General features: G+C 43.4%; 2 protein-coding genes, 1 long non-coding RNA gene and 1 pseudogene across 3 annotated transcripts; 2 read left to right on the top strand and 2 right to left on the bottom strand.

The window, feature by feature from the left end:
• Positions 1–74,710: 74,710 nt before the first annotated feature.
• HSPB8 (heat shock protein family B (small) member 8) lies at positions 74,711–88,946 on the bottom strand. Its single transcript, XM_063085837.1, has 3 exons — positions 88,179–88,946; positions 82,119–82,182; positions 74,711–75,738 (listed from the first exon to the last, which is right to left on the bottom strand). The coding sequence occupies exons 1-3, from the start codon at positions 88,543–88,545 to the stop codon at positions 75,579–75,581; spliced, it is 591 nt and encodes a 196-aa protein (XP_062941907.1). The 5' UTR covers positions 88,546–88,946; the 3' UTR covers positions 74,711–75,578.
• Positions 88,947–108,845: 19,899 nt separating this feature from the next.
• SRRM4 (serine/arginine repetitive matrix 4) lies at positions 108,846–258,772 on the bottom strand. The gene is made up of 13 exons (XM_063087387.1): positions 258,642–258,772; positions 151,185–151,331; positions 145,113–145,199; positions 142,893–142,964; positions 140,094–140,120; positions 138,227–138,277; positions 134,903–135,001; positions 131,612–131,768; positions 118,730–119,034; positions 114,273–114,476; positions 111,798–111,908; positions 111,041–111,181; positions 108,846–109,113 (listed from the first exon to the last, which is right to left on the bottom strand). The coding sequence occupies exons 1-13, from the start codon at positions 258,770–258,772 to the stop codon at positions 108,846–108,848; spliced, it is 1,800 nt and encodes a 599-aa protein (XP_062943457.1).
• LOC134370291 (uncharacterized) lies at positions 110,812–114,237 on the top strand. Its single transcript, XR_010022660.1, has 3 exons — positions 110,812–111,011; positions 112,998–113,044; positions 113,652–114,237. It is a non-coding gene; the product is annotated as an uncharacterized LOC134370291 (long non-coding RNA).
• Positions 146,482–147,445, top strand: LOC134370294 (heterogeneous nuclear ribonucleoprotein A1-like 3; annotated as a pseudogene).
• Positions 258,773–288,358: the final 29,586 nt, after the last annotated feature.

The raw sequence follows: 288,358 nt of genomic DNA, 5'->3' as shown, positions 1-288,358 counted from the left end.
TGCCATGATGAAATAAGAACAGAAATTGAGCGTAAGCATTTAGAAACTTCTGGAGAAGTATAACATTTGTACAACATCCATGTGTGTGATGAATGGACTCAGGTTGTTGAACCTGGTATAGACAAGCATTGGCTTATGAAGGATTGGGAGAAAGAATTAGTCTCTCATGACAGATAATTTGAGAAGCACAGGTTTAGAAGCTGTGCCTGGAAGGTTGTCCACTGTTGGCAGGTTGGTTTCCATATTCAGCTGTTTAAAGATAAGCTATATCTGGTTAAAAGGAGTGCAGTAACACTAGCTGCAGTAGTTTACAAATTGAAATTATCATAACCTATCCATCCAGACTCTCTGTTCAGTGTAGTGATTAAAAGCGAAGGCTTTGGAATAAAATAGACTCAGGTTAAAATTTTACTTCCAACGTTTTCTAGCTGTGACATCTTGGGTAAAGCACCAGAAATATTTGAAAAATGGACTCATAAGTGGGAGATAAAGAAGAAAGGAAAGAAAGACCCCAGTGGTGCGTTGGACTTGCAGAGGGAGACAGCATACCTAGGGATACAAAGTGGAGTGGGGGAATGGGGGATGGGGAGGGAGGTTGGGGATAATTGGGTGGGGGACACAGGGTATAATCACAATTTGTGGTAATGGGCATGCTGCCAGTATGGATCTGGCCATCACATCTTGGGCATGAGTGGTGACAATCACCTCTGTACCCCATGAATATTTACAACCAATAAAAAATAAATAAATAAATAAATTTTAAAAAATGGATTCAAAATATGAGTGAAAGGAGTTTTTTCTAGAAAGAAAAAACAGAAAAAAAAGTGGGGTGAATGAGATAATCAAATAAAAAGTACAAGCAAATGTCCAAGAACTACAGATAAGAGATTCTAGATTAGAAGAGTTTATTGAGTGATCTGCATCATGAAGGGGAAATGTATGCAGGCTAATGCAAACTAATATCACTAATGTGATATTTTAAAACAGAAGCAGTAAAAGGAATATCATAAAAGCATTCAGAAAAAAAGAAATTTTTCAAAAGCATAAGTCACATATCAAGGAACAGAATCTGACTGGCATTATTCAGCTAACAGTAATATTGGAAGATTGAAGTAAATGCATCAATGTGTTCAAAATTCATAGTAAACATTATTTTTGATCTTAAATTATGTACCTAGGAAAACTATCAATCAAGTACAAGATGGAAGAAAGACATTTTCCGATCTGGAAAGTATCCAACATTTCCTAAGTACCTTTCTCAAAATGTTACTAGTGGAAGTGTTTTGGAAAAACAAGTGAGTAATTCAAAAAAGTGACAGGGGATCCAGGAGAGAAGTGAAAGCCCTAGGATAATTACAAAGAAAAATTCCAAGTCAACAGTCATGCATCAGGCTGAAATCAGTTAATTTTGAAGCAGCAGAATGGAGAGTTCAGGAAAAGAGAAAGAAGAGGAGGAGGAAGGGAGGGGGTAAGGAGGAGAAAAAGAGGAAGGGAGAAAAGGAAGAGAGGAAAGAAGAAAAAGGGAGAAGAGAGAAAGTAGGAAAGGGTAAGGGCAGGCAGGAAGGAGCTGGTAGACTACATTATGAACACAGAAAAATGGTATTGGGATTTTTGTATTGTAGATTTTAGGAGAAACAAATGACAGATACATAGTAAATAAAAACAAGAGGCAATTATTATTTCCAGGAAAAACAAAAGGTTAGATAAGAAAAGACATGTAATCATGGTACAATATTTAGCTAAAAACATTGTTTACATGGTTTTAATAATGTTAATACTAAATACAGGTTTAAACAAAATTTGAGATATTATATGGAAGAAATGGGGGTGTGTGTGAGAGAGAGAGAGAGTGTGTTTATGTGGCTGGGGGCTCATGACATAAGAGAATTAAATTCTTATTTTCCATAATAGAAATATAATAGATAGTGCTTATAATCAATTACTCAATAAATAGTGTTATTAGTATGTTACTTAAATTATGAAAGCGAAGGGCCGAGCCCGTGGCGCACTTGGTAGAGTGCTGCGCTGGGAGCGTGGCGACCCTCCCGCTGCGGGTTCGATCCTATATAGGACTGACCGGTGTACTCACTGGCTGAGTGCCGGTCACGAAAAAACGACAAAAAAAAAAAAAAAAAAAAAAAAAATTATGAAAGCGAATACCAGAAAAGACAGCCTAAAGTACTGAATGCAGTTGTCTCTGGGAAGCAAGACTGGGGAATGATGTATGTGGAAGGACAAGGGACTACTAAAGTTTTGTTATAAATTATAAATTTTATAACAAAATTTGGCTTTTAACTATGTTCTTGTATTACTTTTGTTAAAATAAAAATTAATTTAGTTTTTAAATATCCCGGACCTCAGACCATAGGGAGAAAATGGAAGCCGGGAGACCAATACCATTCTCTTGAGTTTTTCATTTTGCCGATAAAAACATATACTCTCTTAGTGTTAGCATTTTTTCTATACTTTGTAGCTTTGTTACTCCATCAGGAGATGGAAATTACAGAACTTATTAATCTGCTTTATTAACAGGCTTGGTATTTTGCCACCTTGGCCAAATCTGGGAACCGGCCATCACTGAGTTCTCTTTCACTGATGTGTATCTTTTCCATTCAGCAAAGATACTTGCAATGTGAAAGGGAGGAATTGAAATTCCAGTCACGTCTCTCCTTAGTTCGGTCTGATTTTCAGAAATTGCAGTAAATCAGTGGCACTGAAAATTGGCCTATTTTTTTTTTTTCTGGAGGTGTTGGTTTGGCTTGATGAGAAAGCAAAAACAAATGGAGTTTATAAATGTAACTAATCAGGAAGTTAAAGAGAGGTTAAACCTAATGGATTAATCAAGTTCCTCTAGGAAGTGGGAAGAAAAGGTGGGAGGGAGGAAAGAAAGGAGTAATGGGGCAGGCTTTTGTCCAGAATGATTTAATAGGCCCTTCACTGGAGTCAGCTCTGAGTGTCTGGAGCTTTTTCCCTCTCTCTCCCTGTCTATTCTTTCTTCTAAGGACACGAAGAGCCACCCAAAAGCAGCAGCCTGGTGTGCTGTGTGGAGAGAAGTTGCCAGCTGCTGGAAGACTTGGCTCTGATTTCTGATTCTGCTCTGACTAGCTGTGTGACCTTACAGATGTTCCTTTACTCTTTGAGCTAATGTCTTACTCATCTGTAAAACTGGGGTGAGTATTCCAATTTTCTAACATTCGGAGCCATGTAAAGGCCAACAGAGGTTATACTGCAGAATGCAGAGCTGGAGCTGGAGATAGAGAAGGGAGGTTGGCCAGCACCTGCTGAGGCCTTGAGGTGAGAGGGGCAATGCGAGAGGGATTTCAGATGAAGCTGGTGGTTGAGGGCTAGAATATGAAAGTTGGTATAGTTCACAGTAAAGATTTTCATCTTCTTCTTGAAAACTGAGAGAAGATTTTGAAATATTCCAAGGATGGCAAGGAGGTTTGAGATCATCAGGTTTGTGTTTTGAGATCATTTACATGAGAGAAATTTCCAGGGTTCCATAGGTCCTTTATATCTGGATTGCTCTCAAATCTTTAGCTCTAGCCCAAGCCTATTTCCTGAGTTTCGTACATGTATGTTCAACTGTCCATCAAACAACTCTCAAGGTTGCTCATCGGGCATGTACCAAACTGAACTCTTTATTTCCTCCCCAACCCTGACTTTCCTCCACCAGTCCCCAACCCCACATTTCTTTGTAAATGGGATCTATGGCAAAAACTGTTAGTTGCCTCCCAGTACCAATTCTCCCTCCCTTAGTAATAGAATCTCAGGCAATATGCCTACCAAACCACTGCATGACTGCATTTCCCAGCTAGGTGTGATTGAGTTTTAACAGATAAGATATAAATGAAAGCTTTTCTTCCAGGAAAGCTCTTCAGGGGGGCCCTATTTGCACTTCTACTTGTTCTCCTTCTTATACCCTGAAACACAGGTGTGATGGCTGGAACTCCTGCAGCCACCTTGAACCCTGAGGATAGAACTAATGTGGCAGACTTGCGGAACAGAGAGAAAGAACCAAGTTCTCTAAATATTGAAGAGCTGCCAAACAGTCTTGGTCCGTCAACCTTCAGATGTTACCCACCTAAGAGAAAAAGAATCTTCTCACTGTTTAAGTCATTGTAATTGAGTTTCCTGTTCCTCATAGCTAAACTTAATTTTAAGTGGTAGCCAGAATCCTGGGAATTCCTCCCTATATCTAATCTTACACCAGGTGCTGCATTCTGGTTATCTTTCCAATCCTCCCCTTCTCTTATCCCTGTCTGTACCACATCATTGCTCACTAGGATGACTGTAACAACCTCCTCACTAGCACCCTGATTCAGCCTCTCCCCATGGATACCCATACTTCCAAAATTTCCATCTTTTAGTTAAGTAAAAATTCAAATATGACTGGGTTACTTCTGGGGAATCATGGAATTATGAGCACTAAAAAAATAGAGCTTAAAATGCCTTTAGAGGTCGTTTAATTCTGGATTTCTTACTTGTTGGTTTGGCTTGATGAAAAAGCAAAAGCAAATGGTGTTTTCCATGGGCTCCTGCAATCATATATAAATGATCCCATGTATGAAATGCAGAGGTGCCCTTCTCTGGAGAACATCCAGAGTTTTCAGCAAGTTTTCATAGGCATTCCCCCCAAGTTAAGAGTCTCTGGTACATCTAAACTTCTTCATTTTATAGTTGGGGAAACTGGGGCCCATGGAGGTTAGGTGACCTGTCTAAGGTCACACAGAGATTGGTGACACAGCTGGAACACAGATTAATGTTCACTGCTCCAAACAAATGCTGCCAACTTGCAGTCAGCACAGATGCTGAGGCCTCGCATTTCTTGCCTTGAGGATTGGGGGTCTGATTTCACTCAGACTACTCAGACTGAACTCACACTGATGAGGGCTGGAGTGTAATTAGTACTAGCAAATACAAGGAGCCTTAACAGAGTTATTAATTACATACATTTCTGTTTACAGGAGAATAATACTGTTAGCCCCATTAAGCACCGTTATCAATGCATGATCTAATAATTTTAACATAATGAAACTAATGCATTTCAGAGGAATGGAAGGAAATATTCTACATCTGCTGCAAATTGGATTTTTCTGAGCTAGGAAGTCCTTGAGGCAGCAATAATAATTGTTCTGATAATCATCACATCTAATTGGTATAGTACTTTACAGTTTACATATTATTTTCACATACCTTATATCTTGTTGTTTTTCTTTTTATATATACAGAAGTTTGGAGAGAGAATATGGCAGAAAAAAACAGAGGGTACTAGTTAGGAATATTTTGGTTGCAAGCAACATAAAATCTGACCTAAACTAGTTTAAGGAAAAAAAATGGGGAGGGAGGAATGGGAAGATTGTTGGCTTACATAACTGAATTGCCCTGGAATATTCTGATTCAGGAATAGTTTGATGCAGGGATTCATGTTCTGGCTCTGGCTTTGTTTCTGGGTGCTTTTTTCAGCTGCCTTGTTGGCTTTTTCTTCAGGTAGACTCTTCCATAGTGCTATATTTCTAACCTCCTGTTCTCATATGCTCACATCACACTGCCCAAAAAGGAGACAGATGCATTCTTCTGGCAGGTCTTATGGAAGGCAAAGCACTTGGCTGTCCCGGAAACCTCAGAAAACCTCTTCTCATGTCACATTGGTTTGAACTAATCAGTTAGGTGCCCATCCATCAAACAAATCACAGTGGACAAGAGATATTATGCCCTCACTGGTTTAAACCAATCAGGGCCCACCCAGAGCTGAGCGTGGAATCAATCCCACTGAAAATAACAGAGCAGAAGATGGGGAGGGTGGAGTTACCCATGGGAACATGTGAGTGCCTGATAGGAAGGGGGGAAATAATCTGGAGGAACAACCCAAAGTGTGCAACACATGGTAGTTCAGAGAGCTTAAGAAGCACATCCAAAGTCAAACAGACTGTGACTGGTGGGACCAAGATATAAATGCAGGGTTTTTGTCTCAAATCTTGTGCCATAAGCACTAAACTTCTTTAGAAACTTGAGGAATTTTCCCCCTACCCTTCATCCTTATCTACCAATTCTGTTCTTAGAGAAACACCGGAAAATTCCTGAGATCATTGTGAGCCAGGAACTTCCTGTACATACCCATTGAAAGCATAGAGCCCAAACTCCAGATAATAAAGGAAGCGAGACTACTTGGCATTGTCCTCAGTGCATAAGAATCCCCTCCAGTGTTGTCACAGGAAGTAGCTGAATGGAAGCAAGTTTCAGTTATTTTTTTCACAGCTCCACACCCTGCTAAGTCAAGTTGAGGTTTAAGGTAGGCAAGTCAGTTTCACACATCACAAATCAAATCACCATGACTATCACTTTCCAGAGCATACTGCTTTTCCTAGGATTCCAATTCATTCTAATAATAGCCTACTGCTACGATGCCTGGACCTGACTAACAGTACATCTAATTACTACTGCTATGGGCCAAGTATTTAAATCCTTCCAATACCAATGTAAGGAAGGGATGGCCATCACTCTCTCCAAGGTGAGGAACGTGAGGCTCTGAGAGGTAAGTTAACACATCCAAGGTTGCACAGCTGGGTAGAGACACAGCCAGGATAGCGTCTCTGTGCTGAGTTGTATCTCCTAACTAGAGTGAAGCTTCATGAGGACTCTATTCAATTCAAGTCTGGGTTTTCTGGAGCAGCCAGGTTGTGCCCTTGATGCAAGATTGTCATCAAAACAAGAGCAATCATACTGGGTGCTAAGCCCTGTGTTAAAAGGCTTTTCTGTACTTTGAGTGATGTTTTTATGCCTCCCAACCACCCTATGAGGTAGGTAATATTACTGTCTCTGTTTTATAGATGAGGACACTGACTCAGGAAGCTATTGTAGCTCCTCCAAAAGTCACACCACTAGTAAATGTTGAAGGTGGGATTTGAGTCCATGCCTGTGACTCTCACATCCATGCTCTTAACCAGGTGCCCAACACAAGAAGAACATGTCTGGGTCTTGTTTGGAAGCACGTGGAAGACAGTAGATGGCACAATTCTCTCTTTTTTGGATTTGACATTGGAACTTCTTTCCCTGTCACCCATCATTCACAACTGGGAATAAAAGCCTTGATTGCAAGGCTTGTCCAACAATATAGCCTTAACAGGGCCACCTGCTCAGGACACAGTATGTACCAACAGGAAACATCTGCCTTGGATACAATGGTGCTTCTGTTGCTTCAAATGTACAAACGGAAAAACTGTCCTCAAGTCCAGGGAAATTCTGAGCTGAAGAGACTGTGGTATTATCAGCCACACTCTGCAGAGCTGGAAATGAGAGAACTCCTAGATAATGAGAAGCGGATCCCAGACTAACTGGGATCCTCTTGGTAATAATCAGAATCAATTGCTGATAAATATTGTTCTGTGAAGAAGCTTAGAGGAACCCCTGGGGTGTTTTGTCAAATGGGTAATTGAATTCCCGCTGGGAGGGAGCAGGGATGGCTTGGTTCACCCAAAGTGGGGGATAATCTCTATGTAAATTAAAAAAATTTCAATTGACACATTGTAATTATGCATACTTGTGGGGTACAATCTGATGTTTTGATGCTTATATATGTTATATAATAATCATTAACGTTTCAATTATCTCATGCATTTATAATTTCTTTGTGGCAAAAACATTCAAGAGCTTGGGCTCTAGCTGTTGTGTGATATACAAAACTTAACTGTTAACTGTAGTCACCCTACTGTGCAATGGAACATCAGAACTTATTCCTCTTATCTAATTGTAATTTTGTACCATCTCTGGTAACCACTTATGTAAATTTAACATAGAAAAGCCAAGCCCACAAGACATTTTCGTCTGTGTATGTGTGCAGACATGTAAATGTGTTTGTGGTTGCATGTGTATACTGAATCATATCACAGAAAGACTGCTCATTTAATATAAGAACTTATCTCAAGATTTCCTGAAACCTGACTTTCCCCCAGGGTACTTCAAATTGAATTTGGGTTACAAAATCATTTTGGGTTGATTTATCCACAGACTTTCAGTAATACACATACTGGGTGAATGTGGGCTTTCTTTCCCCCTTCTCTCCTTCCTTTTCTTCCTCTTTTCTGCTGTCCTTCCCTTCCTTCCCTCTTTTCTTCAATGCTGTCATTTAGCAAACTTTAGTTGAACACCTGTTATGGACACCATGCTGGGTGCTAGGCAGACAGAGATTAATAAGATACAGTCTGGGGGTGGGTAGGCATCTATAGCAGTGGTTTTCAGACAGGGATGATTTTCCTCTTCCCCTAAGGGGACACTGGGAAATGTCTGGAGACATTTTTGGTTGTCGCAACTGGGAAGAGGTGCTGCTGGTATCTAGTGGATGGAAATAAGGGATGCTGTTCAACGTCTACAATGCAGAGGATGCTCCCACACCCCACCACCACCCACAGAGTTATCTGGCTTAAAATGTCAGTAGTGCTGAGGCTGAGAAATCTGATCTCTTATATGGTAGAAAGAATTGGGCTTAACGACGTTTAGTCCTGTCTCTGCCTGCACTGGCAGAAGACCTTGAGCAAATCCCTTCATATGTTTGAGTCTCAGTTTTTCATCTGTCAGAGGGGACAAAAAAATAGTTCCCCTTTTGTAATGACTGAAAGAAGTTTGGGCATAAATCATACCCTTTAGTACCTGGTACATAGTGGCTACCCAAGAAACAATAGCTAGTTGGTTTCTCTAAGCCCAGTCTTCTTCTATGGTCTAAAAGCTACAAGTAGATCCTCATAAGGGTGAATTCCAAAGATATTTATTCTAAGGGTAAGCCCAAAGGGAATCTCATAGTCTTTTCCTTTCCTGGCATTAACACAACCTGTAGCTATACATTTATTTGTTCATCTAATGAATGCCTCCCCCACCCGCCATCTACAGTAGACCATAAACTTCTTGAGGGCAGGGACCGTGTCTTCCATTGTTCCTTCCTGTGTTCCCAGCACCAGCACAGTGTCTGGCTAGACGATATTTCTTCAATAATTGGAGCCAGACTGCCTGAGTTGAAATCCTGGCTTCTCTAGCTGTGTGACCTTGGACATGTTGTTTGAACTTTCTGTGCTGCATATTCCTCCTCTATAAAGAGAGGAATACTATCTACCACAAGGGGTTGTGGTGGGAGTTAAATAAGCTACTGTATGTCTAGAGCCTGGCACCCGGTATATGCTTATATGGGTTAGCTATTATTATTGCCATTATGATTTTATTATTTGTAATCTAATTAATGAATGCTGCTCTGTTAAAAGATGTGAACACACAGGGATGGTCATGCCTCTCCCTTTAGGGAGCATTTGTTTTTGTGAATTATTTGGAGAAAGATCCGAGTTTGCAGAGAAGCTAGCAACTCATCTAAGCAGAAAAGTAGAAGCCAAAGTGATTTCTTGCAGGAAATTCACGGGGGCCTCCTGGGTCACCAAACAGCCTTTCTCTCTCACCTGGAAGAAATAAGAATTGATTTGAAGCTCATCCTGTCTGAAAAGGTCTGTCAGTAGCCAAAACTAGTACATGTTGTCAAGGATGCTTTCGGTCTTTGGTCCAGAGAGGAAGAGATTCACGTTGATTTGCTTTTCCAGGGGGCAATGGAGACCCAGTGGGGACATAGGCTGGGATCCCAGAAACTGCTGGACTAGACTGTTTCCCTGAGTGTCAGGAAGGGAGGAAAATCAAGGAGCTGATAGAAACTAATGGATGAGAAGAGGAGATCCAGTGAGAGCCAAAGCAGAGATTGGGAATAAGGTACAAGGGATGAGAGATGATCAGAGAGGGACTGAGAGAGGCTTAGACCCAAGAAAACTGACAGCAATAGCAAGGGCAATAGCAATAGTAGCTATCACTAACTGAGTGCTGCTGTAGACTGAATATTTGTGTCCCCATGAAATTCACATGTTGAAATCCTACTGCCAAGGTGATGGTATTAGGAGGTGGAACTGTTGGGAGGGGATGAGGTCATGAGGCCAGAATCTTCATAAAAGATGGGCACCCTCATAAAAGAGGCCTAAGAGAGCTCCGTTGCCCCCTTTTGCCATGTGAGGGTACAGCGAGAAGACAGCTGTCTGTATATGAACCAGGAAGTGAGCCCTTGCCTGACACTGAATCTGCTGGTGCCTTGACCTTGGACTTCCCAGCCTCCAGAGCTGTAGGAAATAAATTTCTGTTGTTTATAAGCCATCCAGTCTATGGTTATTTGTTATAAGAGCCCAGACAGGCTAAGACAAGTGCCTACTATGTGCGAGGCACTTTGTACACCTTAGCTTATCATGACCTTATGAGGCAGCATAACCCATGTGTGTCAGGCCTAATTAACCTGTAGATGATAAAAAAAGGTCACATTTTCTATAATCATTCATTCATTCACTCATTCAACAAATATTTATTGAGCACCTAGCATGTGGCAGGCACTGTTCTAGGCATTAGTGATATAGCAGGAAAGCAGACAGACCCTAAGACCATACCCCTCATCTTTATGGAGTTGACATTCTAGTGGGATGGAGGTAGAACAACTATAACCAATAAATAAGTATGTCTGGTATGTCAGATGGTGAGAAGTGCTTTGAGAAAATGCATGGAAAGGGGATAGCAAGTGTGGAGGTAGAGTGAGGTTGCAATGATGAGGAGTATGGTCAGGAAAAGCTTCCCTGAAATGGTGACTTTCAGCAAAGACCTGAAAGAAGTGAAAAGTGAGCCATCTGCATATTTTGGAGAAAAGCTTTTTTTTTTTTTTTTTTTTTTTTTTTGTCGTTTTTTTGTGACCAGCACTCAGCCAGTGAGTGCACCGGTCAGTCCTATATAGGATCCGAACCCGCAGCGGGAGTGTGGCCGCGCTGCCAGCGCAGCACTCTACCAAGTGCCCCACGGGCTCTGCCCTGGAGAAAAGCTTAACAGGAAGAGAGAACAGCAAGTGCAAAGGCCCTGAGGCAAGAGTATGTCTGGTGTGTTTCAGGAACAGCAAGGAGGCCAGTGTCAAGGAGCAGAGTGAGTAAGGAAGGAGAGCCGTTGGAGGTGGGGGAAGAGGTCTGGGGTGTTGGATTGTGTAAGCCTAATGGTCATCATAAGGAGTCTGGTTTTTATTCTGAATGAAATGGGGATCCATTGCAGACTCTTGAGCAGGGAAATGATGTGATCCTGCTTACGCTTTAACAGTCCCTCTGGCTGCTGTGTTGAGACCTGTCAGTGGGGGGCAAGGGAGGAAGCAAGGAGACCAGTTAGGAGGCTCCTGCAAGGCTCTAGGAGAAAGATGACGGCAGCTGAAACGAGGTGGTAATGGTGGAACTTGCGAGAAGTGATGGGATTCTATGTCCAACTTTGGTTGGCATGAGTCCCAACCTTCTGCAGGATAGAAAGCTCACATCCCACCTCACCTGCATGTCCTCCAGCTCTCATCTGTGCTCAGAAGACTGAAAGGCAGATACACCCACCACACACCAACAGGCTGTTCTACTCTCTTGTTCTTGCTCCATGTGTACTCAACCACTGAAGCCACTTGGAGAGGTGACACTGTCACTGCTGTTCTCATTATGAGAACATCAATGTCCATGCCAGGGAGCAGGGAGTCCCCTCCTGGTGCTCTTGAAGCTTCTGGTCTTGGGATGGAAGGATGGCACCATGCCCATGTGGTGCTGAGAAGAAAGGCTACTCCCTATTCTGGGCCCCACAGTTGTTCTGCTTGTGCCCCATGTAGCACAAGGACTTTCATGAACTTTTCCATCAGCTTCTGGTCCTCCCTCGCTCTCGACATAGGAGCTCACTCCAACCTCAGGTTCAGTGGGGGACCAGACCCCTTGCCATCTTTTCTCCTCAGTAAACCTCATCCCGCTTCTCTGGCTTTAAAGCTAAACAGATTCCAAAGGACAGCCCTGAGTGTGTCAGGAGAGGAAGGAAGCAGATGTGAAGGAAGCCAGCTTAGCATTGAAGTTTTCCCAGTTTTCCAAGTGAATCAATGGAAGCTCAGAAAGGGTAAGTGATTTGCCCAAGGCTACCTATTTGCATTTAAATCCCCTCCTATTTCCATTGCCTCTGCAACATGAAGACCCCAGGACAAAAATGCCTTTTATTTTTATTTTTTTAATCCAAAATAATTTTATAATGGAACAGAAATTTCAAAACTGTAATATTTGTGTTTAAAATTCTGGACTTACTGTGGCTGTATGTATAGTAGTCCTTCATTCAGTCATTCAAAAAACATTTGTTGAGTGCTTAATAGATATCAGGCTGAGAAGCTCAACAGCTATTGTGGGAAACAGACAAGTAAAGAAATCAGTTCTTATTTCACTTTGGGTACTTGGAGAGAATTTTGAGCCACTCTTCATGAGGAAGGGAGGGACATAGCCAGAAATGGGACTTAATCCTCACCTCATAGGTGTCAGTGGTGGAAACAACAGCAGGAAGGCACCGTTGCAATATCAGGAAACCAGGATTCAAATCCTACGTTTGTTAAGGGACGTCCCAACCCCTACTGACCTTAACATATGCATTCTGCTTCTGTACAAATCGCTTGCTAAAATAAATGGGGGAATAAACAGAGTAGCATGGCCAACGCCATTTTAGGCGGCTCTGCCATTTTAGCCTGGAAAGTCCCTATGGGGAATCCAGGGTGGGGAGGGGCTACAGGGCTAACCACAAAATTAGCTTATGTACCGCTGGCTTGCTTGCATTGGCTAGATTGTGTCAGGCACGAAAACTTCCCGCCTACCTAAAAATAAAAGCTGCGAGAGGTTTCAACTCGGGGCTGCGCTTCTCGGTTGGCCTGCATAGCCCTGGCTGCCAGAAATAAACTCTTTTCCTTTTCCTATCACCCAGTTCTCGTGGGCAAATTTCTTTTACCCGTCGGACATTGGCCATAACATGTTCACCAGTGGCCAGCTGGAAGACTTATAGCACCTCAGGTTCTCTTTAACACTGGGTAGATGGAGCTAGCTTTTGATACAGGGTAACCACTTTATAAATGATTGCTACTATTGCTGTGTGGGCAATGGGGCTCGAGTACAGAAACAAACTGGAAAATTGTGCCCTAAGCCCTCTTTGCCTGCAGTATCAGTTTTGAGGGCAGCGGGGCAACTTCTAAATATCTGAGTATGGAATGGTCCTCGGTCTCCAAAGAGTTAACAGAGCTCTGAAAGCTACCTGCTCCCTTGAACCTTGTGAGAGAAAGTTTCTCCCGCTGAAAGGAACTTAAAACCTTTCATGTTTGCCAAACGCTTGCAATTTCACTTTTCCAGGGCTTCAAACAAAGGCAAAACCTGTTCTTCAACTGTGATGCGTACCAGATGATGAAGTCTAATACTGCAGATGCTTTTCTAGGTGATTAAAGGGATCATGTTTTCTAAAACAAAGAATCAGTTCCACAGTGGGGGTTGGGGGGTATGTTTGATGAAAGGATGGAAAAATATTTGAAATTCTGGAAAATTTGGTCATCAGCCTTCTGTTCACTCACCAGACTGGAGCTACCTGGAAAATTGGAGATCTTGATCCATCACCTCAACAGACTGTAAACTCCCCAATGGCAAGGACCATGCCTTGGAAAACTTCTTTTCCCCACAGCATCCTGAAAATTGTAAGAAGCTTTATATGGAGGGCAGCTTCCTGTTAATAATAATGTTGATCGAGTGTTCACTCTATTTCAGGAACCATGCTAAGTATTTGGTGATTATTATCTCAGCGAATCCTCAACAACAACAACGAAACACCTAGATGGTAGTGCTATTATAATTTTTATTATTTATTTATTTATTACTACTATTACCATTTTACAGAAATAAAATTGAGGTTCAAAGGGATTGAATAATAAGCCCAAAGTCCCAGAGCTCTTAAATTATAACAGGGGATTCGAACCTAGGTATGTATGACTCCATTCTACTATGCTGACCTTGGAGTCATTTAGGTTTGGGTTAGAGCTCCAGCCTTGTCATATCAGCTGTGTGACCTTGGGCAAGTTACTTAATCTTTCTGAGCTTTAGTCCCCTCATCTGTGAAATAGTAATAATAAAACTTCTCATAGAATTGTTGTGAGATTGAAGAAGAAATATGGAAAGTGCCTGACTTTTGTGTTAGCCAATAGTGCCTACTCTGAAATACTAGATCTCTCCTAACTCATAGTAAAGACTTACTGAGAGAACGAAAATTTCCCCTCCCTCTCAGCCTGCAGAGGGTTAACTCAGAACCCTAGGCTGTCAACATTTCTCTGATCTTGGGACTAATTATGTACAGAAATCATTTTGCCTCTGTCACGTATAATGAAAATGATTGTACAGAAATGAAATTTATCATGCTATGTGCTATGAAAGGCTTTTTTTAGAAAAAAAGGACTACCTCAATTTCCCCCATTTTTCTTTATTTCCTCCCTCTCCTTGCCAGATAATCAAATACAAAAGTTATATTAACCTCCCAACCACTTCAATTAAAATGCGCATCCAAAATTTGAAAACAATTAAAAAACCCATTATCTCAGATTTAACGTTCTCTGATTCTGTGTCTATTTTCTGCCACAGCATAAATGGCAGGTAACATTATCACAGTAGGTTCCTTCTAGAAAGCAATGTCTCATTCTCTGCCAGTTGGTCCCGTGGCTGCTCTCTCGGCACAAGTCTTATTAAAAACCCACACACCCTGGTGTACTTTTGTCATGTCCAAATGCATCGAAATAATTGATTGTTTTAATGAGCTCTCCATCTGTCTCATTTTCTTCTGTGTTTCTCTACTTAGTACTCAGTTTCAGGGAGAGGAAAGGGCAGACTCTATTCTTTGGAGATCGCAGACTCAGAGATGGGAGGGTCTCTGGCTTGAGTCTGCTGTCTGGGGATTCTGCATTCCTTGATGAAATCAGAAATGGTTTTCCCAAGGAAGAGCATGCAGGGAGGTGTGTTAGGTGCTGAGGTGGCTGCAAGGGACACAGACCCCTCGACTTTGCTTAAGAGAAAGAGGAGTATTCAGTCACCCCTTGAGATCAAGGGAGGACACTTAGCCACTTCAGTTTAGATCAACAAACATGTATTGAGGGCCTACTGTATACCAGGCGCAATGCCCAGAAAGCAGAGATATGGTCAGCAAGGTCTGGAAGAATCAATCAAAAAACTGCTTGGATCAGATGCCTTAATACACTACTGGTGGGAATATAAATGTTTGTAGCCTTCCTAGAGCATAATTTAACAATATGTATCAAAAGATTTAAGAGATGTGCATGCTCATTGACCCACTAATTGTCCTTCTAATAATTTATTATAAGGGGATAATCACTTATGCATGAAAAGATTTAGCTACAGCTGCATTCAATGCAACATTATTTATAAAAGCAAAGGAAAAAAATCCTCGAAAAACCTAGTTGTCCAATGGCAAGGAATTACTTAAATTCATGATGGTGTATTCTTAGGATGGAATACTATGAAATCATTTAAAAGCATATTAGGAAAGAGTATTTACTGAGATGGGGAAAAGTTGATGATACATTGTTAAGTGACAGAAAAAATAGTATGATCTCAGTTTTCTGGAAAATAAGAAAAATTATGTGTATGACTGCAGGGAAAAAAGGCGGGAAGGAAATGTTCTTTTCTGGGAAGATGAGAATCTGGGTTATTTATTTATTTTTCTCTGGGGTTTTCTGTTCCAATTTTTTTGCTAGTGATAATGCATTATTTCAAAAAGAGATACCTGTGTATGGTAGCCAGAAATGGAATGGAAACTTCTGGGAATAGAAACAGGTTTTTTGTTTGTTTGGTTGGGTTTTTTTCAGCAGCTGGACAGTATGGAGGCAGGTTTAGGGACTAGCTGGGCTCTCTCTTCTGGCATAGCTTCCTTTCTCTGTGGGTCCACTCTGTTTTCTTTACTCATGGTGCCTTCTGCTTATCCATGGTTCCACTTCTTCCAAGCTTCTGATTACTCCTGGTCTATCAGAGCCTCCATGGCTAGAATTCAGCCTCATGACCTTGCTACTTCAATGCCAATGTCTGACTCTCACAATCTTGGGGTATCTTAGTTCTCTGGATATACCTTAGTCTACATTTCCAGGAGAGACTGTAAATGGTCCAGCTCAACTTTTTTTCACCAGGCCAAGGCCTATGTCACCAGCTGGATCAGATCTAATCAGGTGGATCGTATCTAATCAGGTGTGGTCCAATCAACAGTGTGCCAGGATCAAGGTTGCCTAGGCCCACCTCTTAACCAGAGAATGGGGGTGTGGCATTTTGTTTATGAAGCTCTGTGGCTGGGCAAACCCAATGATGAACACCCACAGCACAATACTCTAATCAAATAATTTGAATAATACAGGGCCCAAATATCCACATGGAAACCAGATCCTAAGTCTTTGTTCTCTGCTTTTATCAAATAATTTAGGCCACTGTTGATTCTTATTGATCTTCGGGCTGACATCACAGCTCACACAATTTGGGGGGGGGCAAGGTGTTGGGCCTATGTAGTGCAAATATCTAGCTAATTTAGGCTTTATTCAAACTATGGATGTAGACAATACAAAATCTTGATTAGATCCTTATCAGAAGAGTTCGATCAATACAGTATATAATGTTAATAATAACAGCATCATTTTTCATTCAATGGCATATAATTTACTACGTGCCAGGCACTGAGCTTTACAGGTATCATCTGTAAAAGTTGTTGTCAAACAACCTTATTGTGAGCTAGGTATTGCTATTATTTCCATCTCATAGATGAGGAAACTGAGGATCAGGGAGTTTAAGTAACTTTTCCCAAGTTCACACATGACTAGAAGGTAGCTGAGTTAGAATTTAAACCTAAGCCTTTTGTCATTCCGAGTACTGTGGGCTTCACCACCTCTCAATACCACCCAAACAGTTTCTGTCCAAATCTCTTATTTTGGAATAATTAGCAAGAATTACAACCGGCTCTCATATGAAAAAATGCTCAACATCACTAATCAGGGAAATGTAAATCAAAACCACAATGAGACACCACCTCACTCTAGTCGGAATGGCTGTTATCAAAAAGATAAAAGAAGACAAGTGTTAGCAAGGATGTGGAGAACAGGTAATACTTGTACACTGCTGGTGGGATTGTAAACTAGTACAGCCATTATGGAAAACAGTATAGAGGTTCCTTAAAAAATTAAAAATAGAATTACTGTTTGATCCAGCAATTCCACTACTGGGCATATACCCAAAAGAAATGAAGTCAGTATGTTGAAGAGATATCTGCACTCCCATGTTTATTGCAGCACGATTTGCAATAGCCAAGATATGGAATCAACCCAAGTGTTCAACAACAGATGAATGGATTTTTAAAAAATGTGGCATATATACACAATGCAATACTATTCAACCATAAAAAAGAATGAAATCCTGTCATTTGTAGCAACATGGATGGACTTGGAGGACATTGTGTTAAGTGAAGTAAGCCAGGCACAGAAAGACAAATACCACATGACCTCACTCATGTATGGAATCTAAAAAAAAAGGTTGATATTATAGAGACAAGAGTAGAATAGTGGTTACCAGCTACTGGGGAGTACGTGGGGAGAGAAAACGGGAAGGCTGGCCAATGGGTACAAAATTACAATTATATAGGAGAAATAAGTGCTGAGGAATAAGTGTTCTATTGCACAGTAAAATGACTATGGTTAACAGTTAAATTTTGCTTATTACATAATAACTAGAGAAGAGGCCTTGGAATGTTTTCACCTCAAAGAAATGATAAATGCATGAAGTGACTGATACATTAACTACACTGACCCGATTATTATACGACCTGCATAAATATAAACACATCCAGATTGTACCCTACAAGTGTATGAAATTACAGTGTGTAAGTTAAAACAGTAATAAAAAGTATACAACCACCTCTTACCATTCCCTGGCATTCTATCCAGAGCAAGATAAGTATCTCTGGCACAATCTGTTCAAGGTCAGACAAGCCATGTAACTATAATAATTAGAATGATTTTGCTAGCAAATGACAGGAATCCAACATAAACTGGGAATTTATTAGTTCAATAATTGAGCAGACTTCTGCTTCTAGTGAGGATAAAGTAATTTATTCTGCTTGAAACAACCAAAAAAAAAAATGATGTGGTATACGATACAATGGTTTTCAAGCTACTGGACCTCAGGAAACAGAGGACAGTGATCCTTAAAAGACAGGAAACAAGTGAAGTGAGTCCTGGGCTTGCCCCAGAGTACTGCCTGGAGAGAGTTCCCAAGCTGTGGCCTAGTGAGGGGGATCCCAGGGGACCCTGTGAATTGAGGAGACAAAGTTGAGAGTCTGGAGAAGCTAAAGTGTCTGGAGGACCCATGTCAGAGTAGTGGAGAGGAGAGATGCATAGAAAGAGAACTCTAGAGATCAGCAGAGGAGCATCCTTGGGTTTTCAGGAGAGGACTGATCAGCCCATGCATGAGAGGAATTGACCCAAGTTTGGGGAAAGAATCATCCAAAAGGGTTAGGGATAAAAGTGCTGGGTATTCACATAGGACTGAGAACAGTGTCTACTCCCCTAGACAGACTGGAAAACCACATAAATGTCAGGGCATTGGATAAAGTACAGAAGGGTCTTGCTCATCAGTGGGGAATAATTAGCCCTTGATTGAACACTGCTGTCTTAAAAGCAGGACCTCCACTGCTAACATCATTAATGGTAAAAGACTAGATGCTTGCCCCCTAGGATCAGAAATAAGACAAGGATGTACCTCTTCTATTTAACAATATCCTGGAGGTCCTAGCCAGTGGTGTTAAGACAAATAAAAGGCATCCAGACTGGAAAGGAAGAAGTAAAACTGTTTTTGCAGACAATGTGATCATCTATATAGAAATCCTATGGAATTTACATAAAAGCTACTATATCTAATAAATGATTCAGCACAGTTGCATGACACAAGATCAATATACAAAAATCAATTATATTTCTATGTACTAGCAACAAACAATTGGAAATTGATATTAAAAATATCCTCTAGAACAATATCAATACTTAGAGATAAATCTGACCAAAAAAGGTGAAAAAACTGTACATTGAAAATTATAAAACATTCAAGAGAGAAATTAAACAAGATAAACAAATGGACAGATATACCATGTTCAAAAGTGAGAAGCCTCCATACTGGAAAAATGTCAGTTTTCCCCAAATGGATCTATAGATTCAACACAATCCCAAACAAAATCCCAGCAGGCTTATTTTTAATAGAAATTATCAAACTGATCCTAAAGTTCATATGGAAATGCAAAGGATCTAGAACAGCAAAAACAATTTTGATAAAGAAGAATCACTCTCAAGACTTATTGTAAAGTTATAATAACCAAGACAGTGTGGCACTGGCAAAAAGATAGACCAACATATTCATGGGACAGAATACCAAATCCAGAAATACATGAACACGTATATGGACAATTGAATTTTGACAAAAGTGTAGAGATATTTCTGTAGAGAGAAGAAGTCTTTTCAACAAATGGCGCTGGAAGAATTGGATATCCTTATGTAGGGAAAAAAAAGGAATCTCAATCCATACTTGCATTAAATACTACAAAAATGAACTCAACATGAGTCATAAACTTTAAAGCAAAATTTACAATGATGACATTTCTAGAATAGTGATTTTATATGGGGTCAGTTTTGCCCCCCAGGATAATTTGGCAATGTCTGGAGACATTTTTGGTTGTTTCAACTTGAGGGGAGGGGAGTGCTACAGACGTCTAGTGGGTGGAGGCCAGAGATACTGCTGAACATTCTGCAATGCACACAACAGTTACAACAACAAAGAGTCATCTGGCCCAACATGTCAATAGTACTAAGGTCGGGAAACTCTGTTTCAGAAGGAAACTTTTGTGATCTTAACTTAGGCAAAAATTTTTTAGATCTGACAACCTATACAATCTATAAAAAAACAAGTTGACCAATTGGACTTCATTAAAATTAAAAAGTTTTGCTCTTCAAAGGCACTGTTAAGAGAATGATGACATTCTGAAAGGCAATATTTGCAAATCATATATCTGAAAAGGATTTGTATCTAGAATATATAAACAACTCTCAAAACTCATTGGGGAAGAGACTGCCTCTTCAGAAAATGGTGCTGGGAAAACTGGATATTCATATGTAGGAGAATAAAACTAGACTTGTACCTCTCACCATATACCAAAATCAACTAAAAATGGATTAAAGAATTAAATATACATCCTGAAACAATAAAACTCCTTAAAGAAAACATAGGAGAAACACTCCAGGAAGTAGGAGTGCGTACAGAGTTTGTGAATATAACCCCAAAACCACAGGCAGCGAAAGGAAAAATAAACAAATGGATTATATCAAACTAAAAAGCTTCTGCACAGCAAAAGAAACAATCAAGAGAATGAAAAAACAACCAATAAAGTGGGAGGAAATATTTGCAAAATATACATCTGACAAAGGACTAATATCCTGAATATATAAGGAACTTGAATAACTTTACAGCAAAAACCCCCAAATAACCCAATTAAAAAATGGGCAAAGGGGTTGAATAGGCATTTCTCAAAGGAAGATATACAAATGGCCATCAGGCACATGAAAAAATGCTCAACATCACTCAGCATTCAGGAAATGCAAATCAAAACCACTTTGAGATACCATCTCACTCCAGTTAGGATGGCTAATATCCAAAAGAGAGAATAAGTGCTGGAGAGGTTGTGGAGAAAAAGGAACTCTCATCCACTGTTGGTGGGACTGCAAAATGGTACAGTCTCTATGGAAAATGGTATGGAGGTTCCTCAAACAATTGCAGATAGATTCACAGCTATTCCACTCCTGAGTATATACCCAGAGGAATGGAAATCATCATATCAAAGGGATACCTGTACTCCCATGTTTATTACAGCATTATTTACAATAGCCAAGAGTTGGAACTAGCCCAAATGTCCATCATCAGATGAATGGATAAGGAAACTGTGGCATATCTACACAATGGAATTCTACTATGCTATAAAAAAGAATAAAATACTACCATTCACAACAACATGGACGGACTTAGAGAAAATTATATTAAGCGAAAGAAGTCAGGCACAAAAAGAAATACCACATGCTCTCACTTATTTGTGGGAGCTAAAAATAAAATAAATAAATATACAAACAAATAAAGGGGGAGGGAAGAAGATACAACTATCACAACAATTCCTTGAACTTTTTAAAACAAGTGTAGTGGGGGGGAGGGGGAAGAGGAACGGGTAAAGGGACATGAAAATCAACTACGATGTATATTGAGAAGTTAAAATTAAAAAAAAAACTGGGCAAAACTTTTAAAAAAATTTAAAAATTTTTATTTATGAACTGTTTCAAACATACAGAAAATAACAGACATTTTTGTACTCAACACAAAGATTTGATAAACAACCATTTTCTTTAGATCTATGGATCTGAAGTATGGCCCATGGCCCAACAATATTACCATCACCTGGAGAAGCTTATTAGAAATACAGAATCTCAGCACCACCCCCCACCTCACCCCCAATTTTATTGAGTCGGAATCTACATTTTAACAAAATCAAAAAATGGGCAAAACTTGAATAGACAGTTCATCAAAGAAGTTAGGGATAACAAAAAAAGCATATTAAAATGTACTCAGCATCTTTGGTCATTAGGAAAATGCAAGCTAAAACAACAGTGAGATACCTCTACACACCTATTAAAATTAGGTGTGTAGGCTAAAATTAAAAAGACCGATTATACCAAGTGTTGACAAGTATGTGGAGGAAATGCAGCTCTCACATGCTGCTAGTGGGAATGTAATATTATACAACTATTTTGGAAACTAGTTTAGCATTTCTTAGAAAAAGTAAACCATACCTGTAATATGATTCAGCTCTTCCATTCCTAGGTACTTATCTAAGAGAAATGCAAGTATGTGTCCCTGTATAGACTTGCACACAGTGCTCACAGCAGCCTTATTTATAATAGCCCTAAACTGGAAACAACCCAAATGTCCATCAACAGGTGAATGGATAAACAAACTGATATATCCATATAGTGAAATACTACTTAATAATAGAAAGGCATGAACTGTTGATATACACAACATGGTAAATTTCAAAATAATTATGCTGAATGACAGAAGTCAGACAAAAAAGGTATATACTGTATGATTCCATTTATATAAAATTCTAGAAAAAGAAAAATACTGGTAGTGGCAGAGAGCAGATCAACGACTGCCCAAGGCATGGGTTGAGAGGGAAGAGTTGAAAGAGGCAGAGAGAAACTTGGGGAGTGATAGACAAGCTCTTCATCTTGATTGTACTGGTTTTACTGGTATCTACGTGTGTGAAAATATCAATGCACACTTTAAATCTGTGCTGTTTATTACATATTATACCTCAATAAAGCTGTAAAATAAATTAAAAAGTTTGAATACACAGATTTTAAAAATGGAACAGTCATGGGAATAATTCTGGCTCCAAGCATGCCTGAGAAAAATAGAGCTTAAATGACAACTTTGTCATACAACTTTTCTTTCTCTGGTTGTGTGGCTCTCTCATAAGGACCCTCCTCATATGGTCAGTGAGGTTGCCATGACTCCTGAACTCATCCTCCCAGATTCAAATCCAGAGTATAGAACAGAGCATCCTTTTCCTAATGTTCTTTGTAAAACTCTGAATTCTCTCTGATTGGACCCGGTTAGGTCACATGTCTGTGAAGGCACCAATTGCTGCAGCCAGGGCATTGTGATGCCCTGATTGGCTCAGGCCTGGATATGAGGAAGCAGAGCAAAAAAGAAGCAGCTTCCTAGACAAATATCAGAGCCGTAATCACAAGAAGGGTGATGGATGCTGTGCTGGCCGTGAGAATGCACCTCTCACATCTCCAGCTTCAGGGAGCATGATGAACGGAAGGCCTCAGCTGCTGTGCCCTGAAATCTATCACTGTGTTTGTATGGAGGCCACACTTCCCTCAGGCTGCTTCCAGCCAGCCTCTGAGTGCAGCAGGAATGCTAAGGCAGTCCCGTTCCTGAGAACACAGGATTGCCCTGACAGAGACTTTGGCTCAGGACTTCCTAGTGGCTTTGCTGAATGGCTTTACATTGAAGTCTAAGATGCTTTTATGCATTCTTCCTTCTTTCCCTCTCTCTGGCCCTCACTAGGGATTGGACCTGCATCAAGGCAATGGCTCTCCCAGCCTCCCCTGGTTCCTTCCCCATTTTCTCTCACAGGCATTTCCCCATAATGTATTTCTTGCATGTTTAATTCCATTTTGGCAACTGTTTCTCAAAGACCAAAATTAACACAGGTGCTGGGGAGGCAGCTAACAAACCTCTACCTTTAATCAGAAGTTCTAGGGTTTGTCATATAATCTTGCACCATATTTTAGAGAAAGTGCTAGGGACACAAAAAGGCTTGAAGTTGATATAATAATATTGACTTATTGGTTGATAACCATGCTTTCTATTTGCCAAGTACTCAGTGATTTACAAAGCACTTTAAGGTGTCTAACTTCATCTGATCTTCACAAAAACTTTGAAGTAGGGAGAGCTATTTGATGTTAATCATAAGGGGACTGAGATTCAGAGAGGGTAAAATGAATTCTTCAAAATCCCACAGATTTATGTTATTGCTGTGCCTAAAATTTTTTCAGTGGTTTCCTGTGACTTTAAGATAAAGACCAAACTACTAACGTAATGCGAAAGGGTTCTGATTGTCCCATACTGAGCTATGTTCAATGTTCATATACATATATTATATATACATATATATGAATATATAATATACATATATTCAAGGCTTTTTGTGTCCCTAGCAGTTTCTCTAACCAAAGCAATACATCAAATAAGATATGGGGCAAAAACTTATTTGGCAAACCCTAGAATTTCTGATTAAAGGTAGAGATTTGTTAGCTGCCTCCCCAGCATCTGTGTTAATTTTGGTCTTTGAGAAACAGATGCCAAAATGGAGTTAAACATGCAAGAACTGTATTAAGGGGGAAATGCCTGTATACACAATGACTATGGAGGCTGAGAAGTCCCAACATCTGCCACTAGTAAGCTGGAGACCCAGGAGAGCCAGAGCATGGTTCAAGTCTGAGTCCCAAGGCCCACAAACCAGGAGGTCTGATAGGGTAAGTTCCAGTCTGTAAGCCAGCTAGCTTGAGACTCAAGAAGAACTGATATGTCAGTGCAAATATAAAGCCAGTCAGGGAGAAGTTCCCTTTTACTCAGCCTTTTTGTTCTATTCAGCTCTTTAAGTTGATTGGATGAGATGCACCCACATTAGAGAGGGTACCATTTCAAATGGTATTCTTATCCAGAAATACCCTCACAGACACACCCAGAATAATGTTTGGCCAAATGTCTGGGAACACTGTGGCCCAGTGAAGTTCAAACAGAAAATTAACCATCACATGGACTAACTGCCCAAGGTTGCATGACAGTGTATGTGACAGGGCTGGAATATAAAACCTGTCTCTGAGGCTTTTATTACATAACCATGTTACTGTCCCTATGGACAAGACAGCCACAGGGTGGTGACACCTGCATGATCCATCTGGAGTTTCTGCACTTCTTGATGACCTTCTATGTGCCAGGCTCTGTGCTTGGCATTTTACTTACATCCCCATGACCTTGTACTGGCATTGTCTCAGATACATGAATATTTGTTGAGTGGATAAATCCCCATTTGCCAGAGAGGATAACTCACTTATGCACTCAAACCCAGGGCTATCTTACTCCACAGCCAGTACTCCTTACATTGTATCACCCGTTTTGAAAAAGCTTGATTTTGAAATCCCAACCTCGTCCTCACCCTCCAGAAACGTGCCCTCCTAGAGCATGACTTTGGCCCTCCTGTGGGCTTTAGGCAGGGCAGGGCCTGTGAACAGCTCCCTCAGGAACATGCCTGGAAAGGAGGCAATATCCTCTTGCCAGAGCAGACTTGTATAGCCTGGCCAGCTCTCCTTGGTGCTGCTAAGCAGGCAGGTGAGCAGACCCTGGGTGCAGGGGCTCTGCCAGGCACCTTGAAGGTTGGCTGGCAGCATCTGATCTAGCCTTTCTCCAGATGCACAGGGGTTTTCTGGGTCTGCAATACCAAGTGGTAACTTTGTTGAGGGGATTTGTGTTTTTCCTTTTCTTTTCTCTCTTTAATCTCAGCAGCAGCTGCTCCTCCATCCGTGGCAGGTTCCAAGTGTGTCAGACTGGCATCAATATTGACAGAAGAGGCCCCGTGGCCTGACAGGGAATGCCATTTCAGAAGAGGAGCTGAGCAAGCTCATTAGGATGGCTTCTTGGCACATGTGGCAGCCCCAATTACTTGGCTCTGAGCAACATGAATATGGATCAGTGGGAAGAGGGGGCTCATCTGGATTAGGTTTTCTTAACACAGAGGCAATGTAGAGTAGGATTTTAAGGTCACAAATTCTGGAGTCAAAAGGACCGGTCCTTTTCTACCCACGTGACCTTGGGAAGGGACACTTACTCACTACTCTGAACCTCAGTTTCCTTATCTGTAAAATGGGCATCAAAGCCTTGCTGTTAGGACCATATGACAAACATTTAGTACAAGCCTGGGCATACAGTAAGTGCTCAATATATGCAGCTGTTCCTCATGGTTCTTTGGTCAGTATTGGGTCATATGCTCACTCCTAAACCAGTGAATGGCCAGGGGAATAAAACTGCGATGATTGGTCTAGACCAGTACTTCATCAGCCAGAGTGAGGTCATGGGATGACTCCTGATTGACATCCAAGCAAAGATTACCAAGCATGCCAAGAAGGAGGAAAATACAACCAATAAAGAGAAAAATAAATAGACTGAAACCAGCCTAGATAGAAACCTATGTTGGAATTAGTTGACAAAGACATTAAAGCAGTTATTTTAACCATATTTCATAAGTTAAAAAAAATCTTAAGTAGAGATATGGAAGACATAAAAAAAAAAAAAGACCCAAATTGAAACGTCTAGAGATGAAAACTACAATGTGTGAGATGAAAAATACACTAAATGGGATTAGTAACAGACTAAATATTGCAGAAGAAAAGATTAGTGAACTTTAAGACTTTGCAATAGAAACTATCCAAAGTGTAACATAGAAGAAAAGTAAACTTAAAACAATGGAACAGAGCATCAGTGAGCTGTGGGACAACTTCGAGATGCCTAATATATGCAGAATTGGAGTCTCTAAGAGAGAGGAGAGGGGCAATTGAAAAAAATATTTGAAGAAAGAATGGCTGAAAATTGTTCATATTGGAAGAAAAGCTTTGGCATCAGGTGGAGCCTGGTTTGAGCCCTGCCTTTGACATTTACCATCTGTGTGAACCTGGGCACATTATTCACCTGCTCTGAGATTTATTGGTGAATCATGAAAAATAATACCTACCTCATAGGGTTACTATAAGGAGACGCTGTCTATAAAGCACTTAGCACAGTGCCTGGTGCATGGTGAGCTCCTGATCCAGGACTATTATTTTTTATTAAGGTCTTTTCCAACTTTGGCCTTCTGTGGTTTGCAGAGATTCTATTATTTAGCCATTGGTTCATTTAATAACAATTAATCTTTTGTGGTTCCTTATGGCGTCCCAGGTTCTGTGCTAATTCCCTTATTCATATTGATTTATTAAGTTCTTAAACCAACTCTCTGAGGAATGTATATCTTTTACACCACTTCCCATTTCATAGATGAGAAAACTAAGGAACATAGGGTTTAGTAGCTTACCCAAGGCCACAGCTCATGATGGCACTACTGGGATTTGAACTACTGAGCTCTGCTGGTTCCTGTGAAGACTTGATCATATCTAGTTCAGCCTCCTTGTTTTATAGTTTTTTATAAAACTGAGGCCCAGAGAGGCTAAGGGTCTTGCCCTAGGTTGCACAGCAAGCCAGTAGCAGAGCCAGGGCTAGAACTTAGAGCCCTTTTCATTCCCCATACAGCCTCTCTAACAGTTCTTAGATTTCTAAGTCTTTTTAGTCAATCTATTTGTCAATATTTGCAACCAATTTTCTGACCTCAGACAAGCCGGAGCCCTGAGCAAAACTTCCTTTCTTGTCTCCTCTTTTTATCTCCCACTGCAGGTGAGCAACTCACTTCAGTCCTGTCCTTTCCAGCCAACACCTAAAAACTCCGATGAAATGATTCATGCAAACATCTTACTCCCAGGGCCATTTATATTCAAAAGAGCTTCTGGGAGTGGACAATGCTTAACACAAAGGAGTGAATTTCTGATGGCAGGACTTGAGACATCTATACTGCAAATGTTTCATCATATGGGTGGAATCTCACCGACAACCCTAAAACACACTAATCATTTATTCCCTCTTGATTTATTCATTCAGTTATTTGGTCAACTTGCTGGGCACTTCCAAAGACCTGGGACTTTGCTTAGTGATAGCAATACAAAAGCAAAAAATGGGTAGGACATTGTCCCTGACCGTAGAGAAGGGAGAGAAGTGAACAGATGATTACAATTGCTGTGATAAGTGTACAGCACAGGCATGAAATAGCATGCATAGCTTGCTACCTGGGCCCATCAGGGCAGGGTTCCTGGAGGAAGAGACATGAGCTGAGTTTTGAAGAACTGGATACTATGTCAGCTCCTCCCACTAGAAGGTGAGCTCCGTGAGAGTAGAGACTTTGAGTGTTTATTCACTGGTGCATCTCTAGTAGTCAGAGCAATGCCAAACATCATAGGTGCTCAAAAAATATTCGTTGAATGAATGTATAGAAAAAAAAATAGAGAAAATAGAGATTCAGGAAGAGATTTCAGGCAGAAGGGACAGCATGTGCAAAGTCGTGGAGGTACAAAAGAGCATGGCACATTTGGGAATGGTGGAAAGCTCACTGTGGCTTTAGCATGGGGTAAATGGGCGTGATAAATGGGGTCAAGTCTGAGGATCAGAACATGAAAGCCCTTTGTTGAACCATAAGTTTAGTTTGGACTTGGGCCCGATGGCAACGGGGAGTTACAGACAAATTTTTGGCAGGGCCGTGGCATGAACAGCTTTGTGCTTTAAAAAGATCATCCTGTCTGTTGTCTGGAGAAAAAAATGGGGAGGAGGGAGGGACAGTGAGGGACTGGAAGCCCAGAACAGCATCTGTTCAACTAGTCTGCACAAGGACCCTTGGCAAGAAAACCAGACTTGACTGAGGGCGCGCAGGGTGGGGTGGTTCTCGAGGCTTGAGGGAGACCTGGTTCCTGATTCACCTTCCCTGGCCCCCTGCTGAAAGGCATGTGGCCATGTGGAAAGCCCATTACCATCCCACTAGGAGAAGCTTCCCCTTGTTAAAATTCTGGGCCATGGTGTCTTGTATTAAAGCTGATATTAAGCCATAAAATGTAATATGTTATGACACCATAAAATGCAATGTAATTGCTATAAAACCGTAAAATGTAATGTAACGGGCTCAATGTCCATTATGCTGCTTCACAGTCTAAAACAGTTAGCTTCCACTCTGCTTTTAGACAAACAAACAATTCCTATTCATTGCTACCTCTGGAGAAAGGTATAGGAAAATCATCCCAGATGAGCATGAATTGTAACACAAACACCAAGGGAGGATACAGCGCGGCACGGAGAAAAATCCCCAGGCTTTTAGTTAGATAGAGCCTATGTTGCAATTCTGATTCAATAATGTCTAGATTGGGACCCTAAAGAGCAGAGCCAAACACAGAGATTTAAACTAGATTTCTCCTATAATCACATTGGTCCTGAATCTCACCTGGGAAGAGATGTAGCCTTTCAGGCAACTTTGAGCAGGTTGTGTAGGTGTGATTAGTTAGCAGCCAACATTGGCAATGGGTGGGTGACCGTGCACTGACAAAGAGGATATGGGCGGAAAGAGGGTGGCACCAAGAGCATCGGCAACAAATAACTTATATATATATATATATGCGCATACATATTATTATTACTTTAGCTGCTGGCTGGTATGGGGATCCAAACCCTTGACCTTGGTGTTGTAACACCATGCTCTAACCAACTGAGCTAACCGGCCAACCCCTAAAAACTTGTAATTTGTAGCTGTGTCACTTTGCCCAAAGAATTTTCCCCTCTAAGCCTGAATTTTCTCATTATAAAATGCAGATAATGCTGCCTATGTTATAAGGTGTTTGTTTAAATTAAACGAGATCATAAGGAGTCTTGAGTAGTTCCAGGTCTATAGAAAACACTTTATTATACAGATATTCCCTCATAAATATATTCACATACCTATAGTGTCACGCACACGTACTCAATGTATTTTAAAATGACATCATACATGCACTATGGGAAAAACCAACCTATATGTATAAAGAATTAAGTATGCATGTAGAAATGGATATGCATTAAATATGCATATAGAAATAATATCAGGTACATACTAAAGTTGTGTTAACCGAGGGGGTGTCTTCATAATGTAACTCAAGGCAGAGAAAGAGATGGGGCTTCTCTGGATGATTATAATAACAGGGATTCGGTGTGGCTGCCTGATAGGCTCGATTGTCTTGTATTTGCTCCATCCAGAAGCCAAGCTACAGCAGAGGCTTCACGTGTGAGTCACAGGTGCTTGTGATAGATGGCAGAGGCATGTGCTGGTATGTGATGAGGGGACTGACAGGGTACCAATATCGTCTGCTTCGGGGAGAAGAAAGAGAAAGCTCCAAGGGGGTGATGGAGAGTTCCATGCATCTAGAATGATGACCTCATGTCCTTTAGAGGTCTGGGGAATAAGCTAAACAGAGGAGAGTAGCTGCTCCCATCTCCCCACCCTTGGGGGACCCTGTGCAGGTGGAAATGCTTGACTTAAACATAAAGAAAAGGAACATTGTGTGAGTTCATTTGGATTCAGGGTTTGTGGTTGACGAACTAATGAAAAGGCATTTTGGTCAAGTACTGTATATCCATCCCCTTCCCCTCTTAATAGTGTAATATGGTGGTGCCTGCTGTATCATTTAAGATTCGATTCGATTGCAAGTAACAGATACAAAAATGTTGGCTAGCACAAGACAGAAGTTTATTCTCTTTCATGATAAAGAAGCCCAGAGGTAAAATAGTCCAAACTCAGAGTTCTACAGGGTCCAGAAAGTAATGAGAGGAGCAGACAGGTGGGTGTCATGGGTCAGTGAAGGGCACAGGCCCCCTCTAAAGGGGGCAGTCATTATTCAGCTTTGCCTAATTGTTGCCATGGGGAATGTGGTCTCCATGTTGCCTGATCTTTTGATTTTTTTTTTTTCCCTGACTGGTAAGGGGATCGCAACCCTTGGCACGGTGTGGTCTGCACCACGCTCAGCCAGTGAGCGCACCGGCCATCCCTATATAGGATCCGAACCCGCGGCCTCGGCGCTACCAGCGCTGCACCCTCCCAAGTGAGCCATGGGGCTGGCCCTTGATTTTTTTTAAAAAAGCTTAAAACCTAGATTTTTGTGTGTGAAATATGACTTCTAAATGTTGACAACTAATCAAAATTTTGAAAACATTGCAGACCAAGGAAAACCCGTAAGGAAGACATATTTAATCCAGGACTGGCAGTTTGTGACCACTAATGTAATAAAAACTATAGAAGTTTTTGTGCGTACACATGCACATGCATATATCACTATGTGAGTACATCAATATCGTGGTTGATTGTGGAACATTCCTATTGAGCTATTTCCAGACGATGGGTATATTCTAAACCCTGGGAATTCAGCAGTGGACAATCAGTTCAACCTGAGTGTAGAGTCGAAGTCTTGTCCTCAGGGAAGTTTTAGGCTGTTTATGAGGTTAGAGAAACAGAGTCATTATGAGTTATATAAGGGGTTAGACCTTGTATACCGATGTCATTTGGCAGAGCTGCTTATTAAGTCTGTTGCCCCTGCATGGAATGCTGAGCCTGAAGTCAGCAGGGCTGTCACTTGGTAGGTGATTATGGTCATGAAACGGGATAGAGCAAGAACAACGTGGAACCCATGCGGATGAGCTGGAACACACTAGGACAAACGAACCCGTGTCTGTATCTCTGTGGGACCCATGTCAGTCTCTCATCACTTCCAGACTTCTAAGTTCAGTGATGCTGTGATCTTCAGAAGGGCCACGGAGCTGCACTCAAATCTGGCCTGGAATTTGGAGAAGGTAAAAGAGGAAATATAGTAGGAGTTGGAGGAGCCCTGGGCCTTCCTGCTCCCCATAAACCCCCAAGAAGGTGTGTGAGATGTGACAGAGCCTGAACTTACAGTGACTCCCCCCTCCCCCAGCCCTCAGCGTAAACACAGCTGCTGCTTCACGTCCACCTTCCAAAGCTCACCCAAATTTCTCTTGTGGCCAACTCTAATGCAGAGTCCTGCAGAGAAGGTAATTTTGGGGAATGGTTTCAATATAAGTAAGATGATACAATGCAAAGCCACAGTAGGCAGGGGAGACAGAGCGAATTAGGAAGTGGCAATCACCTGCATATGCTCACCCAACAGGAGCTAACACTGTCTGGGAGCTCAGGCTAAAAGAAGTGACAGCCACGCTGAGAAGTGAAGGGGAGGTAGGAGTTAGCCTGGCAAGGTTGGGAGAAAAGAAAATAGCGTGTGGAGGCAAGAGAGAAATAGAGAGAGGAGGAGGAGGTGGGGGAGAAGGGAGAGAGAAGCAGGAAAGAGAAAGGGACAGAGTAACAGAGGCAAAGAATGATGACAAGGCAATGTCAGAAGGAGGGACAGAGAAAGCAGAGAGAATTAAGGAATTTAGGGAATTTAAGAAGAGTATATGTTTAGAACATCGAATAGAAGGAGGTGTGAGATGGGCTGGAAAAATAAATAAAATGCATATAAACACGTGCACACACACAGAGCTACACACTGACATTAACATATATATACTCATACAATCCATGCTTGTATGCACAAAGCAGCTCACACAGTCAACACACAATATGCATACATGTCTATCCACACAGACACATGCAGAAACACATATGTGAGGTCTTCAGAAAGTTCACAGAAGGATTTGCGTTGTTTTAATTCCATTTCCCCACTAACTTTTTGAAGTCCCTTGTATATTTCACCACTAATTTCCCTCTGCTCCCTCACACCTCAGGAGGCAGTACAAGGGGTTAATTCTGATCAGATCCTGAGCAGGGCCTTGGAGAACATTCTACAAGCTCCCATGAGACATTTTCCCCATTTGCTTCTCTGGGAATGTGAACAGTCAGCAGACTACAGCCATCCCACAGGTAGGTAGTCGTATTAGACATTTTGTCTTCTTCTGGAGAAAAACATGATCCTTTCTGACATGACAGCAATGCCTGACTGTGTCATGCTTGGGCTTAGCTTCCGGGGGCCTCAAGATGAGGCCTTGTTTCTGATACATTTTACAACCTGCTTCAGAATGTTCTGAATGAATGTAACAGACCATAAAAGCAGGGAGAAAATGAGGCAGCATAATGTCTCCCTGTGAATTTTGGTAAGAAACCCAAAGAATCAGTAAATGGAAAGGACACAGAGTTGGAGACCAGGGAGGTCGTGTTGGAGGCTGGGGTTTGAAAGCAGCAAAGAACAGAATTGACAACCCAGGATCTTCCAGCATGACTCAGCTGTCTGCATATCTGTGTGTGCCTTGAGTGCATGTGCATGAGAAAGAACCATATGGATGAACATATGGGGGTGCCCACCTTATAAATATAAATATTTGGTGTGAGTAAATGGGGGAAGGAATCTAAAACCCCAAGAGCAAACTCTAAGGTTTGCTCAAGCTAGAGAAAAATATATTTTCTCCTGCACCAGTACCCCCCCACAACTCCACTTCTGCTTATTGAGAATATTTTTAGGGAAGGGAGAAAAATTTACCATGAGGCAAATAAGAGGAAGACAGTGATTTCAAAGTTTCTGCTAATTCTTTGTGTTAAGATAGTAACCTGGGGTTTATGCATCTTTCTTTTCTGAGGATTCACCACCAAGCCTTTTGACAATGCAAAGGAAGTTTCTGGAACTTACCTGCAATGGAGACTGGAAAAATATTCATTTGATTAATACAATAAAATAAAATATTGCAGCTATCCCTAGGCACACTGGGAAGTTGGTGAAGTATGGACATCAGGGGAGAGAGAATGCATAAACAGAAAAGATGTCAGGCAAGGATCTAAGGGGAAAGATTGTATGAAAAGTTCCCTGCAGGGTTTGGTTAAGGAGCTTTAGGATAGAGATGGTGAATATTACATTTTAGGTTGTTTCTTATTCCACATTGTGCTGTAATTCACTTCTGATATTGCTAAACCTTCTATAAAAGACTGTGTATTAGTTGAGGTAAAGGTTAAGCTGCTGTAACAAAGAACCCTAAAATACAGTGGATTAAAGAAGACAGAAGTTTATTTCTCATTCATGAAACTGTCCTGAGACATGTAGTCCAGGAATCCATTAGGCTTCACTCCACATCCTCACGCAGGGACTCAGCTTCCTTCTACAGCATTGTCCTCAACTGCATAGTTCAGGTTCATCCAGACATATCCCCGTGCCTTTGTATAAAAGGGGAAGGGAGAAAAAGAGCATAGCACACAATTTTCTTTTAAGCAAGTGAGACAACGTTGAACACATCACTTTTGCTCACATCTTATTGGTTAGAATTAGTCACATGATTCCACCTCACCCCAAGGAAAGCTGGGAAATGTAGTTCCCAGCAGAATGGCTGTGTAGTCACCTATCACTATGGAAGAAAGGGAAAATGGAATTTGTTAGAAAACTGGCAGTATCTATTGCAGTCTTGAATCTGGCCTGAGGCACTGAAGTTTCTTACCTGGATTATTATAATAGTCTCCAACTCTGCCCTTGCTCCAATCAGTCTGTTCTGAAAACAGAAACATGTTATTCTCTGCTTAAAACTCTCCAGTGGCCTCCAGTGTGCTCTCTGAGTAAAAGCCAAAGACCTTGAAATGGCTTACCAAGCCCTACACGATTCCCAGCCCTCACCCAGTTCCAACTTTATCTCCCACCTTTCTCCTCCTGCTCATTCCTTCCAGGCACACCAGCATCTCTGCCTTCTTCAAAAATGGCAGGTATGCTGCTACCTGAGGACGTTTGCACTGCTGAACACTCTGCCTGAGACTCTTTCCCCAGATATCCATTATCCTTCACTTCCTTCAAGCCTTTATTCAAATGTCACTTCTCAGCCAGGCCTTCCCTGACCCCACCCCTTTTAAAATGGCAGTTTTACCCACTGACACTCCCTAACTCCTTTCCTCTGATTTTTCTCCATAGTACTTGTTACCAAGATATATATTATTATATATAAATCTATATGTTTTATTATATAAAATTTATATATAATTTATAATTTATTTATATTTGTATTTATTTTATTGTCCTTCTCCCTCAGTAAAATATAAGCCCCATAAGGACAGCGATTTCTGTTGGATCCAAGTGTGTGTGTGTGTGTGGGGGGGGGGGGGGGGTGATACATATGCCTATCTACAAAAGCTGTTAACCTCCTACTAATGACAGACTCTATCCTGGGCCCAGAAAGGGATGCAACAATGAATGAAACAGTCCCAAATCTCTGGTCTCCTGGAGCTTACTTTTTGGTAGAGAAAGACAGATAATAAAATGCATGAACAAATATTAAATATGATAATTTCAGAAGGTGATAAATGCTATGTGGAAAATATCCTGGGATGAGCCGTAGATAAATGATAGTGGGGGAGGGGGACTTCTTTAGATAAAGTCATCAGGAATGGCCTTTCTGAGGAGGTGACGTTGGAGTTGAGACCAGAGTGACAAGGAGCTGGCTGTGTAAAGTGCTGAGAACATACTATGTCAGGCAGAGGAAACAGCAGGTGCAGAGTCCCTGCTGGGACTGGGGTATTCAAGGAATGCAAAGAAAAGCAGGGAAGGTAGAACACAGGGAGCAGCAGGGACCATAGTAGAGATGGGGGTGGGAGGGAGGCAGGGACCCGATCATTCAGAGCTTCACTGACCCCTTCAGTAGCCAATAACCATGTTTGGCTATCAAGTCCAAATTGAGATGTGCTATAATTGCAAAATACACTCCAGATTGCATAGACCTAGTATGAAAAAAGAATGTAAAATATTCATATTCTATATTGATTACATGTTGAAAAGGTAATGTTTTTTTATATTAGGTTAAATAAAATCTATTATTGAAGTTAATTTCATCTAAATTTTTTTTTTTTTTTTACTGTTTTAAATGTGCTACATAACTATGTACACTTTGGTTTGTTAGAGTATGGTGTTGATAACTATGCATATATGTACTGTACAGTGCTGATCTGGAGCTGTACTAGCCTTGTGAAAAGTTTGAATTTTATTCTAAGTGCAGTGGGAAGCCATCAGAGGATTTGAAAAGGAGAGATAAGACAACTGGATCTATGTTTAAAAGGATCACCCTCATGTTGGATTCCTGAGACACAGACTCTGAGATATGGATCATTGTGCAGGAGATTTATCAGGAGGTGCCCTTGGAATCCGCATTTGTGGAAGGGAAGGTAAGGGAAGGAAGCAGGATTAGGCAGAGGGCGAAGTTGGGCTGTGATGCATTGCAAAGGCTCAGCTGATGCCATGAGGAGCTCTGAATGAGGGATAGGTACCATAGTTTGAATTGTGTCCTCCAAAGCCCATGTACCGATGCTCAATTCCCATTGTAATTGTTGAGGGTAGAAAATCTTATTATGGTAATTGAAAGGTGGGGCCTTGAAGAGGTGATCAGATTGTAAGAACCATGCCCTAGTAAATGGATTAATAATGGTGGTCATGGGCATGGTCCTGAAGGCTTTAAAAGGAGGGGTGAGGAGTTAGCTCTCTCACACGCCTGCCTTTCTCACACTGATAACCTGCATCACTGAAGTCACCACCAAAGAAGGCACTCAGCAGATGTGTTCCCTGGACTTTGGACTTTCCAGCCTCTGAAACTATTTACAAATTTCCCAGTTTCACATATTTCTGTTATTAACAACAGAAATGGATTAACAAAATAGGTCTTCAGAGTTATCTCTTATCGGGGAGAGGAGGCTGAGCCTTTATGACTAGTCACCCCTACAATGACCAGTCTTTATACAAGCTGTCTTGGAAGGAGAACATGACCTTGGAAAAGGCAGCTCCCCTCAGTGCCTGGGAAATAAGCTGCTCACACTTGAAGGGGGATCTGGTCAATGCATCCAGTGTCCACTACTAGTGTCAATCCACAGATTAGGGGAGGAGAGAGTCAGAGTAGAAGCAGAGAGATAAGTTAGAAAGACCTGATAAGGGATGACTCTCCAGGTGGTGGCATCTTAATGGGCAAAAGTGCAGAGGTGGGACTACACTGGAGGTCATCAGAGAATACAAAGAGCTAGATTTCATTTTAGGGAGATGAGTGCAAATGAAGATTTGGGGTTTTTGCTGTTAGTTGGAGACCAGATGCCCCACCGAGGGAGTGGAAACCTCTCTGGTTCCCACAGTTCAGGACTGGCTCTTTAAGAGCCAAAGGAGAAACCAAGCAAACAAAAACATTCTTGGCAACCAGGTGCCTCCTGGCCAGTCCCCAACTTTCTGACAAGCTGTGTCACAATATTGATCGAGTGATTAAATTTCATGCTGAACTAACTCAGGTCCTAAATAATGTTCCTGTTAGATAGCTACTGTCTGAGATGCTGACTGCACATGCCCAGTATTTCATTAGGGCCCCCAGAGGCAGAAGAAAGCCAAGGAAGTGGAAAGAGGTCATGGTCTGAGCATCTTGCATCATGAAAGAGGGGCCCTTGGATTTCAACAAATAGGGCCTTGGATTGAGGCCTCAACACCTGAACTTCCAGACATGATCAGCAGTGCACTGTGCAACTTTGAGCAAGGCATTTTCTTTTGTGGGCCTTAGTCACCCCAAATGCAAGCCAGCTGGCACAGGCAGGGGTGGACTCAGTGGTTCCTTATGACCCTTAAATGTTCATAACAGCTTCTCTTTATGCAGGGCTTATGATGTGCTAAGAACATTATGTTCATTATCTCATTTGATCCCCACAAGAATCCTATAAGGGGAACATTATGATGCCCATTTTACACATGAGGAAACTGAGGCTCAGAGAAGTTAACTTGTTCCAGTGATATAACTACTAAGTGCTGGGTGCATTTGAAAGCCAGCAATGAAACCTAGTCTCAATCACTCTGTTTTAGGTTTCTTACATTGTTAACCTTACAGCTTGGGGGAAGATTATTTATCCAGGGTCATATACAGTTAGGTCTGCAACCCCAAAATGTCAGTCTGATGCCCAGCTTGCTCTCCTAATCTCTGGCTGTCTTGATCTTGGGCTGAAATCAAGTGTGGGGCTCTGTAGAATTGACTTTGGTATTATCCCAAGAGGGCCAGCGTTGGAAGCAGCCATGGAGGGAGAGGACCTGACAAGACTGCAACAGCTTTATTGACAAATCTCATTCTGGCAAGAAGTCAGATCTCCTCCCGCTTCAAGGTCTTCTTGGCTTTCACTCCTTAGATTTTCTGGAGCTGAAGTCTGCAGAGACAGTCAGGCGAGGGGCTCAGGTGCTGCAGCCCAGGCCAGCTCCATCTCCTGCTCCCTCCCTGCACCTCTAGGTACAGTGGGTAGGTGGAGGGACAGCCCTGAGCATCTTCTCAGTTACTGCAGGAAATACAACAATCATAAGAGGCTGTGTGACTACCTGTGAACCTGGTCAGGATGCAGGGAAAAGGGCACTCGTGCTCTCTGTGGGTGGTGAAAATCTATACTTTCTAAATGAAAATTTAGCCATTTTTATTAAAACCCTTAAAAATGTGCACGCCCTTGTTGAGGATGCTCTCATTAAATTAAATATAAACTTATTTACATGAAAACAAGACTAGAAGTTTAATCACTGAACAATGGTTATTTCTGTATGGTGGGTTTTTAAGATATATATGTTTAATTAATACAGATGCTATGCACATATTTATATTTAATTAACAGACAATTTTTTGAGCAGTTTTAGGTTTACAAAAAAACTGGGCAGAAAGTACAGAGTTCTGACATTCTGACACCCCCACCACACACACAGTTTTCCCTTGCATTAATGGGATGCATTTGCTGCAATTAATGAATAAATATTGGTACATTATTATTAATTAAAGTTCATAGCTTGCATTTGGGACCACTCTCTGTGTTACACATTCTATGGGTTTGACAAATGTAATGACCATTACAGTATCATACGGAGTAGTTTCCCTTCCCTAAAACTCCTCTGTGCTCTGCCTATTCATACATCCCTCCCCTCTAACCCCTGGCAACCACTGACCCTTTTACTGTCTCTACAGTTTGGTGTTTTCCAGAATGTCATATAGTTGGAATCACACAGTATGTAGCCTTTTCAGATTGGCCTCTTTCACTTAGCAATATGCATTTAAGGTTTCTTCATGTCTTTTCATGGCTTAATATCTCATTTCTTATTAGCACTGAGTAATATTTCATTGTGTGGATGTACCACAGCTTATTTGTCCATTCACCTATTAAAAGGACATCTTGATTGCTTCCAAGTTTTGGCAATTATGAATACAGCTGTCATGAATATTCATGTGTAGATTTGTTTTCACAGATGTGAGTTTTCAACTCATCTGGGTAAATACCAAGGGGCACAATTGCTGGATCCTATGGTAAGAGTTTATTTAGTTTTATAAGAAACTGCCAAACTGTCTTCCAAAGTGTCTGTACCATTTTGCATTCCCACCAGCAATGACTGAGAGTTTCTGTTGCTCTACATCCTTGCCAGCATTTGGAGTTGTCAGTGTTTTGGGTTTTAGTTATTCTCGAAAATGTGTAGTGGTATCTCATTGTTTTAATTTGCAATTCTCTAATAACATATGATGCCGAGTATCTCTTTGTATGTTTGTTATCTGTATATCTTCTTTGGTGAGGTGTCTGTTCAGATCTTTAACTCGTTTTAAAATTTGGGCTGTTTTCTTATTTTTGAGTTTTAAAAGTTTTTTGTATATTTTGGATACCAGTCCTTTATCAGATATGTACCTTGCAAAGATTTTCTTCCATCAATGGCTTGTCTTTTCATTCTCTTGACAGTGACTTGCACAGAGCAGAAGTTTTTAATTGTAAGGAAGTCCAACTTGCCAATTTGTTTCTTTCTTGGATCACACTTTTGGTGTTGAATCTAAAAAGTCATCGTCAAACCCAAGGTCACTTAGATTTTTTTCCTTCTGTTATCTTCTAGGATTATTGTAGTTCTGCATTTTACATTTAGGTCTATAATCCATTTTGCATTAATTTTTGTAAAAGGTATATGATCCCGAGCTTGATAGAATTTTTGTATGTGGATTTCCAGTTGTCCCAGCACCATTTGTTGTTGAAAAGCAAACCTTTTCTGCATTGAATTGCCTTGCTTTTTTGGTCAAAGATCAGTTGATTATATTTTGTCAGTCAATTTCTGGTCTCTTTCTTCTGTTCCATTGATCTATCTGTCTATTATTTTGCCAATAGCATATTTTCTTGGTCACTGCAGCTTTATAGTTAAGTCTTAAAGTCAGGACAGATCAGTCCTCCAACTTTGTTCTTCTCCTTCAATATTTTATTGGCTGTTCTGGATCTTTTGCCTATCCATATAAATTTTAGAATCATGTTCTCAAAATCCACAAAGTAACTTGTTGAATTTTGAATGGGTTGTTGGGATTTTAATTGGGAATAATTTTTTTCTTTTGCTTATCTATATTTCCTAATATTTTTTCAAAAGCATGATGATCCTGAATACAGCATTAGAGCCAGACAGATCTGGGTTCGAATTCTAATTCTGCTGTTTATTAATTTAACAGACATCGTTTGTGATGTTTACTATATGCTAGGCATTGTTCTAAACACATTACAAATGTTAACACATCTAATCCTCATAACAACTTTAATATTGTCTTTAGAAGTAGGATCTCTACATTACAAATGAGGAAACTGAGGCACAGATAGGTTTAGTTACCAGGGAGTGGTATCGTTATAAGTGTGGTAGACAGACTTTTTAATGGCCTCCCTTTGATCAATGATTCCTCCTCCTGGAGTCCCCTCCCCTTGAGTGTGGGAAAGACCTGTGACTTACTTCTAACCAATAGAATATGGCAAAGGTGATTATATTACATAATATTGTTACTTCCATCTTGCTAGCATACTTTCTCCCTCAGTGGTTTTGAAGAAGCAAGGTGCCATGTTGGAGAGGCTCACATGACAAAGAACTGAGAGCTGGCCAACAGCCAGCCAGGAGCTGAGGCTGTCTGTCCAACAAGCCTTGGGGAGTTGAATATTGCCGGCAATCATATAGGCTTGACAGTAGATCCTTCCCCAGTTGAACTTTCAGATGACACCCCAGCCCAGGCCAGCATCTTCTTGGCAGGTTTGTGAGAGATCCTGAAGCAGAGGCTCTAGTTAAGACATGCCCAGACTCCTGACCCACTGTATATGATACATGTGTGCTGTTTTATGCCTTGAGTTTGTGGTGATTTGTTATGCAGCAGATTTGTTAGCAGTTTGTGGTGATTAGTTATCAGGAGATAACTAATACAGTATATAAATCAGGCTTGCTGGCTCTAGACCTAATCAATTTATCTCCTCACTTTGCTGCCTCTATTTCCCAGCTGTGTGGCCTTGGGCAAGTTACTCAATCTCCCCAAATCTGTTTCTTCATCTATAAAATGGAAATTACAATAATTCCTAAGTCAAAAAGTTGCTACGGGGAATTAATAAGAAAAATCAGAGGAAGCTCTTAGCATAATGTCTGATCTTGGTCAGGTGTGGTGATCATTCAATAAAAGTTATCCTGCTGTTGAACCTCACAGCATCTAGTAGAGGGTGCATAGGTGTCAAAAGAAAGCGATTATACTAGTGGCTGGTCTTAAACAAATGGGGGGTCTGGGGATTGAAATAAAAACATGACAGTTCCCATTGAATCCCTTTCAGTCCATCTAGAATCCTACTCAGATGAGGTCCCATGGGGTGTGGTCTTTTCTTCTTGGGTTTTTTTGTTTGTTTGTTTTGTTTTAAAGATGACTGGTAAGCGAATCTTAACCCTTGACTTGGTGATTTCAGCACCACGCTCTCCCAAGTGAGACACGGGCCGGCCCTCTCCTTGGGTTTTCTCCATATTCTCTCCTTTGCCCACATTCCTTTCCCTGTTTTCCATTTCTCCCCCATCCCTTTCATTCCAGCTCCATCCTGGATCATCACATAAGGTGACAATCTCAAAATTCACAATTGTCCTTGGAAATCCCTTAGGAGGCATTATGTTGGAGAACTACACACTGTCTTCCGCTAAGTCTTTTTCCAAAATTGTAATAGATGGCTGTTCCTTGGGTGTGTATTTAGAGATCATGTTGAGCTGTATTTATATCTATTTCTATCTATCTATCAATCATCTATCTAAATAAGCATATTATATGTATCTCTGTGTATTTTTAAACTCTAGAACCACCCCCAGTGTGGCAAAGATGTCTCTCTGAGAGGCAGGTGGAAAATGACACCATCTGAGAGCTGGACAGACCCATTTCTCCTGTCTTATGCTTATTCTGGGGCACATACTTACTGACTCAAATGAGGGAGCATAATTACCATTATACTTGTATTGATAATTCTCTTTTTGTCTTACTTTTTTGAGGCTCCCACTAATCATATTTCATTGATTTTAAGATGCACATTTTTTTATAATTTTAATCTCCCTGAAATTGAGATGTATAGTGTGGTGTAGTTCCCTCCCTGTGCCTAAGCAAACTTGGTCACAACTGCTCACATGGTCATCACTTCAACTGAGTTATGCACATTGCTGGTACTTCACATGTTGATTTTAATTGCCACTTAAAATGTCTTCAAAAAGATTACACTATGGTATGATTTGGCATTGAAATGGAAAGGCCCCCAAACAGAACAGTAGTGTGGAAATTTAGTATTAGTGAAGCAAATTTTTGTCTGTGGGGAATGACTCCAGTTTCATATTTTCTTGCAAAGCAACAATCAAAACTTTGCAGAACTTCTAAAAAAGAAGAAACCACAAGTAGATAAATCTGTGTTACATTTTTTCAAATGTGCAAAGGGATTTCTTGTTACACATTGATCCAGGCAATGAGAGCCTAGAGAACTTGCTAAATCCCTTGGAATAGATGAAAGAAATTTCAAACGAGGAATGGTATGATTAGGCAAGGTGTTGCACAGGATTGTTAAGGCATTGGATTGTAGCTTAATTGAAAGAGCTTGTATTTTTTTCTTTCTTAATTTTACATAAAATAAGTGTATCTTAAAGTCGATGATGTTTTACATTTAATAAAAGACGGTTGAATTCAAGTTAGTTAAATATATGTGGTGCAATTCCAATTTAATGATCATTCACTCTCTTAGTATAATGTTGATGTGTGTACGTCTATTAGTTCAGAAATACTACTTCTAGGAATTTATCATAAGAAAGCATGAATGAGTGCAAATATTTAGCTACCAGAATGTTCATCTCAGCTTCATTTATAAGAATGAAAAATTAGAAACAATCTAAATGTGCATCAATAAGAGCGTGCTTAAATAAATTATAAGACATTCATATAACAGAATAGTGTATAGGCAGACATTAAAAATGAGCTCAATCTATATTTATTGGCATGGAAGGATACTCGTAATATATAACAATAAAGAGGAGGATTCAAGTCAAGGTTGGTATGAGTTTTTAAAATAATAATAATGATGTTAATAATAACAAAAATAATGTTTATACGTCCGTGCATATGAATGTTGATGGGAAAGAAACAAACAAAAATGTAATAGTAGTTATCTTCATCTCTGAATGGGAGGAATATGGGTCACTTTTATTTTCTTCTCAGTGTTCTTATTTTCCTGCAATAAAAATAATAAGCTAAAAAATAATAAGATTGGGGGTGGGGAGAAAGGAATTGATGTAGATCCTGTCAGAGAAATGAGGAAAAGCTGCCAGCCTAGGCTTCCTCTGTGGTATTTCTTTAGATGTCCACAGGCTCCGACTCCAGTAATGACTTTGTGTTCTGAAAAAGAAAATCCCAATTGTACTACTAATAAAAGCATTTCAGTGGCAAATATTTTGAGGTCAATCAACCGAGATGGCAGCAGTGGAAGACTCTGGTGTCTGTTTGCCTGTGGGTGGGAAGTCAGGGAGGGCTTTGCAAACTCGTAAATATTTGCTGCTTGGGTGAATATATTTTTCTTTTGCCTTTACTCTCCCCTTTAGGAGTGAGGAAGCTTTTGTTTTCAACACCAGCAGTTTCTTTCTCAGTGGGGTGTGTGGATAGTAGAATTCAGAACAGGGTGGTGAGAATAACTGGAAGAGACCTTGTTGCAGACTGAATGTTTGTGTCCCTCTCCCTCTCAAATTCCTACGTTGAAGCCTTTAGTGTGGCTGTATTTGGAAACGGGTCCTCTAAGAAAGTACAGTAATTACGGTTAAGTGAGGTCATAAGGGCAGGGTCCTGATCTGATAGAATTAGTGTTCTTATAAGAAGAGACCCCAGAGAGTGATCTCTCTCTCTCTCTCTGTCTCTCTCTCTGGTCACAACAAAAAGGCAGCTGTCAGTAAGACAGGAAGAGAGCCCTTCCAGTTCCAGAACTGTGAAAAATAAATTTCTGTTGCTTAAGCCACACTGTTTGTAGTATTTTGGTATGGCAGCCCAAGCTGACTGATACAAACTCCCTCCATGCTGAGGGGCTCCAAGTTTTCCACCTGCTACACAACAACAAGAAGCCTGCCTTATGCATTGTCCGACATGAAGAAGGGAATAGGATGGACCTGGGTTCAACTCCTACTTCTGCCACTGCCTGATGTGTGGCCTTGGGCAGCGCCTTCACGTCTCTGAGCCTCATTTTCTCATCTGTCCAATAGTGGTAATAGCTGCCTATTTGTCTCCTTGGGATATAGTGAGAATTAAATGAGGTAATGTGTCTGCACTCAATCTGACCACATCATTCTCCTGCTTAAAAATCTCCTTGGGTCAGGCCACTTTACATAGATGAAACAATGCCTGCAAAGTGCCCAGTACACAGCAGGGGCTCAACACAGATCATTTCCCTCATTTCTAAGGATTCATTCATTTATATATTACTCAACAAATAATTGCCTTTCAATGCCTCACTTTTCTCATCTGTCAAAGGGGGATACTAAAAGTAGATATTTGATTGAACTATATGAAATTGCTAGTATTTGACTGTTTTGACCCATACAAAAATACAAGTTTACTAATACATAAACTTGTATTAGTCTATTTTCTGTCACTTATAATACCTGAAACTGTGTAATTTATAAAGAAAAAAATTATTTCTGGCAGTTTTGGAGGCTAGGAAGTCCAAGGTTGAAGGCCATCTTCTTGGTGGGGACTCTGCAGAGTCCCAAGTTGGCATAGGGCACCATATAACAAGTGAGAAGAGTGTGTCTATGTGCTCTCTTCCTCTCCTTATAAAGCCCCCAGTCTACTCTTATGATAATCCATTAACCTATTAACCCATCAACCCATGAATGGATAACAATTCATTCATGAGGGCATATCCCTCATGATCCAATCACCTTTCAAGTATTATAGTTGGATTTCTCAACCATTGTAATACTGATACAACAGGAATTAAGTTTCAACATGAGATTTGGAGGGGACATTCAAACTATAGCATACCTCCTGGGACTGTGGTAAGTATCAAAAGAGTTAGGGCTTATAAAATGTTTAGCATGGGGTGACAGTGCAAAAAAAATATGTGCCCAAATGGTGGCAATGATTGTGATGATGATAACAATGGTGATGATGATGATGATGATGATGCTCTTTGTATACAAGGTTCTGAGCTGTGCCCTGGAGGTGAATGAGGGACAAAACACCATTCCATTCCTTTAAAAGCTTACAATCTAGTAGGGGAGGAAAGTAGGTGTGGACAACCCAGTGACAGGTGCTTTGATGTCTATTAAGTCTGCCTTGGGAGCCCTGGGCATGAAAGGAGATTGCCAGAAGGCAGCAGAATGCTGAAGTGGGAAGAGAGGCAGCACATGAAGAAAACTGAGGGTGGGCCATGGTGCTGCAGGCAGAAGGAAGAGCACGTACGGAGAGCTGGAAGAGAGAGCCTCATGTTCTCCCAGGCAACCCACATCTGTTCTGGCTATCTGTCTCTGAAGCTCTGGTCTCACCTGGCCCAAAGGCAGAGGCCATCATTCCTGAATCACTGTCCGAGATGGCTTGAACCATTAACCACTATGTGGCCCTAATAGCCCCACCTTGATTTTTTGCCTGAGTCTCCCTCTATGGCCAAGAGTGCTCAGCAAAACAAATTGAACATTCTTGCTTATTTTGACAGGTGTGTTGGTCTATTCCTTGTGTCTTGTTCTTCATTACATCTCCAGTCCCTTGCAAAGTACCTGGCACAAAGTACCAGCCAGGTACTTTGTGAGGGGCTGGAGATACAATGTCTGTTGTAGTGAATGAATGAATGAAGATGAATGAACAACATACATGGAGTGTCTGGCACATAACAACCCCAGACTCTTGAGCCTTTTGAAATAATCTAATCCAGCAGTTTCCATTTATTTGCCTCTGGACCTCTTTACACTTTTAAAAATTATTTAGGACCCTGAAGAGTGAGTTTGTATAGTAATAGCTATAACAGCTTAGTAATTAGAAATTAAAACTGACAAATTTAAAAATATTTGTTTACAAATCTATTTAAGAACAATAGGGGCCTATGAAATGTTAACAAAAATAACATATTTTTTTATGAAAAATAACTATATTTTCCAAAACGAAAAAGAATAAGTGAAAAGAGAAGTATTGGTTTATATTTTTGAAAAGCTCTGTAATATTCAACAATTGAAGATGGCTGGATTCTTATGGTTGATTTTGCTTTCATTCTGTTGTGATATCACAGGTCATGTAGATTCCAGAAAATTTCTCTGTATACTCATGAAAGCATGAGAGTGAAAAAGGCAAATAACACCTTAGCAGTGTTACAAAAGATAGTTTTGATCTTGTGGACCCCTTGAAAATATGGTGGGGCCCTCTGGGAATCCCTGAACCTCTCTTTGAGAATAGTGGATCTAGTCTGCCTCTACCGTTTTATATTTTGCAGCTGAGGAAACTAAGGGTTAGAGACATAAAGAGTCTTGCCCAAAACTAGAAGCAAATTTCTCAGATAACAATAATAATAATAATAATAAAGTCTGTATGCACCGAGCTCTTACTATGCGCCAGGCATTGAGCTCATCGCTTTATGTGGTTATCTCATGGAATCTTTGATGCAATTCTCTAGAGTTGGAAGTAATGAATTTGTGTACAAAAGAAGAAACTAAAGCTCAGAGAGGTTATGCCAGTTTCCCAAGATCATACAGCTGGTCTGTGGCAGAAATGGGATTCACACCTGGAATTATGTGTATGAATTTTGGCTCTTAGTCCATTATTCACATTCATGGAGCATAAATACATGCTTGTCTGCTTGAAAGAATGGAGAGAACAGGCTCCTCTTAAAATATGGGTGAGGATGGGGGTGCTCCAGAGGGTTGGGGGCAAAGCTGGTGGGTCAGGTCTCCAGACAAAGTTGGAGGTGAGAGAAGTTGGATGCAAATCTTGGTGAACTTCCTCCTAGGCCTCACAGGGGGCGCTCTGGATGTTTTCAACATAGGTCTTTCAGTAAATTTGGCCAATCCACCAAAAATCAATTCCATGATGGGCAGTTCCCTAAAAAATCATGGTGCTGATGATCAATTGATCAAATTAGTCAAATTTTCCAAAACCTTATTTTAAGAAAAATTCTTATTGAATATAGTTAAGGAATATGAATATACTCCTCTTAAAGATAGTCAATGATTACATTCTTAAAATACACTATTTTAATATGTTCATTGGTAATACTCAATAAATGTAAACTTCTTGAATACTCTTACTCAAAAACTTGTTCAAGATATTTTAATTATATTCAAGACTCTGTTTAAGATATTCAAGAATATATTCTTCATTACAAGATAGTCATAAGAAAGCTAAACAGCTCCCATGACATTTAGCTTTAGACAAACTGAGCTTAAAATGTTGCTGAGAAGAGTATATTCACTGAATATGTTCAAGACTAATTTATTAAGACGATGACCATATTCATACTCATTGAATATATTCAAGAAGGCTAGTCTTCAAGGATACTTTTGACAAATTCAGCAAATTGGTGTATTGGTGGTCTGGCTTTCAGCCGGGTAACAGTCTGAGGCTTCTTGTGCCAGTCTTGGGCCAGGCATCCCACAATTACTGTGGATTGACAAGTCCTACTAAAAGGCTATGAGTTGCATGTGGACCCTCAGAGGATAAGAAAACATTATTGTGTCCCCAAACACCACTTTGACATTTTGGTTACCTTCATGAGAGGAAAAAAGCAGAAGAGAAAAGGGAAGGGTGTTCAGACTGCCTGTGGCACACTGTGAAGGACATTGTGAGCATTGTTTCCCTTAATCAACCTGAGTAGGTTATGAAAATTATCTCTTTAATCATGAGGATGCAGAGGCTCAGATGGGCGAAGTGATTTGCCCGAGATCATCTAGTTAGTCAGGGGCAGAGTGGGGATTTGTTTGTTTGTTTGTTTGTTTGTTTGGCAGCTGGCCATATGGGGATCTAAGCCCTTAACCTGGGCGTTACAAGGCCGCGCTCTAACCAACTAAACTAACTGGCCAGCCGCAGGATGGGGATTTGAACTCAGGCAGCCAGAGCCCACTGTCTTGGCTGTCGGATTATACTTTCTCCCACAAAGATGGCCTTCTATGAACTTCACTGAATCAATGAAAAAATAAATGATGACATGGGACCCTGCTAGTGGGGACTGAATGGATGGGGACTAAGAAGATATGAGGGGATTTGATGGGATGGCCATTTGGATATTAGAAGAATCAGGCAAAGAGGCAGAAGGCAGTTGTGAGTGAAAAGGACAGTCTCCGTTTCCTTTCTCTGTGCTATACAGAAACAAAAATAATGGAAATTCTGATGATCTACCTGCCTATTTATTTGTTTCATAGTCACATGATTGCTTAGAGCTCAGATCAGTTGTCTGTTAAAGAACAATGCTGGCTACCAATATTGAGGCTGGCACTGTTTTCCAGCAGCACCTTTAGAGAAGTGTTCCAAAGTATTCACCTCACTCTTTCTTTTGAGGAAAAAAAACTTTTTGTTTTGTTTTTGATACCCAGTTAAGACATACACCTCATGTATGTTGCTGATAAATTAGAAAATGCATATAAGCTAAAATATTAAAAGTAAAAATCATCAATAAATCTGCCCTTCTCTACTCTGAAAAATCATTGTTAATATTGGGTGTATTTCTTTCTGGCAATTTGTTTTTACGCTATTTTTAAATGGGATCATATTGCGTATGTTATTACATAACCTTATTCTTTTGATTTATTGGGATCATATTAATAAAGGCAATTTCACAACATGAATTTTACAACTGCAGATTTCTGATTGTTATTTATCTCCTATCCCCAAAGAGGTGAGAGATGGAGAAATGCTTTGTGGCTAACTGGGACATTGCCTATAGGGCCCCAGGGGACTTGGAATAACTTGGAAGCTTCTGATGGAAAACATTTTGGGAGAACTTACAATAATATTCTTCCAGTGGTGTCAGGCTACGGCCAAGTGCCCTCACCTTCTTAAACTCCTCCGTCAAATGGGGTTGTTTTGAAAAATGAATGAGATAAGCATGCTAAATGCTGTATAGCACCTCCTCTTTCTCCTCCTCTACTCCATTTATCTAAAACAGACATCTCCATAGACACCAGGAAGGTTCTGCACACCTCTCCCAAGATGACGATTTGAGTAGCTTTGGTTCCGCCATGACAATCACGTTTTGGCAGGTCACAGTAGAACTTGTCCGAACAGTGTGACCAGGCTCTTCTGAATGGTGAGAACTTGGTTCTGAGGTCTCAGTACCCTGGGCTTCAACATTCCTTACCTCTTCAAGGGCTGGGCTTTCCCAGTTCCTTCTTTTCTGCCTCCCACTTGGTCTCCTTTTACTATCCTCTGTTATCTCTTTTTTGGAGTCCGGCGATGGAGACAGGAGGCTTGGAGTGGTGATAAATGCTCCAGGTGATGGTGGGAAGTTGGGGAAGTCTTCGGGGATGGGGCTGAACCACCTCTCTTAGACAGTATTTCTTTTTGGTTCTGGATGGCTGGCCAGAGTGGGGATCCAAACCCTTGACTTTGGTGTTATAACACCGTGCTCTAACCAACTGAGCTAACCGGCCAGCCCATCTCAGACATTATTTCCTTTGAGAAATCATTGTAAAGAATAGACAACCTCAAAAGAGTCATTTTTCTATGCCACAGAGACTCTTCAACAATAATTTATTTTTGTCAGTTAGTGAGATAACGTATATTTTTAAAACTCACCACAATGCCTGGCACATAGTAAGCTTTCAATATGTCCTACCTTTTATTATGATTATGATTATTTAAAAAGGCATAGAAAGCATCAGGACCCTGCATCAGGGCAACTGCAGGAAGTCTAAGACAAACACAGTCCCTGCAATGGGACCCTCTCCCTGCTCCTGCTACCACCCCCTCCGGAATCAGCCCCAGGTAGAGTGGAAGCTGGGAAATATTTTCATACCCCCTCACAGCCTGAAGACCTCCAGTGCATTGCCAGGCAGATAAATGCTCTCATCTTCTCCAGCTGAAATTGGCACATCGAGCTTGGAGCTTCAATGATTTATTTACCAGTGACAGTTCTTCTCTGGGGTGGAAGTGCCCTGGTTTGCTGAGTGGTTCATTCATTTATCTTTGTTGGCAATGCAGGCCTGTGGGATTCCCCATCCCAGCTCCCACCAATGCTTTGCTCCTCCTGTATCCTGCAGCTCACACGGAGGACGTGGACATGAGTGTTGATGAATGTCTGCTTTCCCACCTCCAGAAACACCCTCTTGGGTCTGCTTTAGGTGGAGAAGTCCCTGGGAATGGTCATGGAGGTGGGGAGGGGGTGGCATATGTGGCATTAAAGAAACCACATTCCTATAATCATGGACCTTTGCAAGATGCCATGGGAGTCAGATTGCTCCAGGCTTAAATGCATCTCTGCTATTTATTAGCTGTGTGGCCTCAAGCCAATGGCCTGACCTCTCAGGTCCTTGGATTCCTCATTAGTCATAATGGAATAATAACAGTTATTCCCTTCTTTCTTGTGAGGACAGCATATGAAAAGCACCTGGCACATAGTAAAGTGATCCCGACATATGTAGGAAGCTCTTAATAAAAAGCAGCTATTATTCATATCTTCATCCTTATTATTATTCCCCTGGGCTCAGAACTGATCCCTGGAGAAGGAGTTTTCTCTTAGGCTTATGAAATACCAGAGCTGGAAGCAACTTACAGGAAAAGCCAGACAACTGAGTTGAAGCAGTTCATCTCTGTTGCTCATAACAGAATACCTGAAACTGGGTACTTTATGAAGAAGTAAAATGTATTTCTTACAGTTTTGGAGGCTGGGGAAGTCTAAGGTCCAGGGGGTACATGTGGTGAGGGTATTTTTGGTGTTGGGGTGACTCTATGTCACTGGGCACACAGGTCCTGCCATCTGCCCCCTTTCAAACAAAACAAAACAAAACAAAACAAAAAAAACCACACTAAAGTCAAATGTTGATGAAGTGGAATTTTATTCAGGAATGCTGGTGACTTGAGAAAAGAGGTTCGACTAACCCACCTCCCCGGTAAACCTGAAGGAGAATGTTCACACTAAAGCCATCTCCAAGACTCAGATTTACTGAGGGTTTCTTAAAGAGGTGGTTGAGGGAATAGAATGTGGGAAATGAAAAGCAGGAGGGAGGGGGACGTGAGCCACGAGGGCTTCATGCAAAGTCTCAGGTGCAAAATCTTGCCAAGGCTCCATCTGGTTTCTGCTTCTGTCCTCATCTTTCAGATCCTGCTGGATAACACCTGCCTCATTGCAAGTCTGCAGCTTCAGTTTGGCTGGAAAACAACTTTACATTCATGTAAATAGTGTCATCTTGTCCCATAATCAAAGATCAAAATATCAAATAACCATGGGAAAAGAGAGAACTCAGAGAGATGCATGCCAAGAAAAAAAGCTCTTTTCAAAATTTGCCTACAGCCCGTGCAGTTTTAAGTCCCAACATGGCTTCAGTCCTGCTCACTCTAGCATCTACAGCAACTTAGCATATCACACGTCAAGAATGTGCTGAGCACGATCTCCTTTTTTTTTTCTTTTCAGCCTCTGGCTGGCATGGGGACTCAATCTCCTTTTAAAGTCATCAGAATCATGGCCATGATAATTCATTATGTCGTAAATGGATCAATACATTCAGAAGGGTACAGACCTCACAATCTAATCACCTCTTAAAGGCCCCACCTTTCAAATACCGTAATTGGATTTCCCACCCTCTTAACATTTTTAGAATGGAGATTGAGTTTCCAACATGTGAACTTTTGGGGGACACATTTGATCCATAGCACTCCCCAACACTTACACACTGTGTGATCCCAAGACAAGTTACTTCACCTTTATGAGCCTCAGTTTCCTCATCTGTAAAATAGGGTTAATAAAATACGATCTGTCGTGGAAAGCATCTGGCCTCGAGTCGAGGGCACTCAGTGAGCATCCGTTTTCTTCCACCCTCGCTTACTTGCATAATGCTTTGTGATTTACAAAGGGTGGTGCCAGTCATTATCTGACACAATTCCCACCACAACTCCCCCTACCCCAGGGATGGATTATAATCCCTAATTCATGGGTAGGAAAACAGAGGCCCAGAGAAGTGCAGCAATTCATCCCAACTCATACTGATTCATTCAACTAGTATTTAATGAGTGCCTACTGCATACTAGCCAGTTTTAGGTGCTTCAGATACATTGAACTAACAGGCAAAAAAAAAAAAAAGTTCCTGCTCTTGTAGAGCATACATTCTAGAGGTGGAGGCATATAATAAACAATGGAAATAATAAATAGATAAATTATATAATATGTTGGAAAGTGACAAGTGCTTTAGAAAAAAATAGATCTGATAAAGACCACCAGGAATTAATGGATAGGGGTGTGGCAGTTCAATTTTAAAAAGGGTGTTCAGGATGAGTCTCATTGAGAAGTTGACATTTGAGTAAACACTCAAAGGAGACGATGGTTAGCTATGCAGATGCCTGGGGGAGGAGCATTCCCAGCAGAAGAAACAGTATGTGCAAAGGTCCTGAGGTAGCAGTGTACCTGGGGTGTTCACAGAACAGTGAGGAGTGGAGGGGTTGAATGGGAAATGATGAGGTTGAAGGGGCACAGAGGTAATGGGATGCTGGGGGAGGGAGGTTGGTTAGGGAGGAATTCCTTAGCGCTTTGTAGCCATAATAAGGACCACAGTTTTGCTTTGAATGCATTGAGGGGCCATAGGAAGGTCTGGGTAAAGTCATCCTGCGATCTGAGTAATATTTCCCCAGGATCACTCTGACTGTTGTGTTTGTACTGACTGTGGGGTGTCTATCAACAGATGAATGTATAAATAAAATGTGGTATGTTCATACAATGTGAAATATTATTCAGCTATAAAAGGGAATGAAGTTTTGGTATGTGCTACAACATGGATGAGCCTTGAAAACATTAAGCCAAGTTGAAGAAGCCAGAGACAATAGGACAAATACCGTCAATTCCATTCATATGAAATATCTAGAGTAGGCAAATTTAGACAGAAAGTAGATTAGAAGTTATGGATCATGAATCAAGGTGATGGAATAGATGGTCCCCAGTGTCACTCTCTCCCAGAATCAACCAATTTACAACTATTAAAAAGCAAAGATTGCCAAGCTGGGGCTGCTAGAGCTCAAGGGAAGAGGAGGAGAGACCTATGGACTTCATGAAGTCAGGAGAAGCCGCAACGAGAGAAAGAAGGGGCCGCTCCGAGTGTTTTGAGTCTTGGCCATTTCAAGGGTGGCCCTGGTGAGCACATGGAGCAAGAGGTGGCAAAAACTGCAGCTGTGCCCTTTGTGTGAAGCTGCTTGGATACTGCAGGGGAAAGGAGGGCCTTGGTGGCCCCTGGGACAGCAAAACCACTGACAGGGTTCCTGTGGACGCACATAGGAGCGAGGGGCCACAGACAACTGAAAAAAGGAGCCACTCAGAGGCTGGTGAGTCATTGCAAGGGACCAGTGCATGGCCCATCCCAGTGGAAGATGTTTGGAGCATGGTGGGTGGGGGAGATTGGCCCACAAGGGGAACGTTGGGGCACAGTATGGACATTTGATCTGCCCTGCAATAAACACAGGCCCGCTCAGAGGAGACTGGTCAGGAATATAGAGCTGCATGGGGTGTAGTTTGCTGAAAAGACTCAGGCCCAGACCAGAGTTTCCACACAACCCGGGTGTATTGGACCTCACAAAACTTGGAAGTACATACGAGGTCAACAATTAAAACCTGAGCTGCACAAAAAGCCTTCCCCAGAGAATCAGCAGCAAAGCAGCAATTTAGCTCAACCACGGGGCTCAAGTGCTGGTCCCCACAGGAAGTTTCCCCATTTTGGAAGTAAGCAAGGGATAACAAATTAGTCCAGTGCAGAGTGTTAAGTGGTAGGGGTAGCTATTAATCCAACACAGAGCTGAAAGAAAACACAAAAACCCCACAAATCAAAGTTCTGATATTAACTAGTAAAGGTCTAACACCACCAAAGCACGCCTATAAAACCTAGAGGAGCGGGAAGTCCCTCAGGCTCCTGAACCAGAATGAGAGGGGCCTCAGGGCCTCAGCCATGCACCCCTGTGTCTGCATCCAGTCCGGTGAAGGAGGCAGCTGTGAGCTAGCCCTGCCCCTGACCTCTGTCTCCCCTATCCCTCCCACTGCTCTGCAACAGCATCTTAGAAGGTAAAAAATTAATAATAATAAATTTTTAAAAATTAAAAAAGAAAAAGGAAAAAAAAAAACGCACATGTAATTAAAAAAAAGAAGTTACCAAGGACTTGGTGGAGGGGGAAATAGGGGAATTATTGCTTAATGCTTACAGAGTTTTTGTTTGGAGTGAAAAAAAGTGTGGAAATAGTGGTGATGGTTGCACATTGTGAATGTTTAATGTCACTGAGTTGTACACTTCTAAAATGGTTAAATGGCAACTTTCACATTTTTTTTTTTTTTACTACAAAAAAAGTTTTTTAAAAATTAACTTGTGGAAACAAGGGTGTAAACAGCCTATGCTGTTAACATAGGCTCAGATCAAGGTTGAAGCAGGCGAGGTGGTGAAAAGTGGTCAGAGACTCGATACAATTGAGAGTTAAGGATTCCTGATGAATTTTAGGTCAAGTTAATAATTGTCAGGGCCACACATGCAAGCTGGGTCTCCTGAACCCTTCCCTCACTCCAGGACCACGTAGGGAGTGTTTTGTGATCACTGTAGGTCACCAGCCTATCAGTGCTTCCAGCTCCTGGTGGCGCTGCCAGGACTGGGTGTTGTATTCCTCTAGCTAATCAGAGTCACATGGTGCTTGCTTACTCCATGGAGGGGACATTCTGGGCTGGAGCCTTTGTGGACAGCAGCCACCTGTCCTGGGCTTGCACCATTGATCTGACTGGTCAGCTCAGCTCCAAGCTGGCAGCTCCACCTCTGTTTATTGCATCATTCTGGTTGCCTGGGAGATGAGTTCCGAAGTCATGAGCCTGGATTGGGTGGAGCAGATGAGCTCATGAACAAAACTGTTGCTGTTTGCACTGTGGACATTAGCAACCAACCTGACAGAGACATGCTCAAATCTTGCTCCTCCTGCACCATGGACAGAGGAGGTCCCGGAGAAAAAAGCAAGGGTTTTGGGCTCGGACAGTCCTGGCTTCAAACCCTGACTCTGCTTCCTACTTCCTGTGTGACCTTGGGCCGATGACTTCCCTTCTCTCATCCCCATTTCCTCCAGTTGGGACAATGCCACCCACCTTCTAGACTTGTTGTAAGGGTTGAGTGATAAAAGAATAAATGGCCATTGTAAAGTGACAATTGCTAAACAATTGGAGGACTCATGATGAAGGACAGTATCAGATACAGATCAGAGAGTACCAAAAGTACCCGGTGACAAGCTGACAAGGAGAGAGAGAGGTCTCTCAAGCAGAGGAGAATTCTGGAGTTTCTGTACTAACCTGGGGGTGGAGGGAGCAGTTTGCAGCATGAGATATTGAGTTCTATTTTGGATGTGTGGAGTTTGAGAAGCCCATGGGTGGAGCTACCTAGGAAGCATCTGAAGCTCTGGAGAGCTGATCTGGACTGGAAATAGGGATTTAGGTGTGTTTGCTTAGAGATGGCTATTGGAGCTATGGAATGTGTGTGATGCTCCTAGGGAGAAGCATAGGGGGCTTGGGACAGAACCCTTAGCACCACTGCATTTATGAGATGGTTCCAGGAAGAGAACCCTGAAAAGGAGACTGACAAGGAACAGGGAGAGGAGTCCAGGGTCACAGAAGGAGTCAGTAGCTGAGCTGAATTAGAGCTAAGATGACATTCTCTCTCTCTCTCTCTCACTCTCTCTCTCCCCTCTGTCCTCACTCTCACAGCTAATGTACTTTGTTGTCTTTGTTTTTAAGTGGAAGAAATGGACTCTACCTAATTTAGGAAGAAAATGATGTAGGATGGCTCATATAATTGAAAGAAAAGCTGAGCACTGGATTTCAGGAAGGACAGGAATGGGGCCACTCCAGGGATCTGGGGAGCAAGAAAAATGGATATCTCTGAGCATTGTCTCTGGGATGAATCAGCTTCAACTATTTTCAACTATCCCATCCTCAAGTCTCTCTACATAAAGTTCAAATTCCTGTGAGAGAGACCCTGATTGGCTTAGCTTGGAACTTGTGGCTACCCCTGGGGAAGGAAGGATGGGCCCCTTTGATGGAAATTCCCAATGACACTGCACAAAGTTGTGAGAAGGGTGCTGCAAAAAGATGTTGAGGGGCTATGACCAGAGACAAGAAACACAGATGCTGTCAGGCTGAAGCCACAGGTGTCCACCCCCCAGGCCTGCATGGGACTCTCTGGAGCTTCTGAAACTGGGTTAAAGGGCATTCCCTGGAGGAAGTAAGACTTGAGCATAGATGAATGTGATTGGCCAACCTGATCAATTCATCACTACCTACTTTTACCTGGCAGGATACCAAAGGAACACAACAGAAGGTAGAACTGGGTAGTTTAATGAGAAGGGGAAGAGAGAAAAAAAGACCCTAGCCATCCAGAATAATTAGAGGTGGAAGTGGGGTGGGGGAAGGTAAACATATGCTGCCAAATTGCTTTTTATTTGCCAGGAGTTGCTCTAAGTGTTTCATATTTCTTTTTTTTTTATTATTATTTTATTTTTATTATTTTTTTTAATTTTATTTTGTCGATATACATTGTGGCTGATTATTGCTCCCCATCACCAAAACCTCCCTCCCTTCTCCCCCCCCAACAATGTCCTTTCTGTTTGCTTGTCGTATCAACTTCAAATAATTGTGGTTGTTATATCTTCTTCCCCCCCCCGCCCGGTTTGTGTGTGTGTGTGTGTGTGTGTGTGTGTGTGTGTGTGTGTGTGTGTGAATTTATATATTAATTTTTAGCTCCCACCAATAAGTGAGAACATGTGGTATTTCTCTTTCTGTGCCTGACTTGTTTCACTTAATATAATTCTCTCAAGGTCCATCCATGTTGTTGCAAATGGCAGTATTTCATTCATTTTTATAGCTGAGTAGTATTCCATTGTGTAGATGTACTACATTTTCCGTATCCACTCATCTGATGATGGGCATTTGGGCTGGTTCCAATTCTTGGCTATTGTAAAGAGTGCTGCAATAAACATTGGGAAACAGGTATACCTTCGACTTGATGATTTCCATTCCTCTGGGTATATTCCCAACAGTGGGATAGCTGGGTCGTATGGTAGATCTATCTGCAATTGTTTGAGGAACCTCCATACCATTTTCCATAGAGGCTGCACCATTTTGCAGTCCCACCAACAATGTATGAGAGTTCCTTTTTCTCCGCAGCCTCGCCAGCATTTATCATTCATAGTCTTTTGGATTTTAGCCATCCTAACTGGGGTTAGATGGTATCTCAATGTGGTTTTGATTTGCATTTCCCGGATGCTGAGTGATATTGAGCATTTTTTCATATGTCTGTTGGCCATTTGTATATCTTCCTTAGAGAAATGCCTATTTAGCTCTTTTGCCCATTTTTTAATTGGGTTGCTTGTTTTCTTCTTGTACAGTTGTTTGAGTTCCTTATATATTCTGGATATTAATCCTTTGTCAGATATATATTTTGCAAATATTTTCTCCCACTCTTTTGGTTGTCTTTTAACTCTTTTAATTGTTTCTTTTGCTGTGCAGAAGCTTTTTAGTTTGATATAATCCCATTTGTTTATTTTTCCTTTGGTTGCCCATGCTTTTGGGGTCGTATTCATGAAGTCTGTGCCCAGTCCTATTTCCTGAAGTGTTTCTCCTATGTTTTCTTTAAGAAGTTTTATTGTTTCAGGGTGTATATTTAAATCCTTAATCCATTTTGAGTTGATTTTAGTATACGGCGAGAGGTGTGGATCTAGTTTCATTCTCCTGCATATGGATATCCAGTTATCCCAGCACCATTTGCTGAAGAGGCAGTCCCTTCCCCAGTAAATAGGCTTGTTGCCTTTGTCAAAGATCAGCTGACAGTAAGTGTGTGGGTTGATTTCTGGATTCTCTATTCTATTCCATTGGTCAGTGTGTCTGTTTTTATGCCAGTACCATACTGTTTTGGTTATTATAGCTTTGTAGTATAGCTTAAAGTCAGGTAGTGTTATGCCTCCAGCTTTATTTTTTTTGCTCAGCATTGCTTTGGCTATGCGTGGTCTTTTATTGTTCCATATAAATGTCTGGATAGTTTTTTCCATTTCTGAGAAAAATGTCTTTGGAATTTTGATGGGGATTGCATTGAATTTGTATATCACTTTGGGTAGTATGGACATTTTCACTATGTTGATTCTTCCAATCCAAGAGCATGGGATATCTTTCCATCTTCTTGTATCCTCTCTAATTTCTCTCAGCAGTGGTTTGTAGTTCTCATGATAGAGATTTTTTACCTCCTTGGTTAACTCAATTCCTAAGTATTTTATTTTTTTGGTGGCTATTGTAAATGGGCAGGCTTTCTTGATTTCTCTTTCTGCATGTTCACTATTGGAGAAAAGAAATGCTACTGATTTTTGTGTGTTGATTTTGTATCCTGCTACTGTGCTGAAATCATTTATCAATTCCAACAGTTTTTTTGTAGAGGTTTTAGGCTGTTCGATATATAGGATCATGTCATCTGCAAACAGGGACAGTTTGACTTCATCTTTTCCAATCTGGATGCCCTTTATTTCCTTCTCTTCTCTGATTGCTCTGGCTAGTACTTCCAACACTGTGTTGAATAGGAGTGGTGAGAGTGGGCATCCTTGTCTAGTTCCTGTTCTTAAAGGAAAAGCTTTCAGCTTTTCCCCATTCAGGATGATATTGGCAGTGGGTTTGGCATATATGGCTTTAATTATGTTGAGATACTTTCCCTCTATACCTAATTTATAGAGTGTCTTTGTCATGAATGAGTGCTGAACTTTATCAAATGCTTTTTCAGCATCTATAGATATGATCATATGGTCCTTGTGTTTGAGTTTATTAATATGGTGTATCATTTTATTGATTTGCGTATGTTGAACCAACCTTGCATCCCTGGGATGAATCCCACTTGATCGTGATGAATAATTTTACGTATGTGTTGCTGTATTCTGTTTGCTAGTATTTTAGTGCGGATTTTTGCATCTATATTCATCAAGGATATCGGCCTGTAGTTTTCTTTTTTGGTTATATCTTTACCTGGTTTTGGTATCAGGATGATGTTTGCTTCATAGAATGAGTTTGGGAGATTTGCATCCGTTTCAATCTTTTGGAATAGTTTGTAAAGAATCGGTGTCAATTCCTCTTTGAATGTTTGGTAAAATTCTGCTGTGAATCCATCTGGTTCTGGGCTTTTCTTTGTTGGGAGCCTTCTGATAACAGCTTCAATCTCCTTTATTGTTATTGGTCTGTTCAAATTTTCTGCGTCTTCACGGTTCAGTTTTGGGAGCTTGTGTGTGTCCAGAAATTTATCCATTTCCTCCAGATTTTCAAATTTGTTGGCGTATAGTTGTTTATAGTAGTCTCGAATGATTCCTTGTATTTCAGATGAATCAGTTGTAATATCGCCTTTTTCATTTCTAATTTTTGTTATTTGAGTCTTCTCCTTTTTTTTGTTAGCCATGCTAATGGTTTGTCAATTTTATTTATCTTTTCAAAAAACCAACTTTTTGATTCGTTGATCTTTTGAATTGTTTTTTGGTTTTCAATTTCATTCAGTTCTGCTCTGATCTTAATGATTTCTTTCCGTCTGCTAACTTGAGGTTTGGATTGTTCTTGTTTTTCTAGTTCTTTAAGGTGAAGTGTTAGGTTGTTCACTTGCCATCTTTCTATTCTTCTGAAGTGAGCATTTAATGCAATAAATTTTCCCCTCAATACTGCTTTTGCAGTATCCCACAGGTTTTGGTATGATGTATCATTGTTTTCATTAGTTTCAATAAATTTTTTTATTTCCTGCTTGATTTCTTCTTGGACCCATATGTCATTGAGTAGAATGCTGTTTAATTTCCATGTGTTTGTATAGTTTCCAGACTTTCGTTTGTTATTAATTTCTAGTTTTAATCCATTGTGGTCTGAGAAGATACATGGGATAATTCTAATTTTTTTGAATTTATTGAGACTTAATTTGTGACCTAATATGTGATCTATCCTGGAGAATGATCCATGTGCTGCTGAGAAGAATGAATATTCTGAGGTTGTTGGGTGGAATGTTCTGTAGATATCTGCCAATTCCAATTGGTCTAGAGTCTTGTTTAGATCTTGTGTTTCTCTACTGATTCTTTGCCTAGATGATCTGTCTAATATTGACAGTGGGGTGTTCAGGTCCCCTGCTATTATGGTATTAGTGTCTATTTCCTTCTTTAGGTCTAATAGAGTTTGTTTTATAAATCTGGCTGCTCCAACATTGGGTGCATACATATTTATGATTGTTATGTCTTCTTGATGGATCAGTCCTTTTATCATTAAGTAGTGTCCCTCATTGTCTCTTTTTATGGTTTTTAGTTTAAAGTCTATTTTGTCAGATATAAGAATAGCTACTCCAGCTCGTTTTTCTTTTCTGTTTGCATGGTAAATCTTTTTCCATCCTTTCACTCTTAGTCTGTGTGAATCTTTATGGGTGAGGTGTGGCTCTTGTAGGCAGCATATAGTTGGGTCCTCCTTTTTGATCCAGTCAGCCAGTCTGTGTCTTTTAATTGGGGAATTTAAGCCTTTTACATTAAGAGTTGTTATTGAAAGGTGTTGATTTATTCCTAACATTTTATTGGTTGTTTGGTTTTCTTAGGTGTCTTTTGTTCCTTGCTTTCTGATTTACTGTTTGGTTTCTGTGTTTGTTGGTTCCTTAGGTTGTAGATAGTGTTTTTGTTAGCTTGTTTTTTCTTCATGAATGCCATTTTTATTATACTAGCGGGTTTAGATTTTTCTTGGGTTTTTATGGCAGTGGTAGTTATTTTTCAGGAACCAAACCCAGTACTCCCTTGAGGATTTCTTGTAAGGGTGGTCGTGTGGTAGTGAACTCCCGCAGTTTTTGTTTGTCTGAGAAATATACTATTTGCCCTTCATTTCGGAAGGATAGCCTTGCAGGGTAGAGTATTCTTGGCTGGCAATCTTTGTCTTTTAGTATTTTGAAAATATCATCCCATTCCTTTCTAGCTTTTAGGGTTTGTGATGAAAAGTCTGATGTTAACCTGATTGGGGCTCCCTTATAGGTGATTTGATGCTTCTCTCTTGCAGCTTTTAAGATTCTCTCTTTGTCTCTGAGTTTTGCCAATTTGACTATGACATTTCTTAGAGAAGGTCTTTTTGGGTTGGATACATTTGGAGATTGTTGAGCTTCCTGGATCTGAAGATCTGTGATTTTTCCTATACCTGGGAAGTTTTCTGCCACTATTTTGTTGAATATGTTTTCAATGGAATCTCCATTTTCCTCCCCTTCTGGAATACCCATGACTCGGATATTTGATCGCTTATGGTTGTCTGATATCTCTATCAGATTTTCTTCCATGTCCTTGATTCTTTTTTCTTTCTTTTTGTCTGCTTGTGTTATTTCAAACAGCCAATCTTCAAGTTCAGAGGTTCTCTCTTCAACTTCAACAAGCCTGCTGGTTAAACTCTCCGTTGTGTTTTTTATTTCGTTGAATAGCTTCTTCAGTTCAGCAAGTTCTGCTACATTTTTTTTCAGGACATTGATTTCCTTGTACATTTCCTCTTTCAGATCCTGTATACTTTTCCTCATTTCATCATGATGTCTAGCTGAGTTTTCTTGTATCTCATTCAGTTTCCTTAGAATTATCACTCGAAATTCCTTGTCAGTCATTTCAAGGGCTTCTTGTTCTATAGGATATAGAGTTTGAGATTTATTAACTTTTGGTGGTGTACTTTCTTGATTTTTTGTATTTCTGGTATCTTTTTTTTGGTGTTTATTCATTGTGGCAGGTGTTTCACAGTCCACCGGTTTGAGACTAATGACTAACTCGGATGTTGCTGTGGTTGCCAATTACGTATGGCTCCCTCCGTGACTGCTCAGTTGGCCTCTAGTGCCTTGTGTGTGTGGTTGCCTCGGGTCTTGGGCTTCTCTGGGGAGCCACCTTTCTGGTCAGCTTGGACTCTGCTGGGCTGGTGGATCACGTACCACAGGGTGTGTGATCTCTGTTGAGCTTTCACTTCCTGTGCAGGACTTCTCCCTGTTCCGTGTGCTCTGGCCCAGGCTGTTAGATCGTGCAGTGGCGACCCCACCGGGTGTGTGGTTTCTGTCGAGTCTCCGCCTCCCTGGCCGCACATCTCCCCACTCTGTGCACACTGTGCTGGGCTGGGGCGTGTCTTCTGCACCCCTCGTCTATCAGCTGGGCCTTCAAGACCCTGCTCGGCACCACCTCGCCCAGGAAGTCTACCAGGTTTCTGCTAGGCACAGACGACCGGTCTCTCTGGGTGCCTTTGTAGCACTATGTAGATCTTTCTCGGGTCTTGTTCACCTTTGTATCCCCCCAGTATAAACCGAGTCTAGTGCCCACCTGCAGCCTGGTCTCTGGCAGGTTCAAGCGGACCTGGGAACTCTCCTACCACACTATTCCCAACCAGAATTTCGTTAGGCTTTTTTTCAAACTGGTGGCCGCAGAGATGGTATCTGCCTCCCAGTAACAGGGAGTTTACCTGGGGCCGGAGTTCAGGGTGTGGTGGAGTGACAGTCGGCCCACCCGTACTACCTTGCCCTCCCGACACTGGCCGGGGACGCCCCCCGCCACCAGCCCCGCCAGAGAACCGCGGAGGGAGTGGGAGCGGAGGCCGGTCCGCAGGCTCCGGAAAGCCCCGCGCCAGGCCAAGCAAGTGGGAGGGCTCAGTGATGGCCGAGCTGGGCGGAGCTGCCCGGACCTGGGCGGAGCTGCCCGGACCTGGGAAAATGGAGGCAGCACCGGGGCGGTGAGTGGCCTGGTGGTGCAGGCGGGAGCTGCGTGGGCATCCACCCCCCGAACAGAGCTGTGCCAGGGGTCACTCACAGTGCTGTGCCAGGTCGGGCGCTCGCTCTGTCTCTGGTTTGCCGCCTTTCCCAGTTCTCGGCCGCTGCCGCCTCGGGCTGTTCAGTCGCGGCGCGTCTCGGGCGCTCCCAGGAATCTTCTTTAATGCCGGCCTGAAACCTTGAATCCTGAATAGGGCAGCTGGCCGCCTTCAGCGCGGCCCCAGCCTCCGGGGTCCTGTCTGCATCCACAGCAGCCTAGGCACCGTGTTCCCTGTTTCGAGACTCGCTTTTGCAGCTAAGAAACAGTTCTTTTCCTGCTCCACACTTCAAAGCTGTTGCCTGTAAATGAGGCAGCCTTTCCTGCCAGGGGTAAAGTGACGGTCACCCCCCACGACCGGTCAGCAGCAGCAGTCCTCCCTTAAGAGATGGCGAGAGGAAGGTCCACAAGTTTCCCGGCTGCCTGAGGCCCAGTGGCCGCCTTTTCCACCTCAGCTACTCCGCGCCAGCCGCCGCAGCCGCCGCCATCTTGAAAACCTTGCAAAAACGTGTTTCATATTTCTTAACTCATTTATTCCTCACCACAACCCTACGAGGCACTCTATCCTCAGCCTTATGTTATTGCCAAGGAGCCTGAGGCACAGAGAAGATAAGAAATTTGCCCAGAGTCACCTATCTAATGAATGATAGAGCGGAATTCAAGCTAGAGCAGTTCTGCTCTGGTATATGTATATATACATGGCTACACCAATGCCATATTCTAACAGGGGAAGTGAAATTTGCATCAGGTAATATATTACATCAAAGGTTTCCGTATGAGAATCTCTTAGACTTAACAGCTAGGTTTACTTTTCTTGTTTTAAATGCAATACATTCTCTATGAAGAATACTTGAAAAGCACAGAAAAGCACTGTTTTAGTTTGGGCTGTTATAATAAAGTACCACAGACCGGGTGGCTTGTAAACAGCAGAGATTTATTTTTTGTGGTTCTTGGAGGCTGGAAGTGCAAGATCAAGGTGCTAGCGTGGTCGAGGTCTGGTGAGGACTCTCTTCAGGGTTGCAGACTGCTGACTTGGTGTAAGCTGTAGTGGACTGAATTATGTCATCCCCAAACTCACTGAAGCTTGAATTGCATCCCCCACGTTTCATGTACTAGCAACTTAGCCCCCACTGTGACTGTTAAGAGGGTGGGAAATCCTATTATGGTAACAAAGGTGCAGCCTTGAAGAGGTGATTAGATTGTAGGTCTGTGCAGTTGAGAATGGATTAAAAATGGTGGTCATGGGCGTGGTCCTGGGCTTTAAAAGAAGAGGAGAGTCTCTCTGTTGCTCTCTCTCTCTGCTTTATCTGCTTCCACCATCTTGCAATGTGAGGCCCCTGGGTCACTGTCATCACCAGATGGACTTTGGACTTCCCAGCCTCAGAAACTGTAAGCTATAAATGTTGTTTTCTTTATAAAATATCCAGTTCCGTGTATTTTGTTATAAGCAACAAAAATGAACTAATACGTACACTAACATGGCAGAAGAGGGTAAGGGATCTCTCTGGGGTCCCTTTTATAAGGGCATTAGTCCCATATATGAGGGCTCCACCCTCATGACTTAAGTATCTCCCAAAAGCCCCACCTCCTAACACTATCTCATAGGGGATTAGGATTCCAACATAATGAATTTTGAGGGGACACAAACATTCAGTCTATAACAACCACGAAGGAAAAAAAAAACTTGAATTCCCACTTTTAAAAAAAATAGTGGTATTTTAGGGTTGACCAGTTAGCTCAGTTGGTTAGAATGTGGTGTTGATAACACTGGGGTTGAGGATTTGGATCCCCATACTGGCCAGCTGGACAAAAAAAAAAAGAGAAAAGAAAAAAGTGGTATTTTAAAACAAATAAAACATAAGTACAAGTTTATATTTATTTATTTTAAATGAGGGATTATATATACTGAATACTTGAGGCTGGCTTTTCCCACGTACTATTTCTGTGACAATAAATCACCTTCAGTATCATGATATTTAATGGCAGCATACTGTTTCAGCTAATCCCCTACAGTTGAACCATTTTACTATTTCCAATTATTTGTAAGTATAAGTGCAACAGACACTGCTGGTGGTCTGCCCAGATGCCCTCAGATCCCTTTTACTGTGTGTGCCTTCTCTGGCTTCTGGGTACTTTTGTTTCCACGGATTTGCACCTGTGACTCTCCTTTAGAAGACTTCTCTAGGGCTACTGGAGCCACTACATACACAGGGTCAAAGAGCTTGATATTTATGTTGTCATAGAGGAGTTTACATGCCACACTTGTGTCCCTAGGGTAAACATTAGCCAACAAGTATTGGGTGCGGGAGTATTAAAACCTAGTTCCCTTTCCTCAGGTCAGAACAAATTCAGATTCCCTCTAGGGTTCCTCGATGGCAGTGCTGTGCAATAGTAGATGGCAGAAATGATGCTATGCCACCTTCAAGGATAGATCACAAAAGACATTGGATTTCTGCCTCACTTTTTTGTATCCTTGCTGTGGGAGAAGCCAGCTGCCATGTCATGAGGACACTCAAGCAGCTACATGAGGAAGCCCACCTGGTTAGGAACTGAGGCCTCCTGCCAACAACCATGAGTGAGCTTAGAAGCAGACCTTCCAGCCCCAGTCTTTGGATGAGTGTGGTCCTGCCTGACATCCTGACTAAAATGCATGCTAGCCCCTGAGCCAGAACCACACGTCTAAGCCTCAATTGAATTCCTGAACCTCAGAAACTGCAATAATAATTATCTATTGTTTTAAGCCACAAAGTTTTAGGGTAATCTGTTACATAACAGCAGCAACCAGCTATATCTTCCTCTTGGAGGTTCACAATGCATATTGCCAGACTAGAGAAGAAAGTTTAATTTTGTCTAACCAAGCACTTCCCAAACCTATTTGACTACAGAACCCTCCCCATGCCCTCCTCCCCGCTTTTTAAGTGAAATCCACTTTGGGAACTGCTGACCTAGCATAAAATCTTGAACACACGCAGAAAGCCTCAATTTCTATCACTTCTACAAAGACAATCTTTGTCCTCTGCCGGAGACCAGCTCCGCAGGATTCGTTGGACCTGAATAGGTGGTGTGGCGTCAGCGAGGAAAGAAAGAGATGGACCACAGATGTCTAGTGCAAGTGTGGACAACAACCACAAAAATCTTGCTTTATTTATATGTCTTTACTTAATCTTTTACACATTGATTTGTCTTTTAATCAAAACATTTTTTATTTTGTTTCTATTGAAAAATAAAGGTCAAACTTCCAAGGCACTCATGTTGTGACAAAAACACCTACTCATGCATCAGTAGTTCCCCCCAAAGCCTGTGGCTTGTGGCCAGAAAACTATACAATAGCAGCAGGCTTGGCATTAGAGAGCGTCAGACTTTTGGTCTGAATCACAATTCTTGAACTTTTAAACTTACACATAAACTTATATTTTAATTTCTTATAAAATCTTACTTATACTCATATTTAACAATTTAATATCTTATGTTTATATTTATTATTCTAATTTATGACCAAAATCACAATCTATACAACATGATTTTATATAATGAAACTTGATTATAACGTTCTATTATATTTTATACTACTATTAAAAACAATCATACTATAAACTAATCTAAACAAAACCTATTAATATCAAAAACCTTATTATATATTTTTACTATTTTACCTATTCATCTTTATAGTAAAACTTTCTAATTTTTTTACCAATTGACTCTGGGAACAGTACAAGGAACAAAGTAAAAAGTTAAATGAGCCTACTCAAACTAACAAAAATGCAATATATCATTCTTATTATTACTAGGGAAACAACACGTTCTTGGTAAATCAAGTGAAACTGGGAGTGGGAGAAACAAAGAAATCTGTAACTGGTTGATGATCAATTAGTTATAAACATTACTGCACCCAGACCCACCGTCTCCCTGGGGGAATGTGGATAGAAATCCAACACAATAACTTCATTCCACACGTACAAGAGCATGACCACAGCCACAATGGGTCCATGCACACATCACTAACACGGAAGATTAATGACAAAATTAAATGGATCCAACCCATACCGGGAACATGCATCAAAAACACCTTTAGTACTGACAATGCCCTTTAAATAAACCAGTTAATTTTGATGTATTTTAACATGTCCTTTGAGAAACTGCGGGCAATTTCCCAAAGCCATACTAAGCCAAAAAGTTAGGCTGTTTAATTCTGGGAAGCCTCGTCAAGCAACCAAAGGTGAACAAACAAGAACTTCCGTGGAGCTGTGCCACAGACACGGGACCCCCTTGTAGCCTGCAGAACAAGGGGTGTCACTCAGGCTCCCATGCTGTTCCCTATAGCAGGATGGCTCAAGGCAGTCCTCCAACTACCATATTTGTGCCAGCTTAGCTCTTAGGTGTGCGTGTGCATGTGTGTCTATGTGGTATAAGTGTATGCATGCCTGTTGGCAGTAAGTTCTGTCAGTGTGTCTGCTGTGGATTTTGTAAGCTGTCACTGTCAGGTCCAGAACAAGCCAGTGTGTCATGCAGCTGTGATGGAACACAAACAAATGCAGGAAAAATGGAATCGTCCCATGATATCAGGTCACTGAAGAACTTTCCATGATAGCTGATCCTTGCTGTCCCTCTGCCTTCCTAGCTTCCCCGAGCTGCTGGGATGGTGATGGTAACTAAGCAATAGTCCTGCTTAGTTAACAGACTCTTTCCCTGATCTTCCCAGCAATTCCCTGGGGGGATATTCAGGGTGGTTATTAATTATTCCCATTTTACAGATGAAGAAACTAAGGCTGGGAAGTAAAAAGGGGTCCTTTAAGAATCATGGTATCTAAGGATGATTAATCTTCTACTTCCAGCCATTGGGTTATTTGAGTTGGCAAGAAGTTTAAGCATTAAGGGATTCTTTAAAAAAAAACAAAACAAAAAACATGCCTACTGAATCCATGTATTATTCCCTTTGCCAGAAACCCTTAATCCTTTTTCCTGCCCTACCTGCTCCCTGGTCTGTCTAACACAGTGGTCTGGATCCAGCTTGCCTGAGTTTGAAGCTGGCTTAGTTACTCTGCCACTTCCAGGCTGTAGGATGTTGGGCCCAATTCTGAATCATGGCGCCACCTTAAACGGTTGACGACAGATTAAATGGAAAAATGGACGTGAAGAATGTAGACTGTGCCTTGCAGCTAATAAACACACAACAATGTTATTATTACTAATACTCACCCTTTGTGTTTCAACTTGACATCATTTCTTCCTAGAAGCCTCCAGTAACTACCCCACCCATGCTGGATTCAAGCCTCTTCTGGGCTTCTCCTATGCAGCCCCTATCCCAGCACCCAATTCTCTAGTGATTCCTTTAACCTTGGCTGCAATGTAGAATCCCCTGGGAAGCTTTTAAAAACTTTCTATGCCCAGGCCTCACCCCAGACCAATTATACCAGAATGTCTGGAAGTATTTCCAGACCATGAGCTTCCTGAGGGCAGAGATTTTATCTAATTTTTCCTAGGGATCTCCCATCTCTACCCCCACCAGTGAAGGTGCTGAAGGCTGAGTGTCTGGGCTCCAGCCCAGAAGAGCACTTGATACCTTTCAGGACCCGGCCACTGCTTGACCTGCAAAGGCATGAATCCAGCCAAGCAGCATTGCCCATCTATGTCTCCTTGGTTTTCCAGTGTCCAGGGAGGAAGATAATACATTTTTTGCCAGCCTGTTCTGTGGCCCTCTCCCTTCCACTGTGATCTCTTTTAAAATGAACCCATGCTATAGACTGAATTCTTATGTCCCCTCCCCACTAAAGTAATATGTTGAAAGTTAATCCTCAAGGTGATCGATTTTAGGAGGTGGGGGCCTCTGGGAGGTGATTAGTTCGTAAGATAGAGCCCTTCTGAATGGGATTCATGCCCATATGAAAAAGACCCCAAAGAGCTCCCTTGCCCTCTTTTACCATGTGAGGACACAGCAAGAAGCTGGGTGTCTATGAACCAGGAAGAGGACCTCACCAGACACTGAACCTGCTAGTACCTTAATCTTGGGCTTTTCGGCTTCCAGAATTGTGAGAAATACATTGTTTACAAGCCGCCAGTCTATGGCATTCTGTAACAGCAGACTGAACAGACCATGTCAACACTGTCCATGGTTTTGCAGATAGTCAGAAATAACAACAGTAATAATAATAATAGCTGATATTCTGAGTACTTGCTATGTTCTAGGAAAAGTACTGATTGACAAGAGGCTGAAGTTATCCTCTTTCATGAAAAATACATCATTCAGATCTCAAAGTAGAATTTGCAGATTTCTCCCAATTTACCGTAACAGATCAATTCTTGGGTATGGGTTGGGAATTGGAGACTAATATTATGAAGATGTGGTATCAGGATTAACTCTAGACCTCTGGCAAAAAAGACTGAAACTCCCTCAATGCCCCTGATTTCCACTCTTCTCTCAAACAGGGACAGCAAGAATTCGGAGGCAGGTGCTGGCACAGTATCAGCTCCAGGTACAGACAGCAGGGGCCACTACTTCAGTAACTTAGTTGTGGGTCCCTGGAAGATCCCGGGCTCAACCTTTCCAGCGGGGGCCCCAGGCTGGTTCCAACAGACCCTGTCTGAGGCTGGAAGATGCCCTCCACACGCTGCCTCCGCCTTTGTGGGCTTCTCTGCTTTAGTGCCTGCAGACTGAGCACTCTGCACGCACACTCTGCAATCCTCACATCAGCCCTGCGTCATGATCACCCACTTTCATGGATGAAGTCAGGTGACAAGGTCACACATAGCATAGTAGCAGCAGGGCTGGGATGAGAACTGGATCCCCAATGACCTTGCTGCCTCTCTGATTGCAGAACCCACACTTAGTCCTGCCCTAGACCCCATCGTTTTCTTGGCTTATTTGCTTGTTGCCTGAGATCCCCATTACACTCAGTGGGGCAGAAAACCAAGGGCAGAGACCCATGCCTGTTTTGTTAACTGATGCTTCCCTAGGGCTCCTGTATGTGTGCGTGAGTGTGAGTGTGTGTGATATTCAAAATCTTTAACAAGTGGTAGGACCAGGGCACTGATCATTCAGAATGGCCACTGGTTCAAAGGCCTCCTGCTGAGGAGACATTACCCTTGAGCTGCTGGCTCTTAGATGAAGTTGGGGTGGTGGTGGCTGTGTTTGGAAATGCAGGTTTTATTATTATTTAGAAATGGCAAGGCCAACAGAAAAGGCAACTGCCATTGAAAAGATAGCTTGTTATAAACTCATATTCCAAGAAGGGGGGCACACGCCATGGGAGGTCCCACAGGGAAGCACCAGGGTTGGTCTGGAGGCAGAAAGAATGAGAGGAAAACAAGGGCGGGGGCTTTATTGTGGTTTCTGAAGGAAGGAATAGGCAAAGAAGGGTAAGCAGGCTTACAATTGGCTAGTTTGAATAATTTCAGCAGGCTATGGGGCATAGGTGCTGTCGCTGTCCCTATTTTTTCTGGACCTGGCCCTGGGGTGATTAGGGCAGGTGGATAGTGGTCCCTGGAGTTTAATAGCACAATAAAGGAGGTGGTTTCAGGAATGGGCTCTGGACTGGTTATTTTGCATATGAAAGGTGTGCTCCCAGGTAGGTCCTTTACTATCTCTAGGAATTGGTTGGCCCTGGGAGGGACAGTCCCTCTAGGGTTGAGCAAGGCCCCAAGTAGTCAAAGCATCAAGAAAAAAAGACATGCTTGATACAGGCGAGGACATTGGGGAGACTTTAGAGGCTCAGGCAGTGCTATTAACCAAGTGATACCAAGGTATTTCAACATTTGAACACCTAGCATCTTTGCACCTGGGCATACCAGTTGAATTTAATGCACAAACAGAAGCACCAGTAAATATACATTGAATTGCTGAATTGGGGGCTGAGCTTGGAGTCTCCTCCCCTCCCCATATTAAGATATCTTTGGAGAATAGCAGTGGCAATGCCCTTCCATGTGGCTGCCCTTCCCCTTCCCCTCAGAAGCTACCAGGTGGCTCGCATCTGCTTGTACCTGGAGGTCTTTGAGCTGGGGGGCTGTTGGCTTGACCTTGCTGCAGACAGAGTGACTCACCCAGCCCTCAGCAACCAGGGAGCTGAGCCCACAGTAGGCCGTGGGACTCTCACACCTTCCAGCAACTCCTGAGCCCAGGACATCGGGTGTCTGATGGGGAACCGGGTGTCAGGAAGGGGACCTGCATGCAGCCCCATGCACTTCCAGCTCTAGGTGCTGGCTCATTTAAGAGACAGTATTGATTTCACATTATGATGCACAACCAGTGAGGCACCAATGGGAGGGGGTGGAGGAGAAGCCAGCCACTGATTCCCGGAATTTATTTTGAGACACATTAATTTGTTTCTTCCCTTCAAGGTCAAATCCAGTCATCTCCATATATCAACACTGGCAGCTGGCTGGAAGGCAGTTGGGAGGGGTGGAGGTGTGCTGCAGATAAAACTCTCTAGGAGCTGGGTCAAGGGACAGGGGTGGAAATAGGTTCTGGGCATCCCTGTTCCCTGTCATTTGGTTGGAGATCTCTGAGGATGTGTTATCTGTTGTGATGACAAGTCTTGTGTCATTAAGCTGGAAACTCAGAACTGAAATGAGCCAGGTTTCTGGGGTTCAAGATCATGCCTTCAGCCTAATTTCCCAGGGAGACACACGTTCACCATTCATTCATTCATCCATTCATTCAATATTCTTTGTCTCTGATATACCATACATTACACTTAGCATAGAAGACACAGTAGTGGACAGGGCAGAAAAAGAAAATCCTTACCCTTTTGGAGTTCACATTCTAGGGTGTATCTATATAAGTAATGTGTGTTGAGGGCAGCTTACATTTTAATATGCATTTGTGTTTGCAACTAAGCAAACACAATTCAGGGAAGTGCTTTGAAGCAAATAAAACAGTGCTATATATTTAAATCAGTGATTGGATGGGAGGTATTGGGCAGGTAGGACTGGGGGTGGGGAGGTTCTCCTAAAGGAGAGCCCTGAGGAAATCATGATAAGAAGGAAGCAACCAGTCAAGGAGCTGGGGGTAGAGTGTTTGCAACCCCAAGAATGGAAAGTGCAAAGGCCCTGGGGTGAGAATGAGCATGGTGTGTTTGAGGGACAGAAGGGAGGCCTGTGTGTAGGGAATGAGAGGGAGCTGTAGGAGGTGACATTGGCGAAGTGACAGGTCAGATCATGTGGAACTTTGAAAGGAGTCTGGATTTTATTCATTCCATCCATTCATCTGGCAAGTGTAAAATGCTTCCTATTCACCAGGCCCTGTGTTCAAAGTTAGGGATACAGTGCAGAAGCACCAAGATGTGGTTTCTGCTTTCACGAGACCTGCCATCTACCAGGGGAACAGTGTGGGTAACTGAGAAAAGCATGCTGTCTGTCTTGAGATATTTAAATAGAATGACTTACATTCTCTATCAAGTGCCCTCCCCAAGAGATTGGTTGTGTCTTAAGAGGTCCATTCTCATGATTCCTTCTCACTTCAAGTTCCTGCCCATAAATAATTCTTCTCTCAATTTACTTTGCTCTGGGATGTTTTCAACCTCCATCCACCTTATCCCCCAAGACCACTGACACAAAGCTCCTGTGGCTACGTAAGACTTCCCTAAGGGTTGGATTGGTATATGCATTTTATATCACAATGCAAAGAATTTAAAATTGAATACTGTCCACCATTTTATAAGGCTCCAGGTCCACAAACCACCTGGTATTCCTCACTGTCTCCTGTTGTTACAGTCCAGTGGTCCACCACGTTGCCAGGCCAGTCACCTTAGAGATCCCGCTTATGCCCTTGAGCAGATCTGTGTGGTCCTCTATGCCCTCGGCCTGAGCACCTCCTCATGTTAGGGCTCTTCACTCACCCACTTGGGGTCTCATGATTTGGTGGCCTAGAACTGGCAAACTTGGAACTACTAACCTTGTTTTCCTCCTCTCACCAATCTCTCAAAGTGAAAAGAAATGGCATCTGACACCCAGCGCAGTGTCTTGCTCGTGGTAGATGTCCAATGAATATTTGTTGAACAAATATAGAATGAGTAGGGATTTTTCCCTAGGCTTGAATGATTCCTCCTCCTTTCTTTGAAGGCACAACTGCTAAGGTCAGTTTTCATCTTTATCATTGTTATTATTATTTATTCTGCTACATAAATACCCAGGCTATTCTAATATGATGTGCTGTGTTGGGATAGGGGTAAGTGAGAAGGGGCTGTGACCAGCCTGGTGAGAGGCCCAGCTGAGACCCTAAAGGATTAGCCAAGGAAGAGGGTGGGAGAGTAATCCTTGGAGGAGAGATTAGTGTATTCAAAGTCCTGGTGGCAAGAAAGGGCCTGTCAAGTTGGAAGAATAGAGAGAAGTTAGGTGGGGCAGGAAGGGGAGGGCAAGAGGTTAGGGCTGTGGTGGAGAAAAGTGACTCAGGGACAGATTCTTGTAAAGAAGTTTGGACTTAATCTTATAAACAATGGGGAGCCATCAAAGGATTTTAAAAGGAACATGCCTTTCACCTTGGCTCACATGTTTTCTTCTGCCTGTGAGGCACCTCCTTACCCCTACCCCCACTTGCTCAAGTCCTGCAACCATGCCTGATCCTCAAGCCCTCCTCTGGTCAGCCAACCCCCTGCAAAGCCCCAGCTTAAAACATCACCTCTCTTTCCACTATTTGGATGGACTCACCTAAGGCACACTTATATTTTGCTTTGTTTGTAGAACGGAGGAATAGTTGAGAGGGAAGCTCCTGAAGTCAAGCCAGCTAGGCCTATGCGATTTGGGCCAGTGTATGATTTTGGGCAGTGCACTTTTGGGCAGTGCAGTTAACCCTTCCATGCCTCAGTTTCCTTACCTGTAAAATGGAGATGAGAGTTGGACATACCTCATAGGACTGTAGTGCGATTTAATGTATTTATATATGTAAAGCACTCAGCACGGTGCCTGGCATACACTAAGTGTTCAGTGAAGGGCAGACCTTCTTTCATTTGCCTACCTCTGTTACGGGACTGTGAGCTCCTTGTGGGCAGGCTCATGACACAGGACTGGGCAGAGTAGGTGTTCAGGAAATAGACCCTGATCCCCTTGTCTTTGGGGGGATTTGGAGGTGCCTTCGAGAAGCAGCCCAACAGCTCCTTATTATCCCTTCCAAAAGCAAACACATGGGTTCAAGTTACCCAAGCCTTAGTGTCCTCATTGTATGTGGTGATTAAATGGGATTGGCTGTAAGGATGGAGATGTGACCCAGGCCTGACCAATCAAGGCACCGATTTCTTGATCCTTGCTTAGCCTGTGGATGGTCATGTGATCCAAGCTGGTCCAATAAGAATGACTCTTGGGGATACAGCAGAAGCTATGGGATGTGGGGCTGTAGTGACTACAGCCACCTCGTGACCCCTTTTGAGAAGACACGGGGCATGGGATACGGAGGGCTGGAAGTAGGGGAGCTGGAAGGGAAGGGGGTGAGCAACAGGGAGATTGGGAGTGAAGCTGACATTGCAGGGCCATGTCAGTTGGAGGGAAGCTGAGTTCTGTTGATATTATTAGAGCCCTGAATCCAGATGTACCTGAAACAGCTCTTGTCCTGGACTTCTCAGCTATGTGCACAATAAATTTCCCTTTTTGCTTAAATCAGTTTGAGCTGGCGCTGACCTCAGAAAGGGTTCTAACTGATGCTCTGTGCCAGCAGCCCTGCTCCCTACCAGCCTACGATCAGGGTTCTGTGCTCCTGGCAGCATCTGAATCTGTAGCAGCCATTGCACTGTTAATTGCCCTCATAGCTGCTATTCCTCTTTCTGCCTTCTTAGCAGAACCTTGTTTTGTTTAGGGAGACATGTTCCTGGTCTCAGAGGATAAATCAATACTGACCTAAGCCCATCATGGCCATCCCTTTCCCTTTCACCAGGGATTGGTCTGAAGGTAGACATGTGATCCAGTTTTGGCCAATGAGATCAAAGAAAAAGTCTGCTGGGGGCTTCTGGGAGATATTTTGCTCACCGATAAAAAGAAGAATCCAGATGAGAAGAACTTTTTACCCCTGCCTTCAATTCCCATACATTGTCTTATGAGGATGAGATGCACGGAGCTGCTGCAGCCATCTTGCCACCATGAGGAGACTATGCAGACTTGTCAGAAATGGCAGAGAAAAAAGATGGAAATACTCTCACAAATACACAAAGCTGAAAAAAAAAAAAAACCCTCTGAATCCACTTACCTCTAAATTTCTTGAGAAGTTAGCCAGTGGCTATTTCTATAGTTTAAGCCACGAGGCATTATGCCTTATTACTTGAAGACACAGCATTTCTAACTGATGTTGTTGTATATCTAGGTACTATTGGATTTAGTTCTTCATCAAAAGAAGGAAACAAGGCTAAGAACATCAAATCCTTTATTATTATTGTTATTATTATTTACTGTTACTTCCCCCTAAACAACAGCACAACTCAAATAACAATGACACACACATCCCACCCATATACACAATACCACTAGCCTGTCTTCCAGGCTGTCTGGCCTTTGCTTGGTTCCTGGTGGAGCTGTTTGAAGACAGCCCACTCTGTAAAAATCCCGACTTAGCCATAGGGGATACAAGAAAGGGAGGACCTTAGCCGGAGAATAATCTGAGAGGCTCCCAGAGTCCTTAGGGAGTGCCAGCTTGGGAATCTTGGGAACATGCTGTAAACATCTGGGCAGAGGGCAGAAGGCACTGTTTGTTTTAATGTGGTTGGTGGATAAATCCCATAGGGGGATATAAGACCTGTCTATTACCTTTTGTAGGTCAGGGATGTAGAAACACAATAGGGTGAGCTAATGGGTTCCATGAACCAAACCATGTGAGAGGCACGGAAATTGGGAGCCCAGAGTAGGAATCTGGGTGATGGGGAGGTCCCCAGAGAAAAGTAACCTTTGCATTAGCTGCAAGGTAAGATACAATGTATAGTGGTAAGTCCTCTTCTATTACTTTGCAACTATACAATGTGCAACATTTTCATCAAGATGAAAAAGATAAAGAAAAACTCCGAGTATTTTGGCCTAACGCAACCAAGCATGATTTGCTAATTGCGTCATCCTGTGGAGAAATCTGCTACTACACTATCCAGGGAATCTAAGGTTAGTCCCCACCCCCCACCCCCCAATATTTTACTTGCACTAAATCTGAGTTCAGCTAACGTAATCCACCCTGGAATCAGAGAAGCCCTAGGGTTCGGGACAGAACAAGGATGGCCCAAGACTGGGGTATCAGGTACAGGTGACTTCCTGGCTGTCTTGAGGAAGCTCATGGTTGAAACTGCTCTCTCCAAATGGTGAGTAAGGGGGGATCTGGGGAGCTTCGATGATCAGCAGACCCTCTGGAGAAAGTGAGGCAAATACTGTCACAGGATCCACTTCTGCAGGAAGCCTAGGAGAAGTACAAGATTTTATGCATTTATTAGTGTAATATAGCTTAAACATTATTTTATTCATTTGAAAGAAAATATTTTTGATAAGAGCTTAGGCTTTGGGGACATACAAGTCTGGGTTTGCATCTTGACTCTGTCCCTTTCTAGCTGTATGATCTTGGCAAAGTCACTCAATTGTTCTGAGCTTGTTTCCTCATCTGCAAAATGGGGATAATACTAAACTTGTACAGTATTTGAAGTTCTAGAATGAGATAGAGTCTGAACATACTTTGCAAATGGTAATATGCTTTTTGAACAGTAGTTCTTAAAAGAGAGCTGTGATCCATGTATTTGGTCCTTGGTTGAGGTCTCCACCATAGCACCCACAATGATCACAACTGCTGGCAGAAACGGTACTCCTGCCATCTCGTTATAGAGCACAAGTAAGGTGTTACACACAGCAGGTAGCACATTTCACTTGGCATGTGCCCACTGGAGACTGCTTTTCCACAAAATGCACTAATGGCAGAATTAACAGTGGAACAGGCACCTTGGCAGATGAAAGGCTAGCCACGTGATAGACTTCTGGTGGCAACATACCATATGACGCTTAGAATGAGTCTCAATTTTGGTTACACCTTAAATAGCTCTTAGGTTATAATTATTTTGTTCCCCAAACACAATTATAGGTATCACCTGGTTGGAGCTTTATAAGAGTCTAGGATGATTAATAGTTGAGAATTAATATACCCATTTCATAGGTCACTAAACACAGACTTGGGGGAAATCAAATGACAAGCTCAATGAGCGAAAAGGTGTTAAAAAATGGGATTTCTGAACCCAATCAGAAATTGGTTCCAGTTTCCGATAAGGTATTTTTAAGATTTTTAGATTGTTTTGGGTGAATGAGGCTATCAGGGATATGGTTTCTTCAACAAACTACTGGAATTGTGAGGACATGTTAATGTAACCAACTGAACAAAAGTGACTCCATTTTGTTAAACCTTTGAATTTAAAAACTTGTTCTCTCCTGTATCCCAAACCATGTAGCCTGCAGCTGACTGCCAGAACACAATGACTCTTGCTTTCACATTGTACACAAAATAATTAGAGAAAAATTATTAACCCAGATGGCCATTCTTTACTAGCTTACTAACCTTGTCTTAGTTGAGAATAACAGGAACTGAACCCATGGAGAATGAAGTATGATGCTGGTCAGCTTCTACCCGGGAAGTTCCCTGATGATTATTTGAAAAACTCATGCATGTCTGCATATCCCTGCTTGGTCACCATGAATCAGTTTTCCATCACAGACCCCTATAAAACCCTTTGGCAAACCTGGGAGAGGCAAAGGCGGTCTTTGAGACATAAGTCTGCCATTTCCCCAGGCTGCTGGCTTCCAGATTAAAGGCTACCTTTCCATACACCAACCAACACTTGTCTCTCAGTCATTGGATTTTGAGTGGTGAGCAAATGGACCTGGGGTCTTGGTAATATTAATGGTTTCATTGGGTTGTCATTGTTGTTAAAGATAATGAAAACTATGACCTTCTGAGCACTTTCTATGTGCCAGGTACTTTACCTGAATCATCTCATTTAATTGTTAACAATAACCCTACCAAGCAGGTTCTATTCCTATCCCCAATTTTAAAAAGACGAAGAAATTGATGCTCAGAGAGGTGAAGTGATTTGCCCAAGGCCATACAGTTGGTAAGGGCAGATAGAAACTGGAATTGGAATTTTGGTCTCTAAACTCAGAGTAGCCAACTGTGATGCTCTGTTGCCTCCCCTGGCATCAGACTTTTGAAAAAAAGAGCAATTTGGGGAAAGTCAGGAGGTCCAGTCACCATACATAGATCTTTCTACTGGTCCAGGCCAACTCTGCCTGTTGTAAATGCCGGGGTCTTGATGAAAGAACCAAGACATGAGGTAAGCCCATTTCTGATGATGGGCAGGACCCTTCCTGGAGGGCCCAGAGGGTTTTTTTGCTTTGAACAGCAACTTGTAGCCACATGAGCGGCATCTGCCCAGGGGACTTCTTGCCAAATTGGAACCACAGAGATTAACAAGGGTGCTGCCGGGAAGGTGGAAGAGAAAGAGGGAACCTCGGCAGTGGCCAAGTCAAGTTATTCAAGCAGAGACAAGGCCAAAAGTTTGGACCTCTGTCCCACTGCTGGGGCTGCTGGGGATGGGCTGACTCTGTTTAACCATTTGCACGCCAACCCAATGGAAACCTAGTACAACGTGACAAGGTAGCCACAGCCCAGAGCATGGGCTTTGTGGGCAGATCTGGGCTTAAATTCTGACTCTTCCTGACTGTCAGAAAGTGGGTAATAATAGTACCTACCTCTTAGGGTGCTGTGAAAATTGCAATGCACTCATTGGCCCTACATGTGGGTATCTGACAGCTGTGAATACTTTCATACAAGTTGCAGTATCATTGAACCACGAAATATCAGAGCCCAAAAGGATCTTCCTGATCGTCCAGGACTATGTTCTCATATTACATATGGAGAAACTGAGGCCCAGAAATGGGAACAGACTTGTTCAAGCTCTCTCACCAGGTTACCTGCATGTTGAACCCACATGGTGGGAAAGTTACTCCTCTTCAATTCCTTTCAACCCTTCCATTTACGTCTAAATGAACATCTCCCCTAAGTGTTAATACGCCTTTAACACCTCTAGCCTCTATGGCTTGCTCCTCTCCCTTTTTAACAAAGACAAAGCTAATCTAAAGCTTAGGCCCTTAGGCAGGCAACATTATCTAGTTAGAATTTAACCACATTTTGCTTTCATTGGATTTATTTCATGATTGCCTTCTCCAGTGAACATTTTAGTGATAAGAATTTAACTTTATCAAAAGTGAGTTGATCTAAAAGAAAAAAAAGTCTTGAGCGAGTAATCGTACAGGAATGTAAGCATATAAGGCAAGAAACAGTGAAGATGGTGTATGAATGACTCTTTTGTGAGTGACTGTACTTTGGTATCTTCTAACCAGGTAGGAAGGCTTTGAAAGTAGAGAGACCAGTGTTCAAATCCCATATCTGCTCTTTTTAAAAAATAGCCTTTTTGAGATATCATCGACATATGAAAGGGTGCCTCAAAAAGTTCGTGGAAAGATTCATATTATCTTCTAATTCTATTCTCCACAAACTTTTTGAAGTACCCTTGAGTACATAAGTTGTAAAACTTGATGTTTTGATATATGTGTACGTTATGAAATGATCACCACAATCAAGCTTATTAACATATCCACCATGTCTACATAATTACCACTGTGTGATGAGAAAATTAAATTTAAGATCTACCCTCTTATCAAATCTCAAATATACAATACAGTGTTGTTAACTATGGTCATCATGCTGCAGATTAGACCTCCAGAATTTATTAATCTTGCATAAATGAAACTTTGTGCCCTTTGACCAACATTTCCCCATTCCTCCCCCACCGCCGCCCAGCCCCTGGCAACCACCATTCTACTCTCTCTTTCTATGACTATTTTAGATTCTACATGTAAGTGAGATCATGTGGTTCTTTTTCTGTGTCTTGCTTATTTCACTTAGTATAATGTCCTCCAACTCCATCCACGTTGTTGCAAATGGCAGGATTTCCTTCTTTTTAAAGGCTTAATAATATTCCAGATCTGCTCTTTAGCTGTGTGACCTTAGTTGTGTCCCATCCTCCTTTGAGCCTCAGTTTCCTCATCCATAAGATGAGCTAAATAATACCTACTCAACAGGATTCTTTTAAAGGTTAAATAAAGTTAAACCTATAAACCTCTTAGCATGGTTCTTGGCACATCACAGGTATCAATAAGTGGCAGAATGGATACCTGGGGAGATGTGGAGCAGGGATAATAAAGTTTGCTTTGGCCCCAGTCATCCTCCACTGATGGAGTTCCTGCAGCCCCTGCTTCCTGTTCTCTCATCCAAGTTGGATGTGAAAAAGAGACCAGCTGCAGTCCTTGCCCTGCTCCCAACCTGACAAGCAAATTCCAGGACCTCTCTTTCTCCCCCTCATCCATTCAAAATGGGGCCTTTCACATGGACGTGGATGTGTTGGGGTGAATTTCCTAGCCATGGCTAAGGCAAACAGCTGCGGTGTTCTGCTGGGGTGGAAATCTCCTAGGATCCCAGACTGACCAAAGGAACTTCCCTGTCCTCTAATGACCAGAGTTTTTCCTGGGACAGGCGATGAGGCCTCCTGAGATTGGCCCAGGGTCAATCCCAGTCTCTAGCCTGGCTCCTTAGTATCTCAAATCTGGGCAGAGCCAGGAGGTCCCAGGAGTTCCATCTGTTCTTGTGTGATTTCAGCCTTGTGGAGCCTTTTAATAATATTAGTTCCCACGGACCAAGCTCTGAGTCTGAATCTCATGCTAAATGCTTTATACACATCCTCTCACTCCTCATCACAACCCCATCTGTGAGGGAAGGCAGGAACTGAAGCTCAAAGCAGTTAAGCAAGTTGCTGAAAGTTACCCAGGCACTTTGGAGCCAGGACTCCCCACACCCAGGACTGAGGTTCAAAATATACAATAACTGGCACAGCTGGGCACTGTCAGAAGGGATGGATGCTACACAGTAGTATTGGAGGAGGGTCCTGGGAAACCTTTAGTTGATAAAATGTGGGGAGGTTTGGAGGGCCTGAGGACGGGGTGAGGGTGGCCAGGGTTGGCCAGGGAGGGCTTGTGGGGGGTTCAGAGCAATGGGTAGTCCACATTTTAACAAATAGCCCAGATCAGCTGCTGAGCACCAGCTAAATAGCAGCTGTGCCTTGAGCAACCACACATATTTCTATCTGGTCAGGGAACTCCAGGAAGCTGTTTCCCCTGAGGCCCCAGAGTGGTGAAATCCACAAAAATGGCCATCTTTCTATGATTAATTTGTTGACTTCTTTCCTGCTCAGTCCCTTTCACAGCTTTGCCCTGCATATGACTCCATCCTGAGACCTAGTTTGAGCCTCCCCTCAGCAATGTTTGATCTGGTTGCTGTACCAGGGAGAGGTGTGGGTCAGGGGAGGACAGACAAGTCACAGAGTATGAAGGAGAAACACTGGTGTTTGCCTTATCAGGAAGTGTGCACGGGCTTCCAAGAACTGCAGAGGCTCTGGGGAGGGTCAGGAATGGGCACATGGGGGGAGAGACAGGAATGCAGAATTCCAAGACTGAAAGAAGCCTCAGAATTCAGCTAGTGCTATCTTTCCAGATACAGGGCATCTTTACCAGGGCTAGTGGTGGGGTTAGGACTCAGCAACAGCAACAATAAGGATAGTAATAACAAACTGACTTGTATGTGGACCTACCTTGCCATGACCTCGTTTCATTTTCAACTCTGCAAGTCTGGAATCGGCATCCCTTTTACAGATAAGGAAACAGCATTCCTGGCTCAAGGATTGAGCATGGAACTCAGAGGTTAGGAACCTGTTTTGGGCTGTTCTAAACTCTAGCTGTAAAGACTTTGGGTATGTCCTTTCACCCGTGGGGGACTCAGTTTCCTCGTAGTACAAGTAGGGTAATGTTTGTTCGCCCCGAGGCACACCTTTGTTGCAAAGGCTAGATACAACCATGGCTGGGATAAGACTTTAGGGCCAGAAATGCACAATGTGGAATGACAATGATTAGAGAGAGGTCTGTATGAAGCACCCAGCAGCTCTTCCACGGATGCAACCATCACTTCTGAGCTATGAGTCTTTCTCCCTATAGGTACTGCCGGTTAGGGGTTGGATGTGGCTTTGATTCATTGACTCAGCCTGCCTGTCTTCTTGCTGCTCTCGGGATTTCCCCAAGCTTGTCTCCTCCCTGTTAAACATAAATCCCTTCTACTCCCTCCTTCAGCAAACATGCCATTCCTTTGTCCCAACCTCTCAGCCTCCAAACCTCTGCGGGTCGTAAGCGGTGATATTAGGGCACGTTCTAACGTAGTTTTTGTAGATACTCTAGAGAAGGTGCTCACTCTCCCGGTCATGGGAGAGGCATAGCAAGCAGCCTTCAAAAGATTCTACAGGGCATTTGGGGTATCAGGAGAGGGTCTTCCTTGATAATGACGAGGATCCTCCCACAGCCAAACTGCATGGACAGGGGAGTGCCCAGGCTCTCTGTGTAGTTGTGGACAAGTCATTTTGTCTTACTCTCAGGTTCTTTATCTATAAAATGGGATTGTTAATACCCATCCTACAGGGCACTGAGCAGATGAGATGACACAATCAATGTGCTTGCCCTTCTGGCACCCTATTGTAGGTTTGTTGTGATACTTTTTCCCCTTTAGGTGTTAGGGTTCAATTCCCTGCCCCGGTGGGGTATTTTGTAGGAGAGATGCCCAAGAGGGAGAGGCCCCAGACCTTAGGTGCCAGGCATCCCCCCTCCTCCACTCCCACCTGAGATCCACACTTCGAGGTTACTTACTGGATTTTCTTTGTGAAGTTCTTGGAAACGATACCACCTTCTTGCTGCTTCTCTTCGTGTTTGCCTGCAAGGAAGAGGAATGTCATGTCAGCATCTATGACCCTTGAGCGTCATTGAGGGTTCTGGTTCTGCCCTGTCTGGCTGTGTGGCTTAGTGTTGGTCTAGACACTGCAGTCATCTCAGCCTCGGGGTTCTCGTCTGCTACATGCACCCACTTAAGCCCTCCTCCCAGGCTGGCTGTGAAGATGGCATAAGATAATGGACAGGAAAGGAGGCTTTGATGGTGGTTTGTGGGCAATTCAGTATTAGTCTTAGGAAATCATAGAAACTGGGCCATATGCTGTACCACAACTTCCAAGTCTCCCATGTGACCCCTCTCCCTAACCAGCCAGGAGAACCCTGGCACTAACATCCCAGACTGGATGATAGGAACGAAGTGGGGTCACATGCTGAGGGCCACTTTGCCACCCGGCTTGCTTTACAACTCACAGGCCTCTGTCCTGATTCTGAGGATGGACTTCTTTCTTCCTTTGTTACTGATATGGAAACTAAGGCCCAGTGATAAGTCTGAGATCACCCAACAGGTACATAGTGGCTCTGGGCTTTGAATCAGCTCTCTCTGAATCTAAGCCAAGTTCTGGGGCCTGATGCCCCTCTGCCCTCTTGTTTCTGTCTGTTCCAGCTCCCAAGTAGCTCTGTGAGCCGCACTGTCTGTACCCAGTAGTGAAAGAACAGGCCAGAAATAATGCTTCAATCTGCTAAAAACACCCAGCCTGTCCTAAGGGAGCTCCTTAGAAACGGGCACATTAAGCTCCACGGATGTGAAATTCCACCAGCCCCACCTCCTACAAGGCAGCAGGGGAGGGCTTCCCCCTCACCCCTGCTTAGGGAGGAAAGAAATAAAATTGCAAGAAGGTTGGTCCCAAACTGGCTTTTATCTTGCAATTTATATAGTAAATTCTGATCCTCTTGGCCCCTTCTTACTCTTTTTTTCTTTAATGGAGAGGGTACCTCCAATTTCTCTTTAAACAAACCAGATTAGTGCACAGTGGAGCCATTCAGCTAGTATGACTTTTCACTTCTCATTTCTGGGGCCACACTCCAGATTCAAGAATGCTCATTTACCCATGGAGGCCCTTCTGAGTGGCTTTGGAATTTAGACTATAAATAAACTTGTGGGGTTTAGAGTCTTTTTGCAGTCCAGATTTTTTTAAACTGACAATTTACAGGTAATTACATGATTAATTACTTTATTATTCAATTATTCCTTTGTTAACATTTTTTCCTGATGACAAGCTAATGCATGACATTATAAAATGTAGAAAATAAAGAAAGAATAATCAAAACCACCCATAATCCCATTACTCCAAGGAAGCCACTAATAACATTTTTGTATATGTTCCAAACTTTTTTTGTTTCTTAGAAATGTATAATGTTATATAGTATAGATGGATATCACAGATTTTATCAAATGGGATCATTCTATACATTATGCTTGAAAAGCGCAAAAAGCGAACACATTATAATTATTTTTTCACATTACCAAATATTCTTCAGCAACATGATTTTTAATGGCTGCACTGTGTTCCATTGCAGGAATATAAAATTGTTCATTTAGCCAGTCCCCTACTTTTGGGCACTGAGGAGGTTTCCAACATTGGAAGGAATCTCATTGCACTAAACGTTCTTGAAGCTAGATCTTCACACAAGGCTTGATGACTTCTTTAATATTAATTCCAAGTTCTAGAATCTCTAAGGCTTAATTTCCATTGCTAAGTTGCCCTCAAGAAGGGCTGTACCAATTTATCCTCCTAATAGTAGAGAAGAAAGGTATACATTTATAGGAATTCATTTTTAAACTGGAGTATCTGGCTAACCAGAATGTGCTAGTCTGTGAATGTGCTGCAACTCAGAGAGTTTATTCTGTGCTGCCAACTCTGTGACCAGCAACTGCCTGGCTCTAGCATGGGCTGGTGGCCAGAAGAGCACTGCCTGTTCCCCAGCAATGTCCCCAAAGCCTGGGCCTCTGGAGGCTTGCTTCTCCTGGGGACAGGCCAGAGCCTCTGACTCAGCCCTTTTGCATCCTGGAATCCTTCTGCATGGTTGGTGTCCTGGGAATAATAACTGATGGTGATCATGATAAGAGTAATAATAACAAACTTATATAGCCCTTACTTGGTGTCAACCACTGCTCTAGGACCTTACCTATGCAAACTCCATTAATATTCACAGCCACCTTAGGAAGCAGATACTTTTATTATTACCATTTTGTGGATGGCAAAACTGAAGTTCAGAGAGGTAAAGTGACATGCTCAAGGTCATGCAGCTTGGAAGTGATCGAAGCAAAGATTCAAAAGCAGGCAGATAGTTTCCAGAATGCTAGGTTTTGGATTCTGTCCTAGCACATCTCTACCCTTCTCTGAGCCTCAGTTTATTCTTCTCTAAAATGGGTGACAACATCTACCTTACTGGGTTAACTGTCGGGAAGAAATAAAAGCAAGTCACAGATTTGCTTTGTAAATTGTAAAAATACTGCGTGAAGGTGAATGCTTGTGGTTTATTTTGATGTTTGGGCAAAGGACTACTCGTCAGAAACTAGGGATCGCTGTCCATGTTCTGAAAATAGGGTATTGGATTTAGGGAAGGAAGGATCTCTACGTAGAGGCAGCTCCAAGATTTCCATAAGGGGGTCCCGGGGAAGGGGTGAATCTGGTTGAAAGAGGGTGGTGCTCGGAGGATCATCTTGAAGCTTAATTTGCATATCATCTGCATACTTAAATTGTTGAGGCAGCTTAAGGATTATGAGTGACTTCTAATTTCTTATCTTACTTTCCTAATCTACATTTTCTTTCATAAAAAACATTTTATTTTGTAAATGGAAAAAAGTAATCATAATTTTTTAAAAAAGAACTCATCTGGAGGCCAGGCCAGAGGCCCCTTGCAGCCGCCATCTTCTCAACATGACTTAGAGAAATGGAGGTGGCAAGGAGCAGCATTGTCACTCCGGAAATGCTACTGGCTGGCTAAAGAAAGATGGTGCTGTTTCCAGGGAAGGCAGAGGCCCTAGGATTAAGGAGAAGGGGCGGGAACGAGGCCTCAGGGGCTTTCCAGTCCCTTTCTTAGCCAGGGCCTGGCCCAGTGGCCCATGAAGGGAATAATTCTTGGCTGGTGGCTGCAAGGTGGGGGGAGGAGAGAGAAGTTTGATGGAAATTGTCCAGACCAGCATTTTCCAAACAGTTCTCTGGACCTAGACACTCATACATGGTCAGATACAACAGAACCAGCTCTCAGAGATTCATAAGCTACATTAGTGAATTAAAGGCTCTGGCAGGTCTTACAGCGAGGATACCTTATACAATTTAGTTTTATCTTGCACCTTCTGAAACTCTGAACTCTCCTCCCCTCATTTCTCAGATTCCTAATAACACTGGATTCCTAGTAACTCCTTGAAGCACACTGCTTGGCAAATACAGATCTAGCCTACCTGTTCATAAGACCAAGAGTAAATCTGAGCCCCCAAGGCAGTGGGATTTGCCCAGAGCCACACAGTCAGATGTAGATCCAACCATCCTGACTCAGAACTATCCAAGGAGGCCTAGCACTGAATCTCAGACACTGCCACGGAGAAGCAGGTAATCACAGGACAGTCATTTTCTCTGGGCCTTGGTTTTCTTATCAGTAAAATGGGAAGTAATAAACCTCCTCACACTCCCTAGGAGGTCCTAATGGGGAGCCATGAGCCAACATGGGTAGGCATTTAGCACAAGGCCCAGCACAAAGTGCTTGTGGAAGAATAGCTTTGCTGTTACATGGTCTAGGATGGGAGACTGGATCTGACTTCTGACTTTCCCTGAAAGTTGCTTTTTAAATGGAGCCCCTGATATCAATCTTATTTTTAAAACCTCTTTAATGAAAGCCCCTGTATGCACTCCCAGGTGATTTAGATTCTGTCTAGCTGAGGTCACTAATAGCACATGTAAAAGTCTTTGTCTTTGTCTTATTTAATCTCCTAATGACTCCATTTTACAGATGTGAAAGCTGAGGCTCCATGAGTCATCCAAAGCCTCCAGATTAGTAAAGTACTTAACTGGGACCTCAGCCTGGGGCTGCCAGACCCCACCTTTTAAGAAGCACCTACAAAAGACGATGGAGAAAAAGTCCTCCAGGTTGGACAGAAGGTCTCCTGGAGGGACCACAGGGAGTGGGAGACCCTTGGACCAGAGCTGGAAGTCTCTGGGACACTAATTAAAGACAGGAGGAGTTGTGATAATAATCACCCTGTTTACAGACTGCCAGGCAAGCACTATTATTAGCTCTATTTTACAGACACTCTGAATATATTATCATATATTGTCTGCATATATTTAATATTCCCTACGGCTTTGCAGGATAGGTATTATAATGATCCCCATTCTGCAGATGGGGAAACTGAGGCTCAGAGCAGTGAACAGATTTTCTTGTCCCTATCCATCCAGCTGATGAAGAATAGTGCTACGATCTGAATCCAGGTCTCAAAGAGCATCTGTCTTTTATTATTTATTGGGGCCTTACAATGTGCCTGGCACTAGAACAACAGCAACAGCAATAACAATACTGACTCCTTGTGCTCCAGGTACTATTATGTACGCACTTTATAGCGTCACCCCATTTAAATCAACAGTCCTTATGCTGCAGCCATTTGAACCCCAATTTCCTGATAAGGAAGCAGAAGCACAAGAAGTTAAGTGATTTGCTCATCCTGCTGGTTAGTGGCGGAGCCAGTTTCCAAACTCGTGCCTGGCTCCCCAGCCAACTCAGAGAGCCCTGGCTGACTGCCCCTCCCCCCACCAGCACATGGCCCCAGTTTGTCTCCTGGCCCACCACACCCGCTAGAGCTCTGATGTTTATAATTCTGCCATGAGAGGCTTTGAAATTCCCCCTGAACACTGATGGGACTTGTCCCTGCCCAGCCTGTGTGTGTAATGGCTTTTATTGATTTTCTGGAAGGCAGGCCTCTGCTAGGAACACACTCTTTTTAATGGAGCATTAATTGGGAGGGAAGGAAAAGAAAGCCTTTTCTGCTGCCCTGCTTAACTGGAGCTGAGTTTCCTGTCTTCTCTTTCCTTTTTCTGAGCGTGTTCCTTCACCTAGGCCGGGATGTGGTGGCAAGAGCCCTGGGCCTAAAACTGTGGATAGGCCCAGACTCTACTCAGGTCTTGCTGCTGATTCATGGCATGACCTTGAACCAGTCCCGCTGGGTCCTCAGCTTCCTCAGCTGCAAAATGGGCCTAGACACCCCTGCTACTCAGAGATGGAGTGAGGATTTTTTTGGAGAAGTAATATAAAAATTTTAGCCCAGCCCTTGGCACCTAGCAGGTGCTCAATAAATCATTAACTCTCTTCTGGCCTCCTGATTCCCAGACAGCCTGCATCTCAATCTTTGATGGCCTTGGGCAACTTGCTCTAACCTCTCTGTGCCTCAATTTCCTCATCTGTAAAAAGAGATAAACAGGACCCACCTTCTCTGGGTGTTGTATTGGCTGAGATGTTACAGGTAACAGTGCTTAGCATGGTTCTTAGCAGTGGCTAAGCACTCAATCAAGGTTCCCAATCAGTATCATCATAATTACTGGCAAGCCTCAGTTTCCTTATCTGAGATAAGGGGAAGTTTTTCACTTGGGACCTGTTCTGGTTATTAATATTGTCATCACTCAGCATTAAACTCTCCCTTCAAGACCCTATTTGTGATGCTGGGGTGCCATAAATCCACTTCTTTGTCTCTTTAACCTTCCATATCTGCTTAACCTAATCTTTATGTTAAATTCTTTCTGTCAAAATACCCAATATGGTTTCTATTTTCCTGCAATTGTTATAGCACCCAAAGTTCCCAAAAGCTGAGTCAGGTTAAGATTTCTCCTGCGAGCTGGGGAGGAGAGCTTTTTCATAAAGATAGCTCTGTAAGCTGCATTCCTGAGCCCCAAAGTCAGCTGTGTCATGCTGTCACAGCTTCCTCCTAGTCATCTTGCTGATGACCAAGGTACCCCCTCCCCAGATTCTCTCTCCCTCCTGCCCCCGACTCACCGGAAACCTCCACATATCCGTCCTTGGTCTTGACTGTCAGCTCCTCTGGCGTGAAGCTGTGCACATTGACGCACACTTTCCAGGGCTCCCCAGGGAAGGGTGGGGGGCTCCTGCCTTCGGCAGGTACCCCAAACCTGGCCGTGGCAGTTGGCCCCCGGGGCACCATGCCAGACCTCAGGGTTCCTGGCCAGGCGGAGGAGAGACGAGGCAGGGCCCAGTCAGGCCAAGGGGCAGTCAGGTCGTCAGGGAAGGGGTCCATGCCAAAGCCATCGTCCAGCAGGCGGGAGGAGAGGGGAGAGTCCCGAAAGGGGTCTCTGCGCAGGCGGCTGGGGTAGTGGCAAGAAAAAGGCATCTGACCATCAGCCATGGTGGCTGCTGAGCTCAGAGGGGAAACAGAGGCTCAGAGATAAGGAGTCACCTGCCCAAGGTCACACAGCAAGATGATGTGGGTGGACTGCCCTTCAAAGCTTATTCTTCAGCCTTAGAAAATGCTGGTCTTCTGTCGGGGAGAAGTAGAACCATCCACTGCCAAACACAGTGGTGCAAACCAGGCCGGGGTGCCAGCCCCCAAAGACACTCCAGCCACCAGAGATGACCCCCAGCAGGTCCAGCAGAATCCCAAAGGGTCGCTCTCCGCTCCCCTTACCAGAGATCAGCAAGCCACTGTCCTCCCAGGCTGCCCAGGCTCGCAGCCAGAGCCGCGGAGGTCTACAGGGAAGCCAGGAGCTTAATAAACACCAGAGACGCACGCCTAGAAACTTCTCCTGGCTTCTTCTGATCGTCTATTTATTTGCTGCTGGGGGCTGGAGGCGGGTTTTGCAAGCGCCTCCTGTCACGGGAGTATTCGGAGATGATGACCCAGCCCAGGAGAATCCGCTGAGGGAACAGCTGGGCTGGAGGTGGGGGCTGGGAGGGGCTGTCCGTTGTCTTCCAAGTTCAGCCTGCCTCTCCGGACACGGGCACGGCACGGACACTCTCTCCTCCCCTGGCCAGCTCAGCTCCGCCCTCCTGCTCCCTCCCGGAGCAGTCCTCCCCAAGCAGGGCACTAAGGCCTGGCTATTAATAACTCTCCGCCTGGCTGAGAGCTCAGGTCACCCTCTGGAAATACCTTCCCCAGAGCATGTCGCATCCTGCCTTCCCCCTGGGGACCTGCAGAAGGGGAAGAGAGAGACTGGGCCCAGTGGATTTGAGTGTACATGGCCCTGGGTTGGATTTCCCTCCCCACTTATATCCAGGCCAAGCTCTCAGAGCCTCAGTGCCCTCTGAGGAGCATGGTAAAGAAAAATATATATATATACACACACACACACACACACACACATTCAAATGATGCTTGTTAAAGTATGGTAAGGAAGACTTTACTGGGCAGGAGTCTGTCGCAAATAGGTGTAGGAACCATTGAATGGGATTTTGCAGTGGGGGAGAGAAATTGGGCTCTACTCTGAATACAGCATGGGCAAGTGGGAGTTTATATCCAAGAAGCCTGGTAGGGGTAAGTGAATGGAAAGTTACTAAGAAGAAACATCGGGGGCCAGGAAGGAATCGGGCTAAACCCAACTAACAGTATTCTTGCTGAAGATAGACAAGGGGGATCAGATATCACCTCCAGAGTGGTGGAGGATGGGGACCTTGATCAGATATTGAGGGTGATCAGATATTGAAGACAGAATTGCTAAATTGACTTACTAGGGTTCTTGCTAAAACTGGATTTTAGAAGGAAATGCACAGAGGGGCCTAAGAGAAGATTTAGGAGTGGTTGGTCAAGCAAAGAGTCTGTCAGCAATAACATTATTCCCAGGCATCTTTGAGTTGTCAGTTTTCCCACCTGTAAAATGGACATAATAGTAACCAACTCATGAATGTGTCATGAGGAATACAGGAGGTCATTCGCATTCAGCACTTAGCAGACTGATTGGCACTTTTATATCTTCAAGTTTGAATTATCGATTACCTAACACTTGCTATATGCCAGGCCCTGTTCTAAGTGCTTTACAAATATTAACTCTTTTAATCCTCACCAACAATCCTGTGAGTTTAAGGTATTAGTATTATCCCATTTTACAGATGAGGAAACATCCATAGGAAGTGTTAATGAATGGTAGCTTCTGTTATTATTATGACTGTTACTAATGGTAATTATTAAAAGATGCTATGCTCAGGCAGGATGTCTAGTCTGAAACTCAAAGCCCACGAACGACTCACTTTCTAGACTTCCCTCCTCTTCCCATGCAGCTTGAAGAATGAATTTACAAATCCTCCTTTACCCAAAAGGCTGCTTGGATTTGGGTTCCAATCTTTGATCTGTCCCCAGCAGGTGGGCAACTTTGGGCATGCTATTTACCCTCTGTGGGCCTCAGGGTCTCAGCCATGCCTTCTTCCTGGGGTGGGGGTAGGCCAGGGGTGTTAAGGAATTCAATGAGTCATAGGTTGAGAAATTGTTTTGATATTAAGCAGTGTTTGCATGAGGCAGTTCGCTAAAAATAATAATATGGAGAACAACAATCACCACTATTTACTGCTTCCTGTGTATCTGCCACTGTGGTGAGCATGTTGCAGACATTATTGCATTAAACCCTCATGACAATGTCACTATTATCATCACCCCCACTTTGCAGGTGAGAAAACAGAGGTGCAGAGCCTTGGCCCTCAGACACAGGTATGGGTGGCAGGACCTGGGTGGGAACCTGGATTGTTCTGAATCCCAGATCTGTGCTGAGCCGACTGATTGAGATCCCCCACCTTCCTCCCCAACTGAGAGTACAAGGCCAAGGCCCCACAGCATGGCATGTCCTGAGTGATTGCCTGCTGACACCCCCTGCCTTGATGTGGGGTGAGCTCATCAGGCTAGAAGCTTCAGGCTGACGTCACAGCTGTGCACAGAAGCCTCAGCTCTCTCTGTAATTACAGCTGGGTGGGGCCAGCTGAGTCTGAAGCCAGTTATGGGGAGAATCACTGCATGACACATGGGAGAAATCTGGCCCTGATTGGGACCTGGGTGGGGGCTGGATGAGGTTTCTGAGTGGGTGGGATGGGATGGGAGTGGCTTGGTCCTGAGGGAGTTTGTGTATGGATTTGAGTGGGTTCAGTGGTTAGCATGTGTTTATGTGGCTGTGTTTACTTGTGGGAGAGTCTGCCTGTGGGTGTGTTGTGGACACACCTCCTTTCCTTCTCTTTTCTCCCCAGGCTTTCCTTCTACAATCCTACCCCGAAACCTCCAGAAGACCCCTCTGCCTAGAATAAGACTCGGTTGGGACCAGGGAAGGGAGGATGTGCTGCTAGAAAATAGAAATAGCAGTCATTAGCCTTTATGGGGCACTTGCCTTGTGCCAGGTTCTGTTCTAGGCATTTTAAATTTGTGTGTCTTACCTCATCTAATTCTCTCTCACTCCTATGAGAATGGGAGTTTTATCATTCTCATTTTCAGTTGAGGAAACCTAGGCACAGAGAATTCACATGACCTACTTATGTCTATATACCTGGTTAAGTGGCAGAGCTGGGATTTGAACCTGGGCGGTTTGGCTCTTGACCCATCTGCTACACTCCTTCTTAAATCATAATCATGGCTCACATTTATTGAGCACTGACTGTGTACCGGGCCCTGTGCTCAACAGTTTTATTTATGACCTCCTCGAATCCTCATGGTTCAGAGAGGTAAAGCCACCCTGCCCTGGGCCACACAGCAGGTGAAGATTCAAACCCAAGCCAGTGGGACTTGGGACTGCATGATAATATCCAGAATGTGATATTGCCCACGCCTTGCCCAGTGTCCTCCCACACTGCCTGGTGTCCTGTTCTCCTTTGGGCTCCTGCTGCATTTCTGGGTCAGGCCAGCCTTCCATTTGGGGAAGCTAAGGAGGGAGGCAGCTGCTTGTCCTGCTACCTGGCCACCTGGTGAGGAATCAGGTAACACATGAAGAAGGTGATCAGCATACTCCATGGGCTGTCATCAGGCAGGTAAAAATATGGGCCAGGCTTGGAGAGGCCAGGGAGGGAAAGGAGCCCTCAGGCTTGTTCTCTCAGGGAAGGAAAGATCCCAGGGACAGGGGTGTGGATGGGTGTATGTGTGTGTTTGGGGGGTACGGGGGGTAGAGATGTTAAATACCAGGAACCAGAACAAGGGTTCTCTTGGCTGCTGTCTTTTGGAGCTTTCTCGTGGAAAGTACCACAATTAATCCTCAAAACAGCCCAGGGAAGGATGACATCACTCAGCATTTCTGAAACCGGGGTCCAGGGGGAGAAGCAGCAGCCTGAAGTCACATAGGTAATGCTAGGACAAAGCAAAACAGAGACACGGGCTTGTCAGCTGCCAAATTCTGTGCTTTTTCTTTCCACTGTAGTAAGAAACAGAAGTTCCCACCCTCCCCTACAGGTATCCAGCCCTCAGACTCTCCCCAGGGTCTGAAGACCCATCTTAGACTCCCCCAGAGCCCAGAACATCCTCCAGAAGCATTATGCATGTGAATTTTTTCCTTCCTTTTCTCAGATCCCTTATGGAATTTGCAGCATATTTGGCTCCATGAGAGCAAGACCCTTTGGTGTCTTGCTCATAGCAGCATCCCCAGTGCCTACAGGGAGCCCGGTGCATTGCTGGGAGCACAGCAAATCTTGGCTGAGTAGGTGATGTCATATCAGCAACCCTATGTCTGAGCTGCCTAGCTCCCACGTGGTAGACCACTCACGCAGTAACAGCATTGGAATATTAACTAAAATTTCTGGAGTACATAGAAGGTGCAGGGCACTAAGCTAGAAGCTTTCCAAGTATGCTCTTATTTAATCTTCACAACAGCCCTAGAGGTTTTATAACATCATGATCCTCATTTTACAGATGAGGAAACTGAAGTTTAAGGCACACAGTGACTTGCCCAAGGCCACCAGCTTATGGATTCTGAACACAGGTCTGTCTAAACCTCAAGCCCAGGCCTCTTTCCTCTGTCATATACCCCTACAAAAACAATGAGGAAATAAACAAAATAAAATAAACAACCCACATGGCCCCTCCTTAAACAAGTCTCTGCCCTCACAGTCCTATGAAGATAATGCTTATTTGCTGAGCTCCTATTTGTCTTCTTCCTATTATTTTCTCCAAAATTCTTTCAAAGTGTTTCTTCCCCTGACCACCCCTACAAATAATAATTATAATAATAATTATACATTTTAAAAAAATAGGACTAGCCAGTTAGCTCAGTTGGTTAGAGTCCAGCCTTAGAACACCAAGGTCATGGGTTTGGATCCCCATACTGATGAGAGCCACAAAAATAAATAAATAAAGTAAAATAAAATAAAAATAAAAAATAACAAACACCTATTTAACATTTGTACTAGTTGTGAATGCTTTGCATATATCAACTTGTTTAATCCTCATCCTAATTGCTCACAGGTAGATATTATAATTTCCATTCACAGATGACAATATTGAGGCACAGAGAGGTTAAGTAACTTGCCCAACATTGCACAGCCACTAAGTGGCAGAGCTGGGATTCAAGTCCACGCAATCTGGCCCCAGAATCTGTGTTGTTAACCACTATGTGATTCTGTGCATAACAACAGCAAAATGACAGCAATGATACCCACCATTGTTTGAGAACTATTGTGTGCAAATTCTGCTAAAAGCCATGTATGCTTGTGATATTAGGATATGTGTATTTTGGTTTCCATCCACGGTTCCTGGCTTGTTCTAACCTTCCCCCCATGCCTTTCTGTCTTGGAGATGACCATAAAGAAATACTCTGACCTACCTTGTCTGATTGTAGGTCATAAGACCTCCATTCCAGAAGGGCTCCCACCCTGTACCTGGGAGGAAGAAATACTGCACAGAGAGGCTGAGAAAAACCTGAACAGAAAGGACTTGTGGGTTCCCCCACCCAGTCTGTTAGTGTTAGATCACACCCTTTTTGTCCAATCACATTTCTACCAGTTGTCCATGCTTCAGTCGTGCCAACATAATGAAGCTTCCATAAAGACCCCATAGTACTGGGTTTGGAGAGCTTCTGGACAGCTGAACATGTGGAGGTTCCTCGAGGGTGGTGCGGCAGGGGAGGGTATGGAAGCTCCGCACCCTTTCTCCCATACTTCGCCCCATGCATCTCCTCATCTGTGTCCTTTTTAATATCCTTTATAATAAACTAGTAAATGTAAGTAAGTGTTTCCCTGAGGTCTGTGAGCTGCTCAAGCAATTTAACTGAACACAAAGAGAGAGGAGGGGGTTGTGGGAACCCTGATTTACAGCTGGTTGGTCAGAAGCACAGGTAAAATAATCCGAGGCTTGCAGCTGGCCTTTACCAGGGTTTCTGAGATCCCCTTTAATGGCTCAAATAGTTAAACTGCATCCAGGGAGGCAACTTATACCTCAACTAACCAGAGTTTTCAGAGTTTTCAGGAAGAAAGCATTGGCTTTTACAGCTTAAGAAAGACAGTAAAACATGATGGGTAAGAATTTGAGCAGATCTGGCTTAAATCCTGTTAGCTCTCCTACTCTGGACAAAGGACTTAGCCTCTCTGAACCTCTGTCTGGCCATCTCTAGAATGGGGATGATAATAGTACCTATCTCACAGAAATTGTCAGCATGGATTATGAGGGGGAAATGGTTAGAGAGGTGGGCATTGGCCAGATCAAGTAGGGCCTATAGACCTCATTAAGGAGTTAGACTTTGTCCTGACCACATTGGAGAACCATTGGACTATTTGCTTGTGGAGAGTGTATTGTGGGAGCAAGAATCCAGTGATCCCAGCGAGGAAGCTTTTGTCGTAGTCCAGGTTCAATGTTGGCCAAGGGCTACACTGTTGGCTAAGGAGAGGTAAAGTGTGGACATAATCATGCTACATTAAAGGAGCAGAAGCATTTTGACTGGTAATTGGATGGGAGGGGAGGAGAGGGTCACATCAAATACTTTGCTCAGTTTTTAGACCTGGGCAAGTGGGTGGATGGTCGTGCCATGAGCATGTGAGGAGGAGCAGGTGTGGGGGTTGGGGAGACACAGCCTGTTCATTTACTCACTCGCTCATTCATTCCATATTAAGTTCTCATGTGCAAAGCACTAGCCTAGGGGCTAGCGATGAAGCAGCGAATGAGGCAAATGTTTCTGCTCTCATGTGTATCAAAAAACAATTAATCAAATGAACAATTAAAATAATTTCAGATACTGCAAAGTCTTATGAAGAAAATAAAGGCTTGTGGCTAAACTTCTCTTCCGATTCCCTGCTACTTTCCCACCTTGTTCACAGTGTTTCAGCCATAGGGGCCTCCTTTCTGTCCCTTAAGCAGAGGTGTCAAGCATATGCCTGTCCGAGGGCCTTCCCACCTGCTGTTTCTACTGCTGGGAACACTCTTCCTCCAGGTTTCCATATAGCTGGTCTCTTAAGTCATTTGTATCTCTGCTTAAATTTTACCTACTCAGAGAAACCCTCTCTAAGCACTTAATGTAAAGTCATGTTCTCTCACATCAGCTGTTTTATTTTTCTTTGTAGCTCTTGCCACTAACTGATAGTTATATTTTACATCTCTAATTATTTATCTGCCTCTTCCATTAGAATGTAGGCCCCATGAGGGCGGAGGGTAGGGACTTCTGTCTGACTCTTCGTGGCTGTATCACTGGCACCTAGAACAGCACCTGGCACATAGTCAGGGTTGAATAAAATTTGTGATTTGTGGTTGTCGTTAGTGCTGTTTTCCTCTGCTTTCTGGGCATATGATAGTTAGCAATGCATTTCCTGATGCCACTGTGGTTGGGAGGAGCTGTGTAGCTATTTGTGGCCAATGACTTGTGAGCAGAGCTGATATATTTCACTACTGGTTCAAAGCACTTAATTGCCCATGGGAGACCCTTGGCTCCATGCAGGCAAGGCCCTTGGGTAATTTCTCCTTCCCTCTGCCCTGTGATCATCAACATCATAGTCATCAACATCACTAATGAGTATACTGTCTCTGCTGGCCCACAGTGGACACAGACGAGAAATAAATCTTCTTTTGTTTAAGGAATGGAAATTTTGGACTTATTTGTTACTGCAGCATAACCTTGACTATTCTGATGGATAGTCTCCCTAATTGTGTCCTTTTGTGGTTGTTGGCGTTGCTTTAAAATAACTTTTTCAGTGCTAATATCACTCTGAGGGGGAAACCATTCTATGTCCTTCTCTGCCAAAGCCTGGCGGAAAGTGGTATGTATTCCTCTCAGTTTGGGACATTTATGAAGAGTGCTATGATGAACTCCTTACGCAGATGGTGGCTCTGAGGCTATGAGAGAGGGAGAGCTGGAAGGTCTGTATTCTTGAGGTCTTCTCTCCCAGATACCTCTGAGGTTAGAGCAGGAGCTGGTTTGACCAGTTGGTGACCATGACGCCAGGCAACTGCTTTGGAAACTTTTTTTTTTAGGTCTGGGAGTGACAGCTCTTAGGAATGTTCAGCCCAAACAGGTTCTCAAGGCTTGCGCTGGGAGGGGAAGGAAAGCTGGGGGAGCTGGAGTGAATGTACAGAGAAGGAGAGATATGAACAAATTACCTTCTTTGAGTGTCTGTCTTAGCTTTACCGTAAATGTGAGTTAGAATTAACTTTAGCTGTGAACAACAGACAGTCAAAATATTCAGTGTCTGAAACTAGATGGAAGTTTATTTTTTCCTGATGTTGAAGTCCAGAGACATTCTGTCCATTCCTGGTATGATGCCTCTGCTCTACAAAGTCCTCGAGAACTGAGACCCTTTCTGTCCTATTGCTCCATCTATAGGAAACAGTTGCATTCCCAAAGCCACCTCATGAAAGGGAACACTTGAATTCCAGCTATCCTGTCCACATCCCAGCCAGCAAGAAGAAAGAAGAGACAACAAAGAAGGAAAACATCACAGGACAAATCTCTTTTCTGGAAGCTTCCATACAAAAATTCTGCCTAACTCTCATTGACCAAAATTAGTCAGGTGGCCACACCTAGCTTAAAGGGAGGCTGGGAAATTCATTCTTTATTCCAGGTGGCTAAGAATTGTGAGATTTTATTACTATGGATAAAGGGGACACGGCTATTGGTAGGCAACGAGAAACTCTGCCATATCCTGAGAAAGGGAAGATGGATTTTGTAGAAGCACCCTAAAGCTTTCTCTAAATTGAATTCCTTTGGAAAACTCTTGGGAAATATATACTCCTTTGCACCAAAATGCTGATTTTTTTTTTTTACATAAAACTTTGTTTGCTTGGGCTTTCAAGTGATTCATAGATTCTATGAAGCCCAAGCACAGGAGGTCATGAATTACCTTAGGTAAAGATATCTTAATTTAGTAATAGGGTTTGAGGTGAGGGAGACTGAAGAGAAAAATCAAACTCTGTATGTTTGTGAGTGAGTATGTGTGGGTATGTGTGCATACCAACCTCTTTCCATATGGCAATATGACTATTTGCTGTGGTTGGTGGTGTTCATGTTTTTATTATTATTATTACTGTTATTATTGAAACATAATTAATTGTATATATCTGTGCGGTACAGAGTTGAATATCAACACCTGTGTGCAATATGTGATGCTCAAATCAGGATAATTACTATATCTATCATTAACAATGTAATCATTTTTTGTGGCCCTTTACCAATTTCTTGCTACCCCCCGCCCCCATTTTGGTTTTGGGTTTGAGAATAGATTATCAAAGGGACCCAGTGTTAGATCTTCAGAAAACATTTGACAACTTTCCATGGCACATAAAAACAAAAAAGACAAAATGGAAAACTGCCATGAGTCATCTGGCCATAGGTTGGCTGTAGCTGTAGAATGGTTTAGAGACAGCCTTACAAGGGACTGGTAAAGCCATATTGTAAACCCACTCTGCACAGAAACGCATGAACTGTTTACCATGTTTTTCCATTAATAGATCGATGCTAGAAGCACTCAGGTGGAAAATGTTGATGAAATGTCAGTGTGGGGACACACAGAGGAAGACCGCCAAATTCTTAGGAAACTCTAGATTCTTCTGAGTGGAGGAGATACTTAGGGAGGGCAGCAGGTAGGAGTGCCTCTGTTGAGAATTTGGTGTTCAAAGTGACTAAAGGTGAGAAGAAAGACTGTTTGACCTTTGGTCAAGGTGAACTAGAATCTTCCCAAAAACTTGCCATGATTTTACCTAGGAACTGAGCCTCCCCCATCTCTCTTTTTTGCAGTTATCAGTAACAAAGGTACTAACTGAATCAGGATAAGAGCTTTCCATGCATCACCTCTATTAATCTTCAAGGCAACCTTATGAGATTGATACTGTTATTATCCCCATTGGAAAGATGATGAAATGGAGGCTCAGAGAAGTTAAGTCACTTACACATAGACACACAGCTAGGAAGTAACAGAGTCAGGCTCAAACCAGATCTGTCTGACTTTCAAGTCCTTGCTTTCCAGTCACTGCTTTTTCAAAATCATGCCATTTTCTAATACCAAAATATGTACCCCAGAGCCTTGAGCAATGCTGGACAAATAGTAGGTGCTCATGTCTGCCCTATTGGGACACAACCCTAGTGGGAAGAGTGTGTGTATAAGAGATCCTTAGAGTCTCTGTGTGGAACATGTCACTGCCCTGCCATTGTCCTGCTAGTCACACTCCTATCCTCTATATAAACTAAAACTTAACCAGCTCCAAAATGAATGCGCATGGGAAGGGATTAGAGCTGGGAACCCCAGGGAGACTCAATCATTTGAAAGCCGATCAGGCACGGCACTCCCTGCTGGGCACACAGGGATAAATGAGGCAGAGAGGGCCCATGTCCTCAAGGAGATGGGCAGTAAACAAGTAAACAAGGAAGCAAACTAATTACAGATATCAACAAATGCTGTGGAAGGAAGACACAGGCTAGGCGGGGGAGGGAGAGCCTATTTCAGGGAGGTAGGTGTCATTGCCTCTGGCCTTGTACACATGTGATTGCTTCATCTGAGATTTTTCTCACCTCCCTCCTCTTTCCTAAGCCCCCTTTCTTTGCTTGGCCAACTCCTACTCGTTCTCCAGCATCAGCCAAGTGGTCAGTTTTTTCTGTGACACCTTCCTTGACTCTCCAAGGCTGTTTTAGGTGCCTCTTTGGACTCACCCACAGCCTAGCATTTAGCTGTGCCACTTACTAGCTGTGTGACCTGGGATAACATGTCTGCGCTTCAGTTTCTGCATCTGTAAAAAACAGCCATAAAAAACGTATCTACCTCTAAAAATAGTATCTCACTGTAAGGATGTGGTGAGGATGAATATGTAAGTGATTTATGTTAATATATGTGAAGCACTTAGAAGCATGCCTGGCACACAGTAGGCTCTATATAAGTGTTGGGTGCTGTTGCTGCTGGTTTTATTATCACCATTATGGAAGCTTGTAGCACACTATAGGACATCAGATCTGGATGACATTTTAGGTACCATCTAATTCAGTGGTTCTCAATCCTGGCTTCATATTAGAACAACCTAGGAAGCCTTTTAGAAACCCTGATAACTGGCACCCACTCTCAAAGATTCTTATTATCTGGAGTTGCGTGGGACTCAAGCATGGGTGATTTTGTAAAATTCATAGGTAATTTTAATGTATAGCCGCAATTGAGGACCACTGGCCTAACCCAACCCCTTCTAATGGGTATAGTAACTAGGTTCTAGAGGAGGGCTTGATTTGCTTAGGGTCATGCAGCCATCTAGGGACAGGAGTCTTGTCCTCTGCCTCTTGGGGAGTTTTATTTTCCGATGTTCCATTCATGCTTGTACCCTTGCTTTCTCCCAGTGGGAGGGCTGCTTGTGTCCCTGGGGCTGCCAAAGGTGGATGTGTTGGATTCATGGTGCCTCCGCTTCATCCTTGGGTGGCTGCCAATCTGGCCAGAGAGAGAAACATCTCTGGAAGCAGGTCTCTCTCCTCTGCAGCCAGCACAGCTGGGGCTGGGAGGGGGTGGGGTGCCTGAAGAGACCAATTGCTGGAAGAACAAACACGTGGATTCTGGTACTGAGAGCCAGAGCAGGAGATAGAAAGGTGAAGGCCTCCTCCAGTGAGTCACTGAGAGGCAGCCAGCATCACAGGGACAGCCTCCTGGCAGCCATGTTTTCTGGAAAAAAGTCATCAGGGGCCCTTATGGAGGGCTAGCTCGGAGTTGATGGAGCTCCCACCCTCAGGGATCAAGAGGTGTAGCAGAGATGGCCCTGGAGTCCACAGACCTGGGTTAAAATACCCATTAGCAGTATGGTTTTCCCTCTGTGAGCCTCAATTTTGTCCTCTGTCAAATGGGGCTTAATAGGGTTGTTATGAAAATTAAATAAGTTAGTGCATGTATAGGGTCTGGCACATGATAATTGGTCCATAAAAGGTTATTATTATTATTTATTATTATTATTTATCGATGCTGGTGAAGCTGAGCAAGCTTCTCAAAAATTAGATGGAATATTCCATAGCCCCTGAGTTCCTGGCCTTCAGTTAAAAAGTGATGTACTAGCTAGTGATAGTAGTTAAGATAAGAGGAAATGGGTACATGCAAAGGTTGGAAAGTTTCACCAGTATAAAGTAACAAAAACTATAGATTTGAATCAGAGTTATCAGATTTTGTATTCCCATCTTGGGGATATAGATACATCAATGATGCATGTCCCTGAGTTGTTTTCCAGAGAACCAAGACCTCTCCCAGAGGATACTCATGACCACAGCTGACCACCAGGATGTAGCCCCCAGACTAAATGGAGTCAAACATAGATGACTGAGACTCCATGAATAACTTGTTGATTATGAGGCTAGCATTCAATCAGAACTGTCCATGAGTTGATCATGCACCAAGACCCTAACTCATGATTTTACTCTATACAAACCTTTGTCACCAGGCAATTGGGGAGCTCAGGTTTTTAGCGTGAGCTACCCATCCTCCTTGCTTGGCAGTTTGCAATAAAATGCCTACCTTTCCATTACTGTAACCCCAGTGTCAATGTATTGACTTTACTGTTCAAGGGCAAGAGAATCCTTATTTGGTTCAGCAACAGTGATTGTTGCTTGACCCAAGCCTATTTGGGAAAAGAGAAATGGGTTTGTGGGAGGTTAGGAATGTTGGGTAGCAGATTCACCCAATAGAGGTTATGCTAACCAAATGATTTCCAAGGGAGATTTCTATTTGACAGGATGCTTTGTTTGATCTTTCTCCACTAGTGGATAACCAACTCAGGTGTGGACACAGCTGTACAGTAGACGAGGGGCTGAAAAAACCTCCCAGTAGCTCTGGGGGTGGAGGTGAGGGTAGGGCAGAGGCACCTCCTCCTGTCTGGCCCCTGGGATGATTTATATTTATATATCTATATCTATATCATCTAGATCTAGATTTAGATCTATGATAGATAGATAGGTATGGTATATATGTGTGTATTTTTTTATTTTTTAGATATGATATATAGATCTATGATTGATAGACACAGTATATGTGTGTGTAATTTTTTTGACTCACATTGTGTTTGAAAAAACAGTAGGTTGTGAACATTTTAAAAATCAGGAGATTTTATCTAATAATTCAGGTTCTTTTGAAAAATTGGAAGATCTGGCAACACTGAGCTGAGATTTCTACTTGACATGTGTATATTGGGCTCTTCAGTTCCCCACAGGCCTAATCTTACCCACTTCCCTACCTGCCTGCCCCTATGGGTATTTTCAAGTCCTGTTCTGGAAGGAAAGAAACATTTTCATTCTACATTGAGAATATTTCCAGAGGCCTCTAAAGGACCTGTAAGCCCCCCACTGTTCCATGTTGGCTACTTTTAGCTGTCTACATGAGCCCTACTACCATAGCTCAGTCCCAGTTTAGGGAATTGTAATTTTACTCACCAACACTCATTGAATGCTTTCCATGTGCCATTTTTTTTTTTAAGCCACCATCTCATTTAGTTCCCACAGTGGTCCAGGAAGGCAGCTGTTGCTACCCCATTTTACAGATGAGCAAAACAAACACTAACAGGGTGTAGTCCTTGCCCAATGCCACACAACTAGTAACAGCAGGATCTAGATGTGAATCTAGGTCTTTGAACTCCAAAATTTATGCCTCCCAGCCATCAAGAGAAAAACAGCTCTACCAAAGAACACTGGTTACTCATCGCACAAACTGAAGCTCTGTACAACAGAACAGTTGACATCCTCAAGTTTGGAGTCAGCCTGCCTGGATTCTGTCATTGATTCTGGATTCTGTGGCCCTTGGGCAAGTGACTTTGCTTTTCCATGCCTCAGTTTCCTCCTCTGTAGGAAGGAGATCCTCGTACCTAGCTCATAGGATTGTGGTGAAGACTAAGATAATGCACATAAAATGTTTCAGAAAAGGTCTTCTAAAGCACTTCATAGATGCTACTAATGTATACATAAAATCAAAATACAGGTTTGTTTGGAAGATTAAAGAAATGAACTGAGCCATGTGGACGTGTATGGCACACAGCAGGTGCTGCTTAGTGTTCTCTAGCTCCCTGTCTCCCTCCCTCTGCTCTGATTCTGGGTACTCCAAACAGACAGAGAACGCTGAGCAGTACATGAGAACACCATACCATGGGACCTTTAATTAGAACAGAGACATATTTCATACAGGCTGAAAAACCAGAAACCCTGGGAAGGTTATGCTTAGCTGTAGAGACCAGAAATCAAGCAAGCCCTGGCCGCTGTATCACTGGGCAGAGGACAAGGTCCCGGGATGCTGGAGGACACAGCAGCTCCTCTCCTCTGGTGTGGATGCTCTGGGTGGAAGTTGGCTGGTCAGGCTGAGCTGGGCTGGTGGTGGGTCCTCTGGTTTGGTATTTTCAAGATGGGAGTCCCAGCCCCCAATGTAGAGATATGGCCTTGGGGAGTACCGAGTCCCCTGGGTCAATGTGGTGGAGGTCCTTTGCCAACTACTGCTTGAGGAAATAGCTGAGAATTGGGAGCAGAAAGATACAGTGCAGAGAGATGTCCTCCCAGCATAGGAACCAGAAGAAAGAGCTATTGAGGGAACATGGGAGATGTGGAGTCAGGTAGATCTCAGCTCAAGGAAGCTTGATATGCCAGTTTCCCTTCCTGGGCCTCAGTTTTCTCATCTGAAATGTGGCTATATGACCTATGTTACTGGCTCATTTGAATAATTGTGCCCAATATGGCCTGTCAATGAACAGTCGTTAAATCCAAGGTGGGGCAAGCCATCTTGGTCTCTCCTGTGATGACTCTGGACTACTGGGCTTGGAGAGAAGTTCAAGCTAAATACAGAAGGCTTAATACAGGCTACAAGAGTTTTCAAGGTGACAGCACCTTGAGGTTTCCCATATCTGACTATGGGAGTCAGCAATGGCCACTGTATCCTGCAAATGAAATCCATGCCCTATCTTTCTGTTTCCTTCCTTAGTTGGCACCCTTCAACCTATAGTCAGCAGAAGACACAAGGGACCATAAGCCCAACAGTATGGAGTGCACAGCATCAGAACTAGAACTCCTTCCCTTTACTCTGCTAAGAATACTTAGGCCAAGCCCTATTTTGCAGATGACAAGACTGAGGCCCAAGACCCATTCCATTTCATCCAGACAAATAAATACACTGGCAAGAGAGTCACAAAGGAATGCTATTACAGTCTCTTTGGCTCAGCTTGTTAGAAGATGAGGCATAGCTTTTCTTGGCCAGAGAAAAGAGATTAATTTTCTCTCTCTCTCTCTCTCTCTTTTTTTTCAGAGTTGTGACTTTTTAATAGAAGTTGGTTCATGCGCAGGCATTTTATTCCTCAATTAATTTCCATCTAAATGAGGTTTTCCCAGAGACAACCAGTGTTTTAGTTCCATTTGAGCTTAATTTGTATGACAGAAGCCTCTGTTTCTGCCAATTCCAATTTGCTCAGTGATTCTAGCACGCATTACCTGGGCAGTAATGCCCCTACTACAGACAGCAGCACCCAGAGCTGGGAGGTGGACCGATTTCCAGTAGCAATTCAGGGGAAGAGGTGGTCCCTCTCCTTTCCAAGTACCACCCAGTAAATAGGAAATAAATTATTAAATAAGCCATGTTCTGAGGCGGGGCCCCCATCATGGTATTTACAATGCAAAATAACCACCACCAAAAAAAACTTAAAAAAACAACAACAACCAAACAAACCCAAACCAAAAACAACAATAACAAAAACAATAACCACAGACAGAGGGGAGATGACAACTGTGTCAGTATCATTGGCTCATTAGTGCAGAAGAAGAGGTTGCAACAAAGCATTGCTCGTGACATTGTATCTGGCATAAGTTTCTCAGCTGGATTCAGTTGGCCAATGGGGGAGGGGGCATGTTTTGAGGAATCTTGTTTTGATTTTGTTTTATTATCAGGCAAAATTTTTTATTCAGCTGGAGGGGAAAGCAAGGCCAGACACATGCACATGAGACTATTTTGAGTATTTGTGGAAAAGAAGAGGGGAAAAGAATGCAGAAGAAAAAATGATGGAAGCTGGAATTGAGAAAGAAAAATTTTGCTTTCCGTACCTTTGGGAGCACTCTGAATTTTGGCCTCTTTAAGCAAACCCCTTTGAGAAAGAGGATGGATCTGAGCAAATAAAGTGATGGGGGCTTTCTGAGACTGAGACCCTTGTGTCTCTTCCAACATCTTAATTTATGCTGCTTTTGAAAGATTGACTCTCTTCAAAGGTAAGAAACAGAGATAGGTACGCTGTCAAACCACGATGAACTAGAAAGTTCCTTGATGGGGGGTTTGAGTTCGTTAGCTTTTCCTAACTTACTGAAGGGGATTCAAATCTTGCTTTTAGTTTTTGTTCTCATGATTGAGAACCTCCTAAAAATGTTCCTTTTCCCTCTCTCGGTGAAGCTCACTCTGTCTTTGGTGACTCTTCCAAGCCTCAGGTCAATATTTTTGATTATATCTCAAAAACTCCTCAATTGCACAGAGGTGGGAACTTTGGCCCAGAGGAAAGGGGCAATTTGCCCGGTTTCACTCATCCAGTGCATATCCACAGTGTCAAGGTCAAAAGGCTTGGGCTGGATATTGTTTGACCTCAAGCCACACACCACTCCCATTGTGGATGTTGGTTTTTGAGATAAGTCCTCACCGTGAGTGGGTTTTGGGTGATATGTCTTGTTCCCTAGAAGTGAAAAGTAGGAAGAGTGAAGTAGGAACAGCAGTACAAGGGATTGAGAGTCCTGGTTAATCAAGATTGCCAGTACCCTAACGAGAGTTTTATTTTTGGATGGACCAAAAAAAAAAAAAAAAAAAAAGGGAAATAGAGAAATTAGAGAAACACACCAAGTAGAAGAGAGAAATCCCCCAGTAGGCATTTAAGCAGCCTTCTTGCAAATTTTCCCCAGGATAGGGGTACTCTCTTGCTTGGGTTAGGACAGGGTAGTCACATTACCAGGGAAAAAACCAGGGATATTACAAAAGTCTCACCAAACCCAAAGCTGGACCGGGCAAGTTGGCAATTGCAAGGCAGTGGATAATGACTTTGGAAAGGGCAAGAGCCCTCTTGGCCCAGCAGCCAGAAGACACTGACAGTTGGTCAGAGAGGCAGGACTGACAGAGGTCTCTGGATCTTGGTTCCCAGGATGGGCTCGGAAATCACCTTCTTGGGGGGCACATCTAGTTGTTCCTCCCATCTTTTTTCTTTCTTTCTTCCTTTCTTTCTTTTCTTTCTTTTTTTTTTTGTCTCCTAATTTCAGAGATAGCTTTGTGCTCTCTCCTGTTGGAACAGCAAGAGATCTCAGAAAGAGTCCTTTGCTTTGGGTTTGTGAGTCTCTCCCAGGACAGCTGATACCTTTTCACAAGGCAGTATGTGTCCACCGCAGTCTGAATAGGGCAGCCTTCAAATCTCAGGGGATGGGGAGAAATTCGGTATGGTGGAGTGGAAGCATGTGTAACTTACATGAAACCCACTAGGTGTGCTCAGAGAAGCTGAGTGATCCTGTCCCAGAGTGAGGGTGAGATCAAGATGTGCATCTTCTCTTCCCTCAGTCAGCTTAACTGGTGTCTAACTCCTGTGGTGAGCCCCTTGTCAATGTCAAGTACAATCTCACTACTAAACCAGATGTGGTTTTCATCCACCATGGCCCCCAAAACACAAGGCAACTATCTCAGTAAGTGCTCAGCGGAAGCCTCATCAGTCTGCTGAGAGACAGCACATCAGTCTTCAGTTGGGTGCTTCCCTTAGGGACTTCCATGAGGAATTTTGACTTGGCGCAGCTTTTACCTTACATGCTAACTTTAGACTCTGATCCCCACATAACCTGAGACTGCACTGTGACAATTTAGTGCCTTAACCCACAAGCTTCTTAGCTGTTTTCATCTTTCTGATACCTCGGTGACATAGCTGGTGGGCAGGGGCTGGAGCACAGGTCTGAACCTTGCTGACTTTAGGCTGAGTAATGAACTTTGGGACATCACAGCACATCAGTGCTTCTGGACCAACTCCACTATGTTCGGGCTTAGAGCCTTCAGGGAAAAAGCCAACATCCCTACCCACCTCTTGCCTCTCAATCCCATCCATAATGACAGGAGAGAAAAAGAGAGATGCACAAAAATAATTTGGAAGTACCCCTCCTTCCCCAAATGAGTGTGTGTGTGCATACACACACACACACACACGCACACACACACACGTTCTGTATAAATAAATAAATACTGCTAATGGCAAGGTGGGGGGAAGTCATTACATAAATAAATAAATAAATAGTTAAATAAATAAAATAAATTAAAGGTTTGCTAGGAGCCCCAGCCAAAATGGTCCCCTAGAGGAGTTCGAATGAAGGCAGTCTGAACTGGAAGCTCATGCACCTCTCACAGCTGTCCTGCTAAGGAAATTTGGTGGCTCCGGGAAGTCTTTGTCTCCATGGAGGGAGACTGGAGTCCAGTCTGGGTTCCTGGATGGGAAAGAAGGTTATTTACAGTTGCTGTACATGCACTCCTGGGGCACCTGCTCCTGTCCCAGGCATCTGCCATCTGGTCTTCTGTGGTGACAGCATTAGCGTCCATTAGTCTTGGTGGGCAGGGCTGAGGTCTGGGCCAGGTTGTCCAATGCTGCCTGGGGCTGCCTCTTTCCTCTCTCCTGATGCAAGAAGGACTTTCAGAGTGGTTTCCTGTCAGTATCTGGCCCCATGGGCTGATGTGATGGGAAAGACTGGATGGTGGAGAGGTCACTGCTTCCAAGATAAAGGATGTTTTCCAAATGTTTTCCCTGGGGTGGGAAGGATAAAGAATGTGTGGTTCTGCTTCCCTGTAGCTCCAGTAGCCAAAGCCGGGGGCTGTCCTCTGTCCCTCTTTCCCTTCATGCCCTGTCCTGCTGTTGTTGTTAACACAAACTTAAAACTTACCCACAAGGCTCCGGAAAGCCAGTCAGCTGGTGAGGGGGATGCCCGACAGTTTATTTTAAGGATCTTCTCCTTCACCTCCCTGTTCTCAGCGCCTTCTGTGGATGAAGCAGCTGGTGGTATTTGTGTGCTGGAGATCAGCTTACCCTCACTGCTCAGCTCTGGGCAGGGAGAAGCTGGGGTGAGGGCAGAAATGAAGGTGGGCTTTCCCCAACTGACAAGAAACCTCAGAAGCCAGTGGGAGCATCTAAGCACGTCCCTGGACCGTCTGGATTTGGGTCTTTCCCCCCAAACCTGAGCCATGGTGCCTCATCCTGGCAAAATTCCTGAGAGGCAAGAGGCTTAGGCTGAAGGGTAAGAGGGTAGGTGCCAGGCTGCACTGGGGGGAATCCAGGGTGTGGCAGTCTGGGCTGTGGGGAAGGGGTGGGCAGGCGCCAACATGAGGGTAAGGCCAGACTGGCTGGCGCTGGAGACTGGCAGCTGGCCATGGCACTGGGGAATGTTCAGCAGATGGTCCCATGGAATTAAGTTGGTGCCAGCTAGTGCAGCTGAAGCAAATTTGGGAAGTGGGGCTGTAGACCAAGCTGTCCTAATTGTCCTCACTGTCCTCCTTCCTGTGGGGCTGCAGGGCCCCTGTGAACAGCCAAGGGATTTTTTTGTGTAAGCCATGTGGTGGCCTCTTCATAGCTGGAAGCTGTTGGGTTCCTTCCCCTGACCATGCTGAGACACTGGAGCAGTGGACTGAGCCTTTCTTTCTGCTTCTGTACTCATAAATAGAGGGCTCATCTCCTATCTCCTGATACCTATCACTAACTCAAATGTCCATATCCCTTGCCCATGTATGTCTCCTCTTCTAGGGCTCAAGAGTCTTCTAGCCTTTGCTCTAGCCATTTGGGGAAGTTAAAGGCCTGACCTCTTATCTTGGACCTGAAATGCCCTTGGCTTGCCCTTGGTCTCCTTTCTCACCTATCCCCCATATGGGGGTCCACAGACGTGCAGCCATGAGGTTGACCGAGGGGAGAATGAGGGAAGGTGGGATGAATTACCACCAGCCTTTGACATGCATCCTTTGAGCAGCGGGTGAGCAGAACTGTTCCCACACTTTCCTGGCCAGGCCCACATTTTTGAGTCATGAACCCACTGCTTCTTACAAAACCTTGAGGTTTTTTGTGCCAAAGAGGATGTTTCTCTTCATATGCCCAGGCCTCAGTTGAGCCCCAGGATGGTGCTGGTGGAGGCTCACAGCAGCTTGACACAGAGGGTAAAGCCCCCGTACCCTCTTTTCTTCCTACCAGGAAAGCAGGAAGGACAGGGTCCAGGAGCCCTCAATATCTGTCACCAAGGAGAAGGCAGGGAGGGCAGGTAGTGGGGGAGGCTGGCAGAGAGAAAGGGGCCCCCACGGGCAGCTGGCTCAAGGGAAGGCCCTTGCTTAGCGCCTCGTGCTGGAGTAGCTGTCTGCTGAGCTGTAGCTCCTGCTCCGGCTATGGCTCCGGCTCCGGGAGCCCAGGCTGGGGCTGCGAGAGCTGGAGCTGCTGCTAGTGCGGGTCCTGCTCCGGCTCCGGCTGCGACTCCGGCTCCTGGAGTAGCTGCGGGTCGCTGAGCGGCTGCTGCTGCTGCTGTACCAGGACGAGGTGCTGCTGAGGCTGCTGGACGAAGAGGGGCTAGGCCGATAATAGGGGATGGGGCGTTTCCGGGCACTGCAGAGACCAGAGGGAGGAGGCATGAGGGCCAGATTCCTCCCAGCCTCAACCCAGCAAGACCCAGTCTTGTCCCATGGGAAAGCAGTATCCCTTCATTTCCCAGTCCTTTAGGGAAAAAAAAATACTCCCTTTACACTTCTCTTGCAGCCCTGAGAACATCAAAGAGGAAGTCTCAGCTTAGTGCTAATAGGTCTTGAAAAGTGGTAATCTCACTTTTAACAAAGCAAGCCTGGGGCTCAGCCTTCAGCTGGCAACAGAATCTACATCTAATCTTTAATCGTAGTTTTGTTTTGCTATTTTTATTTTTATTAGAACTTTCTATTCATGGTAGGAGAGGCCGACTTTCCATTTACTGTACTATATCAAGTTTCCTTTTGAAATAAATGTATGCATCTCTAAAAAAAGGGCATGTCTATTTAAAGAAAGTTAACAACAGTACAGTTAATAAGCAGACAAGACAAAAATTGTAAAGATGCTGCTGGAAAACTAAAGTCTGGGAAGCACTGAATGGGTTAATCAAGATGGATTATTTGGGGTTGACTAAGGAAACCAGACAGCCTTTTGGAAATGCCACTTTCCTTATCTCAGCCTTCCTCCAAGTTGACCCCAAGGACATTTAGGAGCCAAAGTGATTTAGAGGAAGCCATGGAGGGTAAAGGACACAGCACTGGATTTGGAGTTCAATCCTGGCTGTGCCACTTTCCAGGTGACCTGGGAAACTCTCTTCACCTCCCCTTTGATCTTTGGTCAAGGCAGTGGTGTAGGAATCCCTTACAAGTTGAGGCAGGGTGCTCTGTGGGATATTTGAGAAGTGTACATTATCATCTTGGTCTTACTGTCTGGGACACACGTTCCTTTTCCTCCCCTAGGTCATCTTCAGGGAGCACATACTCCAGCCAGGACCCCTATTCCCCTGGAGGTCTCTGGACTGAGTGGCTGATGCTTGTAGGGCCAGAAAGAGAGCCCATCCCAATTTTAGGGCAGTATTCAGCTATTTTGCCAGCTTTCAAGACCTGAGAAATTTGGTTCTACTTAGACATCAGGCCTCTCTGCTAGAGCTTTTCTCTTCTGAGACATTCCCTGTTACAGGAAACTTTACCCACCTATTCTGACCATTCATTCTATAAAAATGGCACATTTTGCATTTAAGTTGACAAAGCACGTCACATCTACTTTTCCCCTTTCATTTCATCCTCATGATACTCCTGGGAGTTATTTCCTCTGGTATTTCATGGGTGAGAAAACAGGCTTGGAGAGGTGAAGAGATTTTTCCAAGTCACCTGGAAAGTGGCATAGCCAGGATTGGACTCCAAATTCCGTGCTCTCCTCCTTACTCACCGTGGCTCCCTCTAAGTCCTTAGACACCTAAGTAATCCTGTTTGCCCTCTCCACACTTGGTTCAGGGGATAATTACATATAGGTCTATCTAAGCCTGCCATGTGGGTGTTTGGGTCTGTGGGTGAAGGGCTGTCTCCACTGCTCTGGCTCCATCACCAGGCCAAAACACCGCTCCATTGCTTTGGCCCTTGTTCCCTGGCCTGACCCCGCTCTCTGCTCCACCCCCAGACTCAGGCTATACCGCTTAAGCCACACTCAATTCCTGACTGGCCCCACCCCTTTCTCAGCCGCCCCACTCTAGCCCCGCCCCACCCCTTCCTAGGCCCCGCCCCGGCCGCTCCCCGCTCTGCAGGACCCCGCGGGTTGGGCGGGGGAGATCACCCAGCGACAACCATTCTCCACAGCCTGCCTCGGGCTTTGAACAGAAACAAAATTTCCGTGGTTGGGAGCAGAGGGGGTCCCTGAATTCCCAAAGGGCTGAAATCCCAGCCCCAAGGAGGCGTGGGCAGAGCCTGAGGCCCGAAGGGCTGGAAATGGGAGTGGGAACGAGGGTGAAGGTCGGTATCTCCCGCCCTCCTGGCCTCACCTTGTTATCCTCCGGGCCTCCAGGTGGCTCGGGGAGTCTCTCCGGCGCTTCCTCATGGGCGAGTAGGACCGACGTCTCCGACGCGCTCGCTCGCGCTCCCGCTGCTGCGAGTCCTTCTCATTGTACTTGGGGTCCCGCTCCCTGAAGGGGTGCGGGGGTTACTGGGGAGCTGGGGCTGGGCTGACTTTTCTGTGTGAGCGTGTGGGAGAGGGGCACTCACTTCCTCTCTTCACCGTCTCCTCCGCCCCACCGGGGCAGGGAACGGGGCCTGCTCCTGCCGCAGGAAAGGCGGGAGGGGAGATGACAGGGCTATGGGAAGAGTCTGTGTGGGTGAGTAGCGTGGGAGTGGGGGCTGGGCGTGTGCAGGGGTGTCAGCCTTTGCGGTGGGCGTTACTGAGGTGCCGGTGCTGCGGGGATGAAGATATTCATGATACGCCGGCCTGGTGCGTGGGTAAGAATTGGGGGCTCGGCATATAGGGATTAGGTGGCGAGGAGGCTGAGGGCTGGGGACGTGAATTCTGGGGTGTGGCTGTGGGAGTGTTTGGGGTGGAGATATTAGGACACAAGGGTATATACTTGGGGCCTCGTTGCACTATTGACTGGACAAAGGAAACTGCAGGAATGCTGAGTCAGGTCCGCATCTCTATCTGGGCAGGAAAGTCCGGAGGGGCGAGGCGGGAGGCGGGGCCACAGAGGAGGATCAGAGCAAAGGGGTGGGGACTGGGGGCGGGGCCTAGTGTCGGGGGCGGGCTGGTACCTGCTGGGGCTGTAGCGGGAGTAGCTGGGGCTGCGGCGGGATCGAGAGCTTCTGCTAGGCGGGCTCCTCTTGCCAGACTTGGAGGAATAGCTGGGAGAGCGGGAGTAGGACCTGGGGGAGAGGTAACAGCCCCTGAGGAACCGCTGAGCGTCCGCCTGAGTTATCCAGGACATCTACGGCTTCATTCGTCAGGTCCCCAGGAGGCGACCTTTTTCTTTATAGAGACCAGCTGGTGGAACCCCGCACTTACCAGAGAATGAAATCCTCTCTTCTTTGGGTGGTTAATAATATTGACAATTCCTTCTTATTGAATACTTCCTATCCTGGACACTCATTAGCTGTGTGACATTGGGCAGGTGATTTTGCTTCTCTGGGTCTGTTTTCTTATTGGTAAAATGGGGGTAATTATAATACTTACCCTATAAAGTTGTAAATTAAATGAGTAAATTAGGATAAATCACTTAGCATATTGGCACATACGCTAAGTGCCAATTAGCCAGCACACAGGAAATGTTAGCTATTACTATTATGTATTTAATTATGTGCTAGACATTAAACAAATGGTTTGTGTGCATTATCTCATTTAATTCTCAACACATTCTAGGGTTAGGTACTATTACCAATCCCATTTTATAGATGGGGAAACAGAGGCACAGTAATATGCTCAAGGTCACATAGATGGTAAGGGATTTGAACCCAGGTCTGTTTGCTTCTAGAGCAACTTGAATCCAGGTCTGTTTGGCTGCAAAGTACTCTTAACTTCTGTAGATCATATTGTTGTGCATGCAAATTACTAAGCCCTATACTACCTCCAGTCTTCTTCCCTCTCTGCTAATGCCTCCCACTTTTACAGAACATTGCGGGGAAGGAATAGCTCCTCCAATCTCAGTGCCTTGGGACAGTGTCCAGCTATGGCCCCTGGAAAACTTGCCTTTGCCAACACACTCTTTGGCTGTGCATCGAGAGATATGAGAAAGAGTTGAAATAAAACATGTTTTTGAACACTTTGAAAGGATATTGTCAGGCATTTCCATCCGCTACACCATATAGTGTTCCTTTTCTGTGGAGCCATATGAATCAGTTTTTCATAGACTTAAAGATCAGAAATAGCTGATCTTCCAAGCAACTGGTTCAATTCTTAATTCAATTGTTACATTTAACAATTAATAGAGAAATTTCCCTCTTTGCTTTGTCTGGCAGGGATCTCAGAGGTCACATTTGCAGCCACCTCCATCACAGCTATACAGGTAGGACATGCCTTTTGGAACTTAACCTTTCTCCTGACTTAATTTTGCTTGTCTCTCCTTAATTTTCCTTTTAGCCTGATTTGCTCTTCTATTTATGTCACTCTATCATGTTGACTATTTTTGTCAGTTGCCTTGCCTCCTTTTTTTGGAATGAACTGATCTTGAAATAACCAACTGAGTAAGCAACTGCTTTTTGATTATTCAGCTGCAAAAGAGGAATAGTCAGACTGCTGGGGATTTCTGTTTGTAGAGGGAAGCTGGACTCCAAAAAGCCATGGGTTTATTAGATTGGATGGAACATTACAATTCCCAAGATCTCATGTCTGTACATTCTGCTACATCATTACTCCACATGAGATCAGCAAGCAATTGCCAATGATTATGGAATTGGGTGGTAGAATGCAAAAATGGCCACAATTCTTCCCCTCCTTATATCCATACCCCTTGCAATGTGACTTTGCAGCTCCTGCCACTAAGAGGAACATACTCACATCTGGATTGGTCTTGTGACTTGTTATAACTAATAGCACAGCAGAAGAGATGCCATGTCAGTTCTAAGCCTAGGCCTCAAGAAGCCTTGCACACTACTGCTCTCTCTCTCTCTCAGAACCCTGCCATCACCATGTGACCAAGCCCAGACATGCCTGCTGGAGGATGAGAGACCACACGGAGCAGAGATGAATCAGCTGGGGTCATTCAAACCTCCAGCCCCCATCCAACCCACCAGCTGATCAAAGACACATCAAGACCAGAGTGAGCCCAACAAGATCAGAAAAACCACCCAGCTGAGCCCAGCCCAAATTGCTGGTCCTCAGAATCAGAAACTAAGTAAACACTTTTTGTTTAAGGATGTTAAATTTGGGGGTAATTTTTTATGCTGCAGAAGCTAATTGATACACATTAGCTCATCTTCATGCCAACAACAATAATAATAACTGATATTTATTATGTCCCAAGTACTGCCTTAAGTGCTTTATAGTCCTCGGGACAATTCTTTAGGGTAATTATAGTTATAATTTTCATTTTGCAGATGATGAAACTTTGCAGATAAGGCTGAGAGAGGTTAACCAACTTTCCCTAGGCCATCAGCTAGTAATGGGTAAAATGGGTATTCAGACTAAAGTCTGTCTGGTTTCTCTCCCCCATGAATCAAAAGACATCTCCAGTTACCTTAACCGACTCCCTAAGGAGGAAAGTGCTGCAGAATAAAGGTCAAAACTGCATTCACCTTTTTTCGGAGGAGGTGGATCGGCTCCGGGTGTACCTGGGGGAGGTCCTGGGATTTGGAGATCGGGAAGAGTGGCTGGAGGAGTGAGTGCTGGCATTGGAGGAGCTTCGGGAGCACCCTTTCATAGGGGAGCTCCGGGTTGTGGATGGGCCCGAACTGGACTTCTTCACCTCGGTGCATTCCAGACATGGTGATTGAAATCCTCTGCAGGAGGAAGAACATCTGTTAGCACTGGACTGCCTGCTAGTTTGGGGGCATTTTGAGCTAATACTCACCTCCATAACTTTGCCTAGGCAGTGGTGTTCTCACAGAACCCTCCTTCCACCTTTTCCCATCCTACTACCTCTGGAAAGACGTCCCAGGCCACAGATGTTAGAGGAGCAGAGATAGAAGAGACCTTAAAAGTAGACAATCTAGTTCAGCATCCCCTAAGTGTGGGACACATACCACACAGGGCCACTTCAGAGTAATTTAGGAAGTTGGCATGCACATGATGCTAAATAATAACATCAACTCACAAGGTGAGAGATTTATTCCCTTACCAGACTTTCAGTCCATGTGATTACATAAATGAGAAAGCCGGGTGGGTGCTAATAGGTTTTTAACACCTGTCTAACACTTTGTAATCTCCCAAAGAGAGAGGAGCAGGCCTAGGGCTCAGAGCCTTGGGCAGGCAACTGTAACTAGCTAGAATTAAACACATTGTTTTAGTCATATGTATTTTTAGAAGTGCCTTCTGTCTAGGACAAGTTATACTAGTTTTCTATTTCAGAAAGTACTGTAAGTTTCCTTTAAGTTTACTTACATAAAGAAATGAGTTTATTAAAGAAAATAAGAGTACCAATAATACACGAATATGGTAAAAATCAAGAAGGTGACAAGTAGCAGGTTTAAGTTTGGGAAATTTTGGTGTAGCTCATATTGCAGATGGGGGAATTGAGACCCCAAAGAGGGTAGAGGCTTGTTCAGAATCACTGAAAGGACAGGGTCCTATCTTCCGTATTCCTCACCCTGCCTAGGGCCACGTCAGACTCCTGGTGGGTTCTTAGTAAAGATGCATTCATTTGGATTGTGCCAAGATTCAATTTCAAATCACCCTAATATGGTTTTCAAGGCTCATCATGGCGCAGCCCCTGTTTACTGCCATCTCAGCTCTTGACTTCAGCCATAGTAGACTACTTGTTCCTCCTGGAATATCCCTATTCTCTCCCTTGTCTCTAGGCCTTAGAACATTCTGGCTGTCTGCAATCCTCTTCTCTCTTCACCTGGCAACTCCTACTCATGGCTCATGGTTGACCTCACCTTTTCTGGGAAGCCTTCCTACCCCCCATCCCCCATTCTGGGTTGGGTGATTTCCAATGTGTTACCGTAAACTCTAGCCCCCGTTTCCCCCATCCCTATATAACTCAGTCTTATAATTCTAGGTGGTCTCTTCCTGCCCTAGACATTGAACTCCTTAGGGACAGGAGTCATGTCTCTCTGGACACTGTATCCCAGTACCTGGCACAGAGCTTGGTACATATATCCTAGGTCATCAATAAATAGCTGTGGAATGAATATTTCAAACCTCTTCAGTGTCCTGGGTACGTCAAAAGCATCATTTCATTTAGTCTTCCCAACAACCATATGGAGTTGGCACTATTATTATCCTCAATTTACACAGCAGACTCAGAAGAGTTAGTTACCTGTTCAAGGCCTTGGACAGGCAACTGTAACCCAGAGTCCCAAAGGCCACCCAGAGTCCCAAAACCTGACCTGTCTAGCTCCAAAGCCCCCGCTTCTGCCACCTCACCAGTTCCCTACCTTTAGTGTCTATGGTTCACCCGATTTAGAGCTGCTGTCTCTTCCACTCATCCCATATTTATCGAGCCCTTTGCTCATAGCTGGCATGACATAAATAGCCAAGGATTTAACCATCATTTATATATTAAAGTGAAAGGATGGGTTTAAATTATTTAATTTGGCTGTCTACATAGATCAAATTAAGCAGGTGACTGCTAGATCACTCTCAGGTGTTAGCTCAGCTCTGGAGATAAATCAGTATTTGAATCCTGGTGCTGCCATTTATTACCTGAGTTTCTCAACCATGGTGAGCCTCAGTTTCCCCATCAGATAAAAAAGGATTTAACAATAGTAGCTATCCCATAAAGATTACATGAGGAATTATGGAAGATTATTCATGGAAAGCACTCAGCACTCAGTACCTAGCATATAATTAGGGCTGAGTGAATATTAGCTGCTATTATTATTATTGTGGTTGTTGTTGTTATTGCTATTCTCAGTTTTTCCTACATAATAGCACTGCAGTTTGTCAGTAGACACATATCCTCTCTCTCTCATGTGGGAACTTCACTGCCTGTTCTTGGAGACATTGATATTTACACTGACCTAGCTCTGGATCCCAGCCAAGCTTGGGTGTAAGCTGAGGCCAGGGATGTCCTGGGGCAGGCAAACCAGAGGCCAGGTCTATGTGTGGATGCCAAGCTGTTTGTCCAGGACTGAAGTGGGGACAAAGGGCTCCGTCCTTGAGGAAGCTATTAACGGCTTCAGTGCTAAGCCTTTGGCTGTCTTTTGGAAATCTTGGCCACTTTAAACAAAGGCAGACTCCCACCCTCAGAAGAAGGAAGAGCCCACTGTTAGCATGGTAGATTGTGCCAGCAAAGCTTTCCCAGCCCTCCTGCATCTGTGCAACTGCCCCATTAATTATAAGCTCCTGAGGAAAAGGACCATACCATTTTTATATCCCCAGCATCAAGCCACCAAGCAGAGTGTCTGGCATAAAGAAGGTGCCTGATAACAAGTTGAGGGATAAATAACTGAGTGAGTGGTACAGACTAAATGATCAGTAAATTTTAGTAGCTATCATTGCAACAGTAGCCTCAGCGATTAGCATTTTGCTGTGATTTCTTGAGTGAGAGAGTAAGGGGGTGATGATGTAGATGATTCATAACTGGCTCATGAGCAACTGTATGGAAGTGTTTTCTGCAGGAAAATGGCGTCTAGCAAGTGTATTAGGATTGGCAAAAAAGTTGAGAAGTCTCAATGTTCTATGATAGCTTGATCTCCCTTTGCCTAAAATTATACTGTGGTATACATATACATATATATGTATCACATGTATATACATGAGGGTACTTTTAAAAGTTCATAGAAAGATTTGTATTATCTTTCAATTCTATTTTTCCATGAACTTTTTGAAGTATCTTCATGTGTGTATGTTAATAATAAACTTTATTTTGTAGTACAGTTTTAGTTTCATAGCAGAACAGAGCGGAAATTACAGGGACTTCCCATATACCTTCTGCCTTCACAGCCTTCTCCATTACCAACATCCCATACCAGAGGTACTTTTGTTACAATCAATGAAACTACATCAACACATCATTATCACCCAAAGTCTATAATAAACATTAGAGTTCACTCTTGGTGTTGTACATTCTATGGATTTGGACAAATATATAATGACATGTATCCATCAGTGTTGTAACATGCAGAATACTTTCATTTCCCTAAAAATCCTCTGGACTCTGCCTATTTATTCCTCCCTCCTCCCAACCCCTGGTAACAGCTGATCTTTGAACTTTCTCCATAGTTTTGCCATTTTTCAGAATGTCATATAGTTGCAATCATACAGTAGGTAGCCTTTTCAGATTGGTTTCTTTCATTTAGTAATATGCATTTAAGTTTCCTCTATGTCTTTTCATGGCTTAGTAGCTCACTTCTTTTTAGCACTGAATAATATTCCATTGTCTAAATGTACCAGTTTATTTATCCACTCACCTACTAAAGGACATCTTGGTTGCTTCCAAATTTTGGCAATTATGAATAGAGCAGCTATAAGCATCCACGTGCAGTTTTCTTAACATTAGACTTTATCCCAAGATTATTGGTAAAACTGACATCTGTTTTTGTTTACCCAGCCTCTATCCCTTCTGATTGCAATACACTGGCTTTTCCTGCAGAAGAATGTGGGAAGACTCTACTCATTACCCTGATGGTTGCATATGACACATTCTGGCCAAGAGCACAGCGTCCACTGGGCCAGAGTGATTGGTATGGGCCAAAGAGAGCCAATGAGTACCTGCCCTAGTATTCTGCCAAAATATTTGGGAAAGAGGCATTCTTCTTCCATTGGCTAAACTGATGGAATGGTAACTGTTTGGCATATCTGCCAATGCTTTGGGACGATCTGCCTGAGAATGAGACCAGTAGAGGGGGGAAGAAGAGCTGAGAGATGTAATGGGAAAGACAGATTCCCAATGACATATTTTTGAGCCCCTGGATCCAGCTGTACCTGAAGTTAGTACTCCTGGATTTAAAAAAAATTAAGCCAGTTTAAGGTGAGTTTTCTTTCTCTCAGAAATAAAGGCCTTCAGGGGGTGGGTGGTGGTGCTGGGATGAGAGTGAGAAAGGGGACCTAAGGTGGACCCCTCCTGCCCCCCACCAGTTGCACTGACCTTGTCTCCCTGCCCCTGCTGGTGGGGGAGAGATTCTCCAAAATGGCCCCCTTGTTCTGGGGTGAGGAGGTGGTGAAAGAGTTCCCTGAATCGGAGGTGTTGCCGCTGTTGAGCTCCCGGCTCTTGCTTAGGCCCGCACTGGGGCTCCCCTTCTCTTGGCCCCGAGACCTGGCTGAGCTGGTTTGCGTGGAGGGTGGCGAGGACGTGTCGTTGCCTGAGTCATACTCCTGGGAGCGTCCTCGGGAGGTGGTGAGCGGGCTGGCTGTTTTGGTAAAGAGGTCAGCAGCAGACCCCGACCCAGTGATCTGAAAGCAAAAAGACCCATTGGACACTGCTGAGTGCTGGACCCATGGGCTGTGTCTAAATAACCAAGAAATGTTTACCGTCATGATGCACTGTAACAAAAGGAAAGAGAGAGAGAGAGGAGAAGAAAGAAGAGACGCCAAAAAACAAAAGCACAAATTCCTGAAAGAATATCACAGAAAGGATTTTTTTTTTTACCCCCTGCTAGGATAACTGGAAGATTTAGGTATCATGCATAGAAAAAGCATGCGATCCAGATTAAACAAAAGAAAAAGGAAATTATACAAAATTTAATTTCTAATGAATTAAACAAAAGAGACAACTAAATAGAAAGGGGTGTAAACACCCTTAACTCAACCTAAAACAATAATTCAAATAAAGGAAGGGGAAGGGGAAAAATAATGGGGCTATGGGCCTAAAAAATTATATCTTGGAAAGTAAAAAAAAAAAAAAAAAAAAAAAAAAAAATGGAGATAAAGCCAAAATTTTAAACTTCAACCAAATCCTCAATTAATTTAACAATTGTGAATATAGTTGCCTGAATAGAACCCTAAACAAATATCACAGGGGGAAAAGAAATGAAATAAAGATGAGAGTTTTTGTTTTTTTAAAAAATATATGGTCAAGGTCACAAACTGGCATTTTAGCAGTTTTCAACTAAAGGGGAAAAGAAAGAGGGGCAAAAAAAAAAAATTGAAGTCAAATAGTCTGACTGAAAACAAATGAAAAAAAAGGTCTCTACAGATATTTGTGTGTGTCCTTTTCCCCTTGTAGAAGGTAGCTAAGGCTCTGGAGTGGCTTCTAATAAATTCTCTCATGTCTTTGCGGATTATATCCACTTACCAAGCAAGAACTCCTCCTTTAGTAGGTAGGTAAGGTGTAAGAGAAAGGGAAGAGCGGGCAACGTGAGTCCATCATTAGAGTCGCAAATGACAAGAAAAAACACACACCTTTCTGCACATCCTCAAACTTGGCCCTGAACTTTCAGGGTTTTTTTTTTTTTCTTTTTTCTTTTTTCTTTTTTTAGTGCTCTTGGCAGGTAGGGAATCAATTCTGTTTGGTTTTCTCATTAAGGGAAGCTCACCAATCACCCTGGTCAATCCCTTAATGCCCAAGTTGGATCAGGAAACCCTTGCTGAATATGCAAATTGCGTCTCCCTAGGTGCAAATATCGAGGGGTCACAGGGAAGGGAGGACATACTTGCAACAAAGAGCTTTGGAGGGGGCTTGGAGCTTTGGCTTTGGGGTGACTGGGAATGAAGAGGGGCCCCCAGAACCCTGTTTGGAGCTGATCTAGGACAGATGAAAGAGTAGAGGAGGTGATGAAGAGCCAACACTTGGGAAGGCAGTAGTGTGTTTGGAAGCATGACGGATGGGTTTCTTTAAATGTTCTGACAGGTAGTATCATGGCTGAGATGACACAGTAGGTTTGGTTCTGGCCTCCGCCAACCATGCCACCTTAGCTGTGGGCAAGAAGGATCCCTGCCTCAGGTCTCCTCCAGCATTAACTATCCCGATGGGGGAGAAATCTGTGGGGCTAAGAGGACACCACCTGGAAACCACTTCCCCCAGACCACTCTCTGGGTACCCAAGATCCCAGCGGTCTGTTTAAATGGTCCCTGAGCTCCCTTCCAGGGTCCCTGTAGGTACCATCTGTGGATTTATTCTCTTGTGTGTAGGCTGTGCCTCAAGTGTGCACACTTCTAGCTCTGAGGGTGCCTGTGTGAACAGAACTTGGATGTTCAGGCTGCGGTGTCCACGTGCATGAGTGTGAGGCCCATTATGATGTTGGATGGTGTCAGAGGCGGGAAGAAAAAGGAAGGAGCCAGGGCCTTGGGGCAGGTTCTCCCCACACTGCCATGCTGTGGCCTGGCACTCAAGGGTCTAAGATCCTGAATTCAAACTGACTTTTGGATCATTATGAAGGTATGCTTGCCAAGATAGAAGAACGTATTTTATTGAAATTTGCTGACTGGATTTATAAACAATTAAACATCTAGTGTGGGGACCTTCTTCTATACTCTTGCTCCAGGCCCCACAAATATTAGGGAAGGCTTCTCTGTCAAGAGCCTACTTTCTCCCCACTTTATGCATCTAAGGCCTAAAGGAGGGGGACTTCTGGGCTTTCTTAAGGAACCATTTCTGCCTTCTCAGCAACTGGTCCTGAGGGTGAGACACAGAGATACTGGAACTCCAAGAATAACAGAGATAACTCTAGCAGCTCAGGATGTCAACTCCTGGGGCTGGGGAAGTGGGACTTCCTTTGTGATTTTTCCCAGGAGGCTTTGTACACAGACAAGGTGATGGTCCAGCTTTACCAACTTCTGTCCAGCGCAGCTGCCACTTTACCTGTTTGGAGATCTGGCTAGCTTTGCATGGGGAGAAGGGACCTCTAAATAAGATAGCCTCTAAATAAGGTAGAGTTTTCTAGAGTGAGACTTCTTTTAAAATAATGTAAAAGCTCTGCTCCCATTTAGCTCCTCCTATTTGTTTCCCTGTTTGTGGTTTGGATGCTGTGTCTTTTCCACTTCTGGAGTTCAATGGTAACATGTGCATTTCCACCACCTCTGTCAGGAGGGAGGAAGCATCGTGCCAGGTAGCTACACTCTGGGACCTGAGCTCTCAGGATGGGGCTTGGTCCAGGGATGGGCTCATGAATCTTTGCCCCAGAGATGTGAATGTTTGGTGGCCAGTGTATCACAAGTGGGTTAGGCAAGCCCAGCTTGGAGGAAACTAGGCTGGACAGTAACTCAAAGGGAGAGGCCTGTGAGTAGAATGGTTTCTATTATCCTGTGGCTTGCTACCTAGGAGAATCCAGGGTGAACCTTCCTCTCCAGGTACCTATTTCCGGTCTCTACTAATTTCAAAGCATTTTTTTTCTGGTGCATCGTGAGTCCCCAATGACACAGATTTTCTGAGTGTGAGGTCCCTCAGAGTTAGTGGATATAGAAGGGGACTTTGCCCTGTTTATCTTCTCAGCCCTACACCCTGAGCTCACAGGGATACTTTCAGAGTGTCTCCCCATGACTCTGACTTATCCATATGTAACTTTTGTTGTTAGAACTGAGAATTCTACAAGGCATCATGCTTCTTCATCATCACCAGAAAACAGGAAAAAAGGTACTACTAAAATGTTCTCACCGGGTTGATGATGGTGCCTGAAAATATTAACCTCTTCTCTCTCTCTCTTTTTTTTTTTTTTGTGGATGAATTTAAACTCTTTGGCTTGGATGACGATGTCCTTCACAACCCAGCCCTGCATACTACACAAATCTCATCTCTTCCACATACTCCCACCCTGGTCCCTATAACCTAAGCTGACCAATTTGAGTTTTCTTGGGTCTGCCACCACATTTTGTTCTCCCAACCCCGGACATTTGCATATGCCATTTCCTCTGCCCAGAACACTCTTCTTCTCTTCATTACTTCATGAGGCTAAATTTATTTCATATGGCTTCCTTTAGAAAGACTTCTCTGATCCCCCAGACCAGGATAGCACAATACACCCCTTCTTTCATTCATTACATCTTTCATCCATTCACTTTCTCAAAAATGAGTGCCATCTTTGTGCTGCAGCACTGTTACTCAGCAGGGTAATAGCTTATTTTATTGCATGTCTTTCCATCTGGATGAGGAGCTTGTTGAGGGCAAGAACCATGGCTGTCTCAATGTTGTACCCCAGTACCCACCAATGCCTGGCACAGAGTAGACACTAAATAAATTTTGCCTAATGAACAAGCTGCTCCATGTCCCTTGGAAGTCTCTGTGGGCTCATCCTAACTTAATTCATTGGTAGAGATGGCTGGGTGATCGGGTCCTGGTGGGGTCCTACTGGGTGAATGACAGCTTTGAGAATTTGACAGTTTCTTGCGAAGGAACTGTCCTTCATTATACTCAAAATAGTTCTAGGAAACTAAGAGGACCTCTGGCTGAAGGTTAGGGTCTTGAGAGCAGCTCAGGGCTGAGTGTGTGAGCTAGCAAGAACCTCTAGAATCAAGTTTTAGGTCCAGGCCTATAGCAGAGAGAAGGAATACCCTCTGCTCTTTCTCTCCTTCCTCTTCATTTTCTTCAGACCCAGAACCTTGAGAGAAAGCCCACAAAGGCTCTGTCTGCAGATTCTCAATAGCATAAGCTCCAGGCTTCAGGTGAGAAGTCCCAGACCTGCAAAATCTTCCAAGTGGGGCAAGCTGTGCTGGGTCTCCTTACTTCCTTTTCCAACTTCTGCTATTCTGGGTGGGTCAAGTTACAAGATGGACTAGGTCTGGCCGTTTGCATTCGACAAGGCTGCTAGCCTACATAGTGACTTTGTTTTGATTATAAAAAGGGGCTCCTTCTGGGTCAGAAACTAGAAAAAGGAGCCCCTTTTGGCCAGACAAATTAGAAAAAGAAACCTTTCTCTCAGGGCTGCAGCAGCTTTACATAGCTTGGTGAATGAAGGATAGGTGGGGTTTAACCTCCCATTTGCCTTCTGAGCTAGTCACCCTTGCACAGGGCATAACCTGCATGACATAACATCCCTAGCAGGTACTGATCACAAAAATCTCACTCTATTTGACCTGCTTAGAGGATTACTTTAGTGGTGAGGAGGAGGTGGCAGAAGTAGTGAGGGAAGTAGTGGTGAAGAAAGACGTTCATTCCTGTTTCTTTCAGCTGAACTTTATTTGGTTTTGTCCTTACATCTTGATAGACTCTGCTTCCAGGTGGTAGAAGAATTTTAATAAACACATCATTAGAGGTGTCTGGATAGTTTAATGGCCTCCTAACCCCGGACTCCACCTGTACCAGAACTCTCCATTCACTCCACACAAAGGGGAGGAAAGACACAATTGAGGGGAGCCAAAGGCAGAATGAGTGTGTACTGGGGGGTAGTGATGGCCATGATCATGCAAGGGAGACTTTTGAGTCACAAACGTCGTGATGGGTGGACAATGAAGGCCTCCAGTGTTCTTGCCTATGCCCTCCCATCTCTGGGCATCTTTTTCCTAGCCAGATACTTGCCGTGGCACATAAGATGCAAACAATTACCACTTGGCATTGACATGACAGGACAGCTCTCTCTTGCTCCTCTCTGTCTCCTCGTTTAGATAATAGGCCTCTTAAAATTCATCTTTGAAGAGCTCTTCTCCACTTGTTGGGAATTTCTCTCTATGCATGCAAGTGCTCTCTGCCCTATACTACCGGTTGGAAAATGGCCCCAAGACTGTCTCCAGTAGGAGCCGTCCTAGACCTGGTAATAATGCCCTCATGGTACCCAGGACACCCATTTAAGACGTGAGACCCACATACCAGGGCTCTCTTCGTTGGTCTGATCTTACCCCTTCTTCCAGCTCAGCCCTTACTCCTTCTGTCCTGCCTTCACAAAAGCTTACTTTTAAAGCATGGCATGAAAATACAGCTCCTGTAAGATCTGATTAGTTATCAAGTGAAATAACACCTGTCTAATATAGATTCCAAGAAATCAAGACAGGAATTTGAGTGCTAATAAGTATACTCGGGGGGAGGGAAACTCCTGCAGGGGAATGGGGAAATGGCCGAGGGGGGGGGGGGAAGCCAACAAAAGATGCATTATCAAACCAGCCACCACAGTGGGCAGCTGGAGCTCAATTGCACTGGCGACACTCTGAAAACCAGTGTAGAATATGCACCCCAGAATAAATCCCAACCAAGGAGTGAGGGAGCTGGAGTATTCATACACCAGTTCCCCAATCACGTATGGGTTGAAGGCTGTGCCCCAAGGGTATCAATTCTCTAATATGTCAATTCTCACAGGCAAGAAAAGTGGACGTTGGCAGCCAGGGAACACTATCTGGAAACTGGAAGGTGGCTGTGTGCCCCAAAGTGGAGAAGGGGAGAAGATACACAGTCATGTGCCTCATAACAACATTTCGGTCAATGACCAAACACATATACAACAGTGGCTATACCATATAGCCTCGGTGTGTAGTAGGCCATACCATCTAGGTTTGTGTAAGTGCAATCTACGATGTTTACACAATGACGAAATCGCTTAATGATGCATTTCTCAGAATGTATCCTTGTCATTAAGCGACACATGACTGTACGAGATGGACAGTATCTGCTTCGATACCCCAAATCAACACTGGAAAACTTGTGAGCCAAGTTACGCTTTATTTCAAATATGCTTTCTCTAGCCCACTTAATATGTTTGAAAATAAATTTGAATTAACTGCCAACATGTGTAGAATGGGGAAGTTTCACATGACAACCCCATTTCCAGTTGTGTTGAAAATAAGATCTTACAACATTGGGGCCACATTCTTGCCTGGCAATCATCAGCTTAGAGCAGCTGCAGCTGCCCCTTTTAGACAGGGCGTTAGCTCTGCTGGCCCCAGGCCCTGCAGGGTCACTGTTACTTATTTCTATTAGCTTCCTGACCCCTGTTGGAGACAGTGTTCTAAAATTTCACTTCTACCTAGATCGCTCAGTGAGCAACATAAACACAATACGCCTTGTATGTTTCATCTCTCCTTTCCAGAACTATGAAGTGGGTTGTTCTGTTTTCTCCATCTTGACTCTTTCAGTCCTTGTCGGACTGTTGTCAATGAAAGGAGCCAGGAGATCAGAGCCATTTAAACCATATCCAGACCCCAGAACTATTGAAAGCGTTTCCCTTCTCTGTCAGGGTTGTCAATCTCAGAGTTTTTCTTTTTAGGAAAAATTGCTTTTCACAAACTCATGGCCATTGGGTAGAAGCGAACAAATATTTCTCCTTTACTCCCTAAGCCCCATCCACCATGAAACTCCAATGTTCTTTCCTTTCCTTTCCTTTTTTTTTTTTTTTTTTTTTTCAAATCTTGAAACCTTGCTTCATCTCCTTGTTTTTTAATATACTCAGTGTTAGCATTTGGGTTTTTCTAATAAGTAATTAAATTCCCTCACCACGAACTCCAGCTCCCTGTCGTTTCACTGGGAGCCTCTCTCAGCCCTCCAGGGAAGCTGGCACTGTTATTTATTGTTTTTGTTTCAAATCATTATTTAATCAAGAATGGGGAAAAAAGGCAACCTCTCACTTACACTTCAAAATTTAATTTCAGCTGAATTCCGGGATCAAGAGGCAGCACGGCCTAATAGGTTACAAAAATACAATCAAGAAGAGAATTCCAATTAAACTGAACAAGTCCATTTACTGAGCTTCAAACGGCCCCATGGAGAGAGATGGCTATAAATTTTTTTTCCCTCCCTGCCATATGGGGGATTGGAAATTCTCATGTGAGTACAGAGCTGCATGGCAGAGCTTTTAGCTAGAGGGTTCTTGTTACTCCTTTTTTTTTTTAATCCTTTTGTTTCACAAAGACATTAAGTTTATTTTCCTTGCTGTTGTTCATCTCCCTTTGTGAACTAATTAGGAAGACAGCAGAAGAATGGGCTCGGGAGTTCATTTGGGAGGAGGGGGAGATGAAGAAAGCAAGGCAGATCTGCTGGTGATTTGGGGAAGATGACAAAGTCCTTTGGGGCAGGGGTGATCCCAAGGGGCTGTGCATTGCAGCTGACTTGGGTAGGGAGAGGTGGTCTGGCCTCCTAATTCCTTCCCTTCAGCAGCAGCCTGAAGAGAAAGGCAGCTTCAGGCTTGCCCTTTCTCTGAAGCCTCTCTTAAGCGCCCCCTACTCACCTTTTCGTGGAAATCTCCGCATGGACCCAGTTGGACAAATTTATCACCAGCCCAAATTGAAATGAGAAAAATAAGTTCAATGTAATGAGTTTCTCATCCAGCTAGATGCATTTGATTTAAAGACTTATCCTTTCTTCTGAGGTCATGTCCTTCCTACATATTCTGGTGCTAAAATGTGCCTTTAGTGATAGGAAATAGTGGTTTTCTTTCTTTTCATCCTTACTGAATAAGAGTATCTGTTGACAATGCTATGTCACTTCCTGTTTTAACAAAACAACCAGTCCGCCAAATCCCCAAGTCTTATGCCATCTTTCTTGTGCACTTTGGTTCCTCTCTTCTCTCAACTGCAGTGAGTGGCTTTGGTTGTTGAGTCTCCTAGCTGAGCAAGAGCTCAGAGGCTTTTGCAGAATGTGCAAGAGCCTGGGTCAGGAGTCTGAAATTAAGGGCCATCCATGTATTCTCCCTCAGCATCATTTTCCCAGTCTACAAGATGGGAAGTGTACACCAGCCTATCACCTGGCTCATAGTAGGTGGCTTAGTAAGCATTAGTTATTGCCGTCACCCAGAGTCTCACAGGGAGATTAAGAACTCTGGAGGACCCAGATCTACTCCAAAGCCCATCTTTTAATCACTACTGTCTATTACCTCCTCCAGTTTGCAAATTTCATGAGGCCCTCTTTTATGGACCCCAAGTTCTGCTTTTTTTTTTTTTTTGTCTTGGCATCTGTGCAGGTTTTTGTTGACAAGGGGTATGTGGCAACTATTTTCCCAGGCTTGAGGCAAAAGGAAGAAAAAAGAAGACTGCTCTTCTCCTTGGTCCAGCTTCAATCATGATCAGCCCCGTTCTAGATTCCCTCTCCACTTACGGTAGACTTTAGATAGAGAATCCCATACAACAGGGAAACGGCTTGCCCAAACCTTGGGGCCACCAGCCTCATCACCATTGTGGCAGGGCCTATTACCAACTGGTGTGCAAGTATTTGAATGGTTTAATAACTGTAGGAGGTATTGGTGCTCACTGACTCAATCTCAGCCCTAATTATAACACCATCACACTGTATTGCAGCATTCTGTTGACTACTAGACTGTGAACTCCTAGAGTTCAGAAGGAGTGTTTTAGTCATCTCTGTCTTAACAGAGGTGGTTGAGTGAAGGTAAGGACCATGAGTGAGGCTGTGAAAGGTCCCTAAACCATCTCCCTGGGACTTAGACACTGGATTTGGATTTGGGCACTGATTGAGCAAGAGAGCCCCAGGTTATCTTTAGTTCACCAACTAGGATTTCAGTTAAGATTCAGTCCCAACATTTGCATATTCATAAATGCAAATATGCCTCCTTGATGTAATGCACCTGTCCTTGATTTCTTGAAGAGCTGTGCATATTAAATGCCTGCTATCCAGTGTGCCAGGAAGAGTAGCATAGAAGCCCCTTCACTCTTGGGCTTCTGCTTACCTCCACAGCCCCGTATCTTGCCCTGGAATTCCATCTCCATCCACAGTTCCAATCTTCACTTCCTCTTTTCATTGGCTAACTCCTGCTCACCCTTAGTTTTTCAGGAAATTGTTACCTTCTTTGCCTAGCCCTCACCCTAACCCCTTCCCTGCCTGCTAACCTTCCACCCTACCTAAGTATCTCAGCATCAACTGTTGTATATTGTCTTTTACTGCCTTCAACTTGTCTCTCTCTCCCCCCATTGGAAGGCATACTCTGTTTCCTTTTTATTCATTGGATCCTGAGAAACAAGCCAGAGCCTGACCTTTATAGATGCTTAATAGGTGTTGGTAAGTTGAATGAATGATTGGTTGGGTGGTTCAATGAAAGTGCCTCTGCTGCTGTCTTTAACAGAGAAAAAAATCTAAACCTTTGGTCTAACCTGGGAACCTTCTTCCTTCTCTGCCTTTGTAAGAGAGAAATGAGAAACGGCTGAGTGTGGAAGTCACTCAGAGGACCAGATTTGGGGGGCATCTGATTCCCTCAAGAACCAGACAACCTTGAGTGTGGTGGGGGTAGCCATTTGGGCTACAGTAGCCATTTAGGACGAAAAGAAACTAGTCTGGGAAAGAGGGGCCCCCTCAATTTAGTCCCAACTTAGCCATTGACTTGCCCGGGCCTGGAACTATACTGCTGTTTCTACCACTACTATTACTACTGCTACTACTATTGTTTCTACTACTATTACCACTACTAATTACCACTATTCTCACCACTGCTATTACCAACACCACTACCACCACTACTATTACCACTGCTATGTCCATTGTTACTACTACGCTGCTGCTAGCACTAGCAGCAAACATTATATGGCATTTAGCACTTGCCTGTTACAGGTCGAGCATCACTTATCCAAAATGCTTAGGACCAGAAGTATTTTGGATTTTGGATTTTTTTTTTTTTTTTGGATTTTGGAATAATTGCAGAATACATACTGGTTAAGCATCCTTAATCCAAAAATCTGAAATCCGAAATAATCCAAAATCCAAAACTTTCTGAGTGCTAACATGACACTCATTGGACGATTTTGGATTTCAGAGTTTTGGATTAGGGATGCTCAATTTGTACATTCCAAAACATTTACTTACATTAAGTCATTGAATCCTCATAACAATCTTATGAGGTAGGTCTTATTATTATCCTCGTTTTGCAGGTTTTGAGGAAACTGAGACACAGAGAGTTTTACAAAACTTGCTCAAGATTCCACAGTTGGTAAGTGCAGAGCCAGGACCTGGAATGTCGTTATCATAACTGCACTAATATTTGCTGAGTTTTTCCCCTGTGCAAGCGCTGGGCTCAATAGCTGTCTTTGGAGGAAGACATTGTTATTATATGGATGTTTTTTTCTTTTTCACAGATTAGGAAACTGCAGCTCAGAAAGGTTTAAGTAACTACTCTTAGTTCAGAGCCAGGATTTAACCACATAATCATAATCCCATTTTTTTTCACAATTCTGCCTTGCCACAGCCCATGTAAGTCATACATCTTCTGTGAGTCTCAGTTTCCCTTCTTGATATTCAGGGAATTGGGCTAGGTAAGCTCTTAAGGCCTCTCCCTTGGAGGTATGGATGAGCTTTGGCTTTCAGCTCTTCTGATAGGTGCTGGCTCATGGGGAACATTGAGACATCTTACCCCAGATCCATCAAGAACCTGTTGATTTTAGGAAGAAAACTACCAACAGCCAATCTGGTAACATTGCCAGCTGGTATGGGAGGATGGACCCAGCTTTCTGCAACATTTTGAGACATGGCCCTTTTAAGAAATCATCCCAGGCAGGTAAGAAAGTACAAATCAGTTGTTCCCAATGGTACTTTTTAGCTAGTGTCAGTTGGAGCCTCCAGATGGACTTCCACAAATAAATACCATGATCAGGGAGATTGGGCAGCACTAACTAACTTAGAAACATTCTTCTACCTCTTGTTGCTCAAATTCCAAATTTATTTTCACCTTTGCCGCAATCCCCCTGGGAGCAAAGCGGGATAATCATGCCCATTTCCCAGTTGAGGAAGCCGAGGCTGGGAGGAGGTAAAATGATGAGTCCAGACAAGTCAGGATTTGAACCCAGCCCTCCAGACTCTCCACCATGCTGGGAAAACCCCTTATTAGGACATTTGGAGAGGAGAGAATGCAGGTGGGCATTTGCCATCTGCAAGTACTCAGTAACCATAGGCATCTCTGCAAAGGTGGGACCTGGGGAGAGTTGTGGATGGCTTCAGGAAGGCAGAAGATCTGGGAAAAATTTGACCTTGCTGATACAAGTGTTTTGCCTGATGAAGAAGGGTTTCCCAGGATGTACTGCTGATATTGTGTCAACCAGGCCCAATTGTTGTTTATCACTGCATTCCCTTCCTGAACCTTCTCACAAGCACCCCTGAGCTTTTTTCTTGCTCCCATCTTATCCTTTCCAAGGAAGCAGCTCCCTGAAAATGTCAAGTTCACAATAGCTAGAGAAGACAGGTTCCTCCACAGCTGTCAGCTGCAATTGTAGGCTATGTCAACTTTGACTCTTTTCCTGTTTGCCTGTCTGTCCCTTTAGGATCTGTGAAAGGCCTTCCCATACTTTATCTTATTGAATATTCCCAACAATCCCAGACGGAAGTGGCGTTATTTCAACTTTACCAATGAGAAAATTGATGTTCAGTAACTTGCCCAAAGCCACATAGCTAGGAAGTGTCAGAGCTAGGACTTGAAATCAGATCCATCTCTAAATCTCTTGCTCATGATATCAATCTATCTGAAGTCAAATTAGAGCTCCTCTTTACTGACCTGGGGGAGTGTTGCATGATTCTATTCAATGCCAGGTTGCTAAATTGGATTCACTCTTGCCTTGCTCTATGACTTTAGCCCAGATCTTAACCTCTCTGAGCCTTAGTTTTTCTGTCCCATCTGTGTAATGGACTAGTGAAAGCAGCTGTACCCCCAAATTGCTGAGACCTGTGTGGACACATGAGAAGACACAGGTCAAATGCTATGAGCTCTTTGGAGGAAAATTCTCATATAAATTCAAGGTTGTGTTTATAGGTGGAATCAAATCCCAGCTGCCAACCAATGCTACCGGCCAGCTGGCTTAAAAGATGCAGACTTCATGTAAAACCTGGAGTGCCTCTGTTATGTCAAAGACCCCTTCTTTAACTTGCTCCCCAAAGAAATCTCCTATGGTCTCACACATGTATTCCCGCAGATGTCACTCTGGAGACCAGTATTTATTTTTCAATGTTTCCTTGATAAAAAGCCCGAGTATTTTAGTTTTTCTTCCCTGACCCCCCAACTCCCCAAGCCGAGTGCTGCCAAAGGCTGGCAAATGACCATTTGGTTAATCAATAATGAAGTCTGAGGCCAGTGGGATATTTTGTCCAAAACTGAATTCAACTGCTTCATACACTGCCCTGAACTTGTGCCTCCACTTTCCCCTAGTGTCGTGGCCAAGGCAGGCAGAGAAGGCTGTGTGGAATACTTACTACACCCCTGGCTGACAAGAAGCTGAGCATCTGGAGGGGCTGGCTGGGTGGGTGGCTGGACTGGGCCTTAGGGCTGGCCTTGCAGAGGGTCTTGGAGCAGCGGCGGGTGTGCCTTCGGCGGGACTTCCGCCCTTCCTCAGGGGACCGGCATCGGTGCCTGGAGACAGGGGAGAGAGACCTGAAGATCTTTTGAAGGGGAGCATGGCAGAAAGATGGTTGGGGAGCCAGCAGGATCTGAGGACAGTAGAATATGTTTGGGTGTGTTTTTGTATGCTCATATGTGCTTTTATCCCTGGCTATGTCTGTGTGTGTGTTTGAAATTTGGACCGTGTATATATCCATCCATCCACCATCCATCCACCCTATCCATTCACCCATCATCCATCCATTCATTCATCTGTCATCTATCCACCCCTCATCCATCTATCCCATCCATCGATTCATCCATCCATCCATCCATCCATCCATCCAACCATCCATCCATCCATCATCCATCCATCCATTATCCATCCTATCCATTCATTCAAAACTATCTATCCATTCATCCATCTGTCCATCCCCCTACCCATTTATTTATTCATTCATTCTCTCATTTGTTCATTTGCCAAATGCTTATTCATGTACCTGGCACTGTTTTGGAAGATGGAGATACAGCTGTAAAAACAGAAAATGTCCCTGCCTTCTTTCAGCTTAACATCCTTTATGTGCTTTTCTGATTATCTGTCATGTGACTGTGTGTATTTCTGGGTGTGTCCATCTGTGTTTCCATGTGTTTGCCTATAAATACTCATATAACTGTGTATATCTATGTGCCTTTGTGTATGTCACTTTGCCATCTGTGAAACAGAGGCATCCTATTGACAGTCACCCAAAACTTTGAGGAAAAATGGCTGATAAAAATGACAGAGATGCCTTCTGCAAGTTTGTCATGTCTAGATCTGGCTGCCTTGTCTGCAGTGGAAACCAAAGGTATGTCTGACTTCTTAGAAATGGTATATTTTGACTCTGCATATCCCGTTAATTTCCTGAGCCACAGTAGTAATTAAAAACAAAAACAAAAACAAAAACGAAAAGACGTAATGGATTTAAATGGCACTTACAAACCCCTCTTAAGGTGTTTTAACAGTTCTCTCTACAACTTGAAGACATAGACAGGGCAAGTATTACTTTCCCATTTTACAGATGAGGGAGTGGAGACTCAGAAACGTTTAGAGTCCTACTTGAGGTCACACAGCTTGAAAGTGACAGAGCCAGAACCAGGGCAGTTTCCTGCCCCTGTAGGAATCAGTGCCTCCAGTTCTTGCCCTGGAGTGTCCCTTACTGCACTGAGGCCTCCAGATCATTTTTCTTCTGGGTGTGTGGCCTGTGTCCCAGCTCTCAGTTTGCTCCCATGTCTGCTGGAGAACCTCGCAGCCCAGCAGGCATTGGGCAGCTCAGACAGCACACCGCCAGGAGACGGGACAGCAGGAGGCTGTGGGCTAAAGTCTGTGATGTCAGCCATTTCTTTAACGGGCAAGTTGCTGTGGCCCCACACGATCCTCTGGCCCAGGCCAGTAGGGCTTAGCTACTGAGAGCTGGTTCAGACTGGGGTGGAGGTGGAGGGCTCAGGCTGAGTCACACAGAGCTGGCTCCCTGTCCTAGCTCTGCCAGCCACTTCCTAGCTGTGTGGCCTCACTCAGATCCCTTTGTCCACCAAGAGGCAGTTTTCTCTGCTATAATATGTCAGTGATGGAGGTTAGCTCAATGGGCTAACACCCTCCAGAGAAAGGCCGCCAGGAGCCACCTGAGGTTGAACAGGTGGCTGTTGCTCCTTGCAGTGAGGGGATGCATACCACAGGGACACATACCAGCATCTCTGTAAGAGGGCATTAGAACCTACTGTAGGAGTTGGGCTTGTGGCAGGTGGCTTGGGGCAGCATTTGGGGAGCTGGGGCTTTGTTCTGGATTGGATACTGTCAAAAAACATGGGGTAATTCTATGCATCCTCACCAATCTTGTCTAGAAAGAGGCTGAAAGAAGCAACAGTCACTCATATGAGCCAGGATGGAGAGCTGTTTGGTCACTTGTGTTTTGGACAAAGTCCTCTCGTCTGGGCTCAGACCTGATCACAGAGGGGTCTTGCTTTTGTCTTGATCAATCATTGTCAGAGTGGCCTTATTCTTTGAATTTGCTGACATTCAGCAGGAACACCAAGGCCTGCTATTGACAGTAGATGTCAGGGTTGCTTTTCACTTTCTCAAGTGCCCCTCACACTTGGCTGCAAGTTCACACCACGCAGAGAGATTTAAAAATCTCAGGGCCCTGGCCCCACCACATCCAAGTTACATCAGAATGGCTAGAGGGTGGGATCCAGCCATTGGTATGTTAAAGAACTTCCCAGGTGACTGAAAAGTGCAGCCAAATGGGAGAAATGCTGGTCTAACTCATGGTGTCATTGAGAGAGAAAATATATTTGAAACTGTAGCACAGTGCCTGGCACAGAGCAGAATTTGGGCAAATATTTCTTCCCCTCCTCTTTTCCCCCCTTTTTCTCCTCCTCCTCCCACTCATTCCCCTGCCCCTCCTGTTTCTCCTTCTCCCTCTCGTCCTCTGCTCCCTGCTCCTTCTTTTCCTCCTTTTCCTGTCTTCCTCCTTCTGTCCTTCTCCTCTTTCTCCTCCTCCTCCTTCGTCCTCTTTTCACCCACAGGAGAACTCTCTCGCTTCTCAGGCTGGGACAGCCAACGTATCAGCATAGAGATGGTCCAGGTTAGGAGAAAACTGTCTTGGAAGAGCTTCATAACTTGGTACTTTGTGCTGTGTGACCTTTCATAAGTTGCTTAGCTTCTCTGTGCTTAAAGCATCCCTTAGTGAGAATGCAAAGTCCAGAGCCAAACTCTCTGGTTTTAATCCTAGCTCTGTCACTTAGTTCATAAGTGATTAGCAAGTTCCTTAATTCCTCCATGCTTCATTTTCCTCATCTTTAAAATGGAAGTAACAATAATTCCCATTTTATAGGTTTGGTCATGGGATTACATGAGTTGATATCGAAAGCACAGTGATGCAGGCACTTAGAAAGCATATGTGTTAGCCAGTACTGCCACTGTTCCTGTAAGTGGAGGCAGCAAGCCCTGTCTGTCTGCAGCCCTTTCTCTACAGGGAAGTGCTAACACCTGCTGGGTGCCAGGCAGGGGGCCAGCCCTGTGCTGGGACAGTGGCCCCAACAGCCAAGAGCGGGAGGCACAGCTGATGAAACAGCTTCGTAGACTGGGCTCTGGGCAGTCTAAAAAGAGGCCCCACGGGGTGAAGGGTTACCTGCTCTCACAGCTTGAGGAGCGGGACTCCGAGCTCTGGGACCGTGAGGGGCAGCGGTGATGGCGGTGGCGGTGAGACTTTCGGGGCCGGCTTCGAGATCTTGGGGGGATGAGAAGGAACGAGTCAGAGGAGGGGAAGGAGAGATGGGGAGAGAGAAAGAGACAGAGCTGATCTTGTGACACATTTTTCTCTTGCACCCGAGTCACCATCCCTCCCAAAGTCATGCATCTCTCCCCATCTCCTGCATTGCTCTGGCTTCCTGCCTGGGTATTCCAGGGGTCTCCAAACAGCTGGACAGAACACATGTGAGCAGAAAGGTCTCCTCTGGAGGGAGCATGGGTGACTCAGTCCCCTCCCCCCGGCTGGAAGCAGTCCTGATGCAGACCACACCCTGGGCAGAAAGTCACCTCCACAGGTCACCTCTCCCGCATCTAAGTCAGGAGTCTCAATTTCCCATGGCTTTAGGGGCCAGTCAGTTACCACAAATGTGTGAGTCAGCCAGGCGCTAGAAGCATATCAGCTGAAGGCCTGCTAAAACAGAAGGTACTGTTTTGCCTCCAGAATATTGTCGTGGTGCTGGATCTACTAATTTTTCAAGTGAATGTGGAAATACAGATTTTTGTGTAAAATACTCCTATTTTAAATAGAAGGTCATTTTTTTAAAAGCAACTTCTGGGGCGAACAAAACACATTTGCAGAGTAAATTAGGCCTTTGGGCTGCCAATCTGTAACCTCAGACTTGGAAAATTAAGTCCAGATTTTTAGCATGAAGTCAAAAGTCTTTCGGAATGGGCTACTAGCATCATCAACAACAAAAATTACAACAACAATTACTACCACTGCCACTAACACTGGTATTACTATAGGTTAGTTCAGCTACTTCTAAGTCATAATAACCACTCGGAAGTAGCAGTAGCAGCAGCAGTGGAAATTAAGGTGTTTGGGGAATGTCAGCAGTTTGGGCCAAGCCAGGAATCCAGTGGGAGTTAGAGATAAATCCACGGGAGGAAGACTGGTTATCCCAACAAAGGATTTGGGGATTCTTCTAACGTAATTATCAGACCATATCCCTTCTCTGCTTCAAACCTTCCCACTGTCCTCATGTCAAGTCCAGACTGTGATTTTGACCCCCAAGCACCTTCAGGAGCTAGCCTCGCTCTCTGGCTCATTGCTTGACATCTTCTGCCCTGGCCTGTCAGGCTCAGGCAACTCTGAACTGCTTGTATTCTCACACATTTTGCAGTTCATGGTGTCCTCGTGATGATGATAATGATGATGATGATGGCAGGTAACTGTATCTAACACATACTTTGTGCTAGGCACTGTGTTCTAAGAATTTTCCATAAATGGACTCGTCTATTCCTCACAAGAACCTATGAAATAGGTTCTCTTATTCTTCTTATCTTACAAATGAGGAAACTGAGGCACACAAAGTTTAAACCTGCAGCCCACAATGGTTACCTCCCATCCTCACTCTCCTGCAGGAAACTACCTCTACCACCAAGCCCTCTTTCCAGTACCGATGTTTCTACAATGTACCAGGCTTCCGTCTACCACCACTGTGCCATGACCTGCCCGTATTTGTGATCTATGCCCACTGCACTGTGAATTCCTTGGGGCCAGGAGAATGTCTGCTCATCTCTGCCCTTGGGCCCAGCACAGGGTTCACCACTTATCAAGGTCTCACCAAGAAATGTTGAATAAAAAGAGGCTAACCCACTCCAGTAGTCACTTGCTTAGAAGCAGCTCTGACCAGGGGGACTTGGCAAGAATAAGAATTGTTTTCCTTAGTGATGCCTTATTTTTGTTGTTTTTCCCTTCTTGTCTCTTGCCTGTGGCTTGCACAAGCTTTCTGATGTCCTGCTAGCAATTTCTGGGACTCATCCAGCTCTTGGCATGGGGGAGGATATCCACCTAGCTGCCCGCAGGCAGGCAGTCCTTGTCTCAGTGATGGCCCCTTCCAGAGCTCTTAGGCCTGGGTCCACCCCCTGACTATGTGGTTTCCTATCCTGTGGCCCCACTGGACAAGTGATGCTGAGATCTCTGAGAACATGTGATCCATCTGAGGTTAGCATGAAAGCGCATTCAGTGCATATGGCCAATAATTGTCTTTTGACCTGAATTGAACAAGTTTCATGATGGGGAAGTTCCTCCTTGAACTAACTCAAGGCTCTACTGCTTTCTTCTAGAGCATTCCCCAGGGCTCAGTGGCAGTGGCTGAAATGCTCTCCTTCACACTGACCTTAGGAGAAAAAACCCTTTGGGGCAGCAAAGCTGGGTGCCCTCCCTCTGCGCCCCTGCCTCTTCTTTTCCCTCCCAGCAGCCGACTACCTTTTATCCTATTGTCTTTGATCCTCTCTTTAGAAGCTTCTTGGCAGGAGATAAAATATTAGTTGATTGGAAAACATGCACTAACATTTGCAGGGCATAAAGTAGATGGGTTGTAACCAAATTTACTTTTAATTTGGCTGGGAACTGAACTCCACAGGCAGCGCTGGCTGATTTGAATTTCTACTACCAGCTACAAATTGTGAAACAGCTGGGGACCCACAACCAGGGATAGGAACGTCACTGATATCTCCACACTGTAAATCCAGTAGCCAGGGCATGGACTCATACTCATGTTTACACATGTACACACACGCGATCACACCCCAGTGACCACCCATGTACATACAGCACGTGTGTGTATATAGGTAAAAACCACCACACAACCCCTGTACATGTAATGCACACAGACATATAAACAGTGCACATACAGAGTATGTAGAATTCACACACATTGGCACACAGTGCACCTACATGCATGCCGTTCATGTTCATGTTCACACAGGCACAGGCATACATATTGCATTTGTATGAACTCAAATATATACCACACACACACTGTGTGCCCACATTGTATGCATTTGTACACAAAGTGTACACAAATGTTTGCATTATGTAAAAATGTACAGACACTTACAATGTGCACAGCACTTAGACACACTACATATAAATAAATACACACGCAAGGTACACACACAATGGGCACGCCAGGCACATACATGCACACTGTACACTTTCATGCAAACATAAACACACATGCACACACATACACATCATATACACAACCGGTTGCACTCATGCATACCTAAACCCACAACTACAAAGACACATGTGGTTGTCTTTCTCTCCCTCCTTCTCCTTCTTTCTCTTCGTCCCTCTCCCAACGCTCTCCTCCTTCCCCCTGTTTATTCGGCAGCTCTAACACTCTGGCTGGTAAGAGGCCAGGTCCTCCAACTCCCCAAACTGTAGAGCACCTTCCAGGTGGTATCCACTTACTGTTTTTTGTGCCTCTTCTCTTCCCTTCTTTTGCTTTTTGGGCTAGAGGAGCTGAAAAAGAAATGGCCAATTAATTGAAAGAAGCACAAAAACAAAAACACTCAGTTAAAGATAAAAATAAACAAGTAGTTAAAATGCTTTACAAACAGTGGGCCACTACATCCAGGCAGTTTTGGAATGGACACTGATCACTGCCTAAGACCAGAGAAGTCACTGCGAACTTTTTTATGCAGGAGTTTCAGCTCAAGATACCGACTCATACACATATGCTGAGAACGGGGTGCAGAGGATGACAAATTCCACTTTGGTGGGTTAATAATAACAGTAGTCATATGGGTAATAATAACAATATCTGTCAATTTTTGAGACTTTATCACAGGCTAGGCACTCTGCTAAATACTTTATGTCAACAATCTTATTTTATTCTCTCCACAACCTATGGGTGGAGACACAATTTAATAAGTACTCATTTTACAGATGTGGAAACTGAACTTCGGATGTACTAAGAAACTTGCCCAGGATCACACAGGTGAGCTGCAATGTGGCCCCAGACCATGGGTCCCCAGAGCCCATGCTCTTGACTGTTGCTTAATCAATTCATAAGAGAAGGGAATAGAATAAATATCCAGGGAGATACTGGAAGCCTTATGAAGGTTGGTAGATTCTGAAATGTTCTGCCCATGCGTATTCCAGTATCTGGGTTTCTAGACATTTTTTGAGCTGGAGGGCTGGAGAATGTGTGGAATGGACAATGATGACTCGGGGTTCCACTGTAATCAAATAGACGTCTAAGAGGGTGAACACTATTTGGTAGTTCAAGTCAGACTGGCTTCAGAGGGTCACCAAGAACCCATTACAGGTCTAGGTCCTGGGAAGTGGAAAGTTTATTTCATCCAACTGAATCACACCTTGGAGTTAGCAGCAGGAACCATCTCCATGTTGAAACCCAGCCCAGACAGTGGAAGAGCCCAGGACCTCATTGAAAGATCCAAGTTTAAGTCCCAGCTCTGCTGCTTGGTTGCTGAGTGATGTCAAGCAAATGACCTGCCCTCTCTAAGACCCAGTTTCCTTAGTCATAAAATGGGGCCATTGCTAAGCCTGTGGAGCTGAGTGGATGGATAACATTGGCAGCCGATGTCCACTTATTAAATGAATAAATGAAAAGGCTTTGCATTCTGCAAACTTCTCTAGATGTGGCTATTGTTATTTAAGAAGTCACTGTCTCTTGTCCTGATTTTCTGTCTCATAGGTTTGGGTTTGAATTTTGGCTCTAATATCTACTGGTTCCCTGTAATCAATTCTGTCACATCTCCTGTTTTAGCCTCAGTTTTTTCATCTGTAAAATGGGAACAATAAACATATCCATTGTACAAGGTTCTGATAGGGATTAATGGGAATTAAATATGTCCACACGTGGAAGGGGCTCAGTGCAGGATTCAATTGTTAGAGAGTACCCTGTAGGTGATAGCTTTATTTCTGGTAAACCAGGATTTGGCCTGTTTCTTGGCCAAATCTGGGAAGGTTTTCCTGGAGTGCTGGGGCTGATGTTTCCCTATATTCCCCTACTCAAGATTGCAACCAGTACTAACACAGAGTCTTGCAGGGGTAACGGGACATTCCAGGGAGGGACATTGGTAGGGGCTAGCCCAGGAGCAACCATCTGGCCTGATGGAGGTTGAAAGCTGGCTTGGAACTTTCAGGGAACCCCACCTAGACCTTCATTTTGGAGGAAAGGGAGGCCCAGAAAGATCAAGGAGATGTGTCCAAGAACACAGAGATGAAGACTGGGCACTGCCTAGAAGCTGCCCAAAGCCTGGTTGGGAAAGCAGAAAGTTCAACAAGCAGACAAAGGCAGCAAGAGTCTTACCTGTGCCTTCTCTTCTTGGAGAATGACCTGATTAAAGAAAAAAAAAAAAAAAGGAAGGGGGCAGGAAGGAAAGGAAAGAGAGAGAGGGAGGGAGGGAAGGAGAGAAAGAAGGAAGGAAGGATGGAAGGGAAAGAGGGAGAAAGGATGGAGGGAGGGAAGGGAGAAAAGAAACATGGGTGAGTTTGAAGCTTCTCTCCTGGCATGAATGTACCAATGTCTTTGTGATCATGCCACACGGAAGTCAGGACAGCAAGCTCCTGACTAAGTATGAAGATTGTATGGGAGACATTGGTTTAGATTTTGAATTTCCAAAGCAAAGCCTACCAGTGCTTCAATCCTCGCCCCAAGTTGTCAGTAAGTCTGTCCTGGATGAGGGTGAGGGGGACCTAAGAGACAGCCCTCTTTTCCTCCCTTCCCCCGAGTCTCCTTCTCATCTTCTCTCTCCCTAGATGTGGATTCCCCTTCCCCCTTCTCCTCCTCATCTTCATCATCACTGGGTCACCAGCTTCCACATGTGGAATTCTCACTGCGTGTCAGGCTTGGTGCTAAGCATCTCTCACACGCAGTCTCATTCAACCTTCCCCCGAACCCTGCAGAGTACTACTAACAACCATTTTACAGACAAAGACACGAAAGCTCGGAAAAGTTGGTTCAGCTGCCCGGAGTCACACAGCTTCACCTGAGTGGCTCCTACTCATTTTTCTGAGATCCACTCAGATGTCATTTTCTCCTTGCAGCAGGTACCGAGCTTTTCAGGCTGGTCAGGTGCCTCTTCTCTGCTCCCCCAAGATCTAGGTGAGCTTGAGCTTATCTTTATTAGAGAACAGACCTCTCCATATTATAATTACCCACGTTACCCACAAGAATTTGAGCCATGTGAGGGCAGTGGCTGGGTTTTTGTCACTGTTCCATTTGCAGTACTCAAAAATCCTCATTCATAACACACAATGAGTGCTCAATAAATAGATGTGAAAACGAGAACTTTTTTTTAGCCTTGAAGGCCTGTTAATTGAGGGGAGAAAAAAATTCTCAACGCTTCCCCTACCCCTAGCTCCTACCTCCATAAAGGTCAACCATCGTTAACAAAACATTTCAAGAACTTGGAGAAGCTGGACTGGGAGTAGGAGAGTGATCAGCAGGTGAGAGTTTGGGAAGGATCCCAGATACAGCAATAGTATTTCCCCTCCTTATCTCCATTTTAATGATCCCCTTCCCCTCTAAAGTCCCAACCCCTGGGCTGATGGTAGCCGGCAGAAAAAGCCTGTTACTAAGCTTCTGGCACAGTCTCTTTCTGATGAGAAGAAGCCCTTGAGTGAGAAGCCACTTGGCTTCCAGGATCCAGATATGGAAATGTCCCCAAACTGAGAGGAGTTGCTCAGTGTGGGAAGGTGACAAGAAGGCAGTCCAGAGCCCTGGGCAGACTGTTGACTCCTTGTTGGGAATGATTTCTAACACCAAATTTGCAACATTTCACTAACTGGTTTGCCCTCGTCTTGTACTAAGCACAAACTCAGCTAGCATCGATCAGAAAGTCTGGGCAAGTGGTGGACATGACCAGTGAGACCAAGCTGAGTCTGAAACCATTCTAGAAACAACTGCTGAGATGTAGCCAAACTCCTGGATTGGGAAAAGCCACATAGGAGCAACTTTAAAGTGGGTTTGAGATGCACAGGAAAAACGCAAACAACCTCTTATCTTTTATTCTGTTGTTGTTTAATTGCACACATGATCCATAATGGAGACAGGAAAACCGATAAGACACAAATAAGCAAAAATAAAATATAAACCATTCTTTTGCTATTATCTACAGCCCACTGCAGCAAATACCTTATATACAGGGAGCTTCAAACTCCCTGCCTCTGAGGGCCATGCAGGCTTTGCAAATGTGTGTAAATGGCTGGAGCAGGCTGGAGGGGTCTGCCGCCAAGTGCAGTCTCTTCCCCCCACCCTCAGTCTAAATGCACAGCAACTCCTCAGCTTCAGCTGCTGGCTGCCTGTGGGAAAATTGGCCCAATGAAGACAGAACTTCTGATATTACAGAGGAACTGGAAGACTGAATTTTTGTATTGCAAAATCTCCCAATTATAAATTGTTGGCTTGGCTCATGAGCCGTAAATTCAAATGCTCTGGTGTAAATCTTTCCAGTCCTTTTTTCCCCCTGTAAATATACATGTGCACATGAGTGTGTGCGCATCTGTGTGCATATAGTGGACACCTTCTGGAATGTGTGTCCAGTTGATAATGCCCTTTCACTGCTGCCTCTGCCTCCCCACCCACAAGGGTGGGCAATCCCAGCAGCCATGTTTTTCAACATGATCCTGTCCTCTAGGACACAGGTGGACAAACAAGAGAAGCCTTTCCTGGGGAACTTGGAATAAGGGACAAGACAGAGAGATTCATTGTCTCCTTGTGGCTTGGACTGCAATGTGGAGGGATGGGAGCAGGGTGCAGCCATGTCCCCCACGTGGACCAGGAAATAAAGGGAACTGCGGGTCCTGCTTGGGTCCTAGTCAGCCTACACTGCTTGGGTCTATCCCCTTGTCCAGGCTTGGCTGGTTCCTAAGACACTGCTGCTCTCTTACAATCAAGTCCCCTTCTGGTCTGAGTTAGTTTTCGTGGACCTCTGGTCCTCGCAGCCAGAATCCCAACTTATACAAGACACAGATACATAGTAATACCTAGATAAGTCTTCTACATCAGTGACAGGATATGCTTCCAAATGACCTTTTGGTGCCGTCTGCTCTCCCCATCCCCTCCCCACCTGGGGTGTCCCTGTTTGCAGAGGAGGAAGGACAATACCTGCGTCGCTTATGTTTCTTGGAACTTTTCTTCTTCTTTTTCTTGACAGGCGACGGGCTATAGGATGGGGACCTGCAGGGGGAGAGGAGACGTACTTCAAAGGGAGGCTCTTAAAGGCCAGGTTTGGTTTCAAAGGGACTCTTTCCCAGCCCCTGCACAGGGACTCAGCTCTTTTAGTAACACACATCAAGGATAATATCAATACTGATATTAACTTGTATTTTTAAAAAAGTATTACTATGTGTTTTATATGTACTATCTCATTTAATCTTTCCACACACTTCTTAGGTAGATGCAATTGCTACCCTCCCTTTTGAGACAAAGAAAATGAGGTTCAGAGAGATGAAGTGACCTGCTCAAAGATACACCGTTAGGAAGTGGATGAGCTGGGATTCAAACGGAGACCACTCTGATCCCAGGGATTTTGTTCTGTACTACATTTATCACCAGGTCACCCCATAGGTGCCCTCCTGGTCAGGACATAAAGGTTTCTTTTTGTATGCTGGTCTTCCTGCAAGCTATGCCCATCTTCTCATATTCTTTGGAACTCTCCTCCATCCCACCTTGTTATCTCCCAGGTAACACTGAGCCCCTGGACAAGATCTCACCAGGCTGTAGCAGCATCGGTGGTGCCACCAAAAGGTTACCTAAGAAACAGAGCTACCCTAAGTCCACAGCGATAACTCAAGACTGAGGCTCAGGTGACCCAAGTTCTAATCGTGACTCACCACCAGCTCACAGAGTCACCATGGGCATGTCACAGCTCATCTCCAGGTCTCTTATTTCCCCACTGACAAAAGAACAGGGCTGAAACAGATCAGAAGCTGAAAACTCAATGCAGACAGGAGCCTCTTAGATAACAAATGAATGAAGCAGGCTGGGTGAGTGGTGGAGACTGTGGTGAACCAGAAAATATCTGACTGGAGGTAAGGACTGCTTCTCAGATCAGCCGAGGGTCCTGTGTGGGAATGCAGGCCTGCCTTTTCAATGGAAAGCTCCAGAAATCCATATTTTCATATAAAATTTACTGATTTTTAAATGTTGGCTGCCAGTTAAAAAGAGAAAAAAAAATTAAAATGACACTTTGCGAGTCAAACAAAACATGTCCACAGAGGGAATTGGCTGAGGAACAGCTCGATGCTTAAGGAATCACAATGCCTGTCCCCAAACACATGCTCAGTGGACATTTATTGACTGAATTCGTGAATCCTAATGCCTTCAGTTTCCTTCCATGAAGTATTTCTGGCCCACCCCTAAAATCAGGAAACTCATGCCACTTGTCCCAATTCCATCCCCTGCCCTACAATGGCTGGAGTTCAGGGTGTTTACCCACATTCTCCTCTGGGTCCTCTTTAGACCTGTCCCTTTAGAACTAGGCTAAAGAGGTGTCCTGGAAACAAGGTTCCAGAAAACCTGGAGTTGAGACCCGAGGCATCCAGGCACTGCTCTCTGCTGCCCCCTGCAGACATCTATAAATACTGCCGTGGAGGTTTGGTGTGATTCTCATCTCGCAGCCCTGCGGGAAGCCCGCCACTGAATCGCTGGACGTACTTTTAGTCTAATTAATGGTAGCTAACAAGAAAAATCTGGAAATATTTTTAAATAATAAAAAAACTCAAGGGAATTGCATACAGAAAAAGTGCACAGGGTACAAAAGAGTCAATAGCTGGCAAAACATATAGAGTCCGTTATCCTGGGCTTTTCACTGGGTAGATGTGTGTAGTGGAAGTAACTGAGGAACCTGGGATCAAGTCCCTGTAGATTCTGTCACCACCTATCTCAGCCTTTATTTTCTCATCTCTAGAATGGGGATAATCATGCTTGCCTGGTGGTGGTCAGGACTAAAAGAGATAATGGAGTGCTTAACATAGTCCTCCACATCAAGTAAGTGCTCACAAAATTCTTTCGATATTCATGGTAATGACTATGCCTTCACTAATGGGTCATTTACTATGTGCTAGACACTGTGACAGCTGTTTTCCTTTCCATTTCTCATCTAATTCCCACAAAACCACAAGAGGCAGGTATTATCACCATTTTGCAGAAGTGGAAACAGGCACAGAGAGGTGAAGTGATATGCCCCAGGTCACACAACTAGTTAAGAAGCAGAGAGGGGATTTGAACCCAAGGGTGAGTCACTGTCTTACTCCAAAACCCGTATTACCCCTATTTTGTCCCATCCTCCATCTTCAAGATTTCAGTTCCCCTCTGTGCCCTCACCTCCTTCTCTTCTTCCTGGTGGATTTCTTCTTTTTCTTCTTTCCCCTGGAGGATGGCAGTGGTGTTATGTCTTTGTCACGAGAGGCACTGTGGGGAACAGAGTTGGACATTAGAGGACCCAGAGTTCCCCAACCCTACATCCAGGTCTGTTGCAGCCAAGGAAGGGCCCAGTTCCTTGGAGGATCAAGGACCCACAGCAAATGCCCAATTACCATCTCATGGCTGATTTGGTCGCCCTTCAGATTAAGTGCTTCAAATAAAGACTTAATGCCAACCTAATGAGACAGACGTTGTACGTTACCCAAACACCAATTGATTATTTAAACCAGAGTTATAGAGGTTAACTACTCCATAATAGATTTATTATTGAATTTGCAAATGGCTCACCTTGGTAAATAAATCACTTTTTAAATAATTAATCTACAGTTCAGTTCACTCCCTCCCCAACACATTGTGTCTGTAGTTCCTGCTGGAAATTTAATAGGAGGCTGAAGGTATGTTAAGCAGCAGCTGATTATTAAAAGTATATTTGCCGAGGTCCAACGTAATGAGATACATATCTTATATAGTCTCACAGAACCTCAAAAACCTCCGCTCTTCAAGAATAATTATTTCCTGTTCAATTAAATTCAAATGCTCAGGCTATAGTTAAATGAAGTCAAGTTATCTCCTTTTATAATTGGGGCAGGCTCCAAGGATATTTTTAAATGTTATCCCATAGCAAAGAGAGATGGTTTTGGATGAAAAACTGCTTGGGAATTGAAACATGCTAACCCAATTGAACCTCACCAGGAAAACATGATATTAATAATAATATCATTGTCATAGTTTTAGTAGTAATACAACTAGCATTTATGCATTTATTATGTGCCAAGTGTTTATATATTTTGATACTCACAAAAACACTTTGAGGGTCGTATGATTTTTATTGTCTCATTTTACAGGTGAAGAAGCTGATACTCAGAAAGTTGAATTAACTCATCTATGGCCACACAATTAAAAAGCATCCAGGCTGGGATTTCAATTGAGGCCTGTGTGATTCTTACCCTGAAAGCTTTCCCACAAAACCGGCTGCCTTCTCAAACTTGTTTGTGTGGCCAATTGCTTGAAAATTATCCAACTCTTTACAAAACATCATAAAATACTGCTATATTTAATTCCATTTTAAGAATCTGGATCATTATGATTAGTAGAAAGAATGATGAAGTGATTAAAATATATGTTAAGGCTTTTGTATCTCTAATAAATAAAAATCATATATCAATAGTATTTTCAAGAGAGTCACTTTTAGCAGGTTAAAAATAAATATCTTGCCCTTTCTGTCCATGGACGCTGCCGAGAAAGCATCATTAAAGTCTTCCCTGCCCTCATGTCTAAGTCAGAGTCTCCTAAAGAGCCTGAACAGCTGCAGAAGCTCTTCTTTGGAGGGTTGAGCTTTGAAACGACTGATGAGAGTCTCAGGAGCCATTCTGAGCAATGGGGAATGCTCATGGACCTTGTGGTAATGAGAGATCCAAACGCCAAGTGCTGCAGGGGCTTTGGGTTTGTCACATATGCCACTGTGGAGGAGGTGGATGCAGCCATGAATGCAGGACCATGCAAGGTGGATGGAAGAGTCATGGAACCAAAGAAGGCTGTCTCAAGAGAGGCTTCTCCCAGACCGGATGCCCGCTTAAGTGTGAAGAAAATCTTTATTGGGTGGCATTAAAGAAGACACTGAAGAACATCACCTGAGAGATTACTTTGAACAGTGTGGGAAAATTGAAGTGAGTGAAATCATGACTGGCCAAGGCAGCGGCAGGAAGAGGGGCTTTGCTTTTGTAACCTTCAATGACCATGACTCCGTGGATAAGATTGTCATTCAGAAATACCATACTGTGAATGGCCACAAGTGTGAAATAAGGAAAGCCCTGTCGAAGCAAGAGATGGCTGGTGCTTCATTCAGCCAAAGAGGTCAAAGTGGTTTTGGAAACTTTGGTGGTGGTCATGGAAGTGGTTTTGGTGGGAATGACAACTTTGGTTGTGGAGGAAACTTCAGTGATCGTGGTGGCTTTGGTGGCAGCTGTGGTGGTGGTAGACATGGTGGCAGGGGGGATGGCTATAATGGATTTGGTAATGATGGGAGCAATTTTGGAGGTGGTGGGAGCTACAATGATTTTGGTGATCACAACAATCGGTCTTCACATTTTGGACCCATGAAGGGAGGAAATTTTGGAGGCAGAAGATTTGGCCCTGATGGTGGTGGGGGACAATACTTTGTCAAACCACTAAATCAAGGTGGCTATGGTGGTTCCAGCAGCAGCAATAGCTATGGCAGTGGCAGGAGGTTTTAAATAACTTTCCAGAAACAAAGGCTTAGTAGGAGAGGAGAGCCAGAGAAGTGACAGGGAAGCTACAGGTTACAACAGATTTGTGAACTCAGCCAAGCACAGTGGTGGCAGGGCCTAGCTGCTACAAAGAAGACATGTTTTAGACAATACGCATGTGTATGGGCAAAAAAACTCAAGGACTGTATTTGTGACTAATTGTACAACAGTTATTTTAGTTTCTGTTCTGTGGAAAGTATAAAGCATTTCAACAAAGTGTTTTAATGTAGAATTTATTTTTTGTACCCATGCTGTTGATTGCTAAATGTAATAGTCTGATCATGACGTTGAATGAAGTTGTCTTTTAAAAAATAAATAGATAAAAACAAATAAATATCTACATGTTATTAACGCTTACATGTTATAAAGCATAAAGCACAGTACACATATCCAGAAAGCAAACAGGCTGCTTGCATAAATGTGAGCCACTTCCAGATTTTTTTCTCCAAAAAGTGCTTGTCACAGCAAGAGCCTAATAAATACTTGTTGAGTGACCAAATGAGAGATGAATGGATGAAACAATTTAGCTACTTGCTAAATCATCTTGTTGCATATAAACACTTCCATTGCCACAGCTGCCAGGTATTTGAGGGGAAAAAAATTAAGGGAGACATAATAAAGAAAAAAATCCTTTAAGACTGTGTCTTATAAAATGGGGAAAGGTCCCACTGTTTCAGTCAATTTCTCTAGCTTCTGGAACCCCAAGTTCTCAGGGGAATAGGGTTTGAGAACCACTGTCCTAGACTCAGATTTAAGTAATGGGGTAAAACCATGAAAGCCCTTGATTTGGATAGACTTGAGGTCTGTGAGGTGGGGACAATCAGCCCCCTCATTGAATCCTAAATGCCTTTACCCAGGTAGGTCTCATTTCTTCTACTCCTTTCTTTCCCCTGTGCCAGTTCTCCTCGTGTACCATCCTGGAGGGGCTGGAAGGGGCAGAATAGTGGTAAAGTACACTGTGGTTATGTGTTCAGGGGTTAAGTATGCTGTGGCTACATATACACTGGTTAAGTACAGTGATTAAGTATGCAGCAGCTAAATTTGCAGCGATTAAGTATGGAGTGAGTACATGTGTAGCAGTTAAGTGTGTAGTGGTTAAATATGCAGAGATTAAGTACACACGAGTGAAATATGCAAAGGTTAAGTACATGGTAGTTCAGACCTCAGTGGCTATGTATACAGTGGTTAAATATAGTGATTAGGTATGCAGTGGCTACGTGTGTAGTGGTTAAATATGCAGTGATTAAGTACACACTGGTAAACTATGTGACGTTAAGTATGCAGTGGTTAAGTGCTCAATATTTACTTATACAGTGGTTAAACATATAGCGATTAAGTATGCAGTGGTTACATATACAGGGGTTCAATATGCACAGGTTAAATATGTGGTAGTTAAGTATGCAGCAGCGAGAAATGCTGGCTCTGGAAACAGACATATCTGGACTTAAAGTCCAGCTGTATGACTTTCTAGCTCAAGGGCCTCTCTGAGTCTCATTTCATCATCTACAAGATGGGAATAAAACATGGTACCTGTGTCATAAATTTGCTGTCAGGAGTAAAGGAGCTGACTTACGTAATGTGCCCAAAGTAAGTTCACAGTAAAAGAGGCTTCTGCTATTATAATTATTATGACTTTTGTCATCACTATTATTTTTATTACCGTCATTATTACGGCTTTTATCATGTTAGAGTCAGTCACAGAGAGAAGGGAGCAAGAGGCCCAGACACTATACAATTGAGTTGGCAACATGGCATCATTTTCTCTTCCGTCTCCATGAGACTAACATTTTTTGAGGGCCTCCTGTGTTCTGGGCCCACTGCCGTGATTTGTACATGCCTGATCTAATTTAATCTTCACCTTGATCTTGAGAATTAGGTCTCAATATTCCCATTTTATAGTTGTGAATACTGAGGCCCAGAGAGGAAAAGGAGCTCACCCAAGGCCACTCAGTTAGTAAGTGGTAGGGTCCAGATTTAAACACAAGGCTCTACAACATACAGACTCCCCTTTGGCCATGAGGGAAACGATGTTTTAAAGCATGGACATTCCCTTCCTTTCCCCTTCTCTCTCCATCTCCCTCTGCCTCTCATGGAAGCAACTTTCTTCCTGTTTTCTGGAGAGAATTCTTCAGATCTGATGTTGAACTTCACTTACAGCCAGGATGGCAGGCTGGGTGGAGGGGCGGACTTCATCCGTGAAAGCTACTCTGGCTTCCTAAGCCACTTCTTCAAAATTCAGTAACCACGTCTCCTAGAACCAGGGTTCTTAACTAGGGGTGCATGTTTGTCAGGCTCAGGGGTCTATGAACCTTCTGAAGTGGTACACAGAATTTTCAAAGTGTCCTTAGAGTGTATACATTTTTCCTGAAGACAGCACTCATAGATTTCATCTGAGTCTCAAGTGGGTGCTCAATATGGCTTAGGATCTCTACCTTAGTAAACCGAGAACTCCAGGATGGAAAGGTAGAATTTGGACCAGGTTCAGGGATCCTCAGGCTAATCTTGGCCCTGCTATCAACCGGCCTCAGTTTCCCCATCTATAAAATGGCCTTAACATTCTCTGGTTCAAGATAAGGAGGCTGGGAGGGAGTTTAACTGAGAAGGACACCGGATTCATTTTCCAACTGTTACTGGGACATGGATCCAGACCATGGTAGTAAGAGAGTGGTGTGTTAACAACCGAGTAGGGATTAGGCTTTAATCCAGTGGTAAAGCTGAATTATCAAGATGATGCTGTAAACATATTCAGATTCTCTCTCTCTTTTTTTTCTAGAAAATGTAATTTTATTAATACTATTTTCTACATTCTAGGATGTTGTTGTGGAAAAGTTGGGAGGGAGGGGGAGGGGGAGAGGGGAAGGAAATGTGATGGAAGAAGGAGGAATGAGGAGGGGTGGGATTGAGGCCTGTGGCAGCCCCCACATTCCCCCAGGGGAGACCGGGGGACTTCCAGTGGTGGCTTGGAGGCCAAAGAGACACACTCTTAAGTATATGGTACAAAAGTGAAAACAGAAGACAGAGGATAGATTGGCTTTTTCATTAGCACCAACAGGATAATGTGACAGGTTTTAGTGTAGGATTTTGGGATCAGAGAGACCGGAGTTCAAAACTTCACTCTGCCATTCACTGGTTGCCATATTTTGGGCAAGCCACTTTACTTCTCTGAGCTTAGGTAAAATGCCATATCTTCAGATGCTAGCACTACATTTATCATTTGAGTAGTAGTACTCAAAAAGTACTGCGTGAATAACTGACTTAAAGAATGAATGCAAAGATCTAGAACTCAGGAGACAGGTCTAGGCTAAAATTATGATTTGGGAGTCAGTGGCTCATTAAAATGGGGAGGAACTCTATCATTTAAGGTGAGAGTCAGCAAACTATGGCCAATGGGCCAAATCTAGCCTGCCTCCTCTTTTTATAAATAAAGTTTTATCAGAACACAGCTATGCCTATTTGTTTGCATAATATCTACAGCTGTTTTTGTGCTACGATGGCAGCATTGAGTTGCTGTTACAGAAACCACTGGGTCGACATACTTAAAATATTTACTATCCAGTCCTCTTCAGAGAAAATTTACTGAAAGGGTCTGAGAGAGGAACTTGCAAAAGAGAGGAGGGAGAAGTGGCCAGAGAGGCAAACTTCATTTCTGGATCCTCAAATTGAACCTCCCCATTAGACTGAAGTGAGGAAGAGGGTAGCATCTCACCTGTGTGCTCTGGCAGGACCCAGCTCCCGGCAGGCCTTGTCTCTCTCCCAGCTGTTGGTGCCCAAGGCCTCAGTGGCCAGATGCTGACCCAGCTTTTCTGAGGGCCCATCCTGAGCTGGGACCACAGGGCTGCTCTGGGGCTCTGACCTACAGGGGAAGAAATAAGAACACAAAAGTATTAGGATATACATAGATACTTAATGTTCATAAAATATTCAGGAACTTCCTAATATTTCCCAACTTCCCTTGCAGGCAGGTTGAGTCCATGAGATTATCTTTGGCTGATGGTCTCTGAGTGGGAATGACCATCATTTCCAGTTCAAGGCAGTCAGGATCTGTGAGCCTGACCCAGCTCTTTCTTCCTCCATTGCAGTGACTTTGGAGGCCACGTGTTCTGAAGGATGAGGCTACTCAATGGAGAAGAGATGCCTGAACCACATCAGACTTTGTAAGAGAGAAATAAACCTTAATGAGGTTAAGCCACTCAGATTTAGGTGTCTATTTGTTACTGCAGCAATGCCTAACCTATCCCTAAATCACAAGGAGATGCTGGAAAGCAGCACTTCACTTCTTTTCTCAAGATAAAATTGGAGGCCAAAGCATGACAGTATTAGTTGAAACTCTTTGCCATTTCTATTTAATTTCTCTGCCTTATCTGTATATGGAAGACATATACCTAAATTCAGTAGGAATTTAGTAGCCATAAGACCTGAGGCCCATCACTTAAAATCTCTGAATCATAGTTTCCTCAATTATAAAATAGGGAATAATATCTGTCCATGTAATGTTGGGTTGTTGTGAAGATAAAGTGAGATAATGTATGCAAACAGGCAGGCCTAAAAAGTGCTGCTTTCCTTTGCTTTTACTTCCTTGTGAACCATACCTCCAATCTGGTATCCTTAACAGGTACAAGGTCACCTACTTGGGTCAACAGTTCCCATAAAGGCCTGAAGTTCCCTCCTCTGCCACTAACATAGGCTCCAATTATACTGGGGAGTCACCTGAGTCCCACCTCTTTATCTGAGTCCTAGAGAGAGAAAAGAAATTGCCCAATTATTCAGCCTTTGAAGAGACCGTCACTCAAATTCCTGGCTCCTAAGTGGGAGGAGTCAGGACTTTGAGAGTCACACGTGTACCTGACACCACCCAGTGAGCACCCTTCCCTGCTCACCCTGCCTTCAGGCCCCAGGCCAAGCATTGATTAAATGCATTAGCATTTCTTATGCACCAGTCTCTTGCAGCCTGTGCATCAAAACTTGTTTTATGACTCAGGATTAATGCATTTGATAAGCCTCTGGCTCTTTAGCGTTGCCAGGAGAGCAGGCCAAGTCCAGTCAATATTGAAGGAAAGGCAGCAAAACACATCCATCTCTGTCAGCTGCTTATCGGTGCATCTTTAGAAGCAGAACTGGGAAATACTGCAAGCCCAGGAAGGACGGAGATTCTAACGCTCAGCCCTCCTCACTGTCAACTCCATGCTTCCAGAACTCCCTTCCATCTTACTCAGCCTTGGTTTTCCCTGAGCCTCCCTGCCCCACTTCTCCTACTATGAGTTTTCCATTTTCATGCCTTTGCTCCTGCCCATCTGTCCATGAGCAATGCTGTCCTGGCTCCTATTGAACAAATCAAAGCTTGCAATGTCTATCCAGACACTGGTAAGGCTTGCTTCTTCCCATACTCATCCTGGCCAAGGCCAACCTACATTCATTTACCCCCATTCCCTGAATGTCTACAATGTTTCCAGGCCAGTTCCAGGAGTGGTGATACAGTGGACAAGACAGAGACATCCCCTGTCATCATGGAGTTTACATTCTGTATGGGGAAGTGGATCATAAACACACAAGCAAGTAAAAATATGGCCTGTCAAATGGTAATAAATTATGATGAGACTAGAGTGGCATGCAGGGCTAGGAAATGGGAGGGGATGACTGATATTTTGTACACAGTAATCAAGGAAGGAGTTTCTGAGGGGTAACAATGGAGTGAAGACTTTAAGGCCTAGGGACTAACCTTGAAGTCCAGGTGGTTTAAAATGAGTTCACAGATTCCTTGACACTCCTGCCATCAAAAGATGGAACTTAATTTATTTTCCTTTGGATATTGGATGAGCTTAGTGACTCACCTCTAATGAATAGAATGTGGTAGAAGTGATAATGAGTGACTTTCAAGACTAGGTCACAAAAGGCAGCTTTTGTCTTGCTCTCTTGGATTGATCACTCTGGGTGGAGCCAGCTGCCATGTTATGAGGACACTCAAGCAGCCCCATGGAGAGGTCCACATGGCAAGGAACCAAAGCATCATGCTAGCAGCCAGCACCCACTTGCCAGACATGTGAGTTAGCCACCTTGAAAGTGGGTCCTCCAGCTCCAATCAAGCCTTCAGATGAGACTATAGCCCTGGCTGACATCTGACCACAATCCATGGGAGATGTTTAGCCAGAACCACCCAGCCAAATTCCTGATACACAGAAACTATAAAACATAATTTACTTTATTCTTGTTTTAAGCCACAAATATTTGGGGTAGTTTGTTGTGCAATAGTATATAACTTCTACACAGGTATCTGTGGGAAGTGGGAAAAGTGGGAAGGAAAAGCAAGTTCAAAGACCCTCGCCATACATAAGGACAAAAAGCAAGCACTGGAATAGTAAGAGATGAGATAAGAGATCAGGTCTTTGCAGGTTATGGGAAGACCTTTGGGTTCTACGTAGCTGAGATGGGAAGGCTTTCGAACAAAGAGTCATAGTCTGGCTTACATTTGAGAAGAATCACTCTACTAGACTGAAGGAAGAAAAGGGCAGAGACAGGAAGACTGCTGCAATATCCAGGCTCAGATCAGTGTAGTAGAAATGGGGGTGATGAGATGTGGTCAGACTTTAACAATTTTTGAAAGTAGTACTAACATCATTTGCTGCTGGTTAAATGTGGGAAGTAAGAGAGTCAGCCAAGGGGAGGAGTCAAAGATGACTCCAAGGTTTTGAGCCTGAGCAGAAAGGATGGAATAGTCATTAATGTGATGGAAAAAAGATGGTGTAGGGACCAACCTTACGAGCAGATCCCTTTTCTAGGATATGATAACCTCTTTGCTATCCTTACTATAGCTCTTAGTAATATGTGTTGTTGTCATTTAATTGTCTTCTTTCACACTAGATGGTGAGCTCCCTGAGAGCAGGACTATGTCTTAATGCCCCAGAGCCTGCTGCTTAGTAAATACTCAGCAATATTTGCTCAATGAATAAATGAAAGAGCAAATGCATTGGCCAAAGAGAGCATTTGTTTCAAAAAGTTAGAACAGGCTTTTGAGATGCTTTGGACAAATCCCTTCTTGTTGCAGTTGGTGGGGACGAATGCCCAGAGAGGGCACATAGACCAGCTAATGCTTCCATCTGTATGGACTGTTCAGTCAATTTCTTCTCTATTCTACCTGATATTTCTCTTGGAAAAGTTATCAGTGAGCTTATCAACTTGTATGTATTACCCAGCAGAGCCTTCAGCTGGAGAAACATAAAAATGGAATTTTGGACTCTCTGGGGTATTATAGGAAAACAAGACACGAATCTATACCAGAGGCCATCTCATGACAGGCAAAAATTGAGAGTTGATGTGAGGCATTTGGCAGTGAATAAACACATGGTGAGTAGTGCTGGTGTTGGGTGGAGGGTCTCAGTGACGTGTCCAGTGGTGGGGGTAAAGGCAAATGTGTTATTCAACGTATAGGAAATCCTGGCAGATGTCACTGCCAGAGCACTGGGGCACAAGTCTTAGGGTGAGAACATCTCACCCATCATTGCCAGCAGTGGAGGTCAGAATCAGTGATAGGGAAATCTGGCAATGGAGGAAAGATATAATGTACTTGTGGAAATCTATGTAACTTTATACTCCTTGAAGAGATAGATTGTTCTCTTTCTCTAATAGTATTAGTTTCACCTTTCTGGGATTGGGTACTCCACCTGGGATTTGGCAATAAAACAAACAGAAATATAATTAATTCTACCAGACAGACAGGAAGAGCTAAAGGGAAGAAGAAGGAAATCCTCTGTAATATAACACTTAAGATCTTTTTTTTTGAGATATTTTAACACTTTGGTTCTCAGCTTTCTTAAAGCTGAAAGAGACTCAGGGAGCATGTCTTCCAGGGTTTCTCAAGCCTGGCGCAGTATAGATGCCCCCCAAAGCACTTTTCAAAATACCTAGCCCTTTAGCTAGGTCTCTTCCTAGCTAAAATAAGTCAGAGTCTCAAAGGGGTGAAACTTGGGAGTCTGCTATCTTAAGGAAACATCCCAGGTAATTCAGCTTCTTACTGACTCAAGAATAAAATACAAACTGATTCCCAGGACTAAAAGGCTTTGCTTGATGTGGCTTCTGCCCCACTTTTAACCCCATGTCCTACTCCTCTCTCTGTCCCTTACACTGCTCTATCCACATGGCCTTCTTGCTGTTCCTTAAACGAGTCACCCATTTTCCTGCCTCAGGGCCTTTGCTTTGCTGTTGCCTCCACTGGCATGCTTTTCCTCTAGCTCCTTGAGTGCACAGCTCCTCCTCATTCAAATGTCACCTTTTCAGCAAGGGCCTCCCAGACCCCTCTTTACCTGTGATGGGAATCACAGTAGCCTGCTATGTCTTTCTTCATAACTACAGTTAATATTTGAAAGGGTCATTTTATATATTTATTTGTCAACTGTCTTCTGGACTAGAATGTAAGCTTCATGAGAGGGGGAATAAACCTCTCTTCTCACCACCAAATCCCCATTATTTTTGCTTAATAAATATTTGTTGAATGAATGAATGAATCAATAAATGAATTCGGATGATAGATACTGTGTGGGAACCACAAATCAGATTCAACCTCTTCTTACAAATAAACAAACAGAGGTCCAGGGAAGAGGACCAGTCCAAGGTCACTTTGCACTTCAGTGGAATCAGACCTCTGCAATAACCCTTCCCCTCTAAACCCCTACCCATCTCCCTTCCCTGCCTCCAGCTTTGCATCCTTGCAAGGCTTTAAAAATTCTGTGTTCCATCTTTGCTAAGGAGTACCAGCAGCTGCCTCATTTTCACCACGTAGCCCTTCGAAATTGCATTAAAAAAATACTTAAAAGAAAGTCAAGATCTTCAGGGGACAGCTGAAACAGTGGAGTCAAGGGCCAGCACACTCCACTTCACAGAGGGAGGGAGGGAGCCACGAGTGCTGAATTCCCCAAGGCCTTCCCACTCAGCTCCTGCTAATCAGCAACCTGGAGCTTAGATGCTGCTCTCTGTAGTCATGGCAACTGGCAGATTCCAAGCCTTCGATAAGAGTCAGGGCTGAACTTTCTGCAAAACTCTCAAAGATGCCTAGCTCCCTAGCTGTTTCCCTGCCTCTCCCATCAAAGCATCCACTCACAGGCTGATCTGGCCATTGCTCCCATCAAAGTGTTCATTCGGCCCAGGTTTGGGCACAGATCCCCATGCCCCAAGCACTGTATTGAGTTAAACACTGTTTGGGGAATCAGAGACAAACAGCGTTGGAGCGGGAAGGGCCCCAGTTCCATCTCACCTCTGCGCAGAGAGGGGAAACAGGTCCTGAGAGGCAAGCAGGCTTGCCCAAGGCCACACAGTGACTCACATCAGAGCTGTGGTCTTTTGACTCCCCAGTCCAGTGCTCTTTCCACGTCACTTGATCATAAGGGTAGCTAGCATGTATCAAGCACCTACTGTGTGCCAGCACTTCTCACACATCCTTTCACTGAAGCTTCCAAAGAGACCTATGAGCAGGCATTGTCATCCCCACTATGCAGATGGAGAAACTGAGACCCATAGATATCACATGGCAAGAACACCAGCTGTTCTGCCTGCGTATAAGAATCAACTGAGAAGAAAGGAGAGGAATCTGGAAAACACTTTGAAAATGTAAGGGAATGATAAGTGAGGGCAGAGGGTGAATGGTAGTAATTTCCCTGTAAGACAGAGACTAGCCTTATGTGTTTGGAGAGGATCTATATCTCAAGATTTGGCCTGACTCTTATATTTCACAAACAGAAATGGCTCTTGGCCATTCGATTGGGGGCATCCCTGACACTAATTGCCTCCATCCCACTAATAGCTTCTCCAGTGTGTAGGGCAATTTCTAATCCAGTGTCTCAACTGATGCTGACAACTCTCTGTAAGATGTGCAGAGTGGTCAGCCTACCTCCCTTGCGTAGCTGAAGACATTGAAACCTGGAGTGGCAAAGGGACTTGCTTCCCATCCAAAGCTCATGCCCCAGGTATTTGTTCTATACTTATCCCCAGGACTGAGAATGATCCATCCTTGTCCCTACACTTAACCAGACACCCACAACTTGCTGTTTTGGTAGAGATTGAAGGCCCAGATTCTCATGCTTGTGAGTCAAACAGAAAGCCCAAGACTCATCATGGGAATGACTCAGCCGAGGGACAAGATGGATTTAACCGAAGTGTGCCTTGGCTCCTGAGACTTCCCTCTGGGTTATGTTGATATCCTGGATATCCTTGGCACTCCAAATCCTTTTCAAGGTTAATCTAGTTAATTAAGCCTGGTTGGAGGTAATCTGCAGGAGCTGTTACCCTTTGAGATTTGCTGTCCAGACTGGAAAAAGCATCAGAGCTTGGGGGAAGACTGGCAATTCCAGAGAGTTGCTGTGGGAGATGTCATTTGGATGTGAGGGCAGTAATGCTCATTTTAGTAGAAACTGAATGAAAACAAGGGGAAGTTTTGTGAGGCTGGCATTTTCTTTATTATTTCATTTATTAATCAACTGCTGTTTACTGTACATTGACTTAGCATCAGATATCAAGGACCCTGAAGTAACTAAGATGTGGTTTCTGCCCTTAAGGAGTTTTCACCCAAAAAAGGGAGACAGATCCCTAAACTGAAAATTACAATGTGGCATATAGTAAGTTCTCTGCTAAAGAGAAGCTTAGGGGGCCATGGAACCACAGAGAGAGCACCTAACCTAGCTTGGGGAATGTGGGCAGGTGGCCATGGAATGATGGATGGAAAGTGGTCAATGGAGTGAAGCAAAAAGGATTAGCATGTGCAAAGGCACCAAGACACAGCAGTGCATCTTCACATAACTGCAGAGGATGCAGTTAAGTTAGATAAGTTAGACAGTTGGGGTGAAGAATGGAAGGCAAGAATTGAGACTGGAGAGGAAGACACAGGCTGGATCTTTCAGGGCCATGAAGATAGGTGGTCTTCAAGCCTTAATGTGTACATCAACCAGCCAGGATCTTGTTAGAAGGCAGATGCTGATTCAGTAGGTCTGGGTGAGGGCCTGACCTGCATTTCTAACAAATTCCCAGGTGATGCTGCTGCTCTGTGGACCACACTTTGAGTAACCAGACTGTAGATTCTCTAAAGGATTTGGACTTGATCCTGAGCACTGACCTACACAGACAAGCACAGCCCTCTACCATACTCTCTCTTCACACAACTTATGAGAATGGTTTAGCTCAGTTCTCAGGGCTGAGAGCAAGTGTGTGAGTGTGTGAACATGTGTATGTGTGTGTGTGAGTGTGTGGTAAACACTCTCATATATCAATAATTGCCTGGTTCTCAAGTTCAGGTCAAAGGACAGAAGAGCCATATGGAGAAAAAACTGGATCAGCATTTCTTGCTCAGCTCAGCCAAGTAGGTCAGGCTCCCAACCTGCTGGGCTTTGAACTCTCATCAAAGAACACATCCATCCTCTGCCCTCCAATCAGTCCCCAACCCATCCAGTCATTTCTCCATCCGCAGACTGGCCTATCGATTGCCTATCTGACTAGTGAGGGTTCAAACTGCTGAGAAGAGGATTGGATTTAACTGTTGGGACTGCCTAAAGTGCAGGCTGTCCCCCACTTGGAAATAGGCTAAATTCTAAAACGCGTGGTATGCCACTTGAACAGGTTGAGAAAGGCAGTTAGTTAATGCTGGGAAAGTGCACAGGTCCTGGAGTCCTACTAACCTGAGTTCAAGCCCTGATTCTGCCAAGCTTTCATCACGGACAAGAAGGACAAGAATAACATCTCTCGCTCCAGCCCAGCACCACTTCAGGACATTTTTATGAGCTGGAATTGCAGACAGGGTTTGCATTTCTCTGTGGAGGGTGAGGTATTGATTATATTTTCTTGCCATAGGAGGGATTGTGCCAGGTGAGTTTGGCCATCATCACAGCCACTGCTGGAGAAGGAACCAAGCAAGCAAGAGTCTGCTGGAAAGAAGGAAAAAGCTCTCAGTCTAGGAAGCCACTCTCAGCCCAAGGCAGGAGGAGCTTTAGTACAAGAGCTGGGAGAGTGACAAATGGTTCCAAGAGGTGCTGCCAGGGGTTGTTCACTTATTCTTTATTCAGTCACTCATTCAACAAATATTTATTGAGCGCCTACTATGTGCAGGCCATGTTCTAGGTACTGGAGACACAACAGGAAATAAGACAGAAGAAACTTCCTATCTGGTGGAGCTTGCATTCTTCTGCAGTGGATGGAGAAAGGAGGAGAACAAAAAATAAACATAATTAAGTGATAAATATGTAGACTATTAGAAAGTGATTAGTGCTATGGAGAAAAGATCGAGAACAGGATAAGGGAGAGGGAATACAACTGGGAGGGAGTTGCAATTTTAAATGGGGTGATTGGAGAAGTCGTCACTGAGAAGGTGACATTCGAGCAAAGACTTGAAAGTGATGAGGGAGTGAGCCTTGAGCACTCCTGGGAGAACATAATAGGCAGAGGACACAGCCAGCACAAAGGTCCTGAGGCAGGGACATACTAGATGCACTGAAGAATAGCAGTGTAGCTGGAGCTGAATGGGCAAGGAAGAGAAGTAGCGAAGGACCAGATCATAGGAAGTCTGGTGGGCTATTGCAAGAACTTGGTTCTTTCCTCCCAGTGAAATGAGAAGCCATCAGAGGGTTCTGAGCAGAGGAGGGACATGATCTGGCTTAGGTTTTAAATGATCCCTGCTTTGGCATCTTGCTGAGTGTATACAGCAAGGGAGTTGGAATAAATGCAGGAAGACCAGTGAAGAAATGACTACAGTAACCTACACAAGAGAAGATCGTGGCTGGGTATTGCTGCTGTAGTGATGAGAAGCAGTTGGATTCTAGACATATATTGAAGGTAGGATCAACAGAGTTTTTGCATGGATTGGATATGGAGTGTGAAAGAGAAGGGTCAGGGATGACTCCAAGGTTTTTGGTTTGAGCACCTGAACAGATATTGCAGCCAATTACTGAGCTGGAGACAACTGCAGGTGGAGAAGGGTGTTTTGGAAGGGTCCTCTGGAGCTCAGTTTTGGACACGCTAGTTTCGAGATACCAATTAGACATCTATGAGAAAATGGCAGGTAGGCAGGTGGGTACACGAGCCTGGAGTCCAGAGAAGAGATCAGAGCTGGGAAATACATTTGAGTGATGTTAACATTTAGACAGAATTTAAAGCCAGGAGACTGGATCTTCTGGGAGTGAGATGGAGCACCTGGCTAGATAAAGGTGGGAAGCTGGGGACAGAGTAAGCTCTAATGATATTGTACCAACGGGGTTTTGGAATAACAAGATAGCTCAATAGAAGTGTCCTAGCCTGGGGGACTGGCTTTTAAAATATATTCTTAAAGTGGTTGACAGCTCCAAATCATTCATTAGATGTAGTGATTCATTTATTGTTTATGCATTCATTAATCCATTTATTCGTCAGCTACTCATTCACTCATCTGCTAAGCATCATTTTACTCCTGGTGGAGGGTCATTTCAAGATGACCCAGGTGGGTCCCTTCCTCAAGGTCAAAGTCGAGAGGAAGTGATGCAGCAAGTACATAAGAAACTCTCACCCAGAAGTGAAAGTGGCCTGAGAAAGAAGATGTTCTGAGTGAGGAGAAGGCAAATTTGCCTGGAGGAAGCAAGGCAAGCTGCACAGAGGGGGCCAAGTCACTGGTAAAGGAGGGTTGGTAGAGCTTATACTCATCAGATAGACTCTGCCTGGCCACTCACCAGCTGGGTGACCTTGGGCAAATCCATTGACCTCTCTGGTGAAATCACAAGTTGTGTTCACCTCACAGGGCTGTTGTGAGAATGAAATGAGATGATACGTGTCCCACGCTTAGATAGTATCTGGAACATGGTGGCACTGTAAATACCAGCCACACTTCCCAGGCCACACTGGTCTCTAGCCTCACATGCAAAGCTTGCCTCTGAGGACCCACTCACCACTGATTCTGATTCCTTTCCCCAAACAACCCAAGGCAAAGGGATTCTGGGAGGGAGAGGGGCAGGAGGTTGTAATGCCCTTGAGTGTCCCAGGAGATGCTCCTACACTGGGGTCTTGGCTCCCCACCACCACGCTAAGTAGCTACTTAAGTACCTGGAAATGGCCCTTCCCAATTCCATGCTGTGTCCCAGCTTTTCTTCTCTCAATAGCCCAGGGATGAATTTGTCTCTCTCTGCCCTGTGGTGTCACCCACTGGATCCTTTTATCAGCTAGAACTACAGACAGGGGACTTCGGAGAGGATAGCTCAGTTAGGACTTGTGCTGCTGCAGACACACACACACACACACACACACACACACGTGTGTGCCTCTGGCACAAGACGCTGAGTTTTGGGAGAAAATTCCTAACAAGCAGGGTAAGCTGTGCTGAGATCTGCAGAGAGGACAGACCAGATAAGCCACAAATCTCAATGGCAGGCAGTGAGCTCCTGAGGTCTGGGCTCGTTAGTTTTAAAATAACATAGTAAGAAGTGAGATAAAGGGCTTCAGAGGGGGAAGCTGTCAGACCTCTCGCCTCACATTGTCGGAGCCACCGGAGGGACCCCTTGTCTCTCCTCCCAGGTTACAGAAACTGATATTGCCCCTCAGTCAGCGGCTGTGTTGCCACATCTCAGAGTTGGACATTGTCAGAGATAGGCCAGCCGTTGCAGGATATTGAGTCCAGGCCTGGAGAAGCCACAATCCACAGCGGGCAAGCGCTACACTCAAGGAAATTCTGCAAGTTAAGGGCTCAGCAGGGACTGTTGCTTTGTTCTTCTGCAGCTATAGAGGATGCTGTTGATCAGATCCTAGATCCTCTTTGTTAGACTGCTGGTAGTGCTGGCATGCCTCACGAATGCCCCCTTCCAGAAGGTTATGCCCACCCTTGGAAGGAGGGCAGCCCATAGCCAATGACTAACTGACATAAATGCACAAAAGACCTGCTCCCTTGCCGCGATTGGGGAACAATTCTGTGGGCAATTCACACTCTGGAGTTTCCCCGGGATCAGGCTGAGGTTTGACTGCAGCTGAAACTACATCTTTCCTTAACTTTCTTCCCCCCCAGCCCGATCCTGTTTGCTCATTCCCTTTGACCTGAGAGCACACCCTCAATAAGTCATGTGCACCCCAGTTCCTGTCTCAGGCTTTATTCCTTGTGAATTCCATCTAAGACATAGACCCAGACCAAGTTTTTCTCTATCAAACTATTAAATGCAAAACAATGATTAAACACTGTATTGTCTGGAGTCAGACAGACATGGGTTTGAATCTCTGCTCTGCCACTTTCTGGCTGTGTGACCCACAGGAAATTTCCTTTTTCTTTTTTTTTTTTTTAATCAGTTTTTAAAAGTTACGTTTTGTTAAATAAGAATAAATAATTTACTAAGTTTGAGCTGTTCTGTTAACAAAGTAAAAGAAATTTACACCAAATTATTTAAAAATTTATATATATATATATATTTATATACAGCATTCTTTTCTACTGAAACAATTGATTATACATATTTGTGGGGTACAGAGTTGAATATCAATGCCTGTGTACAATGTGTGATCGCATCAGGATAATTAGCATGTTCATCATTACAAAACGTAATCATTCTTTGTGTCCGTTAACCAATTTCTCGCTAACCCCCCACCCCCTTTCCCACCTCTAGAAAACACAGTTCTGATATCTACTTCCCACAGGAAGTTATTTAACATCATTGAGCCTCAGTTTTTCCATCTGGGATGGGAAATATTAACGGAGATTAATATTTCTCTGTCTTTGCGCAGGCTGATCCCTCTGCCCTGAGTGCCCTCGCTACACTTTTCTACCAGGAGAATATTAATATTGATATTAATATATTACCTGCCTCATAAGGTAGTTGTGAAATGCTTAGTGCATTTCCCGAACGCGTAACAAATGCTCGGTATATGTAACCCGATGATGGTGGTGGTGATAATGACCTTGATGATGACGGCAGGCGGCATGGGGAGGTTGCGTCATACCAAGTCCACCAGTCAGCAGAAAGCTCTCAGAAGACTCCGCCTCTGTAACTCCCGCACCAATCATCAGCGAGCTCTCAGATCACACCCTTTCTATTTGCCCTCCTTTGGGCTTATCCCAGGGGCTCCATCCTTTGCTATTATTCTTCTCTGACAAAGGATTCCCTGTTGGGAGAGCGGAAGCTCTGAAAAGAGTCTTGCTTTACGTGGAAATAGCCATTTCTCAGTGCCAGCCCAGACGTCCAGCTGTCCCACCTGTAGGAAATGGCTCCTCCACAGTGATTCGTCGTAAGGAGTTGATGGGAAAGGTCTGTCCCTCCATTGGGATTTTTATCTGCTTTTTAAAAGTCAAACCCATTACCTCAGGATTGTAGGTTTATTAGAAAGCTTTATCTTTATTAGGCAGTCATCTTCATGATTATCTCCCACAAACTTTGATAGGTTCCCCTTGGCTCCAAGAGGACTTGGGGTGGGGTGGGAGTGGGGGGGGGGTAGGTTGCAGCAGAAACAAACTAGGATGTTTCAGAACAGCTCCCTCCCCACCAGGTGGGCAGAGGTTTCTTTAATCTGCATGGTTTCTTGTTGACAACAGGCAGGAACTCCACAATCAGGAACCACCAGGAGCTTTGGAATCAGGCAGACTCGAGCTCAAAAGCTGGTTCTGCTGTTTTCAAGCTGTGATGGGCGAGTCACTTCATCTCTCTTCTGCAAAAGAGGATGGTGACCATGTCCAGCTTGTAGAGATGGTGCACGCAAAGTGCTCAACACCATTCCTGGTGCTGAGTACGCAGTTAATCAGTGCTGTCATCGTAATTGTAATTATGCATTGTAAATAGGCTTTGGGACAGAGTCTCCCAACCTCTGTCTTTGCGCAGGCTGATCCCTCTGCCCAGAGTGCCCTCGCTACCCTTCTCTACCGAGAGAAGCTTCACTCATCCTTCAAGGCTCAGCTCAACTATTGCACCTTCCTTTTCTGACCCCCCACTGCCCTTCCTCCCGTAGGAATAAATTCTTTAATCCACGATGCTCTAGCATCACTTTGTAAATCCCTCCAAGATTTTGCTGCATTACCTTGGGCAAGGTTCCCCATCTGTTTAAGCCTCAGCTTTCTCATTTCAAAAATGGGGATAATAATACCTTATGTATTGGGGTGGTTGTGGGAAATACATATTTATTAAGCTAAGCACAATGTCTTATTATTGTAATTGTAATTGCAAGTAGTATTGAAAGAGGCTTGGTAGCTCCAATATGAGAAAGAATTTCTGCTTGGTGAGGAGTCCGCATGGATTATTTTTTCCCAATCATCTCTGAGGAGGACATGGCTTCCAGTTTGCCTGGAATAGTTGGAGAAGCCTGAAGTCAGGGCACTGGCCACAATGACCTCTGAAGAGCTCTCCAGTTCCAGGATTTTTGAGAATCAGATTCTTCTTTGGGTCTAAGTCATCCCCACTTTTTTGTCTCTTTCTGAACGTATTTGGGGGGTGGCAGAGTAGGGCACAGAACCTACCAACACAGCCCATTTTGCTTACAATTTAGGGATGAGAATTGTATCCTTCAAACACAATGTGTAAGTTCATAAGCATGGGTGTACCAACTTCTTCAACACACTGTCAGAGTAAACAGACCTCAGATTTATTGAGCATCTACTACATGCTAAGCACCTCATCAGACATTTAAAACCCATTATTTTCTTTAAGTCCCATAATAAGCTCTTGAAGTAGGTACTGTAAGGGTTGTTTTTAGATAAGAAAACAGTCTCAGAGAGGTGTAGTGACCTGCCTAAGGACACAGAGCCAAGCAAGTAGGGGAGCCCAGAGTTCTCAAGAAACTGTGGCTAGGTATACCTGCTCTCTGGACTGAGCATGGCTCTGCAATCCAGACAGACTATGTCTACACAGCTTTTGGTGTAATTAGGTCCCTTTCCACTGCTGATCATGTCTTCGCCTCCCCCATGCTGACTGGTGTTCAGTCTTCTCCCTATTTCCTCGCCTGTGCCTGGTTCCTGGCTGCTGTCTGCACAGTCTATTGACTGAGACACTCAATCAATCAGCTAGCTTGCTCCGACAGCTAAAAAACACCCCGTTGACCAATTTTCCCTCCAGCACCTTTCCAAGGACCATGAAACCTTACTAATTTGGAATTTGCAATGATTTCTGACACAGAACCTGCATTTCTCATTCTGGTAAAAAAAAAAAAAAAAAAAAAAAAAATGTCTGAATGAAATGTCATCACATGGACCCCTGGGAGCTTCTGAGCCAGACTCTGGCAGCCAAAAGGCCTGTTTCCATTCCTTTCCTCTTTGTTCCTTCTCCTGGCTTCTTTCACCTGCATCCATTCCTATGTTGGATTATGACTGACAGCACCATTATCAATGCTAACACCACTAATATTAACAGTGGATATTCGTGGAGCACTAGCTATGTTCTGGGCACTGTTCTAAGTGTTTTGCATGTGTTTGGTCTCATAATCCTCACCCCAATTATTAGAGACTTGTACAATGTATTAGCCTGTTTCTGTTGCTTATAACAAAATACTATGGAACTGGGTGATTTATAAGAAAACAAAATTTATTGCTTACAGTTTTTAAGGCTGGGAAGTCCAGGGAACACATCTGGTGAAGGCTTTCTTTGGTGGTGACTTCAGTGATGGCAGGGTATCACATTATAAAAATGGTGGAGCAGAGAGACCAGAGAGAGAGACAGACTCTTTGTGCTCCTCTTTTAAAGCTCTCTGAACCACGCCCATGACTGCCATTTTTGATCCATTCACTGTGTTGTGATCCTACAACCCAAACACCTCTTCAAGGCCCTACTTTTCAATTACCATAATAGGATTTCTCTTAGCAGTCACAGTGGGGGCCAAGTTTCTAATACATAAAACTTGGGGGACACAATTCAAGCTTCAGTGAGTTTGGGGGAGACATAATTTGATTCACTACATACAATTATCAATCTCGTTTTACCAAGGAAGAAACTGAGGCAAGGGGAAATCCTGCTGATAGATGGTAGAGATGGAATTGGAACCCAGATAACCTGGCTCCAGAGTCCTACACCACAGTGCCTCTTGGATTGGGCACTGTGGGGACTACTTGTGGATCCTCCAAGCCCCAATAGTGCCTCCCACTTTGGGCCTCTGAGATCATCATGTGATGGGACAGAAAAGCTTTGTGTCTTTCTGTAGCTGTATGATTGGTGTGTACAGTCAGGGACTCAATGGAAAAGCTACCTCCAGACCTCAGTCACAATGGACACTGTTGAGTGAGAGGCATGAGGCCTTCATAAGAAATTGGTAGCAAAGAGCTTAAGAAGGATCTTTCCTATGTTCAAAATCCTTTTTGGTGGTGTTGGTTACTCTTAGGACCAACCACCTAGCCAAAGCTCCAGTTTCTTCCTACAGCTCGATTGCTGTATGCTGGTGGTAGAGTTGGGAAACATACAACCAGAAAGCTATGTGTAGTTCTACTCACCCCTTCCTGTGAAAAGGGCCTGTGGCACCCTTTTGCATAAGCTCAGAGTAGGCTTGCCTTAGTGACTGTGCAGTAGGGCATCCTCCTTTTCATGGAGGGAAACATTGGCCACTTGGGTTGTTTTGGAGTGTGCATTGAGTGGAAAAGAAAGGCCATGGCTTCAGAAAAACTCATGGATATGGCTTGATTCCACCAATTACCTATTTGGCTGGTGGTGTGTAGATAGAGCCTTCATTTCCTGCACAAGTATTTCTCAGCACCAGGTGTCAGGGGTGGGGGGACCTGCAGCCTGAGACGAGTGTGGGGGACATGGTGGGATGGAAGCAAAGGCTTTTAGATGAAGCAAAGGCTTTTAGACAAATCAGACACCCCTCAGCCATAATGAAAGGCCTCCCTGGGAACTGCATATTCATGGCCATAATTTTATGTGTGCCCAGCTAAGAATCTCCACGTGAGTAGGATTTATCCATATGTGTGTGTGTGTACAAGGACAGTGGAGCCTGGACCCAGATGTTTCTGATATCAAGATGTGTCATAGAGGCAAGTTAGTTATGTCTAGGGTGAATGCATAATCCATAGTCCAAACTGGGACACTTTGAGGATGAAAAATGGTGCTGACAATAAGTGCCCAGGGGTGTGTGGCCATCCTGGTCATCTCTCTTTCCTGACCTTGAGACTTGAGTGTCCAACTGGCCCCTCTACCTCTCCTCATGGAAGTCGCACAGGCACCTCAAACTGAACATGTCCGGACCTCAGCGTACCACCTCCCCCACATCCTGTTCTCTAGCTCTAACTGCCACCTACATATCCAAGCACCAACCTGGCCACCACCCTTGATCCTTTCTCTCTTTCCTTCTCACATCCCTCCTCTCAGCAAATCTTGACTGTTTTAACTCCAAAGGATCTCAGCCTGTATCTCCTTCTCTCCATCTCCACTGCCACCTCCTGGTCCAAGCCACCATGCCTCTCACCTAGGCAACTGCAGCAACCTTGTGAGCAGCTTCTTGCTTTCACTCTGATCTTGCCCAGCCTGCTGTCCAGGCAGGAGGCAGGGTTGTCTTTCCAAAGTGCAAATCTCATCATGTCACTCCCTTCTGCAGAGCCCTGAGAAGCTGGTTCAACCTTCTTGAGGTGCCTCCCATAGGTCTTCAACATCTGGCCCTGCTGACCTCTCCAGGTTTGTCATTCTCTGCTGCTTCTCATTGACCATGCTCAAATCACACAAAGCCTTACAGCACCCTGAACAGCTCTTGCATCTTGGCTCACCTGTTCTCCCTGTTAGATGCAGTAGAGTATAGAATTCAAGGGCATGGCCTGGAGCCAGACTGCCAGGTTCAAACTGTAGTGCTGCCACTCTGTGGCCTTGAGAAGTTGACTTCACCTCTCTGGGCTTCAGTTCAGCTGTAAGATGGGGGTAATAACAAAACCTACCTCACAGGGTTATTTTAAGGATTAATAGCGAATATATAGGGCTGTCCAGTTAGCTCAGTTGGTTATAGTACAGCCTTATAACACCAAAGTCATGCATTTGGATCCCTGTACCAGCAGCCATCAAAAAGAAAAAAAAAAAAAAAGAGCGAATAAATATAAGGCTCTTGGAACAGTGCCTGGCCCACTAGTAAGTGCTCTGTGTTTACTAATTAAGAAATGGCATCATTCTCCTTGCCTCCTTCAACTTGATCACCTGCTGTCCATTTTTCAGATTTCAACTTAGACATCACCCCCCCTAGGAAGCCTTCCCTCACTACTAGACCTGTTGTGTCTCTTCTCTATGCTCAGAATCCCCCTCCATTGCAATTGTCTGTTTAATTCTGTTTCTCCCCATCAGACTGTGAATGCTTTGAGGCAGAGCCCCAGCCTTGTGCCCCATTATATCCTCAATACCTAGGAGAGTTCCAGGCCCACAGTTTGTCTTCAGTAAATATTGGTTGAGTGAGAGAACTGACCAGATAAATAGCCTAATCAAGCCAGCAAGGGAGAAGTTAACTGAGGGGCCAGGCAGCAGATGGCAGTGTATGTCACTGTCAACATAGCTACAGATAGCCAGCTCAGGACAACTCCCGAGTCCCAGGACGCTGGCATTTGTAACAGGTGTTTTTCCAAGATGGGCAGTTACTGAAGGGCAGTTGGGTTTCCTCTGAGGATGCCACACACGGAAATGGTGTGTGACTATTCCCCTGGTTTTCTGCTGCAATGCCCAGCCACCTTCCAGAAGACATAGCTCCTCTGCTTTAGGGTGCAGAGAACAAATCAAAACCCCCTGCTTGGTGTTCAGGAGCTCCTACTCCCCGCCCCCACTGACTCTCTCTCCTCTCCTCTAAGTATTCCCCTCCTGCACCAGTCAGACTCCCTGAACTCAGAGGGCTGTGTTCAAATCCCAGTTTTGTCACATACTAGTTATGTGGCCTTGAGCAAACAAATTCACCTCTCTGTGGTTCAGTTGCCACACCTGTAAAATGGAAAGCATCATAGTGCCTACTTCACAGGGCTGTAGCTAGGATTCAGTGAGGTGATGCATTTGGTGATGTGCATGGTACACAGCAAAAGCTCAATGATGCTCTTGAACACTTTTTAAAAATAAAGATCCCAGATTCCAAATCTTTTCCATGCTGTTCTGCCTACTTCTGATGCCTTCTCCCTACATCTCTGCCTGGTCAAGTCCTACTGGTTGGATCTCCTCTCTGTATCAAAATGCCCAGCCACTCTTATCACCTACAGCACAGATCTAAGCCCACAGTAGAAACCCAGTAATGTTCTTGGCAGCTGCACTGTCAGCTCAACTCTGAGCACAATAGATTTGAGTCCCTTTTTCAAAGCATCAGCTGACAGGCAAATGTCCCTGGCCATCTTGGGAATGGGACCATTCCCTTATATCCAGTCTTAGAGATAAGGATTCAGGGACAAGTCATTTATTGGTGACATGGTGGTAGGATGCTCTGGTAGGGAAGTGGGGAAGGGAGACAGGGGTGGAAGTCAGTTACCATTGCAGGCAGCTGGAGCTTAATCCCTCTGGGGAACCTTGGGAACCAGTGTAGACCACACACCTCAGAGTTATTCCACTTGAGCACGAGAGAGCTGGGGAATTTATTCCACCAACTCCCATTGGTCATTTGTTGAAGGCTGGTTCAAAGAAACACTAATTCCTGCCTTGTATATGGGCAGAGAACACTTGGTGACCAGAGAGAACCCTTAGGTGAAGAGTTATGGGTCCCATCACTTGGGAGTCAGGCTGGCATGCTTGGAAATGGTGGCTGCTGCAAAGATCTGGGAAAGTCAGTGACAACATCGACAACTTAAGCTGTGCCCAGGCACTGAGTAGGGTCTGCAGGGGGCTGTAGCTCATGGCTACCCCCCAGAAAAAGGCCAACTACCAGGAAAATGCCCAACTTCCTGGAACTTTCACAAGGGGGTCCTGAATTCTGGGAAACACCAGACTTCCTTCCTTGTCTTCCTTCCTCCTTTCTTTTCCTCCTTCCTCAGATATGTCTTGAGCTTCTACTCTGCTTAAGCTGTCTTAGGGCATAAAGATCAGGCAGGATGCTAAAGTCCCCCAGTCAAAATCCTTCTTCCTATAAGGATCAGAGAAGGGCCCTGACCTGCCCCAGGTCCTGCAGGCAGCAAGTGGCAGAGTCGTAAACAGAACCCTGGTTCCCTGACATCGTGTGCTTCAGGCTGCTCTGATGAGGGCTCTTCTGGGAACACCATCTCTGCTCATTCTGCCAGAGCTGCCTCCTCTGACTGGAGGCCCAGGGCGGGGCTGGCTCAAGGACGGGGAGGTGAAATGGGGCTGCTGGGTGCAGGGCTGGCAGCAAGCAAAGGCTTCATCCCACCACAGCCCCTGAGCTGAATCACCAGCCAGGCTGGGTTGGCTCAGTATCACAAACACATCCTTATGCACTGGAATGATCTCAGGAAGAAAATGGGATTTTGCCTTTTGTTGCAATTTAGACGAAGGGGGGAAATCACAAACATATTCTTCCTCTCACCAGAGAGAGACCCATTTGAGAAGATCAACCAAATGTTTGCAGCCAAAGTTCCTATAGGTCTGCATTTTCCCAAATTACATCAGCTGAAAGGAAGATCAGAGGAACTGAAAAGGAATCAAGGAGGCTGGGGTGGGGATGGAATTTTCACTATGGAAGGCAGATGGGGGACTCTACTGTCCGACTTCACACCCAGCAGAGGAGAAAGAGGACAGAGGCCAGACAAGATGTTGGGCTCCTTCTCTTGGTGGAAGGTCTGGGCTCGTGTTCAAAGGAACTACAGAGCCCTTTAGAGACCCCCACTGGGAGCTCAGCCCACTCTCAATAACTCCTGCAGAATAATGAGGCTGATCCTAAGACCCACAAGCCACAGCCAAGGATGCTACAAACTCTTGGGAACAATCTCTCCCTGCAAAACGACTCAGCAGTTGTCAGCCACAGCATGACGTGCTGAGCTGTCACGATCAATTGTAAGCTCTGTCATGGGTTTGTTACTAATTATTATTAAAGACTAAAATTTGGGAATGGTTTCCAATTAAAATAAACATATAAACACATGAATCTTCATCATCTCAGTGAATGGCAGCTCCTTTCAGCTGTTCCGGTGGTAACCTTGGAGTCGTCCTTGACTTCTCTCTCTCAGACCCAGGTCTGACCTAGATGCTACTTTCAAAACACATCCAGAATCCAATCACTTCTCTCCTCCCACATGGCTCCCAACCTGGTCCCAGCCCCTATCATCTCTCACCTGCATTATTGCAAGAATCTCCTGCTTCCACTCTCGCCCCTCTGCTTCCTGCTACCCAGAGGCAGCCAAAGGGATCCCACCAAAAATTAAGCCAGATTGTGGCTCTTCCCTCTTCAAAGCCCTCTGATGGCTTCCCTGAAGCCAAACTAATTACAAGGTCCACACAAGCTGGCCCTGGTTACCCCTCTGACCCCACTTCCTACTCCCTTCTCCTTGTTACCTCTGCTCTGGCTGCACTGGCCCCCTTGCTGTTCCTCTGACATGAAAATTATATTCCTGCCTCCGGACCTTTGCATGTGCTGTTTCTGCTGCCTGAAACACTATTTCTCCAGATAGCCAAATAACTTCCTCCCTTACATTCTTCAATTCTCTGCTCAAATGTCACCTTCTCAGTGACATTTCTTCCCAACAACCCTAAATAAACTCTATTGAAAATCACAAACCCCCACCATTGTACACTTTTCTCTCCCTGCTATATAGCACTTATTACCCTGTAATATAATATAATCATTTACACTTTTGTGTTGTTTATTGTGTAAGTTTCTTCCATCCACCACCACCATACACTAGAATCTAAGTTTCATGAGGGCAGGATTATTTTGTTCTATTTTGTTCACAGTTGTTTTCCCAGAGCCTTGAATAGTGCCTAGCACACAGTAAGGGCTCAATTAATATTTATTAAAGAAATAAGTGAAAGGATTCAAGAGTCCTTACCCTCGGTTGTATTCTGCTACACTTTCTTGAGCAGGAAAGAAAGGTGTAAAATGAAGTTTGTGTGCTGAGAATGTTAACATCACAGGGACTTGGGTTTATGCATGGGGCGACGTTGCTCATGTGACCATCATCTGTTATACACTTGGACTCTTGAAAAAAAGTTTGGGATAATGAGCAGACTTAGGGTATAGCATAGCTCTTAACTGCTGTGTGGCTTTGAAGTAGTTGCTTGACCTCTCTGAGAGATAACTGAAGAAAATGCAATGGTTATCACACCCGAGTGATTTTGACTCAGGTCCTGGTTCTTCCACCACTAGCTGAGTAACCTTGTCTAAGGGACTTAATTTCAGAAGCCTTTGTTTTCTCACGTCCAAATGGCAAGAAGGAGTAGCAGTGCAGGGAAGATGACACATGAATGTGAGCTTTGGAACTAAGATCAGGATTTGAAGCCTGGTTCGGCCGCTTACTAGCTGTGAGCTTTGGTTTCTTCACCTTAAATGGGAATAACCTAATTCTACACGGATGAGGGTTACATGTGTTACTGAATAGACAGCAGTATGGAAATAATAACAGGTCATACTTTTAGTACTTATATCCCAGTCATCATTCTAAGTATTTATTTACATTTATGTCTCATTGAATCCTCACCACAATGCTAAGAGGACTACATTATTTATCATCCTATTTTAAAGATGAGAAAACTGAGGCACAGAGTGGTTAAATAAGTAATCCATGGTCACACAGCAGAGCCAGGTTTCAAAGATCTAAAACCAGCTCTTTCTCCCTCTTTCCTCTTGAGCCCTGAATAGAACCACCCAGCTCCTTGATATCCTGATACCTCTCACACCAGCCAACAAAGGTTGGGACTCAGGACCAGCTGACAACCCACATTTCCTAGGCATGGCCCTACATCTTTAAATATCAGAGTTCTCCTGAGCATCTGAGTGGAGAGGGGTTCCAGGCAGCTGAATTTGGGCTGATTAAATCAAGGAGAAAATCAATTAAATTTAAATAAAGAAAAAAGATTGGAAATCAGGCACAATGCCTTCTTAATTACAGCACCTAATCACTGGCTGAAAAAAAAAAAAAATCCAAACTCCAGAACATTTCATTTCATATACAGCCCTGTATATCTGAAATGAGAGGCTCCTAATGAAATGCACATTACTCCACTTGACTAGTAATTGACTAGGCGATCATGACAGTTTCATGGGTGGAAATGATCAGGCATAATATTCAGAGCTTTTAAGGATGTGACAATATTGAATTCTTTGGGGGTTTATGGAGAGGTAACTGACCCCCAACATCCTCTTTCCCTTGCAGTACAACTCACAATTCTCCCAGCAAAGAATGCAGCCATTGGGTAGGGCTAAGTGTGCAGTGCAGCAGGTCAGCGTGATTAAATGGCTTTTCTCTGCACAGCTCAGAGTCATTGTAAACACACGAGGCCGAGGAAGATCGCTGGCAATCAGCGACTAAATGCCTCAAAGAAATTATTCTGACAAGTACCCCTGCTATTCAGATCCTGGATTCTAGCCTTCTAATTGGTCTCCCTGTCTCCCATCTCTCCCCTTCCAATCTTTCTCCTCGACTGCAGCTAAGACCATCTTTACAAAGCACATCCTATTGAGTCACTTCCTTGATTAAAACCCTTTGGATTTCTCTTGAGATTAGAGCAGTCCAGACTTCCTACCATGGCTCAGGAGGCCAGACACAATCTAGTCTCAGCCCATAATTTCTCCAGTCCTTGCTTCCCCCTCCTTCATCTTTTGCTTCAAATATACCAACCTAATGGAGTACTCCCCAAACCTTTCTTGCTCTTGTGGTTTTGTCTTTGCACATGCAGTTCCCTCTACCTGGAACACCCTTCCCTCCTTTTCCCACTGCACTAACTCCTGCATCACATCCTCCTGGACCACACCCTCACCTGACTGGGGTTGCAGTCCCTCTTCTATACTTTCAGAGTAGCTGTGTTCTCTCCTATCACAGCAAGCGTCACCTGGAATAATAATTGTCTGTAAGATCAATGAAGGCAAAGACTTGGGCTGTTGATTTGTTTTATCCAAAGAACCCAGCACGGTGTCCAGCCCAGAATACATGACTAAAGACTGTTGAATGAGTGAGTGTAGATCTGCCAGCAATTGTTATGATAATCTGGGTGATGTGTAGCCTCCTCCTTGCAAGATGAAGCATCAGCAGCACCATCTCTCTCGGGATGCTTTTTTGCCTTTTTGGCTATGAATGAGTGTGATAAAGCTCATTGTTGTCTTATTCTTCTGGCCCTTTAAGGATGTGTGCAGCCATGACCAGAGCTCTTGTAAATAAACATCACTGATTCAGATATTCAGTCATTCAGTCACCCAGTCCCCATTGACTGCACACCTACAATTGCCTGGCATTGAACTGGCACCTAAGCTTCAGAAACCTGACTAAGGTGAGATGTATGCCCCACAACAGCTCGTAGTTCAGTGCACAACAAATATGCAAATGGATGCTTACAATACCAGGCCATAAGGGATGAATAGGTCCCCTAAATGTCTCCTCTTACAAAGGAGGGATCTGGGGCACAGAGATGTGCTATTATGGCTTTCCCATAGTCACAAATATGAAGGTCAATAGATATGTGAATAACATACATCCCACCAGCCTATGTCATCTTTGGGTAGGGGAGAGTCTTCACCAAATAAGCCAGATCCGGTAGAGTCATTCCTCAGATGGATAAGCTTGGGTACATTTGGACATCGGAGAAGTTTAGAGTAACATTAGGATTAGAGTTACAGAGAAGTAAAATGACTCCAAGAAGTGAAGGTCCAGAGATCAAGAACCTTATTTAATGGATATCTGCAAAAGATACACCTTATAGCATTGGGGAGAGGGGAAATTCCTCTAAAATCATTCTTATCCTCTGTAGCTTGTGGAAGGCAAATGTTGAACCACTCCTTGAATTCATTCATTTATTTGTTCATTCATTGAACAAATATTTATGAGATACCTATTATGTGCCAAGCAGTATACTAAGAGCTTTGCAGACATTTTCTCATTTAATACATGACCCTTGAATTAAAGTTGATTTTAAGGTATAATGATAATCATTCCCATGTTGCAGATGCAGAACCAGGATTCAGAAAGGAAAGCAACTTGCCCAGCTAGTTACAGTTAATAATGATAATACTTGACATTGTGGATCATTTATGACATGCCTGGCATTATGATAAGCTAATATGTCAAATTTAATCCTTACAACAAAATTATGGGGTAGGTAATATCCCGTTTTACAGATGAGGTGATTGGCGTTCAAAAAGGTGAACTGACTTGCCCACGGTCAACACGTGATGGAGCCAGAATCTTATCTTAGGTCTAATCAATTCCCAAGGCCTGTATTTCTCAACGTGGTGTATGAATCACCTACATCACAATCACCTGGGACATTTGTGCGAAATGCAAATTGCTGGGCCCATATCAGACCTCCTGAATCTGAGAGCAAGGCCCAGGAATCTGCATTTTATACGAAGTTCCCAGGTGATTCTTATATTCACTCAAGATTGAGAATTTTATTGCCACTCTTTAAATAGCAATCCAGCAGCTCTCAACATAAAATAAAATATCCCATTTGACTTTCTCACTCAGCTGATTTGGAGAAATATAACGAAAGGAAGAAAATCAGTGAAAGTCTCACTTGGTCCCAGGAGAGCTGCAAGAGATATAAAACGGAGACAGCAAAGACATTTTGATGCCAATACTCCAGCAGATGTGTTTACGAAAGTCGGTTTTGATTACAGGTGCTAAAAATACCCCCTTTAAATTTAGGATCCCAGAACATTTCCCACTGCTTTACCAAAAAGCAGTTTTTTAAAAAAATTAATTCATTCCTAACCCCTACCTCCTTCAACAAATTGTTAGTATTGATGCTGGAGCCCCAGAGTTTGTTATCGAGAATTATAATGACAAATCATGGAGACATTTTCTCTGATTACACAGATTCTCAGTGTGTTTGGCTCCCATCTCCTTGCCAGCCATTCCTCTGAATCAGCAAAGTGCCAGCTGTACTCTTTGACTTCCTTGGGGTAGTTGAATACCAGACCTCGACAACTTCTGCAAATAAATCCTCCATCCAGTGTGACCAGACCCCTCTTCATTCCCCTCAACCTCTTTTATTATGTTTTTGTTCTTTACATCTTTAATATAATTTTATGACCTGAGATGTTCAAAGATTTCTCTCATAGATGAGGAAACTGAGGCACGGGAAGAAGAAGAGTAACTTGCCTGAAGTGACGAAGTACGTGAATGGCAAAGCAGAACCCAGGCATCCTGCATCCGAGTGCAGGATTCTTCCGATCATAGCAGGCTGCCTCTCCAGGAATTCTGATCTGCACCACTTACTAGCTTGCGACCTTAGGCAAATTACTAAACCTTTCAAAGCCAGTTTTCTCATATGTAAAATGGGGATAATAAATACTGTCTACCTTAAAGGGCTATTGGGAGGGTTAAATTAGTTAATTCGTGCAAAATGCTAATCATAGTGGCTGTTACATAGTAAATCCTCAAGAAATGGCAGCTGTCATTGTCATCACCATCATTATCATCATCACCATCATCACCATCTTCCTCCTCCTCATCACCATCATTATCATTATCAGGTAGTCCAGACCCCATGCTCACGCAATGGTTAATTACTAATAACAGAAAATTTTGATCTTTTTTTTTCCTGCTCATTTTTTTGAAAAATAAGAACAACACCTGGCACATAGTAAGTACTCAATAAATATTCATTAGATGTTTTGTGAATGAATAAGAAAGATCCAGAATGACTAACCTTATTCTAGGTTCTGACCCACTTGACATGTATTTCAATTGGCGCTTAGGGTTGGTGACCACTGCTTCTTTTAACCTTCAGACAACCCATCAGCCCCCGTAGAAGGGATGCTAGCTTCTATCACTGCTCATCCATCAGGGCTTATTCAAATCCCCCCTCTCCTGGTGTACTCAATCCCACCTTCTCTGAGCTTCTCCCACACTGCTTGGTCTTACAGGAGATTTTCTCTTTCATTTCACAGGGAAGTGCATTATCCTCATTCTCCCTGTATCTAGTATATCATGAGGGCAAGGACTGCAACTTTCCTTCTAGTTGGTGTATCATATACATTTGATGGGGTGGATTAGTTGGCTTATTTGTAGGGTTATTTACAGCTTTTAAATCATCTGCCAAGTCTCTAGACCAGTGGTGCCTTGGGTTGAGTGTCTCCCCAAAACTTGACCTCCACCGAGATGGTGTTAAGAGGGTGGGAAATCCTATTATGGTAATTGAAATGTGGGGCCTTGAAGAAGTGATTAGATTATAAGACCATGCCATAGTGAATGGATTAAAAATGGTGGTCATGGGTATGGTTTGGAGGGCTTTAATAGAAGAGAGAACGAGGAGGTTAGTGTCTCTGCTCTCTCTGCTGTGTCATTTTTCACAATGTGATACCCTGCCGTCACTGATGTCACCACCAAAGAAAGCTTTCACTAGATATGTTCCCTGGACTTTGTACTTCCTAGCCTCTGAAATTTTGTTTTTTTCATAAATTACCCAGTTTCACATATTTTCTTATAAGCAACAGAAATGGACTAATACAAGTGGCTTTATGTAAGAATCACCAGGGGGAGTTTTTGTTTGTTTGTTTTTATTGTCATTGTCTAAGTCCACCTCAGATCAATGAAACAGAATATCAACGACAGGGGCTCAGACACTGGTATTTTTAAAAGCACCTCACTCCACCCAGCAATTTATTCTAATATAGAGCCAGAGATGATAACTACTGCTTTAGGCCATTTAAATCATTTATATATATGCTTTCCTAGCCCATTCGACTGGGAGCCCATTGGGTGCAGATCATATACAGTATTCATCTTTGCATCTGAAGCCTTAACATATGGATTAATAGGCAATTAATAAATGTTTATAGAATTCGGTGGCAATCTTTTCTACTAAACAGCATGACCCTCATTAGCACGAAGATCATGCTTCTGATCCATGTAACCTCACAATCTCAGTTACACCATCTCTATGTAGATTGGGAGTGAGAATATGTATTCTTTGGAGCTATTTACAGTAAACATTGAATGAGATAATGTGGGTGAAAGGATCTAAATGGAGCTAGGAACATCAGAAATGCCCAGGATATTTGATTTTTCCCCCCTTTTCCTTTGCTAAGTCCCATGGCAAGAAGTCAGAGAAAGCTAAGAAGCAGTGTTTAACCTCAGTGGGAGATTTTCACAATGCCTGGAACTGCCACACCCTCGCCACCACCACCACCACCATCAGCAGCAGCACTATTAATAATTGAGCCCAAACTCTGTACCAGGCTCTTTTTAAAACAGTTTCCTGGGCTGGCCCGTGGCTCACTCGGGAGAGTGTGGTGCTGATAACACCAAGGCCCCGGGTTCGGATCCCATATAGAGATGGCCGGTTGCTCACTGGGTGAGCGTGGTGCTGGCAACACCAAGTCAAGGGTTAAGATCCCCTTACCGGTCATCTTTTAAAATAAATAAATAAATAAATAAATAAAATAAAACAGTTTCCATATACTATCCCTTTAAGCCAATGACAACTCTATCAGATAGGTGTTATGAATGTAAGTTTTCTGGTGAGAAAATGGAGACTCTGAGAGGTTATGTAACTTGTACCAAGGTCACACAGCAATTAAGTGGTAATGCCAGGGTCGAACCCAGTGTTTTTAAACAGCTCTCTCATATACATTGTCGCATTTCTTTATTTTTCAGGGGTAGGCAGCTCCTTTTGCAAACTAGCTCTTGGACTCAATTCTTTCCTTGGAGTGCCATATTCTTTCCCTCTTTGTGTGTCCAGCTGAGATGACCCACGTTCCTCTTGTCTCACCTGTTCATTTGAATCACTGGACAATGGACAGGTTGGTTACTAGCTGTTAAGCCCATCTCATTTCTTTGTTCTCTTTCAGAGATAATAATGATTGTGGGCACTTTTGCATCCACCTGAGCTAGATTCAAATCTGAGCTTTGATGGTCTCTGTGACCTTTGAGCAAATGTCTTAAAGTAGCTGAGCCTGTTATTCCTTCTGCACAATGTGGGAAGGAATCGTGGCCAGCTCACAGGGCAATGGTGAGGATCAATTCATGTAAAGTGCCTTGAACCTAGCGGGGCTCAAAACAAGCCTAGCATGTGGTAGTAACAGTGGTTGTTGTTCCTATCTGGAGAAGATGGCCTAGCTGCCCAGAGGCCGGCCACCTGCCTGTAACAGGAGCAGACTGGCTGGCTGGCCAGGACCTGGTGGTGTCCGACGTCTCTGTTCAATTACCTCCATCTGTGGGTAAAACAGCCCCTGCGTAATGGACTGATTAATCTCCTTATCGCACGGAGCACACAGTGTAATTACATCAGAGAATTCAGATCCCCAAGCGCAACATCAATCAACTCAGAGAGAGCAGATTCACCCTCCCTTCCCTAACAGCCTAGGGAGAAAATATATCTTCCCTCCCTGCCCCCTTTGCTCATTTTTCCCTCAAGTGAGAGATGGGACCAAGAATGCCTGGACTAATGGCTGCCCGGGGAGAAGGTAGCGGAGGAAGGCAGAGGAGAGGAGGAGGCCTGTTTTAGGTCAGCAACCCCTCAGGTTCTGTGACGGCTGCCATTTCCCACCCCTCACCCAATGGTCTGGTCGCTGTATGAGTTTGGAGTGGATACGCAGGAAGAATGCACCCCACTTTTTTGAAGGGTGCCCAGACAGAACAGTAATAACAAATACAATAACAAATGACAAATTCATCTTCCACTGAATTCTTACTATTGTGTCTGCAAAGTTATCTCCTTTTGTTCTCACAACCACCATAGGAGAAAGATACTATTATTAGTACCTGTGACACAGATGAAGAAACTGAGGTTTGGAGAAGGCGAAGACGTCCTAGTTGACAAGTAGCAGAGACAGGAGTCAAACGATGACTCTAACTCTGAAACCTGAGCTCTCAGACCTCTCTGCTCTCCTTCCCAACCAGAAGGGCTGGGTTTCTACAAGACGATATCTCGCTCCTCACTGCTCTCACCAAGAGCATGTCTCGGTCACTAAGGCTCAGCCAGCACTCATTAAATAATCCGTGAGCACCTACTATGTGCCAGACACTGGCTAAAGTCTGATGCGGAGGATGTGGGCCAAGACCTTCCCTGAAAAGTAGCAACGGCAGAAGTGGCGAGGATGAATCTCACAGACACCACGCTGTGCAAAAGAAACCGGACGTGAAAGATGCGATTCCATTTTTATGAAGTGCTAGAAAAGTCAAATCTAACCTATCATGGAAATCCTCAGAACAGCCATTACCTCTGGGAATCGGGGACTGACTAGGGAGAGACCCAAGGGAATTTTCTGAGGCGATGAAAATGTTTTACATCTTGATGGAGTGTGGGTTCCAGAGGTATGTGCATTTGTAAAAACTCATTGAATTGTACACTTATATTTGTGCATTTCATTGTACGTAAATTCTCCCTAAAAAATACTAATAATGGAAAATAAACAGAAATAATGATGGTGGCAGCCATTTATTGTGTGCTTAGTATGTGCTGAGTCTTTACAAGCACTGATAAACTTAAATCTCATAGCAGTATTCCTGAGGCTCAGAGAGGCAACTTGCCCAAGAATACGCAACTAGGGACGGCCAGAGCCGGGATTCTAATCCAGATCTATGTGTGACACAAAAATCTGTGCTCCCCTTTGTCGTTCTCACAATGAGATTCATTCATATTTATTGATTTATTCATCTCTCAACCAATCAGTGTCGGGCATGCTGGACACTGGGGTCAGGTTCAGAACCGTACGATTAAAGCAAAGCCCAGACTTTGAGCTAAAGGAGCTCCCATGCCTGTGTGAGGTGAAACATGTAAATGACTGATCACATCACAATGTGATGTGGCTTGTCATGGAAGAACCAAGTCTCGTGGAGGACACAGCTAAGCCCCCCCGGGAGAGGTGATACCCAAGCCTCCTGCTGTATCAGCTCACAGCCCAGTCTAGTACCTCACCCCTCTGTTTCATCTCTGAGCCTCTGTGAGACAGACAGAGTGGAGAGGGGGTGGCTCTGGAATCTCTGAAATCAGGTCAGTGGGGACGAGTCCCAAGATTCTCACCTCTGAGTCTCTTGTCATCTGGTTCTCATTCCAGGTGTGCCCTGTCTGACTGACAGGGCACAGTCACACCCCAGGAGGATAGCAGAAGGGTGGGCTTTAGACCATAGGAAGGGACAGACTTAATAGAAATGAAAGCAGCAATTTCTCAGTCTATTCTAGGTCTCACAACCCAGGAGATGTGGTTTCTCAAGCTGGTGTGGTGACTTGTGTATGACTTAGGACGTGTCATGTCACCATCTTGATCCTTAGTTTGCCCATTTGTAGACTTGGTGGCCTCTTAAAACCTTCCCACAAAGAAAAGATAAACATAGACCTCTTCTGTTTGAAGCACGGGGTGACAATTTGGATAAATGACCAATCAACCTTCTCCTCACTCATCAAGGCAAGCCCCAAGAAATCTCCACAGAATGTAGTTTGGAAACTGCAGGGATATATGGACTCGAAAACTCTCAACTCTAAGATCTGGGAAATCTGTGACTTGGAGGGCTGTGGTCTGTCTTATTCACAACTGAATCCCTCATGCCTAGAACAATGCTTAGCCCAATAAGAGATGCTGGGTGGACAGGTGATTGTAAAGCCTATTCATTCAGTGGGCAGGTAGAGAGTGGTTAGATATTTTTTTTCCTCCCCTATGTGAAAAAGTTCCTGGAAGGAAGGTACCTGCAGACACATTTTGCTTGTGCTGCAGCATACTTTTCAAAACCTCAAACTAGTTGCCAACATTTCAAAATCTGGCACTTCATGTACAAATTTGTTTTAAGAAAGATCAAGATTGGAAACAAGAGATCTGCATTCCTCTCCTGAAGCAGCCATCAAGCTGGATCTGGATAGCCGTAGTCCCCCTAACTCACCTGAGCCCCCACCTGACTCACTCCACTATTCAACCCTAGTAGGTGTTTAATTTTGTGATTCCATGGTTTAGAGGCTAGTTTCTTCTGCAATCCTCAACAGTGTTGGAAATGCCCAGAGCTAGGCACAGCTGGGTCCAGCCTTGCTGTCAGCTATAATTTAAGTGATAGTGGGTAACCTGGTAATGGCCTTCTGATTCCAGGCACTGTCTAAGAAATGAACCAGCCTCTGAGGCTGGTTCATGAGACTGGCCAAGAAAACTGAGGTCCACCCTTTTCTTTTGTTTCCAACTGAGAAGCAAGAGGCTAGAGGTGCTTCAGGAATTGCCTACACCATTCAACAGCCATATTGGCTTGTCCCTTGTAGGGATATGCACCCAGCAACACACTCTCTCCTTTCTCACCCAGGGCTCTTTGTTCCCAGGTTCCAAAATGTTGGCTCAGCTCCAATCAGGATTAGAGAGTGCCATGAAGCTGACACTGTGGACTCCAGCTACTGGGATTATATTTTAATCATCTAAATCCAGGGTTTTCCAATGTGTGTCCCCACCCTGTGATAATCAGGTTACTTCAGAATCAGGGAAGGCACTTCTTGTAAACACAGATTCCTCAGCCTCACCCTTTGGGATTCTGATCTAATAGGTCATGGTGGAGGAGGGGGACTCCTGCATCTATATTTATAGAAAGCTCTCCAGGCAGTTCTAGTGCCCAGCCAGGGGTGGGAACCGGAGATAACAGGCTAAACCACTCACTTTGTTCCATCAGTCCTGCCTTTCATTCCTTTAAATGTTGACTTTACTATTTGGGGCTCTCTCATTTCTATTTTTGCCTCACCTTCAACTTCCCTCAAGGATATTTCCCTAAGCCTGATGGCTCTGTTTCTGATTTTCTCCCTTATCCACCTTGAATTATATCCTTTGGGCTTGGTGCAGATCCCTGAACTCCCAGTACTATACAGGCAGAAAAGAAAAAAACATCTCAAAACAGTATCTTTGGGGAAAGGGTTTAAAATAAGAACCAGAGAAACCCCTGATCATCACTCATCTCCCTCCCCTCTCCCAGACTCCAGATCTTATTTCTTTCTCCCCACCACCCCCTCCTTTCCATTTCTAAGCCTCACCTTCCTTTTAGCATCAATTAACAGGAACAAGTGCTGTTTTATCTCTTCGCTTTGGAAATCCATCAGCTGTTTCCAACACCTCAATGGCAGGTGCTTGGAAAGAGTAGGTCCTGGGCAGGAGCGATAGAAGCTCTGTGGCATACCGAGTGTGGATTACCAAGCCCAGGGGCCCACCGGATGGGAGATAAATATCAAAAACTCCCAAAGCCATGGAAACAGCAGCTCTTCAAGGTGATTTTGCACATGCACAAATGGGAAAAAAATATGTGGAGTTCAGATGAGGGCCCTGCACTCACTGCAGCTGCCGAATCTCCTCTGTGCTTTCCGAAAGGACCAGTTTAGAAAGGGGAGAGAAGGAGAAAAAGGTAGAATGGAGGATTTGGCTGTGGTGGAAGCAGTCTGTACAAAGCCTGCTTTCGTTCCTTTTTTGTCTTCCAGCTCCCAGGCTGGGTCACAATAGTGAAGATGATGGTTATGATGATGATGACAGCTAACAGGTGTTCAGCACTTGCTGTGTGCTGGCTCAAGCCGGACACGGTTCTACCTGCTCTATGTGCACTTGATCCTCCCAACAGCTATGACACACGTCCTTTGTTACCATTGCTGCATTACAGATGAGAAAAGCGAGAGATGAGGAAGTTGAAAAACTTGCCCAAGCTCATGCAGCACTTCCCAGTCTGAATCTGGCACCTGGCACTTCAACACTAGGTTATGCTGCCACAATCCTGGGCTCTGTCCCCACTTGGACGTCCCTGGTGGACTTGTATTCTGTGAACATCTGCTAGGTAAGGTGTGTGCCACTAGCCATTTGAAGAACTTGCAAAACAGCTGGGGAAGCTAGATTTTATAAAAACAGATCATTAGCCCTAATAAGCCAGGCACAGTGCTAACAGCTTTATGTGCATTATCTCATTTAATCTCTCCAACTGTGCCATTACTCCACTTTACAGGTAAGGAAACTGAGGTTTAGAGAGCTTAAATCATATGCCCAAGGTTACATAATGTGTGGGTGGAGGAGCTGGGATTCAAATCCAGGCTTTGTTTCTGAACCCCAAGTTCTAACCTAATAGAGTCATAAAAAAGTACCAAACCATAACAGGGTGATTACAATAAAGTATATGACGAAAAGCACTCAGTTCCCAGGTGTTATTTATACAAATGTTTATTGAGCACTAACTGTGTGTCAGGCACTGGGGACAGGCTGTTGAGAAAAGCAAATATGGTTTCTTTCCTCATGAGAGTTACAGTGTGGTGGGAGATATAAATGGTATATAATTACACAAAAGAACTATGAAGGAAAGTGGATAGTACTGGGTGGACATGCAATAGGGGTGGATGGAGCAGAAAGGAGTGAGTGAGAGAATCATGAGATGAGACAGCAAGGATAGGCAGGAGCTGACTTTGCAGGGCCTGGAGGCCATGGGTAGGTATTTGGATTTTATCCTGAGCAAAGTGGGGAGCCACTGATGGTTATTAGGCAGGAGAGTGACATGCTTAGGTCCGCTCTTTGGAATGATTTCTATGGCTTTAGTATACACATGGATAGTATGAATGTGCATGTATGTATATATAAATAATGTAGACTGGGGCCAGAGCCAGTGATGGGAAGGCAGGTATGAGACCCTTGCAGGGATTCTAACAAGAGATGATGGTGGATTGAAAAGAGGGAGGGACTATGTAACTTGTTCCCTGGCATAAGTTCCTTCCCTAACTCCACTCAAAGCTGCTAGTCACAAGCAACATCAGATGAAGGGGTGTGAGTGATTCAGTCTAAATGCATCCCTGCAACCTAAGTAAGCAACGTTTCTAACTAGAACAGTGGTTCTCAAACTGGAGTGTGCACCAGAAACACCTGGAGCGCTTGTTATAGCACAGGTTGCCAGGTCCCACTCCCGGAGTTTCTGATTTGGTATGTCTAGGCTGGCACCCAAGAATTTGCATTTCTAACAAGCTCCCAGATGATGCTGATTCTGCTAATGTGGGGACTGCATTTTCAGACCCAGTGGTATAATGTAAAAAGCCCCCAATTTGCAGCCACATTCACTTACAGCTGAATCCAGTTTCCATACCTATTTAACCTGGGTAGAATTAGATTACCTCTCCAATATTCAGGGTTTTTTTTTTTTTTTTCCCATCTGTAAAATGGGACCAGCAACATCAACACTGTGAGTTTGTTGAGTATTTGTGGTAAATCAGTTAAAAAGGTTATTACAGTACTTGGCACACAAAAGAGGCTCAATAAATAATAGCCACTGTTAATTACTACCCAGAGAAATAGCTTAAACAAGCACTTGCCAATGACACATTAGGACTGAAACTAAAATTGATATCTTCAATGAGCACCCAAAGCCTGGGGCCACTAAAGTGACAAGTAGGTAATATTGGTGAATGATAACAAAAATTTGGTAACACATATTGAGGAGCTCCTCTTTGTCAAACAAGACTTCAAAGGCAGGTGGGAACTGGAAGCTATTCTTCATGGCTACTAAATCAGCTTATCTATTTATCTATCCATTAAGTAGAAAATCCCTTCATTAATTCATCCATCCACCATTTTCCCATTCATCCCATCCATACATCCATCCAAACACCTACCCATGAATTTTTCTAAACCCATACTCTGGGCTATAAACTGTCTTAGGTGCCACGAGTTTCAATGGAAAAAACCCTCAGTTAAATGGGTCTGGCATTTGTGCCCTTCTGTCATTCAAACTGGCTAATGTTTCCATGTTTTAGCCAGGGGAACTGAATCACTCAGAGTCACTCAGAGTGAGTCTACACCCTTGGCAGAGGCGACTCAGAGCAGCATGCCCTCTACCAACACAAGAGCCAAATGAGAAAGGCAGTTAGGAGTTGAAGCTCTGGAGCCAGACAGATGTGAGGTAGATTCCTGATGGCCCTACCACTTAGAGCTTGGGTGGTCTTGAGCAAATAATCTACTTCTATGAGCCTTAATTTTCTTCTCTAGAAGATGGGAATGTTAATAGTACCCACCCACTGAGGTGGTTGTGAGCTAATACATAATATATATAAAGAAGTTGGCATGATTCCTGGCATATGTTAGTTAAATGCTAAACAAATTACAACTATGGTTGTTATCAGTAGAGCAGAGGACTTAAGGGTCGATGGGGCCATTTGCTCAAATCAATGTCTTCATTACCAGCTGAAGCCAAATTTTGCTTGGGGTTTTCCCTGAGAATACACACCCACAAAAAACACTAGAAAAAAGGTTTCATTTTTCTTTTCCACAAATTTCTGCCAGGTAAATTGGTGTCTGGTTTGAGGAGCACTTATCAATATAACACTTACATTTATAAAGCACTTTCTGCATTTCTAAAGCATGTTTACATCTTTTCTTTCATTTCATCCCGACAAAACCCTAAGCTTTATATAAGCAAGGTTTTCTTAGCTTGATTTTTTTAAAGGAGGAAACAAGCCCAGGGAGGTTAAGTACCTTGCCTTAGGTCACACAGCAAGTTAATAGCAGGGCTATGGCTGATTTTCTCAAACTTTCTTTCCACCGTACCACATGACAACCTAAGTTCAATTTGTTAGTTTTCTCCTTTTAATAAATAAGAAACCAGAAAACCTTGGCTGACTCCTTGGCTTTTTATACTCTAATGCCATCGCTGGAAAAAAATATGTATATACGTACATTTTTGGCTATTGTGAATTATTGATGACAATCTCTTTAGTGTGTCAATTCCATTCCTTTGTTTGAAACATTCCTTTTGGCATTGGCAACAGCACTGAAATAAATAGTTTATTTGCCAATAACATAGCTTATTAAATTTTAATCAAACAGAGCATCGTAAGCACATAGTTACTAGGATATACCCCTTGGGAATGAGAGAGATCACTTTAGAAATAAATTAATAATGGGGCCTTTGGAAGCCAAAATGAAATGGCCAATGGAGGCTTGATGTAGATTATTCCTATCTGAGTTGTAAATCAATGGGGTTCATCTCACCCTCCTCCCATTAAAATTTTTTTATTAATTATTTTAGGAAGATAATAAGATCAACCAGATGTGGGGGTATTTCCTTCCTGTTTTCTTTTGAAAAGCTCTTCTTATGATGTCTTAAGCATGTAGCCCAGTATCATAGTATGTTAAAGCCTGTAGATTTTACAATGGCTTAGGAATGGAGGCTAGACCCATGGCTTCCATTCATCTTCATCTCTCAATTTCTCTCTCTCTCTCTCTCATTCTCAAGAGAACATGATGCCACATGTTGTGTGTGATGGTGTTCCTTACCCATTATCAAAGGATGGGACTACTGAGTTGTTTCTGTTACTGGGAAGAATTTTAGATAGAACCTTTCACTCTTACAATATCCCCCAGAGATCTATGACTAGCACTTGTGAAATCATTGCCTGATAGTTATTAGGGCCATTAATTAATATCCTGGTTTCTCTTCCAGGCACAAAGTAAAATTGTACTTACTCTCTCCCTTGAATTTAGGCATGGTGCCACGACTTTCTTTGACTAATAAAGTGTGAAAGTAATTGATGTGTGTAAATTCTGGATAGAAAATTTAAAGGCAAGTGTGTTATTCGTCATTTTCCCTCCCCTTCAGCTCCTAGTAACTACAGACATTCCAGACGGTAGATGTTCTGTAGCCTGGGCCCTTGAGCGAGGACAACATGGACCAGAACCTCTGGTCAACTCATGATGAACATGTAGTATAAGCATAAAAAGAAACCTTTGCTGTTTTATGCCCCTGACATTTGGGTGTTGGTTGTAACTGTTTCACAACCAAGCCTATCCTTATCGATACATGTGGGGTAAAATCTCATGCATACATCACCATGGGAGCCACATGCATTTGTGACCATGAGATCAGATCCAGGACTTCTAGGGGAAGATACTGTGGCTTGTTCATCTTTGAACATCTATCGCCTAGCAGAGTGCCAAGTATTTAGTAGATATCAGTAATGTTTTCTGAATGAATTATTTAGAAATATGACAGCCTAATCTTTGGAGTTAAATGGCTGAGATGATGATGATGATTACAGTGACAATGACAACAGCAATCTTACTGATGATACTAGTGTCTATTGAAGGTTTACTGTGTGCCTAGCACTATGCTAAATAAGTTGACAAGCAATATCTTATTCAGTCCCATAAAGTAATAACCCCATAAAGTAATATTAATGTCGTCCTAATTTTTCATGTGAAAAAGCAGAGCCATTGATCACCTAAGCCAATTGCCCAGGGCCATTAATAAGTGGCAGAACCAGGATTTAAATCCAGATACACCTATTCCATAGATTCTCAATGGAGATGGGAGATTTTGCTCCCAGGGGGATTTGGCAATGTCTAGAAACACTTTTGGTTGTCACAACTGGGGAGACACAACAGGCATGTAGTGAACAGAGGCCAGGAATACTGCAAATGTCCTACAGTGCACAGGGCAGTTTCCCAAATAAAGAATTATCCAGCCTAAATTCCAATAGTGCCAAGAAATCCTTATGTATCCCTACGATGCTGTTAATCACTAAGTCATACTGTCTCTGGACACATCTAACTTTTCAGAAATCAGGGAGACAAAAGCGTCAAGGTTGCTACCTCAAACCCCTGGGAAATTTATTGGAAACAAAAATGTGTTTCTGGACTGATCATGTTATAAAATATAGATTTATATGCAAATTTTCAGCCTCATACATATTCCATAAAGTGAGATACACCTGAAAGGTGATGTAACTAGTAGGTCAAATAGGTAAGTATGGCTGGAATTGCAGCCAGGTAGTGCTTTCATGGTTGGATTCTCTGCAGCTGAAAGTTTTTTAATCATCGGCCACTGCCCTCGGTGCTGAAACACTGTCAGGCTCTCAGAGACATGAATCAGCAAAGCCCCAGGATTTGAGAGGAAGTTCTGCTCACTCACCCAAGTGCACATGCAGGGCTACACCTTTTTTCTTTTCTAACCACATCTCAAGGACACGTTGCCCCCACCCTTGAAACAAGTTAATTAACATGTGGGAAACATTGCTATTTTTGAGTCCACCTTGAAGAATTTTCAGTTTGGGGCTTGACAGAGTGGCGATTGTTTTCCTTCCATTATTCATTCCTTCAACCTTCAAGGACTTTTCTGTCACTAAGTACACAGCCCTGCCACGCATGCTGGTGCGCGCACACACACACACATGCACACATGCACACACACACGCACACTTCACATTAAGAGGGGCAGGGAGGGAGTAAGCATACTCTGATGAGACTGGGAAGTTGGGTGTCCTAAATGAGGAGATGGGAAGGGAAGTGGTAGAGAATAGGGCTCTATTTCTAAAGCAAACTCGCTAGTGACCAGCATTTGGCTGGCAAGGGGGAATTATGTTTCTTTCTCCCATTTCATGCTATGAGTTAGATCGATAAAATATTTGATAAAAGCAGGACTGAGCTGATCTCATCCCAGAAGCCTGTCTTCAGAGGTCATTATGTCCTTCAGGAAACTGGAAAACTTGGAATGTGAAACGTGAAGGATCCAGCCTATTGGAGTAATCATCCAAGTCTAAGGATGGAATAGGAGGCATTGTTATGCTCCTTTGGCCCATACTTGGGAGGGAGTCTTGTCAAAGAAGTTACAGATAATACACGAAGCCTACTAATTCCTGCAGAACACTCACAGAGATCTAAGCCCTGTAAAGAACACTTGAGATTCAGGAAGATCCGCAGCTAGTTTGGGTAAAGAGATGAGGTTATATATGAATATGTATGTATGTGCATGCATGTGAATGTACAACCATGTAGTTATCCATGTCGTGTAAATGCATGGGAATGCTTGCAAGGATACGTGTGAAAATGCCCATGAGTATTCCACAGCGTGGGATAGGAGTAGCATATCAACAGCCATTTCTCCTTTGGATCCATGGTTCTCTCGGGAAATTTCTTTTCTTTTCTTTTTTCTTTTCTGTTTTGTTCACCTGTCTGCCAAAGTGGGCAATTCTAAGAAGAGTTTTCACCTTATGAACTAACATGCAAGGTGTTTTCAGGCCCTAGTATTCTCAGATACCGTTTTTCTCTCCTTGGACACCCAGTAAGCTCATGGAATATCAAAGCTGAAAGAGTCTCCAATCACTGCATTTTATAGATGGAGAAAATGAAGTCCAGAAAAGTGAGTTAAATTCATGCAAAGTCATGTAGCAGTCAGGGGCAGTGCCTTGATCAGACTTTGTACTTCTACCCTAGAGCTATTTCCACTCTGCTAATCATGTTTCCTCTACATCCAGGGGATTGGATTGGTATGAGCAGACAACTGGCTTATGAGCCAGTCGGCACAAACATCCCTCAAAGACTCCCCAAATGAAGGGACTCTGCACCCTCTCTCCTTTCCTCAGAGATGCTAGACACTTCAGACTTGAAATTTGCCTGCTCTGGAGATAGATAGTTCTGGACTACCAGTATCTAACCCGGTAGTGGATGAAGATCTCCTAGTAGAAATACATAAGAGAATGGTCAAGAGCCTGGTTAGAATTGACATGAGACATGGAGAAGAGGCAACTGCCTAAAACCTTCTGTGGCTCCCTATTGCTTTTAAGATAAGATCACTTCCCTTACGGTGCACAGCACGATCCAATCCCTTCCTTCTCAGCTCCCTCTCTTTCAATTCCCACCTTCCACCCCACACTCCAGTCATGATGGTTTTTCCTTGGTGAGCCAGGTCCTCTCTCATCTCAGTCTTTGCACATATTGGGAACACCTTCCACTGCTCCTTTCCTCTTTCCTGGCCAACTCCTGCTTATACCTCAGGTTTTATCCTAATCAGTACTCCCTCTGAAAGCTTTTCCTGGCTCCCAAAGTCCTTGGTAAGTCTCCCTCTCCTGTCATCCATCACTTAGGGAGAGATAAACAGGTAAGTTCTGATCTTTATCTGGTTGACTCAGTGCCTGTCATAAAGAATGAATAAATAAATGAATCAATGAATCAAGGAATGAATGAACAAATGAACAAACATGATTCTGAGCCCCTACAACAGAGCTGGCAAAGTGGCCATGGGCTGAGTGTGAAGTAGAAGAGGAAAGAGTGGATAAGAAAGGGGACATTTAACTGGTAGAAACAATGTCTCTTAAGCTAAGATCCAGATAGAGGTGTTTACAGGGCTGAGGACTACCCAGGAGACCCTGAGTTGCTGCTTTGTTTTTCACAGGACATGAGCTTGCTGAGCACGGAGGAGGGCCGGGCGGAGGTGTCTCCAGCTAAATAGCTGCAATCTAGGGAGAGGTAATTGCAGGATTTGAAGGCAACTTTTTCCGTCCAGCTCTGCTAAGGGGGGAAACCTTTCCACTGGAGAGCTCACCAGTTGTCAGAGACAGCTGCAAGGTGAGGTGAATGGTACCAAATGTGGCTGCTATGGGCAGGGATAACTTAGAGAGTACAGGGTGTTAAGGGAGCAACGTCTCTGGAAGAAAAAGGTATGGGGGGAGGCAGGGGAATGGGACTGGAGGGTGTGCTCTAGGGAGAACAGACAGAGCATCAGAAGAAGTGGGGAGGAGGAAGAGGTTTCTGATAGTCATTACCTCTGGAAATCTTCTGTCACAGTGGACCCTCTTCCATAGAAAAGCTATGGAAGGAGTAAGGTGACCAATAGGTTGTAAACTTGGACTTTTGATTTGAAAGTGCCTGGACTCCAATTCCAGCTTTGCCACCTGTGGTCTGAGTGACCTGAGAAAGTTATTTAACCTCTTTAAGCCTCAGCCTACCCCTCTGTAAAATGGGGACAACTCCCACACCAGTCCTAGGGAGTATCCATCTCATTGTTATGAGGGTTAGAAATGAGAGAGCCACATAAGACACTTAATTCAGCATCTGAGACACAATATTGACTCAATGAAGATGATCTATGTATTGTTAATCTTGGTTATTTATCAGTAACTAGTTGATCTTTATTATTTATTTATAACTTTCTTAAGAACTAATATTATCATTGTGTGTTATTATTTACGTATGTATTTCTGGTGCTCCCCAAATATCTGGCACATAGTAGAACTCAAGTAAATATGGTACCAATAAATGAAGACAAATGAGTAAATCACGGAAACATTTATTATATGCCCAGTGCATGCTATGAGGCAGTCGCATGCCTTGTGTTTGCTGTCCCCTCTGCTTGGAACCCTGTTCTTTACTTTCTTACCCCATGACTACCTATCCATAGGTCAAGAATCATCCCAGAGAGTCTATTTTCCAGAAGATGTTCTTTCTGGCATCAACTGAGAGATCATGGTTCTGTGCCTCTGTTATAAAGTAGCTGGGGTTGATAGAAAGAACCCTGGACCAAAAATCTGGGGACCTGGGTTTTCATTTTTGTTCTGTTCCTACCTTTGAGTGACATTGGAAAATTTCTTGATATTTTGTGCCTCTATCTTGCCATCTGTTGAATGGGAGTGATGATGTTTACCATATAACGTTGCTATGAACATGTCTCTCCTTCAAAAATATTTATTGAACTCCTCTTATGGGTCAGGCACTGTAGTGGGCTCTGGAGAAATCTTAGTGAATGACAGGTGGGTTTCTACTACAATGGAGTTCACGGTTTAACATGGGAGACAAACATTAAAGAAATAAATGTTCTGAAAAATATATGTAATTATAGTTTCTTATATGTGCAACAAAAGAAGGAGGGATGGGCAACTAGAAGAGATTTGCTTGAAATCTGAATGTCAAGAAGGAAATAGCCTTTCAAAAGAGGGCTAAGTAGGAGCATCCCAGGCAGAGGAAACAGCATGTGCAAAGGCCCACAGGCAGGAAAGAGAAATTAGTGAGTGTGAAGAACTGGAAAGGGGTGAGAAGGACTTGAGAAAAAATAAAAAGAGAAGAGAGGAAGATGATATGTCAGAGATATGGGCAGGAACCAGGTCTTGAAAGACTTGCCGGCCACAGCAAAGAGATTATAAGTGAGTCCAGGGATACAAGCTCCCTTATAGGAATGTTACATAAGACTATCACTAAGGACCTGTCACTAGCCTTTTGGTTTTCTCCATCAGCAAGGTGAGATAACACCATCTTTCCACCCCCTACCTAGGTATAATGATGGGGTGACATATCCTTTCAAGTGACATCAAATGACATCTCCACATGACAGCATAGCATACCTAAGCCTTGCTGTAGCTGCACCAGGCACTGTGGCCCTGGTTATGCCAGCACTTAGACAAAGCTGAACTATTATCAAAGGGGAGGGAGCATCCTGCAGACTGTTTTGGAGCCATGATGAACGTGGCTATTCTGGGCCTGGTGGGAGGGAAGCAGGGAGGGGGGCTGGCCGGAAAAGCAGAGTTATTTCAGGACATTGCAGCAGGCAATTTGTAGCCCGGGTGTACGGAGCAAATCTGTATAGACTGGAGGGGCTCAGAAAGCCTGCAATTGCTGGAAGCTAAAGGATGTCTCTGGATGGCCCAGGAGAGACATGGTTCTGCTGTAAAGCAGTAGGGCATTGGTCCTGGAGGCAGACAGAGCAGGCATCAAGTCTTCTGTGTGACCTTGGGCAGGTGCCCCCTAGGTGCCAGGCATGTTGCCAAGCACCTTACATGCATTAGCTCCTTGCTTTGTCCCAACAACTTTATGACATAATGTCTGTGTTGTTCCCATTTTACAGAGGAGGAAACTGAAGCTCAGAGAGGTTAAGTGACTTCCCGTGGTCCTCCTGCTATTAGAGGCAGAATCAGGACTTGAACTCAGCTCTACAGATCCAAAAGTATTTGTCCTCTGTTATTCTCCCTCCTTCATATTGCCCTCAACAGAGCAGGGTCCCCTGCCAACTAAGTGAGATGGTACATAAAAAATACTCAGCACAGTGCTTGGTACATAGTACGCCCTCTTTGAAACTGCTATTGCATCCATACCAAATGTGTGCCACTTTATCCTTGGGGTGGGGGTGGGGGTGATAAAGGCAGGTTTTAAAAATCCAGCAGGGGCTGACTAAATTGGGGTTTTGAGAGTGGTACCAGCCACATGGGGAAAAAAACCCTAGACTGAAATGTGTTTTCTGTAGAAACCCTGGAGGGGAAAAAAAGCCACCATGTTAATTACCTCTATATATAACACTATGCATGTGCTCTTTGGAGTAGTCTTTGGAGACATGTGGGGAAGAACTTACTGTCCGTATGTAACAACTAAAGACACTGAGACTTACTGGGCTTTGTGGGGTTTTCCATCATCACAGAACAAACCAGCTGGAGAGAAGTGATGAAGTCGCAGTCTGCTCCTTCCCGGTGCTGGCCTCTAGCCCATGAATCTTCTCAATGGAGATTGTAAATAAAATTTCATAAGGGGCATAATTTTCTCTGCTGAACATCCATTCTCTCTTGTTATGATGAGCAGCTGATTCTTCTCTGAGGGGCCACCCCTTTCTCTACTCTCAGTCCTTCGGATTCAGGCAGAGGTGGCTTCACCCCAGGTCCAGGAATGAGCATGTGGTCCAATCCTGGTCCTTCGGAGGATCGCATGATCTTGGCCACAGTAATTGTTTTGGAGAGGGGCACCTATCCAAACCAGGCCAACCACAGCGAGTGAGACTAGGAATCCTCCTTTACTAGAGGTTGCTAAAAAAGGTAAGATAAAAGTGTTGAGCTCTGGCAGACTTCTTGTCACCCCCCAGTAGGGGAGGTTGTCTAAGAATGGAACCAACACCATGGAGAACAGTGTTGATAAACAAGTAGAAGGATGACATTGCTTAAGTTCCTTGATCCATCTAGACCTGAAGCCATCTAACTTTTCACATATGAGAACCAACACATCCTCCTTATTACGGAAGCCACCTTAGTGTGGTTTATGTCCCTTGTAAACAAAGGACTCCTAGTGAATACAATCACCTTCATCATCAATAACAAAAGTTTGCTGTAAGTCTACGAAGTATAAGAGCCTCTGGTACCTAAGAATGATTAACAGCATGCGCACTGGAATCAGGCTGCCTGAGTTTGAGGCCTGCCTTTTCAGCTGTGTGACTTTCGATAAGTTACTTTACTTCCTGTGCCTCATCTGTAAAGTGGGACAATAAAATTCCCTACCTTACTGAATCACTGGGGATGTTAAATGAGATGATACATGTCTGTAGTTTATAATAGTATCTGGCACAGAGTAAATGCTCCGTAAGTGTTACTGTTGGGAAGCTGATGAAAAATGAGGTTGTTTTACCCCAAACCTGGGACCCTTAGAGGCACCAAGTGTAGAAATGGATAGGTTAGTCACAAAATAAGTGCCATGAGTGTTGTCACTAATTGAATTCTACTACATGCCTTGTATGATTATTTCACATCAATTATGTGAGATAGAAAATTTATCTCCATTTAACTGACTACAAAACTGAGACTCAGAGAGTCAAAAAGGCTTGTTCAAGACCACACAGTTAGTATGTGGCAGGGCTGGCCCTTAATCTAGGTTTGCTTACTCCTCGCCATGTCTCCCACAGAACATGTTTCCTAAATCTCAAACTGCTCACACCTGATGCATAATGATTCTTGCCCATTTGTACACGTGTTTCCTATGCTGCTATTTTCTCATCACTATTCTTGAAATTGACTTGCTTTTTAACTTAATACATTTAACTAAAAAGGAAAACTCATATCACAATTACAAATGGAAAGAGTGCCCTGTTCATAAATAGAAGATAGCCTTAAAAACAGATATGATGAAAACAGAAGAACACTATTAAATTCCAGCTGTACGCGTTACCTGCCCCCAAGCTCTAAGCCTGACACCTGCTCTTTCTTTTGTTAAGAAAGGAAGGTTAGCAAGTGTTGAGAGGTGTTAAAAGTGTAGTAGCCCCAAACTTGGACAACTCTTTGACAATTACAAGGAGAGAAAGTGAATTGAGAGGGTAATTGCTTTCTCACCATATGATTCTATGATATCTCTTTCTGTGTCTATGGGGCCACCTAAAATCTCCCAACTGAATAATAATATGGGTCTGAAACTTTGGAAAATACAGCACTCCAAACTCCAATTTATTTTTTTATCTAAGGACCCTCCCTTTCTATACCATACTTTGTTTTCTCTCCTCTATCAACAGTTGGCAATCTCTGTGTTGGCTGGAATTAAGCTAAACTAAAAAAAAAAAAAAAAAAAGGAAGGAGGAGGAGGAAGAGGAGTCTAGTCTTTAATTCACATGGATCTTTCCCCAGGTGAGTCCTGGAAACACCCAATTGCACACTGACATGTATACCCACCCAATTATCACCAGAGAGACACACATGAAATCTACTGGTCCCTGTCATTTGAAACTCACTGCCCTGTCCCTCTCTTTTGGATGAGCCAGCAGCCACCCACTGCTACATAGGAGTCATCTACATCCACACAAGAGCAGCCACAGTTGCCACAGTGATTATGCTAAACAAGGCAGGTGATGTAATTCTCCTTGGGAGTTTGGCATCAAGCAGATGAACTGGGCACGTTGCATCTGATTCAGGATTTGGAGGAGAAAGACTTCACAGTGATCCAAATAGACCCCCCAAGAGGCAGAAAGAAGAAAATGATAAATGCTGGACGAGCTCTAAAATGGTGCACTCTAACTGTGTGGCCATGTGTCAGTCATTTAGTCCAAATCCAGACATTCTAAATGCCCCTCCCCAAACACCAGGACTTGCCCCTGGTCACCTGGATAGTAACAGAAGTGCAGATAGACCCAGGGAACAGAGCAAATGTTTGATATATTCTATATCTGACTATGCTGTAAAGCAGAATTTATCAAAATGTGTTCCATCAAACACTGTTCTACCGTATATTAATAGTTGCTTCTTCCTCTACCAAAGAGTGGGGATGAGACTGTGTACTCAAATTAGATTGAGAAACATTAGGTTAAACAAAAAGAACCAGGTTTTGTTGCTGCAGGACTTATCAGAGCCTTTAATATGTTCAGTGCAATGTGAAGGCCTAGGAAAGGACTGTACTATGCAGCCTTTCACATAAAGTTTTGGCCACAGAACCTTTGTTTCGGGATCTAGTGGGTTAATGCTCCATGGAGCACTTTGGGAAACAGTCCAATGGAGTAATCTCAATTGAATACCTTCAATGAGAAAACTAACTCCCTCTACTTTCAGAAAACTCTGATGGTTAGAAAATTCTTCCCTTAACTGAGAAAAAACAGCCCCCCTATAACTTGCACACGTGGGTTCTATTTCTGCTCCCTTGAGACACATAGAATCTCTGAGCCTTGATTCTCCCCACCCCTGTCAAGGGGGAGTGGTTCTGGCCCTAATTATCTCCCAGAGTTGGGAGGATTATATAGGGTAATTCGGCTTTGTAAAGTGTTGTAGACATGACAGCTGTCACCTGTAAAGTAGCATCACAGTCTCATGTAAATACGAATTGCTTTAGGTAGAAACCTTGGGATCAATCCTCCTGGAGACAGGTAATCTAGACCATGATTTCTCAACCTTGGCACTATTGTTTTGGGGGTCTGTCCTGGTTACTGTATAATGTTTACAACATTTGTAGCCTCTATCCACTAGATAGCAATAGCAACCCCCCAGCTGTGACAACAAAAACCATCTCCAAACACTGCCAAATGCCCTTGTCATAAAATTGCCCCTGGTTGAGAACCACTGTTCTAGATCAGCAATCTTTCTGTGATGACAGAGTAGTTCTGTGTCTTATATCTGTGCTGTGCAATATGGTAGCCACATGTGGTTAGTGAGCACTTGAAATATAGCTAGGGTGACTGAGGAGATTGATTTTTAATTTTAATAACAAATTTAATATTTAATAAATAATATATTTAGAGAAGTTTTTGCTTAATGGGTGCAGAGTTTATGGTTAGGATGACAAAAAAGTTTCAGAAATAGATGAAGGTAGTGGATACACAGCATTGGAAATGTAATTAATTCCACACAATTGTATGTTTAAAAATGCTTAAAATGGCAAAAAAAAAAATAATAATAAATAAACCATACATTTAATAATAAAAATTTAATTTTAATTTTTAATTTAAGTATAAATAGACACAGGTAGCTAGTGGTTACCATATTGGACAGCACAGTCACAGGTAATGCAGTTTGAGATATGTCTATTCATTTCAAAAATATTTGTTGAGCACCTATTATGTGACAACCAACATGCTACACACTAGATGTATAATGAAAAAATGACAGATATGACTCTCATTCTCACCAAAGTAGTAGACACCAGCAAGTAAGCTACAACATATGACAATGTGTGCTTTGAGTTTGCATGCCATAAGATACCTCCCTTGCAGACCTGTCACTCTGCCTAAAGTTCCACCATATGCACCCCATTGAATTACAAGGTCTCCAGAAGACACATATGTTACCTCAAGAGGAAAATTAATTAACACCCACTGATGCATCAGGATGGGTTTGCTTATGTGATTAGCTACACCAAACAAAATCCCTAAGAACTTCTTGAAAGCAGAGCCCTCTCTTACTCATCATTATTATCACCAGAGCCTGGCACAGTGCCTGGCATGTGTAGGTGATCAGCAACTACTTCTTGAAAGGAGATCCAGAACAGATCAAGAACACTCTGTTAAAGATTGTGAAGGTGCTGAAAGTTATGTCATGTCAAGGATAACTACCTGCATGTCCTGACAGTACAGAATTCTAGTACCTGGCACAGAGTATGTGATTAGAAAATGTTTGTTGATTAAAGAGTGGGTGGGGGGGGGGGTGAGGGAGATTGGAAAAGAGACAAAGCACATGTGGTCACTCTCCAGGAGGTATTGCTCAGGTATAGAGATGCATGATTGGCCTAGACAAGAGAGCTCCTAATAAAGCATAGGATAATAATAACGATGGTAATTATATTACTATTTGTTATTGGCTGAATTATGCCCCCCTCCCAAATTCATGTGTTGAAGCCCTAACCACCGGTACCTCAGAATGTGACTATATTTGGCGATAGGGTCTTTAAAGAATTAACTAAGGTAAAATGAGGTCATATGGGTGGGCCTAATCCAATATGACTTGTGTCCTTAGAAGACGTGGAGCTTAGGACACATATATGCACAGAAGGAAGATGACATAAAGACACAGAGGGAAGGCAGCAGTCTGCAAGGCAAGGAGAGAGGACTCAGATGGAACCAAACCTATTGACACCTTGATTGTGAACTTCTAGCCTCCAGAACGGTGAGAAAATAAATTGCTGCTGTTTAAGCAACCCAGTCTGTGGCATTTTGTTATGGCAGCCCTAGCAGACTAATATGTGACTGATTATTTAAAATTTATCAGGCTGTGTATTAAGTGCTTCACATGTACTATCTACTTAAATCTTCACCCTGTTCCTCTTAAATCTGTTCACCACCCTGCAGCGAGTGATCCTTTTTTCTTTTTTTTAAAATTTTATCATTACACAAGGTAAATATTTTTTTGTGGTCCTTTATCAATTTCTGGCTAACCCTTCCCACCTCCCCCCTTTCCCATCTCTGGTGGCTTCAGTGATCCTTTCAAATGGAAGTCTATTTGTGTCACTCTGCTTCTCAAACCCAGGCTTCTCATCTCACTCAAAGTATAAACTGAAGTCCTTATAATCACCAAAAAATTCCTGCATAAATTGGTCCCCATTATTAGTCTAATTTCACCTGATCACTTTCCTCTTCTCTCAAATCACTCCAACTGTACTGGCCAAGTATGCTCCCATCTCAAGGCTTTTGCACCTGCTGTACCTCCTGCCTGGGGTACTTTTCTCCCTGGGTTCTTTCCACACTTCCTGAGAATCTTTGCTCAAATGTCACTTCATCAGTGAGGTTCTCCTTAAATACTAGATGTAAAGAGTAACCAGGGACCCCCACCCAGTGCCAGATTTTCTCTATCCCTCGTACCCTGATTCATTTTCCTCCTTGACTCTTACCACCATCTATCATATCATGTGTTTACATGTATATCTGTCTAGGGCCTCTCTCTTTCCACTAGAATTTAAGCTCCATGAGAGCAAAGAACTTCTTTACTGCTACATCTCTAGCAACTAGAACAGTGCCTAGCACACAGCAGATACTCTATAAATACTTCTTGAATGAATGAATCGGTCCTCACAAACTTTTTATGCAGTTGCTATTATTACCATCTTTATTTTACAGGTAAGAAACTGAGGCTCAGAGAAGTGAAGTCACACATCCAAGGTCAAATAACAAACAAAAGCTGGTAGTGGGATTTGAACTCACTTCTCTTTGCCTCAAGTTCCCATGCTCTTAAACACTAGGAGGGACTTGGAGAACTCTACTGTGGGAAGGTAATGAGGATATCCCCTAGTGCTCACAATTCATGTTTGGTTTCACTGTTCTCTCTTGCTCCTTCACCCCTACCACATGGGTTAGCTGAATCTTTATGACCTGATCTTAGAGAGAAGAAAGGTAAGGTCCACTGGAAATTATCTCCCTGCATCTAGGATCATGAACTCAGCCCTGATCAGGGGCTGGGATAGGGAGACCCAGATTCAGGTCCTGGCTTTGCCGCACTCTCCACCTGTATTTTGGGGCAAGCCTCATTATGACTCAGAGACCCAGTTTCTCCACTGGTAAAATGGGGGTTCTAATTCTTGCTTCTCAGATTTGTTGTGAGGATAGCATAAAAGAACACTTGGGAAAGGGAAACTTTGAAAACTGTAAAGTATTGTGCACACATAGGCAGCATTATTTCTTAAGCTATGGAGTTCAAATGCTAGTCTCCTGTAAGAACTGCTGACACATTGTATATTGTGGCAGATTGTATTATTTTTCTTTGTTCTCCCAGCTTTCTTGCATCCACGCCCTTTGTCATGTGACTCTGTAGTTCCTACCACTAGGGGCAGGTTTATTTCTACACCTACTGGCATTGGAGTTGACTATGTGACATGCTCTGGCCAATAGAGTGTTGGCATAAGTGAGTGTGCCAGTTCCAAGTTTGGGCCTTAAGAGGCACTGTGTATTTCCAGCCTCCTTTGCACGGCCACCATCACATGAGAACTTGCCCTGGGTAGTCACTGGTCCAAGAAAACAAGTACAGATGAAGTAGGTATAAACCCAAGCCCAGTTAGGCTCAACCTAGATAAGCTGACTCCCAGTCAAACTGCAGATGCATGAGTAAGAATAAATGATTAATGTTTTAAGACATCGAGTTCTGGTGTGATTTGTCACACAGCATTATTGTGGAAATAGCTCACTGATATACATGCTTGCTAAATGTCACTTCATGGGCATTATTTCATGAACTAAGTGGTAGATTCAATTATTATCCCCATTTTAAAGATAAGGAAACTGAGAGCAGATAGTTTCAAAGATTTTCCCGAGGTCACTGAGCAAGGAAATGGCATAGCCGAGCCATGAAAACTGAACAGTGTGAGTCCACACACTCTTATACTCCAGGCTGTGTTGCTTCCTTATGCCTGTTAAATAGAAGACCAAATTGTATCCAGATAATTCAGGCTGAGGAAATGCAGTATCATCAGTGTTTTAGATATTTCAAGAGGGATTGGATAACAGAGAGCTCAGGCACCATGATGAAATTAAAAACAAACAAACAAAAGCAGTAACACACAGGCCCAAAGAGACTTGGGTTCTTGTCATAGTTTTGCTGCAAGCTGACTGCGTGCCCTTGGTCAAGTTCTCTCCCTTTTCTGGGCTGTAACTGCACAATGGTGAGGACAAACTGAATCGGTTATGAAAATCATGTATGAGATGTCCATTAAGCTCTAGATGTTTCACAGGTTTTCTCATTTAATCCATACAATAATCCTTCCTTCCAAGGTCCACTGATAGCCTGAGACTCAAAGAAATTAAGTAACTTGCTTAAAGTCAGACAGTTGGAATTCAAACCCAGACCTCTGAACTTATTCCAGGGTTCCAGGGTCCCTTCTGGCTCCAGGATTCTCTGGGTGAGCTTCAATGTGGACAGAGGCCAAGAGATCTCCTTTCCTTGGCTAAGAGACTCACACGTCCCTCCTCCTGCCCATGGGGGCCATGGAAAAAGCTCTGATGAGGGTAAAGGCAGGACCTCTGCTTCCCTTTCACTCTGTGCAGGCTGGGCTGAGAAGAGACAAAGGGGTCCTGAAAATCAGCCCTGGGATAATTAATGGTCCCCAAAGCAGACCTTCTTTCCCCATTGATGAGTCTCCTGGATTCTTAATTATTTCCTTACTAAAAATAATTAGTCCCAATCAAGGCAGGAGCTCTTCAGAATTACAGGTCATTAGTTGTGCGTGCATCTTTCAGTTTTATAAAAAGTCATGTGGCTCTGATGAAAATTACAAGTCCCTAGAATTGGCATTACAGACAAATCCAGCCTTTGTTCCCAGCTGATTACCATTAACCACTTGGACTTGGCTTCTGTAATTACAGACAGAGAAGTAGGGAGTGTCTGTGTGTGATCCTGTGTGTGTCTTTGTGGGTGTGCGTCTGTATGTGCATGTAGGGAGATGGTGACAAAGACCTGGGAGTTCCAAAGTCTGAATGGCAACACACAGTACCCTTTCTCCTTCTGGAAGGGAGGCATTTCCATCAAAGATATAACTAAAGGTTAAGTCAGAAGGAGCAAGCCGCGTGGTGCTGGCAGTGGGGAAGGGGTTGAGGTAAGGTCTTCTTCTTTGGAAAGTGGCAATGTGGGAAGATTCTAGAGTCTTAGAAAGTCATGAGCCTGAAGGCAGGTCTGGGTTCAAATCCCAGCTGTGCACCAATGGCAAGTGACTTTGGTTGTGTCCACCTTTTGTTTCTTAGTCCTCACATCCATATATATGAGCTCAGCAATGACACTAATAAAGAGGGCTACCATTTGTCTAACTACTGTTATGGACCATACCTTGTTCTAGACATTTCCTCTACTTTTAATTGATCCTCATGAGCAATCCAGTGAGGCAGAAACTACTTTCATCCCCATTTCACAGATGAAGAAATTGAGGCACAGCAAAGTAATTAATTCACCCAAGGTTACTCAGTAGCAGAGCTGGGATCCAAACCCAGGCATTCTGGTTTATACAGCTCATGTTCATAACCATGATGTCACTCTGCCCTTCTCATATCCTAGCTAAGGAGAACCTCTGCCCCAATTCTGCTGGGTGTTTCAGGTGTCCTCTTTATTAATAATAAAAATCATAATATATCAAGCACTTCCCTGTGCCAGTTTTTTTCCTATAAACTTCTCATATATTTTTATCTCCCTGGTTCCTCACAGTGACTCTATGATATAGGGACTATTTCAATTTATATTTTGTGGAGAGTGAGGTGCAGAGGTGAAAGGACATGGCCAAGGCTGCAGAGCTGGATCTGTTTGGGTCCAAAGTCTGCACCCATAACCACGGCGTGATGCTACTTGCTACTCCTATGCTGGGTCTGGGAAGCAGGACAAGCAACTCTGGAAGCTTTGCCTCCAACTCTTCATGGAGCCTTGCCTCTGACTTCATTCTCCTCCCCAGGCCTCTGTCTCCCCACCTGTGAAAGGAAGGTCAGCCTCAGTAAAAGCTCTGCCTTGTGGCAGCTCTGAAATGCTACTGTCTGTGCCTCCCCAGCCCCGCCCTCTGTGTCTCCTGAGGTCCCACCAGGAGCTGCTCATCTCAGCACTGCCCCTGCCATCCTGGTGGGACAGCACCGTTGACATAGAATGGCTTCCTTTTCAGGGTTTGGAAAGGACCCTAGGGGTGGCAGGCTCCTGGTACCCCCTGGTATCAGGAGTCCAGGGCATGCCCAGTCAATGGGTTCTCGAGGGCATCAGGAGATGCCCGGGACGTGGCTCTGTGTGTATGTGCGCACGTGTGTTTGCAACTCACTGTTTCCCTCTGCACTTCTTTTCTCTCCCTGTGTCCTCTCTCGCTTGTTTGCTCTTTCTTTATTCTTGTCTGTCCTTGTCTCTCAGCGCCTATCACTCTGTGCCCCTCTGGCTTCCTTGGTCTCCCAGGTCATCCTGACCTCCCCCTTGCTGTATTTATCTTTTCCCTCCCCTCTCCCTAACTCTCTCCTCAGTCTCTCCCTGCTCCTTGCATTCCCTCCCGTGCCCCTCGAAATCACTCTGTCACATGCCTCTGTCCCCCGTTCTCTTTCTCATTCTTTATCTTCTTTCTCCTTTTCCCATCTTTCCTCTTTCCTCAACTCTTATCTCCCACCCACATTTCTCTCTCCCTCTCCCTCTCCTCCACCCATCCTCTCCCGTGTTCTCTCCCCTTTTCCTTCTCTCCCTCATCTTCCAGCCCCCTCCCACCTCCTCCTCTCAGACCTGTCATTTGTTGCTGTTTGTAATGGCTGGCCATGTCCTTGGTGGGCACTGGATCACACACATCAGAGGTTTGAATCAAATCAAACTGCAACTGGATTACACTAATAACCCAATTAAATGCCATTCAAAAAGTAATTTCTGCAGCATCCCTCGTATTTATTGCAAGTCTTGTTTCTCTATCGCTGCCCTCTCTGTTCCCTCCCAACTTTCCTGTCTCTCTCTCCATTCTCATCTCTTTTCCTTTTCTTCTCCACCCTCTGACCCTTTCTCTTTCCCTCTCCCACCAGGCCTGCCTACAGCTCTCTTTAGCCCACACCTCACTGTGCAATGTGCTTCCCCAACCTGGGATCAAACTACAGGATAGGCAGTTGGCCAGCTGGAAAAACCAGTGACCTGGGAGTCAGGACACTTGAGTTCTCATTTTTGGCTCTGTCACTAATTGGCTATATGTTCTTGGGAAAGTCATGGAGTCTTTCTAAGATCTGTGTCTTCTGCTAAATGAAGGCATTGAACTGGGTGATTTCCAAGGTCATTCTTAGTTCCTGAAGTCTGTGGTTCCATGGCCACAGATGACATCAAAGATTCCAAGAGTTTGAGGGACCTATGGAGACCAATTGTCCCTCCCTCTGCATTAAAGCCCTGGTAGGGCCAAACCACACTGAGCAGATAGAGCTCAGTCTGCTATTGATGGAAATTATTTACTCTCTCCTCTTTCACTGAGAATGCTTCTCACCTCTGACCACCATCCAGAGCATCTAATCACATCTGCCCCACTGTTCCCATTCTACAGATAAGAGTCTCAATGCTAGAAGATTTTCAGTAAAGAATCAAATGAGGCATTGGTTGGGCTCCATTTGTACCTATTGCACCTCAGATCCCTCTAAAAACACAAAGGCATCCTACAAAGGCCAAAGAAATCAGAGGTCTTGGTCTGGGGACAGACCTCACCCTTTATTTTACTCCACTTGTCAGTAAAGAGTGCACCATAGGCATGTCCACGGGCTCCATATCACAGGGCTGTCTTTTGAACCTTTATCATTCATTCTTTTATTCTTGAAATTGAAATACTACTGATTTGCTATGTTGTATAAACATAACTTACATGGCAAGATGATTAAAGTACTTTCACATCTACCATTTCATTGGATCTTTGTAATATCTCTGTAATACAAGTCAGGGCATATTATCATCACTTGACATATGAGGAAACTGAGGCATAGACAAGTTAAGGGGCTCAACCAAAATCACACTAATTTAGATTTGTGGCTAGAACTTGTATCACCTAATTAGGCCCAAATAGAACTGGAATTGGATCCCAGCTCTGCGCTTTTTAGCTGTATGTCTTAGGCAAATGGCTTCACCCCTCTGGGCCTCAGTTTCTTCATTTGAATGATGGGGGTAATATAAGTACCTCTCATAAAATTATTATGAGGATCAAATAATCAAATATATGGAAGAAGCTTAATATGATGCCTGAATCACAATGAGCAGTCAATAAAGGATAGCTCCTATTACTGTTACCCGTATTATTCTTATTGCTATTGATGTTGGGACAGGGGCCTTTCTCCTCCTTTCCTCACATTTATGCCTTGCCCATTAGGGAAGGTGACTTCCACCCACTCACCATTCTGGGGGGTGATAGGAATATTTCTGGCCTTCTCTCTACCACATATTCGTGCCTCTCCATGTAAAAATCGGCAGTCTGATTGGTCAGAGAATGGAAATAACTAGAACAGTTTTTATTGGGGTGTGGGGCATTGCATGTGCTCTCTGTGCTGTCTTCTCCCCTCAGGTCTGAGTGGGTGAGGAAAGCTCTCTCTCTCTCCATCCACATATGAAAATGTGGATCTCAAGTTCCAGGACTTAGTTCATGTATCAGAGGCAAATGTCCTAATTCAGCCTCAGACCTTTTTTATTGCAGCTTCCTCAAATTCAGCATTGGGCATTTATGTCATTACTTTGTTTTTCATTAAGTTATTAACCTGCCACATTGTTTATATACCACATTTCTAGGGTGTCGGACAGTCCTGGTTTGTCCAAAAGTGAGGGGGTTCCTGGGATGTGGAACTTTCAGTGCTAAAACTGGGGAAGTCCTACACAAACCAGGACCAGTTTATCGCCCTGCACATTGGTTCAAACTTTGAGGTGATGGGTGATATACTAAACTCCTTAAACAAACAAACGATAATAATAGCAAAAGTAATACTAGTGTTAAAATGTGACAATTATAAGACTTTTGAAACATCCAACAACAACAAAAAACAGAGAAGAAAATTGATGTCATCCATAATCCCATCACTCAGGGATTACTCCAGCCAGGCCCCCTAGGAGTCACCCTCGTGTGTGCTCAAGAGCACGTCATTTACATAGACTACAACGTAAATAGTGCCTTCTTGGCACCGTGCATTGCATCAACCCTGACTACAGCGTCACTGACCTTGGCTAGTGATCTTTTCTTCTGTTGTCCAAGAAGAGCAGGGAAACGCTCAATGGCAGAACACAGAGTATCTATCAATCAGTGCTGTTCATTCACAGTGTGAGCCAATTTGATTCAACTGTTAGTGTTCCAGAAAGTAAGGGCTGAGATGACACTTGTGTTTGAGCCCAGTTCCATCCCTGATTTCCTTTATTTCTTATACTTCCTGTTCAGTACATCTGTATTTAGAGTGTTGGGATGTGGAATTGAAGTAGACAAGATCCGCTCTCAACTGGTGGTGCTACATGTCAAGGGAACAGCTGGACATCTAAAGGCCACTCAGCTCCTCCTTGACACCCTCTTGGCTCTGTCTTAACAGTATGTTTTTGGAGGGTGAAGGGCAGTGAGGGAAGATAGTAATGGCTTTCTCCAAAGAGCTGACAATATATTGGGTCTAACTAGGCAGCAGGAATACCATTAGCAAATTCCTGGGGACACTACCCCCTTGTAGCGTGCCATGAAGACATGAAAATGAAGAGGAAAGAAAATGAAGAAACATGGAGCCATAAATCCAGAACACTTGGGACTGTCTAATAAGAAGGAGATAAAACGGAAATGATGGGGGTATGTGTGTGTAAAGCTTTGCTGAGTTGAGAACAGCTTCCGTCGGCAAACCAAATAGACTTAGCAAGTTCCAGGAACAAGTAGTGAGAAAAGAAAAACACACAGAAATCTTGGTAAAAGTTTTGAGTTTCAAGGATAAAGAAACAAGTCTAAGGCAGAAGAAAAAAGTTACTCATCTGTTCTGCCACTGGACTGTGAACACAGTGAAGGCAGTGACAATGCCCACTTGATCTATGCTGTGTCCCCAGCACCTACAAAAATGCATGGCCCATAGCAGTTGCTCAACAAGTGTTTGTTGATGAATAAATGAACAGGTAGAATAGTATTACTAATTCCTACCCAAGTCATTCCCATAGTATTTCAGCCACAATCATACCTTAGTGACCTGCTGGGTCAGCAGGGAATATTATTACCCTCATTTTACAGTTGAGGAAACTGAGAGTCAGAAAGGTGTTGTGATGGTCCAAGATTATGCATCAATGGAGCTAGAATGAGAACCCAGGTATTTCAACTCCTAGATCTAGGCTCAGAACTTGAGTGCTTAGAAGCAGCCCAGATATATATTCATGCTTTCCTTCCCTTTCTGTTTAGCAAATGTATTAAAAGGATTTTACCACATGCCCAGGCAACCCATATATAAGCCAGCTGTCCCCTTGGTGATCACAGTCTGGGAGGACTAATAGACACCCACAGGGTACACATATAAATAAATCAGCCATGTTGACCCATAAAGAAATTCCATGTGATAACATGGCCCATGGCAATGAAATCTTGATTCATGCAGATCTATTTTCCTTGGTGGAACCGGGATAATTTTTCACCCAGACTGTAATGTGATGGGGAGGCACACAGACATCTATAAAAAATTGAACAGAAATCCAGTTCTCATTCTAGAGGATGAGCGGTGCCCTGTCTCTCTCCCAGCCTCCCCTCCAGCAACACCCACAAGGCCCTCACTATCTGTTTTGCATTCTGGACAGGAAAATCTATTTTCTGATAATGGTCTTTAACTCCTGGGGCATTTTCCTCCTCACATGGTATGACATTTTGCAGTCTGGATGGCATTCATTCTGATCTCTCTCTTTCTCCCTTCCTGACCCCCACCCCCGTTACCCTCTATACCCCTAACCCCCATCACCATTTGAGCAAGACAGGTCAAACCAGCCACTTACCCACCAAAGAACTGGAAGAAAAGAACACAGGAAAAGAGATGGAGTTATTTCTTGTTTTCACCAGCAGGGGGCGTGGATCTCTGTCTTTTTTTTTTTTTTTTTTTTTTTTTTTTTTGCCTATTCTGGGCATTTAATTTAAATGGAATCATACAATACATGGTCTTTTGTGACTTCTTTTTCACGGCGTAATGTTTTCAAGATTTATCCATGTTGTCTCATGTATCAGCACTTCGTTCCTTTTTATAGCCAAATATTCCATTGTATGGATATACCACATTTAAAAAAATCTGTTCACCTGCTGATCAGTTGACGGGCATTTGATTTTTTTCCATTTTTGGAAAACAATATTTAATATAGAATCTGTCTTGCCTTTGCTACCTCCTATTGCTCCCATTGCAACCCATTTCGAAGACCTTTCAGGAATGAGACAAGAATTCTTTGGGTGTCCTCTTTCCCCAGGAAGTGAGAGGAAGAAATGAAGAGGACTGGCAAGGAGCTCACCCAGAACAGCATCATATTCCTGAAGAATATGCCATCAGAGAATGTGGGACCATCCTAGGAAACCTGGACAGTTGGCTAGAGCAATGGGTAGTACCATAAGGCACATGTGGGCATCACAGACCATTTAGTAGGACCGTTCTTTCTGTTCTGTGTCTTCTTTCTTTTCCCTTCTCTTGCTTTTCTTTTCTGCACTCAACTGCTTTTTTCCCTCCTTCTGTCTCCCTCAAACCCAGACAATCATTCCCTTGGGCACTACTCAGAATCAAACCGGCAATCAAGAACTCCCCAAGGGTGTCACCTGTCTCCCTCCTCTTGTGGTCCCCAAACTCCCACTGAGATGACCAACAGAATACACACATAGAGGGAAACTGCATTGTTCATTTAATCAATAAAAAGACATTCTGTTTCTACCAGAAGCCGGGGAAAGGCAGCTCTCACAAGCCAGAGGAACATTGACAAATAGCAGCAGGATATAAGGTTGACAGGTTGAGCATGGAAGAAGGCCCAAGCTCAGCTGCAAACCACCATATGCTCAGAACGATGGGCCTGAAAGGAAATGGAAGATATTCTGGCTGAACCTTACAAACATCCAGCTGGAAGCCAGGGTGGGCTACACAGTCATTGAGGAACAATTTTAAAACCCACTAGTATCTTTGGAAAGCAAAGTGGAGCCAATGGCCACACCAAGTAGAGCCTGTGGCACTGATTCATAAAGTATTTGGAACATAAGAAGGTGGACACACTGCTGGAATCTTGCTGGCCAAAGATTGAGGCCACTTCTGGCTTCCCCACAAACATGAACAAGAAACTCTTTCACACAGGCAAAACTCCTTGCCAAAGATGTCTTTGGCTCTGGCTACCTCTTTCATCTCTCCAAGAAGCTTTATCTCTGAAAAGGAAAAGGAAAATTACAATACATCTAAATGTTTCCCTTTTCCCTTCATCTGGCTTGAAATATCCAACCAGAGATCTACTAAATTACTCCTAGAACTCATGCAGCCTTCCAGTTTATAAGCAAGGACTTCACTCAGTGAGCATGAGCAGACAAGTAAAAATGTTTGGCCAGAAGAAAAGACTCAAAGTGCAGAAGAAGGGGATAAAGTAGACGACTCACCAATGTAGTTATTAGAAGAAGAAAAGTTTAGAAATTTTCTTGATAAGATGAAAGAGGGTATTGCATCTATATGACTAGAAGAGTTCATCAAAGAAGAGTATCTGTGAAATTTGGAAAATGCCATGGAGTGAAAAACATGTTGACCAAATTAAAAATAAAACTGCAATAGAAGCATTGAACAGCAGATTGCATATTATGAAGGATCAAATAAAAAATAAAGATAAACTTAAGAAAGTCTTTCCTAATTCAGAAACATGAAAATTAAAAGGGAAAAGTAGAAGACATGAAGAACAGATCCACAATATCCAAAATTGTAAAATGTAAAGGAGAGGCAAGAGTTTCGAGAAACAATGAAGAAAGCTTTGTTAGCCGAATAGTTACTTTTATCTGCAAATCAAACAGACTTAGCAAGCTCCAGGAAAAAGAAATGAGAAGAGACAAACATCTAGATATATTGGCAAAATTTTTTTTGGTTTCAATTACAAAGAAAAAATTCTACAAGCAAAGCAGAAAAGAAAACCCAATATAAAGAAAGAAAAAAACAGGCAATCCCCAAATTTCTCTTCTGCAATATGAACAGTGCAGTTTTGAGAAGAAAAAAGTGTGACCCCAAAACTGTATATTCAATGAAGCTAATATTCCAATCGAAGAGAAAAAAGTCCACATTTTCAAAACACAAGGGCTAATTAAAAAATAAAAAGTATGCACTTTGAAAAAAATTATTCAACAGTATACTGTGGCCAAGTAAGACATTAATCAAAATAAAGAATTGTATAGTTCATATAGCAAGACAGGAAATGAAGTAAAACTTAAAGAAGCATGTAAATTGGTTATGACTGTAATTGAAAAGGGGGTTAAATTCCACTACTAAAACACCAATATTCTCAGTTAGGGGTCAAAAATAAAAACCCAAATTTACTATATGCTTCTTATAAGAAATGCACATTGAAAATGATACAAAAAGGTTGAAAATAAAGGTATGGCCAAAGATATATCAAACAAACCAAAGGAAACTAGGGGTGAAAATATCAGTGGACACAGAATTCAAAGCAAGAGGAAACAATATTAAAAGAGGGGATTTTGCATGTGCAGGAGATTCAAGCCACAATGAAGATACAATATTGTAGATATTTATGTATTGAATGTTACAGTTTCAAAGGTATAAAGCAAAAACTATAAAAAACAGAAAATAAAAATACAAGGAGAAATGGCCAAATCATAATTTTATTAGAATGCTTTAACATTCTTCAACAAAGTTGATGAAAATTAGTAAGTCTGAGTAATATATATATATGTGTGTGTGTGTTAGATTTTTAGTGTTCTGAAGAATAAACATGATTCTTGAAAACAAATGCGGATTAAAAAAAAATCCCCCAATTTAAAAATTCTCTAACTGTGGTGGAAGCTGGGATGCCCCACCCTGATTCACCTTCAAGAGGAAGGGTGTATCCTTCTAGCCACTGGGAGTCCCTCCAGCAGACAACACTCAGCTGCCAGCCCCTTCAGGAACTGGCCCCGCTGCAGATCCAAAGCCATGTCCCCTTCCTGAGGCAGCTTGCATTCAATGATTGATGTGGGAAATAAAGGCCTGTCTTCTTGCCTGCCATTCCAGACAACAATGAAGGGTCTGGATTTCAGAATTCTCTTTGGGGTGGGCTGAGGCTTCCACAGAGACTACATCACAGCTCAGCTTCCTCCTCTGCCCACCCCTGCTTCCCTCCTTTCTCTTCTACAAGTGTCACTTGACTCCAAGGTCACTTGCTCATAAGTCCCCTGCATGCTAATCTCCATCTCAGAACTTACTGCCCAGCAACCCAACCTATGAAACAGACCATGTTGCAATCACATTAGAATTGCTTCTAAAACACTTTAAACAAGAAAACCAGAAGAATATAGATGAATGTATATGTTTATTCTATATAGTTATTAGACTAAGACTCAACACTTTAACTGTAGCTGACTTTGAATATATTGACATTGAGAATTTACATATAGAATTTGTTAACGTGCTGCTAATTCTGTACTCAGAAGCAAATTCATAGTCTTAAATGCTTTTCTGATCAAATAAGAAGGAGAAATCAATCTAATAAGGTGAAGAAAGAATCACAAAACACATCTAAGGAGATAAAAATATATATATTTTTAGAGATGCATTCTGAAGCATTTGAAATGACATGGTTTCTAGGGTTTTCTTTAACATACTTCAGCAAATAAAAACAAGAAAAGAAGGAAAAATGAAGTGAATGTGGCAAAATCTTGATAATTGTTGTATAAGGGTGATGGATATATAAGGGTATATTATGCTATTCTCACTAATTTTGAGTTTGGATATTTTCATAATAAAATATTAAACAGAAGAGAGAGAGGAGTAAGAAAAGCTTTGGGCCTTGGCCAGTCTGAATAAGATCTTTCACACTTCCCAAAACCATCAGTACCATACCATATAAATTATACCAAAATATAGACAAAAGAGAAAGTTTCCCAAAGTATTTGAGATTAGCATAACCCTAATACCAATACATAACCAATCAATCTAACTTTATATATAAAATCTAAGATTATGAATAAAATATTACCAAATGGAAACCAGAAGTTTTTTAAAGAGATAAATGTGCCACATCCAGTGAGATTTATCCCAATAAGCCAAATAAGAAAAAATATTGGGACTCCCACTGGGGCCACACCTTCATTTAAATGCTTGAGAGAGCATGGCTTCCAGTCAAGATGGTGGAATAGATGGTCCCTAGCGTCACTCTCTCCCACAAATCAAGCAATTTACAACTATTAAAAAGCAATGACAGCCAAGCTGGGCCTGCTAGAGCTCAGGAGAAGAGGAGGAGAGACCTACGAAGTGCATGAAGGTGGGAGAAGCCATGATGAGAGAAAGAAAGGATCATTCCTACTATTTTGAATCCCAGCTGCTTCCAGGCTGGAGCTGGTGAGCACACAGAGCGAGATCTGGTAAACACTGCTGCTGTGCACTTCGCATGAAGTTGCTTGGAGGTGGCAGGGGATAAGAGGACCTTGGTGGCCCTCAAGCCGGCAAGACCACTAACAGGGTTGCCATGGACCCACATAGGACTGAGGGGCCACAACAACTGTAAAAAGGAGCCATTCAGAGGCTGGGAAGTCATTGCAAGGGACCAGTGCCTGTTGCATCCCATGGGAAGTGTTTGGAGTATGGGCAGTGGGGAAGACAGGCCACCGGGAGAACATTGGGCACAGCATGGACAGCTGATCTGCTCCCCAATCAGTGCAGGACCACTCAGTGGAGACTGGTCAGGAATATAGAACTGCAGAGGGAGCAGTTTGCTAAAAAGACTCAGGTCCAGACCAGAGTTTCTACACAACCCAGGTGTACCAGGCCTCACAAGACCCAGAAGTACAAACAAGGTCAACAATGAAAACCTGAGCTACACAAAAAGCCTTCCCTAGGGAATCAGCAGCAAAGCAGCGATTTAGCTCAACCACAGGGCTCAAGTGCTGGTCCCCACAGGAAGTTCCCCCATTTTAGAAGTAAGCAAAGGACAACAAATTAGTTGTTGAGTTTAAGTGGAAAGTGCAGAGTTTAAGTGGTAGTAAACAGCAAATAATCCAACACAGAACTGAAATAAAAAACAAAATACCCACAGACCAGAGACAAAGTTTGATATTAACTAGTAAAGGCCTCTCATCACCAAAGAACACCTATAAAACCTAGAAGGACTGGAATCCCCCTGGGCTCCCAAGCCAGAAATGGGGGAGAGCCAGGGGCCTCAGCCATGCCCCCCAACACCCACAACCAGCCCAGCAAATACCTCCAGGCCACCACTGGAATTGCCCCAGGCTCCCAAGCCGAAGTGGTAGGGGACTGAGGACCTCAGCTACTCCCCCTGACATCCACAACCAGCCCAGAAACAACCACTGAGCTGCGGCTGAAAATGCCCTTAGCTCCCGAGCCAGGGTGGTGGGGGACCGAGGGCCTCAGCCACACCCCCCTTGATGTCCACAACCAGCCAGCCATGACCACCAACTTGCTGCAGGAAGTACCCCGGGCTCCCAAGCCCATCCTCCCTGTATTCACATTCTCTTGTAATCCTCTCCCTTGAGTGTGGGCAAGACCTGGGATTTGTTTCTAACCAACAGGACATGGAAAAGGTGATTGGCTGTCATATCTCTGATTAAGTTGCATAAAATAGTAACTTCCATGTTGCTAGTTGACTCTTTCCCTTGCTGGCTTTAAGGAAGACAGCTGGCAGGCTGTGAACTGTCCTATGGAGAAGCCCACATGGCAGGGAACTACAGGAGGTCTCAGATCAACAGCCAACAAGGAACTGAAGCCCTCAGTCCTATAACCTGCAACGAACAAAATCCTGCCAACAACCACCTAAATGAACTTGGAAGCAGATCCTTCCTTAGTTGAGTCTTCAGACGAGACCTCAACACTGGCCCACAACTAAATTGCAGCCTTGTGAGAGAACTTGAAGTGGAAGAATCAGCTAACCTTGATCAATGAAAACTGTAAGATAAAAATGTGTGTTGTTTAAGCTACTAAGTTGGTGGTAATTTGTTATACAGCAATACAAAACTAGTGCTTAAAAATTTATCATAAGGAAATAATAATAAATGTGTGCAAAGATCTGGACACAGAGAAGTTCATTGCAAAATTTTTATGATTGAGAATATTTGGAAACAGCTTAAATGTCAATTAATATGAGGCTGCAGAAATCAATTACAATACAGATGAACCATTATGAAATCATTATTTTTTGTAGGTTAAAAAAGGTCAGACATCATTAATTCTGTGTTTCAACCTAATTCATTCATACAATATAGATATTAAAACAGTATTTATAAAAAATATTTGATAATATGAGGGGAACCTCATGAAAATTTTATGATATATTAAGTGAGAAAAACAGTTTATAAAACTATGAAAATATAATTTTATTTTTGCGAGAGAGATGTACCAATATGCATAGAAAAAAAGATGGCAGGTGTATCAATAAAACGTTAAGTGTTTTATCTTCAAATTATGGGATTTCAGGTTATTTTTATTTTCTTTTTTTCTGTCCTTTCCACGATGGATGAATATTATTTTTTTGTAAACAGAAAGCAAGGTTAATTAATGCAAGTCAACAAGAATAGGTTTCTAAGCCAGAACTAAATTTTTCTGTTGAGAACATGTTCTCTTGTTTCTCACAAATCATTCTGCCTGAGTTCTGTTGCAGAATTACTGAGTGTGTTCAGAAGTGCCCTGTGATATCATCAACAGCTCTGTAGGATTAGCTCTCTACCTTCTGGAACTCTGTCATCCTCCCTTGTGGACAGGTTCTTCTCATCTTGTAGGATAGCTCTGGTTCTTTGAGTTGCTCTTTCCAAATCCCTTGGTTTCTGACATTTCATGATGCTGGTCAAAAGAGGGAATGTTGAGGAAAACGTGTTCTGACAGAATGTGGAAAATTATGATGTGTTTTTCTCTCATGTTTCAGTTACCTCTGCCCTTCTGTACTGTTCTGTTTCATCTGTTACTTAGCTAATGACCCTATTAGAAAGCTGAAATGCTCCTCAGCTTAGTCAAGAATGGCTGATGGATTTTCTCTCTCAGACTCCAGAAATGCCTTGGGACAGCTGCATGGGTCCCTGAAGGATGGATCATCAGCTGGGAGGTCATCCTCACTGAGAAACAAATTCCCCTACATCAAAACTTGCTTCGGGGCCGGCCTGTGGCTCACTCGGGAGAGTGTGGTGCTGATAACACCAAGGCCACGGGTTCGGATCCTATATAGGGATGGCCGGTTGCTCACTGGGTGAGCGTGGTGCTGACAACACCAAGTCAAGGGTTAAGATCCTCTTACCGGTCATCTTTAAAAAAAAAAAAAAAAAAACTTGCTTCTACCACGTTTACCTGATGCAATCTGCTTACTGTGTCCTTGACCATACCGTGTCTGCATTTAATCCAAGGCTCTCACTCCCTGGAGGAGAAGCAGCTCTGAGTGATGTGATTTTGGCTCATCAGCAGGTTTCATTACAATCAAAGCATGTGTTATCACTGCAGGAAGAAACAAGGGTGTAGGAGAAGGGTGAGTTGGTAACTATCCACATTTTATTTCACTGAGAAGGCTCCTAAAATACTTTGACTTTATTGATATTGAGAAGCCAGGAGAAAACATTATAAAAAAATACTCAACTTCAAAACTAAGCCTAAGATATAACAAGATGGGTTTAGGCTGACCATAAAGACAAGAACCATTTCTGTTTGATTCACCACGTACCTGTGACCACCCCTGGCACACAGTGGGCTCCTGATGGGTGGTTGTTGAATGACTCAATGACCAGGTGAATGGATGAGGTGAAGAATTATTAGCACATTCTTTATAAGTTTGGACTTTTCACCTATTGGTTCAACTTCTAATCTTGGTAACCACGCAGAAAAAGCCTTCTCTTCTTTGCATACAGTTTTTAAAATGTTTGCTCACAATCCTTGTGTCTTCACGTTTTCTTCAGGCTTAACATTCCCAGTGCCTTCAGTCATTCTCAGATTAGTATCATTTTTCACTCAGTGACAGAGGAGAAACCACTGTCCTTGTCCTTTGCTTTGATTAAAGAAATTAGAATGGGAATAAAGGAGCAGGTTCTGGTGGGATTATATGCAAGCAATGTTCCTTATTCTTACTAGAGGAAATGGGGGGTGTGTAATGCCTACCCCTCCCCACTCATGAAAAAAGATATTATAAGTTGTTCCTCAACTTTGCAGATGGGGCATAGTATTTTCCCACCTGTGTTTACCTTTTTCTAGTAGTGGTTTCCTCAGTCAGTCCCTTTCTGCCTCTGAGAAGCTCCTATTTTCTTACTCCATGATGTATATTCTGCCCAGGTCTCCCTTTGATGGAGCAATCCTGACTGTGTGTCCTCACCACAATCCCTCCCACTATGTAAAAACCCAAGGCAAGGGTGTTTGAGCAACTGTAATTTGGCAAGTCCAGTGTTCCTCTCATCGTGACTAAATCCTGGGATGGCCAGTTCAAATTCATTTTCCTTCAAGGTCTCTTCTTCCAAGAGCCCACTGTCTTTTCTCTTCCTGAATTTGTGGTGCATTTTTATCTGGAGGCAGCATGGTGCAATAGTTAGAGCATGGACCTTGGAGCCAGGCTAAATCAGGTTCAAATCTAGGCTCTGGCACTAACCCACTGTAAGGTGTGGGCATATGAGTTGTCTACTCTAAGCCGGTTAAGTGGGGATAGTAATCCCTTCTTTACAGAGTTATTCTAAGGCAGTGGTTTTCAAAGTGTGTGCTATGGTTTGAATGTGTCCTACAAATTTCATGTGTTGGGAACTTAATCCTCAAATTCCTATGTTGGTTGGAGGTGGGACATTTGGGATGTAATTAGATAAGATCATTGGGGTGGGGCCCCCATGATAGGACTAGTGGCTTTATAAGAAGAAGAGAGATCCGAGCTGACGTGCACACGCTTGCCCTCTTGCCATGTGATGCCCTTCATCATGATATGATGTAGTATGAAAGCTCTTGCCAGAGGCCAGCACCATGCCCTTGGACTGTCCAGCCCCCCAGAACCATAAGCCAAATAAATTTCTTTTCTTAGTAAATTACCCGGTCTTAGGTATTCTATTACAGCAACGGAAAATAGACTAAGACAATGTGTTTCCCAAACATGATAGAAATGCAAATCCTGGGCTGGCCGGTTAGCACATTTGGTCAGAGAGTAGTGTTGGTAACACTAAGATCAAGTGTTCAGATCCCCATACCGGCCAGCTGCACACACACACACACACACACAAAAGAAATGCGAATCCTAAATACCATCCCAAATCTGCTGGAAACTCTGGGGGTTGTACCTGCAATCTGTGTTTTAACAAACTCTCCAGGTGATTCCAATTCATACTCAAGTTTGAGAACAACTAAGGATTAGCAACAATATGTGCAAAGCACCAGCATATATGCGTTTAAGAATCTTTGCTATTACTATTCTGCACATACACCATTCAGCTCGATGCTGTCTTGGATTAATTAAGCCCTATTAGAGGATGAAGTATAGCATAATGGTTAATAGTACAAGCTCTAGAGTCAGACTCAGACTGCTCTAAATTCCATTTATACCAACTTTGTGATCTTGGGTGGGTTAGTATCTTTTCTGTGCCTTCGTGTCTATAATATGGAGACAATGATAATAATAATAATAATACTCTGTTGTTTTTCGTGAATGATAAACCATGATAAAACACTTATCCCACTGTCTAGTGTATAATAAGCCCTCCCCCCAAAGTTATCTATTATTATAGTCTCCAATTGTGTTCATTTCACCGCAGTTACAAACTTTCCAAAAGCAGGGCAGATATCTAGGTCATTTATGTCCTCCCCGATGAATTGCCTTATGCAGGGTATACAGCAAAGGCACAATCAGTGCTTGTAGATCTGACTCTCATTGCCTTATATATTAATATCATACAAGCTAAGACCTCTAGCTTTCTCATGATCAGGTGTCTTGAGTTGACATCAAAAAGGAAAATTGCCATAGACAAAAGGAACTAATCTTGTAGGAAGACTTGGGATCGTGTCCTTACTCTACCATCTGCCAGTCCTGTGACTTTAAGATGACATTTCTTTATCTATAAAATAGGGATGATATTTTGTATGAGTTTAGAAACAGAAAACCCTGACTCAAATTGGTGCAAACCATAAAGAAATATGTGATCTCAATTCCACGAAATTCGGCGCTCAGGGGGATTCCAATGTCAGTTTATTCAGCGGCCCCATGAGGTCATTCAGGGCCCAGGCTCTTTCCACCTGTTTGCTCTCCCATCCTTGATGAGAGGGCTGTGCTCTCAGGCTGCCCTTCTCATGATTCCAAGATGGCATACAGTCCCAGACATCATACCCTGACACCAGAATGTCCATAGGAAGAAAGGGACAGTCTAAACATGACTCTTGAGAGAGAAAGCTTTCCCCAAAGCCCTCCAGCAGACATCTCCCATTCCTTGAGGTGTGACAAGCAGATTACCATGGCTGGTTTAGGCTGACCACCTGGGCTGCTGTGGATGGACTGGGGGTTCACTAATGCCACTGTCTAGAACCAAATTTACAGGAGTATTGTGGCAGTTAAATGAGGTTTTACCAAACACTATACCTGGCACACAAATGTCACTTATAGATATTGCCCTCATCTCCTGTCTCTTCCTATTTGAGTCCTTTCTCTTGCCTTTCACATGTAGTTACCAAGTTCTCAGCATTCTGCCTCCTGGATGTAACTTTCACTTGGCTGTTTCTCCCTACGACCCTATCACCCTCCACGTCTAGGTCAACATCATCTCTTTCCTGAATCTCTGCAACAGATCCACCCAGGATTTCTCTTTAAATTTAGTTTTTGATCTCTTCCGACCTATCTCCGCAGCCATCAGAGTATTTTTTTTAAAAAAACATAAATTGCTTAAAATCTCTTGGCTTTCCATACTCCCTAGAATAAAATCAAGCCCAGCTCTGATGGTCATGAGACCGTCTCTCTCTGATCTTCACCCATAGAGAGCACAATTGATCAAGGGCCTCTACTGCTGAACCCTGACTTTGTGGACGGTCACTCTTCCCACGGGTTGCTTCCAGCCAATGACTGGGTGGGTGGGATACTAAGGCAATGATACATGGGACTCCTCTGATGGCTGACTTTGGCTTGGGGGCTCTCCAAGAGCCTTGCTGAACCTTTGGCAGGCTTGGATGCTTCTACCCAATCTTTCTTCCTCTGCTTTCTTCACTCAAGAACTGACCACTTGCATAGAGGTCTGATGCTCTCTCAACCTCCCTCCCCATTTCTCAGACAGTTCCCCTAGTAAAATCCTGACATGAGCAAACCCATCTTGGCATCTGCATCTAGGAGGACCTGAACAAACACACCTCTGTGATCTGGACTCTGCCTGTCTACCCAGCCTCATCTCCCACTGCGATGAGTAATCCCTTGCACTAGATACTCCAACCACCCTGAAACACAGACAGCTTCCTCTTACTGGTCTTGCACATGCTGCTCCTCTGTCCCAACACCACTCTCCCACTACACTTTATGTCTGGCTAAAGTCTCAGTGTAAGTGTCATTTCTCCTGGAATTCTTTATTCTCCCTCCCCCTACACACACACACACACACACACACACTTCAGGGTTACATGTCTCTGTGCTGGATGCCCAGGACACACTTCCATATCCCCTTCAAAGCACTCTTCAGTCTATGTTGCATTTTTCAGCTGCCTCCCCATATAGAATGCAAGTTCTGTGTAGGGCAGCACCATATTCTCTCATTCTCTGTGTTTGTCTAGTATCCAGAATAAAACCTGTCACACAGTGAGTGCTTATGGAATGATGGTTCTCTTCTCCTCCTATGGCCCTATATATGGCTGGGGAGACACAGAGAATCCCTGAGAGAGCCCCAAAAGACATCCATGTTACCTCTCTGCCAACCTGGTTTGGATGTAGAGGGATTGGAAAAGATCCTCAGGCACTGAGATTAAGCTTAGAGACCTGCCCGTCCTGGCCGTCCCTGGGTTTAGATTGTAGCAGAGCTCAGCTCCAGGGAAGCTCAGTTTGAATGCATGTCAATCATGCTCTGGCGAATCCCGGATTAAAAGATCAAAGCTGACAAGCTGCCTGTTAGGGGAGGGGGCATCCAGGACATACAAGGATATGTTTGGAGTAAAATACACACAAAAAAGGAGCTTATGAAGAGCAGGTCTTCTATATGTGTGCAGTTGATGACTTACACAAAGTCTCCCAGCCTAGAAGGCTTATAGGGGCTGAAACCCAACCCACATTCCCTCCACCACCCTGGGCACCTCGCTGTGAAGCTGCATTAGCCAAGATTCAACAACCCCAGAAAGGGCACCTTTGGTAACTGCACAGAGCTGCATCATAAGCCAGCGACCTCTGTCTTTATCTTCTGGCTCTCAATGGGGATCAGTGACCTCAGGTGAAGAGGCACTGGACTCTAAAGAAAGAAACACGGGGATGGAGGCCAGCAGAGTTGATTTCTGGCTCTTGTCAGCCCCCAGCATGCTGGATGATGCTGGGTAGAGCACCTCTTCTCAGGGCTTCAGGCACTATTTTTGAGCCCCCACGATGGGCCAAAGAGGAAAAAAGTTCTCTCGAAATGCACAAGTAGATGGGGAAAATAGGCATTAAACAAATAATCACATAAATAACTCAAAACAAAAAGTACTATGCAGAAAAGTCAAGAGTTCCATGAGAGAATTATAGAAAGGATCTCATTTGCAAGAAGAGAAGGAATTATTAAAGAAGAAGCATGAGTAGGAGTTAGTTAGAATTTGTGGGCAGAAGAGGGTAAGTAAGATATTTGGCAGGGGAACAATATTTACTCATTCAGCAGATATTTATTGAGCACCTATTATGTGTTGGATTCTGGAACAATGAAGAAAGGGAAAGAATTCCTCAAGGCAGAAGCAAAGGGATGAGAAGGAAAATAAAAAGAGCTTATGTGGAAAAGGTGGAGGCAGTGGCTAGATCATTTAGGACCTTGGAGGGCAAGGTAAGGATTAGGAGTTTTCTTCTGGGAATAACGGAAAGACGTTGGAAGGTTTTAAGCAGCTGTGTGACACGATCGAATCTGCAAGTTGGGAAGGTCGCACTGGCTGCTTTCTGGAGACCAGAACCTGGTACACACTAAGGGCTCAGTGTTTGTCTTCTACTTTTGCAATGATGCTAAGGACTGCTCTAGCTCTGCTTGCCCAAGACACAGCAAGCAGCCCTTAGCCACGTGACCTGAGACCTGCAACCTCTGTCTCTATCATCTGGCTCTCAATTGGGACAGAGGAGTTGTGTCTTTTGGGATCTCAGCTCCCATAGTTCCTCCCATCCAGGGGAACCACCGGTCTAGGGGGTATAAAGGATAAATAGAGATAACCCTACCACTCTAATACTAAGTGGTTCCCAGTGCTCACCCCTGTGCAAAGTCGTTCAGTTTACCCTCCATTTTGTGATATAGGAACTGGTTTATGATCTCTAATTTGTCACTGAGATAGATACATCATCATTCACCCAGCAGATACTCCCCTCTACAAGAAGAGCAAGGAATTGCTAACCAGGATCCTGCTTCTGTTCAGGCATTTGGGTTGAGGGAAAGAGTGCGCCTCATCAGAGGAAGCTGAGCCCTCTCTCAGCCTCAGGGAGTGAATCTCGGCTGATCAAAGCCAATCATGGAAAGTCTGTTCTTCTCATCAGTGACTGGGTTAGGTACAGCATGTGATGTAATGCCAGGGGCTTTAGGGGAAGGCTTTCTTTGTTCTCAAAAAAAGGACACACAAGAAGGATGCTCTGTCTCATTGTGTCTGTATGCAGTGGCTGGAGCTGCAGCAGCCCTCTTGAAGTGGTGAGGGAAACATGATTAACAACCTGAGAATTGCAGAGCCAAATGTGAGGTCTAGTTGAGTTGTCAAATTAACCAATCCTCCCTCAGGACTTCTGTTAAATGGGAGAATACATTTTCCTTATTATTAAGCCATTTTCCACTGTGTCTTCTCAGGCCTACAACTGAAAATACCTTAACTGGTATAGGTTCTCTGGGCCTCAGTTTGAGATGTATGTGATTGTGCTTTATAAATTTCATAATCTCCTACCGATATTAGGTAACCATGCCTAGCAACTCAGCTCCATGATATATAATATCTATGTCCAGTAAAGCTTCCTTCCTTTGCACCGGGTAGACATTCAACTAATGTTTCAGTCAGGAAGTTCTGCTTGGCAATCTGGCTTACATTTCTACTGCTGCTTTAGGGACTATCTCCCTGTGAAGGAAGTCCTGCGGAGCTCATCTTTTTGCCTTAAACCACCACCTACAATTAGAACCCACTGGGTGAAAACTGTGGTTAGGGTTGGATCCCTAGCATCTATACCAGTGCCTGGCACAGAGTGGGTTTTGATAAAGAATTTTTTAAGTGAGCAAATAAACATGAAATCTTCATCAGAGGGTCGAGTGGAGGAGAATGAAAACAAGCATTCTCCTTTTTTGACTGAGTCACAAATGCATCCGTTCCTACTAACTTCAGTTCAGGCATGGGGTCCCCAGTGGAATGGGACAAAAGTTGGAGTTGGCCGTCTGTGATATGGAGCCTCCTCGAAGTGCACTTCTTGCAACAATGGCCACTAGGGGGCAGTGGTGCGCACGCCGCCACACACACACACACACACGCGCGCGCGCGCACAAGTATGTCTCGAGTCCTTGTGAAGTTCTAGTCTGCCCAGCTCCTGCCTGCCCAGCTGACTCAAGGTGTCCTATGGGTCCTTATTCTCTGAGCCCATAACATGATGAATGCACACCCCTCCCTTAACTACAAGTCAGTTGATCTCTCCTTACCGTCTTTCTGCCTGTCTTCCACAACTCTTCTATTTTCTGCCTTGAGTTATAGGGAGTCATTTGCCTACAGGTTCCATCTCCTCTGAGACGGGGTCAGTTCTTCTTCTTCTTCTTCTTCTTTTTTTTCTTAAGTAAACTTTAAATAAACTACAACATCCTTATAGAAGAGTGTCCAAATGATCAAGGTGGAACTCAATACGTTTCTACCAGATTAAGAAACAAAATATTCCCAATGCCCAGAAGCACCATCCCCCTTCCATGCTCACTTCCAGTGATGCTCTCTTCTCCCTTTCCCGACTTTTCTGACTTCTGAACGAGTTTTGTATGCTTTTGTGCTGACTATAAATGGAATCATGCAGTAGGTGCTCTTTTGTTCCTGATTTCTTTAGCTCAAAACTAAACATGTAAGATCCATCACTGCGGTTGCATACAGGAGTAATTCACTTATTTCCATTTTGCAGATGAGGAAACTAAGGCTCAGAAATAGGAATCACAAGCCAAAGTCACCCAGACAACCAACAGAACCCACTCCCTCCACCCCATTGTCTCTATGAATCACTCTCCTGCTGCTACCACAGCGCCCTCTATGGGCGAATCAGCCCCTCCTTTTCCTGTCCACCCAATAGGGCCATTTTCTCTTTGGAAGAGACCACTAACCCCCTCCACCGCCCCCTTTTAAAGCCCTTCCTCATTCTTGGTTCCAAAATAAATCTTCTTTATTTCCTCAGCTCTTTTCTTTCTGTGCTCTCGATATAAAACCTTTCTCCAGCTCCGCTTGCAATCACCACTGAGAGAAATCTCATCTATTTTGGGCGATTCATTTGTGCTTTCACACCGGGCTTGTCTTTAACACACCTGAATGATCCTCTTCAGGACAGTCTGCCCCTCCAAGCTACACCTATTCAATGCCACCAGCTCCGACTGACTTCCCCCTCCATCAAGACTCTTATCCTTTTCATGATTTCATTCCTTGCACTGTTGGAAATGGATCATTCAACCCAGACGGTACTGATAAGACGAATAGCTCTTCCCTGCCTGGGGCCACTGGGTTTACCCACACTTCAATGTAAGCATCTTCTACAAGGATTTAATTTAGATATTTAGACAGCAGATTTTTATCTACCCCACTGGTTGCATTGCCTCTGAATAGAGTGAACATAATCAATGGGTTATTTAATCAGGAGGTAGGTGAGAGAGTCTGTGTGTATGGGTTGTGCGGGATAAAATAACAAGGACTGACAGTCAAGACTCCCACCCCAGGCAAGTGACTTACTGTGTGACCTTGAGAATGTCATTTCCCCACTCTGGGCTTCAGGATCCCATCAGAAAAAGTAAGGAGAGGTGAACGAGGTTAGAGAGGGGGTACCTAGAAGGGAGTCCATGCAGGGCCACCACCTTCAATGTGTAAGTAGTTACCTGCACAAGGAAACCCTTTGGAGATAACTGAGGGCTGAAGTCCAGCCCTACTCCATTTATCAAGTGATGTCAGCCAGAGACAGGGGCTGCCTTCCCTAATTCACACAAAGGTGGTGCATGGTTAAGCAGCAGTTCTGGTGCTGCTGCCTGGGCGTTATTTTCCTGGGAAAAGTGTCTAGGACTTTCCAGCTTCTCCGTGCATCCAAGACCTCCTGAAAGATTCAAAACCATTAGTTTCCATGGTCCTTCAAGCCACTTGCTTCTCTGTCACGCTGTATGTTGGTATTTCCTTTCCCTGTCAAACATCCCCCTTATAGCTCTGAAATGATTGATAACCACAGAGCGCTAGTCTGCAAATAAAATAGCGACAAAGAGAAATGTCCGGCTGGGCAATGGTTTCGTTTCTCAGTGAAGCAGTTTGACCCCAGGGAGACTGAGGCACAACATTCATAGGCAGAGAAGGGAGTTCTTATGAAGGCGGGGTAAAAAGTTAATAAACTGAGTTATTTGGGGAGGGAGCAGGGTGAAAAAGCAGCTGCTGACAGAGAAGGCAAGAAGCTGCTGTTGGTTGGGGTTTCAAGCTGAGAGTGAAAAATTAAAGTAAATGCAGCTGAGATGGGCGGATGGTGGGGAAATGCTTGGGGGAATTCACACCTGGAAAACTTCAGGGACTTACTTAAATCCCCTTTTCACCCATGTTGACTGGAAGAAAGGAAACAGCAGGCTCAGATTTGCAGGCAGCCCCTACCTGCGGAACATCCGTTATTTCAACCTGGGGATGGTCAACCTGTCTTTGATCGGGATTTGGTCGTTCACATTGCACAAAGGATTTTGTGCTCAATTTTTTAAGCCTCCATTAAATATTTAAGTAGCTGGCCCCTAGAGCATTTAAATTAGGATTTGACTTAGGTCAAATTGATTTACATATCACCATTGTTGATCAGCTCCTCTCTGCAGGAAATGTGGAACTGGGGCAAGGAGATTCAGTCTTCAGCTGTGGGAAGCAGATCTGAAAGATTTATGGAGAATTGGGGACTGAATCTGTCATTTTGGAACAGTTGGGTTTAGGGATATTTCCCTGTGATAAACCTTTCTTTCTATTTGAGCTTCACTGAGTAAGTTTTGTATTCTTGCAACCAACCCATCCTGGAGGTGAATGATGGCAGAATTGATTCCCCAGAATCTTCGGTGGGGTCTTCAAGACTCCTACGGTACTGGAGAGCAGGTATTGCCTTACTTTAAATAAGTCCAGACTGTGAAATTCCCAACTTACAACAAAACAAGTTAGGTAGAGTAATTCTTCCCATTGCTCTGGAGTATCAGCCACAGGATTCTTTTTTAATACTAGTGGCCACCCAGCATTTTCAATTAAACCCATTCATTCCTGTTCTTGTTCTCCAGGTGTCTAAACAAATGCATTTCTCTCTGCCTCTCTCCTGCTCCCTCTTCCCCCTTATAGAGATGTATAAGGCATATCCTTTCCCAAGGTTACTGGTATTGAACCATAAATTTGGGTGTGAGTTTCCTAGCAGACAAAGAGAAAAATAAAAAGTCTAAGTTGTATTATTTCCATAATTCCTGATTTGAAAACTTAGTTCTGGGGAAGTACAATAGTCTGTTTATTTTTTTCTTTAAAAAATCACATATTACTGGATCCTGAACTCTGGAGGGCAAAAACCAAATCTTGTTCATTTCCAGGGAGAGTTCTGTGATAGAGAGTAGTGTGAATGGTGGCTGCTATATTGGGTGTATTAGTTTCCTAGAGCTGCCATAGCCAAGTACCACATACTGGTGGGCTTGAAACAGTAGATATTTATTCTCTCAGAGTTCTGGGGGCTAGAAATCCAAAATCAAAGTAGTGTTAGGACCATGCTGCCTCCAAAGACTCTAGGAGAGGATGCTTCCTTGCCCCTTCCAGTTTGTGGTGGCTCTGGCATTCTTGGTTTGTGCCAGCATGACTCCAATCTCTGCCTTCATCCTCACATGGCCGTCTTCACTGTGTCTGCGTCTCTTCTCCTATTTTTATAAGGACACCAGTTGTATTGGATTAAGGGCCCACCCTACTCCAGTATGATCTCATTTTAACTTAAATTGCATCTGTAATGGCCCCATTTCCAAATAATGTCACGTTCAGGGGTTTCGGGTGGATGTGAATTTGGGAGGGATGCAGTTCAATGCACTACAGGTGGTCAGTGAAGAATGAGTAGGACCTGGCCATGCACAAATCTGGGGGAAGAACAGTCCAGGGTACAGTGCGAAGACCCTAAGTCTGGGGTGAGGATGATGTGTAGAAGGGACAACAAGGAAACCACTAGAGAGGGGGTGGGAGGGGAGAAGAGGGCGTAGAGGGAGGCTGAGGTTTGCTGGGAGCTTGGGATTTTATTCAGAGCACAGAAGTGCAGGTTTTGAGCAGAGGAGTGACATGAACCCGTTGGGTTTGTAATTGATCACTTTGGCCACTGCATGCAGCACAGCTTGAAGGGGAGTTAATGTGAACAACTGTGGGATATTTGGGAGACGGTGCCTGTAAGTCCAGATGGGGGATGATGGCAGCTCTGACTAGTTCAATAGCAATAGAGATGGAGAAGAAGGGATTCAGACTGTATTTATGAGTGATAGACTTGTGGATGGGTTGATTATGTGTTGGGAAGGCAAAGGATGGTCCTGTAGTCCTAAGAATTCTGCTATACATGCACCTACCTGCAGCTATCATTTTTCACTCATCAAACACCTTGGTCCTTTTTCTGTAACCCACAAGTATAGTTCAGCCTCATTCATTTTAACTCTTTCATTGCATTCCATATTTCGGGTAGATCACAATTTATTATTTATAAATTCCCCCATTGCTGGACACTTAGGTTGTTTCTAATTTCTCACAGTTACAGCAATGCTCCAATAAACATTAATCCAAACATTAATACATTTTTAAAACAGAATTTGAACACATATCTGAAGGTTTCTCCAGGCTGGAAAGGGGTGTAGCTAGGTTGTAGGGTTCTTTCGCTCTTATGAGATTGCATGTTTTTGCCATACTATCCACCCCTGGTTTCAGTGGCCCTAGATGGACTGATCTCTCACTAAGCAGAAAAAGCCCATCCCTTCCCCACCCTCCGAAGCTGAACAGTCCCAGAGGAGCCTCCCCACCCCCCAACCCTTCCCACCTCCTCACTTCCTGTGCCTTCCTAAATTTAAAAACTGCAGGGTTCCTGTAAGCCATATGCTACCTTGTGCCTGGTCTTTAAAAACATGGAGTGGCATTTTGGGAATGGGGACTAGGCTGCCAATGGCAGCTTAGATCTGGGAAGTAGCCCAATCCTCCTTACAGACAGTTTTTCTTTCCTCTAATACCTGCCCTCCTTTAAATCCACATCCAGCAGGAGGAGAGGAGATTAGAGCCACATACCTGCTCTGACTCACAGATCTCCATCTGTTTGAGAAAGAGAGAGAGAGTTGGGGAGGGAGACTCTTGCTTTACTTCCTATTTCTTCTCCAAAAGCTACTTACGTGTTTTTTGTTTTTTTTTTTTTTTGTCTGCTCTCAGTCTCTCTCTCTTTTTTTTTTTTTTTGACAGTTGACCAGTAAGGGGATCCAAACCCTTGACCGTGGTGTTATCAGCACCATAATCTAGGTGAGATGCCAGGCCAGCCCATGAAACTCTATCCTCCTCAGAAACAAACAAAAACAAACAAACTTTAAGGCAACACACATATTCTTCAAATAGAAGAATAATTTCATTAATATGCAAAGAGCTCTTATGAATTAAAAAAATATAAGCAATTCTATTAAATGCATGAAGGACATGAAGAGGTAACACAGAAAAATACAAAACGACTAACAAATATGCTAAGACGTGTACCCTCTCTCATTATTTAAAAAAAAAGAGAAATTAAAACAAGTATATACTACTTTCTAACTCTCAGAAATACATAAATGAAAGAGCTCGATCCCTCATCTTATAATAGTCTGCGAAAAGGACTCATACCCTGGGGGGAGGAGGAAGGGAGTATAAACTTTGGGGAGGACGATTGCGCACTATCTTCTAGGAATTTCTAACAATTCCATTTCTGGGAATTTATAGTATAGATATACTCCCCCAAAGTGGGCAAAGATAAGTGTACTAAAATGCTTATAGTAGTACTATCTGTTATAGCAAAAATCCTGAAAACAACATGATTGTGAATCAATAGGATATTGATTAAGTAAATGATGATATGTCTATACAATAGAATGCAATGCAACTACTAAAAAAGAATAAGGCAGTTCTAAGTGTAGTCATACAAGGGTACTTCAAAAAGTTTGTGGAAAAATACAATTGGAAGATAGTATGAATCTTTCCATGAACTTTTTGAAATATCCTCATATATATATATATATATATTTTTAAATCCAAGACACAAAGTTAAGAGAAAAAGGCAAGTTTCCCAGCATAATGTATCACATTTTCATATGAAACATTTCTGGAAGAATGTATAAGAAAGCACAATAGTAGCTGCCGCTAGAGGATAGTAGAAAATTAAGATGAAGGGATTTTCACTTTTTTATATTTTTGCAGTGCTTTTTAGAAACCATGACCACGCGTTACTTTTATGATTAAAATTTGATTACAAAATATTTAGCAGAAAGCAGATCATTCAGTGCTGGACTTAAAATCTGAGAAATAGGATCATTTGAAGCTTAACCCCACTTCATGTTCTATTTATGACTGTGTTACACTGGATCAATTGCTCACCCTCTCTGGGGCTAACTCTCTAATCACTGAACTGGAGATGCTACGGGTTTGTTGGTGTTGACATTGTTGCTGATGTTCTTTGTGCTACCACAGGGGCAAACATCCAGAGAACAAGCAGCCTTATTGTTTGGCTTCAAAATTTGGTTTGTTTGTTACTAATGTGCATGCACCGATCTGATTTTCTTGGGTATCACGTCACTTACTTAGGTAAGGAAATAAAGATGTTGTTTTGCCACCATGAAGGCATATCTGGAGATGCTAGAGGGTGATCCAATTTTCACTTTTCCTTCTGTTAATTCCACCTGTGGCCTAGTGCATGCTGGGAGTAAATAGCATTACCTCGCAGGTTGATGTAAAACACCTGGTGGGATTTTCCTCTAGAGTCTCCCCAAAAGTTTAGAAGGTAATTGGGTCAGTCTATGTCTTGGGTAGGAGCAAACAGAGACATAGTAAATGTCAGCAGAGGAAACCACTAAGCAAGGGAAGTATTATCAATAGGGACGAGAAAAGTAGAAATGTTTGAATCCCCATACCAGCCAGCCACCAAAAAGAAAGAAAGAAAAGTAGAAATGCTTAAGTGAGAGGTAACTGACAAAAAATGATAAAGGAAGTTTGCAGGGTCTTTACAGAGAGATATCAAAGAACTGTGGGTTAAAGAACAAAGATGGAGGTCACGACAGGGTAGAAGGAAGAAGTTGGACCAGTAAAGCAGGAGTACAGCTAAAGAAAGACGCAGGGCCTCAGTAGCAGACAGAGATCATCTTAGGGAAGTTTGCTGGTTGGTTATAAAAGGAGACAGACAAGTCAAAGAATAAGAAGAATGAGAGAAAACTGTGTTATCAATTGCTCTAAAGTTCCAAAGTGAGAAAAGGCTGCATATGGAGGCAGGGAATGTGGCAGGAGAGAAGAGGTCACAGAAAGCTTTGTCTCTGAGGCATATTGCTAAGTCTGGGGATATCCTCCTGGGAGTTATGCCTTGGAAACCTTGACATGCAGGCGAGTCCCAGCTCAGATGCCAGATTATGATGGTGTGTTTGGAGCTCCCCATGGACTGGACTCTGTCTGATTCACCTCTGTCTTAAGGAAGTAGCCCGTTGTGAGCAAATGGTAAACACTTGTTGCACAAATGAATAAAAGGTGCCCAACACTTTGGGGAAGACATCTGACCTTCCCAGATCATGATGCTAGGGAGGTAAAAAAGGAAAACACTGGCCCTCTTTCCCCATGTAAATACTGGAGACTTATATCGGGACATGGGCTAATGTACAGTTTACAAACATTGACACCAGAGGCAGTGTAGCTACCAGTTATTGAGCACTTAACTTGATTTCAAGACAGCACTAAATGCTTGCAGACATTCTTATTTAATCCTCAGATTCAGCCTATGAGGTGGGTCCTATCATATCCCCTTTTACAAATCAGCTTAGAGCTTAGAAAGGTGAAGTGACTTGCCGAAGGTTGTCTAGTTGTGATTGGAAACCAGGTCTTTCAGTTCTAAGGCCAGCCTATGTGCACAAAGATGCCCACAACTGACAATGGCCCCTATGGAGGAGGTACTAGATTCCCCATTTTACAGATGAGAAGACTGAGACATAGGGAGCTGAAGCTCAGATTTAGCACTGTCAGACTCTGACCACATGCTACTTCCACCCCACTGTGCAGGTCTGCCTCTCTCAATCCCAGGAGAAAGTAGGGGACACAATTCTTTTTCTTTTTTTAATTTCCAAAGCCTTTGGACATCTCTTGACTTACAAAAGTTGTCTTAACAGTTCTGAATTTATAGCATTTTGGATTTTTCTGACTAGATCATCTAGGGCAGGTAGGAAAGTATATCTAGATCAGTAATTCTCAACTCATCACACTTTTGCTTGCCAGTGGACATTTGGCATGGTCTGGAGACATTTTAGATTGTCACAACCCAGAGGGAGGTGGTGCTAATGACATCTACTGGGTAGAGGCCAGGGGTGCTGCTAAACATACTACAGTGCACAGGACAACGCCTCACAATGAAGAATTATCTTTCTGGTCCCAAGTGCCAAGGCCGAAAAACCTGACCATGGAAATCTATGCTTCTTCATAGGATTTTGTTTGTTTGGTTTTTTGCTACTTATATGTTCTATGCCTACACTTTTTTTCAAATTAATGTTTACATACATAACTAATACAGGGGAGAAGAGTGTGAATAGTGAAAACATTTTTATTAAATGTGTAAGTTACAGAGATAAAGCTAAAATACCAACCCCACTCCCATCAGAGGTGATGTTACCATCGACAGTTTGGTGTACATCCTTTGAGATATTTTCAACACATATATATTTATATACAATATTTGAGATTTTGTATATTATATAGAGAGATAGCTAGAATTCTTTTTTTGTATGCGTACTGTATAAAATATTGTTACAATGTGTGTGTCATCCTGCAACTTGCTTTTTTTCTCTCACAATCTCTTAGAGATCTATGTCAATACACATGAAAATCTACCACCTTCCTTTCCACTGCAGCATTGTGTTCCATAGTGATGCATATTCTGTGGCTTATTTATCCATTCTCCCAATGAAGAGCATCCGAGCTGTTTGTAGTATTTCCTTGATAACAAATACGGCTGCAATAAACACTCTTGTACTCAAAAGGCTGCACCAGTTTATACTCCCACCAGCAATATATGGGTGTACCTGTCTCCCCATATCTTCATCAAAATGCGATATTATCACACATTTTAGTGTTAGCCAACCTGGAAGGTAAAAGAAGTGTCCAATTTTGAAGCGGACAAGCTCCTCCTTGGTGTCCCACATAAGGGCTGGTAACTTTTTACCCCCAACCACATAATATATGTAGGGTTTCTGAGCAATTCATCTCAGAAAACATTTTCTGAGCACCTACTATGTGTCTGGCACAGAGAAAATATGCTCCCACTGGCAAACACTCCCAGAATATTAGAGCACATGGTTACAGCAATGACAGACACCAGCTCAGGAATTAAAAAAGAAAGGGAAAAAACATTCTTACACGAGTAGAATGAGGAAGCATCTGGAAAAGGTGCTTGAAGTGATAGGTCTTTGGGCCCTATTTACAATATCTTTTTTTATTAGTTGGCTTCCTTTATATTGTCTGCCTCCCCCAGCTCATCTGTCATATATTCTCTTGTTATCTCTGACTCCTAGCACAGTGCCCAGTATACAGAAGGCACTCAGTAAACATTTGTTGTTTGAATGAATGATCTTATCTGATTAAACAACCCTGTGTGTAGGTATTACTATTATCTCCATTTTACAATGAATAAACTTCAAGGCTCAGAGAGGTGAAGTAGTTGGCCCAAGGTAACACAGCCAGCAAGGAGCACATCCAAATTAGAACTCGGGTATGCAGAATTCAAAGTCTTATCCTTGATACCAGGCTTTGGAAGGCAGCTCTGATGGCCAAATGAAAGTCGTGTAGGGCAGCCCAAGTCCGAAAAGGAGTTGAAGACTTTTTCAAATCTTTTCTTTGGCTCCCAGATTTGAGAGGTCTGGCTCTTTGAGGCTGGGAGCTGTGTGAATCTCCATCATTCCTCTCCATCAGCATGTGCATCCCATGCTTTTCTTGCCTGGGATTCTCTAGTTTAATTGTCTTTCTCTCCCCTGCCCTTCTCCTCCTCTCCCTCCTCATCCAGTCTCTGAGGACTGCCAAAGATGCCATTCGGTCAGATAATTAAAGTTCCCCTCCTGTTAGCATCTCGCTCCTGAGCCCTCCCAGCAGCTGTTCGGCTGCAGCGGGTCTGGGAGGGCCGGACAAAAGCTTTGCTAACAATTGTGTCTACAAGCTGCGCGTGCACGTGTGCATGTGTGTACACAGCCAGCATGTGCCTGGTCTCACCCCGCCCCCTTGGGTGGGGGCCACGGATTCATTACAGATTTCTCTTGGTGGCATTGAGAGGAGGGAGGGTAAGGGGACCAGATGGCAGACAGGCGGGTGGCGGTCGGCCCTGCCTCCTCCTCCTCCTCTCACCAAGCAGATGCCCTAGGAACAAGGGCCCCGAGGCAGAGGCAAGATTACAGGGGGAAACTCCGTATCAATTAGTGTCAAGGGCCCAAGAGCTGGTGGGGGAGGGTGGCCAGTTGGCTCTGACTGGCAGGGTAGTGGGGAGAGAGCACGGAAGGAGGAAGCGGTCCAAGACCAGACCCGCGGCCCACCAGGGGTTAACGTGCATCCTCAATGGGAGCTGGGAGTAAGGAATAGAATCACCCTCAGAAATAATCAGGAGAGGTACTCTGCTTTCACAGGTGGGTAAACTGATCCCTGGGGAGGAGAAGGGACTCACTTGAGGTCTTACAGCCCCTGGACTGGGGCTAATACTTCCAATAGAGCTCTAATATTATTAGATGTTAGATAACATTAGACAATATTAGATATTAGATTATACTAATAGATATTAGATAATATTAATAATAATATTATTAATGTCCTTGTAACTAATAATACCAGAAATTTCCACTGCAGAGGACAGTGTTAGCCTCACTGCAGAGCACCCACTAGTGCTACAAACTTGGACAATTTCTTATCTAATCTATCCCCTCAATGACCTGATAAGTTAAATCTTAATAGCCTCATTTTATGGGGGAAGAAACTGAGAGGGCAGTCAGGCCAACCAAAGTCACACAGCCAATAAAGGTGGGACTGACATTCTAACCCAGAACTGAGCCAACCACACAACCAGAAAGCAAAGCTTGTCTGGACTCTTCTCAGAGTGCGAGTGAAGTCCAGATTAGTTTAGAGGAACATTGCTTCTAAACCCTCACCTCTTTTACCCTAAAAAAAAATGCACTGGATTTCAAGTCCCAAGACCAAAATTCAAGTTCAGGCTGTTATTTCCAAGCTGTGTGAACCTGAATAAGTCACTGAGCCTCTCTGAATTTGTTTCCTATCCATCATATAATGTCATCCAGCAATGGTGGATGGGTAGATTTCTTTCGATACATGCCTATCATGGAACACTATGCAGGCATTAAAAATGATGAGATAGATGTATATTTACATGGGAAGATACTGAGACTGTATTGTTAAGTTTTTTACAAAAAGGATCTGGAATAAAACAACACACCCAATATTATCCCATATTGGTAAATACAGAGAGAGAGAAATGAGAAAATGAGAGAAAGACAAAGAAAATAAGAGCGAGTTAAGTTAGTGAGTCCAGAAGGTCACACCCCAAAATATTCATGATGATTATGCTGTGCAGTGATATTTTCTTTTTTCTACATCAGTATTTACAAAACTTAGTGTTAACAAAAGTGATGAATATTAAAAGGTGTCCTTTCATCGATCTTGCCCAGTTCTGAGCATGCTGAGAATCAAGAGTTCAGCTCTGCACACTCTAAAGTGACCCACACATGCAAGGGTTGATTTGTCCCTTTGGGATGGGCTGAGGAGTGATATGGTGTGAGCTAGGGTCTAGTCTACTGCTCACTTAGAGATCCAGTGACTTCTGTGGGTCAGGGAAAGTCAAAAGAACCAGGAGCTAAGGGGCTGCTGGGAAGGAAAGAGTTAATGCACAAATCCATAAAGCTGACCCTGGGGTGGCCCACTTAGGAGACCATCTGCCAGCAGCCAGCAGCTGCCAATCCCAGGCAGACCCTGCCTTCTCCCAGGCTCCTCCCAGCTCACACAGCTTGGAGCAAATCAGATGCCTGTGCCATGGCCTCTGTCTCCAGCCTGGGGATCTGGCCTGGCAGGGTCATCACTTCTCCATCCCCAGCCCCAGCAGCATTGTCATCCAAGGCAATAGAAGTTACAAACTCTTCCTTGCTTAGGGTCTTGTTTGATTAGTAGAAGAGATGGTGGTTTTCCCATTATATAGCAGAGGAAACTGAGTCTCAGAGAGGCTGAATGGCTTGGCCAAGGACGTACATTCTCCTTGGGAGGGAGCCCAGACTCCTGAGAGAAGCAGTAAACCCCTGACGCCCTAATATTCTCCTACAGGCTAGAGAACTCCTCCAAGAGAAGTTGAGGACCTAGAAGAGGGGCCCATATTCCTGATCCCATCCCCAGGAGCTCAGGGCAGTGGAGCAGAGTGAGGGGTGGGGAGCAGAATAGCACTGTATGGGAGCCCAGAAAACTGGGTTTGAATCCTGGTTCTACTTCTTACTCTGCTCCCATCTGCTGGTCTATCTGGAAAGTCTCATGGGGACCTTCCAACTCTTCCATTGTGGGTAATCCAAGATCTCTGGCTACTTCCTGATCCCAGGAAAAGAAAGATGAGTAGTGACACTCTAGCATCTCTTCTCATACACCACCACCTCACACCCTGGCACGAGATCCTAATAGACCAAAAGAGGGGAGAGAAAAGACTTAAGCCAAGGGGCAGATGGAAGAGGGACAGAATCCTCCCTGGAAACTGCCCAAATGTTAGACGGAGCAGCTCAGGACTGGTGGCCAAAGAGACAGAGAGAACCGACAACTCCCAGAACAGATGGGCCAGCCAGGGCACACAGGGGATGAAATGGCCATCATAATCATAATATCTCAAATTCCTCTGGTGCATTCCCATTTTCAAAGCTCATTCAAATCCATTATTTTACTGGAATCTCACAACTCCCCTGGACAATAGATGGGCAGGGGCTGTGAGACCCATCTGGCAAGATGAGGCGACTAAACTCAGAGAGAGTAAGAGCTTTTTCCAAGGTCACACAGCTCGTTTGTTGTCAGAACTGTCAAAAAGAGAATCAGGAGGTCTCCTGAATCCTAATTCAACCACGAATGGACTTGAGATTCTATGTCCCCAATTCCCAACTGGGGGCCTTGGAGTGATAACATATATTAGTGACAAAATAACAACAATAACGTAATAATAAAACCAGTATATCTTGATCACTTACTCTGTGAAAGGCACTTCTTTAAGCACTTCATGTATATTATCTCCGTTAATTCCCACTTTGACCCTGCATGAGGTAGGTATTACCATTAGCTGTAATTTACACATGTAGGAGACTAAGGCTTGCATGGTTGGAATCACTTCCTGAAGGACACAGTTATAAAACAGTGCAGCTAAGATTTAAATATATACCTCCCTGTCCCTTCATCACCACACCTGCAGTTCCCAATCCTGGTGTATATTAGGATCATCTAGGGAGTGTTTTAAAAATCCCAATGCCCAGGTCTCCCCCCAAATCAATTAAATAAAAATGTCTGGAGGTGGGGCCCAGCCATCAGTATTTTTTAAAGATCCCCATGTGAGTTCAGTGAGCAGCCGAGTTTGGAAACCAGTGTACTACACTCTCAAGGACCGTTTCATTTATAATTTCAGAAGATCTGTGGATTGGCTGAGTTTCTCTCAGTTTTCCCATTTGTAAAATGGGTCCTCTTCTGCTTTGAGAGAGACTAGTGTTCATCCTCTACGGGCTCAAGACAGGAAAGTGTTAATCCCTCAGAGCTTTGAGCTGAGAGCTCCAGAAAATGGTCGGCTCCCAATTGTCCCCTCGCCTCTCTCCCCTACCGTCCACCAGGGTTTGGGGAACCTACAGAGAGAAAGCCTGTTGTAAAACTTTTATTATATTTATTTCAAATTAAGCTTTTGTGCAACTGCAAACACTGGAATCTGAAGCCATAGGGACTGTGATGCTGCTAGCAGCATTTTTCATCTTCTCTGGGTGAACCAGTTGGGTGCCCCTGAAATACACTGAAATAATAATGGAGAGGAGAGTCTCAGTACTGCCAAGGGAACAAAGGAAAATGGATCCTAGAAGAAGAGTCTGTGGTTTGGTGGGAACTGGGAGACTTTTATTTTCCAGATACTGAAAATCAATGGTCTCCCCTTCTGCCTTTAAAATCATTCCCCACTTTTTTCTCAGCAGGATGCAAAGTGCGTTCTCAGTGCTTGTTCTTTTTTCTGAGTCTGGGGGAGCAGAGAGTAGAGGAAAGGGAGCCTTTTTCTTGGCTTGAATCCTGGCTGTGAGCTGAGCTGACTTGTGGAATGGGCTTGGATCAGCTGCTAGTACACTCTGGTCAATTTCCTTGCCTGTAAGATAAGGGGGTTGGATTCCTTTCTGGTTCTGACCTGCCTTCTGCTAAGAGGAGGCTAGTTCTCTCACAGCATCTGTGAGCTGTAGGATGGAAAGTAGAGAAATCCAAATGAATGTCGAAATCCAAAGGAAATCAGGCCTCCTCTGAGAGTCTCTGCTATGGCCTCCCCTTCCCCTTTCAGGAGCAGCTACCATCAGAAGCTGCTGTGCTTTGCTAAACCCCCTGGAACTCGCAGTCTTGGTCCACAAATATTTTGGGCACAGAAGGGAGACTTTTAGAATTGTGAAGTAATCAAATGTGCTAATGAACAATGCCCCATAAGAGGTGGGTAGCAGTGATCCAAAGTGCTTAGCTGAAAACAAACCTTGGATTCCTGGAACATAAAAGCCATACAATCTTATGGTCTCAGAATCTTAGAACCAGAGGCATAACCAGGTGTGTGGGACCTGAAACTTACACAACTTTGGAGCTCTCTTTAAGAAAAAGAATACAAAACTTCAAAAACAAAAATTAGGTACAAAATTGAATATTTAGAATGAGAGAGTAAATAACACAGTACAATTTTTAAAAGCTGAGAAAAACAGAAACACCCCAAACCCAGAATATAACAGAGTTTTAATTAATTAACAGCCTGAAACACCTCTATCACATGAGTACTTTATTTCTTACACTGTTCACCTGCATATTCTGATCACCTCTTCATAGAACAATTTTGTATTATCATCATCTATAGAGAGAATAGAAAAATAATTCAGCATTTTCTCTATGAGGGTTTGCTTAGGAGGACTTTGAGGAGGAAGGGGACATGTAGCTGAGAGGTCCAAAGGTTCTACTGAGATATGAAAGTGGAAGGGACACATAAAAATGACCTCAAGCCACCACAGGAAGGCCCTAAGAAATTTGGGAGGACAAGACCTTCCAGTGTCCCTCTGGTCTTTCTATTGCCTTTTAAGAGGGCTTCCTTTTGTAGCTGATCGGGGTGTGGTGTCTGAGACACAGCTGGATATCCCTGTATGGGAGAGACCTCATTTTTAGTTGGTGACCTTCCCTTAAAACCTCTATCAACTCACCTGCTTAACAATCTCAAAGCCTTGGGGGAATTAGAAGGAAGTAGGAAAAGGAAGGAACTGAAAATATGTATAAAATTGCTCTCGTTTTTAATAGTCAGCGATCTACACAATTGCTGACTTCAATCTTTTGCAGCATGTCCCTGAGAGAACCAAGAATCAAGGATGCCAGAACCCCGGGAGCTGAAGCTTAGGACATGCTGGAAACTATGAAGGTTCAGAGCTATTCAGTTTTGGGCTTTGATTGGATGATGCCGGGGCTGGGAGTGGAGGTCAAGGGGGAAGCAGGGGAGCACAGCCCAAGTGGATGGTCCAATCTACTTGTCCCTGGTGCTTGGTTATAAGTCGTACTACAAGCCAAGCCATCTTTCCACATGCCCTTCCTGGGACCCAGAGGTATCCCCACAGACACAGTGGGTAACAGTGTGGTATAGTGATTACAAGCACAGGGCCTGGGATTCAAATCCCTGCTTGACCTTGAGTGAGTGCTGTCACCTCTCTGAGCTCCAAGTTTCTTGGTTGTAAAATGAAGATGATGAAAACGTACCCACTGGATAGGTGGTTGTGACGGTTAAGCAACATAATTCAAATACAGTGCTCAGCAGCACAGTGCAAACATTAGTATTGGTGTAAACAATACATGCCAGGTGTTACTGTTACTATTCCTGTCCAGCTTGGCTTTTCTCACCACTACAGCCTGGTGAGATCCCCTTCTCTTGCACTTGACCTCAAGGAAGGGCTGAGATCGGCTCTCCTAGTATCACATGCTAGCCCTGCACCCATCATGATGTCTAGGGGAATTGAGAGCTATAATTGTGTCTATTGTGGCTCTAAATGGGATGGAGATAAGGCTGTGTCATTTTAATGGAAAGGAAAAACTTTCTGGAGAGACCTAAATAAAAATATTACAGTTCCTTACACCTATCTACTTACTTGGTTTACCCCACTAATGGGAAACCTGTTCAACGAATTGGATTTCCATCCCATCCTAACTGGCCAATCAGACCCCAAATTCCTGCAATCTTGGAACCCTTTCTCAGAATCTCCATGAATTTTAGGAGAATGAATCCATCTCACATCCTACTTGAGTGTAGGGACTGTATCCAATTCATCTTCACATCCCAAGTGCCTGACAGAAACAGTTTAACCAAGTACTGGCTAAAGCTCTAGTCTGGCCTTGCCCAAAAAGAGACCAACAACACTGAGGTCTTTAGTAGAGGGCCAGTCACTGCAAACACAGGGTCCACAGGGGCCAACTGTGTTGGAGATTTCATGGCTCCTGAGTTTGGTTCCCTTCCCAGTGACTAGTTATGCAGTGATAAGAAGGGGATGCTAAGAATAAACGTGTGCTTCTCCTGAGTTACAAATAACTAGGCTAACTCCATCCAGTCATCTCATAAGTGTTCACTTCTGTGCTTAAGGAGAACCAGCAAGAGTAGTATTTGCTCACTCCTGTAAAATGAGTCCAAGGTGTGTAGCTGGGTAGCTACAGTGTACTGTGCTTCATTGGTGTGCGAGGTGTGCTAGACTCTTTCCCAATTTATCAACTCCAATTCTCACAGTAGCCTTGAAAGAAAGTTATTTTCCCCATTTTATAGACGATAAAATTGAGGCATGGGAAAGTGAAGTAGAGTATAGTACTGGGGTTACTTTATGTACTGTACAATGAATCATATTCCATAATAGTGTGCAAGCATAAAGTATCATATGTCATAATACTGTTCAAAATACAGCACAGAACAAAGCAGAAAGTGCCCTCTCCACTCCTGGCATTATTTCTGATGTATCAAAGGATGTGAAGAAAAAATAATACCTGTTCTACCTGTCTTATAGTATTAGAGCTCAGCTCAGAGGCACAAATATACATAAAGTATTTGGAAAGTGTATAACACTACATAAATGCAAATTATTAATTAATAAGTTAATTAGTCGATTATCAGGGAGGTAGTATAGTGTAGAAGTGGATAGTATGGCACAAATTCCAGAGCAGGGGATCTGGAATCATATGGGACTGGGTTGAATAAAGTTTTGACTTCTCTGAACTTTGGTTTCCTCATCTGCCAAATAGTGATAAAGACATTCCCTGTCTTCTAGGGTACTGTGAGACTTTAATAAGTTAGTATATACAACATGCTTAGCATAATGTCTAACATATGCTGTTATTGCTGTTGTTATTTTGTTATTATTATTACAAATAACTCTATTTGTCTCAGTTTTCTCATTTATGAAATGGGAAAACAAATTATTAATCTCCCAATTTCACAGTGATTTTATAATTTGAGACTCTTTAACAATGCAATATGCCAATTCTGCAGATAAGATAAATCACCTCCAAACTAACACAGATGGGACACAGCTGGGAAAAGATGTGGGGGAGAACACTGGGCTCCCTCCCTCCCTGCTGCCTTTCCCTTCCTGTCATGACATTCAGGTGCTCCAGGCAAGAGGAAGCTGGCATTGTCCCCACTCTGAGTTCCAGAGCTCCAGCGACCTCCCAGCACCCTGCTGACAGACTGCAAAGCCAGAAATAGCTCCCTTGGTGCAGGACACTCTTTTCCTCCTTGCCCCCTTCAGCTCCCTGATTTGCCTGAGGGGATCATGAAATGTGCTCACTTAACTTGGCATCCAGGGAATCAGCAGTGTGCACATTGGTCCTTGGGTCCCCACATTCCTCCAGATAAGATAAAGAATGCCCCTGCCCTGTCTTCACCAAGATTGTCTCTGTTTTGTTTTCTGAATCCCACGTACCAGCCAACTCTTCTAGCACTCACTGATTCAACAAATATTTATTGTGTACCTAGTTTGTGCCAAACCTTGACCTAGATGTTTTCCGATTACATGTATAGCCAAATCTCTTTACTCTGTCAATCACCCCTCCAGGGTATTTAGCACAGGGCCTGTTCACAGTTCTAAGTAAATATGTATTGGGCATCAGTTGTGTCCTGAGCCCTGTGCTAGTTGCTGGGAGTATGGAGACAAATAAGACAATGCCCTCTGGCCAAATGTATACATTCACACACTAATTAACAGCTTCCAGGATTGTTCCTCTATTGACATTTCTATTCATCAACCAGTGGCTTATGTATTTAACAGTAATTATCAGAGCTGATTAGCCACTGACTAGCTTCTTTAGCCTTGGGCAAGTGACATCACCTTTCTGAGGCTCTGTTTCCTCATCTGCAAAATGTGTGGGGGGGTGTAGAGAGGGGATCCTGTGATGTACATTAAATGAAATACTGAATGCAAAGAGCATGGCACCAACAGCACAGTAAATGCTCAATGTGATCTCTCCAAGAGCTATAGCGTCCACTTCCCAGATAAGATAAATACATGGCATGCGTTCTTCCTTTCTTTCACCAATGTCAGACATCACTAATTGATCAAAGCACCCTTTGCTACTGATCTCAGACATAACCCCAGAAACCATCTCAGCACAGTGCTCTAGGTGACCACTACTAATTGACTATAGCTGTTGAGGTTCTCTTCTTTCTGGAACATTTTTTGCCATTCTGCCCTTACCCACTCAGTTGCATAGCTGTGTATCTTGTCTGGCCCTCTAAGGAATCCCTTCCTTTTCAACATTTTTGGGTGTTGAATGTAACCTCCCCAGAGACTGAGCTACATGAGCCTTAGGTCCAGATGCATGCAGGTAGTGTCCATTAAATGTAGATACTGATTGAAGTGCCTCTGATTAGCGAACTTAGCTCCCATTCTGCTGACTTGCTGAATAATCTTAGGAAAGTCAATTTTCCTCTCTGAATCATTTTGATATTTTTTTGCCTCTCAGGTAGTGAGTCAGTAGAACATGGTGATTAAAAGGTTGACTACTGGTGCCCTACAAGCTTGGATTTGGATCCCAGATCCAATTCCCAGCTGTGTTACCTTGAGGGAAGTCACATAATATCTCTGCACTACAGTTTCCTCATCAGTAAACTAGAGATAATCATAGTGCCCATCTCAAAAGCTTAAAGGGTTTAAAGGAGATACTGCAAGTGCAGTGGAGTAATATATATATATATATTTTTAAAAGATGACCGGTAAGGGGATCTTAACCCTTGACTTGGTGTTGTCAGCACCACGCTCAGCCAGTGAGCGAACTGGCCATCCCTATATGGGATCCGAACCCGGGGCCTTGGTGTTATCAGCACTGCACTCTCCCGAGTGAGCCACGGGCCGGCCCCGGAATAATATTTTGAGATATTGATCTATGTGGATTTTTTTCCTCCCTATGATTTCCCCTTTTCTTTTTAATCATTTAAGTAGGTCATGGGTTCTACCTTCATTGCCTCAGGGAGTCATGTGTCAGGACTGAAAACAGGAAGAAGGAGAGTGTTTTAGCTTTTGCTTTTTGGAAAAGTCAAAGCCCTTATAGGAATGGGATTTATTGACTTAGGAGAGAGTCTTGAAGAAACACAAAGGAAGAAATATTTCTCCAGAGTAAAAAGAGATTGCCTCCAGGTTGGGGAGAAGGGAAAGAGAGAGACCCACAAGACAAGAGAGGTGCTATGTGGGCACAAATGGTGGATGTCTTCATGGTAACATGTATAGACTAATGACCAATGACCAGAGCTCTGCCAAGCTGGGCAACCTTGGGCAAATAAAATAACCTCTCTGAGCCTGTGTTCTCACTTGCAATATAAGGCTCTTTTCAACTACCCAACAAGTGAATGTAGGAAGAAGACATGGCTGGCAAATCTTGGTGCTTAACAAATGTCTACCCCTCTCCCCTGACACCTTTTTCAACACCAGTGATTCAGTTCATTCCCCTCTGGAGTGCTGTTTTCGTTTAGCTCTTGTCAAGAACACATATGGCTAACTACTAACATCTCTTCTCTCTTTCTTTTGAAGGGTTATTTCTCTTCGTAGATGGTTTGATAACCCTCTTCCTGGGAAGGCACTTCCTGATTGGCTGATTCTCCTCTGAGTAGTAGTTGCCCAGTGCAGGAGGGAACCATCTACACCCCATCGATGCCTCACCCAACCCATGAGGTCAGTCTCACCTCTGGGCAGAACTTTCCTCCTCTACCTGAATCCAGTCTTGAGATGAGCCCCCACTGAAGTGATCACCTAGAAACTTGAAAGCAGGAAAATAGTTGGGCCTCACTGGTGAGATTTTGTGCTCCATACCTTGATTCGGGAAAGTTTTGGGTGGGAAAAAGGCTGTGGCAACATGCCCACCTGGCCTATAATCCTAACTCTGACCCTTACAAGGCAATAACCTTGGCCAAATTGCTTAAACTCTCTGAATCTCACATCCACCATCTATAAAATAGGGTTGACGATACTTACTACCTAGAATTGGGGTGAGGATTCAGTAAAATAATATCTATAAATCAGCTAACATAAAGCTTAGTTTATGACAACATGGATGAACCTGGAGAAACTTCCGTTGAGTGAAATAAGCAAAGCACAGAGGGATAAATACCGCATGTGCTCACTCATATGTGGGAGCTAAGAGAGAAAGAAGGAAGGAGAAAGACCACAGTAGTGCATTGGTCTTGCAGAGGGAAAGAACATTCCTTGGGTTACAAAGTGGGGTGGGGGGGGAAGGGGAAGGGGGAAGAGGATAATTGGGTGGGGGACACGGCTAATTTCTGATAATAGGTATGCTGCCAGTGTGAATCTAGTCCTCACATCATGGGCATGAGGGGTGACAATTAGCTTTGTATCTCATTAATATTCATAATAAATAATAATAATAAAGATGAGAGACACTTGGGATAATTTAAAAAAATAAAAAAAAATTTTAAATGGTGCTAAAAAAAAGAGATATTTAAAAGCTTTTCCAAATTCTTTACAATCAGATGGTTTGTAACCTGTGAATTCTCTCATGTTTACTGAGGGTCAACTTTCAATTAAAAGCTTTTCCATGTTGTTTACATTCAGGTTTTTTTTTCTCCTGTGGGAGTACTCTGATACATCCCAAAGTATGACTTGGTTGTTACAAGGCTGTGCTCTAACCAGCTGAACTTACTGGCCAGCCAAGAATGTGGAAAAAATTTAACTGAAAATCAGTCCTCAGGCATCAGAGAATTCACATGAGTGAGAAACAATATGAATGTAAAGAATGTGGAAAGGGTTTCAACAGAAAGTCAGCCTTCAGCATGCATCAGAGAACTCACACAAGTGAGAAGCCCTACAAATGTAATGAATGTGGAAAAACCTTTAAAAAGAGATATTTAAAATTGCATGGCATTACTACTAACTTGTATAACCTTGGGCAAGTCACTTAACCTGCTTTGGCCTTAATTCTCTTTTTGACAATATTGACTCCTGCCTTGCTTTCTAATTGTTAGTTATTTATAAGTACTTATCATGTACTAGAATGTAAACAACTTGAGAATAGAAAAAAATTTATTAACAATTACGCTTTGTATATAGTAGAAGCTCAACTGGATGAAGGCATGAATGAACAATCAGAAGGGAGATGTAAAATCACTCTGCACAAGGTAAGAAAAAGGATCATAGCAATCATTATTCTTTGTTTCTGATAGAAACGAATTTGTACAATTGTTTATATTTATGTAGCAAAAGACATAAGATACCGGAATTCTTTGGAACCACAATGTGTCAGGTGTTTTGAAAAGAACTAGAACTGGGAGATCAAATTCAACCAGGCTCTACACCTGTATGGTCTTGGAAAAGAAATGATCTAAGCTGCTAGTTTTTTTGATTAGTTAAATGAAATGAAAAAAACTTACTTTACCATAAATATAGAGAAGTGGCAAAGAAAGGCACAAAGTAGATACTCGATAAATATTGGTTGGATGGATGAATAAATAAATGGGAAAGTAAATAGTTGGAGAATGGATGAATGAACAAATATTTGGGGAATGAGTGAGTGGGTAGATTAATGAGTGAATGATTGGTTCCTTGATCAGTGGATGAGTGTAGGGTGGATTGATAGATGAATGAATGGATGACTAGGTGGTGATGGATAAATGAAAGGAGGAAGATCATGAATGAATGTTTGGTAAATGGATGGCTTGGTGAATGTATGTATCAAGCTCTCAGCAAGCATGAAGTATTGTGCATGTGAAGAACAGCCATGACTGCACACCGGCTGCACCTGAGTGGGTCAGCTTGGGGTAGGTGCTGCAATTAGAAGTCCCACATTTCTCACTCAAAAAAGACTTTTCTTTCTACTTTCTTTCCTCAGGAAACTTGCTTCTAGGAAGGCTGCTACATTAATGTAGCAAACTGACAAGTTCCAAAGTAGAACCCCTGGGGGGTGCCAGTGGACAGACATCCTGAGCCATGTTCTTTCCTGTGCACGAATGTGGCACTGGGATGGAGCAGAATGGTGCCACATATTGGAAGATGTAAACAGCTTGTCAAGAACTTCCTTGTTCCCATATGGTGCTCCTGATTTTTTTGGTCTCTCCTTCCTATGTCAGCAGATTGGCAAAGCAGGTGTTCTCAACAAGAGTTAGAATTAACCAGCACAAGATTCAAATCCTAGCTCTGAAATTACCTAACTGTGTGACTTTAGGCAAATTACTTTCCTCTCTAATCCTTAATTTTCTCACCTACAAAATGGAAATTTTCATAGCATCTAATTACCTCAAGGGATGGTTGAGTGGATTAAGTGATATACTGAAGATAAAGCACATTGCTCAGTGCTGGGATAGAATAAGTAATCAGAAACTATTACTAGTAGCTATTAATAAACCTTTTTTTTCTTTCCTTAAAAAATATATTTAATTTTTCATTGTACATGTCTATGGGGTACAGTTTGTTGTTTCAATACATGCATATATTGTGTAATGATCCAATCAGAATAGTTAGCATGTCTATCACCTCATTAAGCCTTTGACAGATAAAGAAGTTGGAAAATTGATGTTCATGAAGGCACTGAGGCAAAGAATCGAACTTTGGGAGTCAGGAGACCTGGGTTCCCATTTACTGTGTGACTTTGGGCAAATGTCTTTCCCTTTCTGAAACTTATTTTCTCCATCTGCATAATAGAGAATTGAACCTAAGAGCTCTAAGGTTTAGGATTCTTGATCAGGGGTATAATCCCAGTGTCCTTTTATACCCCACCACTACCACCAAACTGACCCTCTTTTGAACATGATCCTGAATGGCCAAGGGCGACGATAACAAATGCTCAAATCTACCAAAAATCAGCAGCCACTCAAGTTAGAGATTTTTGTCCTCATATTACAGATGAGGACACTGAGGCTCAGGATAGTGAAGTGACTTGCCCAAGGTTACACAGCTAGTGTGGTGAAGTAGAATTCAAATCCAAGCACACTAACTACAGAGCCAGAACTCTGCCAACTGTTTAATATCCCTCCCTTGGAATGTGTCTTATCTAACATTTGCTTGGTAGATGAGAGTCTATGTTTTCCTTAGGCTGGAGGATTGAAGGGGTGGGGACACAGAGCACAAAATTTTCCAGGGAGAGAGAAGACAACAGGCTCTCTTGAACCACAGTGGGGGTAATGCCCATCACGGTGGCTTTAATGGCATCTTGCCCACACCACGTGGTGGAAGTTCCTGTGTTGGCAGCCTCAGCCTGTGTTCCCCCAGAAAATATCCAAAGCTTCTAGGAGAACTTAGACCACAGCCTCTAGTACCTGCATTCAAAACATCAGGTGGGCACAGTTTGAGAGTTTACTTCTTAAAAGGACATGAATGCTGGGTGGAACGGCCAGTGCTCTGGGGTGTGGGTAGGTGTGGCTAGTGGACATCAATCATATTAGTAATTTTTTCTTTCCTAAAGCCTATAAGTGTTCTACAACTAACCCATTGTTAATGGTATTAATTCCTTGTGACTTGTTAGGCAAGTTACTGAACTACCCTGGGTTGGATTCCTTCTGTAAAATAAAGATTTAGGGAGGGTGAAACTACAATACTCTTAAGGCCACACCTAACTCTCCTAGCTGCCAAGACGTTCTTTCTTTTGGGGTCATACATAACCGGGACCTCTCACAGAAAGAAGGTTTCCTGACCCGCACCCTTCCCACTGCAGTTTGGGGCCTGTTTCCCCTCAGTCTGATCCCTGCTGTGATGGGGGGCATGGTGTTTCTTTCCAAGGCTCCTGAGCTCTGGATTCCTCTTTCAGTTTTGGGGGCCTACTCTAATCCTTCCATCTCCCATGACCATTAAAATGGATGTCACTCTAACAGATGCTACACTCAGGAAAAAACTACAGTATAGACTGGGGCAGTTGAAAAGGGCATAATGCTGGTAGTCTCCAAGATAAGGCAAAGGAAAGGAGGGGGATTTAGTGGGGATGGCTTTGGTAGTGCAGCCTGAGTCTATGACCAGACATGGTCACACCATTCCCACCCTTCTCTGGAGGATCCATGCTCAGTGCATACACTCGTTGGGTCCGAGGTTTTGTCCCACAGTGGGATGGGAACACTGAACTTGGAGTCAAGAGATCTGGGGCACATTCTAGGCCCTTATAAGACCTCAAGCCTCAGTTTCTTTAACTGTAAAATGGGCATAAAACTGATACTTAACGTTGTGGGGATTAAATGAGATCCACAGTAATTATTCAACAACAACAACAGTAGTAATGGCAGACCATTATCTTATGGGATAACTTTAGGCAAATCATTTCACATCTCTGAGCCTCATTTATTCATTTGTAAAATGGGAATAAATCAATTTTCTGCCTTCTTCCCAAGGAGCTCTGAGCAGAATGGTGTCTTGGGACTGGATATCAAGTGGTCTGTATTTCAGCTATGGTTTTGGCATTAACTTTCTGATGCACTGTGGAATGCCCTATGCTCTTTCTGTGCCTCAGTCTCCTCATTGATAAAATGAAGAGACTATATTTGAGTTCCTTGACGGTCTCCTCTGTTTGCCCTCCCATGGTGACTGTAGACTAAATGCCACGGTAAGGAGATGTTGGTTTATAAAGAGCTGACTATTGGAAGGTGCTATAATAATGATGGCCTCTCATCATTCCTGCTGCAAACAACTGTCCACACGGTAAATATGGCCTTGGGCCCATCCTGCACCATTGCTCAGGTACCTACCTCCTTTGGGAATGGGCTCAGCTCCAGAATCACCTGCCACCTGGTGGTGACAAAAACCCCTTATCAGCTGGAAGCTCTGAAATCTGATTCCAGAAACAGTCAGAGCTGCTCACCTGCTCTGCTAGGCACAGGCTGGATGCAGATGGACATCTCATCAACATCCCAGACCAGTCGGCAGGTAACATATGCCACAGCAGGCCCTTATGGGGCAGGATACCATATCTCAGAGTAGGGGGCTAGGGTGGCAAGAGAGAATGAGCATCTGGTCACCTGATTGTAGCTGAGAAATTCAAACAGGAGCCATGGTGTTGGGCAAACAGCATTTCACTGAACCCAAAGCTTGCCTCAAGCTACAGAACTCAGCAAATCTCTCCACCTTTGTGGGATTTAGTTTCCTCATCTGCAGAAGAAGGAGCTGAGTTTGATCAGTGGGCCCCAAAGTCTTTTGATCTTGTATATCTCTCATTAAGAAATTTTGAGAATAAACCCCAATATGTGTATATATTTATAAATTATATGTGCTCTCTGTTGATCCAAAATATTATGCACATCGTTAAACATGTCCCTCCATCCCCCACATGTAAAATGAGGAGATTGGATGATCTCTAAAGTTCCTTTTGCTGTACAATTCTGATGCTGTACCTCTGTAGGTTTCTGAGTTTCCTCGTCTGTACAACGTGCTTATGGCTGTATTGCCCTCACTGATTATTCATTCAACAAATATTTAGAGATTGTCAACCATGGGCCACTATTAGGTGCAGGGATACTGCAAGGAATAAAACAGACACTGTCCCGGCCCTCAGTGGTTCAAACGTTCCTCCTGTCAATCAAAGGAAGTAACATTGCTGTTTGTGAACATTGGCAATTCCATATGGTTCTGACTATTAGGCATGATAGTGATTAGATGAGGGAAAACTGCTATAATTCATGCACCCAACCAGCGTTTGTTTGGCCCCTGCCATTTATTAGGTGAGAGAGATACAATGAGAACGTAGACACAGTCCCTATTTTCATGATGCTTAGTCTATTAGGAGAGGTACGCTTGCACAAATCAATATAAAATTACAAATGTGTTGAGAACAGAGTGATAAGAAAGTCTGTAGTGGGGAGTGTGACACAGTCTGGAGCACTTTGAAAGGAGTCCCTGAAGAAACAGCATTTGAGCTAAGATCTAAAAGTGGAGTAGGTATAAATTAGGCACAATAGGAGAGAGAGAGTGTTCCTAGCAGCATGTGCAAAGGCCCTGTGGCAGGAAGAAACATAGGAAATTTGAGTAACTAAAAGGAATAGGAAACAGCTAAAGCAGAGAGAGTGAGGGGTAGCCTTTTAGGGATAATTTTAGGGAGGTTGGCAGGACCGTGACTCATCAGGGAGGGAGTTGACTCTGTAACCGTGGGAAAGTAATGGCAAGCTTTAGAAAGAAGGGAGAGTTTACATGATCCAACTTGTTTTTCAAAGAGCTTCTTCTGGCTCTGTGTGGGGATTATATAAAGGAACCAAGGATAGAGGAAGGCTGTATTATAATGACTGATATGAGATGGGATTATAACAACAGTGATTGCCTAAGCTTATTGGACATAAAACAAGATGAGAAAAACGAAACAAAAACACCCATAACCTTAAAATCCAAACCACAGTGACAGAAAATACAGCTGGTAGAGAAGAACATACCTGCAATAGGGCAGACCTGAGTTCAGTTCTTGGTTTCACCACTCACAAACTGTGTGACCTTGATTTGAGGGTTTGGTTTTTGTTTGTTTGTTTGTTTGTTTGTTTATGGCTGGCCAGTGCAGAATCCAAACCCATGACCTTGGTGTAACAAGGCGGTGCTCTAACCAACTGAGCCAAGGAGCCAGCCTTCAAACTGTGTGACCTTGGACAAATCACACCTCACCTCCCTGGTCTGTTTTTCCTCCTCTTCAAAGCATGCTGTTCTATAAACACATTAATTAGGTGCTCTAGGTTCTCGTCCCAATTCTGATTCTTATCAGCCATGTGTCCTTGAGTGAGTCACTTCTACTATCTGAGCCTCAGTTTCCTCATCTGTAAAATAGGGTCTTGAAAATACCTCTCCTTATTATTATGAGGATGGAACTAGATAAAATGAAATGTGCTTAGCACAGGGCTGGGCACATAGCAAGTAAGGAGCTCGGCATGCGCATTCCCACCACGAGTGAGTGCACACACACACTATAAATACACACACTTCAGGCCCAGATGGCACCTCTCTTCCCTCAGGAGTGCTAACTGTCTTGTAAAATTCCAGCTCACTTGCTTAAGCTTAACTTTTAATGAAGCCAGAGAACAGTGATCCATTGGTGTTTCTGCTCAGCAAAGCTGTCAGCGGGATCTAAGCCCTGGGAATCTGGTAGCTAGGGGATTCTCCCTATGAGAAACATTTGCGTCCAGCGGATCTTAATATTTGTTTTGAACAGACACATGTAGATGTGAATTACTTAATGACTGTTTTAGGTTTCGGCATTGTTCCTGTATTTGATTTGGCTTTGTCTCTATGACATCTTAATTCAATGTTTTATTTCACAGAGCTCCGCACACAGCCTGTGGCATATGGGAGCTCCCTCAGCAAAATTTCAAATGGCAGGAGGGGGAGAGACAGAGGCAGAGAGGGAGAGCAGACTATAGCTTCAAGGATGTGCAGTTAAGTGGGGCTGCTGGGTGCAAGGGATAATCTAGGTTTGTAAGCATGGATATTAGAAGTAGAACAAACCCTTTCCGCTGTGGAAACAAAACTTATCACTGCTATTTGGAAGTCTAAACAGTGTCTTTTTCAATTTCCTAATCTGATTGATCACAATCAGAGAGATTGTAAATTTCATGCTTGTCCATAACACATGAAGGGGCCCAGCTAAGCTTTTGACACTGCTGTTCAAAGTCATCCCTGGCTGCATCAGAGTCGGAAGAGGAGCCAAGAGAAGCAGATCAAACCTGAGACCCTGCCTGAGAGGGCAGCAACCCTTCTGGGGTCACCCCCCAGCCTAGGAGCTGAGGACCTAAGAAGTCCTTAACTGGCTTACAAGGTCCACACTTGATCTGTTTCCTGCCTGCATCTTGGGGGTCATCTCCTGTTACTCTCCCCCTCACTCCCTCTAGTCCAGCCACACTGACCTCTTTGCTATTCCTAAAATATGACAAGCATGCTTCCACCTCAGGGCCTTTGCACTTGCTATTCCCTTTGCCTCAAACACTTTTCCCCCTTATCTTCACAGCTCACTCCCTCCTTTAATCCAGGACCCTGACCACTCCACCCAACAAACCATCTACTTTCTTCACCATCTATTCCTTTCCCCTGCTTTATTCTTGGAAACACTATTACCACCAGATCTTATATTATTTATTTATTTCTTCATTTATTGTCTTTCTTCTCCACTAGAGCAGGTTGTTTGCTGCTATGTTGAGTAGCTCAATAAAATTGTTGAATGAGTGAATGAATGAATAAATGAGTGAACAAAAGTACAACTTTTTTTTTTTTTAACCCACATGCAGCTTCTTCCACGTTGTGCATTTATTCCCTTGTGGTTAATTTTATCTTCAACATTTGTGGGATCACCACAATCCCGTCATCATTGGTAGTTGCTCAAAGAATTCAAACTGGATTTCATGTTAACCAGAGCTAGACCATGAAGGACAAGGAACTTAATGGCCCACACCGGAGACTGCATCCTTGAGCCAATGACAGGGAAGTTGGAACTTTTATATTATATGGGCAGTTCCCTTCTGCAACTCCCCTTCATTAGCACTGACTATTTCCCAGCAGGTTATACTCCCCTCCAGAAAGTTTAACCTTTTTTATTTTTTTTTACCATGGGAAAATAAATGGTCTTTGAGACTCTTCTGGGGGTAAAGGCCTTATTCTGATCATTCCTTGCATCTGTAGGTAAAATTGATAAAATAAAGAATCATCCCTATTTTACAGATCAGATAACTAAGGATCACTGTGTGAGTCTAAGCAAAGGACTCCATGCCTAATTGAGGGTCTCCCCATCCTCTGTTTTTCTTCATTCCCCTGCCTTTATTCCTACCTACGTTATCATACTTAAGGCTGTTTGCCTCATGTCCTGTGTCGTCATGTTTGTGTCTACCTTTGCCACTAAACTCCAAGATCCTCAAAGGAAGAGATTGCATTTCATTCATCTTTTTCTCCCCAATGAACCAGACATATAGTAATAATAAAAACTATAATTTATTATTAATAGCAGGAGCTAACATTGATGGAGCCCTTGCCGTGTGCCAAATAGCACTTTCCATAAATTAGCTCATTCAGTGATCACAACAGCTGTTGGACGTAGCTGCTATTATTAGCCCCATCTTATGGATGAGAAAACTGAGATTGAGAAGGTCAAGTTGCTTGCCAAGAGTCACATAGCCAGTAAGTGTTCACAAACAGCAAAAAGAAACATTTCTTTTGATTAATTTGCTGTTGGGATCTGTCAGATTTTTTAAACAGCTCTACACATTTCCGGTGGCTCTTTAGGGAACACCGAAACTATATTCAAAATTGAATACAGAGCATTGGATGGTCAAGAGGCAAGGCCGAGGGACGCGAGCATCATCCTGACAAACCCCAGGCCAGGTGGTGAGGGGCTTAGCATCTACTCTCTCTGCATCTACTTAGGCCATAGGAACACGAGCACCCAGTATATGGAGGTCACGGTCTGTACCAGGCACTGCGCCATGCTCTCTACATGAACTATCTCATTCACTCCTTGCTACAACCCATGAAAGGAATGTGTTGCAGATAGGGAAACTGAGACACAAAGAGCGGAGATGACTCGCAGGTCCCACCGGTAGAAACTGGCAAAGAAGGATTTGAGCCTGGGTAGATCTGATTTCAGAGCCCAACTCTCCTCATTTCTACTTCCATCTCAGAAATATTTTCATACATTTCCAGGAAAGTCTTAGTCACAAGCAATTAAAGAGCTTCGGTTTTGCTAAGCCTCTGGAAATTCTTCCACCTCACAGGTAGGTAAATCCAGCCACTCTGAAAGAAAGGGTAGTTTTAAATTTCCTGTACCCCTGCAGCATGCCTGAAGTGCTCATCGAGCAGAAGTCATATGACCTAGGCTTCTTTCCTCATTACAGGAATTGATATCTTAGGGATGTTCCCCCTTTTTGGTAACCTAAACTGGGGGATGGAAGTAACTAAGACCCCCAGGCCTGGAGTGCACTGGTTAACATGTTTACCTGCCCAGCCAGACCGATTTCTATGTCTTGGGAGCCTCATTCTGACATTAGGGAGAAACATATCTATTTGCAGCGTGCATGTCTTTTGGGTTGCACTGATCAGAATCTCCAGTGTGTCAGAATTGGAGGTGGGGCTGGGAGACAGCTAATCTGTTGCTGCATTTGGACCATGTGTACTTATACAATTAATGCATCCAGTGTTCTATGGACATTCACCACACTCTGGTTCTCTAAGAGCACGTTTGCCAAGTGAACACAGCAGCATGTCAGAAATGACCCCTCCACCAACTCATTCAACAAATTTCACCTTCCAAAAGGAGAAAGATTGACCCAAACAATAACACTTCCTTCCCAGAGAAAAATGTTCATTCATCGCCAGATAAGCATTCTCTGTGACCCTCAGTACATTGACTGTCAGATAATCTCCCAACAGCCCTTCACCCTGCTCCCGAGGACAAGGACCAAGTCAGCACAAATGTACTAACAGATCTCTTGGCACCAAGGGGAGTCGAATTAAATGGTTCAGTGGCATTATTTCTGCTTTACCACTTGGCCATCTTTCCCTTTATGCAGTAAAATCTCCAATAGTTTGGAATTTATGATCCTTTGGACAGAAACAGAGCTGAAGTCTGCTTCTTGACTATTCTGCATAGAAAGGATTTTCGAAGAAAATTAATAGCTTGTTAAAAGAATTGTAAAGGGAATGCTTACTCTGTGTAAGGGTGCCACTTTTCTAGCCCTTTACTAGCACTCAAGTATCCACAAACAATTGATATGTTAATTTCAAATGATTTTTACATGCTCATTAAGTCCTCCCCTACTACTAGTCATCGATATGGTTATTGTGGTTTGAGCTGGCCTCAAACACAAGGTTTTCACTGAGCTTAAAACTTCTTAGGTATGAACTTTTCTAGACTAAGCAATTAACAAGGAGAATTAAGTTAATGCCAGGTAAAATGATGACTCTTCTTTGGTGGGGATTAAAGTGGGAGCGGGGGATCTCTCTACAGTTCAGGCACCATATTGATTCATGTTGGCTCCCTTCCTGCTGGTGTAGGATGAAGTTTGACTATGGTGACCCTACATCCTGGTTTGCCTGGGATAATCCTTGTTAGATTTTCCATCCTAGATTAATTACTAACAACACCCCTTTCATTCTTAAAGATGTCTTGATACGAACTATTAATTATATAGTCAGTGTAGATTTGATGAAACAAAGGGATTAAAATTGTGATTTCTCAAGGAGATTGAGCTTTCTTTAGACTGGCAGCATTTGGTCTTCTCTATACAAACAAAAAGAATGCTCTGTAAAAATGATGTACTAATGATTCTAAATCCAGATCGCTCTTCAAGAGCTCCCTAACCCCCTAACTGAAACAGATCAGAAAGCAGCTAATCTTCCTTCATGGAGCAGGATTTGGGGACCATTCCCTACCCCATCTCATGTGTGTTAATTCCATCTCAGTATAGTTGCCTGTCAGAAGTTGAAATCCCACAATTTTTATTGACAGCATTATTTGGGAAAGAAATGGGTAGGTATGAAGAACTTAATATGGGAAAGAATTGTTGATTTCCTTTTGGCCATTATAGGCTTTGTTACAGAGCCGATGTCCATTAAATAAACATTATGTGACACATACTATTCAGAATGTCTTATCTGACTCAGTCTTCACAATCCACTGTCTAAGGGGCTACTGCTATTATTTCTAGTTTCAAGCTGACAAACAGGTTCAGAGAGGTAAAGCCACTTGCTCAGGACACCCAGCTAGTAAATGATAGGGCCAGGACAGGAATCCAGGTTGTCTTATGCTCGAGTCTGAGCTCTTAACCACTGTGATATACTGCCTCCCACTCTGTTATACTGTTCTGACATTTGAGTCAGACATCTGCTTGCAATTTGACATATTATAAAGCTATTGCCTCATCAAGTATGCTTCACCAAGGGGGAGGGGGAGGGGCTCAGGGGTGCTTGGAGTGCTATTGTACAATGTATGCATATTACTATGCAATCTACAAACTGAATGTATGCATGCTTCTATGCTAGTGCTAAATTATTTTCAGAGACAGACTTAAAATACCCTGGGGAAGATCACTGGGGGAGGGGGACCTTACCTATTAACAAATAAGGGTGTAGCCAACAGGACTGGCTAGTGTTTCATCCGTTCCCTCCCCCGTCTCCCTGCAGACAGCTACTTGTGCTGATCTGCTGACTGTGAGCTGGGCTTGACTCACGGAACTCAACAACATTTCTGATGAGAACAAGTCCCCAGATTGCCTCTAGAGGAAGCCACTGTGGCTCAAATGATGCTATGCCATGTCTCTGTCCTTTTTACTCCTAAGAACTCTGCTTTGGTAACATGGTACTTTCACCCTTAAGTAAGTATAGAGCATTGAAAAGGAAGTGGAAAATTGACCATCACTGGACGTGGCTGGCTTGGGTGAGATTGGAGATGATTCAGGTTTTACAGCTAGTCTGTTAAAAGACAACTCCAATCCAGTCTTTCCTGAGGTCTTGGATATAAATATTCTTTGCTCATTTTCTACCCCAAACCAGGAGTACCAGCTATAAAACAGAGAGACCACGCCTGTTACAGAAGTACTAAACGGGATCCTTCTAGCATGATGTAAATTTAGGGTTTACGGCTCAGACTTTTACTTCAGGGGTGGTTTCCAGAAGGGAACAAGACCCAGGACATTAAAAGATACCAAGAGTGAAATAATACCAGGGGAGTAGGAGGGGGTGCTATTGTAAAAGTCTCCAATGGATTAAATTAGAATTAGCAGAAAGCATGCGGGTTGGGAGGCCTTTTGGACAATTCATAAGATTTGAACTGACCAAGGGAAGGGTATGACAGGAACAAACAGACAGACAAAGGGTAAAAGTACCAAGCAAGGTGGACATCAGGCATGCTTTTCTGAATTAAAACACTGCCAGGAATCTGCTTTCTTCTCCCTACACTCCTGAAATGGAAGACTCTGGACTAAACGCCACACTTCTAGTTTCCAGTGAAATTTCCTCTAGTCCCTCGTACAAGGGCATTTTCTTTGGCCACCACAGCACCTGATTCACCAACAATAGGTACACTCCAAAGGTGGAATGGATGGTGGAAGCTCAGAAAAATAAAACCACTGACGTCAAAACTCTCTGCAAAGAACCTCCTTTCAAGCAGAGAAGCACCAGCTTGTGATGGCCTTTGGTGTTATTGTTCCACTTCTCCAGCCTGTGTCAGTAGGTGTCCCATCCCTCCCATCCATAAATACTGGCAGCTGCTGCCTGCAGCCTGCTACATCCTACTGGCCCATCATGTTTCATGTCCACCCATTCCCAGCATGGGACTCCCATTTTTCTAAAGACCTGTATGAGCCTCTATCAGACTGTGAAAAGTTCTTCAGTCTGGGTTTGATTCTTCAGATATGATTCCCCATCAGTCTTTCAACCCACAGATACTGGAAAGTTGAGTTTCAGTTGTGCCAGAACAGGCATTCTGTCCAAAGCACTTTCCCAGAAATGTTTTCAATCTACTCCCTAATGCAGCCTGCCAGTATTAATACATCCTCCAAGTGGCCTCCCCTGGTCCACTTTTTTCTTTTTCTCCCACTGAACCACTCATTCAACATCTGCAAAAAATGAGTTTTTATACTGCCTTGATTTTCCCTGACAGAGAGCACAGTCTTCTTCCTTTTATTCTCAACTCCTCTAAAATGAATGATTTATGAAAAGAATTGGGTTGCCTCTGTCTTGGAATGCTTCCATTTTCCCCAGCCTCCTCTTCCTTTCACCCCACATCCTGTTCTCCCTCTTTCTACCTTCCTTTTATTACACCATTTCTACCACCATCCAAGGATCTGTTCTCATTTTTGAGTTCCACACAATCAGACTCTTTTGGAAAAATCAAATAAAACTCTTCCAAGATTATCTTCACGATCTTGGAAGGCTCCACCCTGACTCTTGAGCACAAAGTCTTGGTTTTGGATGCTGGGGAGGAGAGAATTCAGCAGCAGCAGCCACAGCCAGAAAGGTGTGGAGGAGGGTGCTGTTTTGGGTGTATTTGAAGGAACAGCATATGGGCTTTTGTCAAAACGTTCAGAGCTCGCCAGTTGCTGAGCTGAGGATAGATATGTGCTGCTGTCTCTGAACATTGCTTCAGCCGGTTCAACCTTCATCTTCTTTTCTTGTATAATTCACCCCAACCAGCTCAGATCCACCATTTCTTTTCCCCCCTTGCCCTCTGAGCTCTGTGATACCAAGAAAAGTTTTTCAGGAAAGTCATACCCCACCTACACCGCCCACCCAAAGAGAGCAAAAGCTCTTGAATAGGAGCAATAGGGTCTGTTGAGTTTTGCTCCCCCCAAAGAATCCCTGTCCCTTCTCACCAGCTGCCACCTCACACAAGTGATTAGTTCCCATGTTCCAGCGGGAGATACCAAGTAGTGACGGGAAAAGACAGGCGCCCTGGCCCAGCTGCCTGCATCCACCCCTCAGGGCTCTGGGTCACAGGCCAGACAGGGAGGACCTTCAGGGTCTCCCCTTTGAAGAAAGAGATTATTACCTTGGCAGTGGCTTGCGGGCCGTGATACTGGCGACAATGATGCTCTCGGGACGCGGAGTGGCCACTGCTTTGAAGGTTCCTCGCCAGAACTTCTCAAAAAGCTGCTTCTCGCCTTGCTGGACGCTCGCCATAGCCAAACCAAATGGGCCAGGGCAGCCGGGCGCTGTCCAAAGTGCTGAAACGTAGACTCCAGACCGGGGCACACCCGGCTCCGGGCTCGGTCCGTGTGAAACCCAGCGGGGTGGGATGGAGAGACTGGAGTTCAGGGCGGGGGGTGGGGGCCTCAGCGCTGGCAGGCGGCGGAGAAAGAAGGCTTGTCCGCCGGCTTTCTTCGCCTTCTCGGTTGGCTCCGGGTTGCGCTCTGAGCTTGCTGAGCCTCCGCGCCCCAGGAAGGGAAGGGAGGGCTGGCTTTCTCGGCAGCCCAGGAGAGAAGAGGCGACGGGGTCGTCTGTGTGTGCGTGCGCGTGTGAGCTCCGGCGCGCCCGGGTTTTGTCTCTCGCACAATGTGACGTTGGAAGAGGAGGCTGGTCGCGCGAGCTGCACTTTCCTCCCCCTTCTCCGTCTCTCCTCCTCTCCACCAACACCCTCCTCCTCTGGCTCAGCCTCCTGCCGCCATCTGCATAACAAAAGCCCGCAGGTCTAAGGAGGAGAAAGGGCGGGGCGTGCGCCTGTCACCAGGGCCCGGTGCTGGCGGTGGAGTTGGAGCGCTGACCCCTCTGAGAGGCAATCCCGGCACCCCGAACTGAACCAGGCAGGGGATCCTGCTTCCCAGCCCCCTGCCCTGCCCCCGTCATCGTGGGGCATCCCCCACCCTTTCCTTTCGTGCCCTCTGGGTCTGGCCACCTCCCTGCCGAGCCCCTTCTCAAGTCTTGTAGCGGGCTTCTACTGAGGGGGGAAGTAAAAAACTTAACCTATCCGCCCAAGGCACCCCCCCGCCCACTTCTGGAAGGTACTGCCTAGGCCGGCGAAGGGGGTCCCCTGCATTCTTCTCTGCGCCTGGGGGCCGCGAGATCTCCACCACCCAGAAAGTGCCATTTGATGGACAATCAGTCACCAGTTGGGCTCTCACCATCTGCCGAGCCTGGCCCCCGCCTGCAGAGGGGCGCAGCGTTACATCTGTGCATGCGGCGCTGTAAAGGATCCCTCTTTTGTGCCGCACAGCCAGCCTGCCCAACGTCCCCACTGCCAAACCCGTCCAAAGGGGAGAGTACCCCGCCCACCCCACCCTCCCCCCACCCACTCCTGGGGAATTCAGCTGCTGCCACTTTTCTTAACACGGTTTCTCTCGGGAAAGGACTACGTTTTGGAAGAGGATTTAAGGGGGCAAATCTGAGGATTACAGGGGATAGTTACTTTCTGGTCTCTCCTCCCCATCTTCTAGCCCCTCACAGTTCACTCATACTCTTAGCAAATGGAGGTTTAGAATCCCAAATAATCCTCAGAGGTTCTAGGCAGAATCTCCCCTCCCGACTCCCCACCCCAGGGTTTTCATTCAGAAAAAGATACCATTGCGGGACCCCTCAGACTATCTCTCCCTCCTCGGAGCCCTTTAATCTCAGCAGAGTTACTACTGCCCCCGCCACACCCCCTAGGTTGTAAATCCTGGAAAGAGGCCTCAATGTGTCTTAAAGGCCTCCAAGCACCTGGCACCGCATCCCAGACACAGCAGGAATAAACCCATGCTTCTTGCTGAGGCTGGCAGCAATGGGGACCCAAAGGTCCGGGGGCACCAATGTGAACTTCAGAAATTCTTTGAAAGGGAACAGGAGGTAAATAGGAAGTAAAGGGGTGGAGGAGGATAGAGAGAACAAGATGGGGCAGGGGAAGAAAAAAACCTGGAGTAAATGACTATGCGTCCGGGGGAGTGTATACCTTTGGATGTGTGTGTGTATCCCAAGTTTGTGTACCCGCTTCTGTGAGCGCCTGAGAGCGCTGCTCGCTCTGCAGTGACCCCTTCTGGTCAATAAATAGAGGTGCATTTGCTGGCTTTGGGTTGTGGCTGCCAGGAGGTGGGGCTGGGATGCTTGCAGCTGAAGGAAAGTGGAGACTAGCCTCACCCCTCCCCTCCGTCACCCCCCCATGCCAGAAATCCCTCATCCCCCATTGATCTCAGGTCCCATTTCCCACCCTGAAGTTGATGTCCTTTTAAATTCAGTCTAAAGCTGGCCCTTTAATTAACCTGGGATATTTGAAACTATCCTTAGTCATGACATTTGGAATATGAGCTGAGTCACTTGCAAGGGAGAGGTAGGTGGGATATTACCCCCACAAGATCAATCAATATCTCCCAGCTGTGCTCTTGTTCTTAATTCCTAGAACGTTGCTCAAGCTTCCACTGGCACACAATTGTCTCTTTCAACCACACAGCAACCAGGTAGGGTGGGAGAGGAAGCTGCTTTTACTCTGTTTTAAAGATGAGAAAATTGAGGTCTAGGATGGCCAGGTGACTTGGTCAAGGTGATTCTGCAGGGAACAAAGAAGGTCTGTGAAGGATAGTTTCTGTTTCGGCTGGAGGTGAGGATGGAGGAACACTTGGGATACTAGGCGTACCAAGGTGAGACTTTATAAAAATCACCAGATATCAATAAGCTACATTCTTAAAAGCACACAGTGTTGAGGCTTCTAAGTTAGGAGTCTCCAGTAATATGTTCAGGGCCTGGGAGCCAGAAGGCCAGGGTTCAAATTTTAGCTCTGTCATTTCCTATCTCTCTGATCTTGGAGGAGTGACTTCACCTGCCTATGCCTTAGTTTTTTGGTTTTTATCAGCAGTGTGAAGATCCTATAAAGATTAAATGTATATGTTTAGATGGACTAGCTTTAAGGATTAAAGGAATTAACACAGATACAGGCTACAGAACAGTGTCTGGGACATAGTTTACTAAAGAATATTAATTATAAATCCCAATACTTAAGAACAGAGCCTCTGGAGTCAGACAGAACTAGAGTATAAAACCCAGCTCTGCCACTTTACAACTGGATGACCTTGGGCCAGTAGCTAATAGCTTCAGTTTCCCCATCTGCAAAATGGAGACATTAGCACACACTTCATATAGTTGTGAGGATTAAGTGAAATATTACCTGTAAAGGACTTAACACAGTGCCCAGTTCATAGTCAGTGGCCATTAAATGGTAGCTATTATTGCTGATGCTTTTGGAATCATCACTTGTTAGTATCTTAAGTCAGGCCACGTTCAGTTCAATAATCATTAATTGATGACTGTCTTGGATCTTGTTCAGACACCATCCTGGCACAGAGGGTCCAAAGATAAATAAGAGATGGACCTTTCCCTAAAGAAGTTCACAGTCTAATTCACCTTCTGGGTCCCCATTGCCTAACATTTGTCTTCTTTGTACTTTATCAAAGCGACTTAGACTTTAGATCCGCCTTCTTCCATATAACTGGAATTTCAATTCCATCACTTTATCAAAAATATAACCATCTTGTGACTCATTCCTTCAGGGTATTGCTGTCTGTTTTCCAGGTGTAAGTCAGCCTACCCATAAACCGAGACCCATCAACATGATGGTTAATGAATACAAATATGTGGCACAATTGCTGCATGTCCTTTGTACTATGCTGATGGCACACAACACTAGTCCATCACAGTATTTTTTCTGGGATCTAACCTCAGCATCCTTCTCAACATAATCTTCTAGATAGCCACTGCTAGTTGGTTGGAGCTGGCATTTCAGATAAAATCAATTTGTCATCCATGTCTAGAGGGTGCACCTTTACCTGATCGGTATTGTTCTTTCATTTGAAAAAGAGGAGACCAGGGAGAAGTGATTCTAGGATTTGCAAATCCAGGCACTCTAGAGTAGAAACTAAAGAGGTTCTCATGCATCCTTTGCCCTAGTGATCTGAAGAAGCAGCACCTCCACCTCAGAGAAATGGCTTCCTCTCCTCCTGAGGCAGTTCAAATCCTACCCTGCTAACATTACTGTGTTACCTTGGGTAAATCTTTTAATATCTCTGTGTCCAGGACTTCTCTGAGTACAATGGAGCTAATCATTACCTACCAGCATCAAGGAACATGAGGGAACTTGACAGTCTGTACCCATTTCCAAAAGTCCAGTGAACAGTGAAAAATTCAAATGATGATTGAGATAATAGGAACTGTGATAATGAGGCTAATTCATCTGTCTTTGTGCTTTAAAACATGATCTTGCTAAACCATTCAAACTACAAGTTTCTGTATTTCTTCACAGAGACATTTGGGGAGGAAAAACTGATTGCACTGCTCTACTCAGGGTTTAATAATCCTCACTTTTTGAAAGTTCTATCTTGTGTCTAATCTAAATCCCACCTCTACTATTTATTGCCCATTCTTCCCCCAGAGCATAGATATGTACTGCTTCAAATGCCTCTGAACTAACATGAATAAACAAGGAACGCTCCTTCCTTGATTTCGTAGTTCCCAAGATTCTATGAGACAAATGCATTCATTGTTGTCTTAAAAAATAATTATGGCTACGCCTGTCAAGTATATGTTGCTATGTTCTATATTCTAGTCACCATGTGTGCCAAACCCTCGATGAACATTTTTTCATTTAATCCTCACAACTCTATGAGAAAGGAACTATCATTGTCTAAATTTTACAGATTGGAAACTAAGTCTTTGAGTGGTTACTATTACTTACCCAGAATTGCATAGCTAGCAAGTAGTGGAGTCTTGTTTAAAACCCAGATCTGTCTTAAAGTTCAGGCTACACTGATTTCCAGCAAAAAGATCACAGAAGTGTAACATTAGGAGAGTATGCACATGTGTCCATCCTGTCTATAGGTTGTATACAAATCTAGAGCTGCCCATCAATCTAAATATCTACTTATGCTACAAATGATGCAATTTTCAGAGCCTCCACCCTCTTTCTGGAGGAATGGCAAAAACTACTTGCCTAGTACAGCCCTAATATGGGCATCCTAGATTTTAAATAATTGGGAGGACAGGACATGAATCTTCAAGGCTGCCATATTGATTTTGTGGAAGGAGATCAAGCTGAAGAATCTTGGTGGGGAGGGGGACAGGAGGATGGAGCTGTCCAACATCAGGACCTGAATAAAAGGGACTATTCCTCTCCCGAACAATTGTACCGGCCACCTAATTGGCCTCCCTGCTGCAAGAATTTAATTTGATTTCTGCTTACTTGTTCTTTGTATTTACTCTCCCTAGGGCATTTTTTCCTCAAATTGTGGGTCTCCTCATAACTTTCTTCTGCTGAAGACCTTTCACTGACTCCCCACAAATTAGTAGGGTAAGTGCCTAACCCACAAGGCACTCATGATCTGGTGTCTGCCTTCTATATCTGTCCTTGAACTTCACCCTCTAGTCATTCCAAATAGTTCTTAGTATCCCTACATACCCGTTCTATTCCATGACTCTCTGAATAATTGAAAATAATCTTCTCTGACCTCTCTGTCCACCTGACAAACTCCTATTCATCCCTCAACCTTTCATAATCACGTCATCTCAGAAGTCTTATCTGATCCATTCCTACCCTTCCATACCCATAATAAAATCTTTCCTCTCTTAGGCCTCTTCTGAGCCATGTATATACTTTCTACTTTATTGCGAGTAATTTGTCATAGAATTGTCTGTGAGATCCTTCAAAGGACCGCCTATGTCTGTTTCCTATTTGGGTCACCAATATCCAGTACAGGATTGGCACATAGTAGGAGTTTGGTAAATGCTAAAACAATGAGTAGATTTCATATACAGTACATAGCCATACTAATGTTTATATTACCTTAGCCTGTAGGCAATAGGCATGATTTTATACCCATATATTACACATGACAATACAACATTGACACTGCGCTTGAGATTATAATGAAGCTGAAAAATTCCTATTGCCTAGTATGTCATAGCCTTCATAACATTATAGTGCAATGCATTCCTCACATGTTTGTGTAGTGTTGGTGTAAAAAAACTACTGTAAAATATGTTGAGAGAGGGTGCCTAGCTTACCCACTGTGTGACCCTCCCAGAGGTAGCTTAGACCTTTAAGGTGGAAAGCCAAGCACCTGACACATTAGGTTTGACCCCATATGAAAGAGTCATTGTCTACTTTAGAATTCTTATATCTTTAAATAATTTCCACCCATCCCATAGCAAAATAATAGTTAAAAACAGTGAGTGTTACTCACTGAGTGCTTGCTGAGTGCCAGACATAATTTATATCTGTGATTCATTTTCATAACTTTGTGGAGATGGTATTATACTAATCTCCATTTAACAGATGAGGAAAATGAGACACAGAGAGACTTAGGAACATAATTAGAGGGTCCACACTCATGCAACTAGTAGCCAGTGTAGATAATAGAAAAATTCATTTCTGTTTCCTTTCATAACATACTTTTGCACATTGATGAAATCACTTAATGATGCATTTTTCAAAATATATCCCCATCATTACATGATGCATGATTGTACATGCTTATGCAGTACTTGGTGTCAAGCATTATTCTAAGTACTTTACAAATATTAACTCATTTAATGTTTACAACAACCCTATGGATTATGTCCTGCTATTAACCACATTTTGCATTTAAAAAACCCCTGAAGCACAGAGAGTTGAAATATCTTGTCCGAGGACACACAGTTAGTAAAAGCTAAAGCCAACATATAAACTCAATCATCTGACTTGCAGAGTACCTGCTTTTAAGTATTTTTATATACCACCTCTAATATGCTTTTTTATGTCCAAAAATGGCATTCATTCAGGTGCTGGTATGTGTTGGGCATGGAAGTTGGACAGGGACAGAAATGGGTCCTACTCTCATGAACCTTACAGTCTAGTGGCGGGGGCGGGGGGCAGGCGTTACGTTAAATATTGTAAAAAAATAACCATGCCTCAAAGGGGAAATAACGTGAAACTGTATAACTGGAGAATTTACTAGGTTGAATGTAAAGAGGTAAAATCTCTCTGAGACAGACAGTTGTATTTAAGCTGAGACTAAAAATAAGAGGCATTAACCAAGTGGAGAAGGTGGATAGCATTTCAGAAAAAGTATTCAGTATGTGCAAAGACCACACTCTGGAAGAGATTTAGGTGCACTCAAGGGAGAGGCTGAAGCCCAGAGAACACAGTGATGGAAGAATGGAGGAGTTTGTGATGGATCAATGTGCTCCATGCAATGAAATTAGATTCTGAGTCTCATTTTCCTTTTAAGTATAAAATGAGAGAACCACCATTATTACTCCCAGTTTTAAAAGCCAATGATATTATTTCATCGCTTCTCAAAGTGAGGTGCCTTGAAATCCTATTGGTATCCCCCCAGAAGGTTTTAGATGGTATTCAGGCAGATAGAGCACTAAATAACACTGGAGGACGTGATCATAAGGTGAAAAGTTATTCCTTTTTCAATTCCCATCCAAGCCATTGGGTTACCTCCAGAAGTAGATCTCCACTCCTTGATTTTCTTAAAATGTCTTGAATACATGTCTTTGCACTGGCTTTTCCACAATGATAGAAAAACTTCAGATTCAAAGGCATGGACAAACAGAATTTAACAACCTTGCTTTACCTTCGTCGAATTTATTTTTATAGTTACTTCCCATTATTAGCATGTGATACTGACAGAAGTAAATAGACTAGCATAATGAGTCCCTGTGTACCCATTGTCCAATATCAACAATTATCAATACACAGTCGATTTTGTTTCATCTGCACTCTGTCCTACTTTCCACACTAATAAATTCTTCTGAAGCAAATCCAAGACATTGTGCTATTCCAGTTGTAAATACTGCAAGATATTTCTCTATAAGATAAGAACTTCTTTTTTCTTTCTTTTTCTTTTTAGCATAACTGCAATAACATCACACTAAACAAAATTAACAATAGTTTCTTAATATCATTAAATATCCAGTCAGTGTCCACTTTTCTCAATTGTTTTTTAAGTGTTTATTTGTTGTTTGTTGGTTTGTTTGTTTGGATTGGGATTCAGATAAGGCCCATTCATTTGTGGTTGGATGATATGTCCCCTTAAGTATCCTTTAATCTATAGGTCCACTCCCCTGACCCCCCACATGCAAGCATTCCATCTCTCTGTCTTCTTTATTTTTCATAAGCAACTTGGTTGTTTGAGTAATGGAGTTTCCCGTAATCTGTATTTTGTTGATTTTTACATGCCTGTGGCATTGATGATGTTTCTCTGCGCCCTCTATTTCCTGTTAAGTGGCGGTAAGATCTAGAGGCTTAATCAGATTTAGGTTCAAAAGAAATTCCACTAGGAGGTTAATAATGCATAGTTCTACCTTTTCTTCGTATGATGCTAGCTGACATTGAAGATCATTAACTAATTTATTAATTTACTAGGGATTGAAAAATGGTGGTATTCTAATCTATTATTTATTTTTCATGTATTAGCTGGAATACTTCTATGAAGAAATATCCCTCATCAACTATTTGGGCAACTCAGAGCACCATTAGTATAAAATAAATACTTGGCACTTTTCCTTTATTCTTAGTTTATAAAATAATGAGTTGACGTACTAGCAACCTTATTATGTACTACTGATTAGATGGTAGTGGTTGTTTTTTTAATCCTCCTAATGACTCAAGGATTTATATATTTGGTGTGTTATGATTAATTGCTGTTATTATCCTTATTGATGTTTAAACTGTCTCACCTTAAGCCAGGAGAGCCTATACAATTGGTTACTGAGTTTTTTGATATGACCTAGAAGCCTTTTAATGGCTTTCTTGCTTTCTGATATGTCAAGATGTTCCAAGCCCAACTTATAAATTTCCTGACCAAGACCTGGAATTAGCCATTTCGCTAAAAGGCACTGGTTCTTTTTAGCAGGTACCAGAGTTTCTCTTTACTACTGGTTGAATTGGTCTTTGTTTCTCGGCCTTTAGAGCATACACACCTAGGAAATTTTATTTTTATTTCTTCCTTTTTTTTTCTTTGGTGACTGGCCAATACTGGGATTCAAACCCGAAATTGGTGTTATATGACAGCACTCCAACCAACTGAGCTAACCAGCCAGTCTGGAAATTTTATTTTAAAACCAAAATATATCATAAGTTTCTACTTATATTTCTAGTTCAAAAGGTCTACAGTTTTTTCTTTAACCTCATAAGTCTTACATTTGTGTCTCCTTTTGTACATAAAAAAATCCACATTTAGTGACACCAACATAATTACTCATTTCCTTTACCCCCCCAATACACACACATCCATTTCAAAGCAACCATACTTATTCTACCACCTGCAATATGATTACTGAAATCAGTTTAAGATTCTTTTTATTTGCCTCTCACTTTGATGTATATTTGAACTACTGTGTTTTAAAGTCAGTTGGGATGAAATCACATTGAGGCTCATTTATTTACTTTTACTTTATTTTTAGGAATCAATTTTTAAATTTTTTCTTTTATTTATTAATATTGTTATATTTCTACATTCTAAGATGTTGTAGAGCAGTTAGGGGAGGGGGAGAGGGAAAGAGGGAGGGAAATAGTGTAGAAGGAGGAGAAAGAAGGGAGGGCATGGTTGAAGTCTGTGACAACTCACTCATTCTGGCAGGGGAGTCCAGAGGGCTTCAAGCAGTGGCTCAGTTGTTGCTGGGCTGGATGCAGATGTCAGGGGTGTGTGCCTGAAGCCTCCAGCCCCCCACCACCCCAGCTTAAGAACCCGTGGTGCTTCTGGTGGTGGTTCTGTTTTGTCACTGGGCTGGTTTCAGATGTCAGGGGGGCATGACTGAGACCCTCAGCCTCCCACCACCCCAGCTTGGGAGCCCAGGGTGCTACTGGTGGCAGCCTGGTGGTCATTGCTGGGCTGGATGCGGATATTGGGAGGGCATGGCTGAGGCAGTTGGCCCTCCATCTCCCTGGCTTGGGAGCCCAGGGTGCTTCCTGCTGCAGCTTGGTGGTCGTTGCTGGGTTGGTTGCAGACATCAGGGGAGCATGGCTGAGGCCCATGGCCCTTCCACCTCCCTGGCTTGGGAGCCCAGGGGGCTTCCAGTTCTTCTAGGTTTTATAGGTGTTCTTTAGTAGTGTTAGACTCAAACTGTGTCTCTGACCTGTAGATATTTTGTTTTGTCTTTCAGTTGGATTATTAGCTGCTCCCACCACCTAACTCTGCACTGGACTAATTTGTTGTCTTTTGCTTACTTCTAAAATGGGGGAACTTCCTGTGGGAAGCAGCACTTGAACCCTGTGGTTGAGCTAAATTACTGCTTTGCTACTGATTCTCTGTGGGAGGCTTTTTGTGAAGCTCAGGTTTAAATTGTTGACCTTCTAAGCACTTCCTGGTCTTATGGGGTCTGGTACAGCTGGGTTGTGCAGAAACTCTGGCCTCTACCTCAGTCTTTTCAGCAAACTGCACCCCTGCAGTTCTATATTCCTGACCAGTCTCCACTGAGTGGGCCTTTGCTGATTGGAGGGCAGATCAGCTGCCCATGCTGTGCCCCAATGTTACTCTGATGGTGCATCTCTCCCACCACCTGCACTCCAAACACTTCCCATGGGATGGGTCATGTGCTGGTCCCTTGCGATGACTTACCGGCCTCTGAGTGGCTCTTTTTTTTTTAGCTATCTGTGGCTCCTTGCTCTTATGTGGGTCCACAGAAACCCTGTTTGTGGTCTTGCTGGCCTGGGGGCCACCAAGTCCCTCTTCTCCCCTGCAGCCTCCAAGCAACTTCATACGAAGGGCACAGCAGTGGCTTTTGTCAGCTCCTGCCCTGTGCACTCATCAGTTTCATCTTGGAAGTGGTTGGGATTCAAAATGGTGGGAACAATCCTTTCTTTCTCTCATTGTGGTTTCTCCTGCCTTCATAAACCCCATAGGTCTCTCCTCCCCTTCCCCTGAGCTCTAGCAGCCCCAGCTTGGCAGTCACTGATTTTTAATAGTTGTAAATTGGTTGATTTGTGGAGAGAGAGTGACAATGGACAATATGTCCACCATATTGACCAGAAGCCAGGAATTACTTTTAAATATAACTTTATTTCTTTAATTATGTAAAATATTTAAATGGCTTTAAAGCCAAAACTATCAAACGGGTATATCCAGACAAGTCTAGACACTTTTTCTGTCCACCTTATTTTTTCACTCTCCACTGGTAATTTAAAAAATTTTTTATGGTCTGTCCATCCATTAAAAATTTTTTCTTTCTTAAAATGCGAATAGTAAGAGCACAGGTGAGACAAAGATGCTATAGGTATAGATCCTAAAGTAGTATTTAAACCACTAACATTAGGTCATACTGTATTATCTGTCTATGAGTAATAACCTGATACTGCCTTTTCTAAAGATAGAAAGGGTACTTCTGACATTTGACTTGACAGTCTTTTTGTGCAGAGGTGTGTAGCCTAGCTCTTTTACCTACAAACAACATGTATTTGCCATACACACACTGTAGCCATCTCCTCTATTATATTAAACTGGTATAATGTTTAAGTGTGGTTGTACAAATCTAGGTTCCTATAAACAGGAAGGTGGAAAGAAAACTTGGCTAAGAGAATCCAATTTTGCATCTAAAAGCATTCCTCTATCTGTCATGGCTCACCTTATTTTGTGTGTGTGTGTATGAGTGTGTGTTTTGTGATGTGTGTATATATTATATATTGTCTCAAGTGCGTTCTGCTTTTAAAAAGATAGGCTGCAACTTCTGAATGGGGCTCGCTTTGTCTGGTCTTTTACTTGTTTTCTCCTGAAAGGACTACAGAATTCTCTCCTGGAATTCTTTGAGGCAGAAGACAAAGGCAACTGACCTTTAGTTGGGGGGGGGCAGGAAGAGGACAAGGAAGAGAAAGCCAAGGCTATTCGCACTCTCCCCTACAGGGCACATTTGGAGGCAGAACTGAAACCACGCGTGTTCTGCAGCCAGAGGCTTTGGGGACTGCTCTCTGCAGCAACACCCTCCCTTCCACCTTGCCCCTGGATTGGATGTTGCAGAAATAATTACTAAACAGATCGATAGTCAGTGTTGTGATGTGACCACGGTTGTTAATGCATCATTTTCCTCCTGGAAACTTGGTTTGCCTTACAAGCCGGCCAGATTCTATGCAAGCTCCTGACAACCCAAAAAACCAAAATAACTTCTGGAGCATTTAATCTTTCCCCTCTGTACCAGCTACTTTATGAACATATTCACATTTAATTCTCTCAATAGCCCTTTGAAGCAGACTCTATAAAAAGTGAAGGGTCTTGTCTGAGGTCAGACAGCCAGAATATCTCGGGTGCATTTCCCTTTCACTTTTCTTTAGCAAGGGATGGGAGAGTGGTGATGGTGATTATAACAAAGGTGTCATAGAATTTTGTTTTTAGAAAGACAATAAATGCTTTTTTTTTTTTTTTTTAAATCCCTCTCAACTAGACTTTATGGAGACTTCCCTAGGCCTATTACGGAGGAATTTGAGCAACTAGCTCGTGACTCCAGCCCTTTCAAGTGGCACTTTAGATGAGGTTGGGCAATGCACTAAGGGCTTGAAGGGCTGGGATCCCTGTCCTCACAGAGCCTGAGTAACTCTTATTCCTAACTCTGGGCATCAGTTTTGCCATTTGTTAGGCAAAAATTAAAAGGTTAGGTTCTCAGGGGTCTCTAACTGGCAGCCCACAGGATGAACCTGATCTACAGATGTATTTAGTTTGATGGCCGCAATGTATTTAAAGATAGAGAATGTGAATGACTAAAGGTAAGGCAAATGTTTTTCTTTTTTCCATGGACCCCAGCACTCCTAATTGCATCCCATCCAGACTTCCTCATGCAGGTACATTTCCCCACTCAGCCTCATTGCAACTCCTGGGATCAAGGATCTCTAAGGACTCTCTTTAGAATGACATTCTGTAATTTCCTTATTTTTCCTTTTCTTAGTATATTCATAGCAATACTTTCAATAATAGCAGAAATTAGCATTTGTGGAGCAATTACTATGTGCCTTGCATTAGACTAAGCACTTTACAGGCTTTATCTTGTTCCTCTTCATACCAGTCCAAGGAGAAAGCTATTATTGTGATCCATCTTTTGTTTATGAGGAAGCTGAGGCTCAGGAAGATGAAATGTCTTGTCCAAGGTAACACAGGTGGTGGTAGGTGGAAGAGCTGGGATTTAAATCTAGGTCTTTCTGAGCCCAAAGCCCATACTCTTAACCAAAAATGATATTCAAAATACTAAACAACTAGTATGGCATGGAGGTGACTCATCAGACAGATGCTGGGCATAGGGCAGCCAGGGTCCCAGGGAAATGGCTATAGTGGCCAGGCCAGTTTAGAGTGTGAACACTGGAGGGGAGTCAGAGAGCAGCTTCTTACCAAGGTGAATAGAAGTATGAATATTTCAGTATTAGATGTCCAGTGGGCCTGTAATTGTGCTCTCTGGCTGAGTGGCTGGACTGCTCTTAACCACTCCACTCCTCCTGTGTCATCCTGAATCTGAAGCACCTGAGGTATCTTTAGAACCTGTGTCTGCGAAACACAAAGAACAAGGTGCCGACCGGAGGGCTGCAATACCAGTGATTCTGGGAGTGGATAGGGTCTCCCGAAAGTTAAGGAGGTGGGGAAACTCAGAAACAGCAGCCAGCCTTCCTGCTTTCAGAAACTCATAAATAAGGAAGGAAGATAGCCTTAACCTGGAAAGATAGTTCTGTGGGTTTCCAGGAGTTGAATGAAGTCAGAGTTAATATTAAGTGGGTGACTTAATATGGTTCTGGCCCCAAACCATGGAGAGAGTGTCTGACTACTAGAAAAGCAATTCAAGTCATGTGACCTTTCTCATTATTATAACACATGTACAAGATATATTGGGCACAGACTATGTGCCTGAGGTTGTACCAAGTACGGAGGTGCCAACAAGTAGTAAGAGAATATCTCTACCTTCAGTAGGCTCACAATCCAAGGGGAGTGTGTGACACATGAGTAAACTGGCAATGGCTCTGTGGTGAGATCTCAGATATTATTATGGGCTATACTCAGGAGACTGAGGATGTGCATAGAAGGATCATGCTTCTCCGTGTTGGTGCCATCAGGGGAAAATGAGATCCAAAGCGTGAGTTTTCCAGGCCAAGGAGGCGGAGAGAGGGAAAGGACACTTCAGGGAGAAAGCTCTCTATGTACAAAGACCCAAAGTGACATCCAGACCACCACCAGCAGCAGCATCTCCTGGGAGCTTAATAAAAATGCAATTTCTCAGACTCTACCCTAGACTTATTGACTTGAACACTCTAGAAGGTGGAACCCAGAAATCTGTGTTTTGATGAGCTGTCCAGGTGACTCTGATTCAAGTTTAAGTTTGAGAAAAACTGAGTACAGAATTCCATGGTTGAGTGGTAAGGATTATGGTTGGAGAGGAGAGGGGAGCCAGGCTATGAGAAGCCTGATGTGATCAGGGTTTTATCTCTAGGGTAATGAGCTTTTGAGGAGTTTTAATAAGCGCAGTGACATGGCACTTGAATTTTATCTTCACAAGTGTTCTTCAAAATTGCTGAGCTTGTTCCTATTTCTAAGCCTTTGCATTTGCTGTTGCATTTGGCTAGAACATTCTACCCCAGATTTTTAAAACACTAACTCTTCTTTATTAGGATCTCAGTTCAAATGCTTCTTTCTCTGATTACTCCACAATAAGTGGTTCCTCTCTTTCCTTCTCCCCCATCAGATTGGTTTCTTTTCTTATAGCTCTTATCTCCACCTGCAAACATTTTGTTTATTATGTGCTTATTGTCTGTCTCTCTCTCTACTAAAATGTAGCTCCATAAAGGAGGAAACCAGTCTGCCTGTTCACCCCTGTGTATCAGCACCTCTCAGCACAGTACCCTGCACACAGTAGGTGCTTTCAATGACTCAACTCAGTGACAGAAGGAAGCACAAAGCCCATGACAACTCCCACCATGAAATTCCCGCAATGGTCATCAAAAATAGATGCTGAGGGAGCTCTGAGAAGAGGACTGCCTGCAACTGCTTCCAGAAAGAGGAAGGCTATGGATTTTTTTTTTTTTCAGGACAATAAGTCGAGGTAAAGAGGAGAATTAGAGGAAGCAATTCAGAAGAAGACCCAGAGTGAGCTCAGAAAGCAAAACAAGTTTAAAACAAAGAGCCCAAGTGGATTAAGTGTGCAAGGCCAAGCCAGAGGAGAGGAAGAATGAGGAAGATGGGTCAGAAGCAGGAAGGCAGGTGTGAGGAGAGGAGGGGGATCCTCATGAGCTTGAAGACCACAGAGGAGCTCTTCCTCCTCAGCCACTGTGCAAGGTGCCATTGAGCTTCTCTCTCTCTGTCCGTTCACCTCACTCGGGATATTGGCCCCTTCCAAGTTAGAAATCAGTGTTCTTAGATGTTGTGTTTCCACAAACAAGCATAACTTTTAAAATGTAAACAAATGAAATAAATAGAGGCTGTCAATTTTTCTGCAAAGTGTAGACAGTTTTTTGAAGAATCAACTATACAAATTATCATGATCATTTCACAAAAGGAAGTAAACTTTAAACCCAAAATGTAGGAAAGAGAAAGATATTATCTCAGAATAAAGGATTTATTTCTAAATTGACAAAACCTCGCTTGCTTAAAAACTCATAGCATCATCCATATTGATTTTTTCTCATTTTGCCATAGATTAGTGAGAATACCCACATTGGACCAGGCGTAAGCAGTTTGGATATGATACAGCCAGTTCCAAAAAGAGGCGAGGTGGGGATGGAATTAGTATATTTAAAATTAATAGCAAAATCAGTGGCTTAGAATCACTAACATTAGAGATCCATCAGTTCAATTCTTTTTGTATGTGTATTTTTTATTGTAGAAAAATATACATATCATGGAATTCAGCATTTTAACCATTTTTTAAGTTTACAATTCAGGGGCAATAAAAATGTTTACAATGTTGTGCAACTATCACCAGTATGTATTTCCAAAACATTTTCATTATCCCAGGCAAACTCTATACCCATTAAATGGTAACACCCCTCTCTTCCATACCCCAGCCCTTGGAAACATGTATTCTACTTTATGTCTCTATGTATTCACCTATTCTAGGTACCTCATATACATGGAATCATATAATATTTGTCCTTTCATATCTGGCTTACTTTACCAAGCATAATGTTTTTAAGATTCATACATGTTGAAGCATGTATCAGAATTTCATTCCTCTTTATGGCTGAGTACTATTCCATTGAATGGATATGCCACATTTTGTCTGTCCATTTATCTGTTGATGGACATGGGTTGTCTCCACCTTATGGCTATTGTAATGCTGTAATAAACATTGCTGTACCCATACTGTTTGAGTCCCTGCTTTCAATTCTTTTAGGAGTAAAATTGCTGGATCACATGGTAATTCCACGTTTATTTTTTTAAGGAACCTATGCTTTACCTTACATGTCAAGGAACTGAAGCCTGGAGTGGGTTCAGAATATGCCTGAGGTCAGACAGCATTGAAGAAGTGGTAGAGTTGTAACTGGACTCCTGGACTTTCTACCAATCCCAGACAGTGGACATTAACAAAGGGAGGGGAGAAACCAGAAGGCTGTGATCAAGGCGAGTGATTGGGGCTGGGTATCTCCTGGGTGGAAGAGTTCACTCTTCTGCAGTCCGTTTTTCTATACTAGCCAAGGACAAAAATATTCAAGTCTCTACAATGGTAAGCCTAAAAGCCTGGGTCGGCAGAATAGCGTAGAAAAAGAAAGCCCAGGAATGAACAGGAATTAAAACACTTTTGCTTAAGTGCTTGGGGAAAGGCATCTACATCTTGGGAATATTGCCAAACTCAAGTCCGGCTGCCCGCCCCCAAACAAAAACCAAACAACCCGAAAGTCAAATGTTGGCAGGATAGGAAGTCAGCTTTTATTCGGTGATACTGGTGAACTCTGGTAAACCTAAAGGAGAATGGCCAGACTAAAACCATCTCAAAGGCTCAGATTTACTGACTGATTTTTAAAGAGGGGGTTGAAGGGATGAGTGTGGGGAATGGAAAGCAGGAGGGAGGGGAACACGTAAGGGAACAGGTGGAAATTCTCTCCAAGGCTCCTTCTGGCTTCTGTCTTCATCCTTGATGTTATCTTAGGGTCCTGCTGGATTTTGATTTGCTTCAGGCTGTAATCAGCATAGCTTTATTGATGTCTTCCTTGGTTTCTCAGGGTCCTGGATAGTACGTGCCTCATGGCAAGTTTGCAGCTTCGGGCTGACTGGAAAACAATTTTACATTTATATAGATAAGTCATCTTGCCCCATAACCAAAGTTCAAAATATCAAATAACCATGGGAAAAGAGAGAACTCAGAGAAATGCATGCTAAAAAACCCTGAAAAAACAAACAAACAAAAAACCTGTGTCCTTTTTTTTTTTTTTTTTTTTTTCCCCCTAAAGCCCATGAAGTTATAGGTCCTAACATGGCTTCAGTCCTCTTCACTCCAACAGGAGAAGTTAGGAAGCAAAGATAATTGGTGGGAATGTCCTGGCTTCATAACTCTAGGCTAGTCCTATGAAAGAAAGGCTTGCTTCTAAATAAATAAAAAGCAAAATTTGGAGGAACAACATTTCCACCCATGAGACAAACTCGAGTATTAGTAAAGCAAGAAGTAGAAAAGCTTCCTTGTTAAGAGTATGGGCTTGGGATGGAATCTGTAGACCTGGATGTAGATTCCTGGCTCTTCCAGTTACCAACTTTGTGACTTCTGATAAGAGACACCCCTCTCTGAGCCTCATTTTACACATCTGTAAAATGGGACAATAATACCTACCTCATAGGAAATGAATAATGATGATGGTGATGATACTGCTGACAGGTCATCTACTCCTGATGATTCTGGATGCTTGCTGCATGTTCAATCACCTGGGCACTTCTTATTATTGATGCGTGGTCCCCACTCCCAAAGACTGTGATTCAATTGACCTAAGATGGTGCCTCGTCTTTTTTTTTAAGCACCCCCTCAGATGATTCCAACGTGCAACCAAAATTGAAAAACAGTGTGCTCTAGTGCTTTTCAAGAATCACCTGAGGACTTTATTAAAATGTAGGTTATGATTCAGTAGGTCTGAAGTGGAGCCAGAGATTCTATATTTCTAACCAGTTCCCAGGTGAGGCTGTTGATGCCTCACTTTGAGTAGCAAAGTTTTAACAAGCCTAACCCAGGCCTGGTCTGACCCAGATTAAGTGTGTGGTAAATGTCAACTAAGAAGTAATAATGATGTTCAGGGGGTGCTGGAGTAAGGGGGAGTGATCTAGTGGTAGGAGTAAATCTACAAAGTCTCCTAGAAGAGGCAAAGGACCTATTGCTTTAGTGTGGGCTTTATTTGAAGTGAGTAACTCTTTACAGCAAGTGGCTCCTGTTGCTCAGAGATATGGGAATTGGAAGCAGAAGTATAATAATTGTGAACTTGCCTAAAAGTCAGCTGGAGTCTCATCTCACATATGGGGATTTTGGTGACACAGGAATCCAAGCTACAGGGCTAGAAAGTGAATGTTTGAGGACAAGATTAGGGCACTTCATTAATTTATTTAGGACTATTTACTGATTACCTACTAGAGCACAGTGCTGTACTAGGCAATGTGGGTCTAGCTATAACCACAAACAATTGCCTCAAAGAGCTCAAAGTCTCTTTGAGGAGGAGGGGGACAAACCATTAAACAGGCAAAATCCAGAATTCAGAGTGATTGGCACTTGTCGGGCTAGGGCTCAGACCCTTCAAACCCATTGTACAGACTGGGTCACAGACCCCTTACATGCCTGGCTGGGTCACCAGATCCCTCATGTGCAGGTCGTGAGCTAGGTAATTGAGAAAGATCCCAGGAGCTGCTGGCAGAGTTGACAGGTTCATTCCAATGTGAGCTCAGTCCTCGGCTTCCTTAGCGGCAGCAGCAGCAGCTTACAGCAGCCTCCAGCAGCAGTAGTAGTGGCCTCCTGGGGGCGCTGGCCTCCCAGGGGCACTGGCAGCAACAGCCTTCAGTAGCAATAGTGGCCTCCCCGTACTGCACCCCCCACCCCCCACCACCAGGGGTATCCTGGGGACGTGGAGAGGGAACTGTGGATCAGAGCCATTTGTCCTTTATACTTAAGTCCAATAACCCAGGAACACCTGGGTGTGAGTCAGACAACCAAAGAACACCTAGGTGCACATGAACAGTTATTTATATCAAATGTTTGGCAAAATTCCGTACCCCCAAGGGAGCCTGACCTTACCTTCACTTTTGCTACAGCACTCTACTAAGGGAAGGTTTTGAGAGGTGTCTTTGGCCCAGCGCAGGGGAGTTATGGAAAGATTATTGGTGGAAGTAGTGGCTGAGCTGTCTTGAAAGATAAATGAGTCCCAGGAGAGGAGGTAGGAGCAGAGAGGGTCCCAGGCAGTGGGGAGAACACAGGCAAAAGCAAGAAGAAAGAAGGAGCAGGGCTCTTCCCAGAAGTAGCTCAGTTAATGGGCTTTGGGACTCAGGATCCAGCCAGAGAAGAGTCTGGAGCTGTACAAAAGGCTTGAATATCTCACTAATGCATTTGTTCTTCTTTATGAAGCCAGAGGTCTTTGGGGTCAATTCACCTGCTGAAAAGGTTGTGCTTACGTGTCTAGGTGCATTATCCTGGAATATAACTATTGGGTTTTCATCAGACTCTATAAGGGATTCCAGACCCCCCAATAGGTAAAAGAATCCCTGGGAGTAATAGACAGGATCTAAGCTTCCCATTGGTTAGGGCTCATTCTGTGCAGGCAAGGAGATGTCACAAACACTGGGGTAGAGGGTACAGTGATAGAAGGAAGAACCCACCATGCTTTTTTCTCCCTTGAATCTTTGTACATCAGTTATCTCTGCCTGGGACACTCTTTCTCACCCCTTCAGCCACCCACATCTCACTTAGTTAATTCTTATTCATCCTTCAGATCTCTACTCAAAACCTGTAACACCACCCCACCTCAGGGAAGAGTAGTCTGACTTCCCCTCCCATTACACATACTCACTACTCCTCTGAAACAATTGCCACATGTTGTAATTATATAATGAATGATGTAATTCTTCACTCAAAGCTAACTGCACCCCTCCCATCAACTAGAATAAACACTCTTTGTGGACAGATATCATCTCTCTCATTCATAGCTATAATCTCAACATCGTGAACAGGTCCAGTTAGGCACAAAGTGAGGACTGAAAAAATATTATTGAGTGATTACATGAATGTTTGAATGAAGGAGTGAATTCACATAGCTGATCATTACCACCTGAATTCCCCCCTCCACCCTAACTCTAACCCCCACCCAATTCTTTATATTGTATTTAAAACTATGATCCTTGCAGATTAGTAGATCATTGCTCATAGTGTAGTGGAAGAGAGGTGCAGCAGGGAATTGACCGTACCAGGCAGGTGTTCAAAGCCTGCGCCAAGTTGCTTCATGGGGATGTTTGCAGTCACTTAGTGAGCAAGCGCAGTCTATGTGCTAGAATCCTGGGACCTTTCTTTTTTTTCTTTTTTCTTTTTTTTTAAAAGATGACCGGTAAGGGGATCTTAACCCTTAGCTTGGTGTTGTCAGCACCACACTCAACCAGTGAGCAACCGGCCATCCCTATATAGGATCCGAACCCATGCCCTTGGTGTTATCAGCACCACACTCTCCCGAGTGAGCCACGGGCCAGCCCCAAATCCTGAGACCTTTCCAAAGTGGTCAGCAAACCCTATCATTGCCAGCACCAGCATGTTATTCACTTCTGTTTTTTTTTTTTTTTTTTAAGATCCTGACATCTATTTTCCATTGAGCATGTTGCCTTACTCGGCTTATTCTTTCTGAGCTGTCAGGAAGGTGGGAAGACTTTCATTTGTTCTACATCATACCATGTGCCAAGAAGAGAAGAAAAATATCCACATTACAATAGCAGCTTAGGGTTTAATATTACTAGAGTAAGGATGAGTAATTTTGAAGGCAAAGAGTGCAGCTAGGGTGAGTCAACAAAGTCGTTTAGTGGGTGTCAAATTAGCAGCATCAGCCTCCTTGTGCCTACTCCCCCAGATGGCCATGACTCCTCAGTCTTCTTCTTACCTCATCCAGCCTGAACCTCCATAAGCATCAGTCTCATCTTCAGAGTGGAGAGAACAGTATTTATCTGATAGGATTGTGGAGAGGACTACATGAGACAATGCATGCAAAGTTTCTGCCTCCATATTTTCTTCTACCCACACACAAGTCCACGCTTCCAAGCAACCTTTACACTAACATAACTGTCGGACCCCAAATTCTAGGCAGCCCCAAGAATACAGAGGGCAAAGATGTGAAGTCCTGGGTCAGAGGGTTTGCAGGAAAATAGTAGAACCAAAAAGAAAGAAACCATGTAGGCATTCGGTTTCATGCGTCTTTAACAGGGAACATTCTATGTCTTTTCCATGGTGTAAGAATTTTCTCTTCAAACTGTTACTTTTTTTTTTCCTTTTAAAGAGCTGATGAAACAGGAAAGAAGGGAAAGAAGCCACTCTTTTTCCTTTTCTTCAAAGGCAACCCAAATTTGATCCCTTTAGTGAGTAGCTCAAGATAAAAACTCCACTTCAGTCTGCTTTCTGTGATTAAACAACCCTCTTGTTTGTCAAATAGTGGGAAGACCAGAAGAAAGGGAAGCTCTTGTCGCTGTTAAGACAGCTCCCAGAGGGTTAGGTGCACCAGTGCATACAAAGGGATGCTCAAGATGGGAGAGGAAGCTTGACTTCAGCTGTCCAGAATAGCAGACAAAATGTGAACAGGGCTGGGAGGCCCTGAAAAGGCCCCATAGGATTGTGGAATCCTCAAGTTGGGAAGGTCTAGGACTCTTGTTCCCCCTCATCTCTTTCTTTCAGGGACATTGTGACATTGGAAACCAGTCTTTCCCGTGACATTCTTCATACAAGAAATCATATTCTTAAGCAAAACAGACTGCTCCGAAAGATTTTTGGTAGTTGGCAGGGGCTTACCTAAATCCATCTTACTTCACTGAAATTTAGCTTGGCAGTGTGGGAACTTGGATTTTCAAGGGAGGCAAGAACTTTGTACTCAAATCACTGGTAGGTTCTGAACATTCTGGCTGGAATGTAAAGGTAAAAGTGTTGGCCCAATGAAAGGTAGACAGATGCAGCCAATGAAAATACTGAACCGGCAGTTACATTGGAACTTCAGAAGAACAACTATTTTTAAAAGTATGTTCCATGTAATACTTGGGACATACTTATACTAAAAAAGCATTTATCCTTTATCTGAAATTCAAATTTAATTGAGCATCTTGTATTTTATTTGGTAATCTTACCTCTTGACTGTGTAACCCCGGCTTGCATTTTCTGTCTCATTTCCTTATGAGCAGGATGGGGAGTATGGGTAAGATCAGAGAGGACTGAGGGCTTGCCCCCTTTTTTTAAATTGACACCTATTGATTGTACATATTTATGAGGTAGAGTTACATTTATATACATGCATACAATATGTGATGATCAAATTAGGGTAATAAACATATTCATCATTGCAAAAATTTATCATTTCTTTGTGATGAGAGCATTTGAGCTCCTCTTTTCTAGCCATTTGAGAACATACAATTATTGTTAATTATAGATGCCAAGCACTACTGTGGACCACTAGAACTTATTTTTTCTATCTAGCTGTGATTTTGGATCCATTAACCAAATTGTCCCTATCTCCCTCACCTCCCTCCCCTTCCTAGCTTCCAGTAACCACATCCTATTCTCTATTTCTATAAACTCACCTTTTCATTTTAGCTCCCACATATGAGTGAGAACATATGGCATTTATCTTTTGTGCCTAATTTCACTTGACATAATATCTTCAAGGCTCGTTCATGTTGCCACAATGACAGGATTTCATTCCTTTTTATGGCTGAGTACTATTCCATTATGTGTGTGTGTGTGTGTGTACACATATATGTGTGTGTGTGTGTGTGTGTATACACACCACATTTCCTTTATCCATTTATCTGCCAATGAACACCTAGGTTGATTCCATATCTTGGTTATTGTGAATAGAGCTGCAATAAACTTAAGGGTGCAGGTATCTCTTCGGCATGCTAACTTTCTATCCCCCATTGAAGGCTTTCTAAGGAAGTCACTAGGGTGATTTCATCCATGGGATTTGATATTAGGCACGGATGGATTCAAACCCCATGACTGCCTTTTGCTATGTGTTCTTCAGCAAGTAACTTCCTCTCCTGAGTTTCCTTTCTTTATGGTAAAGTGAGACTCTTAACATACACCTTATAGTCATTGTTGGGATTAAAATTAGGTGACATTGAAGCACCTAGTGCACTGGAGATCCTCAATAAATGGCAACTCTTAATATCATGGCTTCTACCAAGCAATTCCCTCTGCCTGGAAAGCCTTCCCTCCACTCCTCACCTTGTGTAGCTTTCTCCATCTTTCTCTCCTGCCCACCCCTAGCATTTTGTCTAAACTGCTGGAAAGTCCCACATCACTCTGAGGTATTTATTGGTATCATCATCATTGTTTACAAATGTTTTCTCAGCCAGACTCAATTTTTGACATCAAATGTGAAGTTTCCTTTACCCCCACAGGTCTTGTATTTGGCACAGGACTCGACACATAGGAGGAGTTTGGTATTTCCTAAATGAACATGTTATCAAGCCGCTGACATGTTAGCATAAATTATCTGTGACGGTGGTTTCCAAATGGTAGTCCATCACACACTCACACAAATAAGGTTACTGTAGGGGAAACTATTAAAAAGCTAAAATTATTTCATTTAAAGGATTGCCTTTTATTCGAGACTATTCTTTCTTCTTTGTTTGGAGTGAAAAAACGTGTCATTTATGGAATCATTTTTAAATGTATTTATTCGAAAAAATAGTTGGCAACCTCTACGTTGAGATATATTCCTATCTCTGTATCTGTGTCTATATCTCTGTCTACATCTCAATATGGAAATTTCAACATGGAAAATGCATTAGTACTTGAAATTCGAAAGTCTGAGAACCATTGCTTTTTGAGATCATAGAATAAAAAGCAGAATCAGAGGGAATGTAATTCAAGATTGGTGAATTTTGATGGGAAGAAGTAGGGAGAAAAGAGGTACACCGTGAGACTCAGCCAGGAAGGAACATTGTATCTGAATAAAAAGGAATTTGGAAGAGCAAAATGAGGGATTAAAAAAGCAAACAAACTTCCCCTACTTCCCAGCTTACTGAGGACATAAACCTCACTCTTGCAGAGTTCAGGATCTTCATTTACTTCAGTCTGAGGTCCTCCCAATTGGCCCTCCCCCAGTTTCTCAGATCAGCAGCCTCTTTCAATGAATAACAATGAGGTACAAGGAGGGACGTCCATCCCACTGACCTCCAAGGACCCTTCTGTCTTTGGAATCCAAGTGAGGCCCCTCCCTCTGAATGAGAACTGTGGGGCCAGTGCCCCAGTCAAATTCTGGGAACTCGCCCTTGCCTTGGCCTCAGAACCACATTTCTGTAAAGACAGTTTCTTAAACTTCTGCAGCTCCATGGACCATGATTCCAGGCATTGTGAGGTCATTCCTCAGCCCTCCCTCCCTCTGTCCCTCCTCCTTTTGTCCTATCCTAGATGGACACATCTGTCACTTCTATGTCCCCGTTGCTCATCTGTCATGGTCCACAACCAGGAAGAGACAAGGGAAGGAGCTAGATGAATGTCTTACCACCAAGAGGAAGACTCTGACATTTTAAAAATTCTCCATCTCTCTCCAGGTTTCCCACCTCAACTCAGAAATAATAATAATAGTAATAATAATGGCTATTATTATTGTTGTTGAGAGCTTACCATGTGACAGGCACCACACTAAGCACTTTACACGCATTATTTCATTTAATCCTCACAAAAAACATGTGGGGAGATATTAGCATGTTACGGATGAAGACATTGAGGCTCAGAGAACTTAAATTCCTTGTCCAAAGAGCTTCTCACAGCTGTAAGTGGTAGACCTGGTCACTGGAAAGCCAGTGTTTCTGATTCCAAATTTCTGTGCTTAACCCACCTTCATGCTGCCTCTGTTCGATCACCTTCAAAGTCCTTTAGCTGTCCACCAGATGAAATTCAAAACTGTCTCATGGGATCTCAAACCCTTCAGAATATGGTCTCCATCTGCTCCCACAATTTCATCTCCCACTGATGACCTTCTAGAATTCTCCATGGCAGGTATTTTGAAATACTTTTTCCTCGAAGTCTTTCACCTTTGAGCCTTTCCCACACTCCTTTGCATGCTGTTTTCTTATCCCAAATCTACCCATGTTGCAAGCCTCAGTCAAGTTCTCAGCATACCAGACTGATGAGCTCACATTCATCTCAACTTCATAACACTTGAGGTCTGATGAACCAGGTAGCTCCTTCCACAGATGACCCTGAGTCGCTATGTAATTACCCATCATGTGGGTGTTTTGGCTCCCCATCTTGACAGACACCTAGGGGGAGGAGCCACATGTCACCAGTAATGGTAACAGGAAATGTCCAATCAGTGTTTGCTGACTGATCCTCTTCTCTTTCTTTCTCTCCTTTCTTCTTTTTTCTTCTTTCCCATCCTTTCCTCATCCTCTCCCTTTGGTATTTCCTTTCCTTCTTTTTTCTTCTGCCTGCTACTCTGCATTGTTAAGCTGCTGATGTGATTTTCAATGATCCCTGCCTTCTGATATTTGCAGCTTTGTGTAATCCTCTCACCTTCGTGCAGGCTATACCTAGAGACTTGCTTCTAATGAGCAGAACACAACAAAGGTAATGATATATCACTTCTATGATTAGGTTACAAGGGACTGTGACTCCCTCTTGTTTAGCACTTTCTGGCTGACTGTTTCTTGCCCTTTCTCTTGCTCGCTCTGTATCAAGCAGCTTCCTCATTGTGAACGGCTCTTTGGAGAGATCCATATTGCAAAGAATCAAGGAAAGCCTTTGGATAGCAGGTCGTGAAGAATGGAGGTCTCAGTCCAACTACCCACAAAGAGCTGTGTCCTGCCAATAACCTCATGAGTGAGCTTCAAAGTAGATCCTTCCCAGTTGAGCTTTGTGAGAGACCCAGAGCCAGAGGACCCAGTTATGCCATGCCCAGACTCCTGACCCACAGAAACTGAAATAATAAGCATGTTGTTTTAAGAGGATAATTTGTTAGCCAGCAGTAGATAAGTAATACATTAAGTATTTATTTACTCAAACATTTGCTGAGCATTTAACATAGTGTCCATGTTAAATGATGGTACATTTTGATGAATCAGACATGGTTCTCCAGTCTTGAAAGCTCTAGCCTAGTTGGAAGTTGGGAAGAGAGACAATTTACCAGATCATTGTAACACAACATTTTAAGAACTCTAGCAGGGAAAGAAAGGACCTAGTAGAGCTGTGTACAGTAAGCAGCTCATTCTGCTTGGGAGAATCTAAGAAGATTCCCAGAAAGTGAATGTTGGGCTAGATCTTGGAGAAAAAGTAGGATGTCATCAAACTGAGAGAGATGGGTAAAGTGGGAGACAAGAGCAGTCCAGGCAAAGGGGACGCCATGGGTGAAGACACAGTCATGAAAAGGTCTGTCATAATTGAGTAAAAAGTGAAAAGTTTAACATTCCCTATTCCAACTCCTCCATAACGAAAGGAACAATGTGCATTTATTCAATGTTTACTCTGTTAAGTTTTAACACTTAGTATCTGGTTGAATTCTTATAACATTCCTATGAGATAGAAAATCCCCATTTATAGGCATGGAAACTGAAGCTCAGAGAGTGAGAGTGATTTGCTCAAGATCTGAGCTGGGATTTGGATGTTGATCTGTCTGACTCTAGAGCTGCTCTCTCAACCATCCAATCCCCAGGCCATGTCTTTAATAGGCAACACTGAAAGGGAAGGACTTCCAGTTTCTGCTGGTCAGGACCAATCTCTAATGCCTATGGACCCACATGGTATGGCATGAAAACAAAGAAAAGCAGCTGAGGCAGTCAGGTTCTCTCTCTGTCCTGGGTTAGTAGTAGAGTTGGTGGATGAGGACACATACCTAGGTTCAAATCTGGTTCCTCTGCCTACTAGTCAAGTGACCTTGGGCAAGGTATTTAACATCTCTGAGCCTCAGTGTTCACATTAGTAAAGTGGAGAAACAATAATAACACCTAATTCATGGAACTGATGTGATAACCCATGGAAAGCAGAAGCAGTGAGTGAAAGGATGCCATGAAGTTGACTGAGTCAGGACCTCAGTATAAAGGCTGTCCATGTAAAAATCTAGTAATGAGGAATGTGAGAGAGAGAGTGAGTGAGAGAGACAGAGAGACTGACCCCAGGCCGCCCCATAAATTTTCCTCAAATTCTGATGACTTTGCAATACTGATTCCCTCACATTTTTATATTCTTAAAACCGGTGTGCCGTTTTCTTGAGACAACCTCATGTGGAAGGACAGGGAGATGGAATGGCAGGGGGAACACATTCCCCATGTCTCACGTTTCCCTGGAGGGGGACCTTTGGTAGAGTGACACTCCTGGTCTCTTGCCCCACCTGACTGATGCATCTGGAAAAAGGAACTGAATGTGCTCACCTCAGTCTCCCCATCCCCTACCTCTCCTGGGATCTGCTTACCTGCAGAGAAGGTGCATTCTGGGCTTAGCAGAGCAGGTTTTGTCCCATTGGTTGGCCTGAAGTTGAGGTGGGGGTAAGCTCAATGAAGAAGAGTATTAGCAAGGTGTGTCCTCCAAAAGAGATTTTTATCAGTAAAATAGCTGACACTTTAATCTCCATCTGACTCTTTCATGTCTCTTTCAATTAGTTTACCACTACGAAAAAGGTGACTCCTCTCTTTTTATGTTGCTCACTCCAATTCTTCATTAAGTCTTCTTGCCATGATTCCAAATGGCTAGCCTAAGCAAACTTTTCCACAAAGATAGCTCTTCCTTTGGCTTTCTTCCCCCATCTCCCCACCCCCACGTTCTGGCTCCCTATCTACCCAGGTCCTGAATCATGGAGCGATTTGGCAGATTCACTTTATACCCATGCCTTACCCTCTGCCAACCCTGCAGATGCCCCAGTTCATCCAAGTCTTTTCTAATTACCACTTGGTTGATAACTATTCTTGCCATTTCTTCACGTCTGGTAAATATTCCAACTTCTCCACTTTGTCTTTCTCATCAAATACTTAAAAAGAAAACAAACTTGGTAACTCTGGCATTTTTGAATCATCATTACTTTCAAGCTTGTCTTCTTTTATTAGCTGTCCTACATTCCCACCAAGAACTCTTTCCCCTTGATGCATTTGAAAGCCCCATTTAATTTTCTTTCCCATCACTGAGCTAGGACTAACTTGGACTGACTTACTGCAATAATGTCCTTGCAGAAGCAGCAGTAAACATAGCATCAGGATGGGAGTTCCCAGGTGTAGACAGCTGGCACCATGAGCCCTCAAAACATTCTTCCAAGGGCTTGCTGCTCCTGTCTGTTCTGAAATACTTTCCAAGAACTACTTTTCTGAACTAATTAGAGGTAAGCAAAAGTCTTCAGAATTATTCCAGAAGGGCACGAATGATGTACACATTTACTGAGAGGGGAAGGTGGGCTGGTCAACTGGCTTTCTCCCATTAACACATAGGAAGTGATTTTCTTTTCTCTCTCCAGATGACCTATCTTGTCACTAGCAGAGATTTCCCTGGAGAGCAGGGCACAGAGAAGTGTTTCATGGGGGGCAGGCAGAAAAAAGAGGCAGGTCTAGAGTTTGATTCTCAACAGGGCTGTCCAGGAGAACATTCTGTGATGATGGAAATGTGCTATATCTGTGCTGTCTGATATGGTAGCCACAAACCACATAAAATGTGGCTAGTGTGGCTAGGGAGTTAAACTTTGTGTTTTATTTAATTTTAATTAATTTAAATATAAATAGCCACATATGACTAATGTCTACTTACTGGACAGGGCAGCTCTGCAAGATGTTTTGGGGAGTATCTGGGTCTTCCCCTTTTATAGTAGCCGTAATTCCTTGTGAGTCAAGGAATAACATACAAGAAGACAAAGATTTATCTGACTCTCAGGATCTGGGGTCAGTAGATGAATGTGGCGATGCTCCGCGCCCACGGGAGCTACACTCTAGTGGTTGCTTCAAGCAGAGGTCACAGACTGACGATCCTCGAGCTAAATTCAATCTGTAGGCATGTTTGACTTACACAGTTAAGAAATTAATTAGTTGCTGACATTTAAAAATTAAGGGATTTCATATACAGATTTGGATTTCCAGCTTCTATTGAAAAACCAGAAGACCTCACCTGGCAACATTCAGATGGAGAGGAGTAGCTGCAGCCTCCTTTTCACAAGACAGTACTTCTTGAGTTTGCCACAGTCCCCACCACTCCCTGAGGTCTCAGCATCCCATATTGGCATTTGGGTTTGTTTGTCCTTGAGTCATGGTTAAAAGCATAGGCTTTGTTTAGCATCTGAAAACCTGAGTTTAAATCCCATTTCTGCTTTGTAACAAGCTGTGTGACCTTGAGTAAGTGACTTTACCTCTCAGAGCCTCAGCCTCCTCATAAGTAAAGTGGGGAAGATAACTTACATTCCACAGGATTGTTGTAAGAATTCAGTGGAACAGTACTTGTAAAACTGTCAATATAAATCTAGGCTTATGGTAAGTGCACAATATATGGTTGCTGTTGGAAGGAGAGGAGGAGGAGAAGGAGATGAAGGAAGGGGAAACAGAGGAAGAAGACACAGAGGAATATTGGAGAAAGGAGGCGATGAAGGGATGGAAGAGGGAAAGAAGAGCTCCTAAGCAGTTTCCAAATACACTAAGACAAGAAGAAGAAAAAATTCTTCCTCCAGTGAAAGATTCCTTACCCCTCTCCAGCTTT

Source organism: Cynocephalus volans, chromosome 2 (genome assembly GCF_027409185.1).
Source record: "Cynocephalus volans isolate mCynVol1 chromosome 2, mCynVol1.pri, whole genome shotgun sequence".
In the NCBI taxonomy this organism is placed as follows: Eukaryota; Metazoa; Chordata; class Mammalia; order Dermoptera; family Cynocephalidae; genus Cynocephalus; species Cynocephalus volans.
This window is presented reverse-complemented; position numbering and strand designations above follow the sequence as displayed.

Bases quoted from the DNA above. Each gene is read 5' to 3' on its own strand.
- HSPB8 (XM_063085837.1), bottom strand. From the start codon at position 88,545: ATGGCTGATGGTCAGATGCCTTTTTCTTGCCACTACCCCAGCCGCCTG. The intron at 82,183-88,178 runs GTGAGTCGGGGG...TCTTCCTTGCAG, and splicing joins CGGATATGTGGAGGTTTCCG to GCAAACACGAAGAGAAGCAG. The intron at 75,739-82,118 runs GTAAGTAACCTC...TACTTCTCCTAG, and splicing joins AACTTCACAAAGAAAATCCA to GCTTCCTGCAGAAGTGGATC.
- SRRM4 (XM_063087387.1), bottom strand. From the start codon at position 258,772: ATGGCGAGCGTCCAGCAAGGCGAGAAGCAGCTTTTTGAGAAGTTCTGG. The intron at 135,002-138,226 runs GTAAGTGGATAC...CATCCCCCCAAG, and splicing joins GAGAAGAGGCACAAAAAACA to ATCTCGAAGCCGGCCCCGAA. The intron at 131,769-134,902 runs GTAACCCTTCAC...CCCTGTCTCCAG, and splicing joins TCCTCAAGCTGTGAGAGCAG to GCACCGATGCCGGTCCCCTG.